This window comes from Gopherus flavomarginatus, chromosome 5 (assembly GCF_025201925.1).
Source record: "Gopherus flavomarginatus isolate rGopFla2 chromosome 5, rGopFla2.mat.asm, whole genome shotgun sequence".
NCBI lineage: Eukaryota > Metazoa > Chordata > Testudines > Testudinidae > Gopherus > Gopherus flavomarginatus.
This window is the reverse complement of record NC_066621.1, coordinates 25,790,780-26,061,905: the sequence shown is the minus strand read 5'-3', so window position 1 is coordinate 26,061,905 and position 271,126 is coordinate 25,790,780. Positions and strand designations below refer to the sequence as shown.

General features: G+C 51.7%; 2 protein-coding genes across 7 annotated transcripts; one reads left to right on the top strand and one right to left on the bottom strand.

Moving 5' to 3' along the window:
• Positions 1-18,425: 18,425 nt before the first annotated feature.
• LOC127051468 (galanin receptor 2a-like) lies at positions 18,426-19,427 on the top strand. Its single transcript, XM_050953797.1, has one exon. The coding sequence runs from the start codon at positions 18,426-18,428 to the stop codon at positions 19,425-19,427; it is 1,002 nt and encodes a 333-aa protein (XP_050809754.1).
• Positions 19,428-37,302: 17,875 nt separating this feature from the next.
• Positions 37,303-262,695, bottom strand: LOC127052485 (copine-5). Of its 6 annotated transcripts, XM_050956208.1 has the most exons (21): positions 262,529-262,695; positions 235,103-235,143; positions 231,007-231,053; positions 213,440-213,543; positions 212,942-212,981; positions 211,922-211,998; positions 192,188-192,247; positions 168,651-168,714; positions 145,308-145,411; positions 143,453-143,557; positions 116,714-116,755; positions 116,224-116,299; positions 111,557-111,610; positions 110,412-110,473; positions 91,923-91,969; positions 91,024-91,205; positions 88,570-88,697; positions 87,759-87,861; positions 56,027-56,084; positions 41,414-41,487; positions 37,303-40,672 (listed from the first exon to the last, which is right to left on the bottom strand). In XM_050956208.1, exons 1-21 carry the CDS (start codon positions 262,633-262,635, stop codon positions 40,484-40,486), a joined length of 1,764 nt encoding a protein of 587 aa, XP_050812165.1. In that variant the 5' UTR covers positions 262,636-262,695; the 3' UTR covers positions 37,303-40,483. The 6 variants fall into 6 exon arrangements, with proteins under 6 accessions (XP_050812165.1, XP_050812167.1, XP_050812166.1 ...); XM_050956210.1 differs by lacking the exon at positions 143,453-143,557; XM_050956209.1 differs by lacking the exon at positions 192,188-192,247.
• Positions 262,696-271,126: the final 8,431 nt, after the last annotated feature.

Below are 271,126 nucleotides of genomic sequence, written 5' to 3'. Positions count from 1 at the left end.
CGTTTGGGAATAAGCTATATCAGCTCTCTCCTCTTGGCTGGGGTACAGCAACCCGCCACACCTGGGCAGGAAGCCTTTAGCACTGACAAAACTCCAGAACGATGCAGCATGTCTGCTCAGCACCACGGGTTCCTGTGAGCACATCTCAACCATCCTACATTCTCTACCCTGGCATCCCAGAGAACAGGCCTCTGCCCTTCTCTGCACAGGGCTCCATGGCCTGGGCCCAGGGTAGCTCTAAGAGCCTGAACTCTGTGATGACGACCACGATTAGAAGATCACAATGGTCCTGTCTCACCTGGGAATCTCTGGGCTCTGCTGCTCCGGCCCAGTGCAATGCTCCGCAGGCCGGCAAAGGGGTTTGGGGGGCTGGTGCCTTGCGATATGTGGGACAGAGTGGATCATCTGGTGGTTCCCTCTGGCCTTAAACTTGAATCTGTCTCTCTGCAGGAGACACAATTTCCTCAGAGGCCAGTCCCAGGCTGTGGCACGAACCCCCAGGAGCGAAGAGCCATCCCAAACCTCCCCACCTTCCGATCCAAGTGTGAGGCACAGTTCTCTGACCTGCCACCTCTGCTCTAGTTTCATGTTAAGGTGGCTATTTAAAAACAGAATAACCCCCTCCTAAAATCCCCCCAAAACACGACCCCACAGCATGTGCTGCCCCAGGGGGTGGATCAGAGAGCAAACTGTGTGACAGATGTGGGCCATGTTGCTTAGTGCACGGCTAGAAGATGCTCAGACACTCCAGTGATGAGCATGATGTGAGAACTAGCATAAAACAGAATATCCTGGTAAAAGGCAGCTCTGTGCCATTTAACTGTACATAGCCGCCAGCCAAACTGGTGCCATTGGTACAAAGTCTGCAGGTGGGGCAGGCCCTGGTATGAGAGATGGGCTCTGTCCCAAAGCGTGTATGGCATAAATCAGTGAGATAGGTCAGTTCTACATGGCAGCGTTTTGTCAGTGTAGCTGTGGCTCAGGACTGTGAAAACATCATGCCCCCTAAGTGACATACCTGCACTGGCAAAATCCCCTTGTAGACACAGCGTATACCAGCTTATACCTTTGGACAGACTAGCTTATGTCATTTGGAGAGGTAGTGTAATTATACTGGTGAAAGAACTCCTGCGCTAGCCTACACTGCATCTTTGTTAGGGTGTCATTATGTACCAGCAAAGTCTTTGTAGACTAGGTCAGAGCATGAGAGGGGAAACTGAGGTACAGGTGGGGGTGTGATTTGCCCAAAGTCATCCAGCAGGCCCACGACAGATCCAGGAAGAGACCCCAGGTTTCCTGACCTAGGTGCCATGCCTCAGCCACTGAGCCATGCTGCCTGTCTGGGGAGTTCTTGAAATGCTATAATGTACGCTAAAATTGCTGATTTTTATGGCATGCAGGTGGAATAGCTGGCTATTAGTCTGTTTCTATATTTTACCCTGAGATTCTCCTCTGGCGCTCAGGTGGTATCCCAGACAGTGTATTGCTTCACCTCCATGGTGAATCAGCTGTTTGTTCCCCAGGAGGGAATTCAGCATTCTAGTCTTCGGAGGGAAGGAGGGAACGTTAAAGGTGCTGCTGTTCCCAAGTGGGGTGGAAGGCGGGAGATGCCGGCTCCTGGAACATTAGGTGTGAATGAGCACAGTGATAATGAGGTCCCAGTGGGAAGCAAAGGGGGGTTGCTGGGCTGGAAGATGTGCCTGTCTTTTCCAAAGTAAGATTCCGTTTCTATTGCCAGCAGCAGCATGGTGGGCTGAGCGCACTTGCCGTGAGGTCAACAGCAACATGGTTCCCCAGGCCTGTGACGTGACTAAACCTGCGCTGCAGTTAGGTCCTATTCCTGCCAGGCGCTGAGCACTCTCATGCTGCTCATGCTGACCTGCAGGACAGAGCCCAGGCTGCAGGCAGAGAGCTGAGCATGTCATTGGTCTCTGGCGCTAATCAGTGTAACTCATGGCCACAGCCGAGCTCCCCTCGACTTTGTTTGATGGCAAGTCCCAGAGCAAGAGAACATTAAGCTGCTGCATCCTGGCTTTTGTCATTCTTGGTCCTCTTGGGTGCTTGTTCCAGATTGTCCCTGATCCTGCAATACTGAGGTGTGTGTTACGGCAGTGCCCCCAGCTGAAATCAGGGCCTCAGTGCTAGGTGCTGTACGTGTGCATAGTGAGAGATGGACTCTTGGCTCCTTTACTTTTAAAATACTCACGCACATGCACACTTGCTTTTTAACATGACGCTGCCCCACCAGCCCTGGTGCAGCATTCAGCTCTGTGCAAGCCATTCCTGGCCCACCCTGTCCATGGCTCACTCCTTCTGAAAGACTGATAGTGTTCTCCAAGCATCCTGGCTCAAGCCTGGCTTTAGCTGTCGTGTGGGGTGCACAGACATGGCTCTCCCAAGTCACAGATGTTTGCCCTTGACGTTTGCCTGGTGGCCTGGAAGAGTGGGACTGATAGTGCTGAATCCCCTGAAACTCGCTGCTTCGACCCCAGCTCTTCTGTAGTACAGGAACGCAGAGCAACTGAGTGCAGAGTGCTGCTGTAGCTGCCTGTCCTGCTGATGCTACCTCCTGGAAACCATCCCCCAGCACCTAGATCCCTTCTCTTCTGGTTGGGCCCCAGTACGGTCATGGCAAAACTCCTGCTGACTTGACTAGTAGCAGGCCTGGGCCCCTGGTTTCTGATCCAATGTCTAAGGATGTATGAAAATAGGAGCAGTGGATGTCCTGAGTTCCAGCTGCTTGCACTGGTGATGGCATGGTCCTAATCTTCCATGGAAAGTCAAAGGAACAGTCCCAAGAGTGAAATGCCTGTAAGCTGCATGGAAATTAAAAAAAACAACATCGTACTAGAGGCTCAAATTAAACGTATATCCCCAATTAAAAAGAATAGTAAGAGGACCAAAAATCTTCCACCTTGACTAAACCACAGAATAAAAGAAGCGGTGTGAGGCAAAAAGGCATCCTTTAAAATTGGAAGTGAGGAAAATAGAAAGGAGCATAAGCTCTAGCCAGTCAAGTGTAGAAGTATAATTAGGCAGGCCAAAAAAGAATCCACAGAGCAACTAATAAAAGACTTAAAATCTAACAACAATTTTTTTTAAGTACATCAGAAGCAGGAAGCCTGCCACTCAGTGGGGCCACTGGATAATCAAAATGCTAAAGGAGCACTCAAGGAAGACAAGGCCATCGCAGAAAAACTATATTAATTCTTTGTATCGGTCATGGCTGAGGATGGGAGGGAGATTCCACACCTGAGCCATTCTTTTTAGGTGACAGATCTGAGGAACTATCCCAGATTGAGATGTCATTAGAGTAGGTTTTAGAACAAATTGATAAATTAAACAGCAATAAGTCACCAGGCTCAGATGGTTTTCACCCAAGAGTTCTGAAGGAACTCAAATGTGAAATTGCAGAAGTACTAGTTGTAGTATGCTTAAATAAGGCTCTGTATCAGTTGACTAGAGGATAGTTAATGTAATGCCAATTTTTAAAAAAGGCTCCAGAGGTGATCCTGGCAATTACAGGCTAATAAGCCTAGCTTCAATACCAGGCAAATTGGTTGAAACTATAGGAAAGAACAGAATTATCAGACATATAGATGAACGTAATTGTTGGGGAAGAGTCAGCATGGTTTTTATAAAGGGAAATCATGCCTCACCAATCTACTAGAATTCTTTGAGGGGTCAACAAGCATGTGGACAAGGGGGATCCACTGGATATAGTGTACCTGGACTTTCAGAAAGTCTTTGACAAGGTCCTTCACCAAAGGCTCTTAAGCAAAGTAAGCTTCCATGAGATAAGAAGAAATGTCCTCTCATGAATGGGTAACTGGTTAAAAGAAAGGAAACAAAGGGTAGGAATAAATGGTCAGTTTTCAGAATGCAGAGATGTAAATAGTGAGGTCTGTACTGGGCCAAGTTCTATTCAACATGTTCATAAATGATCTGGAAAAGGGGGTAAACCATTAGGTGGCAAAATTTGCAGATGATACAAAACTACTCAAGATGGCTAAGTCCCAGGCAGACTGCAAAGAGCTACAAAGGGATCTCACAAAACTGGGTGACTGGGCAACAAAATGGCAGATGAAATTCAATGTTGATAAATGCAAAGTAATGCACATTGGAAAACATAATCCCAACTATACATATAAAATGATGGAGTCTAAATTAGCTGTTAGCACTCAAGAAAGAGATCTTGGAGTCATTGTGAACAGTTCTCTGAAAACATCCACTCAATGTGCAGCGGCGGTCAAAAAAGCAAACAGAATGTTAGGAACCATTAAGAAAGGGATAGATAATAAGACAGTAAATATCATAATGCCACTATGGAAATCCATGATACGCCTTGAACAGTGCATGCAGTCCTGGTCACCCCATCTCAAAAAAGCTATATTAGAATTGGAAAAGGTACAGAAAAGGGCAACAAAAATGCTTAGGGGTATAGAGTAGCTGCCGTATGAGGCAAGATTAAAAAGACTGGGACCTTTCAGGTTGGAAAAGAGACAACTAAGGGGGGATATGATTGAAGTCTATAAAATCACGACTGGTGTGCAGAAAGTGAATAAAGAAGTGTTATTTACTCCTTCATATAACACACAAATTGGGTGTGTCAATGAAATTAATAGGCAGCAGGTTTAAAACAAACAAAAGGAAGTATTTCTTCACACAATGCACAGTCAACCTATGGAACTCCTTGCCATAGGATGTTGTGAAGGCCAAAACTATAACTCAGTTCAAAAAAGAGTTAGATCAGTTCATGGAAGATAAGTCCAGCAATGGCTATTAGCCAAGATCAGGGATGCAGCCCTAGGCTCTGGGTGTCCCTAAACCTCCCTAAACCCCTAAATTATTGTCTTTAGCATCATCTTCTTGTTACCATCAGCCGTGGTCGTCATCCTTGCACCTTCCAAGAGCTGCACGCAGGCCAGGCTACAACTTTTATACGGTGTTATGCTGATGCCACTCTGCCTAAGGCATGGTCACTAGGGGTTTCTGCCCTTTTTCTAATCTGTAGCACCTCACCCTACTAATGTTGGGGTGCCCTTCTCCCATGGTTGTTAATCTTTTTGCCTCTAGTTCATTAGCACATAGGTCACTTAGTTACCATGGCATTCTCGGGGGTGGACATCTGCTGATGTCCCTAAGGCCTTTTCTACACTGCAGAGTTTTGTCGACAAAAGTTATATCACTTTAATTAAACTTCTGTTGCATGTCCACAGTATGCGCCTTGTGTTGGCAGAGTGCATCCACACTAGCAGCTCTTGCATCGACAGGGAGAGCAGTGCACTGTGGGAAATTATTGCAGGGTGCTTTGGGAACGGTTTGCAATGCCTCATGGGGCAGGGACAGGGTCACATGATGCAACTTTCTCAATCCCTTCGTCCCATGGGCATCCTGCTAGATTGCCAGTTGCTTTTCAACTGAAGTGACGGAGGGTGGGGGGTGAGAGGAAGGGGGGAAGCATGTGTGGGTGTTGAGGGAGAGAGACAGAAACAGTGTCTGTGTTGGGGAGAGTGTCGGCATGCAGTCTTTAAGTTCAGACAGCAGCCTGAACAACTAATTCTGTCCCCAGTGGAGAGGGACATCCCCCCGATAAGCCCCCAGCTCTGCACAGCACAGCAGTCTCTACCCATCCCCCAGTAGCAGCAGCCCGCTCTGCCTGCCTGCCTATGGTTCTGTGATTCCCTCCGAGTTCTCCCACAGCCTCCTCAGCTACTGGGAGTAGCATCCTCAGCAGCTCTGTGCATAGGTGCCAATTCCGTGGGTGCTCTGGGGCTGGAGCACCCATGGGAAAAAAATAGAGGGTGCTCAGCACCCACTGGTGGGCCCCACCAATCAGCTCCTCCCCCTCCCTCCCAGCACCTCCCACCCACCATGATCAGCTGTTCAGCAGCATGCAGGAGGCACTGGGGGGAGGAGCAGGGGCAGGAAGAGGCAGAGCAAAAGTGGGGTGCACTTGAGGGTGGGGGTGGGGCGAGAAGAGGTGGGGCAGGGGTGGGACCTTGGGGAAAGGGGTCAGGGGTGAAAGTAACTGAGGTCACTTACAGGTACAGGGGGGTGGCTCTGGCCCCTGGATAGGGTGGGACCTCAGGTGGAAGGGATGGGGCTAAGGGGTCAGCGTCTCCCAGCCAGCCCTTGGCCTGCGCCACCCAGGGCTCCCGGGTTGATTTAAAGGGCCTGGATCTCCGGACACCCTTTTAAATCACCAGCCCCAAAGCAGCTGCTCCCTTTGCACTCACACTACCTGTCAGCTGCCGGGGGTGGGGCAAAAGGGGCAGGGATGTTAAAGCGCTGCAGGGTCCTTTGCTGCGGCAGTGCTTTAATGTGGGCTGGGTGTGGGCCGGTGCAGGTTCTTACCGGTATGGAGAACCTGCCCGTGCCAGCTCACTGTCACCCCTGGAAGGGGTGGAGTGGGGGCAGGGCCTGGGGCAGAGCAGGGCTCGAGCAGCCCCTGGAAACTCAGAAAGTTGGTGTCTCTGGCTCCGTGAGCTCTTCAGGCTGAGGAATGTCAAAGTTTCCTGGAGCATAGAAGGGGTGGGGGGTGCTCATGCTTTCTGGGCAGCCTTCAAAACCGTGAGCAGTGAGGTCATGGTGGGCATTGTGGGATACTGGGGGAGGCCAGTTGTGTTGACATAACGAACAGCAGCATCTACACTGGCACTTTGTCTACAAAACTTTTGCGCAAAAAGCCCTGTCTCTCTTCAAGGTAGGGTTGCGAGGTATCCAGTTTTTGACTGGAACGTCCGGTCAAAAAGGGAACCTGGCAGGATCCAGTCGGCACAGCTGACCGGACGCTAAAAGTCCGGTTGGCCACAGTAACCAGGCTCTGCCACTGGGGGTGGGAGGAGCGGCAGCGGCGCCTGGGGCCCCATGGAGGAGCTGCTCTGTGCTCAGCTGCTGACACCTGACAGAGCAGTGACTGGCTTCCGGACGGGCTCCAAGAGGTCGGTGCCGCCACCTGGGGAGAATCCTGTCCCCGATTGCCCCAACCCTGCCCCCTTGCTACAGGGACCCACCCCTGCCTGCCCCTTGCTCCGGGGACGACTCTCCCCTCCGCCCTGCTGTGCCCTGATTGGGCAGGCTCCACGTCGGCTCCTCCCAGCCTGGCTCTGCTGGCAGAGGTGAGTCCCAGGAGAGGGGAGTGAGCGGGGAAGTGGGGGGAGGTATGGAGAGTGAGCTGGGGGGAGAGGAGTGAGCAGGGGTGGGGCCTCGTGGGAAGAGGCGGGGTAGGGGCAGGGCCTCAGGGGAAGAGGCAGGACAGGGAAGGGTGTTTTTTTTTCAGCAATTAGAAAGTTGGCAACCCTAGCATGGTGGGCACCTCAGTCTTGCGTTACCTGGCCATGGTCTGTCTCCACTCGCTGCCAAAGGCTCCTGCTGCCCAGCTTCATGTGCCTCACGGGCCTTGCGCTCTCTATTCCCAGCTTGATGCACCAGCAGGTCATGAGCACCGAGAGCCGGTGCTGCCCCCAAGTGTTCCTGCACGATGGAGCTGCAGAGTGGTCTCCTTCACTCTCTCGCCTGGGGTGGCTTTCCTCCCCACTGTGCTCCTGGAGGATCAGCCAGTTCAGGGGAGGGCTCATCCGCACCGAGAGTTGGTGCCACAACTGTAGGCAGGTCACCACCAAGGTCTTCACCATAGTGGTGAGCCTCATGATCATGTGGATGCCACATTGGGTGGTGACCTTTCTGCCGGTGAACCACAGTTTGCCACAGCACCCTCCAGTCTTCATGGTCCATGCTGCTTGCTTGGCTGGTCCAATTGCCATGTCAGCCCTGCCGGCTTCTTCGGTTTCTCAGCCCAAGCTTGGCTCCAGCTGAAAAAACTGGTCAGGGGGCACTAAAAGGCTGAGAGTGGAGGAGGCAGGTGTGCAGACCGGAGATCGCTGTCTGGGCTACAGCTACTAGCTGCCCCTGACCCTCCTTGGAGACAAAGCCCTGGCAACGGGCTCGCTCATGACAGTTCAGGCTGGAAATGCCAGGAGAACTAGAGCAATATAGAATTTTTCTTCCAAAAATTTTTTTGGCCAAAAAATGCAGGTTTAGGTCAACGGAAACATTTTGTGATGTCATATCGATTAGGCTGGATTGTTTCAATTAAAACCAAACCTAAAAAAAATTCTAAAAAAAAATCAAAATGTTTCCTTTTTAACATTTTCAAAACCATTTTCAACTTTTTGATTCCAAATGACTTTGTTATTAGAAAGTTACTTTGATTTTATTAAAATAAAAAAGTGTAAAACGTTCCAACAATGTCCAATGTCTCCTCCTACCCAAAAGGATTTTTTTTTTTATTTTTTCAGTTTGTGAAAGAAATGGAAGCAAAATTTTTTAAGTTGACCTGAAACTATTTTTTTTCCAATTGTTTGGTACTGCAAGTGACCCGAGAGCTCAGTTATGCACACAGCCCTACCTGTGTTATTGCAGAGCTTCCACATCTGGCTCTCAAAGCTCAACAGTGAGTGAAAATAGGGCATTCCCAGATGGTCTCTTGGAATAAACACCGATGGCCACTTGGCCCTTGTTTATTCTGCCATTGCCACCAACAGCACTAGTGCAATGGTGGGTGACTGTCCACAGATGTCTAGGAGTGAAATACCGACCCCACTGAAGTTCAGGACAAAGCTCCCACTGATTTCCAACGGGCGCAGTGTGAGCAAAAAAACTGGTTTCAAGACTGAGCTTGAAAGGGTCTGAAGGGGATGGTGTGATGAGACTAGCTACAGCGGCATGGAGCCGATCTGCAACTGCTAGTAGCAAGTATCTCCAGCGGCTCGTGATGGGATTGGGACACTAGACGAGGATGGCTCTGAGTTACTACAGAGAATTCTTTCCCAGGTGTCTGGCTGGTAACTCTTGCCCATATGTTCAAGGGCTAACTGATCATCATATCTGGGGTCGAGAAGGAATTTTCCCTAGCTCAGATTGGCAGAGACACTGCAGGAGGGGAGGGGGGGTTGTTTTCCTCTGCAGCATGGAGCATGGTCACTTGCAGGTTTAAACTATGTTAATGGTGGATTCTCTATAACAGGGATAGGCAACCTATGGCACGCATGCCAAAGGCAGCACACGAGCTGCTTTTCAGTGTCGCTCACACTGCCTGGGTCCTGGCCACCAGTCCGGGGGGCTCTGCATTTTTAATGTAATTTTAAATGAAGCTTCTTAAACATTTTAAAAACCTTATTTACTTTACATACAACAATAATTTAGTTATATATTATAGACTTATAGAAAGAGACCTTCTAAAAATGTTAAAATGTATGACCGGCACGTGAAACCTTAAATTAGAGTGAATAAATTAAGACTCGGCATAGCACTTCTGGAAGGTTGCCGACCCCTGCTCTATAATTTGATGGCTTTAAACCATGATTTGAGGACATTAGTAACTCAGCCAGAGGTTAGTGGTCTGTTAAAGGAGCGGATGGGTGAGGTTCTGAGGCCTGTGATGTGCGGGAAGTCAGACTAGATTATCATGATGGGCTCCTCTGACTTTGAAGTCTGTGAGATTTTTCAGAGGTGCTCAGTGCTGCCCTAACTCTGCTCTGGTTGATCTCGATGGGTGTTTTACCATTAACTCCGATGGGAGCGGAGCAGGGCCAACACCGAGTCTTTGTAACCCCCATTCTTAAGCGGACAATACAATGGTTATTGCAAGAATGGTTTTCACAGTGCCATGGCTATGTCAGCCATTACTGTGCAAGAAAATCGGATCCTATTTATACGCTGTTAACATATATAATTGAAATGAGACATTAATTGCTTAAAATCATAGTGTACTTGTTAGAGCTAATTATCACTGAGTCAAATTAAGTGCTGACAATGATTATAGGTAGTGGTGACCCAGTTTCAGTGTGTATGTTGCATTGTTTTCTACTATATATTGGAATATTTGCTGTTACTTGGTTCTCTGCCCTGGCACTAATTTGGGGGAGCTACAGGCCGTGTGAAGGACACTGCGCACAGGTGAGTCATTCTGTGATGAATGTAGACTCCATCGCTCATCTGACATCAAGCCAACGGGGTGACAGATGGGAGATTTCACCACAGAGACCCATCTGGCCATGGGGAAAGCAGTGAGGAGAAAGCAGAACAGAAGGCCCTACTGTGCATGGGGTGGTCCTTTGCTATGCACCAATGGAACTCCAGCGAGCTGCTGCCCAAACCCCTTGTCACTTGAAATTCTAGCTGGCTTCCAGCTAAGGTCTCCAGGGAGGAGAAATGGCACTGGGTTAACCCACTGCGCCTCTCACTACCCCATGCTGCTACAAGGCCAGGCATATGCAGGAACAGGGCCAGCATTGCTTTATTGGCACAGCTAACTTAGAGCAATATTGGGCATCATGTGACAGCAGCCCCATGCTACTGACTGCCATTATAGCTGGTCACCTTAAAGGGACACTTTAAACCAGCCAGATCCTTCTCCTGTGCCGCTGCATCTCCTCTCCGTCTACCAGAGCGAGGATAAATGTTGCAGGCAGGAGGAGCTGGCATCTGTTGTAGAACTGATAGATGAAATTGTTTTTAATTGTTCACTTTATTAATGTAACTTCTGTTCACAATTCACTGCACTTGTCTATATTGTAACTTCTGTTCACTGTTTGCCATATTATAATTCAAACCCCATTTTAAAACGCTTACTCTATTTTGTAAATGCTTCCTCCAACCTTCATTTTTGCAAACTCTTCTGTAATCTTATTAGTTTAGTTTAGCTGTGTGACTAAGGTATGTATGGATGATGGAATCAACCTCCAGCCCCAGCCTGTCCTGATGAAATAGAGTTCAAACCCCACCGGCTGAAGATGCAGACAAGAGCCCTAACAAAGTAAGAAGAGTCCACCCTAAAAAGAAAAGATACAATAGAAGCCAGGTCCCAGGCTGAAAGTCACACCTGCAATTGACGGGTGATCAATCACCAAACCCAGAGGCAGCGTGACACAGCAAGACCTATAGACTCTGGATTCAAACTAAAGCCTACAAAAAGGATGGGTGAGATGGAAGACTTTGAGAGGTAACATTCTGCTGCCAACATGGAAGGGCATCGGTGCATGCCCAACAGAGACCCAGCTAGTCCTTGTGCCCGGCTTTCCTGGCCAGTTAGCCACCAGAAGCCACGAACTCAAGCTATGTCCAGGACTGGTAACTGCAGCAGCTGCAGAACATCTGATGGGTGTGTGTGTGTGTGAATGTGTGTGTGTATAAGTATTAGGTATAATGTGTGTGTACAAGGATTAAGATATTAGTTATTGTTCATAAATCAAATTATCATAATACATGTGGCATCTTTGTCTTGCCGCCTGAAAAGATCCTATGTAGTTTTGTGCGTACAACACTATTCCGGGCCCTGCAGATTCACTGTGTGATCTTAGACAGGTCACTTCAATGTTCGATGCCTCAGTTTTCAGGTCTGGTAAGTGCGGGTGGTCCTGCTTTGAGCAGGGGGTTGGACTAGATGACCCCCTGAGGTCCCTTCCAACCCTAATCTTCTATGTTTCTATGATTCTGTTTCTCACTGGGAGGTCTAATCCATTAGCACTTATAAAGCACCTGGAGATCCTCCGGTGGGAAGAGGCTAAATTAGAGATGCCGCATGGTACAGACAGAGAAAACATGGCCTGGAGCAGTGAGGGGACATGCCCAAGGTACCAGACAAAGCCAGTGGCCCTCACTGCCTCTTGGGGCTGTGGAATGAGGCCGTGCTTCCATTCACCGCTTGCTGTCACTGGCCCTTCCAGGATGTGGAACTCCTCCCATGCCCTCCTAAGCTAGTGAATCCCAAGGCTGATGGTGCTCTGTAATAGAGGGAGTGTGGCCCAGCAGGTAGCACTTAGCACCACGCTCCTGGCCTCAGTTCCCAACTCTGCCAGCGCTGGCCTTTGCCACTGTGGCCATGTCACAACTTCTCTGTGCCTCGGTTTCCCCATTTGGAAGCTAGGGAAATGACACTTGGGGTCCTGCTGGCAGAAGGAAGCTGTGAGGCTCTAATGGCTGGATTGCCAAAGGGATTTAAGCACCTCAAGATGTATAGAGGTGCTTAGTGGCATTTTCAAAAGCACCTACCCACCCTGATTCCAGTAGGAGTTAGGCACTTCAGTGGGGCTGTGTGAAAAACCTCACTCGGCATCTCTGTGCATCATTCAGTGCCTAAATAGCTTTGGAAATCCAGCCCTAAGGCACTACTGTTCGTAAAGCATTTGGGGACTGTTGAATGGAGGGCTCTGGAGAAAGGCCAAGTGCTCTGGGACAGGATGTAGAGGGGCAACTGGTTGCTATTACGGCAGCTGACAGCCCTTCCCAGGCCACATGATCCCAGCCTTCATATGGAAGCTTCGATCCAGCACTGCCCACGGGCTGGATCCCATCCACTGCTCAATCGCAGCCCCCCGACCCCGCCGACGCTGCAACAGAGGAAGCGGAGAACGCAGCACGCCCACTGGGAACTGCTGTGGAGGGTTACGGAGGTATAAATTAACAACCCCCTTGGCTTGCAAAATCCTGCCAGCGGCTCGTTAGTGACCACGAGTGGTCGCAGGGGACTTGGTTCTATGTGTCTTTGGAAAGTTGAGGATTAAAATAGCTTCCCCTTTTCACACATTCCCTCACAGGTGGCTTTGGGACAAGTCTGCACAGAGAACTGAGTCTTTCTAGCCTGATTTGCACAGCCCCAGGGAGCCTGGGGGAAACTGCTCTCTTCCCTCCCCATTTCCCATGTGGCCAGGGAGCATAATATGCCCTGCAGCTGCTGACACAGCCTAGATGGCTGCAAGCGCTGCCCTCGCCCAGCCAGCTGGCCTGCGTCTGGGCTCCTGAGCCAGGTGAGTTTCTTCCTCCAGATGCAGGTAGTACAAATGGCTCAGTGCCTGGGGTGAGAGAGAAGGTGTTTCACTGGCTTCAGAAGAGCCATTTCTCTGCAGCAGTTGCTGGGTTTGGCATAGGGATTGCAGCAAGTGTCCATTAGCTTGGGTGTTCAAGCCGCTGCAGTTGAAAGATTGAGAATGGGACCCACCAAGCCAGACACTGGGTGCGGAGCTGCCTGAGCTAGCAGAGGGGAGACGCTGAGCGATGGGCTGTGCTAAGCCCCTTTTTTCTCGGAGAGAGGCAGCTCGCTCTGCTAGTGATCCAGGAAAGGGAACCTGGAGGCAGGTAGCTCCAGGCACTTAAGGCGTTTCTTCTGGGAATGAGTTAGGCTTGCTCCACTCAGAATGGCCAGAGGAGGTGACCACCTGCTAACTCTTAGCCCAGTGGTTAGCACTTTCTCTCCCCTGCGAGATGGGAGAGCCCTGTTCAAATCCTTCCTCCCTCTGTGGCAGCGGGGGGAATGGACCCTGGTTCTCCCACATCCCAGGTATGTGCTCAAACCGCTGGGCAGTGGCACCAGCACCGCTTTCTCCTTCTCTGGCCAGATTGCAAATGGGACCTGATCTGGTGAGTGGCCTCTAAGTGCACCTACCACATCTACCTACCCTTCCCACGTCTTATGGGGCCAAATGCCTCTTTTGCTGGGCTCTGAATCACTCTGGAGTAAGTCAGGAGGGAAAGAGGCAGAAACACAGAGGCTGAGGGACTTTTAATCTGGAAAACGTAGCCAGGGAGTTTAGGTGCCTGCAGGGGCCAGGGGAGTTTTGCAGCTTGCAGTGGAGCCAAAACTGGGACTTGGGTGGCTATGGATCATTGTGGATCTGGCCAAGGAGCTCAATCTGTTCAGCTTAGCCAAGAGAAGCTTGAGGGGTGACTTAATCACTGAGAGCCTACGTGGGGAATGAATACTGAACTGGCTCAGAGCCAATGGTGCAATGGCTGGAAGCTGAAACTAGACCAGGTCATACTGGAAACAGAGCATCTGCTTTTACCAGTGAGAGCAATTAATCAGTTTACTGAGGGTCATGGAGGATTCTCCATCCCTGATGAGTTAAAAATCAAGATGGGATTTTTTTCTTTAGCAAAGATCTGCTCTCATTCACACAGGAATGAACCCAGGCAGGTCCTGTGGCTGGTGCTGTGCAGGAGGTCAGACTAGAGGATCACAATCAGGGGCGGCTCTAGGCACCAGCAAAGTAAGCACCTGCTTCGGGCAGCCCATTTGCAGGGGCGGCACAGGAGCTGAGAACCAACAGGGGGCTCTGGGAGCTGTAGTTCCTTGGTTAGCTCCCTGCCTATAGAGCCGGCCCTGAAGCAGAGTAAGAACAACATTTCCCAGCATTCCCTTGGCCACTACCAACTGGAAAGGAAGGAGGGGGACCTCAAGCGGCAGTGTGCTGTGAGTGGTAGGGAGACCATAAGTTAACATTCAAAAAACAGAACACTCCAGGGGGAGGGTAGCCCCACCCTGCCACCATCCACTCCCTCGGACTGCCCCCCACAGAAACCCCAACCCGTCCAACTCCCCCCCCCGCTCCCTGTCCCCTGATCACCCCCTCCTGGGACCCCTGCCCCAACTGCCCCCAGGACCCCACCCCATATCTAAGCCTCCCTTCTCCTTGTCCCCAACTTCCCCCCAGGACCCCACTCCCTACCAGTCCCCTGACAAACCTCTGGGACTCCCATGCCTATCCAACCACTGCCTGTCCCCTGACTGCCCCCACCTCTGGCAATCCCTACCCCTTCTCCAACCCCCCAGCCCCCTTACCGTGCCACTCAGACCAGCGTGTCTGGCTCCGTGCAGCTCCAGACACGCTGCTGCATACATGCTGCTGTGCTCCCCCACGGAGCCCACAGCCCCCCCCCCGCACACACACAGAGCACTTTCCTTCCAGATGTGAACACCTCAAAACTCAGGAGTGCTCAAGCTCAGTTTGGGCAGCTGTTACTTCATTTCTCTTAAATCAAATATACTGATCCACTGTAACTTGCTGTAGAAAAAGTAGGATAAGATCAAGCAAGAAATGCTTCCCAGTGGTTATAAAGACTGGAATTGCTATTTTCAACAGCCATTGCCTTGTTTGTTTGTTTGTTTAAAAGGAAGACACCCATTTTGCATTGGAAAATTCCCCATAGAAAGAAAGAGTAGAACAAAAGAATAATAAAGGCACCTCAACTTTTTCTCATTTATGGAGGACAGTCTTATAATATGCATCCAGATATCCTCCAATCACACAAGCTGAAAATTGTTCCACTTTACTGCAGTTCTGTAACCATATGGGAACCAGTCCTGTCTGTGTTTTGTGCACATCCAAAATTCCTGCTGAATGACCTGCCCTGGGAGCAAATTACCAGTGACCCAAGGCTGCGGTGGAAGGAGGGTGCAGGTGGGGTGGGGAGAGCCCAGGGCTGGGGTGGCAGGAGGTGTGGGGGGGTACTGGTGGGGGAGAACCCAGGGCTGGGGTGGCAGCGGAGTGGGGGGAGGGCACTGGTAGGAGGGAAAGGGGGAAGCCGAGTGCTGGGGTGGCAGGGGGTGTGGGTGGGTGGGGGGAGAGCCCAGGGCTGGGGCAGCAGCAGGGTGCAGGGGGGGAGCCCAGGGCTGGGATGGGGGGCAGCCAAAAATTTTTTTGCTTGGGGCGGCAAAAAACATAATGCTAGCCCTGATCACAATGGTCCTTTCTGGACCTGGAGTCTCTGGCGAGAGCTGAGCTGTGTTCCTGTTTTACAATGAGAATGAACAAAGCGGCAGAGGGAATGAAGCTGTGAGCTAAAAGCCAAGCCAATGGGGCAGGTGTCCTAATTGCTAGTCACACAATAACACCGTAATTCATTGAGTGGATGCAGAGGATTCCCTCTAACTGGCCTAGGTGATTGAGAACCCAACATGGAGCCTTGCACGTCCAGGTGACCAGCTGCTCTCTGGGCCAGGCTGGCAGAAACTAATCCTCATTAGAACCTGGCACCTCTTAGGTGGCTCATCTGCAATGTGCCTAGAGGGGCACGGCCCCTCTCCCAGTGCCCTTTGTTACTCAGCAGTGTCAGGTTGGCAGCCAGCAGAGAAGCCAGTTAAAGGGCGTGAGTGAGGGTGGTTGGGACCTGGGAGGTGGTGTGAGTATAGGGTGAGGTAGGGGCAGAGACCAGAACAAAGGACCAGCCCTAGACTAGGAGAACTCCAGGAGACTGAGAACATGGGAGTTTCTGAGCTAGGGCGAATGTGGAGACCATGTGGGTCTGAAGGCTAAGAGGTGGCTCTGGGTCCTGTATACCAGCGTCCTCCCTGCTTTAACTCCACTGACTCAGTTATTGGTCCTCATCATGCTAGGGTCTGAGCACTCCACAAGCATTAAATCACTTAGCCTTGCTCCCGGCCCCCGGGTGGGAGGTCGGTGTCATGATTTCCCCTTCACACAGGAGGAACCAAGGCACAGAGAAGGGAACTGACGTTCCCACGGTCACACAGTGAACCCATGACAGAACTAGGAAGAGAACCCAGGAGTCCTGATGCCCAGAACCTGAATGCAAGGCCAGCCCTTCCTCCCAGTGAGCTGACAGGACACATACGCTGCTTCTGCAGTGCAGATGTTGTAGAAAAGAAAGAGAGACAATGGAATCTTCATCTGTTTAGTCGACTCCCCAGGGCAGGGCACTGGAGAATAAATGGCTTGGCTAGAGAGATGGGGGGAGAGTGGGAGGGTAGGGGAGGGGGCACAAATGGATGAGTTTATTTCCAAAGGTTATTTTCTCAAAGCATTTTTCTGCCTAAGCAGAAGGAGGCTCAAAGAGCTAGTTGGGGGGTGGGGGCAGGAGGCAGAGGTGGGTCTGGCGGTTACCTAGCTTCGTCCTAGGTTTTGTTTTCTGGCTACTGTACCTTTACATTTCCACTGTTTGCAGATGGATGATTTCTGGTGGGTTCAGATGGCTGCGTAGTGGGGTGTTGTACTCACTCTCATGGGGATCTTACTCCTGTTCCTTCCTGCTTTGTTCTTTTCCCATAAGTTAAAGTCAAGAGTCACTTGGCCTCACAGTACCTGGCTGATGTCACTGCGTGTGAAACAGCATCTGTTTGTTCAGGGCTCAGGATTCCCGCCCCTCCCCCCTCCAGTGGCTGATTGCAAGTTCAAAGAACAAGGCTTTTTGTTTAACTAAGGGGGGATATGATAGAGGTCTATAAAATTGTGACCGGTGTGGAGAAAGTAAATAAGGAAGTGTTATTTATCCCTTTGCATAACACAAGAACTAGGGGTCACCAAATGACATTAATAGGCAGCAGGTTTAAAACAAACACAAGGAAGTATTTCTTCACCCAACGCACACTCAACCTGTGGAACTCTTTGCCAGAGGATGTTGTGAAGGCCAAGACTATAACAGGGTTCAGATAAGAACTAGATAAATTCATGAGGGTAGATCCATGAATAACTATTAGCCAGGATGGGCAGGGATGGTGTCTGTAGTCTCTGTTTGAAGAAGCTGGGAATGGGCGACAAGAGGATGGATCACTTGATAATTACCTGTTCTGTTCGTTCCCCGTGGGGAACCTGGCATTGGCCACTGTCAGAAGACAGGGTACAGGGCTAGATGGACCTTTGGTCTGACCCAGTATGGCCATTCTCATGTTCTAACCACGTTCTCCAGCCCATGGCAGCTTGACCAGCAGCAAATCGGCTCTTTCTAGTGGAGCAGCTGGCTAAGCAGGCGGGAACGCTACAGCAGCAGGGACCAAACCTGGCCCCTCTGGATCCAACAGCACATGTCTCTATCCCTTGAGCTTATTGATCCAGCTCTGTGAGCCAAGGCTGGGGTGGCTCATGAGCCGACTAGAAGGGGTGGGTTAAACTGGGAGTCCTGAAGCAGCTACGCTGTAGTGTGTGCTCTCAAAGAATCAGAAGGGAAACAGGAATAACTCATCCCCTAGACAGGATGCTCCCTGCAGCAGGCAAAGGTGCTGAGCACTTGCTGGCACCCAAAGGTGCCCAATATGCAGAACTGCGCAAGACCTGGGAGCTGCTGTTTTGCACAATGGGGGCAGGGGATGGGCAGTAACTCAGTGGCCGGAGAAGAGCCATTCGGGAGTAGCCTCATGGTGAATGATGATGGCAGACTGAGCATCGTTCTGGCGACATCCCTCTAGCGAGGTCACACCTGGCTAGTGGATATACACAGGGTGATCCCTGCCCACATCGGGCTAAGCACAGGGCAAGGAATCAGGACTAGGGTGACCAGATGTCCCGATATTCGGGGCTTTTTCTTACATAGGTGCCTATTACCCCCCCTCCACACACACACACAGCCTGTCCTAATTTTAACACTTGCTGTCTGGTCAAGCTAGTGGGACTCCTGGAGTCTGTGCCCTGCCCTTACTGACTCCTTGCATGACTTTCGGTAAATTAGTGTTCCTGTGTGCCTCAGTTTCCCCATTTGTAAAATTAGGCTAATCCCCTTCCTGCCAGGGCTGCTGCTATGTTTGTAAAGTGCATGGGATGGCCAGACAACAGTTATGACAGCAGGACCCAATGGGTATTATTGGTTATTATTATTCTAGATTCTGTTGTTCTGCTTTCATTCAAGCTGGAACGATGGATTTCCCAGCCACCACAGCCGTTGTCTTCCTTGCCCCCGACAGCTCCCTGAATGACACCACCGCACACGGCATGGAACACAGCTTCCTTGGCTTGGCCATGAGGCAGCTCAGATACATCTTTGCTGCTTTCTGCAGCCTGATCTTGTTAGTTGGTCTTGTAGGAAACCTGTTGATGCTGCTGGTCCTGATCGAGGGTCTCCAGAGCAGCAGCAGCAGCAGCCACATCTCCACCTTGACCAGTACCCTCATGATCAACATCACTGTCTCTGACCTGCTCTTCCTCCTCTACAACGTCATGGTGTTGCTGCTGACTTTTCTCCAGGAGGACTGGCAGATGGGGGTGGCCGTCTGTGTCAACAGCCAGAGCCTCTCCATGTGGACTATGTTCTGCAGCTTTTACAGCATGGTGGCCACATCCATCCTGCGCTACGTGGCTGTGGTCCATCCCACCTGCTCCTTCTCCACCAGTAAGGTCCAGAGGCTCCTGCTGTGTATGAGCATGTGGCTTTTGGGCTTCTTCATCTCCATCCCCAACTGGCTGCACCAAAGGGTCATGGCGGTTGGAGACACCCATTACTGCGTGCTCCTCCTGACCCTGGAGCAAACCTTCCTGTACTTCCTCCTCTTCGGGGGCATTGCCTTTCTCCCCTTTGTGCTGCTGATGCTTCTGTGCTACTCCAGGATTGTCCAGTTCCTCTGGTGCCGGAACACCCACGTGGTCCATTCGTCAGGGAGCACCCAACTCAAACAGAAGGCCACTGTCATGATACTGACCATGGTGATTGTCTTTGTGCTGATGTGGATACCTTGTTCTGTGGTGATCTACCTCTCTGCCACTCACCGCCTCTCTCAGACGCCTGCGGCTTTCGTGTCCTCCAGTTTGGCCATGGTGCTAGCCTACTCCAACTGCTCTGTGAGTCCCCTCATCTGCTTCTCCCTTTCGGACCAGTTTCGGGGCAGCCTGAAAAAGCTGCTCTTTCGGAGAGGCACCAGGTGAGCCAGAACACGGAGCAGGCGGTTCATCTGGGGAGGAGTGGTATGTAGTTAAGAGAGGAGGCGGGTAAGAGGGGATGTGGTGGAAAGATACAAAGTAATGAAGAGGAGGGAGAAGATAGACTGGGTGCTCCTCTCTACTCTTTCTGGTAAAACAGGAACTAGGGGGCAGCCAATGGAACTGAAAGGCAGCAAATCTAAAACTGATGAAAAGGAAATTCTTTCTTTTTTTTCGTTTCTTTTTGTTTCTCCACAAAGCATAATTAACCTGTGGAACTCATTGCTACAAGATATGACTGAGCACAAAAGCTTAGCAGGATTGAAAAAGGATTGGACAGGTCTATGGATAATAAGAATCACTGTTGTGTTAGGAAAAAATAGAAGGGATTAAACGTTCAGGGCACGATTCAACATCTTAACTGACATTGACTCCCTGGAGTCAGGAAGAAACTTCCTCCATGGACAGGTTATTCCGGAATTGCCCACCAGGAGGTTTCCTCTGAAGCAGCTGGGGCAGGGCACTCTCCCAGAGATGATTCTGGACTGGATAATCCAGTTTGGCCGTTCCTAGTGCTGCAGGCCTGTCTAAACAGCAGCAAGCGCTCGCTCTGGGTTTTGTGCATTTTGGGGCCCCTGCACAGACTTGGTAAGTCCCTGTTATTGCTCAAGCATATTTACTAGACACCGGGGCTGTCACTGATATCATGTGATCCTCAGCGCCTCCATCTCGCATGACAGAACTCCGGCAGACGCTATAGAAGAGAAAAGCAGGTTTGTACTGAATGCTTGACCTGGCACCAGACAATTCACAGGTCAGGGATGACCCAGACCCTCCGATTTACTATAGAGTCCACTCAGTGTACAAGAAATGGTACAAGCCAGAGCTCAGGCCTGCACTCCTTGTTCCCCAGCCCTTTGGAAGCCAATAACTGGGAGGATTGGGCCCAGGTTGCTTCTTTTGCTATCACGGGGTTGTTGCTAGAACCACCTGGGTGGTTGCCATGCAGTAGCAAACATGGTGCCCAGCAGTAAGTGTTTGGGAGGCTGGTCTCTCAAGTTGTCCCTTAGGAGTAATCAGGCACTAAAGGGCTCTGTTGCACCTGACAAAACCCCTCTCCCAGCCCCCGACAGAAGCGTATCAGAAGGGCCTTCCTGCTTATCTGATTTTCAGTTCTTTGGGTTTGCTCTTGCTGCACTGAAATTAATACAGCCTGTTGCCACAGGCAGGAAGAGCGACATGTGCCTTGTGCTTCCAAGTGCCACACCTCTGCTCTGGATATGATCAAACCCTGGAGGGGGAGTATTACTGTTGACATGAGCCCCCCAGTCCCAGGTCCAGGGTCTGCAAGTAGTTCCTATTTTTTTCAGTGCCCCCAGAAATTAAAAAAAGCTAAACTCTGAGCCAAGAATTTAGGTGGGAAGGAGATTTTAGATCTGGAGTTATGGTTCAGCCCATCATGAAAATAGGAGCCACTATCAAAATCTGGACCTGGGATAGTGGTTTGGGCTTGTCCCAGCGGTAACTCTGACCCATGGAGGATGTGATCACACCCATGCAACATTTTCTAGTGTAGACAAGACCTAAGTCTGGCCTGTGTCTAGAGGCCGGGGGATGGGGTGGGGTGTCCCCGTGGAGGAGGAATTCCAGCAAAGAGCGGCTACTGCTGGAAGTTGGTTTGAGAAACAGAACCAGGATCTTCCACCGTCTCAGCCTTGGCCTGATTCTGCTGTCGACTTGGATGGGAGCAGAGGTAGGACAGAGCTGAGTGCTACTGAAATTCCCACTCGAGAGCTGGTAAAGTTTTGTGCTTTATCGATTAGTCACGTATGTTAGGGCTGGGCTGTGATTTTCAACACACATGCACACACACACAAACACATGCACACACATGCACACGCAGCCTTCACACACACACCCCTGAAGCCTCATCCCCCGTTTTCTTTTTTCTCTATGTGGGTTATTACAGCATCACTGCACCTGCCTCACTGTTCCTCAGGGCCTGGCAAATCTCATGAAACGCAGACCAATTTCTGCAGCAAAACAAATGATCCCCAGTGCTCAGCATCAATCAGAAATATGAATGCCTCTGAGTGTATGCAAACCCCTAACGTGGCCATTTTAAAAAATTCAGACACCCGCTTGACATAATGGCATGGCAGCATGAGTGACTGGGCCTCTGTCTCTCTCGCTCAGTTCAGGAGACAGCCAGAGAGAGACTGGAGCAAAAGGCTTTTATAACAGACAGATTATTTTTGCTGACAGACTCTAAGAGAAAGAATGGCCACAGACCCTGGATTTCTGCATTCAGATGAGAGACGTGACTATCAAGACAACTCCCACATGTCCAGGCTCCCGCTGTCTCGGCTCTTCCCAGCTCCCGGCACAGACACAGGCTGGCTCATACACGTAGCCTACAATCCACCCACTAGCACTCTAGAGCCAGGACTTGTGCCACCCCAACTAGCAAGGATTCTTTCTTGGGTTCCTAATAATAAAAAAACAGTACTTGGTACCTTCCATCCGTGGGCTCTCAAAGTGCTCTGCAGAGAAGCCTCACAACCTGGTTTTTCTCCTTTGCAGATGAGGAACATGAGGTAAAACGAACTGCTCAAGGTCACAGTGGAAGGCCCTAAGCAGAACCCGAGTCCTGTCTGCTGAGCACTGGAACACACTCTTAAGCCGCTAACAATCTCCCAGTGAAGTTAATAAGCCAGGGGGTGGCCAAACTTACTGACCATCTGCGCCACATACAACAATCTTCAGAAGTTCGAGAGCTGGGGCCTGCCTGCCGGGCTTCAGCCCCACTCCTGCTGAAGCCCTGAACCACAAAAATCCCTCCCTGCTGGGCAGAAGCCAGAGGCAACGTGTGACACCTATTTTTGCCAGGGTTTGCTGGCCCCACTCTGTCACCTGGTGCTGCTGGTCCTAGGGTGACCAGATAGCAAGCGTGAAAAATCGGGACGGGAGTGGGGGAGGGCGGGAGTAATAGGAGCCTATATAAGAAAAAGACCCAAATAAAATTGAGACATCTGGTCACCCTAGCTGGGCCCTTTCCTGCAAGGCAGCTGCTGGAGCCAGCAAGCTGGGAGCTGCAGCCATGGGGAGAGGCAGCTGCAAACAGCTGGGAGCTGCTGCTTTTGCTGCTGCTGCCTGTCCTTGCAGAGCTAAAGCAGAGGCCCCTCCCTGCAGCTCCCCTGCCTCTCCATGTGCAGCTGACACCTGGGAGCTGCAGGGAGGGGCACAGAGGGTGAGAGGGGAATGCCTGGGGATGTGACTCAAGCTGTTGAGGGGAGCGAACTTTTTAAGTGTGCCCCCCCCCACTCTCAGCAGGCACCAGTCGTCTCTTGCAGAAGCCCCTTGCCCCACCCCTGCGTCCTGAGCTCTCCACAACCCCAGTCTGGTAGGTGGAGAATGGGGGACGGGGGGGCTGCATGCAGCTCGCGGGCCACAGTTTGGCCACCCCTGTAATAAGCTGTAAAGTGCTTTTGTTTCTTTAAAGGAGGAAACAAATGTTCATCCCTCTCAGCGATCCAGGAGAGGGGCTGGCCATTGCAAAGCACATGGGGGCGGGGGAGGGGGGGTTGCTAGAGTCCGTTTGCCAGGCGTAAGCAGAGTGGGGCTGCTTGTGTTGTCGGCAGGCTGCGGGGTCGGGGCGCCGAAGCAGGGCTTAATGCACAGACTCTCAGTGAATGTTTATGTGATGGCTGGATGTGTCCAGACAGGAGATGCGCAGCAGCAGAGCCTTTTGAGGCACTCGGGGTCACAGAGCGGGTGTGACACAGCCCCTCACTGGGCTGGATTACACCTCAGGACGTGACACCTTGGCTTGCTGGTTTTTAAAGACACACTAATACCTATTCCTGCCCCTGGGGCCTGACACTTTGCCCCTGGTGTCTGACTTTGTTCTTATTCCTGCCCTTCCCTAGTGACCCCCCCCCAAAACCCAACAACCCAGAAACCCCCTGCAGCAGAATTTACGCCCACATTGAGTCCCCGAGCAGCTAGGGCACAGCACACTGCTGAAATGCTACACAAGGCTTTAACAGCCATCATGCCCCAACTGTCAGTGTGTGTCACCCTTGGCCAGCAGGGCCCTGATCCTCGCTAGGAACCCTTGGGTGCAGGGCTGGCACTTCCATTTAGGTGCCCTAGGCGGTCGCCTAGGGCACCAGGATTTGGGAGAAGGGCAGACTGCTCCGGTGGACCTCCCGCAGGCGTGTTGGTGTCACTAAGCATAACCCTAAGTAACTCGGGAAGGTGGAAGGCCACAAGGGTATGGAGCCTTCCTGGTTTTAAGCCTCAGCAGACAAAAGTCCCTCCATGTTTGAACTTTAATCGACCTAAAAGGCCAGGTGTAACAGCCGTTATCAGTTGCAACAGTTCTAACTGGTCTAAAGCAGAAATAATGAGGCCTGTGCACCTTTAGCAGAAGGACAAGATAACTTGCAGGAGGAAAACTTACTAACGAGCTGCCACGGCCAAGATTACTTAATGCCCCTGCGCTTACGTAATTGCTACAGGGGGAGGAGGAAGGAAGGGGGGGGGGGGGAAGAAAGAGAAAAAAAACTTATAAAAAGGGAAAAGCCGCTTGTGTAGGGGGCTGGATCTGAGGCATGTCAAGTCTCCCAGCACCGCTTTGAGATCTCAAATAAACTTTGCTTGCTTCTCCACCCTGGTGTGTTTATGGCGCTACGCACTCTGGGCAACGAACCACTGTTGCTTGCCTCGGGCACCCTGCAACAGTTTTGGCGTCCCTGGGTGGGTGGAGGCGAAAATTAGCCTTGCCTGGACCCCTCTTGGAGGTCAACGGATCGCGGTGACGACCGACGCCCAGTGCACACCGGTGACTTCACCGGGGGCCTCGGTGGAGACGCAGTTCGACCGACCCCAGAGGGCACAACGGTGCAACGCGCTTGAGTAGTGGAGAAGCAGTTGAGGGCAACGGTGAGGAACTGGTCCCTTGGATAAGGTAGGAACAGTCCAGTGGTCTGGATTTTTGCCTGTTAGGACCTGGGGATGCCCAGTGTCACCCTAGGATATGAGGCAGAGACAGAGTACAGGCAGGGCACGGTGTACACCCTTAGAATGCATTCTAGCGAACTGGGAAGTGTTTGGATCAGATCTATTAACTAAAAGCAAACTGAAAAAGTTCTGTACAGTAGACTGGCCTCAGTATCAACTAGAGGACACGAAAAGGTGGCCACTGGAAGGATCACTTAATTATAACACGATCCTCCAGTTACTCCTGTTTTGTCAGTGAATGGGTAGCTTCTGAAGCTGTTTGTATGGAGAGCTCTTGTAAAAAAAAATCCCCCACCATAGCTCCTGTTCTTCCCCCGTCTGGCGGAGTGCAAGGATTCAAAAGCAGGTTAGGGATAGTGCAGGGACAAAGGAGGAACCTGTCTAGAAAGGGGAGACCCTATGTCCTACCTGCGCTTTCTCTCTGTTGTCGCTAAAAAGCAAGATCAGATGCAGAATGGTACTGGGGGCCAGCGTGAGTGACTGTTACCGGAAGATGCCCAGAGTACCCTGTGAAGCAAAAGCTCGTGACTAGGACTACTCTAACGCAAGCCCGGTAACTAGTGGATCTTTAGAAGGTCCGACCCATGGTGGGCTGACTCGGCCTGGCATCGTCCAGTGAGGAAGCTACCTGGGTCTAGGAGTGTGTGTACCCATCTTCCCTCCCCCTTTCCTTTCCGTGTGGACTACTGACAGTCTGATCATCTCACTGGATGCAATCAGAGTAAGCGGCGCCGTCTCCCAGAGACTAGCCGACGCTCTTTGCTGAAGGAAGGTGTAGGAGGGTCGTGACCATCCTCGTTAGCCTCTCCTGTGTGAGTACCCTGTAGGGAAAAATCCTTAGTTTATGAGCCGCTAGCGCGGACAGGGCACCCTCCCTGTGTGTGTAAGTGGAAAATGGGTGGGGGGCAGTCTAAACATTCCACCTCACCCCCTAAGGGCACCCCTCCATATTACATGTACGTACATTATGGTTCAACAACCTGCAGGTATTTAGAAAATTGGCATATTTACATGCGTGAAAATCCATCTAAACAATGCCCACTAGAAGGTACTTCAATCTAGATAAGATCATACATCTAAGAGGAGCGTTTAGTCACCAAAAAGCCTTGACACAGCGTGAACAAATTTGTCTGTTGAGGAAAGGAATGGGTTAATTTGAAATTCAGCTTGGCTCAGGGATAAAAAGAAAGTTGCTCTGCGTTCAAGGTCAAGAATCAACGCAGACCATGCTAAGTACAAAGGAAAACTGCTTTCGGCCCCAGCTGGCTGAGGAAAAAGGAAAATTGACAAAGGTGAACCAAAGGCAATATAAGTTACAGAACTGAGATTACGTTTGCAAAGCTTAACTATCCAGTAATATCCAACAGTGTGCCTTTGTGACCCCGGAGCCGGTGTGGCTTGGTGACACCAAAGAAGCCACAGGCAGCTGACGTGGACTGGAATCTCTGAAAGAGACGCCGCAGGAGATTCCAGGGTGTAAGAGAACAGCCCTCCCAAGAGCGGAAACATGTTGGAAATTCTGGACAAGCTGTATACAGGATAATCTCCCATCCACCTCTCCCGCTTCTCTGAACATTATCCAGAGAAGTGGCCAGTCTGGACGTACGTGTGTGAGTATGAAAGGAGCTTAGGGCTTGGGGCATTAATATTTTCCTGAGTGATGTGGGAGTGTTCCCAACACTCTCCGTTGTTGTTTTATTATTTTATTAATGAAGCTTTAAAATTCAGTTATATGGTGTGTTTTCTTTATCTTCCCCCAACGATCCTGTAGTGTCAGCCTGATCACCTGACACGAGAGATAGATTGGTAACAGAAATTTGTCACAGTTTGGTGAGCAATTAAGAAGGGGGGAGCCCTGCAGAACTTACACCATCTATTTGTTTTACCCTTGTTATTTTATGTTTGCTTTGCTTGGTACTATTGGTGTTATATGTTGAGAACTGCATGAGTAAAAGCGAGCCCTAATAGGATAAGGAAACGCTATCTGGTTCTGGTTCTGTTCTGTTTAACCGGTTACTGTTGTTTTTCTGCTCTGTTCATTTAGGCGTTAGGATTGTGGGCAGAACTGAACCTCTCGTTCGTAATTCCTCGGAGTGGAAGCCATGCGTGCAAGGAAGCTCTGAGGTCGAATTGAGATCCTTCTGTCCCGTCCCCTGTAGTGGTCAGTGTATAGAAGTGGGAAAGCCTGGCTTAGACTGTAAGTTCCTCTGCTCTGTGTAATTCTCTTTTCTGTTTAAGTGTCAGCAGACAGATGGATGGGTCTCTGGGTAAACCCTCTAAAGGGGTTTGGATTATATGGGCCATGTGTTTTTGTCCAGGTGACAAGCCTCACGAGGGAGGACTCGGGTAGTCTTGTGAGTAAGAATGTTTATGGGAAGAGACCAGGAGGAGTGGGGGGCTAGCTGAGAAGCCCACCCTCCTAGCTAAACTGGTAGTGGAACAAGTTGGTGCCCATGGAAGGGACGGTTCAGCAAGAAAAGCAGGATCGGGCCCAGGCGGGCAGGCAACAGACAGAGAGAGATTGGAAAACAGGTTGGAAAACTTTAAGGGTGTAGTGGAAGGAAGGAGTCAGTAAGTGTAAGCATGGAGATTTCAAATACCCAGGACTTACTTGGAATGGTGAGTGAAGTTGATAAAAGTGGCTGTTGGGAGACAAGCAAGTGATTTAAGGGAGAGTGAGAAGTTAACTCTGTAGTTGCTGGAGGAAACAGCAGTTGAACTTTGTAAAAATGCTAAAGAAGAAAGTTCTTGGTGTCTGTGAAATGTTTGTAAATAAATTCAGGCAAAGAAATTATTAGACTGCAATCATTTGATTTGGCTATGAACAATTTAGTTAAATTAGCTGAAGAATGTATACAGTGCTATGTAATTGAAAATCTGGGCTGCCTATGAAACAAATACAAGAAAATATGGGGTAATTCCTCTGTTTTGCCTGAAGTCAAGGGTATTTGTATATTTCAAGGGATGATTGTCTGCCCAGAAGGGGTGGGTAGACCTCTGTTTTTTTTGTCTTTCAGATAACCAGAGAAAACTGATGCCAGCTGAACAGCATTCAACGTACCATGCATTTACTGGCACAACAGGAATCATGTTTTGTGTTCTATGTTCTGTCCTGTGGTGTTTGTCTTGTGGCCGGAATTGTTGTGTTTAATATTTTCATAGAATAGTCTATTTTAAAATTAAACAAAAAGGTTACATTAAAATGCAGATACTTGTTTTGTTCAACTTGGAATACAAAGTGTTTGGATAAATCAGGAGAATATGATATACTAAGGTCTAATGCATTTCCTTAAGAAAAAGAAACCTCATTGGCCAAGTTGTTAATTGCAAAAATTGTTGTTAAAATTTGCATACCAACAGTCTTTGGAAGCAAAGACATGAAAAGTTAACCCACTCCCCATATTGTACATGGGATCTTTCTGGCTACCTCAGATTTCTAGCCAGAGGGCTGGGGATGGTGGAAAGCTATTGGACTAGAGGTTAAATTGAATGAACTCCTCAAAGTGGGTGTGCTTGTCCTGGCTTGTTGCTCCAAAGCTCTGTAATAAGGTTATTTTAGTAAAAGGGTGTCTGTGGCATATATTAAATAATAAGACTAATATACTGTATAATGACAATGTTTATGTCTTCATTGTTGGGAAAAAAAGTGTATAAGTAAAAAGTGGAAGTTTCCTTTGCAGGTTGAAAGAAGACAAGAAAGGAAGAAGAACAAAGCACAGAATGAGTTAACGGGAAAAAAAAGAATTAGCTAGCAAGCTCAGGCTATAGATAAGACACTGACTCCATTCAAGGACACTGCTCACAGTTAAGACTTGGCTAACAACTAGGAAAAGAAGGGCTTGAATTTGCCCACACAGCTATGAGATCTGAAAAAACACTGCCAGGCACTAATGAAATGTGTTAGGTTTCTTTTCTCACAGGTAAAGAAGCGCTACCCAAAAGACCCTAGCAGCCCTGCCACTCCTTGGAACCAGGAAACTGGATTGATGTAAAGGTCCACCAACGAAAGACTGCTCTGGCTCCACCCTGGAGAGGCCCTTATTAAGTCCTGCTACCTACCAACACCACTGTGAAGTGCCAAAGACTGACTGCTTGGACCCAAGATTCTCACTGCAAAAAGACCCCTCCACATCGGGAGAATTCTCCTATTGATGATTAGCCTATTTCGCCTTCTAACTCCACTGTGCCTTCTGGACAGTAGGGAAAAAGTACAAAGTGAAGTGCTAGTAACCTCTCCCTTGTCCACTGACAGATCTACTGTGCCTTTGAATTTTTCTAGAAGAATCAAAACCATTACAGGGTGATGTGCTAGTAACCTCTCCCCTGTACGATGCTGCACCATGACTGTTTTGGGAAAGAAGAAGGAACACTCACTCCACTAAAATTGCCAAAGTCCAGGGATTCCTGACTAGAAAGGACGTTAAGAACTGACCCTGGTGAAGAAACAAAGAATTATACACTGGTGGGAGGACATTTGTGGGACCCATGTTTGGGAATGTGGTATTAATTGGATTTTGGGGTTTATTTTACAGGCTGCACCCTGTGTTTTGTATAAATCCTTCAGCATGTATAGCTCTCTCTAACTGGATTTTAAATAACAAGTACCCAAAGAGTTTGTTCTGCTACTAGAAATTTTACCCGTATTGAAACCATTCCAGTGACTAATAATGTATGCTATTAATGGAATGCCTTTTGAAAGTACCTAAGAATAGTTAAATAACAGATGTAATATAGTACTACACTAAGGAAAAATGGTATTGAATATAACTGAGGCTGGGAAGGCATTGTAGTGGGACCTAGTATGTTTAGGAATTCGGGATTTCCTGAATGACCAGCTGATGGCCATTCGGAGTGATCTTGAGTACCAGATTTGGCCCACTGCCCTTACAGATGCATCAGGAATACCATCTGATCTGTGATCATGAAGATATACTTGGACACTTTCTGGGTGGAAGTGTGGCTTCCCAGGGCGGGGTGTGCGCCCTTATAGGGGATGAATGCTGTACTTATGTCCCAGAAAGCGCACAGGATATTAACAAGCACATCCTGTCAGCCAAACAGGCTTTTGAACAGTGGAAAGCCCAGGAAAGGGAACCCACTATTTCTGATTCCCTCTGGGGCTGGTTACCCAACCTGGGGGGACTAGGGGAAGGCATTGTTCGCCTCCTGCTCACTGGTGTGGTGTTGTGTATCATTACTCTCCTCTTGCTTGCTTGTTGTAAAGCACTCCAGCTCCCTAGAGCTTAATCGGTTTTTGTCCTCAAAGTATGAGAAAACTCAGCCAAAAGTTTGTTGAGTCTTCTCAAAGGAGGGAATTGTTGGTGTCACTAAGCATAACCCTAAGTAACTCAGGAAGGTGGAAGGCCACAAGGGTATGGAGCCTTCCTGGTTTTAGGCCTCAGCAGACAAAAGTCCCTCCATGTTTGAACTTTAATTGACCTAAAAGGCCAAGTGTAACAGCCGTTATCAGTTGCAACAGTTCTAACTGGTCTAAAGCAGAAATAATGAGGCCTGTGCACCTTTAGCAGAAGGATAAGATAATTTGCAGAAGGAAAACTTATAACGAGCTGCCATGGCCAAGATTACTTAATGCACCTGCGCTTACGTAATTGCTACAGGGGGAGGAGGAAGAAGGAGGAGGAGGGGGGGAAGAAAGAAGAAAGAGAAAAAAAACTTATAAAAAGGGAAAAGCCGCTTGTGTAGGGGTGCTGGATCTGAGGCATGTCAAGTCTCCCAGCACCGCTTTGAGATCTCAAATAAACTTTGCTTGCTTCTCCACCCTGGTGTGTTTATTGGCGCTACACACTCTGGGCAACGAACCACTGTTGCTTGCCTCGGGCACCCTCTGTGCCTGCAACAGGCGTGCCTGCGGAGGGTCCGCTGGTCCTGGGGCTCCGGTGGAGCATCCGCAGGGACGCCTGCGGCAGGTCCACTGGAGCTGCGGGATCAGCAGACCCTCCGCAGGGACGCCTGCGGGAGGTCCACCAGAGCCACGGGACCGAGCCGGCCCTGCGCCTAGGGCGCCAAAAACCCTGGCGCCGCTCCTGCTTGGGTGCCATTGCAGTGCATGTAAATAACCATCATCGGCCAGCTTCCTAACCCAGCTTCTTCACACCCAGCCTAACTGACTGAAATCGTCTTCTCTGCCAAGCCGGCTAACCCTAAGCTACTGCCAGGCTTTGATTCTCCTTTCTGGCCTTGCTGCCCGGCTCCCTGCTGCCCAGCTCCGCGCTGCGCTGAATCCCCTGGCCAGACCCCGCACCTGGGCAGCAGGCCCGGGAAGGTGAGTCTGACACACACATCTGCCTTCCCATCCTGTGCTGCTGCCCCACAGCTGGTCAGCTTGGCAGGCGGCCTGGAGTTCTTAGCCAGTCATCCCAATCCTCCCATGTCCAATCTTCCCTAGGCCTCTCAGCCCCAAGCACAGCACCCCTCACAATGGGTCTAAGCCGGTTGTCTGGCAGCTGCCTCCTCCCAAGAACACTCCAAAGGGGTGTCCTGCTGTAGAGGGGTGCTGGGTTTGGGGGAATGTGGAGCCAGGAAGCCACATCTGTCAGATGGTAGAGGGTCTGGGGACATCATGGTGGATGCAGGGTGTGGGGGAGAGCAGAGATGGAAGGCTCTACTCACGCTCCCCAGGATGCTTTGGGGAGGTTGTGGAGGTGGCTGGCCCCACCTGAGCAGGGCCTGGGGCTGAGGAAGCAGTGCTGGGTGTGGGGGGGGGGCATGGGGCACCACGGGACAATTTGCAGGACTGAGGGCTCAGGTATGTGACAACTCTGGTAGCCTGGCCAGGAGAAATCCTGGGTCCTTGTTGAGAGGCACTTGCCATAGAGCATGTGGGGCCACCTAAGAGCAGACGCTGTGAGCTGATGCGGGGAGGACTGGGCCTGTTAAGGCAGAGGAGCTCTGGGACATGTGATCCCTGACGGGAGGTGGGGCTCCAAATGGAAGTTGTGAACATGCTGTGACCCTGGCTAAGTGGGCTGGCTGGCGGCTTGGTCCAGGAGAAGGTGGGTGGAGCGGGGGGGGGGGGGCAGATGTAGAAATGGACTGGAGTAGCTAGTGTGAAATAAGTACCAGCTAAGTACGGGCACTAGCTATTCTGGAAAAGTTCATGTGGCCCCATTCTGGAATAAAAGTCACTCCATTCAGGAAGAATTGCTCCCTTTGGAAGCACACTGATTATCCTGGAATTAAGTGACTTTAATGACAGAGGAGAGTGTCCACATGAGCCACTCCAGAATAGCGAGTGCTCTCATTTAGCTGGTACTTATTCCACACCAGCTACTCCAGTCCATTTCCTCATGTAGACAAGCCCTAGAGTTGGCTTTTCCCTCCAGCATCAACTATCCCTCTACTTATTCCAGACTAGTTTGCTCTGCAATCACGGTTCTGGTCAAGTTCCCCATGTTGACTGCCCTTACAACTGCCCCATTTTCCTTTGGAATGTCGCAACCCTAAAATCCAATTCTATTGTGTCCCGTTGTTCCTCTCCCATTAAAACACTACTCGAACCTTACGTGTCGCAGACACGGAATAGCTGAGGGAACTTAACATGGCATCTCCTTGTTGTAAAGCAGTGAGTGTGTCAGTCAGCAGCAATCTTGCCTATACCTCTACATAGTGGTTTGTAATGGTACTAGAGATGTTGAGGGATGTCTGGAAGTAGTTGGGGTTTGCTCAGAGACAAGGTGAAAGTAAAGTACCCTGTGTGTGTATAGGACACTCCAGCTGGGTGCCCTGGAAGGCCAGGCTGCAGTACTGCCAACCCCAAGCAGTCTAAACTCATGTCAGGTCTAAAAACAAATGTTTGGTCTAAAATCATGCACTTTTGAGACAATGATGAATTTTGGGTTCCTTTTTCTTTGTCTTCTCCTTTGTGAGCCTTCAGGAGCTGCTCAGGAAAGAGTTTCTCCACAAGGGTGAGCATTAGAAAGTTACTTAGACTTGTCTTTCAATTAAAGCTGAGATGCTCTCTTGATCAACTGACTCTAGGAGGGGCTGGGGCTTTAAGAAAAACACCAAAATATCATGAGAATTGTGACAAAATCACCAGCATTGGAAACACTGAGTTTGGCCCCATATACTTTATGGCTCTGTGAGTTCCCCATCCTCTGTCGCTTTTGTACCACAAACTATTCCTCTTAGCTGGCCACCAACAATTATGCTCCCCTGTGCAGGCAATGGGCAGCAAGTCCCTTAGCCACAGTCGGGCAATGGACCTTTTAGGGGGCCTGATTATTTTAGGCAAGGGAAATGCAGTAGATCTAATGCACTTCAGAGCAGCATTTGCTGTGATACTACATGTGAAATTATTAGTTAAATTAGAGAAGGTGGGTATCAGGAGAAGCAGTGGAAGATGGGTAAGGAGCTGGCTAAAGTGGAGAAAGCAACAGGTTGTGCTGACGGGTGAACTATCCGACTGGAGGGAGGTTAGTAGCAGATTTCCTCAGGCTCAGTCTTGGGACTAGTCTTATTCAGTGGCTTTATTAATGGCCCTGGCACAAGAAGTAGGAGTGTGCTACTGAAATCGGGGATGATACAAAGCCAGGAGGTATCAGCAATACAGAGAAGGATCAGACGCTCTACAGGAAACTCTGGATGACCTTGAAGACTGGTCTAATAGAAATGGGATGAAAGTCAATAGAACAAAGAGCAAGGTCATGCACCTAGAGCCTGATAATAATCGTGTCTGCTGTAAACAGGGGGCTCATCAGCTGGAAGCGACAGTCACTGGGGCATGTGCGTTGATCACAGGACGACTGTGAGCCAACAACATGAAGCACCTGCAAAAAAAAGCCAATGTGATTCTAGGCTGTATCAGGCGAGGCCTTTCCGAGAGAGAGAGAGAGAGCGAGAGAGAGAGAGATGTTAACACGATAGCACAAGGCACTGGTGAGACCTCATCTGGAATACTGGGTACAGCTCTGATCATCCATGTTCAAGAAAGATGAATCAGCCTAGAACAGGTACAGAGAAGAGCTACTGGGATATCAGGGGACTGGAGGGCCAGTCTTGTGAGTGGAGACTAAAAAGGTTTGGCTTGTTTGGTCCAGCAAACGGAAGGCTGTGTGGGGATCTGACTGCGCTCTACATATACATCAGGCTTAAACCACAGAGAGGGAGAAGCTCAAGGACAAAGTTGGCACAAGAACAAATGGGAATGAACTGGCCATGAACAAATTCAATCTGGAGATGAGAAGAAAGGGTCTAACCATCAGAGGGGGAGGCTCTGGTGCAGCCTCCCCAAAGGCATTGTGGGGCAAACAACTTAATTCATTTTAAGTGAGAGCTGAACAAATTCGGATTGTAGGGTTGCTTGTGATGGTGGTGGCCAATGCTCAGCAGCCCTAAGGTCCTTTCTAGTTATTGTCTTATATTCCTAAAATCTCATGCTTCAGAGCTTCAGCCTACAGGGGTCAGGAGGGATATTTTTAACTTCCTGATGTATTGGTAATTGTTTGGGGGATTTTTTTGTTTTGTTTCTTTTTAGTCTCTCTGAAGCATCAGCGATGCCGATGGCTAGAGATGGGACATTGGATGGGGTTGGGACTTGCTCTCAGGTGGTAAAGAGAATCCATTGTTTTACATGCTTGGCTGGTGTGGCTTGTTCTGATGGCCAGATCTGGGATTGGAAATGAAATTTCCCTATGTCAGATTAGCAGGGACCTTGGGACCATCCCCTGCAGCATGGAGTGTGGATCGCCTGCTGGGTCTATCTCACTCAATCAGTTCCCTGCCATCACAGGGCCCTCTGGCACCGGGTGCACCTCAATCCCTCCTATTCTCTGCCTGTGGCACACGATCGTCTAGTCTCCTGTGGGCTGTAAGACTTTGGTCTCATTTCAGTTGTTTGGTTTAGGGTGTGGGTGCTGGGTGAATTGGTGGCCTGTGATCTAAGGAAGGTTCTGTCTGGATGATCTGGTCCCTTCTGGCCCTAAACTCCATGATGCTGTGAGTCATTGCTGAGCTTTGAGCAGCATCTCTCGGGTGTGGTGCTCAGGGGTTGGAACTTGCCATCTCAGGATAGAGCCAGATTGGAGGGTATCAGGCTAAGGAGAGGGCTGGAGAGTTACATGGCTAATCAGAATATCCAGAATGACCATGGTAAAACCTAGAACTGGGGTCGGCAACCTTTCAGAAGTGCTGTGCCAAGACTTCATTTATTCACTCTGATTGAAGGTTTCATGTGCCAGTAACACATTTTAACATTTTTAGATCTTTCTATGTCCATAATATATAATCAAACTATTGTTGCATGTAAAGTAAATAAGGTTTTATAAATGTTTAAGAAGCTTCATTTAAAATTAAATTAAAATGCAGAGCCCCCCGGACTGGTGGCCAGGACCCGGGTCTTGTGGGTGCCACTGAAAATCGTTTATTGGACCAACTTCTGGTGACGAGAGAGAAAAGCTTCCGAGCCGCACAGGGAAAGGTCCTTGGAGCATGACAGCTAAATGCAGGGTGGAATTGATTGTTTAGCTTAAGGAGTTAACACATATTGTAAGGCAGTGACTCTCCACCACTCCAGACTGTCCCCTTTTCAGGAGTCTGATCTGTCTTGTGTAACTCCACGTCACACCTCACTTCAAAACAATTTGCTAGAAAATGAGATATCAAAATATAAAAGGGTCACAGCTACTAGTATTGAAAAACTGACTTGCTCATTTTTACCTTATAATTATCAAATAAACAACTGGAATATAAACCTTGTAATTACGTGTCAGTGTGTAGTTTATCGAGCAGTACAAACAAGTCATTGTCTATGAATTTTAAGTCTGTACTGACTTCGCTAGTGCTTTTTGTTGCCTGTTGTAAAACGAGGTAAATAGCTAGATGAGCTGCTGTACCCCGGAAGACCCTACATACCCCTAGGGGTACATGTACCTCTGGTTGAGAACCAATGTGGTAAGGGGCCATTCAAGGCAGAGTGGCCTATTAACACCTCTGCAGTCATAGGTTAGTGAGGGGGCTAGTGGGTTACAGACAGGGGTGAAAGTAGAAATAGGGACTTACCAGTACGCAGCTAGGTTGGGGCTGGCTCTGGCACCCAGAAGGGTGGGGCCTCAGGCAGAAGGGGCGGGGATGGGGGGGATCAGAGCCAGCCCCAGCTCACCCTGTAAATGCCCTCCCCCTCCGCTGGGGTAGCAGTGGCAGCCAGGGGCTCCAGCAGCAGTTTAAAGGACCCAGGGCTCGGCCGCTGCTATTGCCCCTTTAAACTTCTGCTGGAACCCCCAGCTGCCGCTGCTACCCCAGGGCTCTGGCAGCAGGGCTCCAGTGGCTGTTTAAAGGGCTGGGGCTGGAGAGGCAGCGGAAGCTCCAGGTCCTTTAAATAGCCCCTGGCGCCCCGCCACTACCCCAGGGCTCTGGGGGCTATTTAAAGGGCCCAGGACTCCCCTGCTTCTACAACCCCAGCCGTTTAAATAGCCCCCGGAGCCCTGGGGTAGCAGCAGCAGGGCTCTGGGGGCTATTTAAAGGGCCTGGGGCTCTGGCGGCAATTTAAAGGGACATACCAGCTTACTTTCACGTCTGGTTACAGATTGTTGTAACAAGCCCTACATCCAGTGACAGTGCTGTGCAGGTTTCCGAGAGGTCAGATACTGAGTGATCACTTTGTGAAAAGTGTTTGCCCCCAGATGATTGAGTGTTTTTGTCTTTTATCATTTTCCTGTGCGAGTTCATTCAAGAGCGGAGTGATTGTCTGGTTTCACCCACACAGTTATTGTTGAGGCATTTAGTGCACTGGATGAGGTACACCACATAGACTCATAGGGCTGGAAGGGACCACATGAGGTTATCTCGTCCAGTCCCCTGCATTCATGGCAGGACTGGACTCATGTTGTGATAGACACATGTAGGACCCATGGAGCTTGCAAGGTGTATTGTGCGGGGGTGGAGCAGGTTTGCAGGTTTTGTAGCTGCTGTCCTGGAAGAGTCTGGGGCTGCTTTGAGTTGGTGGGTGCTTGTCTGTGGGAAGCCTGCTTCTGGTGAAGAGTTTGGAGAGGTTGAGAGGTGTTTGAAGGCCAGAGGTGGGGGTTCAGGAAAGATTTCTTTCCGGATGGGGTCCCCATCGAGTATGGGTTGTAACTGTTTGATGGTACTCTGTGTGGGGTACAGTCTAATGCTGTGAGAAGGGCCCTCTGCTGTAATCACTCCCAGGCTGACTGAATCCAGCCCAATCAGCAAGAGAAGGCTGCCACCCTGAGCCTGCCAGTCCCATCCCAGCAGGAGACATAGAATAGTGAGGGTTAGCAGCAGATTTGTTCAGGGACGGCTGCTGAAGCCAAAGGGCTCCTGCCTCAAGCCAGTTTCCCATCTGGTGCTGGGGTTTCCAGCTGGGTGCAAACAGCAGCACCAAGGGAGAGTCCAGGGGTTCTAGACTTTCGGCCCAAAGGGCAGGAGTAGGTGGGAGAGGAAAGGACCCCGGGGATCATCATGTTGTCATGGTCCTGGCACCTTGGAGATAATGCGGCTCTAGCCAAAGGGGCAAAGGGGAACCTGAGAGAGTTGCCAAACTGGAGCTGGGGAGGTGATGCCTCCCATCTCTTCACGGTGCTGAAATGATACCAGAATGGGGACAAAGGAGTCAGCCTAAAAGAGTGAGCGAGCAGGAGCCAGAGCAAAAGCAAATGGTCCTTCAAACCCATCCCTGCAGGTAACTCCCCAAGCGAATCATTTTCTGTAAGGCCCAGCTCTGTACCACCCTCGTGCAGAGGTGACCTGATGAGCAGAAAGACAGAACTCAGATCTCCTGTGATGGAGGCACCATTTTATGGTGCTGTGACCTTTCTGGGGCCCTCGGAGGGCAGGAAGTCAGAGTGCACTCATTGCTGTAGTAAAAAGCATAGTTTATTTTAGTTTAAGGCAATCCAATACAAATCAGCTCACGTCAGACATTCGACACACAATACAATAGTGTAAAGTCTAGAAAGATCACCACCCATGCAAATAAAAAATCGAGTGAGTGGGAGGGAGGAGAAAGGGAAAGGAGCCAAACTTCTCCAGTAACATGCTGGGTGGTTGCAAATTCTCAGACCTTGGAGACACCTCCTGTAGCTTGTAAAGAAAAGTTGGATTGGAGCATAGACTGTACAGTGGCCCTCTTCCCATGGGAACGTACACACCCCGGCTTGGAAGACTCATGTTCCTTCAGCTGCACTGGCTTGCCGCCCTCATGGGCAAAGGGCTTGTGCCTGATCTGACAGCTGTGATTTCACAGCCCCATGTCCACACCTCCTGTGCACCATCTGCTATCCACACCGACACAGAGCAGGGTGGGAGGACAGCTCGGCCATGCAGCACGTTACAGAACTGGGCACAGGACTGCACTGGCATGCATCACCCAACAGCTACACTTGTACAGAACGGGGCATGGCACTGCAGGGTCTATGGCACCCGCTAGCAACACGTGGACAGAAACGAGTACAGAGCCGCCGGCCAAGCACTGCCTGCTCTCCCCACTCATGCAGTGCTGAGCAGCAGTGGCACGCTCGCCCCCTCTGACTGCTTTTGGGGGCTTCTTCATCTGAGTGGCACTTGGAGCGTTGCATGCTGCCGATGCAAAGGGGGTTGTGAGTAGGTGACATGGTCATGCCTCCCCCCCCCAGGTGTGGGACAACGGAGCTCAGTAAGTTCATGGTCAGAGATCCCTGCCATCAGGTGAGCAACTCCGAGGAGGCCTGGCACTCTCAAAGCAACAGAGCCACTCGCTGGCCTCAGCCTTTTCTCATTCATCCCAAAACGTCACGCTGAATTCTGAAGGTGACTGAGCAGTGCCAGGGCATCACTCTTCTCCTCATCAGGCCTGGGGGGGGACATGAGTGGGGGGCTCTCCCATCCTGGGTCAGAACCCCACCCAATAGGCTAAAAGTTCCGAGAGTCCTCCCTTCCTCCCCCTCCCAGGTTTTGTGTGCAGTTAGGCAGCTGCTGAGCTCCCCTAGCAGATCAGCCCCACACGCGACTTAGGCAGCTGACCACCTGCCTTGCCCTGGTTGGTGACTCACAAGCAGACACAGGCGGCTCCCTGCAGCCTGGACTTACATGCCAAACTCCAGGGGCTTAGCACACACCCCTATCCTCAGCTTCTCCCCTGGCTAGCTCAGGTGGCTCCCTCTCCATAGTGCCAGCTTTGTGGGTCCCAGTCTAAGGCCCAGATCTCTCACCATTCATGGTATAGGAGCCAGGGCACCTGAGCCAGGCATTGTGGATGGCAGGGGTGTTCCTGTGACTGTCTGGGGGCTGTGACACTCGGCTCCCTTTTGGGGAGCTGGGCCTAACTGCTCCTGGTGACATGCACCTATTGGGATAGGTGACTGGCTCTTTATGTCTCCTCCCACTCCAGTGCTATGCAGCTATAAGCCTGGATTGGATCCTGTCCCTGTTCTACTTCTCATGCAGAGGAGAGTAGTGTGATGGGGCTGCTGGACCCTGAGCGCTAACACTGAGTTGCTGGGTTGCATCTACCTTTAATTAGGACTCCATTTCCCCCCTAGTCCTCTTGGCAATTTGTATTGTGGAATCTGTGTCTCAGGGCAGGAATCTCCTAAAATACATAGAGCACTTAGGGTTCCATTCTCTAAATCATCCACTGGGCCATTGCTAATGGGGACGGGAGGTGAATCCACAGGTCAGTCACACATGGTAATTACCTAGCCAGTTACCCAGCTACTGTTACACAAGGAATGGTGCTGGAGAATGAGGAGATCCTTGGAGTTTGATCATATAGAGGTCTCCTAGCCACCCCATTTCTATTAGACACGGGGTGTGTGTATCAGCCCTGGTCTCATCAGGAGCCAGAAACATGGAACCAAACTTGTTTTTTAAAAAGGCAGCCCCACTGAGGGACACCAAGGGCAGCAGAATGGCCAGGGACCCGCTGAGCCGAGCACGCTGATGTTTTAGGGCTACATTCACCTACTTTGCTCCCTTGCCTTGTTAGAGCTTTTCATAGCGGCCAGTGGTCCTGCAGCCCTCATTATAAAAAGTAGCAAAAGAAGGAGGGATGTTCAAACCCTACCAAAGTGTCACCCTGGGAGTTACAGCAAAGGAACATGCTTCCACTTAGCCCCAGGAGCAGAATTGTCCAGGCGTTAATGCACGTATAGCTTGTGAGTCGGCCATGGGTGATGAGGTTCAGCTTTAATTTTGATGCCAGGAGCAGCCACAAAATGCATATGTACTAAAGGTCAAACTAATGCTCCCTCCCCTTGCAGTCAGAGCAGCTCCATGACACGCGACAATGTGCCTTCAATGTTAAAAGGTCCAGAACGGTACGGGAAGGGCTCTGCACAGATCAAACACAGGGCTTAAAAAGCACGATGCAGTTATAGGCAAAAGCCCCAACAAAGCCCTGTGTGGATCTTTGCCAAGTTGGATTGATAGGAGATGGAGCATTAGTAACTCAGAACAACAGTGCAGCCAGAACAACAGCAGAGAAAACAATGCAGATACCTTATGTCTGAAGCCAACCGAAGGTCTGCCAAGCTGATATATAAGCCAAGCCAGCAAACAGCAAGGAGATGAGGAGAAATTTCAGCAGACTGGAGACAGCAGGTGGACTGTACATGGGCTATAAAATACTCAGACTCGTTTGGGAAGGGAAGGAGTAGAAAGAGGCTGGGGGACTTGGCGGAAGAGCTGATCTGCTGAGAACCCAAAGAAAAACAGGTGACGTGGGACTCCACTCCACTGTCTGGTGGGGGTGACAGCTCACATCCCCCTCCTTTCCCCTCTATCCCCTTCCCAAAGAAGAAGCTTGTCAGTTGCTGGGCTTGTTTTTTTAAAAACTCCCCCCACCCCACCCCGCGCATCCTTTATGTCTGAGTCCCACAAATCCTTCCACTGACACATGAGGACGAGCAGTGTCGGAACTCAACAGCTTCACTGTCCATCTGCCTACAGCCAAGTGTGGAGAAACAGTCCATGGAGGAATCTCACTGGAAGCTCTGACTGTCTTGGTATCCAGCTAGAGAGAGAGTAAACAGTGGACACAAGAAGCCTTGGGTTTTTCCCTCGCTCCTCTTCCCTCCTGCTCGTCAGATCTGCGTCTGAAGGGTGGGGCCGGTCGGGGTGTACGCAGGCGGTGCTGGGTTTGGCTTGATGCCACGTCCCTTCATGTAGGAAATGAACTGGTCTGGGATCTCGGCCAGGACATCTTTGGCCAAGCGGGCCATGCTTAGGACGTGGTTCCCTGTGCGGTCGATGTAATCCCGGAATGGAACAAACTGGGAGAGAAGGAAAGCTTGTCAGACATACGAAGAGCGGAGAGATTTTCAAATGGAGATGGGAGACACTGCTCCTATGCAGACCGCCAGCAACACATCCAATGTGGGGGGGGGCAGATGTCCTACTTGGCCTTCTTAGGCTGTCCTATGTTTCCACCAGCCGGCCTGCTTTGCACCTGTCCTACAGAACTGTAGTGGGTTGATGGCTACAGTGTGGTGTGACGTTAGAGCCACACTGGATGAGTGGATTTGATGGTTTTGGAAAGGAAAGATTATAAGAAGGGGGAGCCAGGAAGCGTTAGTTCTAGCATGTACAGATTAGAGAAGCACAAAGACACTGAGGCCTGGTATGGAAATGAGGGTCTAAGAGTTTTTCCCTATCCAAGCCAATAGGTAGCTAAAACATGGGATTTTTTTTGATGCTTGATAATTGTTCTACCCTTCTCCTGAGTCTCCACTGAAATCCTTCCCCGTTCATCTCATATTATTGAAGGCCAAGGCAGGCTGTGTTAATGTGCCAGATCCTCAGATGTGCTGCAGCCACTGGTCTGATCTCAAACACTCGTGGTTCAGCAAACTCCCACTGCCCTAGGACAGGCCTGCTCCTGGAGTGAAAAACCTGAGCCTGCCTGAACCCTGGGCATGCTGGGGAGGCATGAAAGGCTCCAGGATGGTTTCTGACATGAACTAAATGAAATGAAGGGGAAGGAAAATGCTGTGCTAGGAACATGTTGCTTTTACCTGGACAATGTCTCGCTCAGCGATCTTCCCTCGGGACGAGATTCTGATGTCGTCGCCATCCAGCTCCACCATGGCTGCGATGGGGTAGGGGAGAGCACAGAGGGTTATTTGTTCAGTCAGTGACACGCTGGGAAGGGACCCCAAGATATTTCAGTACACAAGAGGCCTAGACTGGGGCTATGATGAACAGTGCTGACTGCACAAGGGGAACAGGCAGCACAGTGGCAGAGGAAATTTTTTAAAAAGTTAGGATGTTTAACAAATGAAAGAAAATAATATTATAATGCCCTTAAACAAACCAATGGGACACATGCACCAGGAATATTATATTCAGTTCTGGTCACCCCATCTCAAACAATGATCCTACAGAAATAGAAGGGGTTCTGAAATGGATGGTGAAACTGGTTAGGGCCTGGGAAAGGCTATTGTATGAGGAGAGTCTGAAAAGATGTGGACTGTGTCCTTTAAAGAGGAGATGTATAAAAAGGACCTGATAAGAAAAGAAATAATAAATAATAATGATACCAAATAATAAATCATACAAAGAAGGTAAATCAGGAGCTCCTATTTACCCTATCTCAAAATACAGAGCAAGGAGATATTCAAATAACTGGACAGGCAGCATATTAGAAACTGATAAACAGAAATGCTTTTCCAACACAACATTCAATCAACCTATGGAACTCACTGCCACAAGATACCTTTGTGGCCATGAGTTTAGAACACTTCAAAAAAGGATCATTGCTTCTGGGAATAGTTAGGACATCAACAGTTACATTAAATTCTGTGGCAAGCCCCCTGGATTCTAGTGTAGAAATTCTATATATTCTGCAGCAGCTTCAGCTACATTTTTAAGAAGTTATTTAATAAAAGGTTTTATTAAATGAAATATTACAATGAACAATGCAACCAGCATAGCATCCTCTGTGTTATTTATTGTGGGGTTGTGGGATAAAGAAATTAGGTGTATGTTTCTGCTGAAATGGTCAACAAAGAAACAGATAATGATGACACTGTCATTGTCATCTTTAAGTTTCAGAGTTAACATGTAACTGAGCTGAAAAGTGGGCAGTTCACACCTCTCAGAGCTATTTTTTCAAAAGTGAAAGAGGAGCGAAGCTACTAAATTTCTGCTTAACCAATAACCTACTATAACGAACATGCCTTTTAAAAAAAGAAAGCCTTCAAGGAATTGGACATAGATATCAGCTGATGGGCAAACGGAGAACATGACGGACTTTGTATTTGGGAGTCGCAGACAGAAATCAAGTGTGTTGCCGTGCAGGTTGTTTGCAGCTGATATCAGATCAGATCAGAAGTTAGTGCCGGCATCAATGAGATTGAGGCTGAAAGCAAAAGTGCCAAGAGCCGAGCTCTATGACGTGGACAAATTGAAGGAATGAGGTATCAGGAAACAATACAACAAAGCTCAGCAGAAAAGTACCACGTCTCTGGGGAAAGAAAAAAGGGACATGGAAGAGACGTGGAAGAGTGGGAAAAATGGGGTTACAGAACGGCTGAACAAGTGTTGGGTGCAAGGCCAAACCAAAGCAAGCGAGGTGGATAACAGATGAAGTGTTGCAGCTGCGTGACAAACACAGGAAACTGAAATAAAAAGGGGGACAAACGTCTAAGAGCCGAGTGCAATAAAGTGGCAGAGAGCGAACACAAAAAGCAAAGAGAGACAGGAATGACCGGATAAGCACACACTGTAAAGGTGTAGAAGAATATGTCAAAAGAAATGTGACATGGGTTGCAGCATAAGATAAAAGAACTGAGTGGGACCTAGGAGTTGAAGATGTCAGTGGTGAAAGACAAAATAAATAACTGAGGATTAATGAGCAATGAATGAGTGAGGGACAGAATATTTTGCAGCGTTCGACAATGCAATGCTGGAGAAGCTTCCCAGCATGAATGAGGGAGAGCAGATGCTGGAATTCTTAGAAGAAGTAGTAAAGATCTCAGGAAAAAGTTTGAATAAGAAAAAGGCACTGGAAAGTGACAGTGTAACCCCAGAGCTGCTGCAAGCAGGAATACAAGGTCAAGGCAATGCACTAGCTGTTCAACGGGATTTCCAGAGAAGCGCAAGTGCTGTGTGACTGGGGAAAAGTAATAATAGTACCAACCTATAAACAAAGATCCATGAGTAAGTGCAAGAACTACCGAGGAATCGGCTTATTGAGTGTGCCAGAAAAGCATTCATCAAGCTGTTGTAGAGGAGAAGGAAAAGGTACGTGGAAGCAGCAGTGGCAGAGGTATTAGACTAGAACGAAGTACCATAGATCAGCTATTTGTGATATGACAGATCCTGGAGAAGTCCATAGAACACAATTGCACCTGTTACTTTACAGACTTCAAACAGGCTTTTGACAGCATTTGGCAGAAAGGTTTCTGGCAAGTTACGAGAATATATGGCATCTCCGAAAAACTGATCAAGCTGATAGTAAACATCTACCACAAGTCGATGAGTGCAGTGAAAGTAGACAAGAAGTTGATGGAATGGTTCAGGATGACCATCAGAGTGAGACAAGGATGCGTGCTGTCATCTGATTTGTTCAGCTTGGTACTGGAAGCAGTAATGACGTAGTACAAAGAGATGAAACGGGAGCAGTCATATTATGTGGTAGGACAGTGCGTAACCTTAGATTCACAGATAATATTGACCTCACAGCATTGACCAAGGCAGATTTACAGAGAATAACTCACTAGGTAGCCTGGGAAAGCATTCGAGTTGAATACCAGCATGGGAAGACAAAAATGGCAGCAATTGGGAGACAAGAGGAAAAGGTAAAGATCAAACTCAGAGACAAAGAACTAGAATAGGTGGGAAAATGAGCATACCTTGGAGGACTAGTATTGTGAAGAGGACATCAAAAGAAGAATGGGACTAGCCACTACTGTCTTCAGAAACCTCTGCCAGGTCTGGAGGCCTAAAGCCATTTAGACAGAACTGAAAATCAGCCTATATGATACAGCTGTCATGCCAACACAGCTGCACAAGTCGCAGTGTTGGAGTACGAGGAAAGCTGATGAACGAAAGACTTTGCCTGCAGAGATGAAGCGGCTGAGGGGAATACTGTGAATTCTTGACTGCAGAAAATAAAAATTGAAGAGGTAAGAAAAGGGCGAGAGCAAGAAATACTGCTGTTTCCGAAGCTTCAAGAAAGACGACTGTGAAGGTTTGGACACATGTCAAGAATGGACCTGGAAGGATATCATACATGGAGATCATACCAGAGTGCAAGGAACTAGAAATAGAGAAAAGCCAAGGATGCATAGGGTAGACATAGTGAAGACTGACGTAGCGCGAAAAAGTTTAATGAAGAATGAAGCTGGTACAAGTCAGAAGGTGGGGGACTCTTTGTTCAGCCAGCCTCATCATCACTGTTGAGCTAACAGCCAGGAATCCAGCCAGAAGAGCTATTGTTTCAGGCTGCAGACTCAGAAGCACAGCACTGCACTGGTTTTCACTCACAGTTTTTCTTTTCTTAAAAAATTCTTATTAATTTTTCAAAATAACACAGCAACAAATAAAAATACCAGGATCACAACTCTTAAATGAATGCAGAAATGGATCGTACTGTCAGTAGAAGAGAGGAATGCAAACATACTAGCGTACTGCTGTATGCATTTAGCTACTGCCCTCTTTTCAAATTTCAGCACAGGGAAGGGTCAGTGCATGATCACGAGATCAGTGGAGAGTAGTTACAAATGTGACTGCAAATATAATGACAGCATGTATGAGACATGCTATAGCACAGCTGCATTATTGCCACTATGTGACACCAAATCTGGGTGCATTTGTCTTCGTTTTGTTGCTGCACTTTCAACCTTTTGGAGTAAACTGGAGGTTTGGTGGAATTCTTTTTCTGAGTATGTTTCACTGCTAATTAGACACATCCATACACTCTTTGTTGTTCACTGAATGACTGTGTTCATCTGTTAATTTCAGTGTATGAACTTTTGGAGAGGGGAAGATTTCTGTATTTAAAGACCTCGGCATATATTACTCCTGCATTTCTGTGATTTGGGGTAGTTTAGCTGATGGCTGGTAGCATTTCCAGTGTCATGGCTAGCTCAGCCGGCTGTATATAAAGGCTGTGCTTTCCAGGCAAATCTGTTTAATAGATTGTTTGGGAACAATCATAGAGATAATTACCTGAATATCAGTTTGATGTTCTGCCATATTTCCTACCAGCCCCTTTAGCTACCTACATAGCCAGGGCCGGCTCCAGGCCTCAGCGCGCCAAGTGCTGCTCGGGGCGGCATGCTGCGGGGGGCGCTCTGCCCATTGCCGGGAGGGCGGCAGGTGGCTCCAGTGGACCTCCCGCAGGTGTCCCTGCAGAGGGTCCGCTGGTCCCACAGCTCCGGTGGAGCACCCGCAGGACTGGCGAGCAGCAGAGCGCCCCCCGCGGTGTGCCGCCATGCTTGGGGCAGCGAAATGGCTAGAGCCGGCCGATGGGCCAGCCCCCACCTCTGTCCTCTCCTATCAGTCAGCATGGCATATAGTGAAGCCACTGGTATATATTGTTTGCAAGGCATTCTTTATTACTGACCTTCTTAACAAAATCTTCTAATGGCAACATGAGCTTATTTGTTTATTATTTCTAATGGCCACATTAGTTTAGTTTTCCATGTATTGCCTAATTGTTGTATAACTGATGGCAGGAATCTATAGAAAGTGGCATGTGATATATTTTGCATAAGAAATTGAAGGAATCCAATTTGTTAGTTGAAATTAAATCTCAAACTTGATTCGGTTTTCTAGACGCACATTTTTACTGTGAATTTAAACTTTGAACCCACATAGGGTTTAACATTGAATATAACTCTGAATTGATGAGCATCTTAATTCATTGTTATATATCCCAGGCTGTAAACACATCACTCCAAGATTGAAATGGTACCTTTCTGTGAATTAAAATAGAAGTACCCCAGTGTTTGGAGCTCAGTCAGCCTAGCTGGGTTTACACAGTAGTTATACAAAGTATATATTGCAAATGTTCTTAATTTTGACCCATTAAATACTAGATTTATGAAAGTTCTGTGTAGCTGGGAAACCATTCTAATTGTGATTCTGGGACAGCTCTCTGAGACCACCGAATCTAGATGGTCCTTATATAAATCCTCATGAGTCACAGCATAAGTCAACCTCGAACCAAGAAGGGCTTGGAAGTAATCTCCCCTAAAGACAGGTTATTCCATTCCTCTGATGCAGTTGGTGCTGGCCACTGTCAGAGACAGGACCCTGGACTAGACAGACTCTATTCTGATCCATTACTGAGGTGCTACGGTCCTACATTGGGTGATGCACCCTGACATGAGACTACTCAACATTTTGGGGTATCCTCACTAACGGGAGCAGCTGCTGGCTCCTAGCACTGCCCGTGAGAGCTGTTCCTGTGCAGAGCCTGACAGCAGGGAGAGAAGGGGAGCAACACACCAGTTGCAGCCTGACCCCAGATGGGGACCATGCACACTAACAGGCAAGCTGGGTGGAGATGTCCCCCCTCCTCTACCCACTGCCATCTGCTGAGCATGCAGTCGCCAGGCCCAGTACAACTTCACAGTTGCTGCCACTCCCTTTTTGCCTCTCCCTGGGCAACTGCAATGATCAGTGCAGACAGCACCATCCCCGGTACCGGTGCTGTAGCTTTATCTTAGCATTAAGCTGTTGTCTAGTCCGTCATGATGTTGTTGATCTGAGCTGGGGTGGGGAGCGTTAGCAGGAAGTTCAGCCCTGCCTGTGTGTGCTGGAGTTGGTACTTGTGGTGACCCAATAAATCACTATGATTCGGCAAGCAAGTGCTACCATAGGTGGCAGGGGCAGCAAGATAGCAAAAGCACTTTTGCCCAAGAAGAAATTTCCTGGTTGTGCAGATGAGGCCGGGATCTGCGAGCACGTGACAGACTGAGCGGCTGCTCTCTGTCACTGAGTGGGCTGATGAGAAAGCAGCACAATGCCTAGCAGTGTTTGTGGATGGGGATGGCAAAGCAGTTTACCAGCCACTTCCCCGTGCTGAGCGTGGTTCTTATACCCAGTTACACAAGCAGTTATACAACTGCCATAAGCAGGGCTGGCCCTTCTGAAATACCAAAAGGGATGGCAAGCCAGAAGATGGCCAGGAAGGGAACCCTGGCATAGACTTTCAATGGGACCTTCCCTGGCCAGGAGACAGCTCAAGGGAATCAGAACCTGCTGCACTGAACTGGAACGGGCACTGCAGAGAGGGGCCTGTGGCAAGCAATGAGAGAACCCTGCCTGAAAAGTCCATTTAGAAATGGTTTAACGGGGAACTTCCTAACCTGCTGGTACCAGACCAGATACCAGACTGGATTGTGGACCAGATTATACCCAGAGCTACAAACTTAGAAGCAGATATTGGAGTTTTCTTGAAGGTAGCAGCTGTTAATTCTCACCCCGAAGGTGACTCCTTTGCAGCTCTTCAAGGACAGGTTGCTAGGGAAGTAGCAGAAATCGGAGGAAATCCAGGTGCGAGCTATTCGCAGGCGTCCCATGGGTCCCTGGCCAGATGACATTTGCAGGAGATGTGGCAGCAAAGGCCATTGGAATTGCAAAAGCAGAGGGAAGCCACACCCAGGGAAACTAGTAGCTGGTGTAAAAAGTCACCTGTTACTAAGTATCTGGGGGCATTAATGGCTGGAAAATCACAATGCTGCTGGACCCAGGATCTGCAATAAGTCTGATCCATGGTGAACCCCCAGTGCTGAAGGGGAGGAAGATTTGTACTGTGGGAGTTAAACTGGGAACTATTAACCATTAGCCACTGTAGACAACAGGAGAAATCCAACGCCCTCTGAACCAGGCGTCTTTACATACAACATGGACTTTTCTTGTGGTGACCAGTATTTCTAGTGCTGTAGGGTTGGGAGTGGATTCTTTCAAGGGCAGCACAAGAACTCCTGACGTGTTAACGGTGCACACTTGGCCCTGGACATTATTCTGATCAACCTCCTGAATGTGGGCAGCAGGAAGTGTGGACACTGGAGAGCAACTCCTGGTGCCTTTGAGGTTCCTCAACCACGGCTACAGGGGGAGGGAGAGGAACTGCTCCTGGGTGGCTCAGAATAAAGTGGTGGTGAAGCCAGGTCATCCTGCAGGAAGGCCCCTAAGGATAAAGGACAGTTGCAGTGACCCTGTGGGAGTATTTGAAGCTACCGGGATTCAATCAGGATGCCTGTGCAGCAGAACTCTGGTGTGAGCTGGACCGAAGGGGACTTTGGGTAAGAGCAATTCATGTAACTGACATGGAAATGCAGCTGTGAATAATCAGACGCTGGGGTCAGTGTCCAGTGTAGCTGATGTCTCAAAGCCTCTCATGGGTGCAGAGTTCAAGAGCTGGGAAGCAGCCTGGTTAGTAAAAGAGCTCGGGGTTGACTTGACAGACAGCCGTAGAAGGTGATGGACAGAAGTGCTAGTGTGTTCTCCAGGAATAAAGGACTGCTTGGGAGATATGATGAGGTACAACAGCCGATTGTGCATAAGCCAGGGAGCATTCCCATGGGCCAGCCCCCATCTCAGATTCCCTGGCGTGTCAGGTCGCAGTGAAAGAGAAGCGAAACCGCATGCTGGAGGATGGCCTGGCAGCAATCTTCACCATCTGGGCAGCCCCAATTGTCACTGTGATAAAGCCCAATGGAAACTTGAGGCTCTGCATTCACTACACAGAGACTTAATTCACAGACAATGCAAGAGAGCAACCCCTTCCAGCACAGCAGACACACTGGACAACATGCCAGGAACAAAATATGTTAGTTGTTTGGACTTGGTATTTGGATGCCATTGGATGAAAGGGGCACCTAAGAATCAAGAAAAAGCTGCCCAGTGACACCCTATGGACTGGCTCTGCTCTGCAAACAGCCTTTTGGACTCATGCATGCCCCAGGGACATTGCAAGGGGTAGTCAGGGAGCTGAAAACATCCTCATGTACTTAGATGATTTCACTTGCTCTCACACGACATGGGAGGAAAACCTGGTAGGACTCTAGAACTTGTTATGGCGTCAGGGTTTAAACTTGCAGGAAATGAGGGTCAGTTTTGAGGGGCAGCGTCACCTTGCTAGGACGTTTAGTCAGTGAGGCTGGGCTGGGGCCCCACCCCCAGAAACAGAACGTGATAAATGTCTAGAAGGTTCCCACGGACCTGGAGGAGGCCCAGGGGTGCGTAGGCCTCTGTGGTTCTAAAGGAGCTGTGTAAGGAATGTAGCAGAGCACGCAGTGCACTGCTGCCAGGTAACCAAGAGTGACTTTGTCCAGACAGAGCGACACCCAAAAGCGCTTGAGTCTCCAAAGGAAGGACTCTGAACTCTGCTGGGCTTTAATTCCTGGGTCCATCCCATCCGGTCGCGATACCCCGAGGTGCCTCAAAGGCTGCTGCTGGGTTTGCACTTGAACAAATTGATGAGCTCGGTAGGCACAGCCCCAGTGGCTTTTTGAGGTCATAAGTTAAATGAGAGAGAAACCAAGTGTTTGGCTGCCCAACAGGAGCGTCTGGCTATTGTGGTGGCCCCCAAGGCCCATTGTCCCTGTCTGCTAGGTCCAGGATTTACAATGTACACACACTCTGGTGCCCTGCAGTGGCTCCTTACGAAGCCCTGCCCAGGGGGACACCCGTGGAGGTGGATTTACAAACTGTCCAGAGATATGTTCACCATGAACCTGGAAAGCAAAATGTGGCTGCAGATACCTCTGACCAGGCGAGGGCAGTGAGAACAGGCTCAGCCTGGCCTTGCGAGGACATCTGGCAAGAGCAGCCTAAAGACCCTTAGGTACATTTGCTGTGCCAACAGACCCATCGCAGGAGACCCAGACTGAGAAGAGTCAATGCAGCTCAGGAGTGACTGGCTGGGAAATGAAGGCAACAGGACCATCTTGCCAGCAAGCTGACAGAGAACAGTACTGGAGTGTTTTCATGCTAAGGAAGCAGCAGGCCACAGGGATCCAATAGATTTTGTTGGATGAGTCTGGCAGCCAATGTTAAGGACCAGATACTTTCCTGTCTTACCTGTCAAGCAAGAAGAGGCAGAACTCCCTTACGGGAATTGTTCCAAGCTAGTATGCTCTTGGGAGCACAGACAAATTGACTTGAAAGGCCCTGTGCAAGAAACCCCAGCTGGAAATTAGGATTTGCTGGCAGCGTACGACACTTTTCACAGTATGGGGTAGCACAATCAGTGGAGGATGAAAGGGCTCTGACAGTTATGGCTGCATTGATGACACACCTAATGTTGCATTTCAGCCCACCAAGCTGCGTCTGCAGTGAGCAAGGGAAGGACTCTGAATCACGGGGTTTACTGACAACTCCAGCTAACCAAGGTGAGGCCCAGTGCCACGCACCCAGCGAATAATGGGGGAGTGGAGAAAGTGAACTGCACCATTGGTGGTATGCTTAGAGTCTTAGCCAGTGGAGACCAGTGAGAATAGGATACAAAGTCACCGTTTGTCGTCTTTGCATAGAACAGCAGCCAGCACTCAACTACCCATGGCTCTCCTTATGAGATTATTGCTGGACTCCTCAAAACCCAGGCTTCCCTGTGATGTGATGTTCAGGCAGCAAGAACCAGCAAGACCCCATCTGCACAGGTGGGAGACGAAACAGGTTCTTATATCAGTGGCCTGAGGACAGCAACGCAAAAGATGGAGGAACAGATGAGCCAGAAGGGAGCCTGCCAGGGAGAAGGTGCCAGGGAAAAGGAGCATTACGAGTCATCCAGGCAGGAGAGACAGTGTGACTGCGCAGCTGGAAAAAGTAGCCTGGAAAAAAAATCCCAAACTTACTTCTTTTTGGAGGGGACCTTTCATGGTAGGTAAAAACTAAACAGTTTATCCTTGGTGATACGAAAAGCAAGAGCTCACCCTTTTTAGTGCATGGAGAACTAGTGCACGGATTCACTGAAAGAAAGGGGAAAGCAAACACTGAGGATGTTCCACCATCATCTCAAATTTGGAGATACCCCAGCAGGTACCTGTGGCTCATAACAGGAGATCAGTTGTGGAGGAGGTATTGCCAAGTGCCTTTGTGACCTCAACACACCACAGTCTCCAACAGACAATCTGTTCACAATGGATAGGCCTGACCTAGAGGACGTGAACCCTGCACTGGCTGATATTCTAGATCCAGCTGTGGATGACGTCTTCCATGACTGAATATAGGACTGGAGCAGGCAGACCAATGCAGAAAGCTGTGTGGACAGCAGACTACCTTTATTCCTAGAAGATACCGTTTTAAAGTTCTTTAACTAGAGGGAAATGTTGGAATGATCACTGAAGAAAGCATCTCCAACAAGAGATGGTGTTGTATCTTTATCTTTGTGTTAAGTTGTTGTTATGCGTATTATTGTTTTGATCTGACCTGGGGGTTTAGCAGGAAGTTAAGACCTGCCTGCATGTGCTGGAGTTGATACTTGCAGTATCCCAATAAATCTCCACCACTTTAGAAGCGAGTGTTATATAATCCTGCTAGCAGCTGGTGACCCAGCAGAGGAGGAAAAGTAACTGCATCCCCAGCCGCTTCTGACCTGGAGGAGGATCAGTTGGGAGATTCCATCCTGCCCAGCCCTTTCGGCCCTTTCAGTTACTTAAGGTGAACCAACCCCCGCTTGCTACCAGCTGTGTAAGCACGCAAGTGAGCAATTGGGAATGTGTGTGCATAGGGGACAAACAGGCAAGCTATTTGGTTTCTTGGGTAGGCAAAGGGCCGGGGGAGGATTGAAGGGAAATAATTTAACATTTTTAAATGAACAAATGCTGAATTCTAACTGCCTACGTGAATTGTTCCCTGACCACACGCTGGGCTTTCAGCTCCTGTGGGGAAACATTCCAGCTAACGTGTTTTGGGGAAAACAATGTCACTGCACGGCAGGGTGACCAGATGTCCCAATTTTATAGGGACAGTCCCACTTGTTGAGTCTTTTTCTTGTATAAGCTCCTATTACCTCCCACCCCCTGTCCTGATTTTTCACATTTGTTGACTGTTCACCCTAGTGCCCAGTGTGATCACTACCCCGATTGAGTCCCTGCTGTGCACTGGGGTTAGTCTTGGTCTTAAAACTCTCCCTGGTAGCATGCCAGGGGCACCACAGTGCAAACCAGTGCTACAGGCACTAAGGTTCTATAGGCCCTAGCACAAGGTGGGTTCAGTGTGCTCCCTGTCATCCGCCTTCAATGCTGGACTCCTCCCAGAGTCCCAGACACCCTGCCCTTGCCCCCTAGCCCTTCCCAGCTGCCCCCCTGCCACACTCCTATGCTGGGAAACAGACCAGCCCCAGCATCACCACACTGCCCCCTGCTGGCCTATCCCTCCTCAGCTGATCCCTCGCAGTTGCCCCTGTATTAAAATGCAGAGAGGAGAGGGCCAATGGCTGCAAGGCCTCCTCATTCCCTCTCTCTCCTCACCATAAACATGCCTGAGCCTCCCAGATCTCCTCCAGCACAACCAGGGCCGACAAGAATTATTATAACCCCACCTAGGAATCCTCGTGTTTGAACGGTAAAGAAACAATCAGTAACAAAATGCACAACTTGGTTATTCAGCCTAAAGGAGCAAAGGGAGGCGCAATGTCAATAACCCCCCTCTGCAGGTTGCTTGTCAGTGTGCTGAGCAAGGGGCAGACTGCTCCCCAGCCAGCTAGCTCGCACTGCGGGGAGCTTTTCCTGACATCTTGCCTTAGCAGACCTTTGCTCAGTCCTTTCACACCCCCTGCACATGCAGCACCAATGGTACCAGGACCAGGGAGGCAGGCAGTCATGGCCCCTCACCTTTCTAACTTGGGCCTAGTTTGGGGAGGGCAGGGGGCAGCGTTGGCAGGCAGGGGCGGCGCTTCGCAGCAAGGAAACTGATCGTTATTATGTCTACAAAGGGTTTGGCACCCTTGTGCAGCCCCACAGGCTAGCCTGGCATGACCTAGCACTGGGGCACCCCACGCTCAGCTCCTGGGGTGGCGTCCTGGCTGAAGCAGGGGGATTCCCTGAGGGCATGCGAGGGAGGGAACGTTGTCAAGTGTAGAACTTGTCCAGCCAGGGCTGCCCATTCCCTGCAGCATTCAGACCTGATGATGCAGCTGAGCCTAGGCAGTTGGTTTGGGTCACCCAATTCCTGGGCTAGGCCAGGCTTGGCTTTACTTTGCTTTTCACTCTCCTCCTGCTCTACTCTCCTGGGCAGCCAGTGCACACAGACAGATGCTGCTCTCTAGACCTAGCGACTCCCTCTACTGAGACTCATTTAGCTCTTATCTAATTGTTGCAAGGGGTTGCTGTGTCAACACAGAGTGCCTGAGCTCCAGCTGCAGCCTGGTGGGGCACTCCCTGCAGGGTTAGCCTCTAGCCAGCTGTTCCCTTCTCCAGTTTATCGCTAGCCCCTTTGCAAGGTCCTGGTGCATCTGCTCCAAAATAGCGAATTCTTCCTTCGCCCCAGGAGGAGTGGGGGGCCTGCAGGCTGCGCACACAGGACGGCGGGACAGATCGCTAAAAGAGGACTTTGTATCAAGAAAGAGAGAGAGAGGGAGGAGGCTCCTGGCCTGACAAACTCTCTGATATTTTATTCTGGGAATCTTGAAGCTACGAGCCGATGGGTTTGAAAGAAAACGCCTCTGACAAATTGGGGCAGGGCACCTGGAGTCAGCCCAGCGACCCTGCAATCGACAAGCTGCACCAAACCACACCAGTGGAGGCTCTGGCCTAGATCTGCTTGCATGCCCAGCATTGCCATGGCATCAGTCAGCCACTACTGAGTTCAGCATCCCCACATCTTTGTGAGGTAGGAAAGCTCTGTCCCGGGGGACTGAGGCACCAGCAGAGGAGGGGCTAGGCCTGCAAAGGGACTTTGGTGCCTAACTGCCCCTTTAGGTACTTTCCAACATGTAGATGTCAAGGCCCCCCACCTGCTCCACCTCTTTCCCTTGAGGCCCCGCCCCTTTTCTGTCTCTTCCCCCCCAAGGCTCTGCCCCTGCTCCACCTCTTTCCCTCAAGGCCCCACCCCTGATCCACCCCACCCCCTCAGATTAAAAAAAACAATGGATGTCCAGGCTTGTCAAATGGCACCCAGACACACAAGCTGAAACCCGGCCTGTCTGGGTGAACACCGGCTGGGTGGCAACCCTAGACGTCACTGAGCTCCTCAAACCCCGGCTCCCTTGGCCACACCATTTCTGCCAGTACGTCCCGTAGGTGCCTATGTTCCTGCCAGGCAGCAGACACAAAGTCCTGACCACACTGAACTGCTTGGCGCTCTTGCTCACACCTAAGCCCCACAGGATTCTCAAACTAGGCGTCATCCTGCCCATCTTGCCCGCAGGCCTAGTCCAACAGGTGTGCTCAGAGCATGCCTACTGGATCGATTCCCCCGCCCCCCAAAAACACAACGGTGAGCAGGCAGGTTTGGAAGAGAGAAAGAGTGTGCATGGCCCATGGTTAGAGTGCTGCCCTGGAGCATGGGAGACCTGCTTTCACACACCCCTGCCTGATTTGGAACAGGGCCTTGAGCCCAGGTCTGCCAGGGGAGTGCCCTACCCACTGGGCTATACAGTCCATCTCTTGCTCCATGAATACTGCATTACTGACCTAGTGGAACGGCTCCACAGGAGAGACAGAGCGAGACCTACCCAGACTACCCCCTAATTGGGTGTCAGGGGTATCCCTTGGGAGGGGGAGATCGGAGATCAAGGCAGTGCTGCACATCAGGGCTTTGAAGGCAGGTCTCCCATGTGCCAGGTGAGTGCTCCGGGCCTTTGGCAGGAGAAGGAGCTGACCTGGTCTCCAAGTCCAGGAGTGGATTCCAGGCTGGGAATCCTGAGCAGAGAGGCCCTCACTACCTCAGAGGGCGGGACTCGGGCTGCACCTCTCTCCTGAGCATTTCCTACTGGCTGGTGTCAGGGCCGCCCAGAAGATTCAGGGGGCCTGGGGTATTCGGCGGTGGGGGGCTCCCACTGCTGAATTGCTGCCGAAGACCTGGCACTTCGGTGACGGGTCCCAGAGTGGAAGGTCCCCCCGCTGCTGAATTGCCACTGAAGACCCAGAGTGGAAGAAGCTGTGGGGGGCCGGGCCTCATGATAGTTTTCCGGGGCCCATGGAGCGAGTGAAGGACCCCGCTCCAGGGGCCTCGAAAACTCTCGTGGGGGCCCCTGTGGGGCCCAGGGCAAATTGACCCACTTGTTGCCCCCCTAGGCGGCCCTGGCTGGTGTAGGTGGCTCCTTGCTCAGCGTCTGTCCTCTGTGAATGCCCTTCTGAGCTGCTGAATTCCCCGTACAATGCACGGGAGCCTGGGTGCCTGGCTTGGGGCTGGGGATGCTGCGGGGTAGCTGGGTGCCTAGTAGCCAGGGTGACCAGAGAGCAAATATGAAAAATTGGGACAGAGTGTGGGGGGTAATAGGTGCCCATATAAGAAAAAGCCCCAAATATCAGGACTGTCCCTATAAAATTGGGACATCTAGTCATCCTACTAGGAGCTAGGCTCTCCTTTGTGGATCTGGCCGGAAGTGACTTGCCCCTGGGTGTCTGTGGCCAGGCTGACACCCGATGCACACAGCCATCTTGCCACACCTACATGAGTATTTGCTGGTTTAAACAAAGGCAGAGAGAGGAGGGTGGAGGCCTTACCATCAAATTCGGCCTGCCCAACTCCCACGATGATGATGGACATTGGCAGCTTGGCGGCCTGTGGCAGAGGAACAAAAGCGGGGGAGAGGGAGAGGGAAGTTGCGGGACAAGGGAATCGGAGGAGGGGAAGAAGGAAAGAAAGACCAAGAGTTTATGGCACAAAGCGAAAACCCCTGTCACTCCCAATGGCCTGGGCGACTCTGAGCTCAGAGCCCTTCTGGCGCTGTGCTCCCTCACAGCCCAAGTGGCTCTCCACCCCGCCCCCATGGAGGCCTGGGGATACCCCAATCCGTGTTCCTTTCCATGCATACATGAGCTTCCTCGGGGTCTGTCCACACCTCCACACACGCAGCTCCAGTGTGTTAGGGAGGCCTCTGGACATCACAGCCATAGCAAGAGCCAGCAGTGCTAATGCTATTGTTTCAGTCAGAGGAAGCCAGGCTGCCGGGGTGCTGGCATGCTGCACATGTCACTGGATAGTGCAGGGCCTTGAAGAGGCTTTTCAGATTAAAAAGTTACCACCCCCCAGCTGTCATGGTCCCGCATCCTTGTGTTTGCCCTAGGAAATGAATAGTCATGGACTGCTGGCTGCAGTGTCACACATCTGCCCCAACGAAGGCTGGAGGCAGGGTGACTAATTCCAGACAGTTTTATGGCTAGAGGCCGGATGCTGATCTGTGAAGAGGCAAAACTCCACTGGAGTTAACAGTGATGCTGATTTACCCCAGCGTGAATGAGAGGGGAATTGGAATCAGTGGGGTTACTCCTGATTTACACCAGCATGAATGAGAGGAAATCATGATCAGTGGGGTTACTCCTGATTTACGCTGGCGGGCCTGATGTATACCTGTGTGAATGAGAGGGGAGTCGGGATCAATGGGGTAACTCCTGATTTGCAATGATGTGACTGAGGAGACTCAGAGCCAGTGGAGTTGCTGCTCCTGATTTACACTGGTTTGAAGGAAAGCAGACCAGACGCGCTCCCCCTCTCCTTTTCATCCTCACTCAACAGTCTCACTAGGTGTCACTGTGGCTCCATTAGCTCCACTCCTTGCTTCTGGGCCAGGAATGCACTGATTCCATTTGCACATCAGGACTGGATGCTGAGTCCTGGTCTACACAACAGAGCTCACATTGACCTAACTCTGTCAGTGTCTACACTAAAGTGTCGCTTGCCTGCTATGCCGACTGACGAACTCCAGCTCCGCGAGAGCACGTGGGACGATGCAGTCAGTGTAGACGCTGCATTGCTCACATTGCCCGCCGCGGCTGGCTGACAGGTCAATCGGTGCGAGCTCTCCTGGTGAGGACATGCACCGCCAACACAAGGAGCATAGGGCAGACGTGCAAAAGTGATTTAATGACTGCAGTGGCTGTACTTCAATGTAACTTAGGGTGACTCTGTAGTGTAGACTTGCCCTGAGGTGCTCATGAGCTGGGACTGCGCTCAAGTGGTGCTGTGCTGATACAATGCTCTAATATGGCTTGCCCATGGTTGAGATTTGCACTGTCCTGGTCATTATCTTTTTTAACTCAAGGCCAGTTGCCATGAAAAGCAATTTCCTAACACTTCTATCTTGCAGGGCAGTTAAAGAGCCTTGAATTTGTTTCAGGCAACCTCAATGCAGCATTGTAACAAAACTGTCTCATCCCACCAGGTCCTGTCCTGGCTGCATGATACAGTCCTTGTCTTTGGCCAAAATTTTGCTTCCTCCCTAATATGGTGCAGCGTGTCAGTTGGTGCTCATCCTCCACCCCAGAGAAAGCTGCATTTCAGGGGTGCTGCATGTATATAGCTTGTTAGGTGCTCTGATATCATGTTGGATGAAAGATGTTACATGCATGTAACAGTCAAGGCTAAATCCACATGCATTTACCAAGAGTGGAATTGAATTTGGTCACATTATTGTTATACAGGGCTTCTAAGTTCAGAACTGGGAAATCCAGGCCCAGATTCTGAGCTCCAGTGGAGCTATGCTGATTTACACCCACTGAGAACCTAGTCCTCCCCCTCTCTCCATGCTGGGGTTAACTCCTTTCCTTCCACAATAATGAGCAAGTTTAGTAACGGGCAATTCATGTTACTTACAAGAATTTGCCCATCACAATTAGCTCCCAAAGTGACTGCAGCTACCACAGGGCAGGGCAGATAGCTTCTCCTCTTCTGTTTTCCCTTTATTAGGTCAAGCGTCTCTCATTTGCATATTAACAAGCTTTCTCCTGCTCACTCCCTGAATCCAGGAGAGCTGCGCTGTCTCCTTGCTAATGAGTTGGTGTCATGTAATTGGTTATGACAGCAGAAAATCGTATTGACACCGCGTGATTTCCATGCTGTCTCTCCAATTCCTTCAGGACCCCCATTTTTTACCTACCTCACTAGCTGCTTTATCAGACAATTATCCTCTCCTTTTTCTTCCCTTCCAGCAGTCACAGATTGTGTTTGCTATTAAACACAGGAGCTTTAATAATCAGAGCTCTTTGTCTGAGCTGATTTCTGGTCACACATCGGGATGTGAGATTTTATAAGAGCTAACAGCAATTCGTAACACTGAGCACTTCCCAGGATCTCAAAGCGCATTACAAAGCTGGGTCAACGAGATCGTGGGTAAGGGAGAACTGGTTGACACAACTTATTCAAACTTTCTAAAAACCTTTGACAGGGCATCGAGAGGCTGGTCAGGAAGTGAAGTTGGCATGGGATGAGAGGCAAAGTACTGTCACAGATCAGAATCTGGCTAAGAGATAGAAAACTGATCTTCTTCCCAGGACTAAGAATGGAACCCAGGAGTCCAAGCGCCCCAGCTTCTGGTCTAAACATTGGTCCATACTCCCTTCTGAATCAGGGAACAGACATGAATAGCCCTGACCCTCATTCTCTGTGATCTAGCCATTAGCACGCAGGCCCAGAGACCCCTTGATTTCAGTGGGAATTAGGAACCTAAATTACTTTGAGGAGCTGGGCCTCCATCCCTTCCAGAGCTGGGACTAGACCCCAGGAACCCTGATCTGAGCGCTAAATACAAGCCACTCAGGCTGATTACAGCAGCTTCACAAATCTAGTAACTTCTCCACTAGCCAATCAGCATGGCAGATTGCCTTGCATTCTGCTAGCTCACGCTGCCATTCCAAGCATGTGTAAGAATGCTAGAGATGGAGATGTGGGAGGTCAAATGCTAACCTTCATTTGCACACAGCATGTATCACCAGGCAGCGAGGCATTTAACCTGAGTGATGGGCTCTCCTCAGTAACGGGCCTAGTGCTGGGAGAGGGGCGTTAATATCGGCAGAGAGGGGTGGGACTCAGGGCTGGAATAGCAGAGGGGGCTGCATGGCAGGATTGAGGTCCACTGGCAGTGCTGCAGACCGGGAGCCCAGGATATGATAGCAAGGGTGGGGGCTGTGCATAGGCAGAACTCATTGTGGCAGCATCTGCCTGCAATATCCGTGTCTCTGGGACTCTCCGGTTCTCCTTTTCACAAGCACTCAAATGCAAATCAACAGCAGACAGAAATGAAGCTCAGCTGCCTGGCTTCTAGTGAATCTAATGATGGAGTGAGGCCGGCCTGACATTGTCTCTGACTCTGACAGCTCAACTAGAGGATCAAAGAGGCATTCTGACATGATCCATTAGCCAGCGGTGAGGTGGGATCGCATTAGTGGGTATGGGAGATCCACTGACTGCTATCCCAGAGTTAATCAAATGATCATTACATATTGCAGTGATCTATGTGTGGGCAAAAGCCTCTTAGATTGAATTATTTTAGGGAAAGGTATTGTGAGGCCAGATCTTATCTTCTTCCTATTATCTGGCTCCAATAATTCTGATGAATTCTAGACATGAAAAAACATTTGTTCAATGTCATCATCAAACTCCACTGCTAATCAGAAAAGTCTGGCTCAGAACAGCTACTTTACTTCAGGGTCAGCTAATCCTGAACTGTATGTGAGTTTTGAATCTACTGCTACTAATCCCTAGCACTTGTTATCAGTGGATCTCAAAGCGTTTGACACAGGAGAGCAATATCATTATCCCCATTTTACAGCTGGGGCAACTGAGACCCAGGGTGGCAATGTGATTTACCAGCAAGCTAGAGGCAGAGCTGAGAATGGAACCAGGTCGCCTGAGTCCCAGTCCAGCTCTAGCCACTCAACACTGTCTCCCTTTCCTGAGAGTGGGGCCCTTCCCAAACCTATGGTGCACTGCTTTAAGCCGCTTGTCTGAAACGCAGTCAGGCCAGGAGATAAGACTTTGCAAACGGGAACACCTCTGAATCGTAATACGAACAGGAGCCTGACACTCGGCTCACTTACCCCAGTTTCATGCCACTGTAACTCCATCAGAGCCACTCCAGATTTACCCGTATGTGAGGGAGAACACTGGACCTGCGATAGCACATCAACCCACTGGCCCAAGCAGACCAGCACTGTCCTGTCTTTGACAGGGCCAGCACAAGCTGCTTCAGAGAAAGGTGCAACGAACCCCCTAGTGGACACCTGTGGAATAACCTTCCCATGGGGGAAATTACAGCCTCACCCCAGGAGATAATGCCTAGAAGCATAAGCATTTATATCCCTTAATTTTGTGCCCCGGATACTGTGACAGTTCCCATTCTCCATGTGAATGTCCAACCACTTGCTGAATCCTGCTAAGCTCACATCCAGCAAGGCCAGGCCCCAGGATCTGAAACGTGCAGTAATAATTGTGAATTCACGTCAGTCCCGCCATGCAGCCAGGGCATCTCAGCTTTGTGTCTCTGTGTCACCTGCTCTCGGGCTGTCAGCTGGGACAGGCCAAAGACAGTGGGAGAGCCTTGGAGATGATGTGTACCTGAAGGTGGTGAGGTGCTGTACATGGGAATGAGCCAAAGGGGTTCACTGCCCAGTGGGAGTGGATCATATTTCTCACGCCAGCCTCTCAAAGACCTGTCCCCGTTACTGGCACTGAGGCACCAGGCCAGCAAATGTGAGCTGAAAGCTTGCTGGAGCTGGGAGGAGTGGGGGAGGTAGAGGGAGAACCCAAACCGGTGTCAAACTTCAAGAGCCAGGGATTCTGCTAGCAAACAAAGCCCCGAGGCTCCGTTTTCCCCTTCCCATCGTAGGAATAACCCGAGCCCTAGGGGCTGAGCTGACCCCACCAACCCCAGGATCAGAAGGCACTAAGGTGGCATACAGCCCTTCCACTGAGCATTCTGTGCAGCCTGCAGCTCCATCAGACCCAAGGCCTGGGCCCAGCATCTGCAGGTAGCGCAGGACTGGCTCACCCTCTGCTCAGTGGAGTGTGCCGAGGTGAACACGCAATCCTGCGGTCCCCTACTCTGCACCGCCTCCAAATCCATGTGCCCATGTAACTCCAGCTGCCAGCCACTGGGACCTCCTTGGCCCCAAGGGACTGGGCTGTGGCTGTCTTCACAGCTGCCCCCTCACTTTGCTGGGGCAGTTCTGTTCTGCTGAGAAGCTCTGGGGCTGGATTCCGGGCCAAGACATTGGCACAGTGGGGCCCATCAGTTCTGGAATTCATTGCCTGGCACGGCCTGCCAGGGCCCGAGACTGGCAACTACTAAAACACAGACCAAGCTGCATTGTTCACTGCGACTCCTTCTGAAATAGGGATTGGAGCCTGCAGCAGGGAGACCAACTTAGTTTTGTCAGTGAGAAAGGGGGTGGAAGAAGGAGTGGGCTTGATTCATGCCAGTTGTTGGCAGTGATTGGCTTAAAAGTTATTGGAGACAATCTCAGTAGCCCCGTGGCTGCGTCGGAGCAGGGTTCATTAATGGCTTAGCCTGCTAAGACATTAGCAGAACGTTTCTGTAATAAGAGAGCCTGGATGGGAGCCGTAGCTCATTGTCAGAGCTGCGAGCTAGGTTACGGCTGTGCGGCAGCTTGTTTCATGTTTGATTATTCGCCTTGCCAGCTTGCCTGGTGCAGTAATATCCCTGCTGGAGTGAGTGCACTGGCTACTGTAACGGCATGAAGGCATGAGGGATCGTTTCCCACCGGCTCCAACTCTGCTGCTAGCTTGATATATACCATGTCAGACCAAACTCAGTAACGGGGGTATCCATCTACACCCGCTGCTCCCTGCCTGTACATTGCCCTGGCTTTTATTATTAGTCTTGTAGAAGTTGTTTTGTTGGCCAAAAGGCTTCGTTTGAATTTCAACTGCCCGTGTCATTCCTCTTGGTCTCATGGGAACTCATGAGAACACATCTCCACTGGACCCAGCCCATGGACCTGACCTTTTGGCCACATGGAATGAGTCCGGAGTTCCCCCTGATTTGATGCTGTGTAAGTCCCCAGTTTTGCACCATCAAAGTCAACAGGAGCTTTGCCAATGACCTCAGTGACTATAGGATCAGGTCCTAAAGATTTTTGTCTCTTCCCTGGCATTAAAGGACCTTCGGCGGCACCTCACTCATCTCTTGACCTGGCCTTTGGGCTGACAGATTTCAAATACGGAAACACCCAATGGCCAGATCCTTAAAATACTCCCCTGGCAATGAATGTGCGGAGCGAGCTAAAATGGAAAAGCTACAAGAACGGATAAGCACAGATTTACCTGCAGCTAGCACTTTTTAAATGCGTGTTTTTATAATAGCCTCCTTCCTCATCCCTCTCTCCCCATCTCTCTTCCCTCTCCACCCTTCCATCTTACCTCTAGCACCTCCTCTCCTGTCCCAGCCATTGCCCTCATCCAAGGAGAGTATGTCAGCTGGGGTCAGGTGTACAATGGTAACCCTACCAATAGTTCTCTTGTGCAGAGATTCAGAATCTCCAGGCTGGTACAACTATGGACAACAGCTCTGCTCACCTCCAGCCATTGGTCAGGTCAAGTTTTGTGGTTTTGTCCCTGTCATAAACAGATAGCTAAGGGTTAATGTCTCTTTCACCTGAAGCACCTGACCAGAGGACCAATCAGGAAACCGGATTTTTTCAACTTTGGGTGGAGGGAATTGAGTGTCTAAGTCTTTTGTCTGTCTGCCTGCTTTCTCTGAGCTTTGGAGAAGTACTTTCTACTTTTTAGTCTTCTGTTTCTAAGTGTAAGGACAAAGAGATCAGATAGTAAGTTATATGGTTTCTTTTCTTTGGTATTTGCATGAATATAAGTGCTGGAGTGCTTTGATTTGTATTCTTTTTGAATAAGGCTGTTTATTCAATATTCTTTTAAGCAATTGACCCTGTGTTGTATCATCTTAATACAGAGAGCACATTTGTATGTATTTTTCTTTCTTTTTATATAAAGCTTTCTTTTAAGACCTGTTGAAGTTTTCTTTACTTCAGGGAAATTGAGTCTGTACTCACCAGGGAATTGGTGGGAGGAAGAAAACGGGGAGATCTGTGTGTTGGATTGCTAGCCTGATTTTGCATTCCCTCTGGGGGAATAGGAAAGTACTTTTGTTTCCAGGATTGGGAACAGAGAGGGAGATTCACTCTGTTTGGATTCACAGAGCTTGTGTCTGTGTATCTCTCCAGGAGCACCTGGAGGGGGGAAGGGAAAAAGGATTATTTCCCTTTGTTGTGAGACTCACGGGATTTGGGTCTTGGGGTCCCCAGGGAAGGTTTTCAGGGGGACCAGAGTGCCCCAAAACACTCTAATTTTTTGGGTGGTGGCAGCAGGTACCAGGTCCAAGCAGGTAACTAAGCTTGGAGGATTTCATGCTAACCCCCATATTTTGGACGCTAAGGTCCAAATCTGGGACTAAGGTTATGACATGGTGTAGCAGTGGTGGGATATAGACAGAATCCAGAAGCCAGTAGAAATATTATATTTTTCTTTTCTCTGCTAAGGGCTTTTTAGCAGAGAGAAACAGTTGGTTTTAAAAGGGAACCAGAGAGAATTTTTTCTTCTGCTCTCTCTGGCAGTTTGTGGCTTGCATGTTAAGCGAGAAGCCATTAAGAGACTGTTGAGGGTCTTTTGTCATGCAATAGCCCTCCCATTAGGAGGCAAGTACCAGCACTTATATGCATGCAAATAAAGTGGTTTTTCTGGTTTCCCTTCATTGAACATTAGCTAGAGAGAGAAAGGGAAAAAAGGCACTGTTGCTAGGCAGACTCCAGGAGGCAACAGAGAACCTGCAGTTCAGAAAATAAACACCGGAGGGCACCCCAACACAAGAAAACAGGAACCATGACTTCTAAGGCAAAAATTGAGGCCGAAGAACAAATCAAAGAAGCTGAACACAGGCGAGAGATGGAAAAACACAAACAGGAACTGGAAATAAAACAAAAAGAGATGGAGATGAAAGAAAAGGAAGAAAGCATGAAACTGGCAGCCTTCCAAAGAGAACAGGCAGCCCAAGAGGCAGCACACAAAAGAAAACTAGAAGAAGAAGAGGTAGCCTACCGAAGGAAACAAGCAGAAGAAGAGTTGGCCCACAGAAGGAAGCAAGAAGAAGAGGAGGCGGCCCACCACCGAGAAATGGAAAAACAACAAAAAGAAATGGAAAAACAACAAAAAGAGAATGAAGAGAAGGAAAAACAGAGAAAACATGAACTGGAGTTGGCAAAAGCTGGGCTGCATGTGCCAGCCAACCCTAACAACCCGGCGCCAAATATTGCTCCACAGCACAGGAAATTTCCCACCTACAAGGCAGGTGATGACACCGAGGCCTTCTTGGAAAATTTTGAAAGAGCCTGTCTTGGGTACAACATCCCCGAAGACCAGTACATGGTAGAATTGAGGTCACAGCTCAGTGGACCTTTAGCAGAGGTGGCAGCTGAAATGCCTAAGCTGCAAATGAATGACTATAAACTTTTTCAAACCAAGGCCAGATACCGAATGGGGATAACCCCAGATCATGCCCGTCGGCGCTTCAGAACCCAAAAGTGGAAACCAGAGGTGTCATTTCCCAAACACGCCTACTACATTGCAAAAAACTATGGGGCCTGGATAACAGGAAACAACATTCAAACCTTGGAAGAACTGAACCTCCTCATACAAATGGAGCAGTTCTTGGATGGTGTTCCTGAAGACATCACACGGTACATACAAGATGGAAATCCCAAAGATATCGCTGAGGCGGGGGAGATTGGAGCCAAATGGATGGAACTGGCAGAAAGCAAGAAAGCTACTGTCAAGGGGAACGATTACCCCAGGGGGCACACAGACCATAAACCCTACAACCGAGGACAGCCAAAGACCCCACATACCACCCAAGTAAAGCCACAGATACCCTACCCTTCAACCTCACCAGTCTCCAGTAACTCACCTCGGCCCAGTGACCCATCAGATGGAAGATGCTTTAAGTGTAATGAACTGGGACATATCAAGGCCAAGTGTCCCAAGAACACCATGCGAGTGCAATTCATTACACCACCATCACACCAAAGATCCCCAGGCCCGGATGCCTCTCAAATACCCTTGGAGCGAAGGGAAAATTTGAGAGTGGGCGGAAAAAAGGTTACTGCGTGGAGAGACACGGGGGCACAAGTGTCAGCTATCCACCAATCCTTCGTTGACCCCAAATTCATCAACCCAAAGGCCAAAGTTACAATTTACCCCTTCATGTCACAAGCTGTAGACTTGCCTACAGCTCAACTGCCTGTCCAGTACAAAGGCTGGTCAGAAATGTGGACTTTTGCAGTCTATGACAATTATCCTATCCCCATGCTACTGGGGGAAGACTTGGCCAACCAGGTGAGGCGGGCCAAGAGAGTGGGAATGGTTACACGTAGCCAAACCCGGCAAGCTTCCAGACCCATTCCTGTTCCTGAGCCGTCCACAGACGCCCCGTCTGTGTTACCAGAGACCCAGGCAGAGGTAGTGGACCCGGATTCCATGCCTACCACTGAAACAGCCACAGCATCTCCAGTCCCAGGCCCGGAACTGGAACAGCAACCAGCACCAGCGATTGCAACCCCATCTTCAAACTCAACGCCAGTGGGCGCCAGCGAGCCACAACTGGCAGAAGCAACAGACAGCCATACCCAAAAGGCTCAGCCAGAGCCTGAAATACCCTCAGGTGCACCAGCGGAGAGCGGTTCACCAGCAACGGAAACAACCCCATCACCTACATTGCTTCCAGAGGGACCAAGCCCAAGTCCACAGTCTGAGGAAGAACTGGTGACCCCAGCCTCAAGGGAACAGTTCCAGACTGAGCAGGAAGCGGATGACAGCCTTCAGAAAGCTTGGGCGGTGGCACGGAGCACCCCACCGCCTCTCAGCTCTTCTAATCGATCCCGGTTTGTTATAGACCAAGGACTTTTATACAAGGAAATTCTTTCTGGTGGACACCGGGAAGAATGGCAGCCGCAAAAACAGTTGGTGGTTCCAACTAAGTACCGGGGGAAGCTCTTAAGCTTAGCCCATGATCATCCCAGTGGCCATGCTGGGGTGAACAGAACCAAGGACCGGTTGGGGAAGTCCTTCCACTGGGAGGGGATGGGCAAGGACGTTGCCAAGTATGTCCGGTCTTGTGAGGTATGCCAAAGAGTGGGAAAGCCTCAAGACCAGGTCAAGGCCCCTCTCCAGCCACTCCCCATAATTGAGGTCCCATTTCAGCGAGTAGCTGTGGATATTCTGGGCCCTTTCCCAAAAAAGACGCCCAGAGGAAAGCAGTACGTACTGACTTTAGTGGACTTTGCTACCCGATGGCCAGAAGCAGTAGCTCTAGGCAACACCAGGGCTAACACTGTGTGCCTGGCCCTAACAGACATCTTTGCCAGGGTAGGTTGGCCCTCTGACATCCTTACAGATTCAGGGTCTAATTTCCTGGCAGGGACCATGGAAAAACTGTGGGAAACTCATGGGGTGAATCACTTGGTTGCCACCCCGTACCACCATCAAACCAATGGCCTGGTGGAAAGGTTCAATGGAACTTTGGGGGCCATGATACAAAAATTCATCAACGAATTCTCCAGTAATTGGGACCTAGTGTTGCAGCAGTTGCTGTTTGCCTACAGGGCTGTACCACATCCCAGTTTAGGGTTTTCACCATTTGAACTTGTGTATGGTCACGAGGTTAAGGGGCCATTACAGTTGGTGAAGCAGCAATGGGAGGGGTTTATGCCTTCTCCAGGAACTAACATTCTGGACTTTGTAAGCAACCTACAAAGCACCCTCCGACACTCTTTAGCCCTTGCTAAAGAGAACCTAAAGGATGCTCAAGAAGAGCAAAAGGCCTGGTATGACAGACATGCCAGAAATCGGTCCTTCAAGGTAGGAGACCAGGTTATGGTCTTGAAGGCACAACAGGCCCATAAGATGGAAGCATCATGGGAAGGGCCATTCACGGTCCAAGAGCGCCTGGGAGCTGTAAACTACCTCATAGCATTTCCCAATTCCTCACTAAAGCCTAAAGTGTACCATGTTAATTCTCTCAAGCCTTTCTATTCCAGAGACTTACAGGTTTGTCAGTTTACAGTCCAGGGAGAGGATGCTGAGTGGCCTGACGGTGTCTACTACGACGGGAAAAAAGACGGTGGCGTGGAACAGGTGAACCTCTCAACCACCCTGGAACGTCTGCAGCGGCAACAAATCAAGGAGCTGTGCACTAGCTTCGCCCCATTGTTCTCAGCCACCCCAGGACGGACTGAACGGGCATACCACTCCATTGATACAGGTAATGCTCACCCAATCAGAACCCCACCCTACCGAGTGTCTCCTCATGCCCAAGCTGCTATAGAACGGGAGATCCAGAACATGCTACAGATGGGTATAATCCGCTCATCTACCAGTGCATGGGCATCTCCAGTGGTTCTGGTACCCAAACCAGATGGGGAAATACGCTTTTGCGTGGACTACCGTAAGCTAAATGCTGTAACTCGTCCGGACAACTATCCAATGCCACGTACCGATGAGCTATTGGAAAAGTTGGGACGTGCCCAGTTCATCTCTACAATAGACTTAACCAAGGGGTACTGGCAAGTACCGCTAGATGAACCTGCCAAGGAGAGGTCAGCATTCGTCACCCATGCGGGGGTGTATGAATTCAATGTCCTTCCTTTCGGCCTTCGAAATGCACCCGCCACCTTCCAGAGGCTGGTAGATGGTCTACTAGCTGGACTGGGAGAATTTGCAGTTGCCTACCTCGATGATGTGGCCATTTTTTCAGACTCCTGGCCCGAACACCTACTACACCTGGAAAAGGTCTTTGAGCGCATCAGGCAGGCAGGACTAACTGTTAAGGCCAAAAAGTGTCAAATAGGCCAAAACAGAGTGACTTACCTGGGGCACCAGGTGGGTCGAGGAACCATAAACCCCCTACAGGCCAAGGTGGATGCTATCCAAAAGTGGCCTGTCCCAAAGTCAAAGAAGCAGGTCCAATCCTTCTTAGGCTTGGCCGGATACTACAGGCGATTTGTACCACACTACAGCCAAATCGCTGCCCCACTGACCGACCTGACCAAAAAGACCCAGCCAAATGCCGTTAAGTGGACTGATGAGTGTCAAAAGGCCTTTACCCAGCTTAAGGCGACGCTCATGTCTGACCCTGTGCTCAGGGCCCCGGATTTTGACAAGCCATTCCTAGTAACCACCGATGCATCTAAGCGTGGTATAGGAGCAGTGCTCATGCAGGAAGCAACAGATCACAACTTCCATCCTGTCGTGTTTCTCAGCAAGAAACTGTCTAAGAGGGAAAGTCACTGGTCAGTCAGTAAAAAGGAATGCTATGCCATTGTGTACGCCCTGGAAAAGCTACGCCCATATGTTTGGGGACGGCGGTTCCAACTACAAACTAACCATGCTGCACTAAAGTGGCTTCATACTGCCAAGGGGAACAACAAGAAACTTCTTCGCTGGAGTTTAGCTCTCCAAGATTTTAATTTTAAAATTCAACACATCACAGGAGCTTCTAATAAAGTTGCTGATGCACTCTCCCGTGAGAGTTTCCCAGAATTCAGTAGTTAAAAAGTGTTCTTAAAATGTAGAAGTCTGTTAGTTATATACTTAAAAGTATATGTAAAGGTGTATGTGTTGTATTAATCTGTTTATTTTCAAGTTCTAGAAGGAAATCGCCGCCAGTGAGCTTCCCCACTGTCTGCAATTTGGGGGGCGTGTCATAAACAGATAGCTAAGGGTTAATGTCTCTTTCACCTGAAGCACCTGACCAGAGGACCAATCAGGAAACCGGATTTTTTCAACTTTGGGTGGAGGGAATTGAGTGTCTAAGGTCTTTGTTTTCTGCCTGCCTGCTTTCTCTGAGCTTTGGAGAAGTACTTTCTACTTTCTAGTCTTCTGTTTCTAAGTGTAAGGACAAAGAGATCAGATAGTAAGTTATATGGTTTCTTTTCTTTGGTATTTGCATGAATATAAGTGCTGGAGTGCTTTGATTTGTATTCTTTTTGAATAAGGCTGTTTATTCAATATTCTTTTAAGCAATTGACCCTGTGTTGTATCATCTTAATACAGAGAGCACATTTGTATGTATTTTTCTTTCTTTTTATATAAAGCTTTCTTTTAAGACCTGTTGAAGTTTTCTTTACTTCAGGGAAATTGAGTCTGTACTCACCAGGGAATTGGTGGGAGGAAGAAAACGGGGAGATCTGTGTGTTGGATTGCTAGCCTGATTTTGCATTCCCTCTGGGGGAATAGGAAAGTACTTTTGTTTCCAGGATTGGGAACAGAGAGGGAGATTCACTCTGTTTGGATTCACAGAGCTTGTGTCTGTGTATCTCTCCAGGAGCACCTGGAGGGGGGAAGGGAAAAAGGATTATTTCCCTTTTTTGTGAGACTCACGGGATTTGGGTCTTGGGGTCCCCAGGGAAGGTTTTCAGGGGGACCAGAGTGCCCCAAAACACTCTAATTTTTTGGGTGGTGGCAGCAGGTACCAGGTCCAAGCAGGTAACTAAGCTTGGAGGATTTCATGCTAACCCCCATATTTTGGACGCTAAGGTCCAAATCTGGGACTAAGGTTATGACAGTCCCTCCCTTTCATTCTCTAAGCTGTATGTACTAGACTGGCTTACTCTGTCCATCCATATCTGCAGTTATATGTCTAGTGAAGCATGCCCCAGATCCTGGAGTGTTTTAGATCCGCCTCTGGGCTGGGGAAGGTGCCTTCAGGTCTCTGCGAACTTGGGGCAGGGTAGGGACCAGGCCAGTTCCCAGTATGAATTAGATCAGCTTCAGAGCTGCTCTAATCCACCTCAGCTGCTAACGGCCCCATGGAGGCTGTTCAGCCAGCTGGGCATCTCTGAGTATGAGAATCCTTTTCCCTAGCTGTGCTGCCCATGGCAGAGCTGGGAATGGGTGGCAAAGCAGCCAGGAGGGTGGTTTTGTGTCAGTTAAAGACTCCCCATGGATGTGCTCAGGGGCCAGGAGCTGGCGGTGTGAACATAAGAAATATAAGAACATAAAAAACCGGCCACACTGGGTCAGACCAAAGGTTCATCTAGCCCAGTATCCTGTCTTCTGACAGTGGTCAGTGCCGGGTGCCCCAGAGGGAACGAACAGAACAGCTAATCATCAAGTGATCCATCTCCTGTCACCCATTTCCAGCTTCTGGCAAACAGAGGCTAGGAATACCATTCCTGCCCATCCTGGCTAATAGCCATTGATGGACCTACCCTCCATGAACTTATCTAGCTCTTTTTTTAACCGTTATAGTCTTAGCCTTCACAACATCCATCAAAGAGTTTCTCTGAGGCCTGGCAGCCCCCCGCAACAAAGCTAAAAAAGTCATGTCACCAGCACCTGCCCGAAAGTGAAGGGAAGTGGGGCAGTGACTCCAAGCCATCCTCTCCTGTTACTGAGCTCCCAGCCGGTGCCTTATTCAGCTGTCCTCAATCCCGCTCCCAGCCCATGTCCAGAGCAACCGTGCCCTGTTTTCATTTTCCTTTCAGGCAGGCTTTCATCACAAGCGGATGTCTGGACATACCCAGTACGTGAAGGGTGCAGTGCAGGGACAGGGGTTAGTGAGTTCCATATGAGATGCCTATGAAGGATGTCAGCTGGAGAAGGCTGCCACGAAATGAGCAATGAGGCGCTCTCCCCATCTGCTAACAAAATGCATTGGCTCAATCTAGTACAGGCTGATGGGATTCTGTGCTGAGCATTGGATGAGGTGCTGCCATCATACCACATAATCAATGGCTCGTAATAGCAGAGGAGTAGTTCATGCAACAGCAGCCACTCTGGTATTCATGCAGGAAACAGTTTAATTGGGAGTAAGAATTAGACTGATGATGGTTGAGCTTACAAGCAGTCACTGTGTGGAGTTCATAGCTACAGCAGAGAGCGGAGTCAAAGCAGGGCTGGATTTTAAAAAGCAGTGAAATAATTTTGACCATTGATGATAAGAATGGGGTAATTGAGTTTCATACTTCAGGGCTCACCTGAAGTTCTGTAGGGATCTGGAAGGAAGTCCACACCTACGTGTACAAGTATTGCACAATAGGCAGGTGACTAACATCAGGAGAGTTTGCCTTTCTCAGTACTGGAAGCAGGATGCCAGGCTTAAGGGTTCAGTGGGCTGATCTGATCTGGCAAGTTCTATGGTCCTCTGATGGAGGCAAGCCTCCCTGAGCCAATCCTGTCTGGCAAGTCCTTGCTGGCCTGCTGAAGTGCAAAATGACTAGCATCCCAGTCAGCTGCAGGCTTGCTAAGAGGCTGCCCTCAAGGTTCCCGAGTGCCCACAGGGCTCAGCAGAGCAAATCACTCGCAGCTCTGTGTGCTCACTTTGGCTTCTTCCTCCCGTGGAATTCTCACCACCGTTAGCTCTCCTCTGGTTCCCAGCCAGGGCCAGCCCTAGAGCTTGGCCACTAGGTGGGCAGAAGGCCCCTAGTTCTTGCTCCCCTCCCATGTCACTATCCAGACCTACGCCACATCAAAGTGAGGGGTCAGAGAAAAGAAAGGGGTTCTGCCCAGCCCTGAGCCTGCTGGCACTTACCCTATGCTGCCCTACTTTGCTTTCTTGTTGGTAAGTGAATTTCCTGCTGGGGAGGGTGCTGGACTGACAACAGCTCGCGGCACAGATGCTAGCTAGGGGATGAAGGATGCTCATGGGGTTAAGACCCAGTGAGTCAGGAGATATGGGGCTCTATTCCTGACGCTCTGTGAGATTTTGAGTGAGCCACTTCCTCTGTGCCTCAGTTTCCCCAGCTGCATAATGGGGGCTGGTAATAATGACCTCCCACAGGGGAGCAGCAAGAGGAGTAAGGCCCTGATCCTCATTGGCACTAAGCCCCGGGAAGTGAGGTTCTTTAAAAATCTTTTGGATGGAGGGCACACGGGAAGGGCAAATGATTATTATACAAATAACCCTTGAATCTCTTCATTCTCTTCTCACCACCAAGGGATGCTTAGCCATCCTACACACATTTCCCCCCAGTCTCTAGTGAGCTGGGAAGAGAGGGAAACTAAAGCAAACAAACATCACAAACTACTAGCTGTTTTCAGATCCTTAACTCTAGATTGCAGCAGCACCTGCCCTCATCATCCGTGGGGGCAGGAGAGACCCGCTCTGGCCAGAGGCCTGCGTGAACAGGACAGGGACAAGCATTTTGGAAAAGGTCTTTGGGTGGAATAAGCTCTCCTGTCTTCCTGGGCGGAGGCCACCTGTAAGTGAAATGAACGCCTTTAATCAGGAATTGCTGATTCCCCTCTGGCTCACACTGGTGTAAACCAGGTGTAACTGCCCTGGGCCTGATTCTCTCCTCACTCACCTGTTCCAGAGGAGTCAGTGAGCTCCGATACTAATTTCAGTGACAGAGCTCAGTGCTGGGCCAGCCTGTCTTCTGAGCATCAGCTGGTTAGATGGGCACAGGAGCTGGTGTCTGCCTGAGTGCTGCTCAGCTCAGTCTTGGGCTCATTTTCATTTCTGAATTCCTGCTCCTTCCCTTTCCGTCCCTGGAGTAACTGCACTTCTTGATGCCTCTCACCCTCCCTTGCCTTGCAGCACTAGCTTCGTTATTCTGCAGGTCTCTGTCCCGTGTTGGTGGCCTTGGATGCCTCTGTCTCTCTCTGCACCCTGCTTGTCATTTGTTTTTCCATTTTGTCTTTTCCTCTCTTTGTCCTGATGCCTTACCGTCCCACTACAATGGGCCAAAACCTACCCCTGCGCCAAGCCCAAGTGGAATTGGAAAAGGTTCAGGAAAGGACAACAAAAATGATTAGGGTTATGGAACACCTTCCGTATGAGGAGAGACTAATAAGACTGGGACTTTTCATCTTGGGAAAGAGACGACTAAGGGGGGATATGATTGAGGTCTATAAAATCATGACTGGTGTGGAAAAAGTAAGTAAGGAAGTGTTATTTACTCCTTCTCATAATACAAGAGCTAGGGGGTCAACAAATGAAATTAATAGGCAGCAGGTTTAAAACAAACAAAAGGAAATATTTCTTCACCCAATGCACAGTCAACCTGTAGAACTGCTTGCCAGAGGGTGTTATGAAGGTCAAGACTATGACAGGGTTCAAAAAAGAACTAGATAAATTCATGGCGGATAAGTTCATCAGTGGCTATTAGCCAGGATGGGCAGGAATGGTGTCCCTAGTCTCTGTTTGCCAGAAGCTGGGAATGGGTGACAGGGGATGGATCACTTGATGATTACCTGTTCTGGCCGTTCCCTCTGGGGCACCTGGCAGTGGCCACTGTCAGAAGACAGGATACTGGGCTAGATGGACCCTTGGTTAGATCCAATGTGGCCGTTCTTATGTTCTTAAGTGGGGGGCCATGTAGACTAAAAGGAGGTTCCATGAAGGTTGAGGAAGGAAGCTGAGGATCTGACCCATAATTGCTTTGTTAAACATAAGAGGCCCCATTCCCCATATGACTCACCCCAGCGTAAATCAAGAGTCACTCCATCAGTCCTGATTCATCTCTCTTTCACCCCGGTGCAAATCAGGAGCACCTGTATTGGGCCTGAAGTACTTGTGGCACCTTAGAAACTAACAATTTATTTCAGCATAAGCTTTTGTGGTCTACAGCTCACTTCTTCGGATGCATAGAATGGAACACACAGACAGAAGATATTTATACATACAGAGAACATGAAAAGGTGGAAGTATGCATACCAACTGGAAGAGGCCAATCAATTGAGATGAGCTATTATCAGCAGGAGAAAAAAAAAACTTTGGGTCATCTCAATTATCACTTCAAAAGTTTTTTTTTTCTCCTGCTGATGATAGCTCATCTCAATTGATTGGCCTCTTCCAGTTGGTATGCGTACTTCCACCTTTTCATGTTCTCTGTATGTATAAATATCTTCTGTCTGTGTGTTCCATTCTATGCATCCGAAGAAGTGGGCTGTAGCCCACGAAAGCTCATGCTGAAATAAATGTGTTAATCTCTAAGATGCCACAAGTACTCCTGTTCTTTTTGCAGATGCAGACTAACACGGCTGCTACTCTGAAACCTGTATTGGGCCTGATTCCCCTCTCGTTGACCTGGGTGTAAATCAGAAGTCACTCCAGTGGCCCTGATTCCTCTTTCACTCAACTGTGTGTAAATCAGAAATAGTCCATTGGGCCTGATTCCCCTCTCACTCACTCCAGTGGAGTTAATCCCAATTTACACTGGGCCTGATTCTCTTCTCATTCACACTGGTGTAAATGAGGGGAAGCTCCACTGGGCCCAATTCCCCTCTCACTCACCTTGGTGTAATCAAGGAGTAACTCCACGAGGCCTGATTCCCCTCTCTCTCACGCCAGGGTAAATCAGGAGTCACTCAACTGGGCCTGATTCTCCTCACTCCAGTGTCAATCCAGGGTAACTCCACTGAAGTCTGTGGAGATACAGTGGTGACACTGGTGTACATGAGAGGGGAACCGGGTGGCCGGGCAGCAAGTGGATTCTAAGCAGTTACTGCCGGATCAGAGCATGCTCAGTCTCACTGAGCCAGAGATCAATGGATGCCCAGGACTTCGTGGGGTGAACTTATCACCTGGTGGGATGGCGAAGAGGAAAAGGAAACTAATCAAACAAAAAGGTTCTGCACATTGAAACCTGCACTCTGCAAATCTTGCAGCCAGTGAAATAATCTCTCAATAGTGAAGACACTTGCAGTGCTGAGCAAATGTTGGAAGACAGAAAAGCCACCCACGCAGAGGGAGAGGGAGGTTTTATTTTCCCTTTGCAATTCAAATAGTGAAATGAGCAACGTAATCAAGATGAACTATCTCCTGGTTGGATTGAGTTCGCTGCGCCTCAGCTGCATCCCCAGGGACTTTAACAGATAGATTAAAAAATGAGCAAACAAACTGAAAGTCCTATTGTTCCAGACAGAAGCCGAATTACTTGAGCAAGTACCTGAAAAATGTGTCCATTCGCCTACCATCCTAGCTACCTATCTGTCCATCTATACCTAGCAATCATCCTATCATTTTATCTTTCCATCCTAGCTACCTTTCTATCTATTGATCAGCCTACTGATCTAGCTAGCAATCTGCCAAGGCATTTGTACCACATTTGTTACCACAGTAACTGCAAAACAAACTCAGGGTCCCTAGTTATTAGAAGCAATAAGACAATTCATTATGTTTCCACATAAACAGAGTTTACTGTCAGCACTGGGCGTAACTTCTGAGTAAACAGGAAAATGTCACATTCCCACTTGTTAGTTGCTCCTGAAAGGGCCATGAGATCATATGTCACCATGAAGGGGCCATACCCTTGCACAGCGTGCACACACTGTGGGTTAATGCCTAATCGTACCCCTCTTCCTGACATGCGGCTTTTCTTGGCAGCTAAAACACCACCACCACCACATAACTCACAGACTCAGAGCCTTTAAGGTCAGAAGGAACCATTGTGATCATCTAGTCTGACCTCTTGCACGTCACAGGTCACAGAACCTCACCCAGCCACTCCTGTAATAGACCCAAAACCTCTGGCTGAGTTACTGATGTCCTCAAATCAGGGTTTAAAGACTTCAAGTTACAGAGAATCCACCATTGACACTAGTTTAAACCTGCAAGTGACCTGTGCTCCATGCCACACAGGAAGGCGAAAAACCCCCAGTGTCTCTGCCAATCTGAGCTGGGGGGAAATTCCTTTCAGACCCCAAATATGGTGACAAGTTAAACCCTGAACATGTGGACAAGAGCCACCAGCCATACACCTGGGAAAAAATTCTCTGTAGTAATCTCAGCCCTCCCCATTGAGTGTCCTATCACTGGCTATTGGAGATATTTGCTGCTAGCAGTCACAGATCAGCTCCATGCCACTGTAGGCAGTCTCATCACACCATCCCATTCAACCTAGACTTCCTCCTCCAAGCTGAGCTATTTGTAGGGTTTCCCCTGAGGACCTTTGTCCCAAGTTCCCTCTTTCAGAGTGCCAGTCCTGCCTCCCTTATGCCCAAGGTGGGGAGCACCCTATACCTGCCATAATAAATCCACAGGACTCAGCTGTCGTTGCCAGACCAGGTTCCAGCATCTGCTGAAAGGATGGACCAATAGCTGAGCCCTGACAACCTGCCCACATCACATGGGATTGCACTCCATCAGGTCCCTTCTGTTTATTGCCACAGCATATCTGAGCCAAACCCTGCAGTCCTTAATCACCCCTTACTCCGAGTAATGTTCTTAGAAGACAGAGTAAAAATGGAGTGAAGACTTCATCACAGGGCCAAAACAACAAGTGGTGTCTGATGACAGCTCACCAGGAGACACAAACAGAACATATGCTCCGTGTCAAGAAGAATTCACAGCATGCTTTGCACCAAAATGTATCAGTCTCATCAACGCAGCCCAGGAATGCCAGTTCCCATCACAGTCACAAAGGGAGGGGTGTCTTTGGATCTGCAAAGCCTCGCAGTGGGCTTGATCAGCAGACGAATGACTCAGCTGCCCAGGATCCAAGCAGTGCACAGTTCTGTGATCTAGCTGGCAAGCTGAGGTGCGAAATAACAGTCTTCTGCCATGTTCACCAAATTACCAAAGACAAACGTAAGGGACCCCAGGGAACACTTGCAACATGACAGAGGACACATGACCAAGAAAGAGGCAATGGCCATCCAAGCTGGTCATGTGACACATGCCAAAGTCATTCACAATGGAACAAATGGCTGCGCTTCACTGCTGGAGGTGACCTTAGAATAAATGAATATGTGCACATGCACACACAGGTATGCACATGTGTGCCTGCACAAACACACACACAGCCTATCACACATGCTCTTTTATGTAAAGTGAGTCAGTTACATTTCAGGTGCGCTACAAAAAAGCATCTTGCTTTCCAACCCCCTGAGGCCAGCCCTGCGTGCAGTGATGTGATCACAGCGCACCGCAGTCAGCTACACATCTGCAGGGAGTAGGCGGAAAAACTGTTTGACAGAGATTTGTGGAAAGGTCACTTTGCATCTCGGCGTTGAAGCAAGATGCCAAGTGATGCCTGGTGCAATAACAGAGAGTTGCAAATGTATCGAACTTAAACATTCCAAACCTAGTAAGAAGGGACATCAAAGGAAGTAGGTGAAAATGTTTACAGCTCCACACAACAGCCAACCCCTGAGGAGATCTGCTTTTGACATCCCTGTGCTTCAGCTTCCAACATCTCCAGCACACTGACATCATCAATGTCATTCTGTCTGAGCCACGGAGGTCTGTTGCTCATCAAGACTGGAGATGATGGATTCAATTTTTTCAAAATGTGCTTCTATCCACCTTGCCTGCTCAGATCTCTAAGTGCCGTCAGTAGCGCAGAAAAGCACAGGTGGGAGTGAGAGCAGTAACTAGCCACAGCTATAAAAAGAGGTCATAACTGTAGAATCCTGGAGCTGAGCCATCTTGCTGATTGCTTTGCCCTCTGAGGGTTCAAGTTGAGCTCTTTGACTGAATGGGTATCTAGCTGAAGAACTGCCTTTTGCTATCGAAAAGCCAGCCTATTTTCAACATGATTCAATTCTGGTTCTTACACCACCCCATCGGCATACAGGGCCAGAACCTCAGATGGTGTACATAAGCATAGCTTCATTGAAATCAGTGGAGATATGCTGATTTACACCAGCTGAGGATGCATCTCATCTTTTGGATATGGTATACAAAGCTGGAAAGATCATCCTCGCTGATCTGCATGATTTCCACCCAGCCCATAAAACACACTAAAATAACAACAACTCGCTGCTGAGTACGTACATCAATCATACATCATCACTGCAATCCTGCGATCCATGCCTGTACAGCACATTGTAGGCATGTTATTAACAGCTGATTGCGGTGAGACAATACCTGACAGAAAGCCAATAGTGACCTGTAGAATATCCTGAGATAACTCTTCAGAGAAGAGATCTGATTCCTACAAATCCGCCAATCCATGAACAATCTCATCAAAACAGGCAGAGCAGGCAGACCTGTAATACAAGCAAACAAACCTGAATCAGCTGTAGGTGGCCAAACTACCTAGGAGCTCCGTGAAAACTTTGCTGTAGATTTTTATAGGGCATTGTCCAATGGCCAATACGCACTAGTCATTACTGACGAACAATCAACCCTCTATTGGTAAATGTAACAACAGCCAGCGTTGCACTGCCTGGACTAAACAAAATATCAGTGGATATTGGTGTTCCCAAAAAAGTCAAATACACAGCTGTGTCCCTCCAACACAGGCCAGGACTGGAAAGCTGTGGTGTTTAATGCAACACATAGCTCCATTGTGGTCTGTGGTTGATGCTGTGAGGGACCAGGGCTTGGGCAGTCATGTCCAGTGGTTAGAGTCATAGACGATCAGACTGGAGGTGCTTGAGCCAGAGTTGATAGCTGGGGTCAAGCCAGAGTCAATAGCCAGGAACTGAGGGCAGGTCAAGGAAGCAGGAACCAGGAGTGAAGCAGGGTCTGTCTCTGCAACAGGTCATGGATGAGGCTTCCTGCTTCTCCCTGCAGGCTTACTTAGTGGGTTTGGGCCAATCAGAAGTCATGGGAGGAGCTGCCAGTCACTTCTACCATGGGTGCCACTTTCTGCAGTGACTGGCCTCCCAGGATGTCTGGTGTGTTGACTGTCACTCTGCCAAGTCTGCCTGGAGGTGGGGATGTGGAAGTGCCACCTATTCACAGACCTGGGTTCAAGACTTATGAATCCTCACATCACCCCTGGGGCACATAGGACCAGGCTTGTTTGGGTGGCATTTGTGAATGTCTTTTACTATTTCAGGGGTGTGAACATTACCACTAGGCTCCCAGACTGTTCTTGGGAGCTACAGCATTCCCAGCGTATGAGCTACCACAACTGACCCCACTTTAATCTAGAGTCCAGCATGGCACAGATGTCATACTCCATATGGCCCTGACCTGGAACCGGGGGGCAGTGGCTGTGTGGTATGCTGAGGAAGCACAGGAGTGGATGTTTAGTAGCTGGAGGGTTTTGGGCCAGACATGCAAGATGAACTGGGTCTCTTGATTGAGGCGATGAGGTGGATCAGCCCATGGAGGTGGACAACGGTGTTACTAGGAGCTGAGCCATCATCTCAGTTGACAGTACGTGGGCATAGAGGATGAAGTGTGCCATCTTGGTCAGTTGATCTATGACACTAAATGGGGAGGGCTCTGAGTTACTACAGAGAACTGCTTTTCAGGTGTCTGGCTGCTGGGTCTTGTCCACATGATCAGGGTCTAACTAATCACCATATTTGGGGTCAGGAAGGAATTTCCCCCCAGGTCAGATTGGCAGAGATAATGGGGGGGGGTTACCTTCTTTTGCAGCATGAGGTCACTTGCAGGTTTAAACTAGTGTCAATGGTGGATTCTCTGTAGCTTGACATCTTTAAACCATGATTTGAGGACTTCAATAACTCTGCCAGAGCTAGGGAGTTTATTACTGGAGTGAGGTTCTGTGGCCTGTGATGTGCAGATGGTCAGACTAGATGTTCATGATGGTCCCCTCTGACCTTAAAGTCTCAGAGTCTATGAGACAGTACTAGCGTGTGGCTATTTGATTTGCTGAGTTCCACAATGACATTCATGGCAATGGCTGTCCATGGCTGGGGCAGGTTCTCCATACTCATCAGGGTACCAAAAGGTTTGGTGCGCAGCACCTTGGTGCAAGCATATAAATCACATGAATCAACATAATCCTGAATTTCAGCCTGCATGCAGGGTATCCAGAAGAAGCAGGAGGCTGGGATAGGTCTTGAGGTCACTGTAGTGCCCCGCTAGGGGATTAAAATGGCTCATATGTAGTACCTCCAACCAGGGTGTCCTGGTGGAACATATACATGGCCATAAATATACGTTATTCCACCCTGCATGGAATGTTGTTTCTCATTCTGAGCTCTCGAATGCTCTGGGAGTTCACCACCCTCTGGGCCAGCAGGTTCTCCTGAGAGGCTTATCAGAGCAGTGTAATTAGATCTTGGGATAGGGTGCCATTAAGGAAGTTGTGGGTCTTGAGGAAGTAGGGTTGTTCCTGGATAGCTTTCTCTCCTTCCTCCTTCACAGACCAGGGCATTGGCCTTGCCATGCTTGCTCCCTGGCGGGTAGGTAATCTTGAAGTTGAAGCAAGCGAAGAATAAAACCCCCCTCAGCTGTCTCTGGTTCAGTGCATTGGATCTACACAGACACTCAAGATTCCTGTGATCAGTAACACTTGTCCAGGGCATCGAGCCCCTCCAGTAGTGAGGCCACTCTGCAAATGCAGATTTAATCTCAAGCAATTCTTTATCAAGGAGCTCGTAGTTTCGTTCTGTTGGAGTGAGCTTCTGTGAGTGGTGTGCACAGGGTGCAGCAGGTGCCGGGGTCTGTGCTTCAGGGACAGCATGGCCACAATGGCCACATTTGATGCATTCGTGTCCATGACAAATGCTTGTGTTGGATTGGGGTGTGCCAGAGTAGGAGTGGTAGTGAAGGCAACTTGAGCTGTTCTAAGGCTTGCTGATCCTCAGGCAACCTAACAGATTTAGAGGCATCCAGAGGACTATTCACTCCAAAAACCCCAGGATGAAGCAGCGATAGAAATTGGCAAAGTCTAAGAGATGCTGCACTTCCCAAGTACTCCAAGGTGCCTCCCAGCTGTGAATGGCTTCCACCTCCTGTGGGTCCCTCCCCCTCTTTGGGGGGAGGGATAGCTCAGTGGTTTGCACATTGGCCTGCTAAACCCAGGGTTGTGAGTTCAAATCTTGAGGGGGCCGTTTAGGGATCTGGGACAAAAATCTGTCTGGGAATTAGTCCTGCTTTGAGCAGGAGGTTGGACTAGATGACCTCCTGAGGTCCCTTCCAACCCTGATATTCTATAATTAATGCCCTCTGGGGAGAGGGTATTCCCCAAGAACTCCATGGAGGGTTGGTCAAAGCTTTGTGTATAGACCATGCTGCCATAACCTCTCCAGGATGGTCCTGATGTGGAGTTGGTGCTGCTCCGGATTCTTCAAAAAGACAAGTATGTCATCTAAACAGACAACAATATATTGATCCAGAATGTCCCTAAATACATGGGTGAACAAGTGCCAGGTTGCAGAGACATTAGTCAGTCCAAATGGCATTACCAGATATTCAATGTCTTTAATGAGTTTAGAAAGTGGTTTTCCATTCATCCCCTACCCAGATGGGCATGAGATTGTTAACCCGTAGGAGGTCTGGGTCACTGAATATCCATGTGGATCTCATGCAATCCAACAATGCTGGGATTAAGAGCCGAGGGGGTGCCAGTTCTGAATCGTCACTTGGTTCAGTGCCCAGTAGTCCACAAAGAGGTGCAAAGTCCTGTATTTCTTCTTTACGAAGAGGAATGTAGCCCCCGTGGGAGACTCTGAGCAGTGAATAAAGCCTTTGGCCAGGTTTTCTTGAGTACACACATGGAGAACCTCCAGTTCTGGTTTGGGCATTGCGTAATTATGGCCACAGAGAACTTTCACCCTGACTGCAGGTAAATAGTGACATCACAGCGTTAGTGTGGAGGCAATGTGTCCACATTTTTTTTTTCGAAGACGTCCGCATAATCCTGGTATTTATCAGGAATGTGGGAGCAGGAAGGGGCTGTCAGATCCAGGAGTGTCTCACTCCACCCAGTTGCTGTGAGCCTCTGGCACATGTGGGGGTAGACTCACTGCTGCCTGGGATGGGGCCCCTGGGTCCAGGGTGTTGCTGCTGTTGCTACAGAGACAGGCCTGCTGACAGGGCTCAGACGGGAAGCTGATCCTCTGTGTTCGCCAGAGAATACGGAGGTCACACCGTACCAACTACATAATGCTGAGCATCAGGGGAAAAGTGGAGAACAGATCGCCCTGAACTGCAGTGATTCTCTGCGCTCCTGAATTTCTGCTTCCAGGGGCACTGTCTCCTGGGTTACCAGTCCGAGGACAGAAGGGTCCCATCTACAGTTTCCACAACATCCAGTGTGGACTTCTGCCAGATGGGGATTTGCAGAGCTTGGGCAGTCTATGAATCTATGAAATTGTCAATGGCTCTGGAGCCAATGAGTGCCCACTACAAGGGCAGTCGTTGAGTTTCACCATGGAGGCACAGCTGAATTACAACCCAGTGGGCCCTGACGGGTCCCCATCAAAACTTGGGGGGGGGGGGTCAAACCTGGGTGTAGTGTGTGGTTGTGCCTGACCAGGTCCTCCTACAAGGTCTGAGCATGATTGTTTCCTGATCTCTTCCTGGCCAGGATCCATGATGGGCATGAAGCAAACATGTCCTGGCTCAGCGCAGCAGAAGTGCAGGCTATTGCACCAATGTCACTCCTTCTCCTTAGTGGACATCTGTCAGTGGGTCGAGTCACCTGCATGGGTTTGTGGGTCGAGCTCAAGGGGGCTAGCACAGAGTGTGGGCGCAGTGTTAAACCCCTCTTTTCCTCCCTCAGCTCACGTATCTGGCTGTCAGTGCGGATGGCCAGATTGATGGAGGCATCCAGATCCACAGGAGCTTCTGCCCATGCTAACTCACTCCAAGCTTAATCCTCACTGGAACTGGTACAGAATACCTTATGCCACTTGCTGTTGGCCACAAGCCACTGGAAGTGCACCATGGATGAGGCAGCTGGCCCGTCGTTGCCACAGCTTCCTTGGGGGCTTTGATCGATTGCATGCCGTGAGGGTCAACAATCATGGAAAAGGCTCAGAGGAGGGTGCTCCAGTCCATCAGTGGCCAACTAGTCTGCTTGAGCAGGGGAGAGGCCCAATCCAGTGCCTCACCAGTCAGTAAACTAGTTACCAGGCCCACCTTGGCCTGCTCAGTGGAGTCAGTCCGGGGGCAGAGCAGAAACAACAGACAGCACTGGTTAAGCAACCCCCTGAATTTTTGGCAGTCTCCACTGATTGCTGTAGTAGAGACACTACAGGGCCTGGCTCAAGTGGTGGGTCCATCGCCTGTGCCTGGTGTGATGCGTCTCCACTTGCCTGTGAAGGGCCTGCTTTTCTGCACAACATTGTGTTGTCTGGGGCCATGGAGCTGAAACCTCAGCTTATATGTGGACTGCCTGCTCCCTCTATGTCCCCACGGGGCCCAGGTTGTGCAGGGTCAGAGTCATCTGTGTAAACTGCCAGGGACTGGGGTGTGCGTGGTCAGATCCGGAGGTTAGAATTGGCGGAGGTTGAGGTTGAGTCGATATCTCGGGTCCAGAGCCAGGAACTGGAGGCAGGGTGAGGAAGTAGGAATGAGGCAAGCAGACAGGAACCCAGAGTGAGGCAGGATCTATCTCAGTAGCAGGTCAGGATCTGCCTTGATGCACAGTCACTTCCTGGTACTTACTCCAGGCATACCTGGTGGGTCTGGGCAAATCAGCAGTCATGGGAGGAGCTGACAGTCATTTACCATGGGCAGCACTTCACATAGTGACTGATGTCTGGTGCATTGTTGGTGACTATTCCAAGGCTGCTCAGTGGTGGGGTAGAGTCCCTGCCCACCTGAAGTACTGCAGACGTGTGTTCAAATCCTGTGAAACCTCACAGGTGCACAAATTATCAAGTTATTCAAAATTCCCATCAGTAATAGTGTTCTCCTATCGTTAGCAGATCTTGGAAATTAATATCTGATGATTCACTGGGGCTGGAATGGCTCCACCCAGGATATAGGAGAGATGGGAACAGCACTCTGGCATTGGGAGCTCAGGTCTGGGGCAAACAGCCATTGAAAGAAGTGGGACAGAATGTCCTCCTGTGTTCATCCACTACTATAATAATCTTTGTACAAAGTATGCCTTGAAAACTCCTAACTTGCAGATCAGTATCGTCCTGATAAAATATGTGTGGCAACACTGTATGGGAAGTTATAAGATTCCCCTGTATGGTGTTATTTACACATGTTTCAAACTGAGATTGGCAAACAGGTCTGTCCTAAACAAAGGAATATTTGCTCTGCTTCCGTTGCACGTAAGCAGTACACAGAGCTGTCAAGCAGGAATGGAAACAAAGAAAGCTCAAACAGGTAAGAAAAAAGCAGCAGAGAACATCCTTCCACACAGACTTTGTCTCCTAGTTCCCAGCTGGAAGTGTTTTTCAAGAGAGAGAGACTGAAACTATAAAATGGAGGGACAAACACCCCAAGGCATCCTTCTCGCTCCCCCAGCCTATAACATTCGATGCACCCGAAGTGACAAAGGAAGCAGTCATTGGACTCTGGGAGTGGGATCCTGACTTAAGAAGTTTGGCCAGTCAGACAGCTGAAACATGGGGTGAGAAAACTTCGCTTTTGAATTGTAGTTTGTTAAGTTAGGCACCAGTAGCTTTTATCTTTATTTTTCTTGTAACCATTTCTGACTTTTATGCCTCATTACCTGTACTCACTTAGAATCTCTCTCTTTGTGGTTAATAAACTTGTTTTATTGTTTTATCTAATCCAATGTGTTTAAATTGGAGTATCTGGGAAACTCCATCTGGGGTGGCAAGTTGTGTGCATATTATTCCTTTAGGATAAATGACAGCCCTAATATAACTTGTACTGTCCAGGAGACAGCTGGGCAGGGCAGGACATACCTTTCTGGGGAGAAATTTAAGATTGGGCATGTGTTGGGGTCACCCTGCAGTGTAACCAAGGCTGGTGAGGGCCAGAGTGTAACCCAAGTGTGGCTGACAGGCTGCAGTTACACACAGATACTCAGGGTGTGGCTTTCATGCTGGCAGGCTGTTTGTGAGTGAGGGGAGCCACTTCAGCAAAGCATTGTAAGGCGCTGCAGGGCAGGGGTGACACAGCTCCTCACAGATCTGGATTGTGCCCTGGTATGTCACAGGAAGGGACAGTAGGATTTACAAGCCTGGGGAGGAGTTAGTGTGACCCTGTAGGGGTGACTTTCTGACTGCACTGAGTATGTAGCATTTGTTCCAAAGGTGTGGGCTTGGCTGGCTTATCCCACGGAGCTAGCACTAACCACTTCCTATGACAATGACAAATATCACAGCCGAGTCACTGCATTCGCAGAGGGTTGTTGTGCAGTCACTGCTGCCCTAAGTCTATGCCAGCGCAGGACAAAGACATGCAGATGTGAGACGAACAGAAGGAAGATCCAGGCAAAAATCCAGACAGCGCTCATGAAGCAGCCAGGGGCCTATACATGATCTGCCGAGGTTGTTCCAAGAGCATTTATCATTTTCCAGAAGAAGAAAGGAGGCCTTCTCGCTGCTGGAGATGACGACCACACAGTCCTCAGAAAGGTATCGTTCTTCAAATAACCAAGCCACTCAGTCCCAAGGTGATCGTGCTTGTACTTGCAAGTGAAATGACACCTGATTCACCCACGGCCACAGACACTGTGTATCTGCCGATACTGTTTGGAGAAATGCCAGACTCACCAGCAACAACATGAATAGGCCCAAGGGGACTGAATAATGACTCCTGACTGTTGGAACAGAGAATAAAGGTGTTTTCCACACTCCCCAATATTTTCTTTGTAATGTATCTTTGGGCACTGGTAGATCAACCCATTCTTGACTAGCTGATAATGCAACATAACCTGTTCAGTAGGCACTTTCTTAATGTACTAAAAAGGATTACAAGTTCATTGTTTTAAAGGAGTTATGAAAGGGCTAACAGTTCCCTTTGGGCCTGATTCAGATCACCCATACAATGGTTTAAATCCCTTGCCTTCAATGAGTGAGGGGAATTATGTCCAGTGGAGTCATTCCCGATTTACACTAGTGTAGATGAAAAAAGACTATAGTCCAGTTCTCTCCAAGGACTGTCCATTTTAGGATTCATGGTTCATCTCAAGACACCAAACTGACAAGATGTGATTGAATCTCTGGCAACCATAGAACCTGCAAGTGTATCTGGTGACAGACCCTCATGATAAACAGAGATGTATCAATGCATGCCTGCTACACCAGAGCTCAATGTCTGCACAGCCTTTGATGCTTTCAACACCCAGAAATGGGCCACATCTCCAAACAGCGTAAATCAGCAGAGCGCTAACAGATTTGAGGCTCTGGGTCTGTCTCTCAAAGAGAGAAGGAAAGAGCAGAAAAGGTCAGATAGGTGTCAGCACCGTTCCCTGGTGAGCTGAGTTTCCGTCACCTACATGCCTTAAGACAATGATGAAAACATCCTGGGCAGCCCCATGCCTGGCCCACTGACTTCAGTGGGGTCACAGCATGGGTGGGTTTGGTCCCAAGTCTTCTGAAATAACCCCCAATTAGCTAATTATTTCCTGCCCTTATAATCTGCTGCTGATCTGTGTTTGTGGGTGGGAAATTGAATGAGCAGGAATTAGGAATCTGCTCAGGTCTCTGCAAGAAACACGGCTTCACAGTGCAATGCTCAGAGCCTGGGCAGGAGTCCTGGAAAACAGAGGCTCCACCTGAACTCCTCCTCCAAGACACCGTGTTCCTGTTGGTGACCACTGGATTCTGCTTCTCTGGCTGTCTCCTTACCTAGCCAAGCATGAAGGAGGAGACAGAGGGGCAGCCAGATCCATCCACTGGAGGCCCAGGGCATAGGGGTGAGCCAGATTGCTTGCCAGGGGACCAGGAGAATGGAAGTGGCATCAGATGACCCCTGCCAGAGAGTGAGGGCACAGGCATCCACTTTCTTTTTTCTGGGTGGGTACTCCACTGCCACTCCACCCCCACTCTCCCCCTTCCCCCAAGACCCCACCCCTGTTGTGCCTCTCCCTGCCCCTAACCCAAGCGTGCCCCACCCCACTCCGCCTCTCCCCACCCCCGCTCCGCCTCTGCCCGCCCCTAACCCAAGTGTGCCCTGCCCCCACTTTGCCTCTCCCTGCCCCTGCTCTGCTCTTAACCCAAGCATGCCCCGCCCCTGCTGCATCTCTCCCCGCCCCTAACCCAAGCATGCCCCGCCTTTGCTCCGCCTCTCTTTGCCCCTGCTCTGCCCCAACCCATGCGTGCCCCACATTCACTCTGCCTCTTCTCAGCCCGGCTCTACTCCTCCTCCCCAGTGCCTCTCACCCGATCAGCTGTTTGGCAGGTGGGTGTTGAGCACCCACTATTTTTTTGCTGTGGGTGCCCTGGGGTGGAAGCACCCATGAAGTCGGCACCTATGGCTAAGGAAAAAGGCCAGAGCTTCCAACTGTGCTCATCAGTGGGCACAGAGGGAGGCTGGGTCACCCAAGTGATGAGGACACAGACAGAGGCCCCAGGTTGTTATAGCCACCAGTCCGTTGACAGCCACAGCACTCTGAGCTCTCTGGTATCTGAGACACAGGGCTGACAGAACTTAAGGACCCTCTGGAGTCAGGGGCTAATCTTGAACTCCATTCCCTCCATCTGAGGCTAGACAGAGCATGACAAATCTCAATGGGATTCTTCAAAAGCCATTAGTCTTAGGGGGTCTAGTAACATCTGGCTGCTTGACGCTCGCTACTTTCTGTCTGTCGCAGCGAGTGGCACTCAGGAAGACATTGGCTTGGTGTGCCGCTACAGCGCTGCGGGATATGGGTGGCAAAGCAGGTGAACAGAACCCCTGTTACTCACATTGACGATGGCTTCCTTCGTCTGGGCCATGTCCGATATCACCCCATCTGTGATGATCAGGAGTACAAAATACTGGGAGCCGTCCTGTTCAGTGGTGGCGTATCTGGACGGGGAGATGTTCATGTGAATGTAGGCTTCTGGGGGGTGGGTTTTGGGGACTAGGGACTCTGAACTGGTGGCTATGTGCCTTGCTGCACTGGGCCATGTTCACCCCTGGGGTAACTGCAGTAACCCCATGGGGAATTTGTCCCCGGGTCTGCAGTTCAGAGCAGCGTCTCCAATTTCCCAGTTTGGGAGATTTTTGTGGCAAGATTAGAGCTGCCCAAGAGGAGTCTCCCTCCTTCTCTCCCTGCCCCCAAACGTACCTCCGTTCCTGCTGTCACCCAGGGGCCATGTGACTCCCAAGAGAGCTGGGCTGTGACACTCCTTACCCAAACCAGGATCCTCCTGGGAGTAAAGGAGAAGCCTGTGCCACATCCCTGCTAGTCCAGCTACAGGGTGTTAGACATGGGCCTTGGCCCAGGCCAGGGAGTGACATAAATACACACCGTGCTCCCGGAACCCATGGCTTGAGACATCACCTGGATTAGACACAGTTCTAGAGGATCCACTGCCCTGGCTAGCTCGTTCCCGCCTTTGGCTGCTATCAAACAGCTCTTGACTCTTTTGCTGCTCCCAGTTGGCCATTCTATGTAGACACTGCCATAGCTCTCTAGTGGGTACCACCAGCCCATTGCCAGCCCAGGGAGGGGTGACAGAGCAAGCAGGGCTGTGGGATGCTGCCACTAGTCAATGCACCAGCTGGATGTACCTAGCCACATGGTTGACCACTGGGGCGAAGTTAGTTGGGCCGTACAGCTGGACAGTCTTGAGGCTCTTGTGATAGGCTTCTAGGATGCCCTCAATCCCGCTGCAGTAGGGGTTGTCGGTGTTGCCGTTCTGAGAGAGAGGGAGGAAGGGCAATGAAGGGGGGTTCCCAAAACAGGGAGTCATTCCCCATCCCCCACTTTTATTTCCCAGATCCCTACTTGGAGCGCTGGCCAGAGGGATCTGAGGAGTTCCCCGCAGCACTGGGAGGAATCACCCAAAGGGGTTACCCAAAGGTAACAGGGGCCACACCCCTGGGGCCTCAGAGGAACAGTGATGATAACACTTAGTAGTTGTGCAGTGGTTCCATCCTAGGATCTCAAATTGCTTCAAAAGCACCATCATCCCCATGTTCCTGGTGTGGAAACTGAGGCAGGGAGAGGACATGGCTTAACCAAGGACACACAGAGTATGTCCATGAGGTGGGACTAGAACCCAGGAGTTCCAGCTCTGACACTGAAATGGCTTCCATTGCTGAGCCTCAGTCCCTAGCCGGCATCTCCAGAAAATGGGGCTCAGGGAGACACCGGAGTTAGCTCCCCCATGCTGTAAGGAGGGGAGCTCTCTCCTGGAGGTGGGAGTGGGGAGACGGAAGCTATTTCCCGTCTCCATCAGGGACTGGGAAGAGGCTCACTAAGAAAAACCGGGTTTCCTGGCTCAGATTTTTATGCCCTCCCCATGGGAAATCCATTTTCCTGTCCTCAGAGCAGCCACGCTGCTACTCTTGGTGCTCATGGGTGTTTGGACGGCTAAGGCCAAGCCACAGAGGCCTCATGGCAGCCTGGAGCAGCACGTCTCAGAGCCCAAGGTGGACACTCGGCTTGTGTGATGGCATTGAAAGCAGCTGTGCAGACGATCCGACTGGGGCTGGCATTTGGGCTCTGAAGCCGAAGGAGTGGGGTGGGCATCGGAGCCCAACTATCCACACAGATGTTTTGAGAGCCGCAACACAAGCCTAAGTCTGGCTCTGGGCCTTGCTACTGCAGCTGTACAGATGGACCCAGTGAAGCTCCACTAGGGCTGACCAAGCACTCAGAGACCCGTCAGGCTTTGCCACAGCCATGGGCCCTGATCAGCATTGGCTGCTCTGTGGAGGCACAGCGGGCAAGTCTGGTCAGGATCACACGGACTGGCTGGTCTAACCAGGGCATCAGATTAGAGGGGAGGTGGTGCCATACACACCCTAACCCCCACTAAGGGCTTGATCCTGTCAGGCTCTGAGCACCATCCACGCCCACCAAAGCCGACAGGACCTAAGGGTGCTCAGGGCCTCACAGGGGCTGCTCTTTCAGCATCAGGACCTAGCCCAGGACTTCACCACAGCCAGACAGCCTGATGGACAGGAGCGAGGCCCTTCACTTCCAAGTGGGCACAGAATGGCTGCGGACGCTGGAAAAGGGGTTGTGTATGCACTGGTCTACACTACAGAATTACTTCAGCATAACTATGTTGCTCAGGCGTGTAAATAATCCACACCCACTGAGCGACGCAGTTATACGAACCTACACACTGGTGCAGGCAACTTCTCCCACCAGTATAGCTGTAGCAGGGTGGGGCACTCACTGCCACAGTGCCTCCTGCTGGTCAGTCTGGGAATTAGCTCACCCAGCTCAGGAGCACCCTCCTCCGGGAGGTTTCTTGCCCTCGGTGACCTGCCTTGTTGTCTCCACCAACTCTGGCTCCGTGTCCCTCCCAGACCCCAGTGCCTCTTACTTTGAGGTGCTGCCCCACAGCAATGCCCCCCACCCAATCTCCTGTCCTAGGGGAACCCCAGCCCCCTATACCCACCTTGCCTCAGTGGCTATTGCCAGTTGTCATCTAGCCCCTTCTCTCAGGGGCAAACTGCAGTCTGAAATGGCCACTCATCACTGGCAAGGGGCTTTGACCTACTGCCTTTTCTTGGTCTGGCTGCCTCCCTGCAGCCCTAGTACCTCCTCAGGCCTTTGCTGCAATGCCCTAGCCGGCGAGGTTGCCAGGCCAGAGCTCCCCAGCTCAGCCTGCCCTTTCCCAGTACTGCTCTGTCCAAGGTATCTACCAGGCAGCTAGGTCCTTCTTGCTCCACTACTAGAGCAAGATTAACTCCCTTCTCCTCAGGAGCCTTTCTTATACTGGCCTAGCCAGGCCCTGATTGGCTGCCTCAAGCCCACTTGTGATTGGCTCCACAGAGCTGCCCTTTCCCAGGGCTGTTTTTAAGCCCTTCCAAACTGGAGCGGGGTAACCACCTCACTACAATAGCCACCGCCTCTCGCAGAGGTGGAGTTTTTAACCCAACAGGAGAGCTCTCTCCTGTCAGCTTAGAGTGCCTTCACCAGAAGCAAGACAGCGACTCAGCTGCCGATGCCAGTTTTAGTGTAGACCTGCCCTAAGTGGTGGAATAATTCAAAGGGGATGGTAGTACCAGGGGGAACTCATGGGACACATGCCCATCAGGAGGGATTTTGGCTCCAAACCCAAGTGCGGGGAACATCTTGTCGCTGTCGTAGTCCTGGATGATCTCGCCCACCGCCTTCAGCGCCATGGCGTAGGCATTCAGCTGGTACGGGTTCATGTAGTGCAGGGAGGTGGATTGCGAGGGGTTGCCTGATGGAGAGAGAGAAGGCTCACACAGACCCAGCAGGCAGCAGCGAGTGGGCAAAGCAGTGGAGGGGCATGTGTATTTGTCAGGTCAGCTGAGGGTCAAACACTGAGGTATTTACTCAGGGCCTGATTCTCACACACACACCACGGGAAGTCAAGAGTAACTCCTCTGTCACTGATTGGGGGAAACTCACATAAGAGAGCGATTGTCAGCTGTGTGGGGCAGGAACTGTGCTTTTGTTCTGTTTGAAAAGAACCCTTGCACCATGGGTCCTGGGCCAAGATCGCGGCTCCTAGTTACTACAGCAATATAAATAATCAATAATATCAGTGAGGTGAGTCCACCCCTCACTGACGTCCATGGGCGTTTGCTTGGGTGGCCTGAGAAAACACTGTGACTCAAGGGCCAGGATCCAGCTCTCACGTCCACTAAATCAGATTAGAACCAGGCCCCAGGTGTTTGGGCAGGACACTTGCTCGTTAAAACCCTATCCCTGTAAGGATACCTAATACCTATCAACAGATTTAACAAGCACTCAGCAGTCATAAAGTAACTATTGATTTCACAGGCCTTTATGGGAAATGAATAACTGTGCAATAAATACATAATATGTCAGAGGAGTAGTGTAATGTATTGTCTGATCAGCCACCAGCTGTCTGAACAGAGACTGACAGTGGTTCAGGGAACATTAGTACGGTTAATCTGGTAGGAGAACTCACCATTGGAAGCTGTGAAGTCAATGGCCACTGTGAAATTGATCTGCGTCCTGAAAAGGGGACAATGACACCATTAGTCAGAAGCTCTGGCAGGCTGGTGCAGACTCTACAGGCATTCTGCTCAGACTCCACCCTCAATGGGCTTAATGTTCCCAAACCAGTAACCAGGCCACAACACCCTGGCTTGTTTGGACGATCCCAGACGGTGCTGTTCTCGCCTGCAGTCTCTTGATGCACAGATGTCATGGGTGGCAATGCACAACTGAGCAAATCCATGGGAAACTGGCAGTTGAACCAGCTCCCAATGGCATTTGTTAACATCTCCCCAGTGCAGCAGGTGGGTAGAGCTTGGAGAGGATCTAAACAGGAAAAGTCGAGTCACAGAGCCAGCGCCCAGGCTCTCTCACCTGGCACATGCACCCGCACGTCGCATGTCACCCCAGCTGAGCCTCAAAGTGACTGGAGACAGCAGCTTCACTCAGGAAGATAAAGGGGGGCCTGAGTCAATAAGAGACATTAATGGCCAAGATGGCTCAGCACCCATGGCTGGCGCTGGGTTGAGAACAAAGGAAGTTGAGCTGAGCTCTGCTGCCTCTCTGACCAGGAGTGCAGAGCTCCCTCTTAGATTGTTTGACAGCCCTGCCCTTGACTCTCAAGCTGTGTCCATTTCCTGGTGCCCACATGTGCTCCCATCCCCAGGCTTGATCCAGAAGAGTGCTGAGCACCCACAACCCCTGGTATTTCCTAGCATTTTGCAGGATCAGGCCCTGTAGAGAGGAGACTGGGAAAGGAGCCTGACAGTGTCTTGGTTGGGAGATACACTTGCTCTGTCAGATCAGCGAGCTACTCCCATGCACCCAGAAATCTTTCCATGACCACAGCAGCAGCCAAGTGAGAACCCAGCTCCAGGTCTCTGAATCTCCCCTTGTCCTGCTGTAGATTGAGTACATAGGATTATCTGCAGTGACTGGCACACCAGCCACGTCCTCATGGGTGGGGGGTGAAACTTTCCCTGGGGGAGGTGAGCTCCTTATCCTGTCTCTTCTGACCACAGCCCTGCCCACACTCCACCCCTGCTCTGCACCAGGCCCCGCCCCCACCTACTGCTGATTCCCCACTTGCCTCCTCACCACCACCCTGAGATCTCCTCTCCGCTCACCTCCTCTCCCGCCCGCCTGCTGCTCGCCTCTCACCCCATCCCCCACCAGACCCTTCCCCCGCCCCCATGGGACCCTCACCCCCACCTGCTGCTGCATGCCCCCATGACACCCTCTCCCCTTTTCACCTTAAAGCACTAATAACATTCTCCAAGGCAACAGGTGTAGCTCAGTGGCCAGATAGATTTTTTTGTGTGGCTGGGCATTCGGTGGAAAGCCGAGCTACCTGCGCCAACCTGAAGCCTAATCTCTCCTTTAGAAAAAGTGCTGGTCAGTGATAGCCTGCATTAGGGCAGTAGTTTAATCACCTTCCTTCCACTGAATTCCCTGCCAGGTTTGTTTCCTTAGATCACGAAATAAACTCCCTGGCTATGTCAGCTCCTCCCTGAGCCAGGCCAGTAGTTACTTCTGGGTACTGACACTAACTGACAGGTCGTCATTTGGAAACTGTTTTTAACCCCAATAACACATTTTCCTACAATAGAAAAACCAGCTGGATGTGGCCAAAGGCTCTCTGGCCGAATGCCCATCAGATGGGTTCATTACCTCTATAATGACTCTTTTACAGTGTCAGTGATCTGCTACTCCGTCTCTGGAAGGCTTTTTCACTGTGTAAAGTTACTCCAGGATCCCCTCCGCTCGCCTCCTCATCCCCCCGTCTGCCACTGACTCCTCGCTCGCATTCTCACACACACACCTCCTGCACCCCGCTGGGAGGGGGGTGAGGAGAGACACGGCCTGCAGCTGCGGGGACCTCTGAGTGGGAAGGGGCTGGGGTGGAGGAGAGGAGAGGAGGAAGATTCACCCCGGGCAGCAGCAGCAAGCCATGGGAGTCTCGGGGAAGGGTCAGAGCAGGGAGGGGAAGAAGGGGATTTGGGGGGCAGAGACGGCTGTGCTAGGGAAGGCAACGCCTCCCCTTGCCTATTTACCCACTGCCTGCCCCCTTCCGCCTCACCTTGTACTCATCAGCAACACTGACTCTGCTGCTGCAGGACCAGGCACAATAGTCATGGCAAGGTTTTAATTAGCTACATTAATTAGGCAACTGAGGAGACTGTACTTCATGAGTCAACAGCAGTTTATGAACACAGGCACCTTCCTCTCGCCCCAGCCCTGCTCCTGAGAAGTGCTTTGGTTGAATGGATGACATGAGAATGAAAGCGATGGGTTTGATTCTCCTCTCTGAGTGTAAATTAGGAGTAAGCCCAGTGGGCTCGATTCCTCTCTCACTCACACACAGAACAAATGTATCCCTTGTTACCTCTGGACTGTCATCCTGGGATGAGAGTAAATGGCTTGACCTCCCTGTGCCCCGTGGACTGAGGGGCTAGAAAGCATTGGCGCTGAGTAGGAGTGATGGCTGAAAAAGCAGCCTGTGGGCACCCTTCCGCCAGGAGCTCTGGCTTCTCCAACCATCTCAGCTGCGCCGTGCTGGCTGTCAGCCCCTGCCGCAAACCAGCATCAGCTGCTTTGTGACAAGCCGTGCCCTCAGCTGCCCGGGGAGACTCCTAACAAGTGGCCAATGCTGTCAACAGGCATTACCACCTCACCCACCAGACGGGAAGAGACAAGGCCACGGCTCTTGTGACAGCAGCCCTTCAAAAGGCCAAGGGGCAAAAACTAGCAGTGTGCAGATGAGCACCGATAGGGCTGGGTGCTGATCCAAGGCCCATCTTTAAAAAAGGGAAGAAGATGAACCCGGGGAACTACAGACCGGTCAGCCTCACCTCAGTCCCTGGAAAAATCATGGAGCAGGTGCTCAAGGAATCCATTTTGAAGCACTTGGAGGAGAGAAAGGTGATCAGGAACAGTTAACATGGATTCACCAAGGTCAAGTCATGTCAAACCAACCTGATTGCCTTCTATGATGAGATAACTGGCTCTGTGGATATGGGGAAAGCAGTGGACGTGATATATCTTGACTTTAGCAAAGCTTTTGATACAGTCTCCCACAGTATTCTTGCCAGCAAGTTAAAGAAGTATGGATTGGATCAATGGACTATAAGGTGGATAGAAAACTGGCTAGATTGTCGGGCTCAACAGGTAGTGATCAACGGCTCAATGTCTAGTTGGCAGCCGGTATCAAACGGAGTGCCCCAGGGGTTGGTCCTGGGGCTGGTTTTGTTCAACATCTTTATTATGATCTGTATGATGGGATGGTTTACATCCACAGCAAGTTCTCAGATGAAACTATGCTGGGGAGAGAGGTAGATAAGCTGGAGGGTAGGGATAGGGTCCAGAGTGACCTAGACAAATTGGAGGATTGGGCCAAAAGAAATCTGATGAAGTTCAACAAGGACAAGTACAGAATCCTGCACTTAGGACCGAAGAATCCCATGCACTGCTACAGGCTGGGGACCGACTGGCTAAGCAGCAGTTCTACAGAAAAGGCCCTGGGGATTACAGTGGACGAGAAGCTGGATACGAGTCAGCAGTGTGCCCTTGTTGCCAAGAAGGCTAACAGCATATTGGGCTGCATTAGTAGGAGCATTGCCAGCAGATCGAGGGAAGTGATTATTCCCCTCTATATGGCACTGATGAGGCCACACCTGGAGTACTGCATCCAGTTTTGGGCCCCCAACTACAGAAAGGTGGTGGACAAATTGGAGAGAATCCAGCGGAGGGCAATGAAAATGATTAGGGGGGCTGGGGCACATGATTTATGAGGAGAGGCTGAGGGAACTGGGCTTGTTTAGCCTGCAGAAGAGAAGAGTGGGGGGGGGGAGATTTCAAAGCAGCCTTCATCTACCTGAAGGGGATGGAGCTCGTCTGTTCTCAGTGGTGGCAGATGACAGAACAAGGAGCAATGGTCTCAAGTTGCAGTGAGGGGGAGCGTGTCTAGGTTTCACTATTTCACTAGGAGGGTGGTGAAGCACTGAAATGGGTTACCTAGGGAGGTGGTGGAATCTCCGTCCTTAGAGGTTTTTAAGGCCCAGCTTGACAAAGCCCTGGCTGGGATGATTTAGTTGGGGCTGGTCCTGCTTTGAGCAGGGGGTTGGACTAGATGACATCCTGAGGTCTCTTCCAACTCTAATCCTCTGATTCTATGATCCGTGTGTTTCATGGCTCTGTAAAATGGGACCAGGAGAGGCATCCATGTGCCACTGCCAGGTGGCTTTTGTGTGTCACTAATTGATGGATGCATTTTGCAGAGGAGGGAATAAAGGTGCAGATGGGTTCATGACAGTTCATGCAGTGGGGAGAAGGTAGGGAAAACCCACTGCCCCATCTGGAATCTACGGGCCAGTTCCGCAGCTGCTGTAAATTGGCACAGCATAGTCTAAATCAGCGGAGCTGCACCACTTGACATCAGCTGAAGATCTCGTTCCCTGTGTGAGTTACTCCTGACTTACACCAGAGTGAGTGAGAGGGAAATAGAGGTATAAGGAATGGATGGTGCAGCAGGCCAGTGATTGATGGGGCAATGTAGCTTTGAGGGGAGAGACAGGTGTTACGGGATTTTGGGGAGAGGCTAGAGCAGAACAGGTGGGGTCCCATAGGTGGTGCCATGGAGGGGTCTGCCGCCATAGGGGAACGTGGCCGAAGGCAGGACGAGGGATGTGGGATATGAATTGGAAGGGGAGAGTAAGTCACGTTTGAATGTGATAAATGGGGAAACTGCACTATCTACTCCAAGGAGGACTTTGTATCCAACACAAGGCCCAGATAAGGAGACACTTTCAACAGAGGGCCAGACCCTCAACTAGTGTAAGCCAGCAATGCTCCCTGGAAGTTAAGGGACCTATGGCAAATTGCACGTGTTTCCTGTGTTGTGCTGGGTAATGAAAGGACTCAATGCTTGTAACTAAACTGGCTCTTTATTACAAGAACTATTTACCGAGACGCTACAGCTGTAGCTGGCATTCTAGCCACATGCACACAGGCTGCCTTCTTGGTAGCTCCACCAAACTCCTCCCTCCTACAAGTTCCATGCAGGTTGTCACATCTTTCCTTTAACCACTGTTGTTTTGTCTTTAGTGCAAGCGCTTGCTGATTTGCTGGGCTCAGAAGTGACTAGTACATAGCTTGCCCTAGGGATGTGGCCTTTACTGCCTGCCCATTCCAGCCTGTTAGACCTCAGAGTCCTTCAAGCATGCTGGTCTTTGAACCAGGATCTCCCTTCTTGTTTGTGTAATCGCTGTGTGGGGGGGACTTGCTACTTGCTACCCTGTTGCTGCCTTTTGGTGGCTGTCACCTATTAGTCCTCTGTGTTGCTCTCAGACCTTCCTTCTTCTGACTCTCCTATGTCAGGCCAGCTCATGGCTGAGGCTCATTCTAAGTCCGCCTGGTCCTTGCTGATCTGTCTGGCTGTGCTGGATGTCTGCCACTGCTCCTCAGTTGTATTTGGTTTCATCTCCACCACTATCCTGAGTCTTTAACTGCCTCACTTGATCCGAGTTCCAGGGCAGCTTGAACCGTTGTCTTCTCATTTTTGTGTGTAGTTATTTGATGGTTGGACCCAGACCTGCTCACATGTGTGTAGTGGCCTCAGGGCCTTGGCTCCTTTGTTGTAGCAGCTGCCTGCACTTGGCATTCTCTTAATTGCTTCTCTGTATTGTCCCTCATTCCTCCGCTGGGCTGCAGCAGATTACCCTTCACAGAAAGCGGAGTCCTGGTTGCCCAGCCATCCATTCCTATGCTGGGCTTCTAGCCAGTCTCTGGGAGGACGTATTATACAATCCAACGTTGCCAGGTAGAAATCCCTTCCGTCTGTTTTGCTTTTGCCATCTGTCTCTTGGCTCTCCTTGCAGCTGACTCTGCCTGCCTGTTGCTTTGTGGCTACCCAGGGGAAGACGTCTTGTGCTTAGCTTTGTCACTGAATTGTTTGAATTCTGCTGCAGTGAGTGGTGGCCCTTTGTCTGGGCAGAGCACCTCAGGAATGATAGACCCTGCAAAATGCACCTTCAGTTTCCTGATCTCAGTTCTTACCGGAGTGTCCTCCAAACAGCCCCCCACCCCCACCCCAAATGAAGTCGTGAGCTGCTATGACCACACAGCTCTGGTCCTTAGCAGGGTAGGTTGGGATTTCATGAGTCTCTTTCTCTTGTTGATCACTATACTCTGCATCTTTTCTTAACCTTCGAATGGCCAGCGTGATCCAAAGCCAATGTACTGGGGTCACACTACAGTGCACGCTCACATATAAATACCATCTCACTCACATAGCTCAAAAGATCAAGAGGGAAACTGTCTCCTGAACAAACTGGTAGGGGGCCAGCCAAAGTGCAATTTTCGGGGCTTGCTCTCTGTTACTCAACTGGAGAACATTATGCCCCAGTTTGGTTCAGCTCTGCCCACACTAGACTAGCAGACACACAACGTAATCATTCCACGAGTCACAGGCTCACTGAAGCCAACAAAACTTCTGTGGTCACCAGTCCCAGCCAATATTCCCCCACCTAATATCCCACATCACAATGCAGCCAACAAACTGATCACCAAAGTACAGCAAACGCCACATGTGCCACTGTTCAGGGATACATGGGATGTTCCCCCCCCCCGACCAACTGTGTAGGGAAATCCTGTCTGGACTGTGCTGTGCATTCTCCATCCAGCTGCTAACATCATCAACTCACTGGGGTGGACAGAATGGGAGAGAGCTCCTCTGAAACATTATCACAAATGGCTCCTTGGCTTTGGAGCCAGCTTCACAGGTTCCGGAGTGGTGTGGTGCACTGTGCTGAGACTGACCATGCCGGGAGCACCCAGGGTAGCCCACTGTGTGTATGTGACACTGTGCAGGATGCTGCGCACATGCCGGATGGATGCTGTTTTCATGTTGATACATACACACACACATATATGCCCTGTACAGTTCACTCTGTTCCATGTATGCGCTCAGCTGGGCACTCATGCCTGGCCACTAGATACACCCCCCTGGCTTGTGTCAAGCAGGCCTCTGTCCCCAGGGGGGAAGTGTGTATCCATCTCAAGATGTCAGCTCTTAAATCTGCTGGGGTTACTGCTCAGTTCTCTTTAAACCAAATCCCATCTTGCATATGCAGCTCATCCCTGCCGTGTTTGGAGGGAGTGACCTCCTGCAGCACTTGCCCCTTGTGATGTGGTCAGCCCTCTTTTCCTGCCTGTGGCACCCACCCTGTTTGGTGCTTTGCTGAATTGCCCGGAGCAGGGCTGCCCAGAGGATTCAGCGGGCCTGGGGTCTTCCCGCCGCCGAATTGCCACCAAAGACCCAGCACTTCGGCGGCAGGCCCTGGGGCGGAAGGACCCCCCCCGCCATGGGGTCTTTGGGGCACTTCGGCAGAGGGTCCTGGAGTGGAAGGACCTCCCACCGCCAAATTGCCGCTGAAGATCTGGAGAGGAGGAAGCTCTGGGGGCCCTGACAAACTTTTGTGGGGGCCCCTGTGTGGCCCGGGGCAAATTGCCACGCTTGCCCCCCACGCCTGGGTGGCCCTGGCTTGGAGCCTCCCTTCAGAGATGGGGAGGTACTGCAGCATGCTGCTCAACTCTCTGTTGTCACAGATCCCTCTGTGGCATCTGTGGGAGGTCTGCCCTGCTCAACCTATCTGCCACCAGTAGTGACCTTCCTATGCAGTGTCAGTCACATGCATGGTAGTCATGTGGGTGCACTCAGCAGTGGCTTCTTTGTGCACCCACCTGGTGTGCAGAGGAGAATGGATGGGCTCGGTCCATCCACAGAGCCTAGCTAGTAGTGTCTCTTCCGTCTAAGCACATCCCCTTCCTGCATCTGTCAGGGCTTTGTCAGTCAGTGCTGTGGGCTGCTGACTTTGTATCAACGCTGCTCCTAGGCCTCCCCTGTGACTCTAGCTCAGGGGCAGGCAAACTGTTTGGCCTAAGGGCCACATTGGGTTTCGTAAATTGTATGGAGGGCTGGTTAGGGGAGGGGGTCATGGCCCGGCCTCCACCTCCTATCTGCCACCCCCCAGGACTCCTGCCACTTCCAAACCCCCCTGTTCCCTGATGGCCCCTCTGGGACCCCTGCCCCATTCACACCCCCACTCCCTGTCCCCTGACTGCCACCGGACCCTCACCACCCCATCCAACCCCATCTCTTATTCTTGATGACCCCCCCCAGGACCCCTGCCTCATCCAACCACATCTTCTCCCTGTCACCTGACTGCCCCCCCCCCAGGATCCCTGCCCTTGACTGCCCCCTGCCACCCCATCCAACCCCCCTCCTTCCTGACTGCCCTCCTGGGATCCCTGCCCCATCCAACCACGCCTTCTCCCTGTCTTCTGACTGACCACCCATTCATGCCCCCATTCAATCCCCTGTCCCCCCACGACCACCATCCACACCCCCACCCCCTGACCACCACCCCGAACTTCCCTGCCCTCTATCCAACCCCCTGCTCCCTTACCGCGCTGCCTGGAGAACTGGTGGCTGGCAGCACTATAGTCATGCCACCAGGCTGGAGCTGGGCCACACCACCGCTGCCACTGCCGTCACCACACGCAGCACAGAGCACCAGGTCAGGCTGGGCTCTGCAGCTGCGCTGCCCCAGGAGCTCACAGTCCTGCTGCCCAGAGCATTGCCTCGATGGCAGAGCAAGCGAATTGAGGCTGTGGGCGAGGGAGTACAGCAGGGGAGGGGCCGGGGGCTAGCCCCCCAGGCCAGGAGCTCAGGGGCTGGTCAGGATGGTCCCACAGGTCAGATGTGGCCCGCGGGCCATAGTTTGCCCACTCCTGCTCTACCTGCACTGCAAGGCTTCAGCATGTTAGGACTGGCGCCTAGCTTACTATTTTCTTTCCTCATTCATATGCCTGTCTGTGGATCTCTGACCACTCCGGTGCTTTGTTAGCTGCCTTCCAGGCTCACGGGCTTCTGACTGGTGTGTGCAGAGTCTGGAAAGACAGTTGGCCATCCCTGTAAATTGCTGCACTACCCTTAAATCCTTTGGTCCAGGCATTTCCTTAGTTTGTCAAGGTCCATCTGGAATCCCTCAGAATCTGACAGATGTCTGATGCAAGGGGCTTCAGCTCTCAGCTTCAGCTTGTCTACGCTTGGCCTGACATTCCTCTCCCGACACCTGGTTAGGGGTTGTCACAGCTTGGTACCATAGTCCTTGACATCTCCTCCTACAATAAGAATGTGACTCCTGGGAATCCCTCTGGTGACTAGTTCAGTTGACACTGGAACATGTCTGGGGCCGGGCTGATGCCCACAGGCATTGGTACCCACTGGTACCTGCCAGAAGGTGCAGCCAAGGCAGTCAGGTGGCTGCATGGCTCATCCTATTCAATATGCCACAACCCATTCTTGACATCACAGACCAGGGACCTTTTTGCCCTGCATAGATCAGGCTATGTGTCCTCAGTTGCTGGTAATGGGCAGGGACTTCTTTTCAATGCTCTGGTCAATGCAGCCATCAGTTCACCTGAAGATTTTCTCACCACTATCAGGCTGATGATCCACTCTGCCGGTTTTAATGGGTGTAATCATGCTGCTTCTTTTCAGGTTTGTTTGTTCCTTCTTCACTGGCCCCACCAGAGCTAATGGAACTCAGCATTTCAATAGCCTCATGGGTTGTACATGGGTAATCTACTTCTAACTTCAGCTTGCCCTCTGGGTGTCCATCTCCTTGACAGACGTGCTTACAGTCTGTTGGAATGCTGGATGAGATCCCCAGTGCCTGGTCTCTCCTTTTCCACAGGTGGATATTCTGATGCTGTACTACGATCAAATCCATGACTTGCATGGCTTGCTGTCTAGAGGCAGGTAGACCTTCTGTGTGCCAATTACTATGAATTCCAAGTGATAACATCTCTTGTTTTGTGGGTTTCTTATCGACAGCCTGCATTTGCCCACTGGCCTCTAAATGGTTTCACTGTACATCACCAGCACTTGGTCCCACTCCCCTAGGCTAACATTGCTGCTTATCAGTGTTGCTGAGATTATACAACAGCTGGCTCCACAATCCAGCTGGTATCGAACTGGTTGTTGATCTAGTAGCACAGTTGCAGATATGGCAGTTGAATGGTTGTCAGCCTCCTTCTGCAGCATGTGTAACAGGGTATGTCTACACTACCCACCGGATTGGCGGGTAGTGATCGATCTATCGGGGATCGATGTATTGTGTCTCATCTAGACGCGATACATCGATCCCCGAATGTGCTCCCCGTCAACTCTGGAACTCCACCAGGGCAAGAGGCGGAAGTGGAGTCGACAGGGGAGTGGTGGCTGTCGATTGCGCACCGCAAGGATGCAAAATAAGTCAATCTAAGTCGATCTAGGATATGTCGACTTCAGCTATGCTATTCTCGTAGTTGAAGTTGTGTATCTTAGATTGATTCCCACCCCCAACCCCAGTGTAGACCAGGCCTGAGAGTCTGGATCTGCTAGAGTCGCACTGCAGACATCCCCCTCACTGGAGTTCCCTGTATCCTCAATCACTGCCTGCAATCCTGCATTTTTCTTCTGGTGGTAGCTGCAGAAAGTGGACATAAAGGTTTTGTTTCCCACACCCCTTGCACCATTGTCCATAGGCTGGGTGTCGTTCTTTCTGCCCTTTGTACTGCTTTCCACAGCTAGTCAGTCTGTCTCTGTCCAGCATCCTGGGTTCCTTTAGCTTGCGGCTGTGCACTGGTTCTGCACTAGTGGCTGCCACTGTTTGATCCTTTTTCTGCACCAGTCAGCTGCCTTTGCTATTTGGAGGCATTTCTCTAGGGTTAGCTCTATTTCTCTCAACAGTCTTTCCTGTAAACTGGAGTTATGTGTTCCACAAATGATCCTGCCTCTGATTAGGGGATCTTTAATGTCTCCAAAGTCACATGCGGGCACCAAAGTTCTTAGCTCTCAGATGCACGTATCCATTCCCTTTTATGCTTTTTGGTTTCAGGCATGCAAACGGTTTCTCTCTGCAGTCTCATTCTGTCAGGGGTCACAATACTCATCAAACTCCTTTATCAGCACTTCCAGTGTTTGGGGCATTATTTCTGGCAACAGTGTCTCACTCCTCATCCTTTTCCCTCAGTGAAATAGTAAAAAAGCTTTACCTTAATTTCTTCATCTTTACCTCCAGGATCAATTTTTGCTTCCACTGCTTCCATGCTTGGGCATGGTTTTGGTCTGGAAATCCAGCATTCCTGCTGCTCTAAATCCCTGTGTGCTGCCTGTTTGTTCTGTTTCTAAGTGCTGCTTTGTTTGCCTGTTAACCACACTCTCTTCCTAGCTACGGGTCTCACTAGACCAGGGGTAGGCAACGTATGGCACGTGTGCCGAAGGTGGCACGCGAGCTAATTTTCAGTGGCACTCACACTGCCTGGGTCCTGGCCACCGGTTCAGGGGGCTCTGCATTTTAATTTATTTTTAAATGAAGTTTTTTAAACATTTAAAAAACCTTATTTACTTTACATACAACAATAGTTTAGCTATATGTTATAGACTTATAGAAAGAGACCTTCTAAAAACGTTAAAAAGTATTACTGGCACGTGAAACCTTAAATTAGAGTGAATAAATGAAGACTCGGCACACCACTTCTGAAAGGTTGCCGACCCCTGCACTAGACTGATGCTGTCACCATATTTCATGTACCACATGCTGCATAATAACATGAGAGGACACCAGGCTTATAAAACTAAACTGGCTCTTTATTAAGAGAACTATTTTCAGAGGTGCTACAACTGCAGCTAGCATTCCAGCCATGGGCACACAGACTGACTTCCTGGTGCTCCTCCCTCCAAGTTCTGTACAGATTCCTACAACACCAGCTGAAGAACTAGCCCATAAATCCAAGGTACCCTTGCACCATGGAGAACTAAGCTGGAATGGGAGAGTGAGTAGGTAAATTTAGCACTATGTTTTATGTGCTCCGACACAACCTCTGTTCCCATGTTTTACTGAAGCTATTCTGATGCTTAGGGTAGTGCAAGGGTGGGTTGTAACTGGCTGTAAGGGGATGAGTACATTTCTTAATGATATCTTGCTACAGGATTACCTCCCGAGGAAGAATCTCCATTGCTTCAGATGTTTCAAACTAGGATCATTTTACATCTCTGCAATATTTTTGACAGGTGACAGGCTAGATGAATGCTAATGACCAAATTCTGGGCCAGATCCTCAGCTGGTCTAAATCCATGCAGTGAGGTCAGTGGAGCTATGCTGATCTACACGAGCTGAGAATCCAGCCCTCTGGTCTTAGATACACTGAAGGGAATCTGGAGTAGCTCCAAGGGAGTTACTCTAGATTTACACCAGTGTAACAGAGCAGAATCTGTTCCTAGGTATTATTACACTGAGAGAAGGAGCATCCCACGCTAAATGCATGGAAATGGAGGAGATATTCTGTGTGATTGAAGCAGGAGATGGGTCCATGCTAGTGCACCTGGCATCTCTTTGGAGTAGATTGGGGGAAGGAGGGCAGTGAAGAGAAGTCTGGCGAAGCAGGGCAGAGGCAGTGTGGTGTGGTCATAGATTTCCACAGCTCAAGGACAGAAAACGTTGGTTCCTTCATGGGAGCTGCCTCTGCGAGCGCTAACACACCAGGCTGTCCTGGAGCCCCAGGAATTCTGGCTCTCCATTCTTTATAGTCCATCTTGATGGCAACTCGGAGCCACGGGAGCACATCTGGCTCTGAAAACAGTGTGGGGATTTAGCATTGTGTTGGCTTGGGGAGGGGGTTGTCCGCTCTTCACTGCGCCTTGCTAGCTTCATCTGCTTGGGGTCTACAGTGCTGCCTGAGGCGGAGCTGGGACCCCCAGCGCTGGCCTAGGCTGTGCCCTTGGAAACATCTTGCCAGTTCCTGGAGAGCATGGTGATTCCTGAGAGCCCCCCTGCACATCCCTTCCCGAAGAGCCTCTCAGGTGAGACTGGTGGGAGTGATGCAAAAGGGAACTCTTCTGTACAGACCTGGATTTCATTTACTGCTTAGACTTCCCCACAGTGCCACAACCCACCCCAAACCCGCACCTCCCAGTATACATACGTGAACTCCTCACTCTCTCCCTAGCCTGTTCCACACCCCCATTCCCTCCCTACAGCCTCATTCCCTCACACAGACCAGCCTACACCCCATTCCCTCACACAGACCAGCTTACACCCATTCCTACAGCCTCATTCCCTCACAAAGACCAGTCTACACCCCTATTCCCTCACACAGACCAGCTTACACCCGTCCCTACAGCCTCATTCCCTCACACAGACCAGCCTACACCCCATTCCCTCACACAGACCAGCTTACACCCATTCCTACAGCCTCATTCCCTCACAAAGACCAGTCTACACCCCTATTCCCTCACACAGACCAGCTTACACCCGTCCCTACAGCCTCATTCCCTCACAAAGACCAGTCTACACCCCTATTCCCTCACACAGCCCAGCCTACACCCCTATTCCCTCACATAGCTCAGCCTACACGCCTCCCTACAGCTCATTCCCACACACAGCCCAGCCTACACCCCCATTCCCTCACACAGACCAGCCTACACCCCCATTCCCTCACATAGCTCAGCCTACACCCCTCCCTACAGCCTCATTAACATAAGAATGGCTCTGTTGGGTCAGACCAAAGTATCCTGTCCAGAATCCTGTCTTCTGACAGTGGTCAGTGCCAGGTGCCCCAGAGGGAATGACCAGAACAGGTAATTATCAGGTGATCCATCCCGTCACTCATTCCCAGCTTCTGGAAAACAGAGCTACGGACACCATTCCTGCCCATCCTGGCTAATAGCCATTGATGGACCTCCCCTCCATGGATTTATTCCCTCCCACAGCCCAGTCTACATCCACATTCCCTCACACAGCCTGGCCTATACCCCACCCTACACTCTATTCCTTTGCACAGCTTGTCCTATACCCCCTCACTACACCCACCACTTCTTCTCTCCCTCCTCAAATCTATTCCAGGGAAATGCTTTCCCCTCAACGGAGTGCAGCAGATTGCGCAAGGGAGCCCCACCCCTCCAGTCCTGGACAACAGCCACAGCAGCCCCTCTCTTGGGGATTCCTGCGAGTGTAATGCTATCAGCCATTGCATCTGAACCATTCTGAGCGCCTCTAGTTAGAGCAGAGCCCAGACAGCCAGCTGTCAAGAACAGGACACCAATCTTGTGAGCTCCTCAGTTGCCACAAGGTAAAAAAGATCATGGTTAATGTGACAAAACAGCCCGGTTGTTGGGGGCAGAAGGGAGATGCTCATGGCTGTGACAGATGTCACCGATGTTTGTACAAATGTAACGCTGCCTGTTTCCAATATCACACTAGTGGAGCCGCGCGAGGGGATCTTTGTTCTGCCCTGAGAATCACAGGGAGGGGGGAAGGGGGCAGAGGAGAAAGGAAACCCACTTCATAACAAGATCCTTTTCAGCATAGGAGGGTCAGTATCATAATCCTCATCTGTAAAATGGAGAAGCTGAGGAACAGAGGGGGCATGGCTTGCCCAAGCTCATACAGACCTGAAGAAGAGCTCTGTGTAAGCTCCAAAGCTGGGCTCTCTCACCAACAGACATGGGGCCAATAACAGATATTACCGCACCACCTTGTCTCTCAAATACCGAGGCAGCTACAGCTACACTGCATACAAGGTCACAGAGTGAGTCAGCAGCACAGCAGTCCTACCTCCCACTCCTCTACCAACTGGATGTCCCACCCTCCCACAGCAGGGGCTAGAACCCAGGAGTCCAGGCTCCCACACAGCGTTCTCCATTAGCCACATGGCTGTACAGAACCAACCTTGATGCGTACAGGGAGCTGCTGCTTATGGGTTAGTGGTGAATGGGGTGTATGAAGTCATTTTTCCAGGTTCTGGGCCAAGGTAATTACACCCTATGATGACAGTTCCTGGCTCTCCCCTGGCTAACTGTGGTCTTGAGCCAGAGGTGAAAGCAGCAGAAGCTCAGGTGTAAAGAACACAGCCAAAGCTTCCCATGAAGGGGATGCGCTGGTTGTGCTGCTGCTGACACCTGAAAGGTAGGCCTCTGACTCGCTCATCTGCATCCTGAGGCACGTGCCCTCCGGATCCACAGGTAGAAGGTGCTGCAGGCTTGAACTGAGGTGCCCCAAATATAAACGCACACTCTCTAGCCTGCAGACACTAGTTCGGCCAGTCCTCTGTACACAACACCCACCCAGGAGGCCTCTCAGGTTTGCAGGAATCTGCTGCCTTGCCGCAGAGTCTGTCTCACTGGTGGCCAGGAGCCTCTGCAAACTCTGGGCCCCTTTCTCTCCATCTGTCTGGGTATCCCTTCTGGGTACCTACGTGTGAACAGGTCTGCCCAAGTGCAAGGAGCCATATGGTGCCATTGCAGCACAAGTGAGTCTGGCCAGGAGGGGCCCACTCTACGGATGGCACTGGCAGCATTGCCTGCTTCAACCCATTGCCGTCTGGCTTCTGCATCTTTGGCCATCAGTCCAACCAATTTGTAAGCAGGCACCAGGCCATCCCAAAAGGCAGGCCAGAGTACAGAAGGCGAAGAAATTAGGTGCCCGGGGCATTTGCACAGAGCAGCATTCTCAGCCCATGGAACTGCTCTTGGTCTCAGATGCCCTAGCCAAGCCAACCTCTGTTGCAAGGCCAGCACTAGTCATAGAAAGTAGGGATGGAAAAGTCCTGTTAGCCACCCAGCCCATCTCCTGGGGCCAGTGCAGGGCTGTATCCTTCCCTGCAGGGCGTTCTCCAGTGGGAGAGTCACTCATGTGAGACAGTGCCAGGTCACCCACTATATTTGGGTTCCATATATGAGTAGTTTATAAAGGGCTAATAAATGATTAATAGATATTTTAATAAACAGTTAACAAATCGTTATAAAGTTCAACAGAGCTACAGGTCGTTTATACCCATCATTGTCCTGATGTGCTCCTACTCATCATCTAGAACACATTCTCCTCCTCTCTGCAACATGCTGCTGACTTCCAGTAACCCACTGCTACACAGACCCTTAGTAGAAAGTGACCCTGTTACTTTACAGGCTCATAAAGGGGCAGATCTCCAGCTGGTGTTAAAGGGTTCAATGAGGTTATGCTGAGTTACACCATGGGGGGATCGGCCCAAAAATCTCACTGTTAATTAGTTGTCCTGATATTTAGCTTAAACATTCCCTCTTGTAATTTCATCCCATTGCTCCTAGCCACAGCTCTGTGCATCCCTCTGTTCCTCCTGGGGGCCTGATTCTCTCTTATTGTGCTGGTCTCAGAGAAGTAACATGACCCCCCCCCAACGCCAAGTTGCTGGTGTGAGATGAGAACCGGGCAGTTGGTGTTTTACATCCATCCAACCTGTGAAGCCTGCGCTATTCCCCCATTCGCTGGTGGAAGTCGGCTCTTTTAATCTTCCCACAACAATTAATCCTTCCTGCTCCCTGACCAAACACCCCCAATGTATCAACGTTTCTATTCATGAGTCCAGGTGGGGTTGCACTACCGCTGTAGGGAAGGACTGACACCTTTGGGTGGCTAATCTGAGAGCTTTCAACATACCCTAGCCCTCCTGCTGGCTCTCTGCAGGGGGATGAATTTCACCCTTAATGACATGGACCCAAATCAATACCCCTATCTGAACTTGGGGCATTTGCAATCTAGAGCTGAATCCTGAGGCCAGAGCCTGTCTGCCAGAATCCCCTCCTAGAATTCTCTAGGCCATTGTGTGGCAATCCCACTGGGCTGATGGCACTGCAACCTCCATCGCCTCCCTGATTGTTAAGGACAGTAGCAAAGACGTCACTGGAGCCCAGTTGATAAGGAAAACAATCTGTTGCTGACAATGGTTATTATCAGCAATTGGCCCCTCCAACAACTGGTCTGCTAGTGCAGATGGGATCAGCCTAGTTTCAGCACTGTTAGAGGAAGCTTGATTGAGACTTTAATAGCACATCAGACAGATCCTTTGATAAGCAGTATGTAACGCTGGTAGGCCAGATGCCAGCGCTTGCCCAGGCTGCAGGCATTAGCTTAGAACTGGCAAATGAATCACCTGTATGTTAGTTTTGCTCAAATTACGTATTAGTCTTCTATGGACTGGTCCACACTAGGGGGGGCAAATCGATCTTAGATACGCAACTTCAGCTAAGTGAATAACGTAGCTGAAGTCGAATATCTAAGATCGGATTACTCACCCGTCCAGATGGCGCAGGATCGATGTTCGCGGCTCTCCGTGTCGATTCCGGAACTCCGTTGGGGTTGATGGAGTTCCGGAATCGATATAAGCGCGCTCGGGGATCGATATATCGCATCTAGATTAGACGCGATATATCGATCCCCGAGCAATCGATTTTAACCCGCGATACGGCGGGTAGTCTGGACGTACCCTATGAAGGCAGTTAGTGTTTAGACTCTGAAATGCTTGCACGTGGTTAGATGCATTAATCTCACAAGCACTGACTGCAGTCCGTGCGATAAGGAAATATGTAAGTTTTGCTTCATAACTTTGAAAATGTTTGCTCTACACTTGTGAACCCAGGTTATAATTCGATGGGCTCTTAAGGAGCATCGCAATAAAAAAGATTGGCTAACGGCCCTCTTGCACTTTGGAAATACTACCAAGGAAGTTCATCCTGTGGACTTGGAAGCTGAATTAAGGAAATAAAACAAAGCCACAGGAAAATTTTCCATCTCTCTCTTCACTGTTTGAACTCTGACAGGGCCAGAGACTCTAAACTGAGACAGAGATCCCCACGGGTTACCTCTGGGTCTGCCCTGAAAGACACTTTGAACTGACAGATCACTACAACTCTAACACCTTTAGGATTTAGATGTGAACTCATCTGCTTGCTTTAACTTGCAAATAACTCTCATTTCTTTTTCCTAGTTAATAAACCTTTAGATAGTTCAATACAGGATTGGTTACAGGCATCGTCTTTGGTGTACGATCTAGGGTACCAACTGATCTGGGGTTAGTGACTGGTCTCCTGGAACTGGAAGCAACTTGAACATTGTGTGATTTTTCTTGTAAGTCCAGTTTGTCTGGGTGGCAAGACGATTGTGACTCCATGGTAAGACTCCAGGAGTATACATTTGTTATTGGCTTGGTGAAATCTAATTATAGAACATACCAAAAGTTTGGGGTGCCTGCCCTGTTTTCTGACAGTGCCCTGAGGTAGGCACTCATGGTCGTGAACTACTCCCGACAGCATGACAGTGGCTCAGTTTTCTAGTGTAGCTGGGACCTAAGAGGATCAGAAAGCAGCAGAGGCTGGACCTGTTTATTGCCAGGCACCGTACTGCCCACTCAGGGCTTGCCACCCCTCTGCAGAGTCCTTGTTAGCTGGAAGGGTCCTGAATTTACATTGGACATTGCAATGGGATTTCTTGGTAACTACACCATCATCATCACAAGCCAACACCACATTACAGACATTGTTCCTATCCTCATCTGGAGACAGGCTGGCCAGGCTGTTTAGGAAAGGAAACCATAACCCACTTACCCTCCTTTGATGTAATCCAGGAAGGTATACTCCGACTCCACAGTGAATGAGAGCAGCGTCACCTCAGAACCAAGAGATAGGGTGGCACGTTACACAGAGCCCGAGACAGCAGGGATCACTGGTGCAGTGCGGAGTGCCGAGGAAAGGCGCTAGTGTGATGCCCCTGGAGACTATCGATTGCCCATCAGCCCAAGGAAGGAGCTAACCTCCCCACTCTGCTCTCTGGCAATGTGGATCATCTTGGGCTGGTCAGACATTTTCTGTCAAAACTATTTTTCAGTGGAAAATTGGGTTTTCACCTACAGTTTCTTTTGGTGAAAATATCTGAATTCCATGGAAAATCCCCCTAGGAACTAAAATACACTGATTTTGAAATGATACTGTAGCACTTCATGGGAGTTGTAGTTCAGTAACTTCATGCTCCACTCTTCTCTATGCACTGGACTTTCCAGCAGGATTACATGTCTCATGATGCCCCAGGGCAAGGGACACCCAAGTAACACTTCCCTTCTCCAAGAGGGGAGACTGCGGTGCATCACGGGAGATGTATACCAACCAAGAAGCCTGGCCCATAGAAGAGGATGGAGGTATGAGGTGCCCAAACTCCAGCTCCAACAAGGCACTGTGGCAGCATTTCCAAATTTAAATGTTTTGGTTTTCAGCTGAAATCTTCTTAAATTTGAATTTCTGGTTGTCACCATGGATCCTCCTTGCCACCTCATTTTGAACCAGCTCTTGTTTCATGTTTGCCTGGAGGGCCCATTAGTTTCAGTGGGTTGGCGATTCAACAGGAGTCACAAGTTTCACTCTTTGAAGATCCCAGCACCTGGGCTTTCCTAGGATGTCTCTCATCCAAGATCTCACAGCGATCAGGCCTCCTTAGCTTATAAGATCAGAAGAGAAATCTGCCCACAAGAAGCTGATTGGTGACTGAGTGGTTCCACATTTCTAGTGATGTGGCAGAAAATTCTGACCCTTCATATCAAAGCATAACATGGGGAGGGGGGGAATATTGTCGGGGAAAGAATGCTTCTGATTGGTTGGTTCTGCGTGGCAGCTTGCCATTGGGCAACTCGCCATCCAGGGATAATCATATCCTGCCTTCCTGGATAGCTTAAATTCCAAAGAAAAAAAATGTCACTTACTGTTCCCGAGTTAATGTATTTCTTTTTCTTCATTTTCTTTTTGGGATTCACCACCTGAAAGATGAAGGAAATGGAAGAGACTGAATATCCTGGGACACAAAGTGAAGCCTGTTTATGCTAGCACAAATGACACCAATGGCACAGGTCCCTCAGCAATAGTGATGGTGGAGGTTGTCCATTTTTATCAGTGTGTCTTCTTCCTGCTCTATCTTATTGGAGAGTGAATAACCACAACTGAATACAGTGCTCCAAGTGAGGGGCATATGATTGATTGATAACATGTTCTCAGTGTTTTCTATCTGTCTTTATCCACTGCGTCAGATATTCGGACATCAGAACAAGTCTCCAAATTATCTGGATTCTCATCTTTATTTTTAGTCTGAGATATTCCCCCCTCCCCTTCTAAAAAACGTATCATCAGCAAAGTAAAAACAACCCATCTTGCTTCTGGTCTTTATATAGCCATCCCTCAGCAGGGATAAGGATGGAGGCAGAAAAGCCTAAAGCAACAAATTCAGCTCTCAGCAAAGGCAATTCTTTACGTCCAGCTTGAGCAGCCCTCGTGATGCCAAAGAACATAACAATGTTTCTGTTACTAAAGGGAATGTTTCCCTTCTCTGTCCCAAAGCATGGTCCTAATGCTAGGAAAAGATTTATCACGAGATTTCAGCACTGACAGTCCAGTTGCAATGTGGCGTGAATTGGGGTAGCCCCCGCTGAACTCAGCTGAGCTTTGCTGATCTACAGCAGCTGAGGGTCAAGCCCCATGGGAGCAGTCAGCCTGTGCCGAGGTTCAGCTGTAGGCATAGGCACCACTTACCATCCTCCCAGCAGGGCTTATGGAGGATGGAAATGGTGCACAGGCCCCATGCTGGCTCTCTGCAGAGGGGGATTTCACTCTTGAAGTGCATGCATGGCTCCATTATCACAGAATCTGAGCACCTCACAATCTTTATGATATTTACCCTTCCAACCCCCCGTGAGGCAGAGCAGGGCTGTCAAACCCATTTTACAGATGTGGAACTAAGACCCAGAGAGAAGTGACTTGCCCAGCATCCTACAAGGATTCCATAGAGGAGGAAGGGACTTGAACCCTGTCTCCAGCTAGCATCCTGACCACTGGGCCAGCCTTCTTCAGGGCTAGATTAGCACTATCCGCATTGTTAGACCTGGAGGCCAAGTGACTAGTGCTTTGGGGTACCTCCATTTTTGAGCACCCAACTTGGAGACACCTTGAAGGGGCATGACTTTCAGAGGACTGGTCTTGGGCCCTTTCTGACATCAGGTCCCTTTAAGACATCTCAAGCTGGGTGCCCAAAATCACTGGCTGCTTTGAGAAAGCTTGGCCAGAAAGTCCACTCTTCAAATGTCCAAATTCTGCGGGACAAAACTGCCCATGCCACTTTCCACAGCCCAGCTGCTCCATAAGGACCCAGGTCCTTCCAACACCTGGGATGGGGAAAGCGCCCAGATCTCCTGACCCTACTGCTCATATGGCCCCCTCCAGCAAGTCCTGATCTTCTCCCAGCCCAGCAGCTCTGCCGGCTTCCCCAAGGCTCTCAATGATAACCAGGAACATGGCCTTTCCAGCCAGCAAATTTACATTTTTGCTCTGTCTCCAAAAAGAGCTAATCTGAACTCTCTTTTCCCCCTGCCCTTCATGATGATCCATTTTGATAAGGTCTTGGGAATTCATCTGGAACAGAAGACATTAATGATTTGAACAAATTATATGCCCGTCTTTCCACTCCTCCCCTTCACTCCCTCCCCTCCTCCCACTGGAGGGAGCTGTGAAAGTCTGTGAAGGGACATGCTGGGACACGAATAATGTGTCAGAGCCCAGGCAGCCATTCTGAAAGCTGGCCTAGAAGCATCACATCAGATGATATTAAAAGGGAGCTGCCACAGTTAAGGCATGGGGAGTGCACAAAGCACTTCGTGAGAGGGAAGAAAACCCAGCCCAAGAACGCAGGGGATTCAAAGCCACGGGGTCATTGCTCAGATTTGCTTATCACTGACACACTTGCCCTGCCATCTGCACAGGGAGTTTTAAGAACAGGGGCCCTCAGTCAATGGAGCGATGCTGAGTCACAGCAGCCAAAGAGTTCACCTGGAGACTGCACACTGTTACTCTCTGCCCTGCTCTGTGTCTCCACTTACACCTGTGCACAGCGTTGCCCTGGTTCAGCTGACGTGAAATACGCCTCAGGTTTTACTTGCTGTGGCATGCCAGCAAACAGCCAGACCCAGCCTAACCTCCCAGCGTGGCTCAGAGCATTGGGAGGCAAGTTTGTAGAAATTTTGGTGGTGCCCAGAACCTGCCCCCCCAACTCTGCCCCTTAAACTCCTCCTCCACCTGCCTAAGGCTCTGGGTGGGGTTTCAGGGGGGAGGTCTGGGATGCAGGTCCTAGGCTGGGGATTAGGGTGCAGGAAGGGTGCAGGCTTTGGGAAGGAGTTTGGGTGCTGGGTGCAGGCTCCGGGCTGGGGCAGGGGGTGGGTGTGCAGGAGGGGGTGAGGGCTGCAGGCTTTGGGATGGAGTTTGGGTGCAGGCTCTGGGCTGGTGGTGGGGGTGTAGGAAGGGGTGAGGGGTGCAGGCTCTGGGAGGGAGTTTGGGCGCTGAGTGCAGACTCTGGGCTGGGGCAGGGGGTGGGTGTGCAGGAGGGGGTGAGGGGTGCAGGCTTTGGGACGGAGTTTGGGTGCAGGCTCGGCTGGGGGTGGGGGTGTAGGAAGGGGGAGGTGGTGCAGGCTGGGGCAGAGGATCAGGCTGCAGGGGAATGAGGGTTGGGGCTGAGGATGAGGGGTTCATGATGCGGGGGGGCTCAGAGCTGGGGCAGAGGCTCAGGGTGCAGGGGAATGAGGGTTGGGGCTGAGGATGAGGGGTTCATGATGCGGGGGGGCTCAGAGCTGGGGCAGAGGCTCAGGGTGCAGGGGAATGTGGGTTGGGGCTGAGGATGAGGGGTTCGTGCTGCGGGGGGGGGCTCAGGGCTGGGGCAGAGGATTAGGGTGCAGAGGGATGAGGGCTCTGGCTGGGGATGAGGATTCGTGTGCAGGGGGCTGGGGCTGGGGCCGGGACCCGCTCCAGGCAGGGACATGGCGGGGCGGGGCGGTGGGGGGAGACCCACAGGGGCCAGGGCCGGGACCCGATCCAGGCAGGGCCGGGGGAGAGACCCAGCTCCAAATATTGCTGGAACAGGGCACCCAGCTCTGAATATTCCTGGAGCCCGGGCACCTCGAGCCCATATAACCTGCCGCCTATGTCAGTGAGCCATGTAGAGAAACACCGGCCAGGCCCCACCAGGCAGAATGCATCAGTACTAACCCCAGTGAGTTCACTGGTGAGGCAGCTACATGCACTCTGTTCTGGCCAGATGACATCGCTTGGGGTAAACTGTGGCCAAGGTGCTGACATATCGGGATTGTCCAGACTTCAGTTAGTGCGAGGTCGAATTTCTGGGATAGAGTCTCTGGAGGGTGTAAATCAGCATAGCCCCATTGACTTCACTTTATGTCAGCCCAGCATCTGGCCCACAAGTCACCCTCATCAAGATGTCTAGTCTCCTTTCCCATTGCTAGTTCATTGCACTCCTGGATCCTGAGACTGCCCCAGCCTCCTGGAAGGATTAATTAGGCGTCGCAGCCAAGGAGATATGACAAGCAGAGCCCAGTAGCAAACAGAAACATGGGAGTATCCCGGAGTAACTCACAGATGGGTTTGTATCCATGGTAAAATCCCTTTATGGTTGTACAGTAGCAATTTGTTTGTATTATTTATTACTGTCAGGAAATGTCTAATAATTGGCTTTATAAAAGTTATTTTTCCATGCTCAGAGAGGCTTGAATCATCTTGATTTCTGAGCAATTTCCTGCCAGTGCCCTGAGTCCTAAGCAGCTGCCCTCCCTCTGTTCCAGCCCTGAGCCCCCCACCCCCTGCTCTGCCAATGCCCTTCCACCCTCACCTCTGCTGTTTCAATCTTGGCTCCCCACACACCCAGTTCTGCCGATACACCTTGATCCACCGCTGTTCCAGTCTCGAGTTCCCTACACAGCTTTCTGATGCCTGTCACTGCTCACCAGCAGTCCTGGCCATCCTCTGAGCAGGGACTCAGCCATGTGCTGATTTTGTTATTGCAATTATTGTTATTTGTTATTACCGGAGAGCCAAGACGCCCTAGTCACGGACCAGGACCCCACTGTGCTAGGTGCTGTACAAACACAGAGCACTAAGACGGTCCTTGCCCTGTAGTCAGATGCTCTCCAAGCAAGGAGTGACCATGAGACTCATCTCCTGTGTGACGTCAGCATGCAGTGAATCCAGGCCATTCGAGGTGGGCAGCCAGTGTGTGACAGCAAACCAATTGGGTGGTATTTGACACCATTGTCGCTCCCTTTCCACAGGTGCAAACAACTGCACAAAAGACTAGGCAATCATCAGCCCTGATCTCACAATGGTGTCACACTGGTGATGACCACTGACCAGACCTTCAGCTGGTGTAAATCAGCGTAGCTCCAGGTTATGCCAGCTGAGGATCTAGCCCAGGAATCACTCCTGATTTACACTGCCTCTCAACACTGGAGCGTGCAAGGCTGGTGGAAGGGACGTGGCCCAGAACAGTGGTGGCCTGGCTAGCCCTCTCAATGGGTTCTGGCGGTGCCCCGTCTGCACTCACCTCATAGACATTGAACTGGCTTTGCCCACGGGCCAGCTCCCGGTAGCTGGTTGTGAACTCCCCAATGAAGTCATGGCTGCGCATGGAAAGAGAAGCTCTGTGAGAAATGCTCTAGTGATGGACTGTCAGCCTGGGGGTCGTGCCCAAGTGTCAAGGGGCCATGACCACCTTGAACTTCCCATACTGCTAAGTAGGGGTAGGGTACTGGGGGGAACCACCACTGTAGAGTTCACTCAAGCTCCTTCTTCCCTCCTTGCTGTCTCTTTCTCAGTCCCCTCTCTTTTCCTGTTGTCTTTCCCTCTCTGCTGCACTGGGATCACTGACAAAGCATCTCTCTGCAAAGAGAATGAGTAATGGCTGCAGCACAATGGCCCAGATCCTGCCCTGGATAGAGTCATTGCAAAGCCCTCACTGGCTTCAGTGCCTAGCCTGCTCTGGCAGATTTGAGGTTTGTATTGGAGGCTGCATAGATCTAGCGAGTCCCCCTTACCTGCCGTCCCGGTCCCAGTCGTACACCTCCACCTTGATGGTCCTGCAAGACACAGTGCCATAGTTATTGCCAGAGTCAGGGTGGGACAATTTCACTAAAGGATAGATCAAATCATCCCTCTGCCCCACACGCACTGCCCAGACTAGCATCAGCATCTTCTCTGGCCCTTCACTCAGTGCTGCGGCAAGAGTCTTTTTCTGTGCAGCCCGGAACAGCCTTGTCCATTCTCCATCGCCTCCCAGGTCTCACCTAAACACATTCCTACTTTCCAGGTCTATGGCCTGTAAGTTCTTCATTCCTCTGCTGGTCTGTGCTATGTATTGCTCCCCATCTGCTTCCTCTGTACACCTTTATCCTGCCCTCTGTTCATTGCCTCCTCACTAAGGCAACCAGGCCTTTCTTTTCAAGCCCTCTGTAGAATTGTGCCTCACCAGGGGGCTAGACTAGCTGGTCTCTTGAGGCCCTGTCTGCCCTACGTTTCTGTGGTTCTGTAGGTCTCTAACCATTCCCATCACCTGTCTCTGCACCAGGCCTAATTCTGCAGCACCTTCTGGAGAGCAGCGTTAGAATAGCTCAGCACAGAGGTTCCAGTGGCATTCAGCACAAGTGTGATCTCATGGATTGAACCAGGGCCCCCCAGACCTAAAGGCAGGAGGTGCAACAGCTGGAGCCGACCTGCCCGGGGATGGGGAAGGCCGTACCAGACTCCCACTCCTATGGATCAGCACAGCTCTAGCACACCCTCGCTCACGATGGGTACGCAAAGGAGCAGAGATGTCTGCACGAACCCTCCAGCCGATGTGGAAGGACATTGGTCAGAAGCCAGTGGCTGCACCCAGTGGGCAGGGAAGGAGTTAATACTCAAAGCGCTGCCTCAATCAGGGAAACAAAGTGAGGGGGTGGATTGCGTGTGTTGTCTCCATCTGTGACTGGCTTGGCCCTGGTGTCTACGTTTCCGTGGCAACTAAGGCTAAAAATACACTTCCAAAAAATGGTGGTGGGGGGGGGGGGGAAAGACCCACGCAACAGACAAAACAAACTAATTAAATCCCTAGCGCAGGAGTCGGGAGGATAATTAAAAATCATTTTAATAATTTGTTTGGACTTGCTTGGAAGCAGGTGAATGAGTTAAGTGTGTGGGGTGAACCCACCATGCTGCAAAGACCAGCAGGGCTGCAGAGGAGGGAGCCAGGATCATTCCAGGAGCCATGGGTCACCAGGTGCAGAGTGCTGGCTGGTGACTGCTACCCTGAGATCTCCACAGAGCTGCCCTGGACCAGGAGTCGCCAGAGCAGATCAGACAGTGGGGGACATCTGGCCTCAGTTTCCTGCAGTGCCCAGTACCAGCTACTTCAGAGGAGGGGGCAGAACCCCAGTGGATAATTATGGAATAACCTGCCCATGCAGGAAGCTTCTTCTTGAACTGTGTGGCTAGTAATTGCTTTATGCCCTGAAGCAGGTGGGTTTATAGAATCATAGAACTGGAAGGGACCTTGAGATGTCATCTAGTCCAGTCCCCTATGCTCATGGCAGGACTAAGTATTATCTAGACCATCCCTGACAGTTGTTTGTCCAACCTGCTCTTAAAAATCCCCAGTAATGGAGATTCCCAATGTCCCTGGGCAATTTATTCCAGTGCTAAACCACTCTGACAGTTAGGAAGTTTTTCCTAATGTCCAACCTAAACTGCCTTTGCTGCAGTTTAAGCCCATTGCTTCTTGTCCTGTCCTCAGAGGTTAAGAAGAACAATTTTTCTCCCTCCTCCTTGTAACAACCTTTAATGCACCATACCTGAAATCTGTATCATGTCCTCTCAGTCTTCTCTTCTCCAGACTAAACAAACCCAATTTTTTCAATCTTCCCTCATAGGTCATGTTTTCTAGACCTTCAGTCACTTTTGTTGCTCTTCTCTGGACTTTCTCCAATTTGTCCACATCTTTCCTGAAATGTGGTGCCCAGAACTAGACACAGTACTCTAGTTGAGGCCTAATCAGCGCAGAGTAGAGCAGAAGAATTACTTCTCGTGTCTTGATTACAATACTCCTGCTAATACATCCCAGAATGATGTTCGCTTTTTTGCATCAGTGTGACACTGTTGACTCATATTTAGCTTTTGATCCACTATGACCCCCAGATCCCTTTCCGCAGTACTCCTTCCTAGGCAGTCATTGCCCATTTTGTATGTGTGCAATTGATTGTTCCTTCCTAAGTGGAGTGCTTTGCATTTGTCCTTATTGAATTTCATCCTATTTCCCTTAAGGAAAAACCTGCCTCATCTAATGTAACAATTTCTTGCTTAGTGGGAATCGGGTCCAGCTGGTGCTGACGATAGACACACAGAACACAGACAGAGTGGCGAGAACAGGGATACCCTGTCTGGAGGGAGGGAGAAGTGAGCTGAGCAAGCATTCAGCCTCAGCTAGGTAAATATTAGCACCCTCTCTTTACAGGGGAAACTGAGGCACAGAGTGGCAATGTGATTGGCTGAAAGCCACCCAGGAAATCAGTGACAAAGCCTGGAATGGAAGCAGGGTCCCTGATTTCCCATCCTTCCTGCTCTGCCCATTAAATCACAGCAGATAAGTTGATTAATGAGTCATCATTTCCATTACAGATGGGCCGAGTGTCAAATGCCCCATGAGCTAGGTGTCCTGCCATTAATTACCATACTCTTACCAGCAAAGGATTGTAAATCATTCATCTAAGGTCCTTATCTGGCCCCGCTACCTCGTAATTGTTACTGTATTTACCCTCACTGCCACGGGAGGCAGGGCACAGCTGTTGTCCTATTGTACTGACGGGGAACTGAGGCCCAGACAGGCCATGGGCTAGATTCACAGAGGGATTTAAGCACCTAACTGCCACCTTGGGCTCCTAAGTTGAACATTTACGTGCCAGTGGCTTTAACAACCCTCTTCTCAGCTGCTGCGTGGCCCCGGAGGTGCCTAAAGTTCCAAGGCAACTACGTTCCCACAGTTAAAAGTCCTTCAAGTGCCTGAATTTCAGCAGCTGAGCACATGTGTGGCTGTCTAAGTCCGGACGCCAGCCAGCACCACATCCCAGCAGAATCCCCTGCCTGTTTTGCCTTTAGTGCATCTTATGCTGCATTTTCAAACCTTTGGCAGCGAGGCTCAGAGCCTGGTCGACAGGGTGGGTAGCAGAGCTCGAGTCATAATGCCAGTGCGGCCGTTCCTAGTACCCTAGCATAAGCCCACATCTTAGAGCCGGACTCTGAGGCTTGCTGCTGCAGGTTTGACAGTGTGTGTGGCACAGATATACCCTTCGGGGCCTGAGCCTGTAGCAGTGCTTGGAGCAGGGGATTTAACTGGAATCTTCCAGGTAAGTGCCTAAAGCCCTGGACTCTAGAGTCATTCTCATGCTGTGTGGCCCAATGTAGAGTTAATTAGTTATTCCTAGTGGAACACTTTATTAGGGAGACTGTGAAAGGCCCACTTCAGGATACCCCAGACCTGGTGATTAGAGACTCTCCGGAGCGGTGGGAGACCCAATTTTGACTCCCCTGGGTTGATCCCAATGCATTTGCACACTCCCAGAGACACAGAAAGTCAGACACAGATCCCACTGCCCTTCCACTCTGCTAAACTCCCCAGCTGGCCTCCCCTCTGCACTGAAGTGATGAGCATGAAGCCACCTGCGAGACTAGTGATGCCAAAGTGTCCCTAACATTACATTTAAAGTCACACGCAGACAGTCAGCTCCAAACATCCAGCCCTAACAGCGACACCATGCCCCAAGCAGCTGTCAGCACCGAGCATCTGTTAGGGGCCTCTCACCTCTGCAGTCGCATCCAGGGCTGGACCCTGTACGGGTCAGTTTGTCAACCTTTGTGAAAACCTCTTGCCAGGCTGGCTGGAAGATGAAGATGGGAGAGGATGATGGATAAGGAGGCTTCAGGGGGTGGAACTGTATCAGAGTTTGGCTGGGACACGGGTAAGGGCCAGATTTACAAAGGATGCAGGTGTACACCTAGTGGAGTTTACAAAAAGTGCCGAAGCAGCTCAGGGGTCTCTCTGCATTGTTAGGTGTCTAAATACCTTTGTAAAATCTGGCCCTAAGTGAGTTCTTCGAACTCTCTGAGGCGGCTGGCTCTTTACCCAGGCAGCTATAAGGGAGACGGGCATGTACAACTAGAGAGGGAGGTCCTAGTGTATGGGCTGACTAGTCCTGAGGAGGAGCAGCTAAGCTAGGGGACAAGGCTTGGACTGGGCTTTGCATTGTTTCCTTTTGAGTTCCCTTTGTGAACAAAACCCAAAGCCCAAGAAGGGGGTAGTACTGATCCAGAGGGATGTGCCCCTGGGAGACCTCCAGAGAAAAACACCCAGGATTGCAAAGTAATTGAAACAAATGCTCCCCCACCCAGCTCAGCAAGTGAGCAGGATAGCTAACAACCTAGGAAGAGACAGATGGAAGACTGTACTGGGTCCAAAACAAGGAGACACATCCTGGCTATGTTAACACTCAAATTCACACCCCCACACGCACACCCATCATGGTATTATTTGTTTATGTATTTATTATGCATTAATTATAGAGCTTTGAATTGTGTGGAGGAAATATGCAAAAAATCCTCCCCCACAATGCACTATGCCTCCCTAAATAATCTCCAGCATCATTCTGGAGTATCTATATGTTGCATTTATCATTCTGGAGAATGTATACATCACATCTTTCATGCATATGTCATATTTATCATTCTGGAATATGTATGTGTCACACAGCATATGACACACCATATCGTGTGTATGTCACATCTGTCATGTATATGACATGTCACATCATGCATATGTCACACTTATCATGTATGTCACGCCGCTCATGTATACGTTGCAGCTTTCATTTCAGAGTATTATATGACACATTATGCCATGTATATGCTGTATGTGTCATATCACCATAGTATGTGACAAATCATATTATATAATATCATGTGTAAGACACATTTATCATGTATATGTTGCATTGATCATATCACCATATTGTATGACACATCGTATCAGATATATGTTGCATTTAGAGTGGCATATCTACCTATAGCATCTACCTACAGCACCATATCTATGCTACATCTGTCTGCAGTACTTTCCTTGCTCTATAACAGCTTTGGATTTGTTCTCTTGCTGCATATCCGTAACACCTGTTTAATTAGACAGCTGCCTAGCTAGCTACAGTGCTGTGGGCTATAACTGGCTAGAGTCTTGATTGGGCAGACCGGCTTCAAGAGGCTCTTAAACCAGCTGAAGCCCATTCCAAAGGTTAATCCCCAGAGGCTGTCGAGAATGTGACCTGGCCCCAGAGCATTAGCTCCAGGGAGCTGGGGGGGTCCCTGTGTCTTCGCTTTCCCCAGTGCAATTAGGCTCCCAAAGCCATCAACCCCCAGACACACAATTGTAAGCAAATTAATCAGCCTCGCCCCCTAACTGGAACTCCGGCAGAGTGTGTGACAGGCGTTTCAGGCTGGTGACTGAGAGCCAGGGATCTGTGACTGTTTCAGGAGACTGTTACGAGGGGGTTGGGAGGAGGACATGACAGCCAGCGGCTCCTTAGCGACCAGCGTGGAGGTGGGTGTCTCTTGTCCAGCAGGCTCTCTGGGAGCAATGCGTATGTCCCAGTATTGGTATGCTGGCTCTCTCCATGTGTGCATCTGTCTGGAATGACAGATCCAGACACATCAGAACCATGACATTCATTCACTGGAATACAGCAGCTTCTTTCATACAGACAGCATCTGAAAATGTTTTTCGCATGAGGGGACAGATTCCAAGGAGACGTAGATAGAATAGCACGAAGAAGAAGAATAGAAAGAGCTTCCGCTGTAATGAAACTGCAAGGTGCCAAACTGAAAATTGACGCAATATTTTCCACACAAATAGCCTGGCGGGATGCACTGGCACAAGAGATCATGGGGTCGAGAACGGAGCAGGATTTGAAGAAGGGGACTGGACAGTCACCTGGCTCTTGAGGCAAAGAGGAACAGCTAACCAAGTATTCAGAAAGGGCTACACGCCCTCCTCTAACTCACCCTCTAACTCAGTGGTTCTCAACCAGAGGTCCGGGGCAGGTTTCAGGGGGTCCATCAAGCAGGGTCAGCGTTAGACTCACTGGAGCCCAGGACAGAAAGCCGAAGCCCCACTGCATGGGGCTGAAGCCCGGGGCCCTCAGCCCCACCAACTGGGGCTGAAGCCGAAGCCTGAGCAATGTAGCTTTGCAGGGGCCTCTGTGTATGGGGCCCCAGGCAATTGCCCTGCTTGCTACCCCCTGACGTTGACGCTGGCTTTTATATGCAGAAAATCGGTTATTGTGGCACAGGTAGGCGGTGGAGTTTTTATAGCATGTTGGGTGGGCCTCAGACAGTAAAAGGTTGAGAACCCTTGCTCTAAGTAACAGGTCAGCGTGAGACTGCCCCATGAGCACATGGCTCCATAATCGTCTGTAAGGGGGATCCTTGCACCTTCGTCTGAGCAGAGATGGTACTGGACTGCGTGATCCATGGATCTCATCCATCATGGCAAACCATAGAATAGAATCATAAAATATCAGGGTTGGAAGAGACCTCAGGAGGTCATCTAGTCCAAGCCCCTGATCAAAGCGTTCCTCAAACCCTGCGTTCCTATGTGATGAACAGGATTCATTCTCACAGGGCTGAATGGTCTAGCCCCTAAACACAAGCTGGGCTCACACTGGGAAACTTTTGCTCAGCACAGTTCTGCACAACACAGTGTTTAAAATAGTGATGGAGTCCTAGAGATTGGTCTGCCCCAGAGCTCCCACCACTGCTAGCACTGAAATACTGAGAGCAACATTGGGGCAGTGCAGCAGAAATGGCTTGAACACAGATCCCCAGCTGGTGTAAATCAGCATCACTCCACTGGAGTCAATGGGCCAGAGCCTCACTTTTAGCAGAGAGGATCTTTTTTTCAGAGACCTGTATTGTAATCAGGCCTGCAAGGCTGCCATAGGGGAGAAGTACAATACACAGTATGGCTGGCATGGTCTCTGGCTGCACCGATAAGGGACAATGCACTGATAACAATATCTCGTTCTCTGACAGGGACTGTCAGTGGTGATCTCGAAGCGCTTTACATACGAGATCAGAATCATCATCCCCATGAAGTGACTTGTCCAAAACCACTCGGTCAGCCAACGGCAGGGCCAGGAATAGACCCAGCTCGCCTGAGCTCTAGTCTAGGGTGTTATCCAGTAGACCACACTGCCTCTCAACCATGCCTATATTGGAGAGAACTCAGAAGCTCTGCTCGCCCTTACATTGGTGTAAAGCCATGGTGACGCCAGTGACTTTGCTGAGTTACTCCAGATTTACACCACTGTAAAGAGGTGCAGAACTTGGATGCAAAGACATGTCCCAAGAGGTGCGGGGTCTTGTATGAAACCTGGCATGGATTGGCCCTGTTAAGGTCAGTGAAGTGAGATCTTTGCTAGCAGTGATGCTATATGTTGTGGGTAGATGCTGCAGTGTGTCATTCATTGAGTGGTTGGCCGTGGAGAGCCAGGACTCCTGGGTTCTAGTCTCAGCTCTGTGACTGCTGTATTGTTCGCCCTTTACACAACATCATAATATGAAAGAACCACATGGTGAAGTGAGTACAAATAACTGCATTTACTAACTATAGGCAACACGCCTAACTCCATATACACACTGCTGCTCCAGCAGGGCTTTGGGGGCTTCTGAAACACAGACAGTGATCACCAGGAGAGGGCTCACAAACTACTGAAAGGGATTCTACCCAATCCTTATATACTACACAACTTTAGGCAAGTCATCATGCTGCCCCGTGCCTCAGTTTCCCTGCCTTGTAGCCAGTGGCACTCACAGCTGTACACATTACACACAGTATGTACCACTGGTAGAAGAGGAGGCTGCTCCACTGCATACTCAAGTTTGGCTCCGTGGTCCCCTCCATCATGACAGAGAGCTGTGGGGCAGCCAGCACCACACTTGTCATTGTCTTGGGGCTGGCTCCTGCACCAGGGCTCACCCTAGGGCCCTGCCTCACTCTGCTCCTCTTCCAGCAGCCCATGTCCCAGCTGCTCTGCCCGGAGGACTTGCTCAGCGATAGCCACATGACTTTCTACTAGGGGACAGCAATTCTGGGCCCCGGGACAGCAATTCTGGGCCCCAGGGCAGAACAGTCAATGGACCCATGGTCTGCCTGACATTCTGGTGGTGCTGTTCCTTCCGGCGAGCTGCTGCCGACTGCGCTGCTGGGCACGCTCTTCCGGAACAGCCAGGGTTTATACATGCCCACCTGGCTGCCTTTGCCGCCCACGGTACCACTCAGCGCTCCTAAGAGCCTGGCCTGCCCGGGCAAGCTAAAAGGGCTTGCGGCTCTCAGGTGACACAACAGCAGCAGCAGCCAGGAGCCCCTGGACCCTTTTATATTGTCTGGGCCCCTGGGCAATTGCCCCCTTTGCCCCAGCCTGTCAGCAGGCCTGCTACTAGACCTGGAAGAGAAGCTGCAGTGAGCACCTGCCTGGAGAAGCTGGCAGAAGAGGGGCAGTAAGCACAAGGGGGGGGTGTACCAGGTGGAAAAATTCTGGGGGTGCCCCTGTGCGTAGCATAGGAATAATAATACTGACTCACCTCACAGGGGGTGGTATACAAGGCAAGTCAGAAAATGGAGAAAGGGGTTTCCATTGAAAATCTAAAGTTTCTGGCGAATAATCAAAACCCAAAATATTTTAATTCTGAAATGCTGCTGCAGTGCCTCATGGGAGTTCTAGTTTGGGTGCTTCATGCTCCCATTCACCTCTACATTCATGCTCCTAGTCACCAGTTTCCTGGTTGGACTACATCTCCCATGATGCATCATGGTCTCCCTTCTTGGCAGAGAAGGCAGCTCATGAAGGCAGTTGCATGCCTGCAGTGAATCATGGGAGATGAAATTCAGTAGAGCCTGTACCACAGAAGAGAATGGGGATACAATGCACCCACACTACAACTCCCATGAGGCACTGTGATGGTGTGGAGAAGTAGGGCATTATCTGTACTATATTTTATTAATATTACGTGCACCTCAGTTTGCCTATTTGACATTATCCTGCCTGACTGCATGTAATTAAATCTCAGGAGGCTGTCGGGGTGGGGGGGGGGGGTGGCGGCAAACAAACAGGAAACTAAAGGATGCCAAAGATAAAGTACCGCCAGAGGGCATACTAAGAGTCCTTAAGGGAATAATGGGGAAGCTGTTAACTGAGAAATGCCCACTTGTCAGGCTTCAACACAGGTCTGATCCTAGGATGAAAGGGGCACTAAATCATTAAAGACCCCAGCCTAGATAGGAACAGGGGCGGCCAGGCACCAGCACACCAAGCGCATGCCTGGGGCAGCAAGCCGCGGGGGGCGGCCTTCCAGTCGCTGTGAGGGTGGCAGTCAGGCTGCCTTTGGTGGCATTTCTGTGGGAGGTCTGCTGGTCCCACGGCTTCGGTGGCAATTCAGTGGCAGGTACGTCGAAGGCGTGGGACCGGCAGACCTCCCACAGGCATGCCGCTGAATCCACGTTACCAGCAGACCTCCCCCAGGTGCGCCACCAAAAGCTGCCTGACTGCCGGGCTTGGGGTAGCAAAATACATAGAGCCACCCCTGGAGAGGAAGCGGGGGTGAGTGGGCAGCAGTGGCTGGAGATGAGTCGCTGACAGAGCCATGCTGTGAGCAGCTACCCCTCTGATACTTGACACCATGCTGGGAGAACACTCCAGGGACCGTCTGTCTCTCCCAGCCCAGGGCTGAGTAGACTTACCCAGATCCTGCAAGTGACGAATATAGTTTGGGTAAGTCCCAGGCGGATAGATGTGTTGTTGTTTTATCCCTTTGTCCTGCTGGCTATCGACCTTTGGATGAATAAATAATTCTTTGTTTTGAAGAAGCTGTATTTAAGTCACTTTAACTAGCTGCTGGACACAGGTTTTCAGAGGAGTTGTGCCTCCATGTTATCACGGTTGGTGACCAGAGAAGCTGCCGCCCAGAGAGGCAGTCTAGGAGTGGTTGGACTGCGTGGTTCCACTCAGAAAGGAGTGAAGGTAGAGAAACGTGTCAGAGAAACCAGAGGGATGCACTCGAAAGGGATTGAAAAGAGATCTAAACGCAGCTCACCCTGTCACCATGACAGCTGGCATTTCACAACTGAAGTCTTTTGGTTTTCGGGCATTCCCTTTCTCAATGCAAAATTGAATGTTTCTCTGGAAAGCGGGCAATTTTTGTGAAAAATTTCATTTTCTCTTGAAACATAGTTTTGATGGAAAATTTTCAACTGGCCCCAGTTGTGAGGCTGAAATCATTAATATTTGTACAGTGCTTGGAGATCTGTGGAGGTTTTCCAAACCTTTTCATCCCTTGGGATGTTGCTACCATGTCAGTTTCACATATTCCATTTTCCTGTCTTCTCTTTTCACCAACAAAAATCAACAAAAGATCCAACACTGTAGCCAGCAGCACCATGAGTTTAGTTCTGCCCTGCCCAGCAGGTAACAGGGGGATGATTGCACATGGTGATCAGTGGAAGAAAGGCACGTCCTAAAAAAAAAGTACCTTCCTAATCTCTGGGAGAGCAGTTCTGCTCCAGACAAGGGGCTATTCTTAGAACAAGGGTTTGTGTCTCTGCCAGCCTGGCTTCCGCTTGGCAGAGTTGCCATGTGCCATGGGGAGGGTTGGATATTTGGCAGGGCAACTGGTTGTAATATCACACTGATATCGAGGAACAGGCAGTCTATGGGCCTGATGTGCACTTGGTGTGACTTCTTGGAGACACACAAGTGTACATGAGCACAGAATCAGGTTGCCTAATGTGGCCACCAACAAGCAGCCCTCATTCCTTGGCTCTGGGCCTCCAGAGTTTCTGCCTCTAACATCATTATTGGCTCTGCCTCCCCACGTCTGGGTTCTGCTCTGTTTGTGCCCTGGAACGGCTGTGCACATGGAGGAGTCAGTCGTCACTCCAGAGCAGTATATGAGCCAATGGCAGGGTGCAGCTTTCCAGGACTGCATGCACCTCACCAGGACTGCTGGATTGTTTGCCCTTTACACAACATCATAATATGAAAGAACCACATGGTGAAGTGTGGTACAAATAACTGCATTTACTAACTATAGGCAACACGCCTAACTCCATATACACACCGCTGCTCCAGCAGGGCTCTGGGGGCTTCTGAAACACAGACAGTGAGCACCAGGAGAGGGCTCACAAACTACTGAAAGGGATTCTACCCAATCCTTATACACTACACAACTTTAGGCAAGTTGCCTCCCCAAGTCTGGGTTCTGCTCTGGGGGTGGGGAGGACATAACTGGCTGGGTTAGTCAGTCTGGGAGTTCAGCAGCCAGTGAGAACTACGGGGTCTGTTTGCGTCCGGCGGCCTGAGAAGCGAATCCCTTTCCCGTGTAGCATGTCTTGCAGCAGAGGAGCTGGCAATGCTGCTTTGGGGGCTGAGAGTAGGAAGTGAAGCTGGACAGATTCTCAGTAACAAAGGCCTATAATGCTAAATACCTAGTAATTTGGTATGGCTCGGCCGTTGGGAGCCCATCTTGGGACACACAAGCCCAAGGTGCTGAGTTAGGGTTATCACGTTTTTAATGGCCGGTAACTGGACACCAAAGATCCCACCCCCCGTCCCACCTCTTCCCTCGAGGCCCCGTCCCTGCTCTGCCTCTTCCCCCCAGACCAAAAAACAAGACCTCAGGGCTTGCCAAATGACATCCAGACACACAAGCCAAAACCTGGCCTGTCTGGGTGAATACCGTCCAGGTGGCAACCCTATGCTGAGTGTAGGTGTGGCCCACGGGAGTGTCACTAAAAGACTGATCTTTAGTTCCTGGTCCCAGTCACGTGACATTGGTCAGACTTACAAAAGTCACATAACTCCAGCGGCTACTGTTACATCCTCTCTTCTTTTTCCCCTTGAAAATCCAGTATCCAGTAACATGCAATGTCAGCCTGACATGACAACCATGAATTAGCAGAGCCAGGTAGTAACAAACCAACAGAGATCTGTGGGGCAGAGGCCAAAGGACAGCCTGACCCTTGTAAGAGGCGAGATGGTTATTCTCCCTCCTAGTGGAGATCAGTCAATAACCACTGTCCGGGACCCTCCACACCTTTCTGATCACACAGCCACTCCCGTTGGTAGTTCTGCTACCAACCCGTATCCATCCCCCGCAGCTTGTCTGCTGCTCCTGGCGTGTTTCCTTGCAAGTGACCGGACAGGCTTATGGTAATTCTGTCAGCGGCATGCCCAGTGTCCTTCAGGCAAACAGCCAGGGGTCTCCTTGCTTTAGTCAGGTTCCTCTGTCCTGCTGCAGGACTGGCCCTTGTGGGCGGCTCAGACCTACGGCCTCGGTGAGGACAGGATCTCAGCTGCCTGCCAGCTGGCTTCTGTTTGGCATCTAGCATTCCCTCCCACTTGCCATAGGGGGGTCTGTGTGGCATGCCTGCCACTTCTGTTCTAGTTCCCTGGTGCAGGGTTCCCCTGTAACTGCTTCCAGGTTAACCATCTTTAGCTTGATAAGTTAGCCGGCAAGTTAAAGTAGTATAGGCTGGATGAATGGACTGTAAGGTGGAAAGAAAGCTGGCTAGATCATCGGGCTCAACAGGTAGTGACCAATGGCTCCATGTCTAGCTGGCAGCCGGTATCAAGTGGAGTGCCCCAGGGGTCAGTCCTGGGGCTGGTTTTGTTCAATATCTTCATTAATGATCTGGAGGACAGCGTGGACTGCACCCTCAGCAAGTTTGCAGATGACACTAAACTGGGAGGAGTGGTAGATATGCTGGAGAGTAGGGATAGGATACACAGGGACTTAGACATATTAGAGGATTGGACCAAAAGAAACCTGATGAGGTTCAACAAGGACAAGTGCAGAGTCCTGCACTTAGGATGGAAGAATCCCATGTATCGCTACAGACTAGGGACTGAATGGCTAGGCAGCAGTTCTGCAGAAAAGGACCTAGGGGTTACAGTGGATGAGAAGCTAGATATGAGTCATAGAATATCAGGGTCGAAAGGGACCTCAGGAGGTCATCTAGTCCAACCCCCTGCTCAAAGCAGGACCAATCCCCAGACAGACTTTTACCTCAGTTCCCTAAGTGGCCCACTCAAGGATTGAACGCACAATCCCTAGGTTTAGCAGGCCAATGCTCAAACCAATGAGCTATCCCTCCCTCATTATTGCCAAGAAGGTTAACAGCATTTTGAGCTATATAAGTAGGGGCATTGCCAGCAGATCAAGGGACGTGATCATTCCCCTCTATTCGACATTGGTGAGGCCTCATCTGGAGTACTATGTCCAGTTTTGGGTCCCACACTACACACACTACAAGAATGATGTGGAAAAATTGGAAAGAGTCCAGCGGAGGGCAACAAAAATGATTAGGGGGCTGGAGCACATGATTTATGAGAGGCTGAGGGAACTGGGATTGTTTAGTCTGCAGCAGAGAAGGATGAGGGGGGATTTGATAGCTGCTTTCAACTACCTGAAAGGGGGTTCCAAAGAGGATGGATCTAGACTGTTCTCAGTGGTACCAGATGACAGAACAAGAAAAGACGGTTACTCACCTTTGTAACTATTGTTCTTCGAGATGTGTTGCTCACATCCATTCCAGTTAGGTGTGCGCGCCGCGCGTGCACGTTCGTCGGAAACTTTTTACCCTAGCAACTCCAGTGGGCCGGCAGGTCGCCCCGTGGAGTGGCGCCGCCATGGCGCCCAATATATATCCCTGCCGGCCCACCCGCTCCTCAGTTCCTTCTTGCCGGCTACTCCGACAGTGGGGAAGGAGGGCGGGTGTGGAATGGATGTGAGCAACACATCTCGAAGAACAACAGTTACAAAGGTGAGTAACCGTCTTTTCTTCTTCGAGTGATTGCTCACATCCATTCCAGTTAGGTGAATCCCAAGCCATACCTAGGCGGTGGGGTCGGAGCGAGAAGTCGCGGCATGGAGCACTGCAGATCCAAAGGCCGCATCCTCTCTTGACTGCTGGACCAGGGCGTAGTGGGAAGCAAAGGTGTGGACCGATGACCAGGTCGCTGCCCGACAGATTTCCTGGATGGGCACACGGGCGAGGAAAGCCAGCGACGACGCCTGCGCCCTGGTAGAATGCGCAGTCACACGGCCCGTAGGGACGTGGGCCAAGTCATAGCAGGTCCTGATACAGGACGTTACCCAAGAGGATAACCTCTGGGAGGAGATAGGAAGCCCTTTCATGCGATCCGCTACCGCCACGAAAAGCTGGGGGGATTTGCGGAAGGGCTTAGTCCTCTCCACGTAGAACGCGAGAGCCCTACGGACATCAAGCGAGTGGAGCTGCTGCTCCCTGCCTGAGGAGTGAGGTTTCGGGAAAAAAACCGGAAGGAATATCTCTTGGCTGATGTGGAAGGACGAGACTACCTTGGGAAGAAAGGCAGGGTGTGGTCTCAGCTGCACCTTATCTTTGTGGAAGACTGTATATGGGGGGTCTACCACAAGAGCCCGGAGTTCCGACACCCGTCTAGCTGAGGTGATAGCTACTAGAAAGGCAGTCTTCCAAGAGAGGTAAAGCAGGGAGCAAGTGGCTAACGGTTCAAAGGGGGGTCCCATGAGCCGGGACAACACCAGGTTAAGATCCCAGGTTGGAGCAGGGAGACGGACGTTAGGGTATAAACGTTCCAGCCCCTTAAGGAATCTAGACACCGTCGGGTGAGAAAAAACAGAGCGACCATCCGCACCCGGGTGAAAGGTGGAGATAGCTGCCAGGTGGACTCGCAACGACGATATGGCCAGACCTTGCTGTTTGAGGGACCAAACGTAGTCTAAGATGTCGGCCACCGAAACTTCCATAGGGCGGAGATTTCTCTCCACGCACCAACAGGAGAAACGCTTCCACTTGGCCGAATATGTCACTCTCGTGGAAGGCTTCCTGCTGCCCAAAAGCACCTCCCTCACCGGTGTGGAGCAGCGCAGCTCAGAACCGGTCAGCCACGCAGGAGCCACGCCGCTAGGTGCAGCGACTGCAGGTCCGGGTGACAGAGGGTCCCGTGCTCCTGGGTAATCAGGTCCGGGTGAAGGGGCAGGGGAACTGGGTCGGCTATGGTCAGGTCCAGCAGCATGGGGTACCAGTGTTGCCTGGGCCATGCCGGGGCTACCATGATCACGTGAGCCCTGTCCCTGCGCACCTTCAGAAGGACCCTGTGGACCAGAGGGAACGGGGGAAACGCATAGTACAAGTGGGTCGACCACTGAATAAGGAAGGCATCCGCTATCGACCTGGGCTCCCTGCCCTGAAAGGAGCAGAACGCTTGGCACTTCTTGTTACCCCTGGACGCGAAGAGGTCCACGCGGGGATAACCCCACCTCCGGAAGATGGAGAGGGCGACGTCCGGGCGAAGGGACCACTCGTGCGACAGGAAGGATCTGCTCAAGCGATCCGCCAGCGTGTTCCGTACTCCGGGGAGGAAGGAAGCTGTGAGGTGAATGGAGTGGGCTACACAAAAGTCCCAGAGTCGCATCGCCTCGTGACACAGGGGGGAGGATCTGGTGCCGCCTTGCTTGTTGATATAATACATGGTCGTCGTGTTGTCGGTGAACACTGCGACACAACGACCCTGAAGCTGATGGCAGAACGTTTGACAAGCAAGGCGGACCGCTCTCAACTCCCGCATGTTGATGTGCAACCCCACCTCCTCCTGGGACCACAGGCCCTGCGTTCTCAGGGTCCCTAGGTGGGCCCCCCAGCCTAGATCTGAGGCATCCGTTGTCAGGGACACCGAGGGCTGAGGTGGGTGGAAAGGGAGCCCCGCACATAGCACGGACTGGTCTAGCCACCAGCCGAGAGAATCTAACACCCTTTGGGGGATTGTGATCAGCATGTCTAGCGGCTGTCTTGCCGGCCGGTAATGATCGATGAGCCACAACTGGAGGGGCCTCATGCGGAGCCGAGCGTAACCGGTCACAAAGGTGCAAGCCGCCATGTGGCCTAACAGGGCTAGACATGTCCGCACTGATGTCAAGGGGGCCGCCCGCAGTCGTTGAACGATCGCCGACAAAGCCTGGAACCTCTGCAATGGCAGTAAGGCCCTGGCCACAGTGGCGTCCAGGACGGCCCCGATGAATTCCACCCTCTGCGTGGGAATCAGGGTGGACTTGTCCGTGTTTATCAAGAGGCCCAAAGTAGCGAACATGCCGGTGATCACGCGGACATGGCTGCAGACTTGTTGTTCCGACGTGCCCCGAATCAACCAATCGTCTAGATAAGGAAACACGTGGATACGATTGCGCCGAAGATGCGCCACAACAACTGCCATGCATTTTGTAAACACCCTCGGGGCCGTGGAAAGGCCAAATGGGAGGACTGTAAATTGGTAATGAAGGGGGCCCACCACGAAGCGAAGGAAACGTCTGTGGTGTGGCCAAATGGCAATGTGAAAATACGCGTCCTGCATGTCGAGGGCGGCGTACCAGTCTCCCGGATCCAGGGATGGGATAATGGTCCCCAGGGATACCATGCGGAACTTCAACTTCACCAGGTATTTGTTGAGCTCTCGCAGGTCGAGGATAGGCCTGAGGCCTCCCTTGGCCTTGGGGATCAGAAAGTAGCGGGAATAAAACCCCTTGCCTTTCTCGTTTTCCGGAACCGCCTCTATAGCTCCTTTGCTGAGAAGCGTCTGTACCTCCTGTCGAAGGAATTGCTCGTGAGAGGGGTCCCTGAAGAGGGACGAGGAAGGGGGGCGGGAAGGAGGAAATGATACAAACTGCAGGCGGTATCCCGTCTGCACCGTGCGTAAGACCCAGCGGTCCGATGTTATTTGGGTCCACGCCGGGAGGAAAAACGAAAGGCGGTTGGAAAACGAGGGGGAAGGATCCATGGGGGAAACTGTTACTGCGCCCTCGGGCGCACCTTCAAAATGAAGGCTTGGGTCCAGGCGGGGGCTTAGAGGAGCCTTGGTTCTGCCCCCCTTGGTTCCCCGAATGCCTGCGCCTTCCATTCCTGCCGCGGCGCCTGTTAAGGTCCTGCCGCTGGCGGAACTGGGAATACGGCCTGCGCTGCTGTTGTTGCTGTGGCCGGAAGGGTCTGCGTTGCGTTCCCGGTGTGTGCATCCCGAGGGACCACATAATGACCCGATTATCCTTCAGACTCTTGAGTCTGGGGTCTGTCTTTTCAGAAAACAGGCCCTGGCCTTCGAAAGGGAGGTCCTGGATGGTATGCTGGAGCTCCGGCGGAAGGCCAGAAACCTGCAGCCAGGAGATGCGACGCATCGTTACTCCCGACGCGAGGGTACGGGCAGCCGAGTCTGCAGCGTCCAAAGAAGCTTGCAAGGACGTGCGTGCAACCTTCTTGCCTTCATCTAAGATGGCTGCAAATTCCTGGCGAGCGTCTTGCGGCAGCAGCTCCTTGAATTTGTCTGCTGCCACCCAGGAGTTGAAGGCGTATCTGCTCAGCAGGGCTTGCTGGTTCGAAACCCTGAGCTGCAGCGCCCCAGCCGAGTATACTTTACGGCCGAGGAGGTCCATTCGCCTGGCCTCTCTGGATTTGGGGGCTGGAGCCTCCTGCCCATGACGCTCTTTGTCATTCACCGATTGAACCACCAGGGAACACGGTGTCGGGTGTACATGGAGGTACTCATAGCCTTTAGAAGGGGCCATGTACTTCCTCTCGATGCCCCTCGCTGTAGGGGGGATGGAGGCCGGAGACTGCCAGATGGTATTGGCGTTGGCCTGGATGGTTCTTATGAAGGGCAGGGCGACCCTGGTGGGAGCATCCGCTGAGAGGATGGTGACGATCGGATCCTCTATTTCCGAGACCTCCTCGGCTTGCAGACTCAGATTCTGAGCTACTCGCCTGAGGAGGTCTTGGTGCGCCCTGAGATCCAGCGGGGGGTGGGGCTGTTGGAGGAGGTACCAGCCACCGCTTCATCAGGGGAGGAGGATGAGGAGACCCCCGGCAAGAGAGTGTCTAATGGAGGGTCTCCCTCGGCCCTCGCCTCTGCCTCAGGAGCCAGAGCGGAGTCTTGCTGCTTGGACCCTTCCTCCCCATCCGGGGAGGGAGGGGGGCGAGACAATGAGGCTTCCGGCGCCCTGTGCTCCGCCGTCGCAGGCCTAGCAGGGAGCTGTTGGGGCCCCTGGGCTTGATGGTATGCCCAGGGTGTCCAGAACCCCCATTGCTGCGGGCCTTGGTCGTGTTGTGGCGGATCGTTAAATAGCGCCGCCTGCCGGTCGGTGCCCAGCGCATACCCGCTGTCCGTTTGGGAGGAGACCGACGGCTGTCTAGAAGGCCACGGCGGGGCTGACCCTGGTTGGTAAGGGTCTGCGCGGGTCGGCATGGACGAATGTCTCGGTGCCGGGGACCGGTGCCGGGAGTCATATCGGTGCCGGGATCGGGACCGGGACCGGGTTCTGTCTCGGTGCCGGGATCTGGACCGGGACCTGCCACCATCTCGGTGCCGGGAGGTCGACCGGGACCGGGACCTGCCACCAGCTCGGTGCCGGGAGGTCGACCGGTGCGGCGAGTAACGTCGGGACTGGCTCCTGGAGTCACGGTGCCGGTATCGGCGGCTGGAGTCCGACCGCGACCGTCTTGAGGCCGACCGGCGCCGCGAGTGCGACCGGTACCGCCAGGGAGAGCGGTGCCGGGACTGCGAGCGGCGATGGGATCTCGATCTGCCGTGACGCCGGGACCTGGACCGTGAGCGCGAGTCCCGAGACGGTGCCATCATCATGGGCTTGCCTCTGGACGCGACCCGCACCGGAGGTACCGGGGGTGGCAGCTGAGTGGGCTCAGTCAAGGCTATGAGGTCCCGAGCCGAGGCGAAGGTCTCCGGCGTGGATGGGACCAATATCTCAACCCCAGATCTCATGGGGGAGCTTGGCGGCACCGGACTCGACGGACCCGCCGGGCCCGGAGTCGACGGTGCCGGCGGCGCCGCGGCCGATGATGAGGCCGGGCGCTCCAGTCGGGTCTGCCTGGCCGGAGTAGCAGACTTCGACGGTCTCGGTTCTGTCCCCGGTGCCGGAGAAGGTCGGTGCCGGGGAGTCTTTTCGGTGCCGGTGCGATCCGGTGCAGGCGCCGAGATCACGGCCTGCGAAGCCGCCGGGTCAAGTGCCGCCTCCATAAGGAGAGTTCGGAGTCTTTGATCCCTCTCCTTCTTTGTTCTTGGCTTAAAAGCCTTGCAGATGCGGCACTTGTCCGATCTGTGCGATTCCCCCAGGCACTTCAGGCACGCGTCGTGGGGGTCGCTGGTGGGCATAGGCTTCTTGCAGGCCGCACACTGCTTGAAGCCCGGCGAACCAGGCATGAGCCCGGTGCCGGGTGCCGGGAAGGGCTAAGCCCCCGGCGAACAACTATTTACAACCTATTTAACTTAATTACTACTATCTACACTTAACAATCTAACTAACAACTATAACAGTACGAGAGATAATCGAGAGATAACAAGGAGAGCTAGGGACATGGAGGACAGCTATGCCACGCTCCACAGTTCCAACGACCGACACGGCGGTAAGAAGGAACTGAGGAGCGGGTGGGCCGGCAGGGATATATATTGGGCGCCATGGCGGCGCCACTCCAGGGGGCGACCTGCCGGCCCACTGGAGTTGCTAGGGTAAAAAGTTTCCGACGAACGTGCACGCGCAGCGCGCACACCTAACTGGAATGGATGTGAGCAATCACTCGAAGAAGAAGTAATGGTCTCAAGTTGCTGTGGGGGAGGTCTAGGTTGGATATTAGGAAAAACTTTTTCACTAGGAGGGTGGTGAAGCACTGGAATGGGTTACCTAGGGAGGTAGTGAAATCTGCTTCCTTAGAGGTATTTAAGGTTAGGCTTGACAAAGCCCTGGCTGGGATGATTTAGTTGTGGATTGGTCCTGCTTTGGGCAGGGGGTTGGGCTAGATGACCTCCTGAGGTCCCTTCCAACCCTGATATTCTATGATTCCAAGCTTGCTAGGTGATGGCACTACGAGCAGGGCTGGATTACCCAATAGGCAGACTAAGCATGTGCTTAGGGCACCAGCAAAGCAGCAGGCACCAAAAAAAAAGTTTTGTTTTTTTTTAAATTTGATATTTCAAAAAAAGCTTCAAAGTAGTCAATATGGGAAAAATCAGAACTTTGTTAGACTTCCTTACACTCCACTACACAATCTTCCTCCATTTTTTGATTCTCTTTTTATTACTTATCCCCACCTAAACCAGGGGGACGTCCTACTAATGCAGAGTGAAATAATGTGAGGAAATCAGAGACTGTAACTGATCATCCTACTCCTGGTGGTAAAACAGACGTTGTTCTAGAAGGTGTGGATGTGTCAGAGACTGAACCTGCTCATGCTGTAAATAATAGAAGAAAAGATCCTGGCATGTGGGTTGATTTCAGCACCGATGATGTAGTTGCTCGATAGGTCGTGGACCAAATAACTGTCAACACCACACTGGGCCATTTGAGAAATCATGTCGGACTTCTACCAATGGCAAACAAACAAGATATTGTCCACAAAAAATAATTTTCTGCATGAAAGCAAATGGTGAGAATACACTCAAGAATGGCTACTGTATTCACCATCAACAGGATCTGTGTACTGTTTTGTTTGCAAACTTTTTGCATATAAACCTTCAACATCCTGGTTTGCTGCAAATGGATTTAGTGACTGGCAGAATACTGTTTTAACTGAACAACATGAAAATAGCACTACTCACAGAGATTCAATGTTGACATTTAAATCGAAGACAGGGCTTTGGATTGACACAAAAATTGGAACAACAAATTAAAGGGGAGTGTGAATACTGGCAACGTCTTGCAGTGTGTTATAGCTTTATTCAAACATTGGCTGAACATGGTCTGCCTTTCTGGTGATCAAATGACACATTTAGATCATTGCAGAATGGAAATTTCTTGGGATTGTTCGAGCTTGTGGCTCATTTTGACCCATTTTTAGCAGGCCATATCTCAAAATACGGGAATGCTGGCAAAGGTAACCCATCATACTTATCCAAGACAATATGTGATGAACTCATTGGTCTAATGAGTGACAAAGTTCATTCAGCTATTGTGGATGAAATAAGTACTGCTGGGTACTTCAGTTTATCTGTCCACTCTACACCTGATCTTTCACATATTCATCAGCTGAGTATTGTACTAAGATATGTGTTTCCCGCAGATGGAAAACCAGCCGAACGATTTATAACATTCCTCAATTTGAAAAGCCACACTGGTGAAGAAGTGGAAAAATCAGGAACTGCACTATCTGTGCCAAGTTTGCAAAATAGATTTCTCGAAGTGCAGAGATCAATCTTCTCACAATGCTGCCAACATGTCAGGGCGTCATCAAGGAATGCAGAAGAAGCTTTTAGAACAGAACAAATATGCCATATTCATACCATGTGCTGCATACTCTCAATCTTGTTGGCTGCAATGCTGTTGATTGTTGTCCGGTGGCAGTAAGGTTTTTCTCAACAGTCCAGTTACTTTATACATTTTTCTCTGCCTCAACACACCGATGGGCTGTTCTTAAAACGTATTTGGGCAATGATCATGTGTTGAAATCTCTTTCTAATACTCGCTGGGAGGCACATGCAGTGGCAACAAGTGCAATTCTGGAGTCCTACTCAAAGATTGTGGATGCATTAGAAAGTATAGCTGAAGACCACTCACAAAAGGGAGAAACTATACAAGAGGCAGAAAACATTGCAAACAAGATGCAAGAATTAGAGTTTGTATTCATGTTGACCATGTGGAATGAAATTTTACAACACTTTTACCACACAAGTCAAGCTCTCCAAGAAAAAGAATTGGATTTGAAAACATGTGCAGACCTCTGTCAATCATTAGCAGACCACTCACACACCTTGAGGAATGATTTTACAGTATAGTATAGTTTTTATTTTGAATTACATGGGGGGGCGGGGCACCATAATCTTTTCAGTGCTTGGGGCCTCTAAAGGTCTTAATTCAGCCCTGACTACGAGTTTTGCCCTTCTGCCAGTTTGAGTCTCTGAGCTGTTGTGAGCTGTGCTGTGATATGCCAACAATGGAGCCCTGGAATCCACCACAGTTGTTTATAGCCAGTCCTTTGTCACTGAAGCAGCTCCTTTGCTAGCCCCATTGACCGTGCCTGGTAAGGGCTGGATGCGGTGTGCTAGAACTGGGGTATCAAAAAGAACTGCCCAAAGGAGCCGCTCCCCAAGGGGCAAAGAGTTCTGTGGCACCTTACAGACTAACAAACATATTGGAGCATGAGCTTTCGTGGGTGAATACCCACTTCGTCAGATGCATGTAATGGAAATTTCCAGAGGCAGGTATAAATATGCAAGCAAGAATCAGGCTAAGATCTAGGGTGATCTATTTGTGGTTACTAGCTCGCCTGGAATCCCACTGATGAGAAAAGTGAGATTTTAAATGTATTTATTGCTATTTGCTGTATCCTCCAACAGCCGAGTAAAAAACGTGGAGGAGCCCACCTGTAAGAGGTGCTCTTTCCTGTTTGATTCAGAAACACCTGTGCCAAACTGGGAACATGGGTCAGTTGAAACTCTTGTGATTTCAGTGGCTCTTCTGCATTCTGCTTCAGATTTTGCTCTTGGAGCAGCAGCAGGATTTCAACAGCTCTGACTTCTCGGCAGTACCTCTCCACGCTGCAGCCACCTCCTCTGTCCTCCACCAGCCTCCCATCCAGACTGAGGGATTTGGGCGGCATCGTTTGGTCCCATCTGCCAGAGGCTTACCCCCCTCTGACACCATGTCAGGATGGTGTGTGTAACTGTGCGGGACTCACACGGCAGCACCTCCTGCAGGTTGTCTCAGGGAATTAGCTTCCAGCCTCCAGAGCTCCCTATGTCAGCCGGTATTCCGCTGCCGCTTGGCCCCCATGTCCCTCCCTGGACTCCGGTGCCCCGTTATCTGGGGTGCTGCCCCCTGGCAGTACACCGCTCAGTCTCAGGGTCTCCCCTCCCCAGGGAACCTCCACCCACTATCCACTTCTCACCTCAGTCGTAGGCTACTGCCAGTCACCAATTAGCCCCTGCGCCCTAGGGCAGACTGCAGTGTCAGCCACTCATCATAGGCAAGGTTGGGTCTGGACCTGCTGCCTCTCTCTGCAACCCAGTGCCTCTATGGGGCCTTGGACAAGGCCCTGCAGTCTGGGGAGTTGCCAGCCTAGAGCTCCCCAGCCCCTCTGGCCTTCCCCCAGCCGACTCACTCTAGGCACCCTGAGTTTCCCAGCAGCCAGGCCCCTCTCTCTCTGAAGGCAGAGAGAGACTGTGTGGGCTTCTGGCTCACAGCCTCTTATAGGGACCAGCTGGGTCTGACTGGGGCGTGGCCCCAGTTGTTACTGCCTTCCGCAATCAGCCCAGGCTTTCCTTTCCAGCCTCAGCCCTCTCCCAGGGCTGGCTTTAACCCTTCCAGGGCTGGAGCGGGCCATCACCCCGCTACAGTGTGACACATGGGAGAGCTGGTACTGATTTCCTAGCCCCGGCTGCCTGGAGTGTGTCAGGGTTATTAAAGAACCTACATGGCAGGGGTCCAGCTCCATTGACTCCCATGGCTGCTGTTCCAATGAGTAGCTCCAGCTCCCACTGAACATAGTTTCAGGCCTCAGAAAATCAGGTTCTAGGTGTCTCACCTAGACACCCCAGAGCAGTGGATGCTTTCTCCCTGTCAGTACCCAGCCCAAGCCGGGGAAGCTAATGATCCAACCAGCAGACCAAATTCGGTGATGAATCCTCGTCCGTGCCGCCTGAGGCATGTTGCGCATACGCTAAGAAGTGGATGCTTTTGAAAAAATAGGTTTGAAGCTCACTGTGCCTCAGTTTATCTATCTTTTAAAATGAGCATAACAAAATGTGCCGTGGAGGGGTGGCATCAGACTGCTCAGAAGATGCTTTGAGCTGCGCAAATAAACAGAAACACAGAGCGACATTGTGCCACAGCAGAACATGTCCCAGGACTGAGTGTTTCCTGCTGCTCTCGCTAACATTTTGTTGATAAACATGATCCTGCAGTAAAGCCTCTGAAATCCCACAGAGAGAAATACTCAAGGGCCATCAGCTCAGACCAGGGAAGCAAGGTGCCATCAGATGCTGCTGCTGGAGAATGACATGGAGAGGGAGGAGAGCCACAGACAGAGAAGATTCTCCGCCAAAGGTTAGCTAATCCTCCAGTGAATTACACTGCAGCTGGGGCTGATTAAGAAGGATTCTGTTTCCACTAGATCAGTGAATAAAACCAGCCCTGTTCATACTCAGGAGCAGGGGAATTTTTGTCATTTGCTATCTGCTCGATTTATTATATTTGTGTTTATTGAGGGCAAGGCCCCATTGTGCTAGGTGCTGCACACACAGATGGTGAGGGACAGACCATGCCCTGTGGTATTTACAATCTACCTGGACCAGTGCTTCTCAAAGCCAGTCCACCGCTTGTTCAGGGAAAGCCCCCAGCGGGCTGGGCTGGTTTGTTTACCTGCTGCGTCTGCAGGTTCGGCCAACTGCGGTTCCCACTGGCCACGGTTCACCGCTCCAGGCCATTGAGGGCTGCAGGAAGGGCGGCCAGCACATGCCGCTTCCCACAGCCCCCATTGGCCTGGGATGGTGAACCGCGGCCAGTGGGAGCTGTGATTGGCCGAACCTGCGGATGTGGCAGGTAAGCAAAATGGCCCGGACCTCCAGGGGCTTTCCCCGAACAAGTGGCGGACTGGCTTTAAGAAGCACTGACCTAGACAAAGCAAACAATATTACGCACAACCGGGGAACTAAGGTGCAAAGAGAATTGGCCAAGGTTGCACAGTGAGCCAGTGGCAGAGAAAACAACTGACCCCCACCCCACCCTCAGGATGAGAGACCAGCTTCCCATTGCACAGCTAGAGGATCAGGCAGCTCACTCTTCGCAGAAATGGCTGCTCTTAGGCTAGCCCTGGAAATGTACAGGGGTGGAGGAGCAGAGCTTATAAGCAGAGGTAACTATTAGTGTGTTTGCACTGGAGAAGGCTGTAATTAACACTGGCTTTATCCCCCACACATAGAGAGCCATGCAGTGCATGCGGCATTATGTTTTATGAATATCCCAGGCTGAGTGCAGAGTGTGTCGTGTTGATTAATGGTACCTATTAGATTTCATTCTCTCCCTAATTGGCATTTTTGTGTACAGTGTGTCAGTATGAAGGTGCCCTCATTAGCCTGATTAGCACTCTTGTCAGTCACCTGTCACCCAGCCAGGCTCTCCTGCTCCCTGGAATGGCGACTGACTTTTCCCCAGGATTTAAATATAGAGGCGCTACAGGCTTTTCTGAATAAAGCAAAGAAGCCACCTCCAGGGCCTGTCCATTTGCATCCCTGCCACCCACTGCCTCATCAATCACTCTCTGAGCACAGTGCCTCTGCAGGAAGGCAGCTGTCTCCGGGGATGGCGGCCTCATCCCTCACTCTGCTACTACTGAGATCAGCTAAGGGCTGTCCAATCTAGAGCTGAACTGAACCTGCAGAGCTGGAGGATTTCAAACAGGGAGAGCCCCTTTGAAGTGCCTTGCTATGGTGACACAGTGAAGTGTCCCTTTAGATCTCAGAAGTCTTGTGTACTGGAGTTGGTGTGGGTAGGAAAGTCTTCTCTTCCCATAGTGTAGCACTCCGCTCTGGTAAAGTATGGAAGCGAGGAGAGATTAAAAAGACTGGGACTGTTCAGCTTGGAAAAGAGACGACGAAGGGAGGATATGATAGAGGTCTATAAAATCATGACTGGTGTGGAGAAAGTAAATGAGGAAGTGTTATTTACCACTTCGCATAACACAAGAACCAGGGGTCACCAAATGAAATTAATAGGCAGCAGATTTAAAGCAAACAAAAGTATTTCTTCACACAAAGCACAGTCAACCTGCAGAACTCCTCGCCAGAGGATGTTGTGAAGGCCAAGACTATAACTAGGTTAAAAAAGAACAAGATAAGTTCATGGAGGATAGGTCCAACAATGGCTATTAGCCAGGATGGGCAGGAATGGTGTCTGTAGCCTCTGTTTGCCAGAAGCTGGGAATGAGTGACAGGGGATGGATCACCTGATGGCCTGTTCTGTTCGTTCCTTCTTGGGCACCTGGCATTGGCCACTGTCGGCAGACAGGATACTGGGCTAGATGGACCCTTGGTCTGACCCAGTGTGGCCGTTCTTATGTTCTTATGGATCAGAGCCCCAGCACTGGAGTGACTTCAGACAAGACTGGACCGGACAGTACACCTCATCGGAACAATCCTGCACTGGCTGGATGGGGGCCTGTAGATGGACTCAAAGCCCTCTGTGCCTTTTTTTCATCTCCAACAGCTATGATTCCTGGCAGCCTCTAGGCCAGGGAGATCATGGCACCTGGCAGCAAACAGCCTGCTTATCTGTGAACACCCTTAAGGGGATCTGGGCTTGTTTGAAGCCGTGGAGCTACTGCAGCTGCCAACAAGACTAAAGAAAGAGGGTACAGAGCGGCCACTGACGTACAGCCAAAGGCGGAGAGGACCTCTGACCTGGCAGTCTCTGCGTGTTTGTGTTACCTTACATCAAAGGCCGACCCACAGCAGGGACCCCACATGGCACCTCCAGGGGGAGCAGCAGCTGTGAAGGGGGTTAGCTACAGAATCACCTTGGGGCGAGGAGACACTGTCCAGAGGCCCCTTTGAAACGACGTTTAGGAGGATCCAGGACACGCAGTCTTACTCCATCCCAACCCCATCGCCCCCCAGCCCAAAGCCAGCAGGGTGGGGGCAGGGGGGACAAGAAGCCCCTACCTGTCATAGTCTCCATTGCAGAGGGCTCGCACAGGGATGGAGAACGCCTGCCACACAGGGTTGAGCGTGTTCTTAACCACTTCCGTTTTGTGGCAGATGGTGAAGCTGCGGGATACGGAGGGGCATGTGGTTATCCAACCAAGCCATGGGCTAACTCTGAGAGCCCTGACGCCTTCCTAGGGATTGTGTTAGGGGCCTCTCTGGCTGTGTGGGGCCTTCAAACCCGGCCCCTTAGCCTTCATGCTGCTGCGGACACTCGCCTGGCCTTGTGAACCCTGCCACCGAAGCTTTAGTGGCTGGAAAATCCCCTCAGAGCCTGTGGCCTTGTCTGGGGCCTGACCCAAAGACTGAGAGCCTTCACATCACTCTAGTGGGCTTTGGAGCAAGTTCCTAGCCCTGCAGACGGATGTCCCGACATCGTCTCCATATGGGCAGCGGCAGGGTGAAACTCAATTCGCTCCTGCATCCATGGGCCTCGGCCCAGATACACAGAGAGGGTCTAGGGCTGAGAGGGGAGACCAGCCTGCAGGGGCCAGTCAGCCTTTGGCCTCTCAGGGCCTGATCCTGAGAGGAGCTGAGTGCTCATGATTCCCATGGAAGTCAGTGGGAGCTGAGGGTGCTGGGTGCCCCTCGCTGTCACATCTAGCCACTGCTCAGACTCCGTAACCTCTCACGCTCAGGCCCTGCCCCTCAGGGAGCACAGGGTCTCACCATGCTATGGACCAGGCCAGCTTACAGCACCCACCCTGGTATGAGCCTCCCAGATGTCTGCGTCCAGCAGGCCCAGGATAAATGGGACGTGTCTCCAAGGCCCCGTGCAATATGCCGATCAGCACAGTGAAGGGAGGCAGTTTACGGGGGAGACGGGGGGCTGCCTTTGATGCAAGCCTGCAGCATGTGCTCTGAATGGGAGCGCCAGCTCACCCCTGCCCTGTTTGTCTTTGATTTAGAGAGATCAATGGGATGAACGTCTCCGTTCTGCTTGGCACACGGCTCATTAAGCTTCTCATTCCCTGGAGGAATTACAGCCTCGTTTCTTCTCTCATCTGCCGGATTCGGGAGAACTCAGGAGGAATTTCATACAGCATCTTGTAATGTGCTGCGAGGGGAGGTTGGCTCCCCCTGCCCTGCTGCCTAGGGATGCACCAGCCCCCATGCCCAGCAGATCAGAGCTGTCACATGCACTTTGCATAGGTGTGAATGGTCGCAGGGGGCATGAGGAGGTTAATGCATGTTGCATCCCGCAGGTTTGTCTGGGCTAGGAACCAAGTGGTGTTTTACAAGGAAGGCACTACCACTGCTGAGCACCCTGGAGCCAGCCACGGTAGCAGGTTGTGGCGGACCCCAAGGATCCCTTCCCAGGTGTCTTGAGGTGCAGCAAGAATTCTGCCATTAACCCTTGGAACGCCGGCCTTTGCCAGACTGCCAGCCAAAGCAAGGCTGTCTGCGGGTGCTGTCTGTCCCTAACTCCTCACAGCTTTACGGTGTCATGCACATCACTGGGTGATGGCTCCTGGGTGCTGGCTCAGGCCTGAATCATGCACCCATTCCTTCACACTGATCAGTGCACCAGGGGCCAACCATAGCAGCGAAACTCTCCTCAGTCCTGTTTCCACCTGTGCTGCCCCTCAGGAGTGTGGCAGGCCCAGCTAGCCAGCGAGGGCCTCTCCCCCTCCCAGCCACCCACCCCTAGCTGAAGGATGCTGCTGTCTCTGCTCTTTGCCTGAACCAGGCAGAAGGCTGGAAGCAAGAGGGAGGAACTTTGAGGGGGCCAGCATGGCACCATGGCAGATAGGTATGGGACCCCACCCTAGGCCTGCTAGCCTGGGGAAGCGAGCGCTGGGCTGGCACTTACGTTCCATCCTCGTTGCTTCGGTAGAACACCATGAAGGGGTCGGACTTCCCGAAGAAATCCTTCTTGTCCAGCTTGTTGGCACAGAACTGCATTGTGGCCACGTCCTGGAGGGAGAAGCACATGCGCTGTGAGTGGCACTGGGGTCGGGGGACGCCACCAACCTAGTGGGCTCCAGAACAGCCCTGCACTCAGGGGGGTGGTCGAGGAGAGAGCTACAGCCCGACGGGTATGCTCTGCCCTGGGGCAGCCAGAGTGGCAAAGCGTGGGAGGGGTCAGGTCAGAACTGAGATGCGCTGGAGGAATTGGGAGGGGACTTAGGACTGGGTTAATAAGGGCTGCAGGTTAGGACTGAGGGACAGCGGCAGAGCTGGGGGAAGCCCAGGGCTGGGCGAGCAGGGGCTGGGGGTTGGGACTGAGAGGCAGCAGCAGAGCTGGGGGGCTGCAGGGCTAGAATAGCGGGAGCAGGGCGGCTCGGGCCTGAGGGGCAGCAGCAGAGTTGGGGAGGAGCCCAGGGCTGGGCTAGCAGGGGCTGGGGGTTGGGACTGAGTGGCACCGGCAGAGCTGGGGGGCTGCAGAGGGCTGGCATGGTGGGGTAGAGGTTGCGTGTTGATAAAGCAGCAGGACCGTGCAAGAGCAAGCCTCATAGCATTTAAGACCAGAAGGGTCCTAGACCATCTCCTGGCTGCCTGTGTAGCCCAGGCCCTGAATGGCACTCAGCTCCCCCTGCACTGAGCCCAAAGCCTGTCGTTAGATCAAAGCTTTGCCGTCCTCAGGAACCAAGGGGCCCTATGCCCCGTCAGTGGCAGCGAACTGATTTGCTGGAACATGCCCAGAGGGTCCCCGTTCTGCAGAGGAGGGCAAACTTCCTGAGGTCCCTGCCCATCTGAGCTGGGGGGAAGTTCTGTGCCGAGCCCACCCTCGCCAGCAGCCAGCAAGCTGGGGCTCCCCACTGCTCCACCAGGAGCAACAGAAAGGGGCTGCCGGGCAGGGGCAAGGCTGGTGACTTACATCCCAGTGCAGGAAGCCCAGGAACTGCCATGTAAAGCACCACAGCTGGGCCCTGCAGGCCTGGCCTGAGCACACGCTACGTGTTCGTGAGGAGACACCAGCGCAGACGTCAGCCTTGGGGGAGGCCCCCTTTCTGGTGGCTGGGGCAGCTCTCGTTAATACAGGGTCAGCTCCCTCTGTGCATCCCATCCTGCTTGGGACACACCATGCTGCATGGCAGCCCACAAGGACCAAGCCCCATGCAGCCAGAACGCCCTGAGGCAGCAGCCTAGGCAGCGCCAGCGAGCCGGCAGCCTGGGCTGCAAGGGAGATGGAGCCCAGAATCCAGCAGCATCTCTAGGCCTCAGTTGGTGGCAGTCTGGGAAGTTCCTGAGGGCTGCAGAGATGAAGGTGCGGAGGGGCTGGGCTCATACACCTGCTCCCTATCAGGAAGTGGGGGCAGGAGAAACCCTTAATTGTACATTTCCTGATTCTCCCACGGCTGAGCTTTGCTCAAGTCCATGTTCTGTGGGGGGATGACGTACCACCGAGCTGCCTGCGGGTTTTGCCACTGACTATGAGATGGGGGGGTTCGGTGCTGTTGCTGGCTGTAGCGAGGTTAAATGGTCCCTGGAACTGCCACTAGCAGCCTCTGGTTTCCACCAGCTTAGACTGGCCCACGTGGGTCTTTTATTAATAAGCACATGGCCTATTGTGATCACATGACGCAGCCCCTAGATGAGAGGTCTCCAAGTAGCACCCAGGAAAAGACAGTTACTCAACTTTGTAACTGTTGTTCTTCAAGATGTGTTGCTCATATCCATTCCAGTTAGGTGTGCGCGCGCTGCGTGCACGTTCGTTGGAAACTTTTTACCCTAGTAACACTCGGCGGGTCGGCTGGGCATTCCCTGGAGTGGCGCCACTATGACACCAGATATATACCCCAGCCGACCCGGCCACCCTTCAGTTCCTTCTTGCCGGCTACTTCGACAGTGGGGAAGGAGGGTGGGTTTGGAATGGATATGAGCAACACATCTTGAAGAACAACAGTTACAAAGGTGAGTAACCGTCTTTTCTTCTTCGAGTGATTGCTCATATCCATTCCAGTTAGGTGATTCCCAAGCCTTACCTAGGCAGAGGGGTCAGAGTGAGATGTGGCAGCATGCAGAACCGCTGCACCAAAGGCTGCATCATCTCTAGACTGTTGGACCAGCGCATAGTGCAAGGCAAAGGTGTGGACCGATGACCAGGTCCATATCTCCTGAATAGGCACATAGGCCAGGAAAGCGGCTGATGAAGCCTGAGCTCTGGTTGAATGCGCAGTGAGATGGCCCGAAGGGACATGAGCCAGGTCATAGCATGTGCGTATGCACGCCGTTACCCAAGAGGAGATCCTCTGGGAGGAGACCGGTAGACCTTTCATCCTCTCGGCGACTGCCACGAACAGCTGGGGGGATTTCCGGAAGGGCTTTGTCCGCTCGATATAAAAGGCTAGCGCCCTACGGACATCTAAGGGGTGTAACTGCTGCTCCCATCATGAAGAGTGAGGCTTTGGAAAGAAGACCGGGAGGAAGATGTCCTGGTTGGTATGGAAGGCCGACACTACCTTAGGGAGGAACGCAGGATGACGTCGCAGCTGTACCTTGTCCTTGCGAAAGACAGTATACGGCGGGTCTACCGTAAGCGCCCGAAGTTCTGAAACCCTTCTGGCCAATGTAATGGCCACTAAGAAGACTGTCTTCCACGACAGGTACAGGAGAGAGCAAGTCACCAATGGCTCAAACGGCGGAAGCATAAGTCTGCTTAGGACTAAGTTGAGGGCCCAAGTGGGGGCAAGGCGGCGTACTGGGGGGTACAGGTGCTCCAGGCCCTTAAGGAACCTGATGACTAAGGGGTGGGAAAACATGGAGTGGCCACTTTCTCCAGGATGGAATGTGGAGATAGCCGCCAAGTGCACCCTCAGAGAAGATATCGCCAGGCCCTGTTGCTTAAGTGACCAGAGATAGTCCAGAACTATGGGAATCGAGGCCTGAGAAGGAGTAACGTTCTACGTTGTACAGCAGGAGGAGAAACGTTTCCGCTTGGCCAGGTACGTGGACCGAGTGGAAGGCTTTCTGCTACTAAGGAGAATATGCTGTACCGGAGCAGAACAGCGCAACTCCGATGTGTTCAGCCATGTAGGAGCCACGCCGTGAGGTGAAAGGCCTGCAGGTCCGTGTGGCGAAGACCGCCGTGGTCCTGCGTTATGAGGTCTGGAAGGAGAGGCAGGGTAACTGGGCTGGCCATGGACAGGTCGAGCAGGGTGGTGTACCAGTGCTGTCTGGGCCACGCTGGCGCAATCAGAATTAGGTGCGCTCTGTCCCTGTGGAGTTTTATTAGGACCTTGTGAACCAGAGGGAATGGTGGGAAGGCATAGAGCAGGTGGTGCCTCCATGACATGAGGAATGCGTCCGTGATCGACCCTGGTGAAAGACCCTGGAAGGAGCAGAACGCTTGGCACTTCCTGTTCGTGCGCGAGGCGAACAGATCTATGCGGGGAAACCCCCACCTCTGGAAGATCGAATGAATAACATCTGGTCTTATCAACCATTCGTGGCAGAGGAAGGATCTGCTCAGCTGATCGGCCAGAGTGTTCCGAACCCCTGGAAGAAAGGACGCCACCAGGTCTATCGAGTAGGCTATGCAAAAGTCCCAGAGTCGAATGGTCTCTTGACACAGAGGAGAGGAGCGAGTCCCTCCCTGTTCATTGATATAATACATGGCCATTGTGTTGTCTGTAAACACTGAGACACAACGGCCGTGAAGATGTTGCTGGAACGCCTGACACGTGAGGCGGACTGCTCTCAGCTCCCGGATGTTTATGTGGAGCATCAGCTCGTGTGGTGTCCAAAGGCCCTGTGTATGAAGGTGACAGCGAGGGCTGTGGTGGATGGAATGGTAGCCCTGCACACACCAGGGAGGGAGTTAGCCACCAGTCGAGGGAGCGTAAGGCGCTCGGGGGAACCGTCACCAGAATGTCTATAGGGTCCCTGCCCGGACGGTAGACCAAATTGAGCCACGTCTGGAGGGGCCGCAGGCGGAGCCTGGCATATTTGGTCACAAAAGTACATGCCGCCATGTGGCCTAGTAGACCGAGACACGTGCGAGCTGAAGTGGTTGGGGAGGTCTGCAGGCCTTGAATGATAGTCACGATCGCCTATCGTGGCTGGAGGAGGTAGGCCCTGGCTCGAGTGGAGTCCAGGGTTGCCCCTATGAAGTCCAGCCTTTGTGTGGGGACCAGGGTGGACTTTTCTGCATTGAGGAGGAGCCCCAACTGGGAGAATAGGTCTGTGATTACACCCACGTGTTGTTGGACCTGAGTCTGGGAGGTTCCCTCGATGAGCCAGTTGTCCAGATACGGAAATACATGTATCTTCTGCCGGCGGAGGTAGGCGGCGACTATGGCCATGCACTTCGTAAACACCCTTGGGGCCGTGGAGAGGCCAAAGGGGAGGACAGTAAATTGGAAGTGCTGGTGATTGGCCACAAAGCGGAGATACCTCCTGTGCGGAGGGAAGATGGCGATGTGGAAGTATGCGTCCTTCATGTCGAGGGCAGCATACCAGTCTCCAGGATCCAAAGACGGGATAATAGTCCCCAGGGAGACCATGCGGAACTTCAACTTGACTAGAAACTTGTTGAGGCCTCGCAGATCTAGGATAGGCCTGAGGCCTCCCTTGGACTTGGGAATCAGAAAGTAGCGGAAGTAAAACCCCTTCCCCTTCTCATCTGATGATACCTCCTCTATCACTCCTGTGGCGAGGAGAGACTGCACCTCTTGTAAGAGGACTTGCTCATGAGAGGGGTCCCTGAAGAGGGACTGGGATGGGGGGTGGGAAGGCAGGGATGAAACAAATTGGAGGTGGTATCCTTGTTTCACCGTCCGTAGGACCAGATATCTGAGGTCAGTTGGGACCATGCCGGGAGGAAGTAGGAGAGGCAGTTGTAGAAGGGAGGAGAAGGATCCTGTCCTGAAACTGGTACGCCGTCCTCGTGCGTACCTTCAAAAGGTAGACTTAGGCCCCGGAGGTGCCTTTGTGGGGCTGTTGTTTTGACCCCCTTGGGGCCCGGACTGGCGTCTACGGCCACCCCGCCCACGCCTTCTACTGAAGTCTTGCCTGTGCTGGGGCACAAAGTATGGGCGGTGGGGTTGAGGCCAGAAGGGTCTACGTTGGGTCACGGGGATATGCATGCCCAATGAGCGCACGATGACCCTGTTGTCTTTTAAACTCTGCAACCTGGGGTCAGTCTTCTCAGAGAACAAACCCTTGCCATCAAAGGGTAAGTCCTGGATGGTGTATTGGAGCTCGGGTGGCAGGTTGGAGACCTGGAGCCAAGAGATACGCCTCATGGTGATACCTGAGGCTAGAGTTCTGGCTGCCAAGTCGGCCGCATTGAGAGAAGCTTGGAGGGAGGTTCTGGCCACCTTCTTTCCTTCTTCCAGGAATGCGGCAAATTCTTGGCACGAGTCTGGGGGTAGGAGTTCTGTGAACCTACCCACCTCCGCCCAGGTGCTGTAGCTGTAATGGCTCAGGAGAGCCTGCTGATTGGCCACCCGGAGCTGCAGGGCACCTGCCGAATACACCTTGTGGCCCAGTAGGTCCATCCGCCTAGCCTCCTTAGATTTGGGGGCTGGTGCCTGTTGGCCATGGCGTTCCCTTTCGTTGACCGACCGGACAACTAATGAGGAGGGAGGAGGGTAGACATACAGGTATTTGTACCCTCGAGAGGGTACCATGTATTTCCTCTCGACTCCCTTTGCCGTAGGGGGAATGGAGGCTGGGGACTGCCATAAGGTGTCGGCAGTGGCCTGGATGGTCTTAATAAAGGGCAGAGCCACCCTAGTGGGGGTATCCGCCGACAGGATGCTCACGACGGGATCCTCAACCTCCGGGACTTCCTCTACAGGGAGGTTAATGTTAAGCACCACCCTTCTAAGGAGGTCCTGATGAGCTCTGAGGTCTATAGGCGGGGGCCCTGATGACGAGGTCCCTGCCACCGCCTCATCCGGAGAAGAAGAGGATGACACTCCGGGGATGAGAGGGTCCTGAATGGCCTCTTGCTCATGGGTCAGTTCCAGCTCTAGCGGTACCGGGGAGCCTGGCAGATGGATCAGCTGCTCCTCTGTCCCAGCAGGAGGGGGACGGCTGATGGTGGCTTCAGGCGCCCGATGCTCTGAGGAAACGGGTCGGATCTGTGCCAAAGGACCACCCTGGGCCTGGTGGTACGCCCAGGGTGTCCAAAAGGACCACTGTTGAGGTCCCGCGTCCTGAGACCGGACGTCCTGGAAGACCCCGGTAGGCACCTCCGTATCACGGTCCTGGTCGTAGAAACTGTCCGCGTGGGAGGACACCGACATCTGCCTGGATGGCCATGGAGGAGCAGAGAAATCTTGGGCTGAGGTTCCGACGGACCTCGCTCCCCTCCTTAGCGGGGACCGGTATCAGTATTCGTTGCGGTACCGTGATCGAGATCGGGACCTGCGACCAGACCGGTGCCGAGAGGTCGACCGGGATCTCGAGTCCCTGCGACGTGAGCGGCTCCGGGAGGTATGGTGCCTGGGTCGATGCCAGGAGCTAGAGCGGTGCCTCGAATAGCAAGGTGGGGAGCGTGAGTCCGACTGGTGCCGCGAGTCTGACCGGTGCCGTGCAGAGGAACGGTGCCGGGACTGCGAGCGGCGTCGAGAGCGGGAGTGGCGTCTCAACCGGGAACGCCTGCAGGACTGCGATCTTGAGCGGTGCCGGTCTGCTGAGCCGACAGACGGTGGTCTGGTCAGGGTCGGCTTGCCCAGAGATTGGATTACCCGCACCGGCGGAGCCGGCGATAGGTGCAGCGCCGCATTCGTGAGGGCGATAGGTTTCTGGCCGCTGAAAAAGCCTCTGGCGTGGATGGCATGGTGAGCTCTACCGCGGTACGCACCGGGGAGCTATCAGGCGCTGGACTCGATGGCCCTCGCGGGACTGGAATTGACGGTACCGATGTCGTCGGTGCCGCGGCGGGTATCGGTGCCGGGTGGTCTGATGTAGGCGCACTCTCTGGCTGCGGCGTGGGCGTCGCCAAGGCAGCAGAGGTCTTAGCCTTTTTCGGCCTCAGGGAAAGAAAGCGACGTGGAGTCGACTTCGGTGCCGGTGGCGGCCGGTGCCGGGAGTCTTTAGGCGTACCGGTGTGATCAGGTGCCGTGGGAGTGCCTCTGCTCACCGACTGCCCGGTGTTTGGTGCCGAAGGTGGTGGTGTCAAGGCCGCTTCCACGAGGAGCTGTTTTAGTCTGATGTCCCGCTCCTTTTTAGTTCGCGGCTGGAAAGCCTTGCAAATCGAGCACTTAGCAGTTAAGTGCGATTCCCCGAGGCACTTTAAACAGGAGTTGTGCGGGTCTCTTGTTGGCATTGGCCTGTGACAGGCCGAGCACAGTTTGAAGCCCGGTGAGCCGGGCATGAGCTCCGGTACCGGGTGCGGGGAAGGGGCTACTCCCCGAACCCCGCTAACTAGTAACAACTAATTATACTATTAACCTAATAACTTACAACTAAAACTATCTATCTATATACAAGAACGACAACTATTTATACGACAACAACAAGAAAGACTACGAGTAGCTAGGAAAGGTGGAGGTCAGCTAAGCTGCACTCCACTGTTCCAACGACCGACATGGGCGGTAAGAAGGAACTGAAGGGTGGCCGGGTCGGCTGGGGTATATATCTGGTGCCATAGCGGCGCCACTCAGGGGGCGCCCAGCCGACCCGCCGAATGTTGCTAGGGTAAAAATTTTCTGACGAACGTGCACGCGGCGCGTGCACCTAACTGGAATGGATATGAGCAATCACTCGAAGAAGAACTGCAGGAAGTGGTATTAGTCAGTCAGTAGGAGGCGCTCTCCCCTGGCAGTCGGTGCTGATGCCAATGCCCCAGCGTGGCACTAGAGGGCGCTGTGCTGCTGGAGGGGCTGCCGTTTAGACAAGCAGTAAAACTGGTCCTTTGGGGATTTTAAAGATCCCCCAGTCATTTCCCCAAGGTTGAGGCAGAGAACCCCAGTGTCCTGGCCAAATTCCAGTCTGGGTCCTACTGTGCTGCATCAAATTCCCCCTGCAGCTTCAGCTAGCTCCAGGATCCTTTTCTTCTCTCCCCCTAAGTGTTGCACAGTATGGTCACGTGCGGGTGAGCAGCTGCCGTGCTCTGCCCCAGAGATGGCTGCATTTCTGCAGTGAGCGAGTGATCCAGCCACTCCATCCCTTTCAGAATACATTTGTGACTGAGCCCAGAGGAGCCTGGTCTAGTGGTTAGAGCAGGGGACTGGGAGGACTCCTGGGTTTCATTGCTAGCTCTGGTAAGGAGTGTTGTCTGTGCTTAGAGGAGGGGCTTAGCAGCCAGGAATCCTGGATCCCTGGCTCTGCCCTTACTGGTGGGGAGACCTTGGGCTAGTCACTTCCCCTGTGTGCGTGTCTCCCGCTCTGTGTGATGGGGATTATAATGCTTACTCAAAGCCCTTTGGGCCCCCCACAGGAAACGTGCTATACACCTGCAGACCTGCAGACCGGGGCTGCTGAACCAAGTGCCAAGGCAGTGGAAACTGACAGCGGGGAGAGACTGCAAATGCAGGGCTGGCTAGCTGCTCCCTGCGCACTGCTTCCCCGTTACAGACGCCCTGGAGCCAGAGTAGGTAAACTACAGCCCAGGGACTGCATCCGGCCCTTCAGATGTTTTAATCCAGCCTCGAGTTCCCACGGGGAGCAGGGTCCAGGGCTTGTCCAGCTCCAGCCGGGGAACGGGGTTAGGGGCTTGCCCCATTCTGCGCATGCCATGGATCGGTGCGGCTCCCGGAAGCAGTGGCATGTCCCCTCTCTGGCTCCTACACATAGAGGCAGCCATGGGGCTTTGCACACTGCCCCCACCCCAAGTACCACTCCCGCAGCTCCCACTGCTCAGGAATCACAGCCAATGGGAGATGCGGGGATGGCACCTGTGGACAGGGTCCCGCGCTGAGCCACCTGGCTGCGCCTCCACCTAGGAGCCGAAGAGGGGACATGCTGCTGTTTCCGGGAGCTGCTTGAGGTAAGCGCCTCCCGGAGCCTGCACCCCTGGCCCCCTCCAGTAACCCAACCCCCTCTCCATCCCTCATCTCCTTCCTGCCCTCCGAACCCCTCAGTCCCAGCCCGAAGCACCCTCCTGCACCCCCAACTCCTCATCCCCAGCCCCATCCCAGAACCCTCACCCCCCCGCACCCCACTCCCCTGCCCCAGCTTGGAACCTCCTTCCACATCCTGAATTCCTCATTTCTGGCCCAGGAGCCCACTCTCACAGCCAGAGCCCTCACCTCCTCCCACACTCCAACTGCCAATTTCGTGAGCATTCATGGCCCACCATACAATATCCATACCCAGATATGGCCCTTGGGCCAAAACAGATAGCTAAGGGTTAATGTCTCTTTCACCTGAAGCACCTGACCAGAGGACCAATCAGGAAACCGGATTTTTTCAACTTTGGGTGGAGGGAATTGAGTGTCTGAGTCTTTTGTCTTTGTTTTCTGCCTGCCTGCTTTCTCTGAGCTTTGGAGAAGTAGTTCTACTTTCTAGTCTTCTGTTTCTAAGTGTAAGGACAAAGAGATCAGCTAGTAAGTTATATGGTTTCTTTTCTTTGGTATTTGCATGAATATAAGTGCTGGAGTGCTTTGATTTGTCTTCTTTTTGAATAAGGCTGTTTATTCAAAATTCTTTTAAGCAATTGACCCTGTGTTGTATCATCTTAATACAGAGAGCACATTTGGATGTATTTTTCTTTCTTTTTATATAAAGCTTTCTTTTAAGACCTGTTGGAGTTTTTCTTTACTTCAGGGAAATTGAGTCTGTACTCACCAGGGAATTGGTGGGAGGAAGAAGTCAAGGGGAGATCTGTGTGTTGGATTGCTAGCCTAATTTTGCATTCCCTCTGGGGGAATAGGAAAGTACTTTTTGTTTCCAGGAGTGGGAACAGAGAGGGAGATTCACTCTGTTTGGATTCACAGAGCTTGTGTCTGTGTACCTCTCCAAGAGCACCTGGAGGGGGGAAGGGAAAAAGGATTATTTCCCTTTGTTGTGAGACTCAAGGGATTTGGGTCTTGGGGTCCCCAGGGAAGGTTTTTCAGAGGGACCAGAGTGCCCCAAAACACTCTAATTTTTGGGTGGTGGCAGCAGGTACCAGGTCCAGGCTGGTGGCTAAGCTTGGAGGTTTTCATGCTAACCCCCATATTTTGGACGCTAAGGTCCAAAACTGGGACTAAGGTTATTACATGAGTGGCAGCTGGTGGGATATAGACAGAATCCAGAAGCCAGTAGAAATATTATATTTTTCTTTTCTCTGCTAAGGGCTTTTTAGCAGAGAGAAACAGTTGGTTTTAAAAGGGAACCAGAGAGAATTTTTTTTTCTGCTCTCTCTGGCAGTTTGTGGCTTGCATGTTAAGCGAGAAGCCATTAAGAAACTGTTGAGGGTCTTTTGTCATGCAATAGCCCTCCCATTAGGAGGCAAGTACCAGCACTTATATGCATGCAAATAAAGTGGTTTTTCTGGTTTCCCTTCATTGAACATTAGCTAGAGAGAGAAAAGGAAAATTAGCTAAAGGCACTGTTGCTAGGCAGACTTCAGGAGGCAACAGAGAACCTGCAGTTCAGAAGATAAACACCGGAGGGCACCCCAACACAAGAAAACAGGAACCATGACTTCTAAGGCAAAAATTGAGGCCGAAGAACAAATCAAAGAAGCTGAACACAGGCGACAGATGGAGATGAAAGAAAGAGAAGAACAGATCAAAGAGGCAGCCTACCAAAGAGAACAGGCAGCCTACCAAAGAGAACAGGCAGCCCAAGAGGCAGCACACAAAAGAAAACTAGAAGAAGAAGAGGTAGCCTACCGAAGGAAACAAGCAGAAGAAGAGTTGGCCCACAGAAGGAAGCAAGAAGAAGAGGAGGCGGCCCACCACCGTGAAATGGAAAAACAACAAAAAGAAATGGAAAAACAACAAAAAGAGAATGAAGAGAAGGAAAAACAGAGAAAACATGAACTGGAGTTGGCAAAAGCTGGGATGCCTGTGCCAGCCAACCCTAACAACCCGGCGCCAAATATTGCTCCACAGCACAGGAAATTTCCCACCTACAAGGCAGGTGATGACACCGAGGCCTTCTTGGAAAATTTTGAAAGAGCCTGTCTTGGGTACAACATCCCCGAAGACCAGTACATGGTAGAATTGAGGTCACAGCTCAGTGGACCTTTAGCAGAGGTGGCAGCTGAAATGCCTAAGCACCAAATGAATGACTATAAACTTTTTCTAACCAAGGCCAGATACAGGATGGGGATAACCCCAGATCATGCCCGTCGGCGCTTCAGAACCCAAAAGTGGAAACCCGAGGTGTCATTTCCCAAACACGCCTACTACATTGCAAAAAACTATGAGGCCTGGATAACAGGAAACAACATTCAAACCTTGGAAGAACTAAACCTCCTCATACAAATGGAACAGTTCTTGGATGGTGTTCCTGAAGACATCACACGGTACATACAAGATGGAAATCCCAAAGATATCGCTGAGGCGGGGGAAATTGGAGCCAAATGGATGGAACTGGCAGAAAGCAAGAAAGCTACTGTCAAGGGGAACGATTACCCCAGGGGGCACACAGACCATAAACCCTACAACCGAGGACAGCCAAAGACCCCACATACCACCCAAGTAAAGCCACAGATACCCTACCCTTCAACCTCACCAGTCTCCAGTAACTCACCTCGGCCCAGTGACCCATCAGATGGAAGATGCTTTAAGTGTAATGAACTGGGACATATCAAGGCCAAGTGTCCCAAGAACACCATGCGAGTGCAATTCATTACACCACCATCACACCAAAGATCCCCAGGCCCGGATGCCTCTCAAATACCCTTGGAGCGAAGGGAAAATTTGAGAGTGGGCGGAAAGAAGGTTACTGCATGGAGAGACACGGGGGCACAAGTGTCAGCTATCCACCAATCCTTCGTTGACCCCAAATTCATCAACCCAAAGGCCAAAGTTACAATTTACCCCTTCATGTCACAAGCTGTAGACTTGCCTACAGCTCAACTGCCTGTCCAGTACAAAGGCTGGTCAGGAATTTGGACTTTTGCAGTCTATGACAATTATCCTATCCCCATGCTACTGGGGGAAGACTTGGCCAACCAGGTGAGGCGGGCCAAGAGAGTGGGAATGGTTACACGTAGCCAAACCAGGCAAGCTTCCAGACCCATTCCTGTTCCTGAGCCGTCCACAGAGGCCCCGTCTGTGTTACCAGAGACCCAGGCAGAGGTAGTGGACCCGGATTCCATGCCTACCACTGAAACAGACCCAGCATCTCCAGTCCCAGGCCCGGAACTGGAACAGCAACCAGCACCAGCAAGTGCAACCCCATCTTCAAACTCAACGCCAGAGGGCGCCAGCGAGCCAAAACTGGCAGAAGCAAAAGACAGCCATACCCAAAAGGCTCAGCCAGAGCCTGAAATACCCTCAGGTGCACCAGCGGAGAGCGGTTCACCAGTAGCGGAAACAACCCCATCACCTACATCGCTTCCAGAGGGACCAAGCCCAAGTCCACAGTCTGAGGAAGAACTGGTGACCCCAGCCTCAAGGGAACAGTTCCAGGCTGAGCAGGAAGCGGATGACAGCCTTCAGAAAGCTTGGGCGGCGGCACGGAGCACCCCACTGCCTCTCAGCTCTTCTAATCGATCCCGGTTTGTTATAGACCAAGGACTTTTATACAAGGAAATTCTTTCTGGTGGACACCGGGAAGAATGGCAGCCGCAAAAACAGTTGGTGGTTCCAACTAAATACCGGGGGAAGCTCTTAAGCTTAGCCCATGATCATCCCAGTGGCCATGCTGGGGTGAACAGAACCAAGGACCGGTTGGGGAAGTCCTTCCACTGGGAGGGGATGGGCAAGGACGTTGCCAAGTATGTCCGGTCTTGTGAGGTATGCCAAAGAGTGGGAAAGCCCCAAGACCAGGTCAAGGCCCCTCTCCAGCCACTCCCCATAATTGAGGTCCCATTTCAGCGAGTAGCTGTGGATATTCTGGGCCCTTTCCCAAAAAAGACGCCCAGAGGAAAGCAGTACGTACTGACTTTAGTGGACTTTGCTACCCGATGGCCAGAAGCAGTAGCTCTAGGCAACACCAGGGCTAACACTGTGTGCCTGGCCCTAACAGACATCTTTGCCAGGGTAGGTTGGCCCTCTGACATCCTTACAGATTCAGGGTCTAATTTCCTGGCAGGGACCATGGAAAAACTGTGGGAAACTCATGGGGTGAATCACTTGGTTGCCACCCCGTACCACCATCAAACCAATGGCCTGGTGGAAAGGTTCAATGGAACTTTGGGGGCCATGATACGTAAATTCATCAACGAATTCTCCAATAATTGGGACCTAGTGTTGCAGCAGTTGCTGTTTGCCTACAGGGCTGTACCACATCCCAGTTTAGGGTTTTCACCATTTGAACTTGTGTATGGTCACGAGGTTAAGGGGCCATTACAGTTGGTGAAGCAGCAATGGGAGGGGTTTATGCCTTCTCCAGGAACTAACATTCTGGACTTTGTAAGCAACCTACAAAGCACCCTCCGACACTCTTTAGCCCTTGCTAGAGAGAACCTAAAGGATGCTCAAGAAGAGCAAAAGGCCTGGTATGACAGACATGCCAGAGATCGGTCCTTCAAGGTAGGAGACCAGGTTATGGTCTTGAAGGCGCAACAGGCCCATAAGATGGAAGCATCATGGGAAGGGCCATTCACGGTCCAAGAGCGCCTGGGAGCTGTAAACTACCTCATAGCATTTCCCAATTCCTCACTAAAGCCTAAAGTGTACCATGTTAATTCTCTCAAGCCTTTCTATTCCAGAGACTTACAGGTTTGTCAGTTTACAGTCCAGGGAGATGATGCTGAGTGGCCTGACGGTGTCTACTACGACGGGAAAAAAGACGGTGGCGTGGAAGAGGTGAACCTCTCAACCACCCTGGAACGTCTGCAGCGGCAACAAATCAAGGAGCTGTGCACTAGCTTCGCCCCATTGTTCTCAGCCACCCCAGGACGGACTGAACGGGCATACCACTCCATTGATACAGGTAATGCTCACCCAATCAGAACCCCACCCTACCGAGTGTCTCCTCATGCCCAAGCTGCTATAGAACGGGAGATCCAAAACATGCTACAGATGGGTATAATCCGCTCATCTACCAGTGCATGGGCATCTCCAGTGGTTCTGGTACCCAAACCAGATGGGGAAATACGCTTTTGCGTGGACTACCGTAAGCTAAATGCTGTAACTCGTCCGGACAACTATCCAATGCCACGTACCGATGAGCTATTGGAAAAGTTGGGACGTGCCCAGTTCATCTCTACAATAGACTTAACCAAGGGGTACTGGCAAGTACCGCTAAATGAACCTGCCAAGGAGAGGTCAGCATTCGTCACCCATGCGGGGGTGTATGAATTCAATGTCCTTCCTTTCGGCCTTCAAAATGCACCCGCCACCTTCCAGAGGCTGGTAGATGGTCTACTAGCTGGACTGGGAGAATTTGCAGTTGCCTACCTCGATGATGTGGCCATTTTTTCAGACTCCTGGCCCGAACACCTACTACACCTGGAAAAGGTCTTTGAGCGCATTAGGCAGGCAGGACTAACTGTTAAGGCCAAAAAGTGTCAAATAGGCCAAAACAGAGTGACTTACCTGGGGCACCAGGTGGGTCGAGGAACCATAAACCCCCTACAGGCCAAGGTAGATGCTATCCCAAAGTGGCCTGTCCCACGGTCCAAGAAGCAGGTCCAATCCTTCTTAGGCTTGGCCAGATACTACAGGCGATTTGTACCACACTACAGCCAAATCGCTGCCCCACTGACCGACCTGACCAAAAAGACCCAGCCAAATGCAGTTAAGTGGACTGATGAGTGTCAAAAGGCCTTTACCCAACTTAAGGCAACGCTCATGTCGGACCCTGTGCTCAGGGCCCCGGATTTTGACAAGCCATTCCTAGTAACCACAGATGCATCTGAGCGTGGTATAGGAGCAGTGCTCATGCAGGAAGCAACAGATCACAACTTCCATCCTGTCGTGTTTCTCAGCAAGAAACTGTCTGAGAGGGAAAGTCACTGGTCAGTCAGTGAAAAGGAATGCTATGCCATTGTGTACGCCCTGGAAAAGCTACGCCCATATGTTTGGGGACGGCGGTTCCAACTACAAACTGACCATGCTGCACTAAAGTGGCTTCATACTGCCAAGGGGAACAACAAGAAACTTCTTCGTTGGAGTTTAGCTCTCCAAGATTTTGATTTTGAAATTCAACACATCACAGGAGCTTCTAACAAAGTAGCTGATGCACTCTCCCGTGAGAGTTTCCCAGAATTCAGCAATTAAAAAGTGTTCTTAAAATGTAGAAGTCTGTTAGTTATATACTTAGGAGTATATGTAAAGGTCTATGTGTTGTATTAATCTGTTTATTTTCAAGTTCTAGAAGGAAATCGCCGCCAGTGAGCTTCCCCACTGTCTGCAATTTGGGGGGCGTGTCATAAACAGATAGCTAAGGGTTAATGTCTCTTTCACCTGAAGCACCTGACCAGAGGACCAATCAGGAAACCGGATTTTTTCAACTTTGGGTGGAGGGAATTGAGTGTCTGAGTCTTTTGTCTTTGTTTTCTGCCTGCCTGCTTTCTCTGAGCTTTGGAGAAGTAGTTCTACTTTCTAGTCTTCTGTTTCTAAGTGTAAGGACAAAGAGATCAGCTAGTAAGTTATATGGTTTCTTTTCTTTGGTATTTGCATGAATATAAGTGCTGGAGTGCTTTGATTTGTCTTCTTTTTGAATAAGGCTGTTTATTCAAAATTCTTTTAAGCAATTGACCCTGTGTTGTATCATCTTAATACAGAGAGCACATTTGGATGTATTTTTCTTTCTTTTTATATAAAGCTTTCTTTTAAGACCTGTTGGAGTTTTTCTTTACTTCAGGGAAATTGAGTCTGTACTCACCAGGGAATTGGTGGGAGGAAGAAGTCAAGGGGAGATCTGTGTGTTGGATTGCTAGCCTAATTTTGCATTCCCTCTGGGGGAATAGGAAAGTACTTTTTGTTTCCAGGAGTGGGAACAGAGAGGGAGATTCACTCTGTTTGGATTCACAGAGCTTGTGTCTGTGTACCTCTCCAAGAGCACCTGGAGGGGGGAAGGGAAAAAGGATTATTTCCCTTTGTTGTGAGACTCAAGGGATTTGGGTCTTGGGGTCCCCAGGGAAGGTTTTTCAGAGGGACCAGAGTGCCCCAAAACACTCTAATTTTTGGGTGGTGGCAGCAGGTACCAGGTCCAGGCTGGTGGCTAAGCTTGGAGGTTTTCATGCTAACCCCCATATTTTGGACGCTAAGGTCCAAAACTGGGACTAAGGTTATTACATGGCCCTTGGGCCAAAAAGTTCGTCCATCCCTGCCCTGGAGCCTGGCTGAGACCCCCAGACAATGGACGGCAAAGCCTTGGAGAAGGGGCTGTGCGGAGCATCTGTTACCCCCATGGTGCCAGTCTCCCTAGTGACTGCAGCGAAAGTTGCCATAGGGGGTGCAGTCTGGCCCAGTGTTGGGCGGGAAGCAATGGTGCCCTCTGCCCCTCATCTGAACACCTGCTCAGTGCGGAGGCCAATGGGAGCTGCAAGCCCCCAGCTCCCATCGGGATAGGACGGATCCTTTAAAGGCCCCTAGAGCGACCCCACTGTCCCAGCTGCTAGGCCAGCTGCCACAGACTGCGCAGGCTCTGGCACCAGCCCCAGCATGACGGGGAAAGGAGTAGAGGCAGCACTTTCCACGCTCCCATGCTGGCTGGACACCCTGTCCAATGCCCCGAAGGCACCAACACCATCGGCTGCCTGTAACAGCTGCCCGCCTGTCTCAACCCTGTTCCTCTGCTGGCTCTGTGTGGGCTAGAGAAGGTACCTCTCCCCAAGGGATCCAAACCCCAAGGAGGTGTCGCTGTCAGGGCTGGCTCTAGGCACCAGCCCAGCAAGCAGGTGCTTGGGGCAGCCATGGAGCGAAGGACCTGCCGCCGAATTGCCGCTGAAGACTGAAGCGGTGGGGAAAGAGCTCCCGCAGATTGTGATCACGGCTTTTTTTTGTTTGTTTTTTTTTGCTGCTTGGGGTGGCAAAAACCCTAGAGCAGCCCTGGTCAGGGCTGGGTGGGGTGCAGCCTTGATGGGAGTTGCTTCACTCTCTGCCAGTATTTGCGATCTTCACACCAGCTGGCAGGCTAGCCTCAGCCACCGGGTCCGATTCCCCCCTCATCACCCCAGTTTAAATCAGGAGTGAGTCCATCGGGCATGATTCCCCCTCATTACCCTGGCGTAAATCAGGAGAGACTCCACCAGGCCTGATTCCCCCCTCATCACCCTGGTATAAATCAGGAGTGACTCCACCGGGCCCGATTCCGCTCTCATCACCCCAGTGTAAATCAGGAGTGATATTACTGGAGTCAGTGGTGCCACAGAGATGTCAGACATGCGGGAGTGAGAGGAGAATCTGGCCTCAGTCAAGTGGCTCTGCCTGCAGTGTCAGCCCCATTGGCACACAGGGGAGTGAATTCCTCTGTGCAGCAGAACAGTTGGCAGGGTTGCTTTGTATTCGCTCCAGCAGGGTCCTGTAAGGGAGGAGATGCAGGTGTCTGGGCTAGTATGTGGGAGGGGGCACTGGTATGTGGGCGTGGAGGATGTGTCCTGTGTGGTGGGGGAAGTGTGTGAGCATATGTTCTACACATGTGTTTGTACGTGTACACAGGAGAGCGTGCCAGTGTAGATCCTTTGTGGGCGTGTTCGTGAGCGTGTGTGACTGTGAAATGGGTGTGGGTGTGTGCTTAGAGTGGGTGTGTCTGTGGGGCCAGTAATTAGCTGTTTGGGGGCCATGTGCCCATGTGGGAGTTGCCCTGGGCTGAGTTTGGAGCTGTCCGGGTTTCCCTGCGGAGCAGAGGGTGCACACGGCCCGGCTGCAGCCCTCACCGCGCAGCAATGTAGCAACTAATGATGACAGATGGGCTGGCTCCCAAGGAGCGGTCACTGAGGGTCACACTCTGCGAGCTCGTGCCAGTTGCCTCCTGCTGCATTCGTGGGTAGCCCTGTCTGTGTCTGCTGGGCTCAGGCATGAGCTGCCGGGAGCAGTGTGCTCCCAGAAAGGCAGGGTCTTCCTGAGCAGGAGAGCCCTTGGGGGCGTTCCTCCATTGCTCGGGCAGCCAGGTAGGGCTCTGAGCTGGGGACAGGCTCCTGAACAAAAGAGCTGCCAGCTCCCCAAGGAAGACAATGGGGCACTTGATGGCACAGGGGCTGCACTGATGGAGGAGAAAAGCCCTGGGAGCCTGCCTGAGCCAGGCTAGACACCAAATGGGCACCTAATGCGCTGTCTGCACACTCGTACCTGCAGATCGTCACACACACACAAACGTACCCACACACCACTACACACAGACTCATACCAGAGTAAACTGGCCTGGCTCCACTGGTGTTACCCTTGCTGCCTCACTGACCCCAGTGCAATTACAACCGTTAGCTGAGGATCTAGCCCAGCAATGAGCCTGGTCTAGCACATCCCCTCTCCAAGCGCACAGGGCAGGCCACCCAGGGTGCTCTGCGCAGGACACTGCGCTTGCTGCTGGGGACGATGGCCAAGGAAGGAGGTGACATCCAGGCCCCAGGCTGGGCTGGGACCATCACTCCACTTGCCCAGTGCTGCTGTGATCCAGCATCGCCTGGTTACAGAGATTGGCTCAGCACTTGGACCCTTCCCAGGGAGCAGGGCTTGGGGAGTCCAACAATGATTCTGTTAACGCCTCGCTCATAGCGCTGGGGTCAGCCGTCCTGCGTCACCTCAACCCCACTGCAGAAGGGTGGATGCACCGATGGCGAGGCCCTTCGGCCAAGTCTCTCCCAGTCCCCCCCTACCAGGGTAACAGTCTAACAAATAATTCCAAGCCCTTGTGTGCGCTCTCGGCCTCGACACTGGGTCCAGAGGTCCTTCCACCCCTTGTTTCAGGGCTTCACAGGGCTTCCATCTGCCAAGCTCCACAGTTCTCAAGGTTCACCCTCCTTTCAGGGCAGGGTCCCCCTGGAGTCCACCGACGAGTCCCCCAACACAAATTAAAACCACTTCTGCCTCTCCAGGTGGAAATGCCTGTTCCTCTTAAGTTTCCCCTGCTGCGCCCCTCAGCTGAATGTCTCCCCGGGCCAGAGCCAGCACCACCGCAGTTTGCTCCACTCTGGTGGCTTCTCCAACTCTCCTGGCTTCTTGCCAGGTTCTTCACTTGGGAGACAATCCCACGGCCAGCCAGGCTTCCTCTCCAACTCTGCCACCCTCTCCCCTGCAGCCCCACCCACCCCCTGCAGCCCCCTTCTGCTCTAGGTAACCAGCTCCTCCCCCAGCAGGGCTTATCTGGAACTGGGCGTGGCCCACGCTCCAATTAACTCTTTCAGAGCCACCCACACACCCAGACTGTGACTTGCTGAAACCAATGAGCCGGGGCCCCTTGGCTGGTGCCCATGGGACTCATACTATCAACTGTGACACAGCTATGCCGATCACGCCAGCCGAGGATCCTGCCCCGGAACCATACCTGATGCTGTTGGCCACCTGGTTCTGGTGCAGACTAACCAGCATGCTGCAGAAAAGCTGTATCCCGACACATCAGGAATTTGCTTTGGAGAGGCTGCTTGTGTGGATGACGATGCACCACCAAGAAAGCTGGAGGTTGCATTCGATTTAGGGCTTGGCTAGATGAACAGTTACTGTGTGCCAAGCTGGGGTGTCAATCCACAGTGCACCAGCCCACCATGCACTAACCGGTCCTCTGATCCCCTCCTGTTTCGAAGTGGGTGGATCAAAGCTCACTAGGGAACTGTGACATTGCACTCCATATGTTTTATGGAAATATGCTACTGAGTGTGAATATAATGTAACTGGAAAATACTTCATGCAAAAGGTCTCTTGTAAGGTATCATTACAAAGGTTATAATCTACTGAGTGTGTTCATCCTATTTATATGCATGTATCGTTCTTGTATCTGAAGCTAGAAATATAAAGTATAACTCTGAGGTACTACTGTAATTATGCAAAGTGTGGGCCATTAATGGTGGTTTAGAATCTTGATGGCTCCCATTAACCAGGACAATTGGTTGTAAATGGTTCTGTTTACTTGCAAGCCTTCCCTGTGTTCAGTGAGCCAGCCCAGGAAGAATGGTGGAATCCATCTTAAACCTGAGGCTTTTCCATGTAGAAGGAAGGGTGAGGATCCAGAGAGACAAAAGATTCCTGCCTTGTGCCAAAGCTATAAAAGGGGGTGGAAGAGAACACAGGATGGTTCAAGTCATGAGAAAACCCCTGCTTTTCACCTAAGATGCCTGCTGGAACTAACCAGGACTGTACCAGGGGAAAGGATTGGGCCCAGACTAGGAAGGAGTCTAGTCTGTGAAAGAAGTTTATTGGAACACCTCGGAGGGTGAGATTTACCTGTAAATAGTTTTTTAATGTATTAGGCTTAGACTTGCACATTTTGTTTTATTGTACTTGGTAACTTATGTGGTAAACCCAGGACAAACAGCTACGGGGGGGGGGGGAGTAATTAGTCCCAGGGGGTTAAAAGGCCTCTCCCTATCCACTGAGGAGAGATAACCATGGGGAAATAAGGTTCAGCTGGAAAAGGGGTCACTAGGGAACTAATTAAGTTCAGTTGGCTCCAACGGCTTGAGAACTTTTTAAACCCCTCCCCCCCACACACATACAAGGGGGAGGAGGGGGAGGTGAGAGAAGCAGGGAAGCTGCCAGTAGGCTGGGTGCAGCAAGACACCGAACTCTTCCAGGAAGGAAGGCTGCACTCCCTCCCCAGAAGGGAAGGAAAACAAGCACAAGTGACTGACTGAGGAAAGGGATGGCTGGACCCTGTGCTACCTATAAGGATTTGCCTTGCCCAAGCCCGTGTCTCCAAGGCTAAAAAGGACTGAGCCTGCTGAGGAGAAGGTACTTTGCCACGCTTACTTTGTTCTGTCTGTTATTACTTGAAACCACTTAAATTCTACTTTTTGTATTTAATAAAATCATTTTTTTGTTTATTAGTAAACCCAGAGTAAGTGATTAATACCTGGGGGAGCAAACAACTGTGCATCTCTCTATCAGTGTTATAGAGGACTAAGTTTACCCTGCATAAGCTTCATGCAGAGTAAAACTGATTTATTTGGGGTTTGGATCCCATTGGGAATTGGGTGTCTCGATGCTGGAGATAGGTGATCTGCTAAGCCGTTTTTGGTTAAAGTCTGCAGCTTTGGGGGCATGGACCAGACCTGGGTCTGTGTTGCAGCAGGCTAGCATGTCGGGCTCAACAAGGCAGGGTTCTGGAGTCCCTCCATCCCTCCCTCCCCATACACTCCATCCATTTATCTCCAGACACCACATCTATCTATGCCCATACACCCCTCTCATCCATCCATTCCCATATACTCTCATCCATCTATCTATCTCCATACACCCGTCAATCTAATCTATCGATAGATCTATCCCCATACACCACATCTATCTATCATCTACCTAACTACCTACATGCACTGCCGTGCATGGAAAGCTGCAGTGAGTCATGGGGCAATGGCTGTTCTGCACAGAATAGTGGACAGTCCAGCCTGGGAAGAAGAACCAAGGAGGAGACAACGCTGCATGGAGAGAAGAGGCCATGCATGCCCCAGTGGTGGGGGAAGCAGCAAGCCAGAGGGCAGGACCCTGGTGCACCGGGTCATCAGCAAGCCCTGCTGGAGAAGCACTGATGTGCTGAGCTGACCATGCTTTGGAGCCTGGGTGGGACCTGGGTATGCTCCATGTCCTGCCATGGGCAGCCCTGAGCTGTGCAGTAGGGGAATATAAATCAGTGTTACTCAACGGACTGCAGCAGCATGAGGCAGATTTACACCAGCTGAGGATCTGATCCCAGTTTTGAGCCCTAACTCAGGCCATGAGCGTTGATGAGTCTCGTAGTCTCATCCCAGCCAACATTTCTGTGCACTACAAGCCCATCCTCCAGGACTGCCAGCATCTCTGCAAGGGAGAGAGGGGCACTGGCAGAGCTGGATGGGGGGAGTCCAGGGATGAGACAGACAACAGGGGGCTGTGGGTCAGGACTGAGGGGCACCAGCAGGTCTGTGTGGGGGGAAGCTTGCCTGGCCCTTGCTTGCGTTCTGCCCACTTCTCAGAGCATTATGTTCAGCCACAAACGTTTAATAAGAGAACAAAGCAAAACAAGTAAAAGCCCTGGCAGCGCAATATTCCTCAGGCCGTCCCCTCCCCCTCCTGAGCCTTTCTGCTTGGCGAGATTAAGTCATCAAATATTAATCAGGAGTAATTATCCCTCCTCAGGCACTGCTCTCCTCCCGCAATGTGTATTCCCAGCCCGGCTCTGCTCCCTGCAGCCCCTGCCCCTCAGCTTCTCAGCCAGTGCAGAGCCCCACCATGGGTCACCGGCAGGAGTCAGTCTGGCGATTGTCTGTGTGCGTGGAAAGCAGCCGCTGAGGATCGAGGAGACGGGAACAGGTGATGGGCCAGGACCTCTCAATCAATGCAGGGGGAGAGAGGGGATCAGGGCTGTATCAGGAGGGCTGCGCAGCACAGGACAGCACAGGGGGAAGATACCATGAGGGAGTCTCCCTACCACCTAGAACCACGTGGTGGCACTGGGGTCAGCCCACGAGGTGGGTAAACCAACCTCACCTGAATGCCACATTCCTCAAACGAGTCATGGGTAAACTCAGTTCCCCCTCGACAACACTACTGGGGTCAGCACTGACTGAGGGGATGGATGGAGGGACTCCAGAACCCTGGCCCCCACTCCATATAGCACAGCCCTGGGGTCAGCACTGCCTGCGAGGCAAGAGCGCCCCCTGCTGGCCCCCTGCGCCCTATAGCACAGCGCCCCAAGCACTGTCCTAGGGCCAGCATGGACTGCGAGGGGAGAGCGCCCCCTACTGAACCACCCACCTCACTCCCTGCAGACACTGGGTTTCCTTGGGAAAGGTTTCCCATCCCAGCAGTGACCCGACCAGACCCCCTGCCAGCACGTGGGATCCGCTGTGCTCCTGGGGGTGGGGGATGTGTGATGTGCACATGCCCATGAGTGGGAACTCGCACAGATCCTTCTCCCCCTCCAGGACCCAGCCTGTTCCGAGGACAGACTCCTCCATCTGCCTCCCTACCTCCCTTGGGATCCTGCCCAGCAGAATCTCACCCCAGGCAGGTTCTGAGAGTCTCCCACAGCTGCCCTCCTGTCAGTCTCAGACCCACTAGGCGGCACAGCAGCCACGACTCACCCGGCAGTTGCCCAGCTCCTCGGCTGACAGTATGATGGTGCCACACTTTTTCCCTGGAATCCCACTGCAGAAGAAGAGAGAAAGGGTCTGAGCCACTGAGCTGGCCCTGCCTAAAGAGCACTCCCCAAACCTGGGCTGGCCCTGCCCCAAGATCGCCCCCTGGCCCATAGGTATGGGAACTAGGGGTGCAGGGGGTGCTGCAGCACCCCCAGATTTTATGCAAGGTTCTGGCCATCAGCCCCACATGCTGCTCCCCGGCTGCTGGCCCTGTGCCTGGGGCCCTGTGCCCAGGACTCCGCTCCCCGGCCCTGCAACCAAGGCTCTGCACCCTGGCCCCATGCCCACCCCCACCGGTGGCCCCACTCTCGGGCCCCCTTACCCCTGTCCGGGTCTCCCCCTCCCAGAGACATGGCCCTGCTCCCGGCCCCAGCTCTAGCGGCTGGGTGGGTGTGGACAGGGTGTGGGGGGGCATGAGGTAAAAAGTAAAAACTGCTTTCAGCACCCCCACTATTAAAAGTGTTCCAGCAACACTGCCCAGCCCTGGGCTGTCCTGGCCCGATAGCCCCCCCACTTCCATGCACCCATCCTACCACCCCTTTGCTCTATAACCCCAGCCACACGCCTCCTGTCTCCATCACCTCCATGTGGCACCTGCTCCCCTCAGTTATCACCCCCTCTGCTGCCCTCTCCTCACCCTGCCTCCCCTCTCCTGATGCATCCTCCCTCCACCTCTGCCCCTCTTCCAGTGGCTGCTGGCAGATTGCTGGCTGAGCGCAGGGCTTCACCACAGGAGCACTGCCTGGCCTGAGATGGGCACTGCCATCAGGAGGTGGGGAGGGGGATTCACAGATGAATTTGGGGGGCTGTAATCCAGTGCACTGTGTCTGCGCCACACCTGCCTGCCCAGTTACCGGGGAGTGCACTGGGCCCAGCAGGGTCCCTGGGGAATAGACCTCCTTCCCCAGCCCACCTGGTCTTGTCTGCACCAGGATGCACCCGAGGTGTCGCTCCCTGGGGCGCAGCCCTGGCACAGGCAGGGCTCAGGCTGTTCTCGCCCTGCATGCTGGGTGTCCTGCACTGGCATTAGCTCCAGATGGGCCCTGGGCAGTGTCGCCCTGTAGAGGGGTTTAGCCAGGGCTCGTCCCTCTCTGGGGCGGTGGGGAACCACAGCGCCTCGCTACTTCCTTCCAGTTGTGACGGGGAATTAGCCTGGCCGCGGGGGTTTCGCGCCACGGCAGCAGTAGAGGCAAAACATAAGAGTTATTCACACCCGGTGTCATGGAGTGTGGGGGAGTCCGGCCCTGCACCCCTCTTCCTGGGACCCACAGTGACTTTTAGCCAGCCAGTAAAACAGAAGGTTTATTGGACAACCGGAACACAGGTTACAGAAGAGCTTGAAGGCACAGTCAGGAACCCTCCATCGAGTCCTTTTGGGCTTTCAGGGTGCTTGGATCCTAGTTAGGATACCCTGAATTCTGCTCACACAGCCCCAAGCCCAAACTCAAAACTGCTTCCCTCCTGCCACTCCCTTCCTTTGTCCCCCTTCCCAGGCAAAGGTGTTGACCTTTTCCCTCCCTTACCTAGCTCAGGTTACAGGCTCCGGTATCGTTCATCCCCTAAAGTCCTCCCCTGCTCTCCCATTCCCCACACAGACAGCCCCTACTCCATCACATCTCTCCCCCCTTCGAGACTGAACTGAGCGGGGTCACTCTGCCCAGTGACCTGGGGAAGTTCAGGGCACCCTCTCCGGGACAACGCGTCCGCTATCAGGTTGGCACTTCCCTTCACATGGACCACGTTCATGTCATAGTCCTGCAGGAGCAGGCTCCACCGCAGAAGCTTGGCGTTGGCTCCTTTCATCTGGTGCAGCCAGGTCAGGGGAGAGTGGTTGGTGTACACGGTGAAGTGTCGCCCAAAGAGATATGGCTCTAGCTTCTTAAGGGACCACACAATGGCCAGGCATTCCTTCTCGATGGCCGTGTAGTTTTGCTCCCGGGGTAGCAGCTTCTTACTCAGGTACACGATGGGGTGTCTCTCCCCCTTTTCATCCTCCTGCATTAACACCGCCCCCAGTCCCGTGTCTGAGGCATCGGTGAACACCATAAAGGGTTTGTCAAAATCTGGGTTTGCCAGAACTGGGCCACTAACCGGAGCCTCCTTCAGCACCCGGAAAGCCTCCTGGCACTGCTCAGTCCAGATCACCTTGTCTGGCTTCCCCTTTTTGCACAGTTCAGTGATGGGGCCGGCTATGGCACTAAAGTGGGGCACGAACCTTCGATAGTACCCCGCCATCCCAATAAAGGCCTGGACCTGCTTTTTGGTTTGGGGAGCAGGCCAGTCTCTGATCACCTCCATCTTGGCTGGTTCCGGCTTCAGGCAGCCGCTCCCCACCCAATGGCCCAGGTAGGATACTTCAGCCATCCCCACCTTGCACTTCTCAGCCTTTACGGTTAACCTAGCCCTTCGGAGTCAGTCCAGGACTTGTTTAACCTTGGACATATGGTCCTCCCAGGTCTGGCTGAAGATGCAGATGTCGTCAATATACGCCACGGCAAAACTCTCCATCCCCCTCAGTAGCTGATCCACCAGGCGCTGGAAGGTGGCCGGCGCTCCCTTGAGGCCGAAGGGCAGGGTCAGAAACTCGTAGAGCCCCAGAGGGGTGATAAAGGCCGATTTCAGCCTGGCATCTGCGTCCAGCGGCACTTGCCAGTAGCCCTTGGTAAGATCCATGGTGGTGAGGTACCGAGCACCTCCCAGCTTGTCTAGGAGCTTGTCAGGCCTGGGCATGGGGTAGGCATCAGATACGGTGATGGCACTGAGCTTTCGATAGTCCACACAGAACCGGATTGACCCATCCTTCTTGGGAACCAGCACCACTGGCGAGGCCCAAGGGCTGGAAGACTGCTGGATCACCCCCAAAGCCAGCATGTCCCTGACCTCTCTTTCAAGATCCTGGGCAGTTTTACCAGTGACCCGAAAAGGGGAGCATCTTATAGGGGGATGTGACCCGGTCTCCACCCTGTGGACAGTCAAATTAGTGCGTCCAGGCTGGTTGGAAAACGGCTGTTGGTATAGATGCAGCACCGCTCTGATCTCAGCGGGCTGGGCCAGGGTCAGCTGATCAGAGAGGGGAATCGCCTCTAGGGGGGAACCAGCCTTTGTCCCAGGGAATAGATCCACGAAGGGGTCATCTCCCTGCCCCTCCCAATGTCCACACACTGCCAACACCACATTCCCCCTGTCATAGTATGGTTTCATCATGTTCACATGGTACACCCGACGGTGATGTGCCCGGTTTGACAGCTCCACCACATAGTTTACCTCATTCAGTTGCTTGATAACCTTGAAGGGCCCTTCCCAGGTGGCTTGGAGTTTGTTTCTCCTCACGGGGATGAGAACCATCACCTGATCCCCAGTGGTGAAGGCACGGGCCCGTGCCGTGCCGTCATACCAGACCTTCTGCGTCCTCTGGGATTCTCCCTGATTCTCCCTGGCCAGGCCCATGAGCTCGGCCAGTCTTTCCCGGAAGGTCAGGACATACTCCACCACTGACTCTCCCTCGGGAGTGGCCCTCCCCTCCCATTCATCCCTCATCAGATCTAGGGGCCCTCTTACCTGCCTTCCATACAACAGTTCGAAAGGTGAAAACCCGGTGGATTCCTGGGGTACCTCCCTGTACGCGAACAGCAGGTGAGGTAAGTACTTGTCCCAATCCTGCGGGTGCTGGTTCATAAATGTTTTTAGCATCATCTTCAGCGTCCCGTTGAACCTTTCCACCAGCCCATTGGACTGGGGGTGATACGCTGAGGCCCAGTTGTGCTGGACCCCACATTTCTGCCATAAGGACCGGAGCAGGGCCGACATGAAGTTAGACCCCTGATCCGTTAAGACCTCATTGGGAAACCCCACCCGGCTGAAAATTGTCAGCAGCGCATCTGTCACTGTGTCTGCTTCGATAGAGGACAAGGCCACCGCCTCGGGGTAGCGAGTGGCAAAATCCACCACCACCAGGATGTATTTCTTCCCTGACTGGGTTGTCTTGCTGAGGGGTCCCACTATGTCCATGGCCACTTTCTGGAAAGGATATTCCATGATGGGTAAAGGCCTCATAGCCGCTTTCCCCTTGTCCCGGGCCTTCCCCACCCTCTGGCAGGGGTCACAGGATTGGCAGTACTGTTGGACCTGGGTAAAGACCCCTAGGCCAGTAAAAGTTCTATAGCAGCCTCTGCCTGGTGCGCCGGATTCCCTGGTGCCCTGCGAGAGGGATGTCATGGGCCAGGTACAGCAGCTTGTGGCAAAACTTCTGGGGAACCACCAGCTGCCTCCTGATCCCCCATGACTCTACTTCCCCTGGGGGAGCCCATTCTCGGTACAGGAACCCCTTCTCCCACAGGAACCTCTCCTTGCGACCTCTCCTCATGGTCTGTACCGCACTAAGGTCAGCCCGGTCCCTGGGCTTCCGGAAGGAGGGATCTTTCTGCAGCTCGGCCTGGAACTCGGCAGCTGGGACAGGGATGGGGACCGGCTCTCTCTTGCTGGCTGGGTCTGAGGCCGCAGCCTCTCTGAGCCATGCCCCTGGGCGTTCCCTGCCCCCCAGGTTAGGGTCCTGCACCTCGGGCCGAGTACCTTCCCCGTTGTCAGGGAGCAGTGCCCTTTGCCGACTCTGACTATGAGTCACGACCAGGACACTCTGGGTGTTACTAGGCCAGTCCTCGAGGTCCCCTCCCATTAACACGTCCGTGGGCAAATGTGAGTGTACCCCCACGTCCTTGGGGCCCTCCTTGGCCTCCCACTTCAGATGTACTCTCGCCACGGGCACCTTGAATGGGGTCCCGGCCACACGCATCAGGGTCAGGTAGGTGTCGGGCACCATCCGATCTGAAGCCACCACTTTGGGCCAGGCCAGCGTCACCTCTGCGCCCATGTCCCAGTACCCAGTGACCTCCCTCCCATCTACCTCCAGGGAAACAATGCACTCTTTCTGGAGGGGCAGCCCCGCGCCCACCCGGTAAACCAAAAACCCGGAGCCTGGAGCATCCAGCCCCCCAGAGGAGCTGACCTGGGGACCTCCTCCCTCCTTCACAGGTGGTATGTTGCCAGCCCCCCCTTTCCTGGGAATGTAGCCCCTCCTCCGATTGGGTTTTTACCCAGTCCACCCTCTGCGGGTTGGGTCTGCTTGGTCTGTCCCTGAGCTTGGGGCACTGGGTCCGTATGTGGCCTCATTGGCCACAGTGATAGCAGCCTATGTCTCGTGGGTCCCCTTGAGTGGGTCGGAGGGACCTGATGCTAGATGTTCCCCTTTTGGGGGGGTTCTCCATAGGCCCCCGCTGGGAGGTCCCATGATGACTCTCTCTCTGCGCTGAGGCAGGCCTGTTCCTTCGAGACTCCTCCTTGCCATCCCCTGCCCGACTGTCCACAAATTGGTCGGCCAGCTGGCCTGCGTGCTGCGGGTTCTCCAGCTTCTGGTCCATCAACCACAGCCTCAGGTCGGACGGGCACTGCTCGTACAGGTGCTCTAGTATGAATAGATCAAGCAGGTCCTCTTTAGTTTGGGCCCCAGCTGTCCACTTGCGGGCATACCCCTGCGCCCGGTTGACCAGCTGTAGGTATGTGACCTCACGGGTTTTACGCTGGGTCCGGAACTTTTTCCGGTACATCTCAGGAGTCAGCCCAAACTCGCGGAGCAGGGCCTGTTTGAACAGTTCGTAGTCCCCTGCCTCCGCCCCTTTCATTCGGTTGTACACCTCCACGGCTGTGGAGTCCAGTAAGGGGGTGAGAACTGCGATCCTGTCTGCAGGGTCAACCCTGTGCAGCTCGCAGGCATTCTCAAAGGCCGTCAGGAAGGTATCTATGTCCTCCCCCTCCTTACGCGGGGGCAGCAAGTGCTTATCAAAGCTCTTTGTAGGCTTGGGTCCCCCCTCACTCACCGCAGCCGGGGCCTCACTGCTCCTCAGCTGGGCCAGGTCCAGCTCATGTTTACTCTGTTTCTCCTTCTCCTCCCGCTCATGTTTACGCTGGTTCTCCTTCTCCTCCCACTCATGTTTATGCTGTTTCACCTTCTCCTCCAGCTCTTGCCTCTTTAACTCGAGCTCCTCCCGTTTCAGCTCTCTTTCATATTCCAGCTGCATCCGCTCCACGGATGCCGAGCGTCGCCGGGAGGATCCCCTGCTGTGGGGTGAGCTTCGCTGGCAGGATCCCCTGCTGGCTGGGGGGGTCACGGTGCCCTCGGTATCACTGGGCTCCTTCCCGCCCTTCCCCTAGGCCTAGGAAGCGGGGGTCTCGGGAAGCCCTCGTCCGCCGGCTGACCACTCCCAGCGGAGACAGACACTGGTGCCTGCGCTGCATCTGCCAGGCTGCTTTCCTCAGAGACAGGGCTCCGTTCATTCATGCGGTCTCCCTGATTCAGCTGGGCAATCAGCTGGTCCTTGGTGAGCCTCCCCATGCACAGCCCCCTCTGCTTGCACAGCTCCACCAGGTCACGCTTGCGCCGCTTGGCATACATCTTCCTGCTGGCCACTCACAGGCCGGGGTGCTCGCTGCTCCCCACGGTTTCCAGGGGGACCCCTAGTGCACCAGCCCTTCTTGAGGTCACCACCTCTCTGCCAGGGTCGAGCTGCAGACTCCTCCGCTCTTGGGACTGCTCACTGCAATCCCCCGGGGCACCCTGTTACTGCAAAGTCCTTCTCACTGGGCACACACTCCCCAGGGGTTAACCACCCGTTTGTTTTACTGCTCCCCAGTCACTTACTGCTCCCCATGGACGGCGCTTCCTGTAGTATCTCCCGCCGCTGCCACCAGTTGTCACGGAGTGTGGGGGAGTCCGGCACTACACCCCTCTTCCTGGGACCCACAGTGACTTTTAGCCAGCCAGTAAAATAGAAGGTTTATTGGACAACCGGAACCCAGGTTACAGCAGAGCTTGCAGGCACAGTCAGGACCCCTCCATCGAGTCCTTCTGGGCTTTCAGGGTGCTTGGATCCTAGCTAGGATACCCTGAATTCCGCCCACACAGCCCCAAGCCCAAACTCAAAACTGCTCCCCTCCTGCCACTCCCTTCCTTTGTCCCCTTCCCGGGCAAAGGTGTTGACCTTTCCCCTCCCTTACCTAGCTCAGGTTACAGGCTCTAGTATCGTCCATCCCCTAAAGTCCTCCCCTGCTCTCCTATTCCCCACACAGACAGTCCCTACTCCATCACACCCGGTCAGCGGGCAGTAATGAGTCACGGGCTTGGGTCCTCGGCCAGGAGCTGAGCAACTGTTATATGATGAGCAGGCCCGGGCCCTGGGGCAGGGCAGCAAAGAGTCAGTGGTTCAGGCCCTCAGGCAGGGGCTGAGCAAACAGGTAAACAGCAGGCCCAGGCTCCTGGCTCCAAAGGGCCTGTGAGAGTGGAAGACTGACACCCACGAGTTGGGTGGCAGGGGGGACGCAGGCCCACCCACTCCACTGCGTCCGAGCCCGGGGCCCTAGCAGCGGCAGAAGACCCGCTGCAATGTCAGTGGGGATCCTGGCCGCAACACACTGACATTGGTTCTAGCAGTGCTGCAGCCAGACTTGGGTCGACTGCCCCCGGGCTACTTCCTACCTTCCCCTCTAGAGGTACCTGGGTCTGGACGGCTTCCTCCAAGGGGTCAAGCACCCGGGTTCCTCAGGGTAACTGGCGAGGGGCAGGCTTGGCAGCTCCTCTGGGTAACTTGTGAGGGGAAGGCTTGGCAGCTCCTCCGGGTTCTGGTCGGCATCAGGCATCAGCTGCTCCGGCCAGTCCTCGGACTGGCCACCAAATGCCGGGGTCTCCCAACCGGGAGCTAGGCCACAGGTGTCTGGCCTCTCCAGCGGCTGTTCTTCTAGTGCGCTCTGGGGTTGGGCTTTTATACTTCCTGTCCCATGCCTTGACCTCTGGAGGGCGGGCGCAGGATTCACTAGCTCGGACCACTTTGGTGTCTGGAGAGGCTCGCCCCTCTCCGGGGCGGCGGGGAACCAGATTGCCTCACTACATGCCCACTGGGACAAAGGCCCATAACAGTGCAGGGTCTTACCTCCCCTGCAGGTGCCCAGACAGCTCCCTGGGCTCCAGTCTCTGATCCAGCTCCTCAGCTTGCCCACGGCCTCCCAAGCAGCCAGCCTAGTGGCAGCGACCTCCACACCAGGCTGCCAGGCTCCTGGGGCACCTGATTTTTAAGCTCAGTGAAGTCTGTTTCCATCCCCATCGGGCTCATTGATTGAAAAGTCAGGAGAAAATTGCTCAGAGGCCTGGGTTCTAGGCCCAGTTCTGTCACTGGCCTCCTGGCTGACCTTGGGTAAGTCACTTCACCTCTCGGTGCCTCGGTTTCCCCATCTCTCAGATGGGGCTGATTGGCCTGCCCTCCTGGGGTTAATTAGGTAAGGGCTGCCCAGTGCTTAGAGAGCTAGCAAAACACCAAGCACTGGGCAGTGCACTGGGTGGAAAGCTGGCTGCCTCATTCCACTGGCACTGGATTTGACTGTCCTGCTAGAAGGGCTGGAGTCAAGCAGGCTGTTGATGCAATGAGCATGGCTCTGTCATAAACAGATAGCTAAGGGTTAATGTCTCTTTCACCTGAAGCACCTGACCAGAGGACCAATCAGGAAACCGGATTTTTTCAACTCTGGGTGGAGGGAAGTTTGTGTCTGAGTCTTTGTTTTCTGTCTGCCTGCTTTCTCTGAGCTTTGGAGAAGTATTTCTGCTTTCTAATTTTCTGTTTCCAAGTTGTGAGTACCAAAGAGTTGGTTTTTTTGTATTTACATGAATATAGTGCTGGAGTGCTTTGATTTGTATTTTTTTTGAATAAGGCCGTTTATTTAATATTTTTTTAAGCAATTGACCCTGTATTTGTCACCTTAATGCAGAGAGACTATTTGTATGTATTTTTATTTCTTTCTTATATAAAGCTTTTTTTTAAGACCTGTTGAAGTTTTCTTTACTGGGAAACTTCAGGGAAGTTGAGTCTGTACTCACCAGGGAATTGGTGGGAGGAAGGAGTCAGAGGGAGATCTGTGTGTGTTGGATTTGTTCGCCTGACTTTGCATACCCTCTGGGTTGTGGGGGGGGGGGAAGGGAGATTGACTCGGTGATTCTGGTTTCCAGGACTGGGAACGGAGAGGGGGAGTCACTGTGTTTGGATTCGCAGAGCTTGTGTCTGTGTATCTCTCCAGGAGCACCTGGAGGGGGGAAGGGGAAAAGGATTATTTCCCTTTGTTGTGAGACTCAAGGGATTTGGGTCTTGGGGTCCCCAGGGAAGGTTTTTCAGGGGGACCAGAGTGCCCCAAAACACTCTAATTTTTTGGGTGGTGGCAGCAGTACCAACTCCAAGCTGGTAACTAAGCTTGGAGGTTTTCATGCTAACCCCCAGATTTGGGCAGCAGTACCAACTCCAAGCTGGTAACTAAGCTTGGAGGTTTTCATGCTAACCCCCATATTTTGGACGCTAAGGTCCAAATCTGGGACTAAAGTTATGACATGAGTGGCAGCGGTTACGGGATAGACAGAATCCAGAAGCCAGTAGGAATATTTTATTTTTCTTTTCTCTGCTAGGGGCTTTTTAGCAGAGAGAAACAGTTTGGTTTTAAAAGGGAACCAAAGAGAATTTTTTTTTCTGCTCTCTCTGGCAGTTTGTGGCTTGCATATTAAGCAAGAACCCATTAAGGGGCTATTAAGAGTCTTTTGTGACAATAGCACTCCCATTGAGAGTCATTACCAGCACTATATACATGCAAATAAAGTGTTTTTTCTGGTTTGCTTTACATTGAAAACAAAGGGCAAAAGCACTGTTGCTAGGCAGACCCCAGGAGGCAACAGAGCCTGCAGTTCAGAAGATAAACACCGGAGGGCACCCCAACACAAGAAAACAGGAACCATGACTTCTAAGGCAAAAATTGAGGCCGAAGAACAATTCAAAGAAGCTGAACACAGGCGACAACTGGAAAAAAGACAAAAAGAGGTGGAGCTGAAAGAAAAGTAAGAAAGCATCAAACTGGCAGCCTACCAAAGAGAACAGGTAGCCAAAGAGGCAGCACACAAAAGAAAACTAGAAGAAGAAGAGGTGGCCCACAGAAGGAAACAAGCAGAAGAAGAGGTGGCCCACAGAAGGAAACAAGAAGAAGAAGAGGCGGCCCACCGCCGAGACATGGAAAAACAACAAAAAGAAAATGAAGAGAAGGAAAAACAGAGAAAACATGAACTGGACTTAGCGCAAGCTGGGCTGCATGTGCCAGCCAATCCTAACAACCCTTCGCCAATTATGGTTCCACATCACAGAAAATTTCCCACCTACAAGGCAGGTGATGACACCGAGGCCTTCTTGGAAAATTTTGAAAGAGCCTGTCTTGGGTACAGCATCCCTGAAGACCAGTACATGGTAGAATTGAGGCCACAACTCGGTGGACCTTTAGCAGAGTTGGCAGCTGAAATGCCTAAGCAGCAAATGAATGACTATAAACTTTTTCAAACGAAGGCCAGATACAGAATGGGGATAACCCCGGATCATGCCCGTCGGCGCTTCAGAACCCAAAAGTGGAAACCAGATGTGTCATTTCCCAAACACGCTTACTACGTTGGGAAAAATTATGAGGCCTGGATATCAGGACACAATGTTAAAACCTTGGAAGAACTGCACCTCCTCATACAAATGGAGCAGTTCTTGGATGGTGTTCCTGAGGACATAACACGGTACATACAAGATGGAAAACCCAAAAATCTCGCTGAGGCGGGGGAGATTGGAGCCAGATGGATGGAAGTGGCAGAAAGCAAGAAAGCTACGGTCAAGGGGAACAAATACCCCAAGGGGCACACCGACCATAAACCCTACAACCGAGGACAGCCAAAGACCCCACATACAACCCAAGTCAAGCCACAGACGCCCTATTCGTCCACCTCACCAGTCTCCAGTAACTCACCTCGGCCCACTGACCCATCAGATGGAAGATGCTTTAAGTGTAATGAACTGGGACATATCAAGGCCAACTGTCCAAAGAACACCATGCGAGTGCAATTCATTACACCACCATCACACCAAAGATCCCCAGGCCCGGATGCCTCTCAAATACCCTTGGAGCGAAGGGAAAATTTGAGAGTAGGCGGAAAGAAGGTTACTGCGTGGAGAGACACGGGGGCACAAGTGTCAGCTATCCACCAATCCTTTGTTGACCCCAAATTCATCAACCCAAAGGCCAAAGTTACAATTTACCCCTTCATGTCACAAGCTGTAGACTTGCCTACAGCTCAACTGCCTGTCCAGTACAAAGGCTGGTCAGGAATGTGGACTTTTGCAGTCTATGACAATTATCCTATCCCCATGCTACTGGGGGAAGACTTGGCCAACCAGGTGAAGCGGGCCAAGAGAGTGGGAATGGTTACACGTAGCCAAACCAGGCAAGCTTCCAGACCCATTCCTGTTCCTGAGCCGTCCACAGACGCCCCATCTGGGTTACCAGAGACCCAGACAGAGGTAGTGGACCCGGATTCCATGCCAACCACTGAAACAGCCACAATACCTCCAGTCCCAGGCACGGAACTGGAACAGCAACCAGCACCAGCAAGTGCAACCACATCTTCAAACTCAATGCCAGAGGGCGCCAGCGAGCCAAAACTGGCAGAAGCAACAGACAGCCATACCCAAAAGGCTCAGCCAGAGCCTGAAATAACCTCAGGTGCACCAGCGGAGAGCGGTTCACCAGCAACGGAAACAACCCCATCACCTACATCGCTTCCAGAGGGACCAAGCCCAAGTCCACAGTCTGAGGAAGAACTGGTGACCCCAGCCTCAAGGGAACAGTTCCAGACCGAGCAGGAAGCAGATGACAGCCTTCAGAAAGCTTGGGCGGCGGCACGGAGCACCCCACCACCTCTCAGCTCTTCTAATCAATCCCAGTTTGTTATAGACCAAGGACTTTTATACAAGGAGATTCTTTCTGGTGGACACCGGGAAGAATGGCAGCCGCAAAAAGAGTTGGTGGTTCCAATTAAGTACCGGGGGAAGCTCTTAAGCTTAGCCCATGATCATCCCAGTGGCCATGCTGGGGTGAACAGAACCAAGGACCGGTTGGGGAAGTCCTTCCACTGGGAGGGGATGGGCAAGGACGTTGCCAAGTATGTCCGGTCTTGTGAGGTCTGCCAAAGAGTGGGAAAACCCCAAGACCAGGTCAAGGCCCCTCTCCAGCCACTCCCCATAATTGACATCCCATTTCAGCGAGTAGCTGTGGATATTCTGGGTCCTTTCCCAAAAAAGACACCCAGAGGAAAGCAGTACGTACTGACTTTAGTGGACTTTGCTACCCGATGGCCGGAAGCAGTAGCTCTAGGCAACACCAGGGCTAACACTGTGTGCCTGGCCCTAACAGACATCTTTGCCAGGGTAGGTTGGCCCTCCGACATCCTTACAGATTCAGGGTCTAATTTCCTGGCAGGGACCATGGAAAAACTGTGGGAAATGCATGGGGTGAATCACTTGGTTGCCACCCCGTACCACCATCAAACCAATGGCCTGGTGGAAAGGTTCAATGGAACTTTGGGGGCCATGATACGAAAATTCATCAACGAATTCTCCAATAATTGGGACCTAGTGTTGCAGCAGTTGCTGTTTGCCTACAGGGCTGTACCACATCCCAGTTTAGGGTTTTCACCATTTGAACTTGTGTATGGTCACGAGGTTAAGGGGCCATTACAGTTGGTGAAGCAGCAATGGGAGGGGTTTACGCCTTCTCCAGGAACTAACATTCTGGACTTTGTAAGCAACCTACAAAGCACCCTCCGACACTCTTTAGCCCTTGCTAGAGAGAACCTAAAGGATGCTCAGAAAGAGCAAAAGGCCTGGTATGACAGACATGCCAGAGAACGTTCCTTCAAGGTAGGAGACCAGGTTATGGTCTTGAAGGCGCAACAGGCCCATAAGATGGAAGCATCATGGGAAGGGCCATTCATGGTCCAAGAGCGCCTGGGAACTTTAAACTACCTCATAGCATTTCCCAATTCCTCACTAAAGCCTAAAGTGTACCATGTTAATTCTCTCAAGCCTTCCTATTCCAGAGACTTACAGGTTTGTCAGTTTACAGTCCAGGGAGATGATGCTGAGTGGCCTGACGGTGTCTACTACGACGGGAAAAAAGACGGTGGCGTGGAAGAGGTGAACCTCTCAACCACCCTGGAACGTCTGCAGCGGCGACAAATCAAGGAGCTGTGCACTAGCTTTGCCCCATTGTTCTCAGCCACCCCGGGACGGACTGAACGGGCATACCACTCCATTGACACAGGTAATGCTCACCCAATCAGAACCCCACCCTACCGGGTGTCTCCTCATGCCCAAGCTGCTATAGAACGGGAGATCCAGAACATGCTACAGATGGGTATAATCCGCTCATCTACCAGTGCATGGGCATCTCCAGTGGTTCTGGTACCCAAACCAGATGGGGAAATACGCTTTTGCGTGGACTACCGTAAGCTAAATGCAGTAACTCGTCCGGACAACTATCCAATGCCACGCACCGATGAGCTATTGGAGAAGTTGGGATGTGCCCAGTTCATCTCTGCAATAGACTTAACCAAGGGGTACTGGCAAGTACCGCTAGATGAACCTGCCAAGGAGAGGTCAGCATTCGTCACCCATGCGGGGGTGTATGAATTCAATGTCCTTCCTTTCGGCCTTCAAAATGCACCCGCCACCTTCCAGAGGCTGGTAGATGGTCTACTAGCTGGACTGGGAGAATTTGCAGTTGCCTACCTCGATGATGTGGCCATTTTTTCAGACTCCTGGCCCGAACACCTACTACACCTGGAAAAGGTCTTTGAGCGCATCAGGCAGGCCGGACTGACTGTTAAGGCCAAAAAGTGTCAAATAGGCCAAAACAGAGTGACTTACCTGGGGCACCAGGTGGGTCGAGGAACCATAAACCCCCTACAGGCCAAGGTGGATGCTATCCAAAAGTGGTCTGTCCCAAGGTCAAAGAAACAGGTCCAATCCTTCTTAGGCTTGGCCGGATACTACAGGCGATTTGTTCCACACTACAGCCAAATCGCTGCCCCACTGACCAACCTGACCAAAAAGACCCAGCCAAATGCCGTTCAGTGGACTGATGAGTGTCAAAAGGCCTTTACCCAACTTAAGGCAACGCTCATGTCTGACCCTGTACTCAGGGCCCCGGACTTTGACAAGCCATTCCTAGTAACCACGGATGCATCTGAGCGTGGTATAGGAGCAGTGCTCATGCAGGAAGCAACAGATCACAACTTCCATCCTGTCGTGTTTCTCAGCAAGAAACTGTCTGAGACGGAAAGTCACTGGTCAGTCAGTGAAAAGGAATGCTATGCCATTGTGTACGCCCTGGAAAAGCTACGCCCATATGTTTGGGGACGGCGGTTCCAACTACAAACTGACCATGCTGCACTAAAGTGGCTTCATACTGCCAAAGGGAACAAGAAACTTCTTCGTTGGAGTTTAGCTCTCCAAGATTTTAATTTTGAAATTCAGCACATCACAGGAGCTTCTAACAAAGTAGCTGATGCACTCTCCCGTGAGAGTTTCCCAGAATTCAGTAGTTAAAAAGTGTTCTTAAAATGTAGAAGTCTGTTAGTTATATACTTAGTGGTATATGTAAAGGTGCATGTGTTGTAGTAATCTGGTTATTTTAAAGTTCTAGACGGAAATCGCCGCCAGTGAGCTTCCCCACTGTCTGCAATTTGGGGGGCGTGTCATAAACAGATAGCTAAGGGTTAATGTCTCTTTCACCTGAAGCACCTGACCAGAGGACCAATCAGGAAACTGGATTTTTTCAACTCTGGGTGGAGGGAAGTTTGTGTCTGAGTCTTTGTTTTCTGTCTGCCTGCTTTCTCTGAGCTTTGGAGAAGTATTTCTGCTTTCTAATCTTCTGTTTCCAAGTTGTGAGTACCAAAGAGTTGTTTTTTTTGTATTTACATGAATATAGTGCTGGAGTGCTTTGATTTGTATTCTTTTTGAATAAGGCCGTTTATTCAATATTCTTTTAAGCAATTGACCCTGTATTTGTCACCTTAATGCAGAGAGACTATTTGTATGTATTTTTATTTCTTTCTTATATAAAGCTTTTTTTTAAGACCTGTTGAAGTTTTCTTTACTGGGAAACTTCAGGGAAGTTGAGTCTGTACTCACCAGGGAATTGGTGGGAGGAAGGAGTCAGAGGGAGATCTGTGTGTGTTGGATTTGTTCGCCTGACTTTGCATACCCTCTGGGTTGTGGGGGGGGGGGAAGGGAGATTGACTCGGTGATTCTGGTTTCCAGGACTGGGAACGGAGAGGGGGAGTCACTGTGTTTGGATTCGCAGAGCTTGTGTCTGTGTATCTCTCCAGGAGCACCTGGAGAGGGGAAGGGGAAAAGGATTATTTCCCTTTGTTGTGAGACTCAAGGGATTTGGGTCTTGGGGTCCCCAGGGAAGGTTTTTCAGGGGGACCAGAGTGCCCCAAAACACTCTAATTTTTTGGGTGGTGGCAGCAGTACCAACTCCAAGCTGGTAACTAAGCTTGGAGGTTTTCATGCTAACCCCCATATTTTGGACGCTAAGGTCCAAATCTGGGACTAAAGTTACGACAGGCTCTCGACGGATCTTGCTGGCAGCCAGAGGAAGCCCAGACCCCAAAACCCATGGACGAGGGGGAGCCAGTGTCAGACACAGGAGATGGTTCTCAGGTAGACACCAGGCCACCCCAGCCAGGAGTGCTTTGCAGAACTGGCATTAGAAGGGGCCAGGTGAATGGTTTAAATGCACGGGCTGGCAGTAGGGACTTGGAGGGAATTTCTGAGAGGTTCTAATGAGCATCCTAATGGGGGGCTGATCATCCACACCCAGCTCCCCTGTCAACTGACCAAAATCAGCCCTGCTCCATTGGCTCCAGTGGAGCTAGGACACTTGACACCAGTGAGGACCTGATGCCAATGGAGCTATAGCGGATTGACATCAACTGGGATCTTGCCTGTTGGCTCAATGGAGCTATGGATGATTTACACCAGCTGGGATCTGGCCCATTGGCTTCTGTGACAGGTATTGCAATCCCAGCCAGTATTTGGGGACCCCATTGTGTTAAGTTTCTGTCACTGTGGGCCAGGCACTGTATGCAGTTCCAGGGGGAAGGGCCACTCCAGTTCCTCCCGGAACCAAAGCTAGTGGGAGGCAATTAGGTAACTCACTTAGGCTGTAAAGGACCCAAAGGACATGAAAAGAGGAACTTCTTGACTTGCTGGCACACCAGCTGGGAGCCTGCGTAACAAACCAGAGCAATTGGCATTCCTCATTTGTGACCATAAATTTGGTCTAGTTAGTGTTATTGAAACCCAAAGAGACGATTCCCATGACTGAGATGTTAAAGTCAAGGGTTATAACCTAGTTAGGAAGGATCGAGTGGGCAAAAAGGGTGTGGGGAGAAAAGTGGCACTAACAACTCGGAAGAACATGATCTTGAATACTAATGGTCAATGTCCTAACAGATAAAGCACAAGGTGAGGAATTAGTTGGGCTCTGCTACAGAGCCCCAGATCACACTCGGGAATGGGATGGGCGGCTCCTTGTGTACCGATCTATCATGTGTAGGGAAATTTGTGATCATGGGAGACTTCAATTTGAGTGACATGAGGGAGGTCTCCTGCAGCCAGCACTAAAACATTTTTGGAATTTCTAAATATTCTAGATGACAGTTTCCTAACTCAAAAAGTGTTGCAGCCAACATAGGGGATTCTGCATTAGACCTTGTCCTAACAGACACGGAGGAACTGCTTACAGAACTAAAACTCAACGCTAGCTTAGGTACAAGTGATCATGACTTGTTCACATTTATAATGTGCCCGCAGAACAGAGACCAGACCAGTAATAGATACACTTGGTGTTCTGCTAATGGGGCCAATTTCACAAAGCTAAAACAATTATGAGCGAAACCACCTGGGAAGAAGAATTGAATCAGAAAAATGTGAACGCTAATTGGGAACCATTTCAGCACATCTTCCTGGATGCCCCAAAAGTCATAAGCGAGGAAGAAGGCTGCACTTCATTAAACATCAGCCTGGTTTGGAGGGGAAGTAAAGGCAGCTAAAGCAAAATGCTTATATGGAACACATAGGGAGAAAGGGGAAGCTGATAGGAACGAGCAGAAGTCAGAAGCTAGGAGCTGAAAATAATTGATATGGGGAGCCATGATAGGGTGTGCACTCATACCAGCACTGGCAGGGTTAACCAGGGCCTCACCTGACAGCAGGAGGGCCAGGATTAACTGAGAGAGAAGCCCAGCTGGGGAAGGGCTGTTTAATGACCAGGACATGGGCAGTCAGGTCTAATGGTTAGAAGCCAGTGCCAAGCCCAAGCTCAGAGTCGGAGACAGCATCAGGGGTCAGGCGTAGGAGCAGGACCGCCCGGCGGGGGGGAGGGCAAGTGGGACAATTTGCCCCAGGCCTCACAGGAGCCCCACAAGAGTTTTTCGAGGCCCCTGGAGCAGGGTCCTTCACTCGCTCTGGGGGCCCCAGAAAACTCTCTCAGGGCTCAGGCCCCCAGAGCTTCTTCCGCTCCGAGTCTTCTGTGGCAATTTGGTGGTGGTGGGTCCTTCCGCTCCGGGACCTGTCGCCAAAGTGCCAGATCTTCGGCGGCAATTCGGTGGCGGAGGCCCCCAGCCGCCGAAGACCCCAGGCCCCCTGAATCCTCTGAGCGGCCCTGCATAGGAGCAGGGCCCTAGAGTGTGGCAGGAGTTGGGAGCACCCAGGGGTCTGGGATATGGAGGCCAGGAGGAGGCAGGTAAGCAGGAGGGGTCTCTAGTAGCAGCCAAGCAGGATTCCTCCAGTAGCCTAAACAACTTCATGCACCTCTTCCTGGTTTAAATAAAGCTCCTCAGTCAATCGAAGATGCTGGATTTTCCCCCAATCAGAAGCTTTGGGGGCAGGGCCCTTTGCAATCTAGCACTTCACTGGTTCCCTTCTGCAGTGGGTCAGGTGAGCTGCTGGGTGGTAGTTGTGGCCTAATCACAACCTAGTGCCCCAAGAGCTGGGGTTCAAGGCCTGTAATCTCTCACCTCTCCTCTAGGGGGCTGGCCGTGGGCTGGGGTTTTGGGGAAGGTGTTTACCAGGTCAGGAGGGTGGATGTGCTGCCAGCTCCCAAGAGCGCTCTTCAGGACTGTAGACCTTCCCAATCCCCAAAATACTAGAGTTTATCCAGGTGCACTTTTAGGTCATCTTGGGTTTGGCATATCTTTTGTCTCCAGTCCAGGGCTGCTGGGTTGTGGGAAGCTGCGGGTAGCTTTGGGAAGAACTAGGAATGGAATCCTGTAACAGCGTGAGCACCCGCCTCTCATGAGTGCCCCGTTTGTGGTCAGCTAGTTCTTTCAGCCCTCTGGCTGAGTCACACACACTGTCCCCCCTTCCAGGGTATACAGTCTCTAGCTCTCGCTCACAGCCCTGGTATGGAGCTGTAGCACCAAGGCGTCCACCCCAAGGCTCTGTCTTCTTTAACAGCCCAGTGGGGCCCATCTCTGTACCCTTGGATGGTGTCCTTTTGGCAGCACTCCCTGAGCTCAGTCTTCAACCAGATCAGCAGGGCCCATCACTGTACCCACGCCCAGCCTGGCTAGGTTATGGTCAGTCCCCTGGGTACAGCCTGTCCCCATTGACCTATCCATGGTCCTTCTGTTCTTCCTGACAGCCAGCAGGCACCCAGTCTTTGGCAGCCTTCCCTGGGCTCAGTCCCGTCTGCAGTGTGCTGTCTGTGGTCCTGCTGCTCTTCCAGCCAGTCAGGCACCCAGTACTCCCTCTTCGAGCACCAGGCGGCAACTGACTGCTCTGCCTCTTCTGCTTCCTTTTACAGGGCCCTTCTGGCCTCTGACTGGATGCCCCAGCAGCCCCTCTGATTGGTTGTTTCTCTGCAGCCACTCTAGGCTGGACTGGAGGACTTCTCCTATGGAGAACATCTGGAGGACTTCTCTGCTCTTTTCTGGGGTGGGGTGAGACAGGGCCACGAGGCCTTCAGGATGGGGGGGGGAGTGTCCAGACCTAGTCCACCCTGTGACAAATCCATGACTCGAAACAAAGGGGTTTTGCCCCACAGTCACATGTTCTGAATTATTGTACACAAACTCTGCTGGTGGCAGCAGCAAGGCCCAGTTGTTCTGGTGGAAGTTGACGTAACATCAAAGATACTGCTCCAAGATCTGGTTGGCTCTCTCCACTTGATCATTAGTCTGAGTGTGATAGGCGCAGGAGAGGTAGGAGCATATGCCCAAAATCCAGAGAGCTTCTCACCAAAAGTGGGAGATAAATTGTGCACTGGCAGTCGGAGATGTAGTGCTCTGGGAGGCCATGGAGGCAGATGACTTGGTCCATCCAGAGCCAGGAGGAGGAGGGTAGGCCAGTTCAGGGGATGAAGTGTGCCGTCTTCATGAGGTGATCCACAACAGTCAGAATGGTCATGAACCCATTGGACGTACGTAGTTCTACTACAAAGTCTAAGACGGTGACTGTCTAGGGGACAAGTAGAATCTCAAGGGCTTGCAGAAGTCCCAGGGGGTTATTGTGCAGTGCCTTTGGAGTGGATGCATACATTGCAAGGGGCCACATAGGCCTGGGGTTGTGGCTCATATGCGAGGCCACCAGAAGACATGAGAGATGAGCCTCTGAGTGTTGAAGTGACCAAAATGTCCTGCCAGGGGAAGTCATGGCATATCTGTAGTGCTGCAGTCCTTGGAGGCCTGGGAGGAACATATATACGCCCCTTTACGTAAGTTACCCTGTCTCAGACATCATGGGGTTCCCTACTTATGGCTTCCTGCTCAACTGATGGGATCCAATAGATCAAAGTTGATCTTTTGATGGGGAACAGATCTTGGCGGGGAGCTGCACCCAGAAAGCTATGAGGCATGAGGATGTACGAGGTTTCCAGTTCAAGTCATTTTGGTGAGTGTAATATTCACCCTTCCAGGACAACGCTATGGTTGGTTCCTGGGCGACAGGAGATTACGAAATTAAAGTGTGTAAACAATAAGGTCCACCGAAGTCAACGTTTGTTGACAGCTATGACCCTAAGCCGACATTCAAAGATCTTATGGTCAGTGTACACCTGGAGGGGATACCAGGAACTTTCTAGATAGTGGCACCACTCTTCAAAAAGTGTTCTTAATTGCCAGGAGTTCTCTGTCCAAAATGCCATCATTTTGCTCTGCAGATGTGAGTTCCCTGGAGTAGAAGGTGCTCAGAGGTAGTAGTTGTTGAGCACCTCTCCAATTGCCACGTTGGAAGCATCTGCTTTGAGGATGAAGGCTGGCATGACCTCAGGGTGGGCCAATATGGGAGCAGTGGTAAATGTGAGTTCAAAGGCCTGCCGGGCCTCAGGAGACCAGAGGAACCTGATGTTTTGGCAGAGCAGGGAAGTGAGGGGGATGATCTGCTCTGAGAACCTCAGGATGAACCACTGGTAGAAATTCACGAACCCCAGGAAGCATTGTCTTTCATGAATATTCTGTGGTGCCTCCGTTCTGGACTGCCTTTACTTTGCACAGGTCCATTTTGATAGGAGATAGGATGAACCCTAAAGATTCTACAGAGGCTCTAGTTAGTTAAATCTCGTTGTGTGCCTTGGCTTCTCTACATAGTGTTATTTGTTTATATTCATCCTTTGTCATTTGACCCAGTTTCCACTAATTGTAGGATTCTTTTTATGAGTTTCAGATCATTGAAGATCTCCTGGTTAAGCCAGGGTGGTCTCTGGCCATACTTCTTGTCTTTCTGACACAGTGGGATAGTTTGCTTTTGTGCCCTTAATAATGTCTCCTTGAAAAACCACCAACTGTCTTGAACTGTTTTTCCCCTTAGACTTGCTTCTCATGGGGTCTTACCTATCAACTCCCGCTGAGTTTACTAAAGTCTGCCTTATCGAAATCCATTGTCTTTATTGTGCTGTTTTCCCTCCTATCATTCCTTAGACTCACAAACTTTTATCATTTCATGATCACTTTCACCTAAGCTGCCTTTCACTTTCAAATTCTCAACCATTTCCTCCCTATTTGTTTCTCCACCTTCTGAAATAAAAAATGTCTCCATTGCATTCCAAGAACTTGCTGGATAATCTGTGTCCTGCTGTGTTATTTTCTGGGTCGTTGAAGTCCCCCCATCACCACCACATCTTGTGCTTTGGATCACAGGCGCCGACTCCATGGGTGCTCCAGGGTTCAGCATCCACCAGCCACAGAAGGTGCTGGGGGAGAGTGGAGAGCAGCGAGCGATGGGTGGGTGTAGGTTCGGGGGAGGGGGAAGAGTGGGGGGGAAGAAGCGGAGTGAGGGCGGGGCCTCAGAGGAAGCGGGGGAGTGGGGGCGAGAACAAGTAGAGTGAAGGCGGGGCCTCAGGGAAAGGGGCGAAGTGGGGGTGGAGCACTCACAGGGAAAAATAAAAGTGAGCACCTCTGCTTTGGATGATTTTGTTAGTTGTTTATAAAAAGCCTCGTCCACCTCTTCTTCCTGGTTAGGTGTCTACCATGGCATCATCCTTTTATCCTTACCCAGATAAACGACTGGTGGTATGGCCTGTTTTAAAGACTTGGGCTATTTGGCTGGGTTTATCCAACCCCTTCAGCGCTGGCCTAGCTCTGCTCCCACTGAATGCAATGGGCTTTCTGAGCATTGACTCCAGTGTTGTTATGTCGTGGACCAGGCCATGACTGTGCTCGGTGCTGTACAGACAGAACACAATGAGGGTCCCTGCCCCCAAGAGCCGACAATCTAATGGGAGCAGAGTTAGGTCAGTGCTGAGTGCTTCTAAAACCCCCACTCTCCAGGCATGTCTACACTAGAAACCTAAGTCCACCTATATTAGGTCAACTTACAGCCACCACAGTAAATATTACAGTGGTGCATGTTCACACTACCCTCCCTGTGGCAGGGAAATGCTTCCACCTACTGAAGAGGGGCAGTGCGGGGGGCTGAGAGCCCAGCTGCCCCTGGGATCCCAGCTGTGAGCTCTGTGCTCAGAGTCCAGGCAAGCCTCTGGAAAGACGCTGGGCTCCTGGTGGGAAGTGGTGGGGAAGCCTCCAGGCAGCAGCTGGACTGGGAGCTGGGAGCCCCACACCTGCCCCCGGTGACAGCCTGGCTTTCTTGTCAATTTCACGGCTCCAGCATGGAGACATGAAATCAACAAGAATGACAGCCAACATGGACACTGCATTGCCCTAACCACACCAACATAAGCTCTGTGCCTCTCGCAGAGGTGGTGCCATTATGTCGGTGTAGTGTGGCACTTACATGGATGGGCACAAGGCTGTAGTGCGTACACTGCCATAATTAGGTTGATGTAAGTTGCCTGATGTCAACCTAACTCCACAGTGTAGACCAAGCCTCAGAGTTTGCTGGACAATACGCTGAAAACCTTCCCCCTCCCATCATGCAGAGCGGCTCCACTCTCAGCTGCTGAGTCTCACGCACTTGGCCCTTGAACTGCCCCACCCACCCAAGGATCTCACAGCACTGTACAAGCCTCCTCAGTCCAGCCGCAGAGCTCCTCTGGAAATGGGTCGCAGTTGGAGAAACAGAGGCAGTGAGGTGACTTGCCCAAGGTCACCATACACAGGGCTGGGAACAGAACCCAGGCGTCCTGACTCTCCCTCTCAGCCCAGCATCACAGTGCAGGTTCAAATAGATGGAGGGACTCATCTGTAACCTCTGAGGGTCCCAGGAATTTGGGATTTGCTGGCCCTGTAACCACCAGCAGAATCCACCTCAGTAGGGTTCAAGCCAAAGGACCAGGCAGACCCTGAGCAAGGTGTGGTCAGGACTAGTAAGCGTAGTTCACATCTCTGGGTCAGGCTGACCCCCAGGTGCGGAATCAAAGAGGACATTCCTCCAGACCCCCTGTGGGGAGGCTGTCCTTGGAGCATGGAGTGGGGCAGCCGCTGCAGAAAGGGTAAGGAGGACACACGGCACAGACCTATCCTGTCTTCCTGTGGAAGCTTTTGGGGAGTAAAGGCACTGGGGTGTCAGGATGATGGGGCTATCCAAATATTAGGGGACATGGCCAGAAACTCTGAAGGGCTTTAAGAGCATAAGTCCCACAGACTTTCACATCCCCTCTGAAAATGACACCGTGACAGTTAGGCTGTTAGACGGCGTTGGCAGGACTAGCCCCGTCGGGAAGAGAGCAGAACTCAGGGCCAGGCATTGCAGTGCTCAGCCCCCACAGTAGCCATAACGTCAGGCCTTGCGTGACGCCATGATGGTGCTGTTAATAACAGGCCCTGCTGGGTCGACAGGGAGGTTTGAACTCGGGGCTGTCAGCGGTGCTGATGGTGCAGGAGCGGGGCTTGCTTCAGTGAAATGACCAGGCCTGGAACCTAGGAGCAGCAATGGACCCATAAATCTCTTCTGTGCCCAGCCACTGGGGAAAAGAGGGGGACGGGACAGTCTCATGCTGTCCTAGTGCTGGTGTCGAATGTGTAGTGTCTCTAGCCATGGGACCAGGGCATTGTCAGGGCAAAGCCCCCCCTACAGACTGCCTCCCTGCGAGGCTGCCTGTGCAGGAGGAGATGCTCGTGAAGCTGTGTCACTCACCCATTGGAGACGGACGGCATGGGCTTCCCTGTTCTGGAATGTAACGTGAATGCTCCCATCCTGCCAGGAGACAGAGAGCGAGAGAGTTAGCTTGGACCTTTCCCTGGGCTCCCTGAGAACATATGCTGCCTGGGGCTGATACCACCAAGGAGAGCCTGGAGAGCCAGGCCAACGCTCCTGAACCAATCCCCGGGGGTCTCCCCAAACTGTCTCCTGGGGACAAGGAAGAGAGGGCCCAGAATGACACAGACACACCCACGCACGTGTCTGACCATCCCCCAATATTTCACCAAAGAGCGGGGGGAGTGTCTCTGCTGAAAGCTAAGCACCGGTTGATTGCTGGTCTGTGGCCGGATGTTCGGACTATGTCACATGGAGGATCCTGGGTTCCAAACCCGCAGAAGTGAACCGGGTCACTTACAGCAGGGGGTCTCAAAGCTGGCTCAATGCTGAGAACTGCGGGCATGGGGGGAGCCGGCCCAGCCCTGTGCCTAGTCTGGAGACTGTGCAGGGCAAAGCATCCCCTCCAGAAATGCTGAATAGGGGCCCATCAAGACTGAGCTGCAGCTAATGAAACACTCTGATTATGAACAGAGACAAGAGCCTCAGGCTATACGAGGAGGGAAAATGGCCCCCAACATTGTTCATCACAGAAGAGAGACTCTGCCAGCGGAAGCGTCTCACGAGGGGAGGATCCCAGCTCCCGCCACTGAATCAGAGCCATGCAGAACGAGCCTGTCAATACGTGTGGGCTCTGGACTGTACGTCACATTTTCCTTGTACCTGGAAAATCATGTGTCCAAACCCTTTAATGTGCTTTTATGGACCGTGGCTGGTTTCAATAGCCAGGGTTGTGGCGCTGGCCGGGCGCCAGCAAGGGGAGCATGGGCAGCTGCAGTGGGACGATAACTCCAGTGCAGGCAGCTCGGCAGTGCAGGCCACAGCCTGACTGACAGTAGGAGAGGGTCCAGTAGCTGCTCTCCCGAGGGCAGCTAGGATCCATGGCCATGTGCCCAACCATGCCACAGCGGGGACCTGGAAGGCTCAGTCAGCCCCCTGGCATAGAATGGGAACCCCAGACAGGTGCATAGACAGGCTGCCAGATGGTCCCAGGGACACACTACCCTGCTGGCAGACCACTGGCACTGGGTCTCTCCTTAGGCTAGCATGGGAATCTCCCTCGGGCTGGCATGAAGAGCCCTATGGCCTGGCACTGGGGCTGCCTTAGGCCTGTGCTGTGGGGGCAGCCCCCTACTGTACAGCTTCACTCCTAAGGTGGCATCTCCAGTGAGGCAGTCCCAAGCCCGGCACCCTCCTTCAGCTGCCCTGTAGGGAGTAGAGTGGATTGACCTGGGAATGTCCTCTAGTTTTACTGGGACTGTCTGCATTAGGGATGAGGTAACAGGGGATGATTTTACTTGAGAGTTACCTGAGCTTGTAACCTGAGCCAGGAGGGGGGTGGTGCCAGGTGACACCTTTGCCCCAGAAACTGGACAAAGGGAGGGGAGGAGCTGGGGAAAGGGGCAGAGAGACGGCTAGAGGAGGTTTTGCTTTCAGTTTTGGTCTGGGTGGTGAAACGCAGGGAACCCCAAAGCTGGGGTCTAAGCTCCCTAACCCCACACCAGAAGGACTTGACTGAGGGGTCCTGGTTGTACCTACAAGCCCTGCTTGGGACTGCATTCCTGTCGTCTAATAAACCTGTTTTACTGGCTGGCTGAGAGTCACAGTGAATCGCAGAAAGAGGGGTGCAGGGCTCTGACTTCCCCCACTCTGTGACACCTTGTCTGCCCATCTCGTCCCACCCCCGAAAGGGACCCTCCCCCCCCCCGTTCAGTTCCACCAACTGCAGAGACCACCAAGGAGTCTCCGAAAGTGGCAGATTCCAGAGCCTTGCCTGCGGCTGGCTGACCCAGCACCCCCTCAGAGATGCTGCTGCAAAGGATTCTGGGGCCCATGTGGGGACGACTGTAGGGTGAGATCCAGAGGGGGGTGGGAAGTGCACTCCAGGGCCACGGAAGTGCACTGCAGAGCTGCCGAGAGGCCTGGCACTGAGCTGCACCCCCAACTCAGCCGGGCAGCAAGGTTGGAGAATGGTGCATTGCAGACCTGCCCCCCCCACCGCCCCCCCCCCCCCCGTCCCTCTGCCTCTGTGGAGCTCTGCTCTCTATCCATGGACACTCATTGACCGAGCCCAATGGGAATGCTTCAGATGGGGGAGATAAGACCACGAAAGGAGGTGGCAGAACCTGTGCGTTTGCCAGGAGTTAAATTCCTGGGACCTTGGCAAGCTCACCAGCCTGTCTCCAGCACCCATCCAAATGCTTTGGCAGGCGCCAGGGTTCCTACACTGGGCAGGGAGCATGGGGCTGAGAGGCATGGCTGGGGGGCTAATATGAGGGGGAAAGGAGTCCAGGAGTGCTGGCCGTATTTTAAAGAAGCCTTATTGAGGGACCATGAACAAACCATCCCAATGTGCAGAAAGAATAGCAAATATGGCAGGCGACCAGACTGGATTAACAGTGAAATCTTCGGTGAGCTTAAACTCAAAAAGGAAGCTCACAAGAAGTGGAAATTTGGTCAGATGACTAGAGGGGAGTATAAAATATTGCTAGAGCATACAGGGGTGTAATCAGGAAGGCCAAGGCACAATTGGAGTTGCAACTAGCAAGGGATGTAAAAGGTAACAAGAAGGTATGTTAGCAACAAGAAGGTCAGGGAAAGTGTGGGACCCTTACTGAATGCGGGAGGCAACCTAGTGACAGATGATGTGGAAAAAGCTTAAGTACTCAATTTTCTTTTGCCTCGGTCTTCACAGCTAAGGTCAGCTCCCAGACTGCTGCACTGGACATCACAATATGGGGAGGAAGTGAGCAGCCCTCAGTGGTGAAAGAACAGGTTAAGGACTATTGAGAAAAGCTGGACATGCACAAGTCCATGGTTCCAGATCCAATGCATCCAAGGGTGCTGAGGGAGTTGGCTGATGTGATTGCAGAGCCATTGGCTGTTATCTCTGAAAACTCATGGCGATCAGGGGAGATCCCGGATGATTGGAAAAAGGCAAATATAGTGCCCATCTTTAAAAAAGGCAAGAAGGAGAACCTGGGGAACTACAGACTCCCTGCTTGACCAACCTGATTGCCTTCTATGATGAGATAACTGGCTCTGTGGATGAGGGGAAAGCAGTGGATGTGTTATTCCTTGACTTCAGCAAAGCTTTTGATATGGTCTCCCACAATATTCTTGTCAGCAAGTTCAAGAAGCATGGATTGGATTAATGGACTACAAGGTGGATAGAAAGCCGGCTAGACCGTTGGGCTCAATGGGTAGTGATCAACGGCTTGATATCTAGTTGGCAGCTGCTATCAAGCGGAGTGCCCCAGGGGTCTGTCTTGGGTCAGTTTTGTTCAACATCTTCATTAATGATCTGGATGATGGGATGGATTGCACCCTCAGCAAGTTCGTGGATGACACTAAGCTGGGGGAAGAGGTAGATAAGCTGGAGGGTAGGGATAGGATACAGAGTGACCTAGACAAGTTGGAGGATAGGGCCAAAAGAAATCTGATGAAGTTCAACAAGGACAAGTACAGAGTCCTGCACTTAGGACGGAAGAATCCCATGCACTGCTACAGACTGGGGACCGACTGGCTTAGCAGCAGTTGTACCGAAAAGGCCCTGGGGATTACAGTGGATGAGAAGCTGGATATGAATCAGCAGTGTGCCCTTGTTGCCAAGAAGGCTAACGGCATATTGGGCTGCATTAGTAGGAGCACTGCCAGCAGATCGAAGGAAGTGATTATTGCCCTCTATTCGGAACTGGTGAGGCCACATCTGGAGTACTGCATCCAGTTTTGGGCCCCCCACTACAGAAAGGATGTGGACAAATTGGACAGAGTCCAGTGGAGGGCAACAAAAATGATTAGGGGGGCTGGGGCACATGACTTATGAGGAGAGGCTGAGGGAACTGGGGTTATTTAGTCTGCAGAAGAGCAGAGTGAGGGTGGATTTGATAGCAGCTTTCAACTACCTGAAGGGGGGTTCCAGAGAGGATGGAGCATAGCTTTTTCAGTGGTGGCAGATGACAGAACAAGGAGTAATGGTCTCAAGTTGCAGTGGGGGAGGTCTAGGTTGGATATTAGGAAATACTATTTCACAAGGAGGTTGGTGAAGCACTGGAATCGGTTACTTAGGGTGGTGGTGGAATCTCCATCATTAGAGGTTTTTAAGGCCTGGCTTGACAAAGCCCTGGCTGGTATGATTTAGTTGAGGACTGGTCCTGCTTTGAGCAGGGGGTTGGACTAGATGACCTCCTGAGGTCTCTTCCAATCCTAATGATTCTAAAGTGCAAAGCAGAGCCCTCATTTGCCCCTCCTTCAGAAAATCACAGGGCCAGATCTGCACCTGGGGTAATCTACAGAAGTCAATGGAGCTTTGCTGATTTACACCAAGAGGTCAAAGCCCTTTACAAACATTAATGAATGAATCCCATGGGAACCAGGCCAGCAGCAGCATCCCCAAATTTCACAGACTGTAGAAACTGAAGCACGAAACAGGGCAGTGACTTGCCCACAGTCACATGGGGAGTCAGTTGCAGAACAGAAGACTTGAGCCCAGATGCCCTCCGCATTAGCCATGAGGTGAGACTCTGCCTTCCCCCACCCCCTTCCCCACTTGGATCACCCAGGCTGAGCCAGCTCCACCCTGTCACTACCGCCCTTCGCAGCTCTCCCCACCCCAACCAACAAATAAAAACACACCCCAACCAATAACGTTTTACCAACGAAAAGAGCTGGTGTAGAGACGTTTTCCCGCCGACAAAGCTGCCACCCCTTGTTGGGGGTAGTTGTATCTGGTTGGCAGGAGAGCTCGCTCCTGCCGACAAAGAGCGACTAACCTGCGTGCCTTATAGCGGCAAGACTTTAGAGGCACGGCTGTGCCGCTGTAAGGTGCACAGTGCAGACACAGCCTTTGCTGTCAGGCAATGGTGGTTCCCTTCTAACGAGACAGGGGAGGGCATGGCAGAGGGTGTTCCAAGGCAGGGCTGACTTTCCACTGCAAAGGCTTTCCCTGCTTTCCCTTCTGTTCTGTCTCTTCACTAAAGGGCTGGAGGGGTTTTGAGTGGCCTCTTTGCCATGGACTGAGCTGGTGAGTCGCATGTGCCCCACCCTGACCCTCGTGTAACACCGTTGGACACTGACAGGGTCACAGTAACACCTTTGATTCTTCAGGCCCATTTATACCATCCCTGCCCCCAGCATCTCCTCACTCCTCTCGTCCGTGGCAGCAAGCCATTCCTCCAGAGACAGTGAGTAATTCCCTTCCTGCGCTCACATTGTTACCCGGCAGGTATTTTTAGCTGCTGCTCGGACCCTTTCCTCCCTCCTCCTTTTTCTGGATGGTACAAATTTAGCTCCCAGAGCCCCCACTATACACGGCTCACCCGCAGCTCAGGGCAGAGACAGGAACATCCAGCGTCTTATTCTCAAGCCCGACTGACTTCCCCTCGCCTTCCCAGGGACCTGGACGCATGTGCAATGAGCGAACCCCCTAGCCCCGTCCTCCCACCACATACAAACACCTTTGTGCCCCACGGCCTGGACGCCCCGAGTTATTGGTTAACACTGAGCCCTGGCAATGGACTTGTAAGGGGCATGGCCAGGAGCTCTCCAGTCAGCATGCCGCATCGCAAGGCAGCACGTGGCACATGCCCGTCAGCAGCACCGTGCATGCGCGGTCCTCTCACAGCTATCAGATGCGTGCCCCTTTTATTGAAATGGGACTTACACAGGCAGCACCAGTGAGTGGTCAGAGCAGGGGGGCCATGAGCTAAGGGGCAGGGGAGCCAGTTCGAAGTCAGAGAGGGGAGTGTGCTCAGCTGGAGAAGAGCAGAAGCAGCTGTTGATATAATGAGCTGCCAGCTTTCCTGCATGTGCCTCTCTGCTATGACATCGAATCCTCTGCCCTGGACAGCCTGGACCCAGCTGGAGGCTTTGGCAGGTTCCAAGGTCCTGGCAGGATCGTCCCAGCTCCCGACACCCTCGTTCAATGCATCACTTCTAGGCTGCTCAAGATGCTCTCAACCTCTCCTGCTTACGAGAAGCTGAGCTCATTAAGGAGCCCAATGTACCCGCACCCCATACAACCCTGCTGCCTCAGGGGCCCGATCCTGCCTCCAGGAGCTCAGGATGCTCAGCTCCTCTGCAAGTTGGGCTGTTGGTGCTGTTGGCTGCTGATGCCCGTGTGACAATGCGGTTCTGGCGGGACCCAACTGAGAGTGCCAATTCAGGATCAATCACTTAAACAGGGCAGTTACAGCCCTAGGCTGGGGTTTTTCCACCTCTAAGGCAAACCAAACCAGCCAGACAAAGAGGACTGTGGTCTCACCCCACTGGCTAACCACAAGTCACACAAGCAATTCCCTTAGACACTCCAGTCTCCCAGTATCACCACCAGTCCCACTTGTCCTGGGGATGAATAGTTATGAAAACCAACACCCCAATAAAAGAAAAAGGTTCTCTCGATCCCAAAGAATCAAGCCCCAGACCCAGGTCAATATATACATCGGATCTTACCCACAAATCACGCTGTTGCCATCCTTTAGAATCTAAAATCTAAAGGTTTATTCATAAAGGGAAAAAGGTAGAGATGAGAGCTAGAATTGGTTAAATGGAATCAATTACATACAGCGATGGCAAAGTTCTTAGTTCAGGCTTGTAGCAGTGATGGAGTAAACTGCAGGTTCAAATCAAGTCTCTGGAACATCTCCCACTGGAATGAGTCATTCAGTCCTTTGTTCAGAGTTTCAGTTTGTAGCAAAGTCCCTCCAGAGGTAGGAAGCAGGATTGAAGACAAGATGGAGAGGAGGCATCAGCCTTATATAGGCTCTTCCAGGTGTAAGAACACTTCTTTGTTCTTACTGTGGAAAATTACAGCAAAATGGAGTCTGCAGCCACATGGGCAAGTTCCTGCACAACCTGCTAAGTTACAGGGTGTATCTGCCTCCTCTCAATGGGTCAATTGTGTAGCTGATGGTCCTTAATGGGACATCCAGCAGGCTAGGCAGAACTAATACCAACTCGTCTGGGATTTTTCATAGAACTACAGCACCAATTTGAAATACAGACAGTATACAGCCAATATTTATAACTTCAACTACAAAATGATACAGACATACAGACAGCATAATCATAATCAGTAACCCATAACCTGGTCTTAGACACCTTATATGACCCCCTTTACATAAGATTTGGTGCTACTACAGGACCTTGGTTGCAAACCATGTTCTATATGGTTCCAGTTTATATCAATAACATCACACCCCCAACGCAAAATTGATGCAGGAAGGGATGACACAAACATCACTGACTGCATCCCAAGAGCTCCCCATCCTTAGGTCTGTTTCACTACAGCTAGTGTTGGGTTAGAAGCCGTACCAGTGCCAGTGTATAACAGAAATGATTTATCAAAGTCATGTTCAATAACATGATTGAATCTCTTTACAAACTCAAGGTAAAACTTAGTTTGAACAACAGTGAATTGGATCTGCTTTTTCCTAACAGAAGTCACTGGCTGATGGGGTGGGCTCTCTGTGCTAACAGCTATTAGCAAGTCTTTCTTCTCCCTGCCAGCAAGGTAATTTGCATTAACACAAACACTAGCTTTTAACTTCTTAGCTGCTACCAAATCCAAGGCTGTACTTTGTCTTACAGAGATACCATACAAATTCAAAGAGTCTGAGGATGAGCGTTCGGTTGCTCTCCCCTGCATCCTCAAGTGTTCATCCATAAAACTGTTCTGCTCTGAAACTCCAGTAACCCAATCCGTCCTCAGATCCTGAAGCACAGACTGCTCACTCACAGAATCAGCATGGAGACATTCCCGTTTTAACACCATTGTCTTCCCAACAAGCTGGCCACACACAGCCATTTGATTATAGGGCTGCTCAACTTTCTTAACAGCTTCTACTCTATCTTTGACCTTTCCAAAGCTACCCCCACTGGATCTTTCAAAAGGAAAGTCAGTGGATCCATTCACAACAGTAAATTTCTGGCTGTTAGGAACTGAAACTTCCTTGATTAAATCACTTTCACACCCTTCAGTTGCAGTAAACTGCTTGCACAGGTTACCATGAGGATTCCTTTCCCTATGAGCTTCTCTAAGCAGCAATTCACCCCTCTCAGAACTTCTGCCCTTACCCCCTTCACTTAGGGCTTGCTCTAAAGGAACACTTTCCTGAGCCCCCACAGACTCTTTCTGGGTCTCACTTACATTCAGAATTGCCTCTGGCCCATGAGGCAGATTCCTATACAATTCCCTTCCAGGCAAACCTGTAGACTTTCTAGAGAACCGGTTAGAAGCATTCCTCTTCCCTTGGCCATGAACAAGTTCAGGAATCTTTTTCTTCTTACTACAAGTCGTTAAACTGTCAGTAGGTAACACAATTAAATCACCTTCATGCTCTCCTTGTGCCCTGGCTAGGGTATCACCCTGCTCAGACAGAGTTGCTACACCCTTTTCCAACCATACATTAGCAACTGGCCAACTACAAGCACCAGAATTGTCTGGTCTCTGGGATTTTGCTACGACACTAACTGGATGCAACCTAGTTAAAGGGCCATCCTCCCCAGCAGACACAAACTTAGGACCATTCCCTTCCTGGGCTTTAGTTGAATCCAGAACCAATTTTGGGACAACTGCACTATTCTCAACCATCACAGGCTGAGAGGCATCTTCTTTTGTCTGCTCCACAAAGAAAAGCCGGAGACGCATTCTCCTTGATCAGACACACAGCTTGGGATTTCATTTCCCTTGTTCCAGCACACAGGGCTGTTCACAGACAACTGCTTGGAGACTGAGGCAGCTTTTTCTATAGGAAAGTCAATATCCTTGACGGACACAGGAACATTTCCTTCACTGTTACATTTCTCCACAGAGGAAACAGGTAAGGGATAGGGACACTCATCTTTCACTATCCTTGTATTCCCAAACTGCTGACTAGATATAGCCATCAGCTCACAAAGCTGCCTAGGCTTATCCAAAATCTCTTTGTTTCCCTCTCCCTTCGCTTGATCTAATTCCAGATCCACTTCTGAGACATTAGACAGACACTCAGCAACTTCATTCACAGCCAAACAGCTACTTTCCAAAGACAAACTTTTGGAAACACCCTCCATATACACAACTTTAGGATTAATCCTCTCCTGTGCCTGGTTTGTGTTAACTTGACTGATCATAGCTTTAATATCATTCCCAATCATAAGATCCTTAGGGATTGTGTCTTTTACTCCCACAACCATGGTACCCTCAAATCTCTTCCATTTCAGGTGGATTTTAGCCAAAGGCACCCTGACAAAATACTCAGATAAGGCTACAACAGTTACACTTTCATCTAGCCAATAATCTTCCTCCCTGACAAGACTTGCTTTAACCAGAGTAATGTCTGCTGCAGTGTCCCTCCATGCCACACACCTAACTCCATTTACTGCTGCACTGCTAATAAATTCTGCATTGTTGTTCCCATATTTACCTTTCATATGAGTTTTAAGGTCCAATTCTTCAGAGACCACGAAAACAGCATTTGCACACAGGGCACAAGTGCAGGCTCTGTGTAGCTTGCCTGAGAGTTTATAACAACAGGATTAGCATTTGCTGTGGCATTTGGGGTTGCTGGTTTTGGGCTGCCCTTCAGGGTTGGGCAATCTGGTCTGATGTGGCCAAGCACACCACAGTGACGGCATGTAATCTGTTTATGCTTGGGGTGAGAGTTTCTACCCTCTGGGCCCCCATGAGCTCCTCTATAAGAGTCAGGGCCAGGTTACCTTTAAAACCTTCCCTCCTCTTGAACTGGGGAGAATGGTGATTAGCTTTCCCCAGAGATTTACACCCTTCTCGAGCCCTGTTTTGGATATGGGTATCCGCAATCTCTGCAGCCCGTAGGACTGACTCAGGGTCCCTATCACACACAGCTGCTCTCATATGGTCAGGCACAATGTCTAGGAACTGTTTTAAAGTTATTAAATCCAGCAGCTTTTCAAAACTCCCATATGTCTTTGCTCCCATAACCCATTTTTTAACAAAACCACTCAGTTTATGAGCACATTCTACAAAAGTACAGTCATGAGACATCCTAAACTTTCTAAGCTTAACTCTGTGAGAATCAGGAGTCACCTTGAACCGCCTTAACACAGAATCTTTAAACCGCCCATAATCCAAGGCTTCCTGTTCCCTCAATTTATTAAATACCTCCCTGGCTTTTCCAGTCAGTCTGGTCAGCAGGACAGGCATTCGCTGATCATCGGGGATCTGGTACAGGTTGCAGAGAAGCTCAAAGGTGGACAAAAACTCCTCTATATCCTCAGTATCGTTGTAAATGGGACACATCCTTTCCCAGTTTTTCTCGTGGCGGTGGGTATGTGGAGTACCAGGTGGCGATGACTTTCTCCGCTCTTCCATTACTTGGAGCTGCAGTTTGGCTGTCTCCTGTTCCATCTTGTGAGTCTCTTGCTGCATCTTGTGAGTTCCCTGTTCAGCAGCCAGCAGCTCTAGACCCCCCTTACGAGCTCTCTCTTCTCTCTCATTAGCCTCTTTTTCTAATTCAGCTATTTTTTGCTTTTCCAGCAAGCGAAAATCTGTTAGATTCCGTTCATGCTCAAGTTGCAGTTTATCTGTCGCCTTTTGCCCTCTAATTTTTTCTGCATCCTCAGGTAAGGGCTGCCCTCTTGCCCCCTGATCATTAGCCATTAACGGATTTCTGAATTCTTCCTTTGTAGCTTTCTTTCTAAAGCTTATCCCTTTTTTGTGAACACAAATTTTCCAGGGCTTTTTTTGCCAAGTCCCCCATACACTCTTTGCTGAGCCATTGCAGCAGCTCTTTAACCAATCAAACTCTCAAAACCAAAATTCGAATTTGGATAGCGTGGGGTTCTGACCCAAAGCTTAACTGACCTGGTTCTGTGGATCCAAGCACGACTACGCCACTGTGACAATGTGGTTCTGGCGGGACCCAACTGAGAGTGCCAATTCAGGATCAATCGCTTAAACAGGACAGTTACAGCCCTAGGCTGGGGTTTTTCCACCTCTAAGGCAAACCAAACCAGCCAGACAAAGAGGACTTTGGTTTCACCCCACTGGCTAACCACAAGTCACACAAGCAATTCCCTTAGACACTCCAGTCTCCTAGTATGACCACCAGTCCCACTCGCTCTGGGGATGAATGGTTATGAAAACCAACACTCCAAAAAAGAAAAAGGTTCTCTTGATCCCAAAGAATCAATCCTCAGACCCAGATCTTACCCACAAATCACGCTGTTGCCAATCCTTTAGAATCTAAAATCTAAAGGTTTATTCATAAAGAGAAAAAGATAGAGATGAGAGCTAGAATTGGTTAAATGGAATCAATTACATACAGCGATGGCAAAGTTCTTAGTTCAGGCTTGTAGCAGTGATAGAATAAACTGCAGGTTCAAATCAAGTCTCTGGAACATCCCCCACTGGGATGGGTCATTCAGTCCTTTGTTCAGAGTTTCAGTTTGTAGCAAAGTCCCTCCAGAGGTAGGAAGCAGGATTGAAGACAAGATGGAGATGAGGCATCAGCCTTATATAGGCACTTCCAGGTGTAAGAACACTTCTTTGTTCTTACTGTGGAAAATTACAGCAAAATGGAGTCTGCAGTCACATGGGCAAGTTCCTGCACACCCTGCTGAGTTACAAGGTGTATCTGCCTCCTCTCAATGGGTCAGTTGTGTAGCTGATGGTTCTTAATGAGCCATCAAGCAGGCTAGGCAGAGCTAATACCAACTTGTCTGGGATTTTTCCCAGAACTACAGCACCAATTTTAAATACAGACAGTATAGAGCCAATACTCATAACTTCAACTACAAAATGATACAGACATACAGAGAGCATAATCATAACCAGCAACCCATAACCTGGTCTTAGACACCTTATATGACCCCCTTTACATAAGATTTGGTGCCACTACAGGACCTTGGTTGCTAGCCATGTTCTATATGGCTCCAGTTTATATCAATAACATCACAGCCTGAAATGCAGAGTTAGGCTCCAGGGGCGTGGGAAAGTTTTATTTCTGTTGGAGAAATGAATCCCTCAAAGAGACTCCAGTGACAAACGGCTGCCGAGTGAGGGAATCCGACCAATCCAAGGAGGCGTGTGGGACATTTACTGTGGAGTTAGATGGGGAGGGGCGTTAAGTAGAGGAGCCTGAAAGACAAATAAGTCCAAGGAGCTGTGAAAGCCTCTGGAATTAGCCAGGCTGGGCTGGTGCTGGTGCTGGGGCTAGGGCCGGGGCTGAGGTCGGGGCTGGGCTTGGGGCCGAGGCTGGGCTGAGCCGGGCTGGGGCTGGGGCTGAGGCTGGGGATTGGGCCAGGCCAGGCTGGGCCTGGGTCTGGGTCTGCCACCATGTCATAGTATAATTCCCAATTCTGGACCTTAGCGTCCAAAATATGGGTACTAGCATGAATTCCCCTAAGCTTAATTACCAGCTTAGATCTGATAGGCTGCCACCAATCAGGACTTAGAGTAGAGGGCCTGATAGACTCTGGTCTCCCCCAAAAACCTTCCCTGGGGGTCCCAAGACCCAAATTCCTTGAGTCTCACAACAAAGGGAAATAAACCATTCCCTTTCCCCCTCCCTTCTCCCTCCCAGCTCCTTCCCACCCTGGGAACACTAGGAGATCGCCTGATTCAACTTCTTGAATCACCACACTCAGAGGAGTGTTACCTTCCCCCTCCCTTCTTCCCCCTCACCCAGAGGCCATACAGATTCAAGCTGCGTGAATCTAACACAAAGAGAAAAGTTATCCTTCCCTTCTCCCCACCAATTTCCTGGTGAGTACAGACACAATTCCCTTGAAGCTTAACTAGGAGAAAAAAAATCAAACAGGTCTTAAAAAGCAAAACTTTTAATAAAAAAGAAAGAAAAAAGTAAAAGGTTTATCTCTGCACTTTAGATGGTAAAAAGTTACAGGGTCTTTCAACTTATAAACAATAGAAAGAAACTTTCTCCAGCAGAAACACAATTTAAGCTACTTCCAGCAAGTACACATATGTAAATGAAAAAAAAAAACAAATTAAAAGACTATTTCCGCCTTTTCTTACTTACAATTCTGAATAGATAAGAGACCGTAGCAGGGAGATTGGCAGAAACCTGGTTGCACCTCTAGTCCCATCCAGGACCCAGAGAGAAGAAAGCCAAAGCCAAACCCAAAACCCACAAACAAAGGCTTCCCTCCATGAGATTTGAAAGTATCTTGTCTCCTGATTGGTCCTCTGCTCAGGTGTTTGCAGGTCACTGTTTGTTAACCCTTTATAGGTGAAAGAGACATTAACCCTTAGCTATCTGTTTATGACAAGGGCCGGGGCTGAGGTCGGGGCTGGGCTTGGGGCCGAGGCTGGGCTGAGCCGGGCTGGGGCTGGGGCTGAGGCTGGGGATCAGGCCAGGCCAGGCCAGGCCGGGCCGGGCTGGGCCTGGGGCTGGGGCTGGGGATCAGGCCAGGCCGGGCTTGGCCTGGGGCTGGGGTGGATATTAACAAGCCATCTGCTGCTCTTCCAGGGACCAGAAATTAACAGAAGGAGAATCCCAGAAACCGGTTGGGTTTGTGACACAGGTGAATTTAGTGCTGGTGCTGGGTTCCAGACTGACAGCCCTGGCATGGGCACAGGTTGGCACAGCTTCCTCTCGCCCTGCTCCTGCCTGCTGCCTGTATGTCCCCTGCTGCCCTGGAAGGGACGAGCGGGGAGACGGTCTCCCAGCTTAGCCGGGAAGAAGGGTAATTAGTGTCTGGTCATTTTTCTGCTGGGAACATCTGCCATGAGTCAATGGTCTGAGACCCAGCACATTTATTACGTGCAGGGGCCACCAAACAGGCACGGGATGGCAATGACTTGCAGTCATTCCTGATCTGAGCTGGGTGTAAATGAGAACCTGCCAATCGGCTGAGCCAGCCATTCCCGCCCTAGGCCTTTGGCCCCATGAGCTGCCATGTGGTGCCATCCTGCACTGGGTGTCCTGCAGGAGCCATCCCCTGCAGCAGCCCACTGGGGGCTCCGCATCCAAGTGCTGTGAGCCAGAGGCAGGGACTCTTCCATGCAGAGGTGGGGGGTGTCAGAGGCATCAGCCTGCCTGGCTCCTAGGGAGGACACGGGTTAGGTGCCAAGGTGCTAGGCCTCTGATAGGTAGGTCAGAGTGAGGGAGTGAAGCCAGGTGGTGCAGAGAGGCAGTTCCAGACAGCAGCGGATGCAGAGGAGACGGCTCGCACAGTGTGGACACTGTCCTGAGGGATGCAGAGGAAGCTATGCCAGGCAAAGGGAGCAGCAGCCTGCTCCCCGGAGAGTCCTCCCCAGGCTTGACACCGTGCTTGGGACTTTGGCTGGGTGGATGGCCACGCGGCGTGGAACTGATTCATAACAAGTTCTTGGTCTGAGTCTCAGAGCTTTGCTGTGCGGCGCTATAACCGTGCTCGGGGACAGAACCGATGCTCAAAACAAGGAGGCCAGTTATGTTCTGCAGCCTCTCAGGAACCTGCTGTCCCCAGGCAGCCACCTCCTGAAACTGGTACAAAATCACAGGCTAGGAGACAAAGGGAAAGCAATCTCCGCTGAGCTGCTGGGCCAGCTGCTCTGCAGCCAGAGCCTCTGAACTCTCCCAGCACCTGCAGCACGTTCCCCAAGTGAGCTGGGCATCAAAGACCTTCCAACACCTCCTGGAGATGCAGGCAGAGCTCGTGATCCAGCTTGTACAGGGCAAATCCACGGCCTTGTCTGCTCCCTTTGATTAGCCAAGTCTGGATGGAAACAGGTTTTGCATGTTCTAGCAGCTCATCAGAAGAGCAGCGCCGTTCATTGGGGGGCTGGCTCTGGGAGTGCTGGCCCCCACACAGTGAGGGGCAGGAGTGCAGAGAGATTCCACCCTTCTGGGATGTCAGACCTAGCCTGGGAAATAGGAGTGTTTCTGCAGCTACCATGGGACTTCTCAGGCTACTGCAGTGCATCAGGGTGTGTCCCCATGTCCCAGGTGAAATGTGGCAGGCAGAGCAAGGCTGGCCACATGGGGAGGCGGCCCTATCACCTAGATAGATAGATAGATAGATTGATGATGACCATAACTGGCCTTAGAGCTGGTGTCCCAGCAAGTGACTGGGGAAGGTTCCCCTTGCCTCAAGCTGGCTGTCTCCAGCCTCAACCAGGCCCCAGGGAACTGGTTATTTTACCAAGACTCTTCCCAGCCTGCAGAGCCAGGAAGCTAGTTTAATGTGAGTTCATGTCACCCACCTTTCTGAATATACTCCCAGCTGCAGGGCAGGCAGGTGGCTCACAGTGATGCTTCCATCTCTGTGCCCTGCAGGATCCCATCCCTTGGGTTCCTGTCGAAACAGTTTTGGTCGCTTCGTAAAATGTCTTTTGGGGAGCGAGAGCTGGGCGAGTGTTACTGAAAAACCTAACAGCGGCCAAAGTCCACAAACCTTCCACACACCATGGCTGGGCTGGCTCCCTGCCCACCTCCCTGCACACTCATCACCCCAGGGCAGGCTATGTGCTCTGCAGGACCCTGCCCATCGGGATGTCCTGGCTGTGCACCATCCAGTGGATGGGGTCAGGAGAAGCAGGGGCTGGCGTGGAGGTCAGGTGTGGGGGGCAGTGCTGGCAGGCAGGGGAGGGGGATGCTGGGCTGAGGAAGGCTGCCCTGCTGCGATGGCCTGGCAGGTCTGGAAGCCGGCCAGGAGACCCAAGGCAGGTAGGTCTTTTATTCCAGTGAATGGTTACAGCCCTGCCTCAGCACTTGCAGCTCAGTCCCACACGCTCCCCCAGGCAGGCACACTTGTGTGTGCCCTCTCAATGAGGCAAGCATGCCAGGGCAAGGCTGATGGTGGAGCAGGCCCCAGCCTCAGAGATCTGTTGGGGGACAGGGGTGGGAAAAGGAGGAAGGATGGTTCAGTCATTAAGGCACTGTGCTGGGACTTGGGGCATCAGGCTTCCTGTGTGACCCTGACCACGTCTCTGAGCCTCAGTTTCCCCATCTGCAGCACTGGCATTGATGGTTATTTCACCAGTGTTTGTGAGCTGCTGGGGAGCCCAGCAATAGATTGCCAGGAATCTGCCCCTCTCCAAAAGAACTGCAAGCCCCAGCTCTTTTGGCCTTGCCAGTGGATTAATCCCTGCTGGGAGGGAACGCTGCACCCAGCAGGGGGTTTGCTCTGGCTCAGCAACATCTTAGCCAGCTCAAATTAAGCTTTGGGAGGTGTCCAAAGGGCTCCAAATAAATATGTATAATAATAACAGCCACTAATGGTATGTTGTGTGTCACACATCCATGCACGCACTCACCCATGCACACGAATACGTATGCATGCACACGAACACATATGCATGTACATGCACGTGCACACACACACGCATGCACGCACTCGCACACACATACACACGCACAGAGATGCTCTCTTGCTCGATCTCGCACATATGCAATAAACAGAATTTGGCGTCCAGTCCATCAGTTAGGGCAGCAAAGCCCCCACCTGCCATAGGGAATTCTCAGCTGATCTAATGCAAGCTCCTGCTAGCTGGAGTGAAATGAACCCACCAGGAGCAATTCTGAAGGGCTGCAGGTAGCCTTAAAATGAGAGAAATTCCTTTCCCTCCCCCGTAACTCCAGCCCGGCACCAGCTGCGGGTGCTAAATGAGGTTACCTGCCATGCAGCCCCCTCTCTGCCTCACCCTGCTCCCCAGAACTGTTCTTATTAAGCACCGTGACAATCCTCTGGGTCTGATCTGTGGGTCCCTTGGGGGTGCTGGGAGCAGCGGGGACGCTAAGCCATCTAGGGCATTTCAAATGGAAAATGCTCCTCTCCAGGGAAACAGATCCCCCTTCCCTGAATGGCAGCAGGACTGTGGGGGCCAGCTATAAATGGGGGCAGGTCCATTGCAATCAGTGACCGATTCTGAGGGGCCAGACGGATTTAGTCCATCTCAGGACCTGGCCACCCGCTTGTGGTATTTCCACTGTCCCAGTCACTGCAGTATCTGAGCAGGTCACAATCTTTCCCCTCCCCCAGCCTGTGCCCCAGGACAGAGCTGTTATCCCCACTGGAGATGTGGGGGTCTAGCACAGACAGACTGAGGGGGAGGTGGCATTCTCAGCTGGCCTAGACAGACCCACACCAGCTCTGCTTGAGCTGCAGTCCCAGCTGAGCCAGTACGTGGGCAGCTGGCCTGAGCCACCCTGCTATTTTCAGGGGGTGGCATGAGCAGGTCAAACAGAGACAAACCCTGGGTGACTTGCCTAGGTCACACGCGAGTCCAGGGCTGGGCAGGGAATTGGAGCCAGGTCCTGCCCATTGGCCCCTCTTTCCCTGCACATCTAGGGCCAGGAGAGTGCTTCATGGTGCAACACAGCCCTATGCTTGGTCCATCAGGCCTGGGGAGGGGCAGGGAAACTCGGAGGGATATCCTGCAGCAGAGTGACAGCCAGTGCCAGATACACCCACCCTGCACAGGAGCAGCGGATGGCAGGCTTCTCAGGCCTCATGCGGGTGGCTGATATCCAGGGCTCACCCTCCTCTGCTGTGATGGACAGGTGGGCACAGCTGGGGAGACCAGTCCCACCTCCCATTTCAAAGCAAGCCACACATGCTTCCTGCCTCCGACACAGGTCAGCAAGGTCCTGCTCCACCTGGGACTGACACCCCAGTACTGTCAGCTCCATATGCCAGTCTGGCACCAGGCATTTGCCAGCTCCACTGATGCTGTGCAGGGGCGGGAAAGGCCCCAGGAAGAATGACTTTGCTGTCTGACTTGGTTTATTAGCCCTGGGGTGGTCCGCGACGGGGGAGTTGGGCACTTCCTATCAGACAAAGAAGGTCTGAAAAGTGTTTTCTAAAAGATTTGCCTGCTTGTTTGTTACATTAGAAACTCAGGTCTCATCCACCCTACTCAGCTTTGCCTGGCGCTCTCTCGGGATGGCTGGAAAGCTAGCAGGATTATGACTTTGCAGGTACCAAGGAAATGAAACTTCGGCCACTGAGGGGAGAAGGGTCAGGCTGGTCAAAGTGTTTTTTGGGGAGTTAATGGGTATTTAACTCAAATGCCTGAGAAACACTTGGAAGAAAGTGATCTTTGTTAATGTCTTGGCACTGCCGCTCTGTCAGTTTCAGGTACCCAATCCACAGCTCTGGGTCCCCTGAGGAGATATCCCGCAAAAGCTGGGAAAGCCAGGCTTGACATTCCCAAGATTTCAAAGGGAAAAAACCAAACACCTCATATCACCCCCCTCAAGGTCTCCTTTCTCCATCAGCAAGGAGCAGTGAACAGCATACATTAGATTGGCTTTCAACACCAGAGTCCTTTTCAGTGGCTGAAGATGCCCAGAAATCCAGCAGAGGTTGCTACGGTGACCCTTGGGGAATTGCATTATCCCCACATAGATGCCTAGCGACTGATCGCTGGCCTGTAGCGCCATGGTACCTCCCAACCTCTATTCTCTAGTGTAAGAATTTGCACAGCCCTCATGCAGGGCACTGTCTCCCATGCACAGCTGGGAGCACAGCGCAGCCAGGCTAGTGACTTACACAGGGAGTTTGGGGAGGAGCCAGCACTAGGACTCGGGGCTCGTGAACCCCTGGCCCATCCTTCCCTCCTCCCCCCCAGAGCAGCTGATACTGACTCATTCCCAAGGTGCCTTGCTGGCCCTGGTGGTGCTGGGCCAGCAGTCGGGGAGAGAAGGGGCAGGTGGACGAGCGCAGTAGAGCCGAAGTTGCTCTGGATTTACAGCAGGGGACACAGGCCAGCCCTCAGTTTCTTGGTACTATTTGCATTCTCAGCCTCACGCTGCCCAAGCTAGCAAAGCCTCACCTGCCCGCCAGAGGCCAGGCATAGGAGGAAAACACCTGCTGGCTCTGGACTGATCATATCAGGACCTCAGGGAATGAGAGGCAAGGGGGGAACCAGGGGAGAGTCACCAGGATGATGTTGTACAATCCCATCTCCAGCAGTCCACAGTGGCTGTGAATCTTGTTCCTGACTCTACACGGTACAGACAAACACAGCACCTGGTCCCCACCTCAGCCACTGGGTGTAACCCGAGTAGCCCACTGGCCTGATTCCCATCACACTCACCCCAGTGTAAACCAGGAGTAGCCCACTGGCCCGATTCCCCTCACACTCACAGCCGTGTAAACCAGGCGTAGCCCACTGGCCTGATTCCCCTTGCGCTCATCCCCGTGTAAACCAGGAGTAACCCCACTGGCCTGATTCCCCTCACACTCACCCCCCTGTAAACCACGAGTAACCCACTGTCCTGATGCCCCTCGCACTCACTCCACTGTAAAGAGGAGTAACTCCACTGGGCTGATTCCCCTCGCACTCACCCCCCTATAAACCAGGAGTAACCCCACCGGCCCGATTCCCCTCACACTCACTCCCGTGTAAACCTGAAGTAACCCGCTGTCCCGATGTCCCTTGCACTCACCCCCATGTAAACCAGAAGTAACCCACTGGCCCAATTCCCCTCGCACTCACCTGTGTAAACCAGGAGTAACCCACTGGGCGTGGTCCCGACATTGCTCTCCCCCATGTAAATCAGGAGTGACTCCACTGAGCTGCCTTCCTTGTTAACCTCAAACCCCACACTGAGCAGCACAGGGCACCATGAAGGTCCAAGCCGCCTGCCCCTGCCCTGCTCGCCCCACACGCACGCATCCTTTGCCCTGCACGCTCCCAGCACTCACGTCAGTGGCTTCTCCAGGCGGCTTCCTGCTGAGCCGACTATCTCCCCCAGTGTGCAGAACGCCTGGCCCAGGAAATCCTGGCGGGGTAAAGGACCATGATGAGCATCAAGAATCCAGATTCTCCGCCCAGACCCCTCAACACATCAGCCCTGCTGGAGCAGGAGCAAACCATTCGGTTTTCATGAGAATGGGTCCTCACGGGGCAAAGGCACCTTTGCACCAAAGGGAGGTGTTCCGGGGAGAATTCCAGCCTGGGATAGATGGGAAAATGTTTGTGCATTTGGCACCTGGGAAACTGGCTCTTTGTATGGCGAAATTTTGCAATGCAAATAGTGATTTATCTGCAGCGGGAGGGGGAATCATCTTGGGTTTCCATGGAGACAGCAGGAAGTGCGAGGAGGGAACTCAGGAAGTCCCACCCCCCCAGGATGGTCATAGCATCTCTTGCCCCACTACTAGGGAGCCTGTGTCACAAAGCTCTGCGACTGGGATTTCCCAGTAATGCTTCTAGTAATGGGCCTTTTGAATCTTACTGGCAGCCTGGGGTCTCAGTGTAAACGTACAGATGAGATTGGGCCAAATGCAGATCCACGGACTCCCGGCTCCCCTGCTGACCCCTGCTAGCATGACAGGCTGCAGCCACACCGTGGGCACGTCTGAGGGCCCTGTGCCCGGGCAATGACATGGGCACATAGGACAATCCTTGCTGCAAGTGGGAAGTGCCCTGAGAAGCTGGCGATGCAGCCTGGCATGGCCTGGCTATTTACACAGGACAGCTCATCTGCCCCCATGGAGAGCCATCTCTACTCTCAGGCTCTAGGCACCTGCTCAGCCAAATTCTGGTGCCCACGCCCCAGGGATCATGGGCTGGGGAGCCATTGGGTGTGTCCCTCTGGAACCAGCTTCTCACTCTCGGCAGCCCGGGTCCCCGGTGGGACATTAAGCTGGACAGGGGCAGGGCAGAAGGGATGAGAGCAGCTCTCGGCGGGGCAGGGGGGCAGGGAACATGCTCTTACTCACATGCTTCGAGAGGTCAGGGCTTTTGGAATCCACGTCGTACCTGCAGGGGGGAGGAAAAAACACATGACGCATGGCCATAGCCCCCGCTCCGGTAGGGCCTGGCACTCCTCATCACCACCAGGCAGCTCCTGGGGCAGCGCACAGCCTCCTGCTTGGGGGCAGAGCCTTGAACCGGGGTCTCCCACATTCCACAGGAGCACCCAGGCTGTGGGCTAGGCTAGGGAGTCACTTTCCAGAGTCCAGGGCTGGGAGATCTGACCGTGATACACACAGGGATGTTTCCCCCCCATGCACCAGGCCCTGTCACACAGGCTGTCAGGACAGGCTCTCACTGAATGTGGATGGGATTTGAGCACCTGAGGAAAGCCCCAGGCAGAGTCTCTCACTGTGCCCATGTGGGGTTGTTATTGTAGGGTCTTCCCTGAGATGCAGCATTTGCCATTTTCCCCTCAGAGCCTTCCATCCCCCCCACTCTGCAGGGCCGGCCCTGGCACTCACAGGTCGAAGCGCAGGCTCTGTTTCTCTTCGAAGAAGTAGTCGAGGATGAACTTGCGCACGAAGTCGGGGTTCAGGGTGTTGTCGATGACCTCGGTCCTGCCAAACTGCAGGGCGAGAGACGCTAGTTAGCTGGGGTGGCGTCCTCGGGGCCCAGGAGCACCCCGGGAGCAGAGTCAGGGACCCCAGTTCTGGGCTTTAATGGGCACAGTTAGACTAAGCCTAAGATTGAGAGCTGGCAGCTGCCCACCCCTCTGACCTTTCCCAGCCAGGAGAGGGGAGAACCCAGCACGCCAGGAGACAGGAAGGGAGGAACAGAGACTGGGGGAAGAGAGACTCATCGAGGGGGCAGGCACCTCTTGGTGTCTCCAGCTGCTAATTTCTGGATCACGCCACAATGGTGCTGGCGCAGGCAGCTGCCCTGGCACAGAGCCCACGTGGAGAGAGTTCAGGACCCTCTGTGATTAAGCCCCAAGGCACATCAATTAAGCAGCTGATAATTATATGTCATGTGTCCCCCTGAGCACAGAATAGCTGGGTGGACTCGCACACTTCTCCCACCAGCTGCAAATACATAGCTTCTCAGGGCAAGACAAAGCCCAGAATAGGCATGGGGGCCGTGCGTGCATGCAGCTAGTACTAAAGGCTGCGGGACTGAGGTCTGCACCAAGAGCCATTTCAGAGAGAATCCAGAGCCAGAGCCAGCAGCAGCATCAATGAAAGGGAAAAAGACACCAGGGGCATGATCCTGGAACTGGCGAGAGACGCTGATGCCCCTCACTCCTGACCCACAGCCCCCTGCTATACCTGCCCTAGGCTCCCCACACACACAGCTCTGCTGGTGCCCCTCACTCCCGACCTGCAGCCCCTACCATCCCAGCCCCTGGGCTCCCCCGCCCCCAGCTCCACTGATGCCCCTCAGTGGGGGTAAGAATTCAAGAGCTTCACATTCATGTCATGTGTGATCTAAACTGGAGTTCAGCTCCACTCTCCAGTGGGGAGATGCCAGCCGCACATTGGCCCTACTCAGAAAAGAGGGGGAGGAACTCGGGGTTTTCTCAGGCACCCTGGGCATCAGGGCCCACCTGTGCATGTAGCAGCATCCCAAGTGCACGCTGGGGACACAGTGCTTATGTGTTCGGTGGGGCACACAGAGACGTCAGGGATGCAGACTCACTGCCCTTAGCAGCAGCAGCAGCATTACTTTTGCACCTGGTGGCTGCGACTGGGACCAGAGTCCCATTTTGCTCGGGGCTGTACATACGCACACCAGAGAGTGTCCCCGCCCTGCAGAGCTGGCAGCACAAACAGACAAGACTGCAGGAGGGTGGGAATGGAAGCAGAGACCCAGAGAGGGGAAATGACTTGACCGAGGTGTGATGTTATTGATATAATCTAGGACCATACAGAATATGGTTGCAACCAAGGTCCTGTTGTAGCACCAAAACTTATGCAAAGGGGGTCATATAAGGTGTCTAAGACCAGGTTATGGGTTGCTGGTTATGATTATGCTGTCTGTATGCATGTGTAATTTTTAGTTGAAGTTATGAATATTGGCTCTATACTGTCTGTACTTCAAACTTATGCTATGCTTCTGGGAGACATCCCAGACAAGTTGGTGCTAGCTCTGCCTAGCCGGCCTGATGGCCCATTAAGGACCATTGACCCACTGACAGAAGGCAGATACGCCTTGTAACTCAGCAAAGAATGCAGGGACTTGCCCGTGTGACTCCAGACTCCATTTTGCTGTAATTTTCCACAGTAAGAACTGTGATACAGCATGGCCAGAGGGCAGCAGGAGAGGGTTAGAAGGGAGCCTTATTCCCTGTAAGGGGAAGAAAGTTTACTATAGATTAACTAGAGCACCTGCAGTCAGTCACATGATAAAAACCCATGCTTCAATCAGATAGCGTGGGAGTAGGAGTAGGAAGGATTGGTGTTGGAGCAGAGGATAGTCTGGAGAAGTGCTGCAGTGGGCTAAGAAGTTCTAGACACTAGGTAAGGGGCACCTGGCTTGTGCAGAGGGAGGGCAGGAAGCCTTCCACAAGCTGAAGGGCAGGAGAGGGAAGTAGCCCAGGGGAAGTGGTTCACCACTATCCTCAGGGCCCCTGGGCTGGGACCTGGAGTAAAGGATGGGCCCAGGTCCCTCCCTCTCCACTCCCCTCCTCTAGGACACGAGTGGGGCAATTAATATTCCAATTTAGAGGCAAGAAATGGTGCCCTGAACCCTCCCTTCCCAAAGAAGAGAGAGTGTGAGACCTATCATAATAGTGCTGGCAATCTGCCACAGGACAAAGAGGTTCTTACATCTGGAAAAGCCGATAAAAGGCTGATGCCTCATCTCCATCTTGTCTTCAATCCTGCTTCTTACCTCTGGAGGGACTTTGCTACAGACTGAAACTCTGAACAAAGGACTGAATGACCCATCTCAGTGGGGGATGTACTCCAGGGACTTGATTTGAACTTGCGGTTTACTCCATCACTGCTACAAGCCTGAACTAAGAACTTTGCCATTATTGTATGTAATTGATTCCATTTAGCCAATTCTAGCTCTCATCTCTACCTTTTTCCCTTTATAAATAAACTTTTAGATTCTAGAGGATTGGCAACAGTATGATTTGTGGGTAAGATCTGATATGTATATTGATCTGGGTCTGGGGCTTGATTCTTTTGGATCGAGAGAACCTTCTTCTTTATTGGAGTGTTGGTTTTCATAACCATTCATTCCCAGGACGAGTGGGACTGGTGGTGATACTGGGAGACTGGAGTGTCTAAGGGAATTGCTTGTGTGACTTGTGGTTAGCCAGTGGGGTGAGACCAAAGTCCTCTTTGTCTGGCGAGTTTGGTTTGCCTTAGAGGTGGAAAAACCCCAGCCTTGGGCTGTGACTGCTCTGTTTTAAGTGACTTGTCCTGAATTGGCACTCTCAGTTGGGTCCCACCAGAACCACATTGTCACACAAGGTCCCGCAGCAGGTCATTATCAGAGCCAGGAATGGATCCCAGAGTGAATTCCTGGCCCTGATGAAGTCAATGGCAAACCTCTCCTTGACCCAGCAATCACCCCAAGGCTCTGGGCACCAAACTCAGCACTCTCTCACCCAGACCTTGCTGTCTTCTGTTGAGGCAGTGGGGCTTCCCCCCTGGCCCAGCAGCCACATGAGTTGAGTGGCCAGAGCTGGTCCCTGGGTTTCCTGTTTGATGCTGCCTCTGGCAGGGACATCCAAGCCTGCTCAAGTGTTTCCTGGCACCCTTGGGGCTGCGGCAGGCGCTGGCAAAGGTTAATGGGATTCCCACCCCACCTAGTGCTCACACACAGGTTGTTTGCGGAGCCCGCTCTTTAATATCCTGAAAGCTCTTGGCTAACAATGCAGTAACGTGCTCTGCTCTGCTCCCAGCCGGCACGTCGATCCCCAGCCGGCATGTTGATCCCGAGCCTCTGGCGGGGGCACTGAGACCTTTGAGGCATTTGAACATGGTGAAGGCTGCTCCAGTGAATCCCTGATGTTCAAACAAGGTGATTCCATCCGCAAATCCTTGGGCGGGGGCAGGGGGGTGTCAAGATGACAATGCAAATACCCCAATTCCTGAGCAAAATACACATGCTGGGCTAGATCCTGAGCTGGTATAAACTGGCAAAGCACCATCACCTTCCATAGCACTGTGTCCATTTACACTCACCGGGAGCCTGGACTACACATCAGAACCCCCACAGCCCCCTCCCCCTGGGGCACAGGCAGGTGCAGTATCACTAACCCAGACCTACTGATGGAGAAACTGAGGCACAGAAAGGGAAAGTGATTTGTCCAGGGTCACCCAGTGAGTTAGGGCAGAGTGGGGAAATGACTTGGGGTGCTGAGATCTGGCAGTGATGGGCTGAATAGAAATACCATGGATGGATAGATATTAAAAACACCCGTGAGTATGCAAATGAATTGTCTTAATCTAGCTTCTCCTGTTTTCAAGGTTTCTCTGCTTCCTCCTTAGAGGACTGATCAGTTTCATGTTTTTTCTTTAGTCAGTTTCACTTCTGGGCTCTCCTCCCCTGGGGCAGGAACACTGGGCCAGACCCTCGCCAAGTCTAAATCCCCCTGCCCCTGTCCCAGAAAATGCAGTAATGTCGATTTACCCTGCTGAGGATCTGGTCAGCCTCACTGGCAGGGGTGAGCAGCGGTCAGTCCCTGCATTGACCAAGAACCACCATGGCTCCATGACAGCTGCCTGAGGATGGGTGAGGCCAAAGGATAGGAAATAACTGGTACCACTGGGGATAACTGATAGTTGTTTGCTGGTGACTCCTGACAATTACGCTCCCAGTGGGCCAGTGATGCTGGTAGCCTCCGATGCAGAAAAATGAGTGACCCACTCAAGAGTCATGTCTTCTCAGGCAACAAGGGGTCATTCTGCCCACTTAGTCTGACCGCATCCAGGGATTCCTACAGCCAGCCCATAGCTGGCAGTGGAGCTAGTGCGTATCCAGTCAGAGCTGGGGCCATGGTTAGCACTCAGCTCAGACCCATGGTCTCTGCCTGTGCACCTCCCGCTGCTCTCACTGGCTGGCCAGGGGCCTGAGCCAAACCCCAGGGAAGTCAGTGGAAAGTCTCCCCAGCCCCGATCCTCAAAGGCTCCTACATTCCACTGAAGTCAATGGGAGTTAGGGGCCCAAGTGCCTTTGAGGAGCCAAGGATTGTTCCAAGGAGAGGGACCAGCGGACTCGCTGTTAAATGAAGAGTTTCAACTCCCCATTGACTGTCCCGGCACCTCCTCCGCTCGGCTTGCACAATCTGCTGCTGATGGGGCCTTAACGAGCCAGCCAATTGTATCGGACAAGGCTCTGAAATTACCTTTCCTCCCACCAAAGTGTGTCACCTGCACGCAGCTGTCACTTGGCTCAGCTATTGAGGCCAGGTCTGCAGGGTTTGCGCTAACCGGGCCTCTGAGCCGCCTGGGACTGCTGGAGCCGAATCCGGGCTCCGGGCGTATGGTGAGGACGGAGAGGTGGATGCCGGGTGCTGCGCCTGGGGGAGGGGGTCGGCATTTGCTTTTCTAAGCTAAGGAGGGTTGGACCTGGCTGGAATGCTGAGGGGAAACTTCCCAGGAAGACACAGGGCTTAGCTACAGGTGAGGGGCTCCAGAGAGAGCAGCCTGGGTGACAGAAGAACTGTTACACACCCCTGAGCAATGCAGCCAAGCTGACCGAATACTCTAGCCTAGAGCAGGCCTCAGTGGCTGAGTCTGTGCTGGCCTTTCCCACATTGCGGCTGAGGGCCCAGTTGCCCTGATCGAACCTCCAACGGCTTCAGAATCCCCACAGCTGTGAGCAGAAGGCAGGGCCACCTTGGCCTGGTAAAGGTAAGCACAAGCCTGAATCTAGGGCAGGGTGAGATTTAGCCTCTACCAAGGAGCCCCTGGGGGTGGCACTACATGGGAGTGGGGGCACCAGCTGGCCAGCTTCTGATTTTCAGAGCTGCGAGAACCTGCAACTTCCAGTGGAATCTGGGGGGCTCAACATAGCAGGAATTCTGGCCTCAGGGTGGTGCTGGGTGCCTTGGAAGTCAGTCGAGGGGCTCTTCTGCCCATGCCCATGGCCTCAGCATGGCAGGGCCCAGTCCAGGGACAGCTCCGCCTCTGCTACGAGCACTGCCTAGGTGTCTAGGTGAACCACCCGGGAACCCTGGAAGGGGCTGTTTAGGCATACAGAGGCTTGGGGAGTGGGCAGTGTCATGGGCAGAGGAGAGCCTGGGCCAGCTCCACCCATCTGACTCCTAATGCCCCGGCTGGAAAATGGGGGGTATTTTCTGTGAAAAATTCTTGAAAGAAATCAGGACATTTTCATTAAAAGCCAGGTTCTGTCTGGCCCACCTGAGAGGCCACTTGCACACGCAAGCACTGCAAGCACTGCTCGGGCACACGTGTGCACGCACACAGCCACTTGGCAAACCTCTTGCAGGAAAACCAAGTGTTCCAATCTTAAAAGCCCAGTCTCCAGTCAGCCCATCTTGCCAGACTCCCCTGGCTGGGAGCCACACGGCTACTGCCCTCTCGCCCTGCCCGCACCTCGCTAATGCACTCACCCCAGGCCCAGCTGAAGTGCTTTCAAGGTTCTGGCGCTGATGTGGTGCGGCTTTGCCAGGCATCCCTTCAGTTGCTGCTGACCCTTGGGACCCTGCCAGACCCACCCTGGCGAGCCGAGGGGGAGTGGGACCAAACGAGGGCCCGATCCTGCCCCGGCCATACAGCTGCAGCTCCCATGGGCTTCCTCAGAGCTGTACGCACGTCTCTGAGCCCTGCACTGCACTGTGCCCACCCAGTCCGGTCACCCTGCAGAGGCAGTGTTGTCCAGTGATTATAGCCCAGGGCTGCAGGTCAAGAGATCTGGCTCCATTCCCAGCTTCCTCACTGACTGGCTGTGTGACCTTGAATGAACCCCAGACCTGCTTGGTGCCTCAGTTTCCCCATCCATGAGTTCAGCCCCCCAGTCCTCCAAGAGAAACTGCTCTGAACAGGCAAAGCCTTGTGTAACTGCAATAGAAATATTAATGGGTCTTGCTCCAGAAGCACAGATCCGGGGCACGGGAAGGAGGGGTGTGTGTGAGGAAAATACTTTGGTGTCATTGCCAAGGGGCACAAGTAGCCAGGCCAGCACTGCCCAAGGCAGATGGAGCCTACCCCAGTGCTGGGCTGCCAGGGATTGAGCCTGGGGCCATGTGAGGTGCAGAACCCCTCCACCCCCCGTGAGCTCAGCAGCGTTATCTCTGGACCATGGCTGCCAGCGCTGGCATGACCTGTTTCTAATCACAGCAGCAGCATTTCCATCACCGTCCGCACCTGGGGCCACAGCTTCCTTCCCAGGCAAAGGGGGCATCTCTCTTGAGGGCAAGTGCACAGTTCAGGCTGAAGGGGGTGGGAGCGGGCTGTTCCCACTGCTCCGAGCACGTGTAGCAGACACCCAGCTGCGAGTCCCACTGATGTTGTGCTGGGGGCAGAGACAAGCCCAGGAGAGCAAAGCCCCGAGACAGTCCTAGATCCCAAGGCCAGAAGGCACCACTGTGATTGTCCAGTCTGAGCTCCTGCTCAGCACAAGCCAGAGCCCCGCCACCAGCGACTCCTGCATTGAGCCCAGAACTTCTGCTTAAACCAGGGCAAATCCATTAGAAAGAGCCTATAGGAACTATTCCAGAACAGGTTACTCCACACTAGCCATGCTGGGTGATTTCCCCATGTCGACATGGCCTTGGGAATCTTCTTCCCATGTAGGTGCTCAGAGGCCATGATCCAGTCTCTGCTCACACCGACCACCTGGCCAAGCAGAGGAGGGGGAATCCCTTTAAAGGTGTGTCCTATAGAACTGAACAGGAAGCGAAACCCTTTCTCCAGGGTTTATAGATGTGAGTAGCCAATTCCATCCCTGATGCTGAACTTTATAGGGTCTTTCCAAAACCCGAGAGCCAGATCACTTCTCTATAGGCCTATAAAATGACCTAGGGAACGCAACTGCCACAGGATTTTCCCCTAAGGACGATGGGCTATTTTAATGCACTACTAGTGCTTCTAGTCTGTACTGAATGTTATTTGCTCTCTCGAGTGTAACTTACAACAGAGGCAAAAGCGGGAGGGTTTGATCACAGCTGAATGCCAGCAAGGCCTGATTCTGTAAAGTACTGAGCTCATGGAATGCTCAGCCCCTCAAGGGTCAGTAGCAGCTGTAATATCTATTTACTATTTGATGCCTCTTTTTCCCTGAGGGCCACAGGGTGGGCTCCATGGGTAGCGTTGCCTGGGCCTGATCCAAGTCCACTGGAGCAACAGGGGGATGTTTGGGCGAGGAGCTTGAACCCGCTGCAGAGGGAGCATCCAGCTGCTGTGACGGATTATTCCGTACCCTTGTACAATTGTAACGCAAGGGCGAGCTCCCCTGCCGGTGCTGCTCCCCCCTTATTTGCATAAGTAATTGCTAGCCTGTTAATGACTCATTGGGGATGCTGCCCACCATACAGCAGCACCAAGGAGCTGGATTGCACAGGAAACCTCAGCACAATCGCTTCAATACAGACAGATACAAATGGGCTGTGTCTGATACTGCAGGGGGCTGAGCTTCCTCTGCATTCACTGAGAGGCCTCAGAACCTGGCTATTCCTCTCGTGCCAATGTAACTGGTATCAAGATCCCAGGTCCTCAAAGGATCCCATTGGAAGTTAGGCACCTCGAAGGATCTGGGCTGAGGTATCGCTTATTTCCTTTCCTGTGCTGGAAGAACTGAACCATTTATACCGGTCTACCTGCATCCACACTAGGGGGCGCTGTGTTGCTGTGACTCTGGAAGTTCAGCTGACATGGTCCCCATTTGGGATGGAGGTCTGCGCCCAGTCTGCGGGGTGAGACCCTGTCTGACATCTTGTCCTTTGCATCGGTTAGTGGACCACTTCGCAGCAGGTACCACGCAGGAATCGGTTACACCTCATCATTCCCCTAAGACATGGGGATTCACAGATCGTGTGACCAGCCCCTCTGACCTCCTGCATCACACCTGGGATTCCTGCATCCAGCTTAGAGCCTGCAGCTGAACCAGAGCAGAGCTTTGAGAAAGACACACCTGACTTCAGTTTAAAAATCTCACATGGTGACTCCATCCCTGCCCCCATTGATAAGTTGATCCAACCATTAATACCCTCACCGTCAAAAATGTGCTCCTTATTTCTAGTCAAACGTGTCCAGCATCTGCCTCCAGCCGTCGGATCTCATTACTCCTTGGTGGGCGAGCTGGTAATGTAATAATGCCAGCGCAGTGCTGGTACGCTCGTCCTTCACAGGGGTAAACTGTGGCAAAGGGCTTTGACTCCAGTGCAAAGCAGAGACTGAGCTAAGAGACGCCCACCCCAGGTCCAGCCATGTGCTATGAGCACTGATCACTACTCTCCACGCCTGGCGAGGCGGAACGCAGCGAGAGCCGATGGATGGGGAGAGGCACCCCACAGTCACGGCTGGTTTGGTAGAACATTAATGGCAGCGTTAGTTCTCAAACCAGCCTGAATGACACTGGAAAGAAAAATTAGATCTTTTCCCCCAGAAAAACAGCCTTTCTCCCAGACAGCTTCGTTAACCCTTCCCAGGTGCTTTGTTTATTATTTCTCGCTCCTTCTACACAACCCCCCAGCCCTGGGCTCGAGGGGCAGGTTTGAAAAGATATTTAGGTGCCTAACGAAGAGATAGGTGTGCAGTGAGATTTTCAAAATGCCAGGTCACCAATGGAGCATCTGAGCCCATCTGCTGGCACCTTGCTGAGGAGACCCAGGCAAAAGCAAGGACCTGTTTGCTCGAGGTCTCTGCTCCCATCTCACGCAGGCAGTGGGCTGGGCATGGCACGTACAGACCCAGGCCAAAGAGAGAACTGGTGACCACCCAGTGGCCTTGGAGGACAAGAAGACAGGCTGGAAATCCAGAGGGGAATGGCCACCTCTGACCAGTGGGGCTGCACAGGGCGGAAACTGGAAAATGAAGTGTTTACTCCCCTGTTCAGTGAGAGGAAAATGCAGACAAGGGGATACCTTCCTCGGACATTGACAGCCAGGTGGGGCAATGGAAGATGCAGCACGGTTCTCCCAATGATCAGTGGCAACTTGCCACACAAAGAGAGAGCACCAGGGATTTCCTGTCAGGAACCCATGGCCACCAAGCACTGCCACAACACCCAGATTCCCCCTCCCCAAAGAGCACAGGCCCCTCCTATTTAGGCTAAAGGAGAATCTCCATTCATTTTTTGCAGTGTAGGGCTTATGACACCCAACCGAGAAGAGCTGATTCCACCCCTAGAGGGAAGTGTGTTATACATACTCTCCAGTTCTTTACACTATTTAAGCTTTGCCAACACTTGTGTCCCTTTTCCCACTAATAACGTGCATTGAATTGCATCAGAGAAATAAATATACATGTTGCTTATACACGGTGTCTTCTTCTAGAACTCAGTACAGCCAGGTAATGACTCATTTCATGATAGCGGCTTTTATTCTTTCACTGCGTTCTCATTGCTATTAGCCAAGGAGCCTTGGTATTTATCAGAAATATTTATACTCTCTTGATTGAAGACACCAAACACAATATCCAATTAAGGCTCATTTTCAGGGAATTGGAAGCGCTTGTCAGCCAATTTGAACTTTATCAGCTGACTCAATCTCCAGAGACGTCTGTTTCGCTTTTGGAATGACGCAGAGCACCCTCTAGTGGTTACCACTGACGTGAGCCAGCAGCTCACCTGAGACCAGGGGGGTGTTGACCAAGTGCCTGCTTTGCACAGCCAAGGTCATGAGTTCGAGCCCTGGTAAAGGGAGGCAGTGAGGTGTAATGGTTAGGGCACAGCCCAAGCAGACAGGAAATGCTGGGCATGTCCCTGACCTGCTGTGTAACCTGGGCACTGCTCCTTGCTATGCTTCAGGCTGTACAAGGGGGATAACGCCATTACCCACCAGCATGGGGTGCTCTAGGCCTGACTGACCACAGCGAGCACCACTGAGAACGTTACAAGTGTCGCAACTCGAGCCATCAGTGCTGAGAAGCGCAGTGGGCAGGGCCCGGTCTAGTGACCCAGGGCTCTGGATTCTATTCCTGGCGCTCCCTGATCTGCTGCAGGACCTTAAGCAAGATGAAGAGGACGCATCACTGATACAGAGTGAGCTGGATTGCTTGGTAAGCTGGGTGCAAGCAAACCGTATGCACTTTACTATGGCCAAATGTAAATGCATCCATCTAGGAACAAAGAATGTCGGCCATAATTACAGGATGGGGGACTCTGTCCTGGGAAGCAGAGACTCAAACAGATTTGGGGGTGAGTGGGGATGGACAATCAGCTGAACAGGAGCCCCCAGTGTGATCCTGTAGTCAAAAAGGCTAATGCAACCCCGGGATGCATAAACAGGGGAATCTTGAGTAGGAGCAGAAAGGTGATTCTCCCTCTGTATTTGGCAATGGTGCAACTGCTGCTAGGATCCTGTGTTCAGGTCCAGTGCCCACAATTCCAGAAGGATGTTGATAAATTGGGGAGAGGTCAGAGAAGAGTCACGAGAATGATTAAAAGATGAGAAAACCTGCCTTACAGTGATCAATTCAAGTAGCTCCATCTATTTAGCTTGACAAGGAGAAGCTTATGGGGTGACTTGATCACAGCCTGTAAGAACCTACAAGGGGAACAAATATTTGATCATGGGCTCTTCCGTCTAGCAGGGAAAGGTCTAACATGCGCCAGTGGCTGGACGTTGAAATTAGACAATTCAGACAGGAAATAAGGGGTGATTTTTTAAAACGGGTAATTAACCCCTGGAACAATCTCCCAAGGGCCACGGTGGAATCTCTGTCATGGACAATTTGTAAATCCAGCCGAGCTGTATTTCTAAACACTCGGCTCTAGGGATTGTTTGGGGGCAGGTCTCTGGCCTGCACTACACAGGAGGTCCGACTGGATAATCACCATGGTCCCACTTGGCCTTGGCATCTATGAAAGTCACTTTCTCTCTCCTCCCGGCCTTTGTCTGCCTTAGCTAGGCAGGCTGTCCACTCCTTGGGGACGGGCCTCCCACTGGGAGGCTGTAGCGCAATGGGGCCTGATGGTGCTACTGGAATCTGAGTAGTCAGCATGTTGGGCTTTGCAATGACACTGGACAGCCACAGATCAGGGCTGGTCTGTGAGGACATTTACCGACCAGCTATAATTACATGGCTAGATCTCTCCCCCGGACACTCCTCTTCCAGAAGAAGCATGTCTACATGGAGTGTTCTGTGTTACCCTGGCAAAGCTGTGTCGGTAAATTTCCCCATGTAGACGACCTCTAAGGCAAAATGACTGGACACAGGGCAGGTAGGCTCCCAGCTACACCAACCAGCGAGATGCAAGACCCACCTCTTTGATCCAGAATTCACTTGGTTCCAGTTAATTGCTGCGGGAGGTCCAATAGGGCGGGGCAGAGGTGGGGAGCGCTTCCCCCTATTGTGAGTGGAGCGGGAGGAAATTTTTTGCCTGAAACTTTTTCACCACAAACAGGGCAACTAAAACAGTTTGCAAATTTGTGTTGATTTCACCAAATTGTTTCACTTGAAAAAAATCAAAAGAGCCAAAATGGTTACACTTTGTGATTCAAAACAATTTTCATTTCAAAATTTTCTACCATTTTCCTTTAAGAATAATCTCAAAACACAACATTTTGTTCAACCCCAAATAATTCTTTTTCTGACTTTCTGGCTCACTGAAAATTTTCACCAATTTCATTTTCTCTCGACCCCCAGCAATTGTTTTTATACTTTTCAGACCTGCCAGCGAACCAAAAACTCCCTTTTTCGCCCAGCTCTAATTGTGACGAGTTTAATGTGACGTGGGGCTCTGGTTTGCATTAGCCTGGCACTCAGCGCACACAAAATGAACCCAACAAGAGTCCACTCTCATCATTTTTTATAAACCACAAAGATTATTTTTGTTCACTCATTAAAGCGCCGCTTCTTACACACTATATTGCAGGGCAGAAATTAACCAGAAGGATCATTGCAGCAGTGATGGGAAGCCTGTGAAATCACAAACCAGACTAAGTGTGGCTGTATTTACTTTCTGAGTTACAAGTCCTAAGGCCAGATTCTCAGCTGCTGTAAATCCATGTAGCTCCGCTGGAGTCAATGGACCTAGGCCAGTTCATCCCAGCTAGGGTGACCAGATGTCCCAATTTTACAGGGACAGCCCCGATTTTTGGATCTTTTTCTTATATAGGCTCCTATTACCCCCACCCCCATCCATTTGCTGTCTGGTCACCCTAATCCCATTTGAGGATCCGGACCAGTGTGCAAATCTGGGCTGATATCACTTTGTAAAGACAGCAAACACCACTGCGAGGAGCATGGCATATAAATGAATAGCTAGATGGCTAGAAGGGCGGGGGTGGGGCTGGATAGAGAGACATGACAGGGTATGTATGGAGATGGATGCATGGGGAGATGGCTGGCTGATGGAGAGATGGATGGATGGGAGGGTGTGAAAGGGGATGGATGGGTGGTGAAGAGTGGGACAGGTGGGAGGGAGGTACAGGAAGAGATAGATGGGCGGGAGGATGGATGGTGAAGAGATGGATGGATTGAAGGGTGTGTACAAGAAGTGATGGATGGGCGGGAGGGTGCATACAGGAAGGGATGGATTGGAGGGATGGATGGTGAAGAGCTGGACAGGTGGGAGTGTGCATACAGGAATGGATGGATGGATGGACGGACAGGTGGGAAGGTGTGTACAAGAAGAGATGGACTGATGCATGGGAAGATGGATGGGTGGATGGATTGTGAAGGGATGGACAGGTGGGAGGGTGCATACAGCAAGTGATGGATGCGTGGATGGGAGGATGGATGGATGGATGGTGAAGGGATGGACAGGTGGGAGGGTGTGTACAGGAAGTGATGAATGGATGGATGGAAGGAAGGGCGGACAAGTGGGAGGGTGCATACAGGAAGTGATGGATGGATGGATGGATGGATGGTGAAGAGATGGACAGGTGGGAGGGATGGATGGATGGATGGTGAAGAGATGGACAGGTGGGAGGGCGTGTACAGGAAGGGATGGATGGAGAAATGATTGGATGGATGGATGGATGGACAGGTGGAATAGTGCATACAGGAAGTGATGGATGGATGGATGGATGGATGGATGGATGGATGGATGGATGGACGGACAAGTGGGAGGGTGTGTACAGGAAGGGATCAATGGAGAAATGGATGGTTGGATGGGAGGTTGGATGGAAAGTGAAGGGATGGACAAGTAGGAGGGTGTACACAGGAAGGGATTGATGGAGAAATGGATGGTTGGATGGGAGGAGGGATGGATGGTGAAGGGATAGACAGGTGGGAGGGTGCGTACAGGAAGGCTGGGGCAGGGTCCAACCGCTCTGGTCAGGAGGGGTTCTGCCGAGGAGGGCTGTATAACACAAGCAGGAGACAGGCAGTGCACAAGGGATGCTGGATCTCAGCTCACCCCCACGCTGAAGTAGGCAGCAGGAAATAACAATGAAAAGAAGCCACAGAGTTGAACCAGAGAAGCAAAGCCCCTGAATGCGCCTGGCAGAATCCCCCGCCCCCTTCCAGTACTCCCCACGCCTGGCTGACTCTTCCACACGGACCAGCCAGCGCTCGCCCCTGCCCTGCTTTTCTCTCTGGTTTGTTGGAAACTCAGATCTCCCCAAGGCTCTGGAGAGCTGGGTGCACTGCTAATGTCATCCCACCCAGAGTGTGTCCAATCCTCCCCTGCCGCAGGGCCACAGCTCTGATGGGTGGGGGGCAGTCCATGCTGGCAGGGGATGGGGGGAGAAGCTACTGTCAGCTGAGGGTGGGGGTGGGATGTGATTCTCCTGCTCATGAAAATAAAGGAGAAAAGGTGCTAGAGACAGGTGTGATGTGCACAGCTGCTCTGCCAGTGCCCCTCAGTCCCAACCCGCAGCCCCTGCTAGCCCAGACCTGGGCTCCCCCCTAAACTCTGCGGGTGCCCCTCACTCCCGAGGCACCTGCCCAGCAGTGGGTCTGGCCCATTGTGGGCTGGCAGACATCTGAGAAGGGAGTCGGAGCGGGGAGACGAGAAAGAACTCATCACTTCTAACTGACTTCCCAGCTAACGAAGCAATCAAGAATGGACTGAGCCAGCCTGTGAACGGGACTGTGTGCTAGTGTAAATCACACTGCTCCCAGATTCCACCTCCGACACGCCCACGCAGGGCCACTGAAACCAAGTCAATTCCCCAGCTGTCCAGGAGGCCCTGCAATGCCCCTCTGGATCCCTCGAGCTGGGCTTCTGCTTCACTGGAGCAGACGAGAGCAAAGTCCTCCCCAGCATGCCTCGGCTGGCGTTACAGCAGGGAGGGGTCTAGCCGAAGCAAGGGGCGTTCGTGTGCTGGGCTTGCACTGGTGGCCCACCCAGGGCCATGCCATGCTCTGCACTGTGAGCCTCCCGCAGACTGAGTTGCCATAGTCCACCCTCGGGAGATGAGAGTCTCCTTGCCAGGCAGAGCTGGCAGGAGGCATTTCCTGCCCTGGGGCTCCAGGGTAGCAAGAGTCTCATCTGAGTTGGCTGAGACCTTCAAACTCATCCCGCTTGTGCAGCAAACAGATCTGAACCCAACTCTTCCTCACGGACCAAGCCGCACACATCGTTGGCTCTGCACAGACGGGAAGCCAGCCAGAGGCCTGCTGGCCTCCAAACAGCCACGCACTGAGGCAGGTGAGCTAATCACCAGGAAAAACGGCTCCCAGGTTCATCTGCCAGCAAAGCCTGGACAGACAACGACCACTGGTGGCTGGAGGGTCTGTCAGCGGCAGCACTCTGATCCCTGGTTCAGCCTGGCAGAGGTATCCTTGTGACCAGGGCAGAGGTGTGCACCAAGCCAGCAGAGTAGATCAGGGCTGGCTGATGCTCTGCTGTTATTAACTAGGTGGCAGGAATGCAGTGATCTAACCCTCTGTCCCTTCTGGCTTGTCTCACTGTCTAGCAGTGTCCTGGTCTCTTTCTCATGCACACAGATATCACCCTGAGGACCGACCTTGAAGCATATGAAAGTGTGAGGGAGCCAGGAGGCTGCCAGTGTCATGGCAAGCAGAGTTCAGCTCATTGTGTGGGGCTTGCTCCCCCTGAAACCTGCTGAGCAAGAGCTCCCGGAGCAGCGCCGAGGCCAAAGGGCTAACACCAGCCTGCGACGTGGCACCAAGCTGGAGCCGGAGCAGGGAGGCATTCTGGCATCTGTGCTGGGCACTGCTGCGACCGCTGCTGGACCCTGTGTCCAGTCCTGAGGCCCCCAGCTCAAGGAGGATGCTGCTCAGTTGGGGAGGGTTTGGAGCACGAGTGGTTGGAGAACATCCCTTAAAGGGAGAGACTCCAGGACCTCAATCTGCTTGGCTACAAGGAGGCCCTGGGGCGGCTTGATCACAGTCTGGTACCTTCGTGGGGAACAGCAATGGGATAACAGACGCTCTAGCAGCTGGACGTCTAACAAGAGCCAGTGGCTGACGCTGAAGCGAGATAACTGCAGACTGGAAGGAAGGTGCCGAGTCTATTGGGTGGGGGGGAGGGCATTAGCCAGTGGAACAACTGACTAAAGGGCACGTGCAGTGGGTTCTGCTTCACTGCAGTTTGTAACTCGGGGGGAGTGGGGGTTCACTGCTCTAGGGACTCTTCTAGGGCCTGTGCTAGCCAGCGAGTTGGACTAGATGATCACAGTCGTCCCTCCTGGCTGTATTCGTGATAAAACTCCTGATACATGAACCGCACACACACATGTGCACACACTCACACAGGGACACACACACATGCACACGGACATGCACACATGTGCACACCCTTACACAGGGACACACACACATGCGCACACACATGCATTCAGCTCTTATGTCACAAGGGCCCTTCCTACTCTTTTCAATGCTGACAGCTCCCCACTTCCTCCCACAAGCACTTCCTTTGTCACAAACTGCGTGGCCTGTCCTGCTGGCAGGCATCGGTGAAACAGCCCCTCCCGCGGAGAGCCCCAGAGTGGGGCCCAGCTGTCCGCACAAGCTCTTTGTGCACCCGAGTGGAGAGCCCGGAGTTGTCAGGCTGGAGCCAGGGACATGGGAGCCCAGCCCAGAGGGGTCTCTTCAATGCCAGGGGAGCATATTGTGGGAACATGGGTCTTGGGGGGTTCTGGAGGAGAAGGGTTCAGGTGCGATGGTTCTACTGTGTGTGTGTACAAGTGTATTTGTGTGTACATGTGTACATATGTAAACGTGTGTGTATGTGTGTTTGTGTGTCTGCTGATGGGTATGGGCTTGTGTCTGAGTGCTCACATGTATCTATGCGTTCATGTATGTTCGTGTCTAGTCACACACGTGTGCCCACTAATCACTGGAGCTCTCTGTTATTAACCACTCATGTTCAAATACCCCAACTCCGGGGCTGCTGCCCCCAGCACTCTCTCCCCTACTCCCCCAAGCCTGGGTGGCTGCAAGGCAGAGCCGCTCTGATCACCGCATCATTCACAACTGATGACTGTGGGCCCGAGGAGCAGCCCACGTTGCTGTGCATGGCACTGGGCACGTCAGCCTCGCATTCGTACTCCTGGTGGCTGGTTATGTCAGTCTGCAGGGCCTCTCCTCCCAGGGAGAGCAGGAGTAACACTGTACGCTGTGTCTGGTTTTCTGAGCTCAACCAAGCTTGGGGCAGGATGTAGGGTGAATCCTGCCACTTCCCCACACCCTACCGGGCTGTTCCTCCAGACTTTCCTTACTCATTTTGCTGGATATTTTGCCCTTTTCTGGGGACCATTCAATGAGGCTTTCAATGCGCTTTGCAGACAAGCCCAGATTCCCTCCCACAGTTCCCATGCCAGCAGCATTAACCTCCTTTTGCAGATGGGAAACTGAGGCACGTCACAGTGCACAGACTCACCCGAGGTTACAGAGCAAATCAACAGCAGAGCTGGGAATGGAGCCCTAGTGGCCACAAGCTCTCACCACTGATCCTAACTGCCTCTCTCACCTCTGTACCCCACCCAGGACCCAGCTACTCCCACAGAAATAGGAAAAAATGGCACAGTTCTTACCTCTCTCCACTGCTTGGTCTCTATTCCCTGGGTGTACAGCACACACACTGTGGAGAAAGAGAACAGGACGCAGGTTAATGTGGGCAGTTGGACTGGCACGCGCCTCTCCTTTGGAGCATCTGGTCCAGCAGACTGGAACCTTCCTCCCACTCCGAGGAAGAAGAGGGTGGGGCTCTAGTATCGCCTTTTTGATTTGGAAGCCAAAGATTTTGGTCCCTCAAGGGGATCTCTCTGGCTCCCCTCCCCCCCCCCCACACCTCCCCACTGGTCAGCATTAGCTGCATCACAACTAGCACCCAGCAGCTCCCACCAGGGCCCCATTGCTCTACAGGCTCTACTAAGAGATATTCCCCACCCTAAACAGACCAGACAGACAGAGGGTGGGAGGGGAAATTGAGGGACAGAGAAAGGAAGCGACTTGACCAAGGTCATCCAGCCACTAGTGGCAGAGGCAGGAATAGAAGCCTGAGTCCCAGCCAAATGCCCTGCCCATGGGGCCACACTGGTTCTCCATCAGTGCATGCATTAGTGCAGACATCGTTCCTACCATGCCCTGCTCTGAGCAGTTACATCCCTCAGACGCCTGCTGCCCCCCTGCCCCACGGATCAGCACCAAGGAGGCTGAGTCTAGGCCGAGCTGCGTAACCCAGATTCTTCTGAAATGGTTTCAGCACAGGCCAGGCCTTCCCCAGCACTTACAGGGCATTGCTCAGAGGCTTGAGCAGAGTCCCCATGCCAGCCTGGCATGTGCCCAGAGTAGGGGCTGCTAGCGCTATCCAACTGCCTTTAAAGAAGCCTAGAATCACTGATCAGACCCAACACACATGGGACCAGAAACTGGGGACCTCTGTTCTGGGTGGGGGAAGAGCAGGGGCCTCCCCCAGCAGGGCTGACAGGAGCCATGCTGAGCTTGCCCAGCTGGCAGCGTCTCCACCTCAGGGAGTGTGGAACGAATCACCGCAGGGGATCTGACACGTGGCTTTGTGCCCAAACTCCCTTCCAGAGCCTGCGCCCTGCACCCCCTCCTGCACTCCAAACCCTTCATGGCCAGTCCTCTGCCTAGAAGCAGCAGGAACATGTCGCCGCTTCTGGGGAGCCACACAGAGCCAGGTAGGGAACCTGCCAGGCCCGTGCTAAGCAGACTATAAACTGGACTTTCTATGAAGATTAGAAATGCCGGTTTATAGGGCATTCTGGTTGGTACAGGGCCAGATAATACTGCTTTTCCTGTATTCGAACTGTAGGGACATGTTCCGTGTTCGGACTTTACTGAGTGCTTGCCGGGAGAGAGACGTTAGCTAGTGCGAAGGGCTGGGCTCCAACCGAAGGTGTGAGGCTCGGCCCCACAGGAGAGGTCCATTGACACCAGGTGGACTATTGGGAGACGTTGAAGAGGATGAAAGATGTTGGCCGTTCTGCCCTTGTATGGGTCATGAGTGGATTCCTCCCACTGGCTGAGTTTACAGCTCAGAGCACACGGCAAGAGGGGGATAAAAACTCCTAACAAGGAGGAACTGGATCTCTGTGCTGCTTGGACTCGGGGGAAGGGGGGAGGGACCGTGAGGTATACTAGACATAAGTAAGAGATCTCCAGGAGCCTTAAAGGACGTATACAGCTTGTTTATTATAGAAGCTTCTACAGTAGAACCTCAGAAATGCGGGAATGGAGGTTGTTCGTAACTCTGAACAAGACATTAGGGACATCAGCCACGGGAGCGGGGTTGGGGCTGCAGACGTGGGGGGCGGGGTCAGGGCTCCAGGACGGTGGGAGAGTCGAGGTTTCTGACCCTCGGGGTGCCAGGGCTCCCAGCAGGGGGCTCAGGGCTTCTGCCCCACACCAGGGCTCAGGGCTTTAGACCTGGGGGAGTGCCTGGGCCCATGGTTTCAGCCCTGCAGCTCCATTCCCAGCTTCAGCCTTGCGGGGGACATTGGGGCTCAGGGCTCCACACAGCTCTGCTCCCGGTTTCAGCCAGGGCAGGCACAGGGCTCAGGGCTTTAGCTATGTGGGGGGAGGGACACTGGGGTTGAAACTAGTGCTCCCCTCATAGGTAAAGCTCCAAGACCCGGAGCCCCCCTCAGGCCTGAAGCCGGGAATAGAGTCGTGGGACTGAAACACTGAACCACGGAGTTCCCCCCTGAGTCTAAAGACCTGGGCCCCAGTGTTCCCGAGGGTCAGGACCCCACCCCCGCCGAAACCCTGACTCCTCTGTCAATAATTCTCATTTCCTTTCCCTACTTAATACATCTGTAGACAGTTTGTTAGAGGATTGGCTGCAAGCCTTGTCCTTGGGGTGAGATCTAACGTGCAGCTGAGCTGGGGGAAGTGACTGGTCCTTTGGGACTGGGAGTGACCTGAACTTTGCTGGGGTCTGTGGTGAGGGACCAGCTACCACAAAGGTGGATGAGCGGCGAGACAAATTGGCATGCCCAAGGGGACTGTCTGCGACTCCATGTTCAGGCCGTTGAAGTGCCAGAGACGTTCACACTTGATACTTGGCTGCTGAAATCTAAGCACAAAGCTCAGCCAATGTGGGGTGTAGGCCCTGCTCCCGCCAGTCTGCCCTGAGGTTGGGACGCAGGCTCTTGTCTCACTGCAGGCAGCTGTACTGGTGGTTTCAGTCGGTAGGAACCAGCCTGAGATCCAGCAAACTCATCTCACACAGGGGCACCAAACAGTCACTTCTGGCCTGGACAAGACCTGAATCAGTGACAGAGGCTCTGCGGCCCCAACCCCCAGCCCTGGAGCCATCCAGTGCCCCCTTCCCCCCCATAACTGCTCCAGTGCAGCCTCATGTGCACTCCCATGTGCTTAACGTGACTGTCCATGCAGTGCCATGTGCTGGATGACATGCTGCCTCACAACATCCTTTCCCCAAGTCTCTGCTCTCTGGAGGCTGGGCCAGGCTCATGCTGCACCAACGAGTTAAAAGCTAACCCGGGGGTATTTCTGGCTCATTTCACACCCAGAACCAGGCTGGGGACTTCATAGAGGAAACCGAGAGCTGAGAGGCACCCTCAGCAAATTGTCATTTGGAGACAAGTCAAGGAGCTGTGGGCTCGATTCTAATGCTGTTTACTGAATGGAGCAGCTGCTTACGAGGCCAGGGCATTTGGCTGGGCTTGGGGCAGTTCATCCCGGGAAGGTGAATTTCCTAACGACGCGGCACACTCTGCACTCAGTACTAGCCTGCTGGACCCTGCTCCAGACCAGGAGCGCCCCAATCCCCAGCACTGAGCCCCGCTGCCCCCGAAGTCCTGCGCTCAGTGTCCCCTGCGAAGGGTTCTCTGGGGTTGGGCTGGAGAGGATGTTCCCAGGGCGCTGCATCTCCCTTTCCTGGAAGGTTTCCTCCCAGCCTCAGGCTGACTGATCCCAGCTTGTCCATTGCTTGCCCTGCCCCCGCTGCTGTGCATGGGGCTCACAGACCAATGTGCGCAGGCCTCTGGCCACAGGGCCCTGGCTGCTCCAGTGCTGATTTACCCCACCCCAGCTCTCTCTGGGACCCCTGAGCAACAGGGAGCAGGAGACCCTGAGACCCTTCCCTGAGAGCCCACCCCCTAAGCCCAAGTCTGCAGCCCCCGGAGGCGGAGGGGGTTTGAAGAAGGCCCCCACCTTTGGGACCCCTAGCTCCAACCCCTCAGAGTCCCCACATGTGCATTCCGGTCTCCTCTCACCAGGGTTAGCAGCAGTTGTACAGGAGACCCCTAGCCGCCCTGGTCTCCCTTAGCACGTCACCACCAGGATGTGGGCAGTCAGACCTAGTGGTCAGAGCAGGAGCCAGGGCAGAGTCCCAGACAGGCCAGAGGGCAAAACCGAGAGTTGAGCGAGATCAGACATGGGAGACAAACTTAGAGCAGAACCACGGATCGATAACCAGCTTTGGGCCAGGGCAGCGGGAAGCTCTCCGACCACAGCCAGGTGGGTCTGTCCTATGGACGACTTGCTGTGCCCTGTGCCCCGAGCCCCAGCGTTCTGCCAATCAGCTCCCAGGACTGGGGCCTCTGGCTGAGGCCAGCTCCTTGTCTGACCCCAAGTGGCAGATTGGATCTTACAAGTGCTAAAGCAGCCCCAGCCAGCACAACCCCTCTCGGTACTTACTTGGGTCAGACTTGGAGAAGGTGTCCTTGTCCAAGAGGTGTCTGGAAGGAAGCAGAAGAGAACAAGTTATGGTGAGACTCTGGCTGCTCCTCAGCAAAAGGGGTCCCCATAGACTGTTTCTGGGCAGAGGCACTTCACAGCCCTGCCAAGCTCCAGCCTGAAGTGGGCATGACCCACATCTGGGTCGTAGCTCCCTCCAGCTGGTAGCCACCTCTAAGCTCCGGGCCTTTCAACCCCTGCCTCCTGTTCAAACTGCTCCTCTTCCTTGGCTGCCAACGCAGCTCAGTTCTGGTGTGCAGCACTCCCTGGCCTGAGCCCCTCAATCCTAGCCCTGGGCTCCCACCCCACACACTGCTCAGCTGATGTATTTCACTCCTCACCCATTGCCCCTCTGCTATTCCAGTCCTGGGGACTCTCACACCCAGGTCTGCCAGTGACCCTCAGTCCTGACCTCCTGATCTGGGCTCCCCACTATGGCTGTGCCAATGCACCACAGCCCTTGACTAAGACAGGGCTTCTCTGTACTTCCACAAATGCCAAGAAAGTCCAGGAAAAGCTGCTGCTACCACAAATATGCCAAACCCAACATTTGCCGCCCCATCTCTCCACCAGCGAACTGCAGGGCTCAGCCAGACCAAACACATCACAGCAGGGCCTACGGTAACAGCAGCATGGCCACTGATTCAATGGCCTCAGGCATCCCTGCTCAGCCACCACTGTCATCCCCAGGCCCTGGCCTGTGTGAAATGAATTCAGTGGGTCTCTGGCTCCTTTCAAACACACAAGCGTTGACAGAAAACCAACATGACAACTGACTTCCTCGTTTGCAGCCTCAGCAGAGAGCCCAAGGGTGAGTGGGCTGTGGAGACTGGAGGACAGACCTGACAGGGCAGGGCTGAGATGCCCTGGCAGAGGTCAGTGGTAGGAAGCCTGGCTCTCCCGGGCTGTGATGAGCAGTGTGATTACTGATGCTGCGGTGGAGCCTAGGTGTGCCAGCGAGGGTCAGAGCCCATCACACCAGGTGCCACACACATGTAATGAGAAGCCAGGCCCTGCCCTGGTGAGCGTACAATCTACGTAGCTGCCTGTTCACTGGAGACACCTGGCACCATCAGCCAGCGAGCCTCGGACCTCAAAGGAAATAAACGAGCACTCAGGAGCTGTGCTTGCCAGCACAGGTGTGCCAGACCCCAGCTGGTGTAAACCAGCACAGATCCCGACAGATCAGAGCAGCTGATCTGCAACATCTGCGCGTCAGTCCATGGTTTTCAGCAGTTGCTGGTTCTAGAAGTGAGAGAAGGCAACCCCACCCCAAGTCAGTATTTTCTCTCTGTCTCCATCCCCTCTCCTCCTCCCTAGCCCCAGAGCAGGCAAGTTATCAGAATATCACATGTGCTTCCCATTACTGTCTCCTGATACTTGGGATTTACCAGCCCTCTCGCTCTGGGGAAGGGCTTCCCCTGCTCACCAGGCATCTGCAGTGGGCTCAGACACCGGGGAGGGGGATCCAGCCACCGGCGTAGCAGAAAGGACGATGCGCTTTGCATGGCAGCCCCTCAGGCAGGAACACATAGAGCTGGCGAAGCTGCATCCAGCCCCTTTCTCCACACAGCGGGGGGAGCTGAGCTCCACCGAGTGCTGCGCGTGGTACAAGGAGCAGGACTGGCTGGGCCGTGGCTAGGATACAAGATTGAATTGTTGCGCTGAGGGAATATCCCAAGTAGGCTTTGCTAATGCACAAAAAGCAAAATAGTCCAAGACCTTCCCGGAGCCTCAACCCCTGGGGTCTCCTGGGGAATACAGAGACAACAGGGCTCTACCAAAGGGAGCGGGTGGTGCTGCAGGGAAGGCTGAGGGTGCTCTGGTGCTACCTCAGTATCTGGTCTGAGGCTGCTGTTTAGTGCTTTGAGATCCCCAGTGATGATCGCCATTACAGCCTGCAGATTATTGATTCCTCCATTGATAAGATGTGCATTTCCCTTCGACCACAGGAAGACTGTCAATCAAAACAATGGTCCAGACCCTCCATGGGTGTCTGCAGCTGTTGCTCTCTGGTTCAGATGTTGCACTCAGTTACACCAGTGTAAATCAGGAGTGAACCCACTGGAGAGATTTCAATGGTCTTACTCTGGATTCACACCACTTTGACAGTTCTATTGTCTCACCAGTGTAAATCAGGAGTGACTCCACTGGGCCCCGTTCTCCTCTCATTCCCCTGGTGTAAATCAGGAGTGACTCCAGTGAAGTCAATGAAGGGACACTGGGGTAAGGGAGAGAACCCAGGCCCTGCTCTCAGTCAGTGCTCATGCTCCTTCCCAGAGGATGCAGCCCTCTCTCAGCACCATGCACCCTGCAGCACCCTACATGGCCTGATGGGCAATACCAGGCCTCAGACACTTGGCACAGGGGACACTCAGCCTCTGTCCCCATTGCCCAGCTGCCTAGCGCTCTCGGGAGCTGCTGGAAACCGACCCAAGAGCAAGCACCAGCACAGGAACAGCCAGGATGGGGAGGCAATGGCAAGGGATGTGCCACATGCCATGGTGAAGACTCAGCGGGGCTGCTCTAGCAAAGCTCCCTGGCATGGCAGGGGTTAAAGAAAGTGCACCCCTCCTCTTCCAGTAGCTGAGCGTTTCCACTCCTCACAGTGAATGCACCAGATCCTGCCCCCTGTCATAAACAGATAGCTAAGGGTTAATGTTCTTTTACCTGTAAAGGGGTAACACCAGTAACCTGAAACACCTGACCAGAGGACCAATCAGGAAACAAGACTTTTTCAAATCTGGGTGGAGGGAAGTTTTGGGTGTGAGTCCTTTGTTCTTTGTCTTGTGTCTGTTCCCTCTCGGCTCTGAGAGTGATTTTTCTATCTCCTGGCTTTCTAATCTTCTGTTTCCAAGTTGTAAGTACAAGGATAGTAAGACAATAGGTTTATATTGTTTTCTTTTGTATTTACATGTGTGTAGTTGCTGGAATGTTTTAAATTGTATTCTTTTTGGGATAAGGCTGTTTATTCATTTTTCTTTTAAGCAATTGACCCTGTATATTGTCAACTTGATACAGAGCCTATTTTTAATGTCCTTTTTTCTTTCTTTTTATATAAAGCTTTCTTTTTAAGACCTGTTGGAGTTTTTCTTTAGTGGGGACTCCAGGGAATTGAGTCTGCAGCTCACCAGGGAACTGGTGGGAGGAAGAAGTCAGGGGGGAAATCTCTTTGTGTTAGATTTACTAAGCCTGACTTTGCATACCCTCTGGGTGAGGGGGGGAGAGAGATTAGCTCTCTCGGTACTTGTGTTTCCAGGACTGGAAGCAAGGAATCTCCTAGGGTCGTCCAGGGAGGGGAGCCTGGGAGGAAGTAACAAGGAAACAAGGGGAGGGGGTTATTTCCCTTTGTTGTGAGACTCAAGGAATCTGAGTCTGGAGGTCCCCCAGGGAAGGTTTTGGGGAGACCACAGTGAGCTAGGCACTGTATAATTCCTGGCTGGTGGCAGCATTACCAGGTCCAAGCTGGTAACTAAGCTTGGAGGTTTTCATGCTAACACCCATATTTTGGATGCTAAGGTCCAGATCTGGGAAAAAATGTTATGACACCCCCCCACTGGCTGATGGGAGAGTCCCTAGCACCAAGCTGGTGGATCAGCTCTGCCATTGCCCAGCTGGGAGATCTGACCATGAGTTGCACCGCCCCTTCGGCATGGTGATCAGGAGTGAAGCACTCACTCGGGGCATCCCCACACCTGCAGGGCAGTGAGGAGATCACTCATGGCTTTCCCACACAGAAAAAGAGCAGGCAAATTGGTTGAAACAACAGTAAAAAACAGAATCATCAGACATATAGACGAATACGATTTGTTGGGGAAGAGTCAACACGGCTTTCGTAAAGGGAAATCATGCCTCAACAATCTACTAGAATTCTATGAGAGGGCCAATAAATGTGTGGACAATGATGATCCAGTGGATATAGTGTACCTGGACTTTCAGAAAGCCTTTGACAGGATCCCTCACCAAAGGCTCTTAAGCACACTAAATAGTCATGGGATAAGAGGGAAGAACCTCTCCTGGACCAGTAACTGATTAAAAGACAGGAAACAACAGTTGGAATAAATGGTCAGTTTTTAGAATGCAGAGAGGTAAATGGGGGGGTCCCCCAAGGATCTGTACTGGGACCAGTGCTGTGCAACATATTCATAAATGATCTAGAAAAGGAGGTGAACATGAGGTAACAAAATTTGCTGTTGATACAAAATTATTCAAGCTAGTTAAGTTCCAAGTTGAATGTGAAGAAATTGCAAAGAGATCTCACAAAACTGGGCACCAATATGGCAAATGAAATTCAACACTGATAAGCATAAAGTAAAGCACGTTGGAAAAAATAATCCCAACTATACATATAAAACGATGGGGTCTAAACGAGCTGTTACCACTCAAGAAAGAGATCTTGGAGTCACTGTGGATAGTTCTCTGCAAACATCCACTCAATGTGCAGCAGCAGTCAAAAAAGCAAACAGAAGCATTAGGAACCATTAGGAGAGGGAAAGATAATAAAACAGTAAATACAATGCCACTATATAAATCCATGGTACGCCCACACCTTGAACAGTGTGTGCAGATCTGGTTGCTCCATCTCAGAAAAGATATATTAGAATTGGAAAAGGTAAAGAGTGGAGCCATAAAATGATTAGGGGTATGGAACAGTTTCTATATAAGGAGAGATTAAATACACTCGGACTATTTTTCTTAAAACAGAGATGACTAAGGGGGGGGGGAATGTGATAGATTTCTATAAATCATGACTGGTGTAGAGAAAATGAATAGGGAAGTGTTATTTACCCCTGCACACAACACGAGAACTAGGGGTCACCTGATGATATTAGTAGGTAGCAGGTTTAAAACAAACAAAAGGAAGTATTTCTTCCCACAATGCACAGTCAACCTGTGGAACTCCTTGCCAGGGGATGTTGTGAGGGACAAAACTCTACAGGGTTCCAAAAAAGAACTAGAGAAGTTCCTGATGGATAGCGGACAGGATCGGCTAACAGGGTTTAGAGGGGGAGTGTGGGGGTGGGGGCTAGATGCATGTAATATTCTTTAAACTTAAAGCCAAAAACACCCCCTGATAAAAACAAAACATCAACAAAGGGCCCAGCTGCAGAAGTAAAAAGAAATGCAGGCAAAAGTCCAGTAGCAGAGTGAGGGCTATCCAGTTTATTGCACCCAATGCAGCATGTATGATTATTTGCCCTATGGGCAGGTGGCATACGTGTGCATTCGGTGCAAGGAGCTCCTGGCCCTCAGAGACCAAATACAGGCTTTGGAGATGAGAGTGGCTGAACTGGAGGAGCTGAGGACAGAGAGGTACATAGTTTCTTGACACCTTAAATGACTGCTTCTTGGAGCAGCTGGCCCTAGAACCCACCAAAGGAGAGGCAATTCTTGATTCAGTCCTAAGTGGAGCACAGGATCTGGTCCAAGAGGTGAATATAGCTGGACCGCTTGGTGATAGTGACCATAATATAATTAAATTTAACATCCCTGTAGTGGGGAAAACACTGTAGCATTTAATTTCAGAAACGGGGACTACACAAAAATAAGGAGGTTAGTTAAACAGAAATTAAAAGGTACAACACCAAAAGTGAAATCCCTGCAAGCTGTGTGGAAACTTTTTAAAGACAATATAATAGAAGCTCAACTTAAATGTATACCCCAAATTAAAAAACATAGTAAGAGAACCAAAAAAGTGCTACCGTGGCTAAACAACAAAATAAAAGAAGCAGTGAGAGGCAAAAAGCATCCTTTAAAAAGTAGAATATAAATCCAAGTGAGGAAAATAGAAAGGAGCATAAACACGGGCAAATGAAGTGTAAAAATACAATTAGGAAGGCCAAAAGAGAATTTGAAGAACAGCCAGCCAAAGATTCATAGACTCATAGACTCTAGGACTGGAAGGGACCTCGAGAGGTCATCGAGTCCAGTCCCCTGCCCTCATGGCAGGACCAAATACTGTCTAGACCATCCCTAAAAGACATTTATCTAACCTACTCTTAAATATCTCCAGAGATGGAGATTCCACAACTTCCCTAGGCAATCTATTCCAGTGTTTAACTACCCTGACAGTTAGGAACTTTTTCCTAATGTCCAACCTAAATCTCCCTTGCTGCAGTTTAAGCCCATTGCTTCTTGTTCTATCATTCGAGGCTAAGGTAAACAAGTTTTCTCCCTCCTCCTGATGAAACCCTTTTAGATACCTGAAAACTGCTATCATGTCCCCTCTCAGTCTTCTCTTTTCCAAACTAAACAAACCCAATTCCTTCAGCCTTCCTTCATAGGTCATGTTTTCAAGACCTTTAATCATTCTTGTTGCTCTTCTCTGGAGCCTCTCCAATTTCTCCACATCTTTCTTGAAATGCGGTGCCCAGAACTAGACACAATACTCCAGTTGAGGCCTAACCAGCGCAGAGTGAAGCGGAAGAATGACTTCTCGTGTCTTGTTTACAACACACCTGTTAATGCATCCCAGAATCACGCTTGCTTTTTTTGCAACAGTATCACACTGTTGACTCATATTAAGCTTGTGGTCCACTATGACCCCTAGATCTCTTTCTGCCATACTCCTTCCTAGACAGTCTCTTCCCATTCTGTATGTGTGAAACTGATTGTTCCTTCCTAAGTGGAGCACTTTGCATTTATCTTTATTGAACTTCATCCTGTTTACCTCAGACCATTTCTCCAATTTGTTCAGATCATTTTGAATTTTGACCCTGTCCTCCAAAGCAGTTGCAATCCCTCACAGTTTGGTATCGTCCGCAAACTTAATAAGCGTACTTTCTATGTCAACATCTAAATCGTTGACTCAAAAAGTAATAGCAAAAAATAAAAAATTAAGTACATCAGAAGCAGGGAGCCTGCTAAACCGCCAGTGGGGCCACTTGATGGTCGAGGTGCTAAAGGAGCACTCAAAGACAATAAGGCCATTGCGGAGAACCTAAATGAATTCTTTGTATGGGTCTTCATGGTTGAGGATGTGAGGGAGATTTCCAAACCTGAGCCATTCTTTTTTGGTGAAAAATCTGTCCCAAATGGAGGTGTCAATAGAGGAGGTTTTGGACAAATTGATAAACTAAACAGTAATAAGTCACGAGGATCAGCTAGTATTCACCCAAGAGTTCTGAAGGAACTCAAATGTGAAATTGCACAACTGCTAACTGTGGTTTGTAACCTGTCATTTAAATCAGCTTCTGTATCAGATGACTGGAGGATAGTTAATGTGACACCAATTTTCAAAAAGGGCTCTAGAGATGACCCTGGCAATTCCAGGCCGGTAAGCCTGACATCAGACTGGTTGAAACTATAGTACAGAACAAAATTGTCAGACACATAGATGAACATGATTTGTTGGGGAAGAATCAACATATTTTTTGTAACGGGAAATCATGCCTCACCAATCTATTAGAATTCTTTGAGGGGGTCAACAAGCATGTGGACAAGAGGAATCCGGTGGATATAGAGTATTTAGATTTTCAGAAAGCCTTTGACAAGGTCCCTCAACAAAGGCTCTTAAGCAAAGTAAGCTGTCGTGAAATAATAGAGAAGGTTCTCTCATGGATGGGTAGCTAGTTAAAAGATAGGAAACAAAGGGTAGGAATAAATGGTCAGTTCTCAGAATGGAGAGGGGTAAATAGTGGTGTCCCCCAGGAGTCTGTACTGGGATCAGTCCTATTCAACATATTCATAAATGATCTGGAAAAAGGGATAAACAGTGAGGTAACAAAATTAGCAGATGATACAAAACTAAGTTAAGTCCCAGGCAGACTGCGAATAGCTACAAAAGGATCACTCAAAACTGGGTGACTGGGCAAATAAATGGCAAATGAAATTCAATATTAATAAATGCAATGAAATGCACATTGGAAAACATAATCCCAACTATACGTATAAAATGAAGGGGTCTAAATTAGCTGTTACCACTCAAGAGAGAGATCTTGGAGTCATTGTTGGTACTTCTCTGAAAACATCCACTCAATGTGCAGCGACAGTCAAAAAAGCAAACAGAATTTTGGGAATCATTAGGAAAGGGATAGATAATAACAGAGAAAATCCATGATACGTCCACCTCTTGAATACTGTGGGCAGATCTGGTCACCCCGTCTCAAAAAAGATATATTGGAATTGGAAAAAGTTCAGAAAAGGGCAACAAAAAAGATTAGGGGTATGGAACAGCTTCTGTATGAGGACAGATTAACAAAACTGGGACTTTTCAGCTTGGAAAAGAGATGACTAAAGGGGGATATGATAGATGTCTATAAAATCATGACTGGTGTGGAGAAAGTAAATAAGGAAATGTTTAAAACAAACAAAAGGAAGTATTTTTTTCACACAATGCACAGTCAACCTGTGGAACTCTTTGCCAGAGGAAGTTGTGAAGGCCAATGCTATAATGGGGTTCAAAAAAGAACTAGATAAACTCATGGAAGATAGGTCCATCAATTGCTATTATCCAGGATGGGCAGGGATGGTGTCACTAGCCTCTGTTTGCCAGAGGCTGGGAATGGATCACTTGGTGATTCCCTGTTCTGTTCATTCCCTCTGGGGCACCTGGATTGGCCACTGTCAGAAGACAGGATAATGGGCTAGATGGACCTTTCATCTGACCCAGTATGGCTGTTTTTATGTTCTCATCATCAGAGGCAGCTCTAGGTATTTTGCCGCTCCAAGCACGGCAGGTAGGCTTGCCTGCAGGAGGTCTGCTGAAGCCATGGGACCAGCAGACCCTCTGCAGGCATGCTGCCAAAGGCAGCCTGCCTGCTGCCCTTGCGGCAACCGGCAGAGCGCCCCCAGTGGCTTGTTGCCCCAGGCATGCGCTTGGCGTGCTGGTGCCGCCCCCTGCTTATCACAGAATCGTAGAATATCAGGGTTGGATGGGACCTCAGGAAATCATCTAGTCCAACCCCCTGCTCAAGGCAGGACTAATCCCCAGACAGATTTTTACCCCAGTTCCCTAAATGGCCCCCTCAAGGACTGAACTCAAATGCTGGGTTTAGCAGGCCAATGCTCAAACCACTGAGCTATCCCTACCCCCCTTATACCACAGATATATTCATTTGCAGATTATTTATTACAAGGGCAGAGCCTGAATCCATAAAGGTGAGAAGTGGCTGGGAGTCAGGACTCCTGGTTTCTCTTCCTGGCTCTGGGAGGGGAGTGGGGTCTAGTGGGTTAGAGCAGAGGGGAAGGGAGTCAGGACTCCTGTGTTCTGTCCCTATCTCTGCTCTGCCACTGACTTGCTCTATGTTCTTGGGCAACTCATTTCACTTCTCTGTGCCTTAGTTTCTCCATCTATAAAAGGGGGACAGCATGGCCCTGCCTCCCAGACATTTGTATAGCACACGGGGATGCTGTAATATTAGTCAGATCGAAGGCCAGCAGGGACCATTGTGATAATCTACTCTGGCTTCCTGAATAACCCGACGGTAGCCCAGCCAGGTGTGAGCCCAGGATGTGGAGTTTCCTCAAGAGTTGTCGGCTGCCCAAGCACCCAACGCAGTGAAAGGGAAATGATCTCAGGGCTGCTGTTGGCTTTGGCTGGGAAGATTCAGGATGCTGGGCCCGGGCCAGTCAGGCAGTAGTGCTGGACTCACATAGCACCTTTCTGCCAGGAATTGCTGAGCACCGCCCATGGGCAGGGAGGTAATCAATCATCTGCTTTTACAGACAGTGAAACTGACTTACAGGGAACAAGTCCAGGGTCACAAAATGAGTTGGTGACAAGAGACAGCAGGAGTCACAATCCCCCCACCCTGCCCTAATCCCCAGGCCACACTCCGCCTCAGAGCCAGGACTGGGAGCCAGGAGTCCTGGCTGCTAGGCCCTGCTCCCAGGTGGTGTCTTCAGTTGTTGGTTTCTGGTTTAAGCCACTCTGCAGGTTGTCCCAGGCCAGGAGATTTCTCTCTTCCTGGAGCTATCTTTCTCTGTACCTGGTGCTGAAGGGAGATGATGCCAGCACAGCGACCGCTCAGCACTATCAGGCCCTGAGGCCTAGTTAAAGAGATGCTTAGAGGTTCTTTGGTCTGGCTTCCCTGGGCTGGAGTTTCCCACCATGTCTCTTAATTAGCCCAGACAGGTTTCAGGAGGTTTTCTCATTAGAGCAAGAGCTCATTCTGTCAGCATCTGATATGCCCATCGACCAGGGCTGGGACTCATTCCAGCTCAGCGCATCGATTCACAGCTAGCTGCACTCCCGTAGCCCTAGGAGTTTTCTTTCTGCCCCAAGAGAACTGCAAAGGCCTCCAGCTACGATCAGCTGAGCCAGAAGGACTGGGGCGGGGGCGGGGGATTTTGATTGTATGTTTTGTGGCTTTTGCCCTGATCCACACACCTGAAACACTGACTAGTCGCTAGAGAAGGGCAGTTGGCACTAGGGCTCCTAGTTCTATACCCTGAGAAGGGATGTTAACCACAGAACCTGGACAGTCTCCTACTCAGCGAATTGCTCTCCTCCCCTGTGATTTCTCTTGTGCCGATATGCAACAGTCTCATTCACTTCCTGCTTGGACTGTTGTTACTGTCCAACGACTGCTGGGCTCCGCCCTAGAGGTGGCTGCATTTCATGAGAGCCTGGTGGAATCAGCAATCATTCACAAGGAGAAAGAAGAGATGAGTAGGCTTCCAGCAAGTGGTCCATGAGTCTGCTAGTGCCTTCCAGCTCTTTGGTTCCAGCAGTAGCATTTGATACTCTTAGATCCACAGGTTCCAGGTGCAATCCCTGCAGATGGCCCATCCAGGAGCACTGTTACCTGTAGCTCTTGCAAGGCAGATCAGAACTAGCCTGTCGGCCCAGCATGCGCTGAGTGGGGACGCCCTGGGCAATGTGTAAGGAAGGGGGGTGCTACTCCACGGGGCTGCAGGGTAGCTAAACTCCTGACTGGGAGGGGTGCTCAGAGCAGCAGTGACAATGGGGGTCTAAACCCGAACAATGTGATGTGACCCCGTAACATGCAGCCATGCAGCTGCCTCCCAGCCCATGGCAGCAAGAGGCAGGGAGGGAGGGGCGCAGGAAGACAGAGTGTGGATGCTGGGCTAGGGGAGGCTAGAAGGCTGCTCATAGGCAGTGTGGATGGGGTGGGTTTGGTACTGTTTAGGGGGAGCATGAGGGGTGGGCAAGGAAACCCTTCCAGAGACCTGAGTCAGCAGCAATAGTGCAGACCTTGAGAGAGGCTGGGGGGAGCAGGCAGCTGAGAGGTGGCAGTGGTGGGAGGTTACAGGAGATCTTGGATGTAGATGGGGTCATGAAGGCCCTGGGAGACCAGAGCAGTGATTTGGGTGGACAGGCCAGAAGGCAGCTGTGCCCACGTCAGAGAGCCTGAAGGGGTCTCAGGGAGACTCAGGGACCTCTGTGAGCAGACAGGTGATTTCGCCCAGGGCAAGTGGGGAGAGCAGGAGGCACAGGGCTGCATCAGAGGCAAAGCACCACTAGGACTCGGGTCCCTAGGGGAAGCTCATCCAGGGACCCCCCCAGCTGGGGGGAGCAGTTTGCTGATGGTTCAGTCCTGCCCCTCCTCCCCCACTCCATGTGGTGCATTAGATCAGCCCATTGAAGCACATCCCAGGACTTGGCGAGCAGCCCCCAGACCTCTAATGGGCATCAACTGATTTGTTAGCTGAGACAGATTGGCCCATTAATCACACGTGGGCAGGCCAGGGAACCAGGGCCTGGAGCTTGGCTGGTGATGCCAGGAGGGGAGGGTTGGCTCCATCTCCCCTGCTTCCCCTTGGGAGGCCTGATCTGACGAGAGTGCCCACCTCAGCACAGGTCACCAGGCCGATCAGACGCCACAGCCCCCTGCGCTGGAGAGGTGCCCTCAGATGAGCACCAGGCTCTTTGTACCCAGGGCAGCTCAGTTGTGAGCGGAGTGCTCCCATGACTCTCGCCTTCCTTAGCTGCTCCTAAGCTCACCAATGGGGGCAGCTGAAGGACCCTGAAATCCCACGCCACAGCTGCCTGCTGAGCTCCAGAGCAGGTGTTGCGGAGATCCCCTAACTGGGCTGTGCACGAACTCTGCCGCGGTCCCAGAACTGCTGCCCCTTCTTCCCTGGAGCCCTCCCCAGGACACAGCTGGGAAAGGCCCAGGGAGCTGGGGGAGCTTTGGCTCTATTTGCACCATTACAGCCATGGCGTTTGGTGCTGCACATCCCGGCGTAGGGAAGAGCCCCTGCCTCAGGGATCTTACAGTGGAAATAGACAAGCTCAGCACAAGGGAGCTGGGAGCTGAAGGCAGCGCAAGCAAGCCCATGAGGTCAGCCAGTGACTCCTGGGCGGAGTCAGGAGTTGAGCCCCCAGTGCCTGAGGCCCTGGGCTCTGCCTCAGCCGCAAGCCCAACGCTCCACTCAACCTGGAAGTGCCGGGTCAGTTTGCTCCCCTCATACTGCTGAGCACAGCAGAGCGCCAGGCACCTGCCATGCACATCTATAGAATGACTGTTGTGTCAGCTGAGCATGCCCGCACCTCCCTCATCTTGCCTCGTAGCCAAGCAGGGGACTCCAGTCTCCAGGACTTTCCAGGCACCCAGCTCACCCCTCGAGCTACTGAGCCAATATCCTGTGGCCAAATGGGGAAGAACCTTTGGAAGCTGGGCGCCGTGGTCTCCTTAACCGACTGGCTGATCAACCCTGGGCCAAGAGAGGATGACGAGATTCCTCAGCACGGCCTCCTCTTATCTCCGGGGCTCTCCAAAAATACTTTTAGCACCTAGATGCCTACTAAGTGCAAAGTGGCAGCCAGAGATGCTGTGCCCAGCTCCAGTCAGTCTGCAAATACAGCTGAGCAAAGATAAGGCCCCGCTCCCAGGTCCCTCTTAGCACCTGCTGTATGTCAATAGGCTCACTGGCCTCTTCCTCAGGCGCTTCTTAGGAGCCCGATCCAGAGATGTGCTGAGTACATCCAAAGGGGCGCTCAGCTCCCGCAGGACCATGTCCTTAATGCATGTAGGAATTTATCCTTTAGGAACCATGTGCTACTGGCCAGCTCGGCTGGCTGCTCACAGCTGATGGCATTCCAGCCACCCAGAGGGCAATCAGAGTAAAGGAAACACAGGGACACTGTGTATGTACCTCAGCATGCTTGGGGATGGGCTCTGCAGGGCCCCGGGTAGGAATGCTGAGCTGCTCCAGGAGCAGGTCTGTCAGCCAGAAGGATGAAGAGAAGAACACAGCAGCAGAGACCACGGGGAGGCTCTGGCCCAGTTCAGCACCAGCTGGCAGTGGCAGTAGGCAATGAAGGGGCTAGCACAGGAGTGTCAGCTCCGGAAGACCTCTCAGCCACTCCAGAGCTCTGCCGTGGGTCAGCCTCTGCCTGCTTGCATTGCTCTGGAGAGTGATGAGAGAGCTTGGTTCTGGGGGGCTCTCAGTACTCCCGTCCCAGCCTCGCTGCAGGGAAAAGGGAATGAGCTCTGGCTGGGAAGTATCCCCTGCTCAGAAGATCCACCCACCCCAGGACCAACTTGAGCCAAAAGGAGTTGCTACAGAACACAGTGGCTATGGGAGCACAGGATCTGTGGGAGACAGCCCAACCAGAGTGTAGAACTAGACCTGATGAGCCACCAGGGAGATGGTCCACATGGGACCTAACCCTGGTAGGTCTTTTCTGTCTCTATATTATGATTCCAGGAGTCAGGCCATGGAGAGCTATTAGCAGTGATCTTCAGTCCCAAAATCCACCAGCAGGGGAGCTGCAGGCACAATCCGGGGACACTGGCTGTAAGGGACTCCCAGGGACTCAAATACCAGCTTCTGCCAGGAGGGGGTGCAAGAAGGGAATGGTGCAGGAGCGCTGGCTTTATGGGAAGTTCCCAGCAACTCCAGTGCCAGCCTCTGCCAGCAGGGGGTGCTCTGTTATTGAAGCCCATGTAGAAGGGCCTGGACAAAGTGGGATTTTATGGAAACAAACACACCTATGATTTGGGGCTAGGGGGCTGATTTTTTGTTTTTCTTCTAAGAGTCAGGCTGATTAGGGGTAATGCAAACAGCTGAGGGGGGGAACACCAAGGAAAGGGGGGAGGGGAATCCATCAGCCCAGGTCCTTAACAGAAAAAAATCAAATCAAATCTCAAATAAACAGGAAAAAACCCACTTGACATCACGGTTTCTTGGCTCCCCCACCCGTTTTTCTTTTTGAAAACCAAGGTCAAGTTGTACAGCTCCGACAAAGCCCCTTCATTTTCTGATCCAGTGATTTCCATAGGAGAGGGATTCAGAATTAATTCCTTCGCTGGTTACAGTGGCAGATCAGACATCAATCACCATGCAAGGAACTCGGACACACACAAGAGACAGAAGGAAAAATTATCAGCCAGATCCTCAGCTGGTGTAAATCAGTGTAGACACCTGTCACAAATTTACACAGACTGCCAGATTCTGCTCTCACACCAGTTACATCAATAACTACTCCAGAGATTTCTACAGTAACGCTTGATTTACACCAGAATCACTGATATCAGAACCAGGCCCGTGGCCAGACTCTGATCTCCTGGAGCAGGTTTAACACCAGAGTAATTCCATAGCTATAGGTAGTGACGCGGAGGGGGGAGCTTTCAGGTCATAAATGTGTTTGGAACCTGAAATTCTGCTCAAGTTCTCACTCCTTCCCCCCACCCCCAAGTGAAATGGAATCACTTATCCTGAACACTTCTTAAGAAGCAGTCTCTAGGTGAATTACAGCAGTGCGATATAATCACAGGGAATACAGGCAGGGTTAGAAAAACAGTCTAACTTCCGCAGAGCGGAAAGAATTTATTTTAATTTGATTTTCGTATCCTTTCTCCTTCCTGGGGCAAAACACCCCCAAACAAAAACAGCTTCCTGCCCAACCACTGTTACAAGAGGAACGCACCCCGTGGATTATATATAAGGAGCTAATTATCTGACTTGCTACACAATGAATGGTTGGGTGAGTTCTGCGACCGAAGGCATTGCTAAAAGCGGGTGTGTGCTGCGTGCATGGCTGCCCTGGCAAGAGGATACGGGCCTGTTTGGTGGATGCTGAGGCGAGCCATCGGAGAAATGCTCTAATCCTGTCTAGAGGCCCATGGGGAGCTGCTCAGCTCTGGGGCCCTGCCAGCTCCAGGGTTAGGCAGTGCCCCTGTAGTTTTTCCTTACAGTAGAATAGAATCAGTGGGCATCCTGGGTCTGATTTACAGCCTCCATAGACAGCGTTGTTACTCCCAGCCTTCATGTGTCCCTTAGCTGCCTTAGACCTCACCCTCCTCCCCTGCAGCTCCCCCCATGCCAAGGACCCCTGAGCCCAGAACAGCATCCCTGGAGAAATCCCCCAACCCCATCTCCATTTGCTCCAAGTCGATATTACGGCTGAGGGATTGAAATCTGAGCTGAAGGCCGTGCGTGAGGCCAGCCCAGGCTGCTGAGAGATTGCAGAAAAGGGACTAGGACTGACTGATACCCAGACTGTTTTCACGGCTGTTCCCAGACTAGCCTGAAATTCTCACACACACATGTTCTAAAGCTGTGGCAGGGCCAAACACCTGATCTCGAACCTCCAGAACTTTGGGACGGTTCCAGGCCAGATCCCAGCTCTGCCAGTCTCCACTCTGCACCGTTCTGCTCCTCGGTGGAGATGGCTCTCTGAGAGCAGGGTAGAGCCAAGGAGCATGGGGTTAGGAGGAATTTCATAGTTCTGCTGGGGATGGGCCTTCCCTCAGTATTCAGGCTGGACCCGACATGGGTAGGAGATCCCAAAAAGCTCAGCTAGGACCCACTATCATTCCTCCCAGACCTCGGCACCTCTTGGGCCCCGGCTGCACTTATCAGGAGAAGCCCACCTGAGTCCCAGCCCAGGCTGCAGCCTCCTATCAGAGTGATAAGGTTCTGGCAAGCGTTCAGTCTTGCAGGGGCTTCCCCAACACTCCAGGCATTGGACCAGACGCTCAGCTGGTGTAAATCAGCGTAGTGATATTGATGTCAATGGAGCCGCAGTGCTTTACACCAGCTTTGTGGGTCTGGTCCATTGTGAAGCTCACTCTTTGCTGGATTCGAGCAGCCTGATTCCTCTCTCACTGACACTGGTCCTACATGCGTGTGATTCCATTGACTGCACTGGAGCTACCAGTGTAAGTTAGAGGAGAATCAGGCCCCTAGATGTTGTCACCCTGTCGGCTCCCCTCGGCAGGGCTGCTACCTGTTTGTCCACACCCCCTGCTATCTCACCATCGCCAGACCCCATCAGGTTACACCTGGAAAGGGAGGCTACAGCCCCCTTTCTCTGCTGCTTTAACCCAGGCTGTCATGGCAGGTTCCGTTTGGCAGCCCTGGGGACTGACACCCTCTCTGTTTACAGCACGGGTGCAGCACCAGCAGGGCTAGCTACCCTGCCCTGTGCTTAGCCCTCTCCTGTGGTGCCCCCATCTCGGTGTGAGAGGGGGTCCAGGCTCCATGGCCATTCTGCTGGGACTCCTGCCCAGGGACAATTAGCACCAGCAGTGCTGGTTGCTGTGGTGACGTGGACACGTGTCCATTAGCGACTGGACTGAGATCTGCCAACCAGGTGCCAGATGGCATCAGCTTCCATCCACATCAGCGTGCACTGGATTGGAGCCTGTAACCAGGGGGCAGATCTCATTTCCAGTCCCCCAAGCCATCCAAAAACTCACAGAAAACATTGGGCCAGATCCTCAGTTGGTGTAAATCCCTGGAGTGACATCAAATCATGATGCCTGAGGCTTGCCTCAGTTAAATGACTCAGCCTGTCAGAATCCTCTCTCTGGGCAGGGTGCTGGTTCACCTCTGCCCAGGAGCTAGGTGGCCCCCAGAACAGCTGGCTTGCTTTCTATTGCTCCTCAGCTGTGATTTGTCATTAAAATCTATTAGCTTGGGGCATCATATATTATGGATTGGAATTTATATTCACCACAAGACTCTGGCAGCCCACTTTTTCATTGCATCAGTGAAATAGCCTTTCCCTTCTCCCTGCAAGCAGGATCTCTCAGAGGCTCCCAGCAATCTAGGAGCGCAAGTTCTAGCAACTGTCAGCGGGTCTCGTGCTTTTAAGTCAAGGCATTTGGGAAACAAAACCCACCTCTGCAGCTCGGAGCAGCAATGACAAACAGCCCCGGCTGCTCTCACCTGCCCCGATGTTCCCCAGACAGCCCCTTCCCCTCCTCGCCACCCTGACCTTTCGTCTCTCCACAGCTCCTGCTGCATACCTGGCCTCAGGCTGCTTTGCCCACCAAAGTCACTGCCACTGCCTGCCTCTCTGACCTCTTCCACTTTCCCTGCTATGACACACCAGCCCATCCCTTGGGAATGCGCCTGGGCAGGGTCCCTACTGCCTGAGAGATGGACCAGCCCCATGAGTGCAGGGGCAGCAACACTCTCACAAACCGTTCCACATGTTCCAGCTGCCAGCAGGAGACAAAGCCACACTTGGCCACATGGACCGGCTCAGGACTGACAGGCTCCTGCCTCCTGCCAAAGGCTTTCAGGTCATTGCTCTGTCTAGTTCCCAGCCCTGCACCAGACCATGTGATCTGACAGCCCGCTTCCTACAAGAGAGCAGGAGCCCTACATGCCATGTGCTCCCTTGTCCAACCTCCCAGTGAGGCCATCTTGTCTTGCATCCTGCTAAAGGATCAGTGCTCAGAGGAGGGAAAACAGACACCACCCACCCAAAACACAGCTGTCCTGTGCAACAGTAGAGCGACAGATGAGGAAATTCCTTTCTGGCCCATCAGGCCCCCATCCTTGGAATCTTGGCCATAGTCTGTTCTACTTAGATGCCAAAGCTGGAAGGGTGTGTGCCAAGGCAGCCATTGGTAACCTAGTGCACTAATGAAATATCTCTCCTAATTCAGGGCACAATGGGAGAAACCCTGCAGGCACAGATGGTACCTGCACGTCACTAGGTGTCATGCAGTAGTGGTACTGAGTGGTTAGCGCAAGGGACTAGCATTCAGGCCTGGACTTTCTGCCACTGAAAGGACCAGACCAGGGGTCAGCAACCTTTCAGCAGTGGTGTGCCAAGTCTTCATTTATACACTCTAATTTAAGGCTTCACATGCCAGTAATACATTTTAACGTTTTTTAGAAGGTCTCTCTGTAAGTCTATAATATATAACCAAACTACTGTTATATGTAAAGTAAACAAGGTTTTCAAAATGTTTCAGAAGCTTTATTTAAAATTAAATTAAAATGCAGATCTTCTCAGCTTAGTGTGATCCTTGCCCTTGCTTTTCCTTGCTGAGTTTTCCAATGTCTGGCACGTATTTGGATACTTTAAGCAGCGCACAGGCTTCTGCGTGATCAGTTGTTAACCATCTCCGAGAGGGACAGAGGACAGATTTCATGTGTGAAAATACCTGTTCACACAGGTATGTGGATCCAAATGCTGAAAGCATTGCAAACGCAATTTTCTTCAAACAGTTAAATTTCACCGGCAGGGATGTCCAGCAGGTCAGAATAGAGGCCCCGTGATCTCTCTTGGTAGCTTCAAGTGTGCTCCACAGATCCACAAAAACTTTGATGTCCACAATTCTGATCTTTTTAACTGAATGAGTTGCATTTCGAAATCTTCAACACCCATCCACTGAAATACAGACAAATCCAAGTCACTTTCGTTGACCTTTTCAGGTTTAATTAGAAAAGAAAGCATTGGCCAAATTGCTGGTAATCTTGAAATCTGTGAGAAAATTCTGATTCTGTGTACTTTCCAATATCATCGACATTGACAGTGCAACGTATCGATAGCTCTTTTATGAGTTGGAAGTAGCGGAAAGTAGAAGTTTGAATATCCCTGGAAAAAACTGCTGGTTTCACAACAAATGCTTTCCAGGCTTCATAAAGATCCAGACTGTTTGCCCTGCACCCTGGGACAGAGGTTGAGTTCGTTTAGGTGAGCAATGATGTCAGTTAGAAACATGAGCTTACACAGCCATTTGTCATTATCCAGTTCGAAGTAGTTTTGTTCTTTTTCCAACAAAAAGGCCTTGATTGCATCAAAACAGTTTGCAAAGTGCACCAAAACCTTGCCACGACTTAGCCACCGAACGTTGCTGTGAAGTGGGATGTCGTTATAAGCAGGGATGGCTCCAGGCCCCAGCATGCCAAGCGCGTGCTTGGGGCGGCATGCTGCGGTGGGCGCTCTGCCACGGCTTCGGGGACCTCCCGCAGGCACGCCTGGACCTCCACCGGAGCCGCGGGACCGGCAACCGGCAGAGCGCCCCCCGCAGCATGAAGCCGTGCTTGGGGTGGCGAAATGTCTAGAGCCGCCCCTGGTTATAAGCACTGTCCATCTCTTCTAGCAGTGCTTGAAATTGTCTGTGAGTCAAAGCAGATCGAGCAACAAGGAAATTCACAATTCACACCACTGTATTCATCACATTATTAAGCTCTGAATTAGAAATTTTAGCACACAGGTTTTCTTGATGGATGATACAGTGAAATTTGACTGTTGGATGGCCAGTTTGATCTTCAAGTAACTTTACAAATCCCTTCTGTTTTCCGACCATGGCAGGAGCACAATCTGTTGTCACACACAATATTATTCTGATGTCAACTCCTCGTTCTTCAAAATGGTTTACAAAACTTTCCAGTATATCTTCCCCTTTGTTGTGCCATGCAGGGGTTTTAGGCAACAAAGTTCCTCTTGGATTTCATCAGAAGCACAATATCTTGCAACAACTGCCAAATGTGGAACATCGTTTATATCCACGCTCCCATCAACTACAACACTAAACACTGCTATGTCTTTCAATGCAGTCATCTGCTTTTCCTTAATGTTTTCTGCCATTTCACTTATGTGTCTCTCAACTGTTCTGGCAGAGATGGGCAGTTCTTTCATTCTAGATATGATTATATCTTTATCTGGCAAATCATTTACAAAATCCGAACTGCTGAGAAAAACTTTTTATATATTCCCCATCTGTAAACGGCTTTCCATTTACAAGATTGCACTGTGCAATCTTGTAACTTCCTTCTGTAGCCTGATTTTTACTTAAACTTAAGCTTTTAAAAACACTGCTTTGCTTCTCATAGGCTGCTACTGCCTTTTTGATTGATTCAGTCTTGTCTGCTTCGTCAAGAAAGGTTTTCTTGTGCTTCGTTTCAAAATGTCATCGAACACTTGACGTGCGACAAACAACGCTTCAATAACAGAAAGCAGAAATAGCGCAGTCCTTCTTTTCAATAAATCCAACTGTGTCTGTCCAAGCAGGCTGAAATGATCGGACATCTAGCCTCGCTTTCTTAGGAGCAGCCACTTTGTCAAAAGTTCCCTTCAGCTCTCAGTGGGGAAAAAATGACAATAGAATGCAGGCACAAGGTCAAACACAGCGTGGTCTGACATAAGCAATTTTAAAATGGGGATGCTGAGCTGCACTCAGGGCCGGCTCTAGGCACCAGCGTTCCAAGCATGTGCTTGGGGCGGCACTTTTCAAGGGGCGGCGCTCCGGCTTTTTTGTTTGTTTGTTTGTTTGCTTTGGCAGCGGCACTCCGGCCCTCTTTTTTAAATTTATTTTTTATTTTATTTTATTTTTTTGCTTGGGGCGGCAAAAAACCTGGAGCCAGCCCTGGCTGCTCCCCGTCTTGCCTCGTGTGCAACCCCCACTGTCCTAGGCTGGGGACAGTGGGCCACAGCGGGGAAGCTGCTGAGCAGTGATCCAAGGCCTGAAGCAGAGCCCAGGATGGCCTGCAGGGACTCCAGGCCGGAAAGCAGGCTGAGCAAGGCTGGAGATCCAGACCCCAGCTGGCAAGAGGTCAGTGGGTGGAACCCCAGATAAACAGCTGAGGTGGAGCTGGCAGCTGGTAGGCTGAGCAGGGCCGGAGGCCTGGACCCTGTCTGGCAGGAGGCCCCCGCAAGGTGAGTGGGGCTGCGGCAGCGGGGGACCCGGGCTGGCAAGGGGCCAGCAGCTGGAAACCCAGACCAGCGACTGAGCCACTCAGTCCACTGCCCCTCTGGGATTTTGGCCGCCGGCTCCTGCCAGCCGGGGTCTCAGCCCATTGCCAGCCTGGGGTTCCTTCACCCAGGCCAGCAGGGCCGGCTTTAGGCCGATTCAGCCGATTCCCGGGAATCGGGCCCCACGCCTAAGAGGGCCCCGCGCTTTAGGCGCCTTTTAAATTTTTTTTACTTACGCCCGCTGAGGTCTGCTCCGGGGTCTTCCATGGCCCCGCTCCCCTGACCAAAGCGCCGTCGGGAGCGCGGCTGCCCTGCAGCCCCCAGCTCCGCTGTCCCAGCTGAAGCCCCGGCCGGACGCAGCAGGCCGCCCCGCAGCCCCGCTCTTCTGGCTGGAGCCCCGGCCGGAGCGTGGCAAGCTGCCCCGCGGCCCCGGCCGGAGCCCCGGCCGGAGCGCAGCAAGCTGCCCCGCGGCCCCACTCTCCCAGCTGGAGCCCCGGCCGGAGCGCAGCAAGCTGCCCCGTGGCTCCGCTCTCCCGGCTGGAGCTCCGGGCCCTTTAAATAGCCCCCAAAGCCCTGGGATAGCGGGGAGCTCCGGGGGCTTTTTAAAGGGCTGGTGCTCCAGCTGCCTCTGCCACCTCGTCCTTTAAATAGCCGCCGGAGCCCTGCCGCCCCCATGCATTCTCCAGGGCTCCCGCAGCTATTTAAAAGGTCCGGGGCAGGGTGGAAGCAGGGGAGCCCTGGGCCCTTTAAATAACCCCCAGAGCCCTGGGATAGCGGGAGGCTTGGGGGCTATTTAAAGGGCCAGGGCTCCAGCTGCCTCTGCTGCACCCCCTGCCCGCAGCCAGCACTGCACCCCGTGCCCACAGCCAGCCCCTGCCAAACCCCCTGCCCTGTCTCCAGCCACCCCCTGCCACACACCCCTGTGGCCCTGCCCAAAGCCAGCCAGCCCCACACACAGCCCTGCCCGCACCAGCCCTGCACACCCTGCCCACACCCAGCCTCAAACCCCCTGCCCTGTCTCCAGCCAGCCCTGCACCCCTTGCCCTGGCTGCAGCTAGACCCTACCTCCAGTCAGCCCCTGCCCTGCCTCCAACCAGCCCCATATCCACTGCTGCCCTGCAGTTCCCAGGTCAGTAACCCTGCACCTGTTTCAATGAGAGGGGCAGGGAGCAGCTGGGACCCACACATGTGCACACTCGCAGGGAGTGGCAGGGACCCACACATGTGAAATGGCGGTCATTAATAAGCAATCAACAGCATATATGATGCAATGTACATAATATATAATTGTATTATTTATATAGTTATGGAAAGTAAATAATACATGGAAGAAATGAAAGGCTTTTTTTTACACTTTTTTTTTTTTAGTCATCCCTGCCAGGGCCCCGCTGAAAATGTTTGAATTGGGCCCCGCACTTCCTAAAGCCGGCCCTGCAGGCCAGCAGCAGGTGCTGAGTGGGACCAGCGGTGGGACCCCGGTTGGCAGGAGCCAGCGGCAGAAACCCCAAAGCGGCAGCAGGCTGAGCAGCTCAGCCCGCGCCACGTGCCATCAAAAATCAGCTTGTGTGCCACCCTGGACCAGACCCTCAATTGCTGTCAGTTGAAGTCAGTGGTTTTACACCATTTACACCAGTGAAAATCTGGCCCTCACTATGTGACCTCAGACGAGTAATTTCCCCGCTCTGTGCCTCAGTTTCCCCATTTGTCACTAGAGGTAGGAATCCCAGCCTGCATCATAGCACTGGGAGAAGTAACACCAGTAAAGGTGAACAGGGAAGGCTGTTACATCCCAGGGTGTTACGTAAGCAAAGGTGACAGCTGAGCAGAATTCAGCAATCCGAGTTGGAAGACAGCACATCCTCAGTTAGGAGCCAGTATTTCCCATGGAGACGCGCTAGGCTTTAAAAGGGAAACACGCTCCCAACACAATGTGCTTTAAAAGAAAAACTAGTTATGTGGGCGAGCTGCTCTCTTATTGGGCAAGGCAGACAACACGTCCGTTCCTTACGCTGCTCCGATTGCTGCATGGTAGCTCCAGCAGCCCAGGAACAGCTAATCCATCATGTGTGACCGAGAGTGGGGCAAGAAAGAGTCCCTCTGAATGTATTCAGGCCCCCAGTTAATCCCTCTTTAAAGCCATTTGATTCTGGCACAGAATGTCTATTGCTGATTGTTGCTAAGAAATGGGAAGGTCAGCAGCAAATAAGCCACTGTCATAGACAAACTGCAAAGCAACATTGAAAAGTGAGGGACAACTGACAGGCCGGGGGGAGGAGGGATTGATGGCTGCGCCTTCCTTGGCTTCTTGAGGACAGATAAAGGAAGCCTGAAAGGTCTGTATCTTTCTGCCTCTGTGTGGGTCAAGATGTGGGTGTCTGTCTAGCTGTGTGTTCTTTTTTTAAAAAAAATTATCTTTCCCCTGCTTGTTTTTGTATTTGAAATTCAAGTCTTGTCTACTCTGGTTTTCCTGGATGTCTCTATGGACAACCAGAGAACTGGAAGGATTAAGTTACCACAGGTACCACTGAGCACTGTGAGGGGGAAGGGAATTTAACTCAGGCTACTCCAGACTCTTTGGGTGTTTTTTGTTCATACCTTGTTAACTCAAAGGCCTAGCACACAGTTGGGAGGAAAGCTCTCTATGTTAATTACAGCAGTGCAATGTAACCTGGGTTCCAGAGGCCAAGCTAATGGGGTGGGGCTGAAGAGCCTCATGACAGGGGGTGACCAGACCAACTCTGAATGGCACGGTGACCCTGTGCACCAGACCACAACACCCAGCATGGGGAGCTGGGCCCAGCCCCATGGGACAGGAACAAGAGCGGCCCGGTGAGTGCAGACCTCATTTGCTCTCCAGCCCCCACCAATGACCCTTCACCCCCCTAGCTGCAAAACCCAGCTCCTCTACCGCGGGGTTCAATCACCTCAGCAGTGAGAAGCAGCAAAACCTCCAGTTACAACATCCCAGCGCCTTGACACACTTAACACATGGGAGACAGCATTATCTAGTGGCTAGAACACTGGGCTGAGACTCAGGAAACCTGGTTCTCATCACAACTGGGAGACTTTGGGCAAGTCACTTCATCTCCCTGTGCCTCGGTTTCCCCATCTGTAAAATGAGGAGGATGAAACTGACCTCCTCTGTAGACTGCTTGGAGATCTCAGGATGGAATGTGCTAGGAAGAGCTAAGGACTATTACTACTGATCCTTGCTTGTGTAGATGGGACCATGACATGTTCCAGCCACCTTTCTCAACTGAGTCTGGGAACAGAGTCATTTTGCTAGTGCAGACAGGACCCAAGGTAGCAGTTTGATCCAGGCCTCACCTGAAGGGCAGATTGACGAATGGTGGACACGGGCCAGTGAACACCACTGGTGCAAGAGAGGCAGACAGTGGGAAAGCTGGTCAGGAAAAGGTTTCTTTTGCCCGTGAACAGTTTTGATGAAAAGTTTTTTTTCATTTTTACCAAATTTCTTCTTTGAACATTTGTGGGGTATTTTGTCAAAAAATTGAAAACTGATTTTTCTGTTCTTGGCAACTGAAAATTTAAACTTCCTTTGCCCAACCCCTCCCCCCCCCAACAATTTTGGGGTTTTGTTGAAAACCCCCAACATTTAAACAAACCCAGACTCTCTTTGCAGAAATGTCCCTTTCCTTGTAACAGACACATTCCACCAAAAATAATTTTGATTGAAAATTTCTGACTAGTTCTGGACAGTATAAAACAGGAACCTGGGTCTCATGTCCCTTCCGTAGCTCTCTCAATTGCTAGGCCATGTAAACTGAGCTCCCAGCAAGTCCCCGCTGCAGCACAGAGCAAAACCTCAGTGCTGGGATGCAAAGAATGAGCATAATCTTTAGCACCTCCACAGGGCTTTTCGTCTTCAAAACACTTTACGGACATTGACTAATTAATCCTCGCAGCACCCATGCAAGGCAGGAACTCATATGTACCAACCCCCAGGCATAGTGGGGAGACTGAGGCACAGAGAAGGTCTGGGACTGTCCAAGGCCACACAAGAAATCAGTGTCAGAGCTGGTAACAGAATCCAGGAGTTCTGAGATGATGATAGATAGATAGATAGATAGATAGATAGATAGATAGATAGATAGATAGATAGATAGATAGATAGATAGATAGATAGATAGATAGATCACAAGAGCATCCTTCTACCTATACTGTATCCTTCCAGATACATGTCTCCTAAGCCTCGCTCCACGCTCCATCCAGGAATTGGATACATCCTGATGCTGCTCAGAAGGGCTGGCTCAGGCCAGGTGCTGGCAGTAAAGCCAACCCCGCTAGGTTAGTGGGTGCCCCTCTCGCTGCAGTCTGGCTTATCTCCGCCGGGCAGTGCCTGACACAAACACACGCCCAGGCAATCTCCAGCTATAAGTGCAGGGAGAAAAACAAGCAGGGGGAAGCACCTGCTGGGGCTTCTTGCAATGAAATATCAGAACCCCAGCCACATGAGGAAAAGAACTTCCCGTGCCACTGTGGAATGAGGCGAGCTGGGTGTGGCTGGCCCAGGTTCCGGGCCCGATCCTTGGCTGGGGTAAGCCATAGTGGCTCCATCAAAGCCAATGGAGCTGCTCCTGTTTACACCAGCAGAGGATATGGCTCACTCTCTCTCTTTTACACACATTTTTCCTTCTTTAATCCAAACCAGCGAAGGAAGAAAAGGCCTGTCTCTTTTTTAAGTAGCATTAGGAATAACGCTGCTTATTGAGCGTGGCACCTATATAACAAGGCTCAGAACAGAGCACAGCAGTTTAAGGCTCCCCATTTACTCCCTGCATGTTAGGTCTGAGGATAAACGCACTAGGGCCAGACTGCTCTCCGGGAGTTATTGGTGTAAATCTGGAATGACTGGGCCCAATTCTCTTGTTTGCCCCAATGTCAACCAGGAATTACAATGGAGTTACTCCATATTTACACTGGGATAACTGAGATCATGGTTGGGATACACTGGCATAAATCTGAAGTAACTCCATTGCTCTGGATTTACACTGGCATGTGACAGATTGGAATCCAGCCTGTACATCAGCTGATTGCTGAGCCTATCAGCCAAACCCAGCACCTCACAGGGACATAGCTCCCATTGGTGCCTGGCGCACTTTGCCCGAATAGTTATTTGGTGCCCCCCCCCACTCGCTCGCCCCTGGGGGAGAGGTCTGGGGTGGAAATCTCCAGGAGGGTTCCCTTGTGATGTCCCCTTCGGGCTGAATGAGCCAGGGGCTGGCAGTCCCACACCCACAGGATCCTCAGGAGGACTCCCAGGCTGCGCTGTCTTTGCTGGGAGATCTCCACAGAGTCAGTGGAGAGAGACCTTGGGCCAGATGGGAGCCCCTGGGTCTCTGGTGCCAAAATCCCCTTAAAAACCTGTCCCATGTGCCTCTCTCCTCCCCTGCCCTCCTCTGCAGGCTCCCAACCCCTTCTTAGGGGGGCTGTGCCCGTCCCCATGTGCAGGGCCCTCTGCACAGAGAGCTCGGGGACACATAGGGAGGAATCAGCTCAACCGAGTAAGTACTGCAGGATGGAGCCTGCACTAAAACCCCCACCCTCACCGGATCCAGGCCAGGGATCTGGGCTGCAATCCGGGTGACTGCTCCTGCCTCAAAGAAACTTCCTCTCCGATCCCATGCCATGGAGGGCATGAATCAGAACACCCTGGGTGCCTGGCCCCGCTGCAGCCAGTCCCCTGGATTTGCTTGCCAAGGCTGGGGTAGGGGGGAGAAGTAAACACTGCGGGGGAGCACGGTGCACAGCCCGGGAGGGAGGGGGGGGGGGAGCAGCAGTGCTAAAGCAACGGGGGCTGCTGCTGATTTCAACTGAGAACCACCATGTCCCCTCAGCCATGGCATCTCAGGGGAACCAACCCAGGACTGCCCATGTCCTGGAGACAGCCCAGAGCTCCGTACTGCTAAGGAATAACACACACTGAGATGCACACCCAGTGAGTCATACTCACACACCCCACTACACACACATCCAGAGACACACAAACAGCGCTACACACACACCCAGAGACACACGAACAGCGCTACACACTCACACACCCCACTATACACACACACACCCAGAGACACACGAACATGCTATACGCTCACACACCCCGCTACACACCCCAAGACACACTCACAGCGCTACATACACCCAGAGACACACTCGCACACAGATCCAGCAGGGAGCAGTTTTGCCTGCAGAGCAGCCCCCCGGCTGGCCCTGCCACCAGCCAGTTCCGCTCCAGCCAGGACCCCCACGCCCAGGGGGCTGGACCAGTGTGTACAGCGGGGCGCTGAGAGCCATTGACCCAAACTGCAAAGCCTGGCAGGGATGGAAAACATTTCCCGACGGGGATGCCGAAGCCCCCCCCCCCCCGGCACCCCTAGTGCCAGCGCCTATGGGGATGGCTCATTGCCCCACCCCCGCTCACCCCCAGCCCAGCGGCCCCCCTCCCTCGGCTCCCTGCACAGGCACAAACTTTCTGCCCGCGGCACCGCCCATCCCCGTGGCGGCGGGGCTGCCCGTACCTGCAGGAGACCGTGAGCTCCACCTTGGTGGCCGGGATGCTGCCCGCGATGGGGTCGAAGTCGCTCACCGAGGCCATGTCGCCTCCCTTGTCTATCACCTCCTCCATGGGCGTCCAGCCGCGTCCCCGGGGCCTCCCGCTCACAGCCCGGGCGCTGCGGGGGGCTCAGAGCCGCACCGAGCGGGGCATGGCCAGCGCCGGGCGCGCAGCCGGCTCCTCTCTGCCTGCACCACTGGCTGGCCGGCTCCGGAGCGCTCCCCGGCTTCCTGCCAGGCTCCGCCCCTCAGCCCCCGCCCCGAGGCGCTGCCCCCCGGCCGGGCCGGGGAACCCGGAGCTCTGGGCAGGGGCGGGGAGGAGCCTTCCCTGGGGTGCCTGGGGTGGGGGTGTTGTGTGAGTCCCTGGGAGTGGTGCGCATGTGTGAGTGTACTTGGGGGGCTGCCTGTGCTGGGGGATTCCCTGCGCCCCTGGTTTGGCGTTGTGCTGGGTGCCTGCCTGGTGCGAGTTGCTGCCTGGTGGCCCAGTGTCCTTGTGCCTGAAGGTGGGAGCCTTCTGGCAGTGGGGGGTTGCTGTGTGTTTGGGTGTGTTGGACCCATGGTGTGCTGTGTGTGGCTAGTGGGGGGGGCATGTCATCTTGGGGGATGTATTTGGCATGTCACTGGGGTGTGTTTGGTGGTATGTGTGTGTGTGTGTGTGTGCGTTGTGTGTTTGTGAGGGTGTGTTATGTATGTGGGGAGGGTGGCTGTCCCTGTGTGTGTGTGTGTGCATTGTGTGTGTGTGTGTTTGCAAGAGGAATGTTATATATGAGGGAGGCATTGGTTGTGTATATTTTCACATCTGTTGTGTGTGTGTCTGTGTGTGTGTTGCTACTGAGAGACAGGAAGCAATGTGCGTTAAACCAGCCCATCAGAGAACAGGCTCTGCCTTCCATTCCCCCGACCCCAGCACCAAACACACTCAGAGCACAAGGCACATGCATGTCCTGCAAACTGCGTCCAGCCTTTGCACTGGGCCTTTGGCTCTGGGGCTCCTGGACAGTGTCCCACTGAACTCTTGCTCCCCAGATCTTCACTCTTGTGGACAACTAACCCCACGGACTGCTAGGAAGAGCAAAAGGAGACTAGCAAATCTCCCCACTGATTCAAAGTCCAGCACGTGAATTACTGGGGGTGGGGGTTGGTCCCTAATCACCTGCTTTCCTTCTATCGCCCACTCTGCTGCGAGTAAGGCGAGAGAAGCAAGAAGCCGCCCAGGCTGAAATCCCAGTAACTCTAACCAAGTAAGGAGTGCAGGGCAAGAGGGAACGGGGCAGCATAGGCGGGCCCAGACTCTCAGCCGGTGTAAGTAGCTGTAGCCCCAGAGATTCAGTGGCGCGACACTGACTTGCACCAGCTGAGGATCTGGTCCACTGACTTTCATGAGACCACTCCAATGTATGCCAGCTGTGGGGCTGGCGCCTGCTTTCTCAGAGGCTTCCCCACCCTGGAGTGTCTGGACCAAACCTGGGAAGCGCTCTCTCCCTGGAGGAGCTGCCCGAGTCAGTGAAGCTGCTCACATAAGGGAGGAATTTGCAGGTGTGTTGTCTAAAAGTGCTGATGTTTTGTGGGCCCTATCCTGCATAGCCTTATGCCATTAGTCCCATTGGGCCCAATTCTCCTCTTACTTACCCTGGCATAACTCCACTGATTTCAGTGCTGTTACTCCTGATTTACACCGGGGTTGAGAGCATTGGGCCCACTAGGACTATTCACAGGAGCAAGGCACTCCAGGATCCGGTTCCGTGGGGGCTGATGGATGTGAACCTCTCTGACATGTTTTATTCCTTTTGCCTGGGAAAAAGCATCGCTGAAATCAGCAGTAGCAGCCATGGGCTCTGGATCTCGCGCCTACCCAAGCAACTCCCCGTTCAGGATAAAGGCCTTTACGCCAGTGCTTAGCCCTTGCTATCATTTCACCTGCATTTGCTCTTTGCAAGGATGGGAACCCCCACCCTTCGAGGTAGCATCCAGGAACAGATTTTGGGCACTGGTTTCAGTTCGCAGAGCTCAGTTCCACTGTTTGCCACCAGGTGTCACTGCAACCAACGCATCGTGGGGAGCCAGGTTGGCTGAGCAGGCTGTGGGAGTGGGGAAAATTGTAAATAGTCCCTTTAAAGGTTGCTGAGTTCAAAGCGCTCCCCTTCACAGCTGGACACAACACTCCGCCAGGCAGACACAGGTGCGTCTGTAAGCAGATGGGCTAAAGCCCCTGCTGGAGTGAACACAATGACGTGAGCGTTTCCCCTGTTTACACTAACAGAAAATCTAGCCCCAAACCTGCTGGTTTCTAAACTCCACTCTGGGGTCAGTCAGTGGGAATCTCCGTGGGTGCAGGCACAGGCCTCTGGCTGGAGTGTTGTCGTTTACACATAGACATGGAAGGTGAGGAAATTACAGATCAAAGTTCCAGACACTGAAAGGTAGAAGATGGAAAGGTTGGAGCTCAGACGAGGCAAACAGCAGAAAGTCCGATTAATAACTGTACTAATAACGTTCTTCTGCCTGAAAAGTGCCTGGAGGGGATGGTGTGATGAGACTGCCTACAATGGCATGTAACCAATTTGTGGCTACTAGCAGCAGATGTCTCCAGCGGCCAGACACGGGACACTAGATGGGGAGGGCTCTGAGTTACTACAGAGGGTTCTTTCCCAGGTGTCTGGCTGGTGGCTCTTGCCCATATGCTCAGGGTCTGCTGATCACTATATTTAGGGTCAGGAAGGAATTTCCCCCAGGTCAGAGACCCTGGGGGGTTTTACCTTCCTCTGCAGCATGAGGCATGGGTCACTTGTAGGGTTAAACTAATGTCAATGGTAGATTCTCTGTAACTTAAAGTCTTTAAATAATGATTTGAGGAGTTCAGTAACTCAGCCAGAGGTTAAGAATCTATGACAAGAGTAGGTAGGCGAGGTGGGCAGGAGGGGCAGAGTGAAGGTTGTTTTAACATTTTCTGAATGGGAATGTTGAAAGGACCAGGATTTTCCAAAGGGAGCAGTGAGTTTGGGTGCCTCAGCTTGGGATATCCAACTTGAGAAATGTCTTAAGGTGGGGTCTTAATGAAAGTGATCTCCTGACCTCTGGGGATCTGACCCCTCTGAAGTTGGGCAACCCAGAATTCTAGTCACTTCTGAAAATCATGGGGGCAGTTTCTCAGCTGGCATAAACTGGAGCCATGACAATTTCCACCAATCAATGTTCTGCCTTGTAGCATAACTTCCTGCCTTTCAAATGAACAAATTGCCTCACTTTCCTCTGGTTTTGCTTCCATAACCACACGGCTCTAATAACATTATTGGAAGGTAGCAAACGGCTATTTACCCATGGTTCTGTCTGGGAACTTCCTAAAACTTCCTAAAACTAAAACTCCTCAAATGTTATTTCAGTTTCTTCCTGATGCAACTTCCAAAGTACATCTCAGGTGAGAGCATCCCAGACTCTCTTCTCCAAAACCAGCTTTATTCTACCAGAGTCAGATTCTGTCTGATCAAAGAAGGAGCAAATTGGGAGCCTGCAGAATATATCAACTCCACGGCAGGACAAATGCAGCTCCTACTGTCTCTACCAGAGAAGGGTCAGATGCTTTCAGTACTCTCCTGCGGGGTTTATACGCTCCACAGCTTTCTAGCACTGTAGCGTCCTTAGTGGAAGAGGAGAAAAAGGGCTCATTTGCCATGACTAGCAAGGGGGTTTATTAGGGAGGCTACTGGACACAGGCTTTGTGGTTCTCTCTGCTCACTAGCTCCCAGACTGAGCTGGCAAGGGTCCCCGCTAGGGGTCTCTCTAAGTCCTGGCTTGAACTATCCCATCCTGGAAGGGGGGCTGGCTACTCCATCTCTGAGATGGGGGACGTGACCCTGTGCTGGACGATGGAGCAAGCTGCTGACTTCTGTGCTTCCAAACAGTCTTGAGACAAAATACGCCATGTGAGAGCACAACTCCCTCCTGCCAGTACGCGCCACAGGAGAGATGCTCCCTCTGACACAGTCCAGCAGCTGCTTGGGCAGCAATCGGCCTGCTACCATCTGACTGAGGCCATGGGCCGCTATGCCCTCATGTTAGCGCCTCTCTTGTGCTAAGGCCCCTATAGGCTGCCCCAGTGACATCTGGGGGCTTTAAGGAGACACAAATCTCAACACAGACCCTGTGTAAGAGTTACTCCCCCACACCCCGATTAGAGCTATCGGGACAGCCCTACAGCCATCCTGCTCCACGCCCTCAATGCAGGGCGTGTTCAGGGCAGGAAGTAGATGCCATGGGGCAGGCTGGGCTGGACTGCACTGTACACTGGCTAGTCCCTGCTTGCCAGGGCCCACCAGGAACTGTGGGAAGTTAGCTCTGATCCCACTGGGGCTGGGCTGGGCAGACCCCCCACTCCACCAGGATATGGGAAGCAGAAATCTGGCTTTGGGCCCCTTGGCACTGGTCCCCCCACCCATTCCAGCATTCAGCACAGGGACAGAATGACTGAGACCCTGGGCCAGCATGCTCTGGGGGCAAAGCATGGGGCATGGGAGCCTGACTAGGAGCTAAATACTTTTGAGGATCAGGGCTTTAGTTCCCCACCAAGAGCCTGATTCTGAGCGCACTGAAGTCCCTGGAAATCTTTTGGTTGACTCCAGTGAGATCAGTGGAAGCTCTTGGGCCTACTTCTCCCCCGGCTGAATTAGGCCCTCAGCATCTGCATCATCTTCCCTTGTGTGCATCCCTTGCCAGCAGCCCTGAGTCCCTGCACCGCAGCACAGCACACTGCTAACCGAGGCCAGACTCTGACCAGGACTGGAGACTACACCTGTGAACTAGACAGGAAACTCCTTTGTCTCTGCTACGTCTCACTCATGCAGGAGGGTTCAGAGTTAGGATCAATTTTTAGGCAGTTTTAAAATACCCCCTTCTCCTGAGAAAGGATTCACAACATTTTTCAATGAGATGTTTAAAATCACACTCATCAATTTTTAAAAAAAATCTAAATCTCACTCATTCAGACTGTCAGCTTGACAGCCCCAAATGCTATATTTAAACTCGCTCCCTTTACCAGTGTGGCTGATGATAACTCTGGGGCTGATTGAGACTGAAATCAGCTCAAAAACCCCCATTTACTTGTCATCTGGTTTTGCTGTTTCACATTTCACTCCTCTTAGACTGGGAGCAGTGAGAGCAAGTTTGCATCTGCTCGGTTTCCGTTCAGTGACGCCCCTGCAGCAGGGGAATGTTGGGGGCAGTCAGCTCCCACCTCTGCAAATGTAGGTACATCTGTTGACCTCTAATACTTCTGCAGAGCCATTAGTGTCTGAGCACCTTATATTCTATACCGTATTTCTCCACACAACACTCCTGTGAGGTGGCCAGTTCTTTATCTCTATTTTACAGATGGGGAAACTGAGGCACTAAGAAGCTAAGTGACTTGCCCATGGTCACAGAGCAGGGAATTGAACTCAGGTCTCCAGCACCCTAACCACTGGACCATCCATCCTTTTGGTATCGTCATTATTTACAAACATCAGACCAGGGTCTGTCTAGCCCAGTCCCCTGGCTCCAAGCTGCTTCAGAGGAAGATGCAAGGACTACCCTAATGGACAATTATTGAATAGCCTGGCCATGGGTTGGACAGAGAAGTTGGATGGCAAAAAAACACCATAGGGTCAATTTCTTCCTGCTCCTCCTCAACTAGTGGCTGCTTTGTGCAATAAGGCAGGAAGCTTTAAACCCCCTTCTAGTTTCTAAAGACCTATTCATCTTAGCCTTATAAACATGCCCACCTGGGTAAGCAATGGGACTACTCACCTGTGTAAAGTGCTGCAAGTCCATAAGTGCTAGGACTTGGCATAAAGACACAATTCTTCTAAAATCTTGATCAGTTCTTGGGGTCAGATCCTCAGGTGGTACAAACTAGCATTGAAGTCAATGGAGCTGTAGTGACTTTCACCAGTCAAGGAACTGACTGACACTTGATCTCAACAATACCTTGTGGCACTGAGTTCCACCAGCTAACTGTGTGAGACAGAGTTTTGTTTGATTGCTTTTATATTTTATTGCCTTTCAGATTCACAGAATGTCAAAATACAGTTCTTCTGGAGCTGGAGGGTGTTCCTGTCTGCCATAAAGCGGTTCTTTGATCTACAGACAGTCACAAACTTGGCTAACACTGATGAGTGTGCTAACCACACTTCTATCGGGATAAATGGAATGAGCAATTAAGCCCCTTTATGGAGTGAAATAGCTAGAGACAATAGACATCTCAGTTGAAGCACTTGGTGGAGAGGAAGGTGATCAGGAACAGTCAGCATGGATTCACAAAGGGCAAGTCATGCCTGACCAGCCTGATTGCCTTCTATGATGAGATAACTGGTTCTGTGGATATGGGGAGAGCGGTGGACATGATATACCTTGACTTTAGCAAAGCTTTTGATATGGTCTCCCTGTGATGGGTTCGGTCACAGAGACCCCCTAGGGGCTGTCACCTGATGTGCTGAAACTACCTCTGAGCCCATTTTCCCTGCCAGCTTGGGACTCCAGAACCATGTCTTGTTGAGCCAGACACGCTAGCCTGCTGCACCACAGACCCAGGATGTGAACCACATCCCCCAAAGCTTCAGACTTTAACCAAAACTGCTCAGCAGGTTTCCTATCTCCAGCACCCAGACACCCAGTTCCCAATGGGATCCAAACCCCAAATGAATCCATTTAACTCTGTATAAAGCTTATACAGGGTAAACTCATAAATTGTCCACCCTCTATAACACTGATAGAGGGATTTGCACAGCTGTTTGATCCCCCGGGTGTTAATCACTTACTCTGGGTTAATTAATAAACAAAAGTGATTTTATTAAGTTAAAAAGTAGAATTTAAGTGGTTTCAAGTAATAACAGACAGGACAAAGTAAGTTACCAAGCAAAATAAAACAAAACACACAAATCTAAGCCTAATACAGCTTTGCAACCAGAGGCCGCTAACAGGGAGTTTCGAGGGAGTTTGGAAGAAGAGTGGGAAGGTGGCGAGGTACACTTGCCATTCTTTAAAACCTTTAAACTAAACTATGATCAAAACTTCTTGATTTAAAGAAAAACTCTCTCATTAACCTAGGTAGCTGTAGGACAGAATGCAGGCAGAAGCCCAGCAGCAGAGTCAGGGCTATCCTGTTTATTGTGCTTAGTGTAGCATGTATGATTACCTGCCCCATGGGCAGGTGGCATATGTGTGCCGTCGGTGCAAGGAGCTCCTGGCCCTCAGAGACCACATATGGGCTTTGGAGGCCAGGGTGGCAGAACTGGAGGAGCTAAGGGAGGCAGAGAGGAATGTTGCTGAGGCTTTCTGGGACACTCTAGATTTGTCCCACCTAGGGTCAGACAGACCCTGTGCTGTTAAGGGGGATGAAAGACCCAGGGAAGCAGAGCAGTCAACGGGAGCAGAGGGAAACCTTCCCATAGTTGGGACCCTCCTTCCAGATGATGCTGGGGTATCCTCTCACACTGAGGTTACCTCTTGGGGGAGGGAACTCCAGTCATTAGGAAAAGGCAGGTGTTAGTAATGGGAGATTCGATCATTAGAAACATAGATAGCTGGGTTTGCAATGATTGGGAGAACTGTATGGTGACTTGCCTGCCTGGTGTGAAGGTTGCAGATCTCTCGAGGCATCTAGATAGACTTATGTGCTGGGGTGGAGCCGGTGGTCGTGGTACATGTAGGTACCAGTGACATAGAGAAGGGTAGGAGAGATGTCCTGGAGGCCAAATTTAGGCTGCTAGGAAAGAGACTGAAATCCAGGACCTCTATGGTGGCGTTCGCAGAAATGCTTCCAGTTCTACAGGCAGGACCACATAGACAGGCAGAGCTTCAGAGTCTCAATGCATGGATGAGATGATGGTGTAGGGAGGGGAAGGGTTAGATTTATTAGGAACTGGGGAAACTTTTGGGATAGGGGGAGCTCCAGGAAGGATGGGCTCCACCTAAACCAAAGTGGATCCAGACTGCTGGCACTTAACATTAAAATGGTTGCAGAGCAGTTTTTAAACTAAGAGATGGGGGAAAGCCAATTGCTGCAGAGGAGCACGTGGATAGGACAGAGACTTCTCTTAGAGGAGAGTCTAGTGATAGAGATTCTCTAGGTTTTAGTCAGGAGGAGAGGATGGAAGAGGATAAAGTATGGGCCAGATCAGATGAGGAACATTCACATAAAAAGAATCTGACATCAGAAAAGGGCAGACAAATAAACAGTGACAATTTTTTAAAGTGCTTGTACACAAATGCTAGAAGTCTAAATAATAAGAAGTAGAGTGCCTCATGTTACAGGAGGATATTGATATAATAGGCATCACAGAAACCTGGTGGAGTGAGGAAAATCAATGGGACACAATCATTCCGGGGTACAAAATATATCGAAAGGACAGACCAGGTTGTGCATGGGGGGAGTGGCACTGTATGTGAAAGAAAATGTAGAATCAAATGAAGTAAAAATCTTAAATGAATCCACATGTTCCATAGAATATCTATGGATAGTAATTCCATGCTCTAATAAGAATTTAACATTAGGGATCTATTATTGACCACCTGACCAGGACAGTGATGGTGAC

Excerpts from the sequence above, each read along its gene's own strand:
- LOC127051468 (XM_050953797.1), top strand. The coding sequence starts at position 18,426 with ATGGATTTCCCAGCCACCACAGCCGTTGTCTTCCTTGCCCCCGACAGC.
- LOC127052485 (XM_050956208.1), bottom strand. The coding sequence starts at position 262,635 with ATGGAGGAGGTGATAGACAAGGGAGGCGACATGGCCTCGGTGAGCGAC. Across the intron at positions 211,999-212,941 it reads GCCCTGACCTCTCGAAGCAT|GATTTCCTGGGCCAGGCGTT; the intron begins GTGAGTAAGAGC and ends TTACCCCGCCAG. Across the intron at positions 192,248-211,921 it reads CGCCTGGAGAAGCCACTGAC|GATGGGAGCATTCACGTTAC; the intron begins GTGAGTGCTGGG and ends GTCTCCTGGCAG.